Source organism: Platichthys flesus, chromosome 8 (assembly GCF_949316205.1).
Source record: "Platichthys flesus chromosome 8, fPlaFle2.1, whole genome shotgun sequence".
Taxonomy (NCBI): domain Eukaryota; kingdom Metazoa; phylum Chordata; class Actinopteri; order Pleuronectiformes; family Pleuronectidae; genus Platichthys; species Platichthys flesus.
This window is the reverse complement of record NC_084952.1, coordinates 18,393,536-18,681,893: the sequence shown is the minus strand read 5'-3', so window position 1 is coordinate 18,681,893 and position 288,358 is coordinate 18,393,536. Positions and strand designations below refer to the sequence as shown.

General features: G+C 42.7%; 7 protein-coding genes across 12 annotated transcripts in view; 4 read left to right on the top strand and 3 right to left on the bottom strand.

Annotated features, from left to right (window-relative positions):
- Positions 1-14,966, bottom strand: part of rps6kal (ribosomal protein S6 kinase a, like) — a 16,306-nt gene extending 1,340 nt beyond the window's left edge. For 2 of the 3 annotated variants that reach the window (XM_062393644.1, XM_062393645.1), the window contains exons 1-21: positions 14,580-14,966; positions 11,999-12,058; positions 11,808-11,924; positions 11,631-11,712; positions 11,440-11,520; positions 10,337-10,416; positions 9,514-9,620; positions 9,097-9,134; positions 8,835-8,977; positions 8,651-8,721; positions 8,446-8,534; positions 8,126-8,190; positions 7,648-7,750; positions 7,355-7,479; positions 6,423-6,545; positions 5,731-5,820; positions 5,491-5,649; positions 5,245-5,406; positions 4,831-4,907; positions 4,389-4,506; positions 4,020-4,160 (exon numbers count right to left, since the gene is read on the bottom strand). In XM_062393644.1, the coding sequence (XP_062249628.1) occupies positions 4,020-4,160; positions 4,389-4,506; positions 4,831-4,907; positions 5,245-5,406; positions 5,491-5,649; positions 5,731-5,820; positions 6,423-6,545; positions 7,355-7,479; positions 7,648-7,750; positions 8,126-8,190; positions 8,446-8,534; positions 8,651-8,721; positions 8,835-8,977; positions 9,097-9,134; positions 9,514-9,620; positions 10,337-10,416; positions 11,440-11,520; positions 11,631-11,712; positions 11,808-11,924; positions 11,999-12,058; positions 14,580-14,606 (2,058 nt within the window). In that variant the 5' untranslated portion in view covers positions 14,607-14,966. Of the gene's footprint in view, positions 1-4,019; positions 4,161-4,388; positions 4,507-4,830; positions 4,908-5,244; positions 5,407-5,490; positions 5,650-5,730; positions 5,821-6,422; positions 6,546-7,354; positions 7,480-7,647; positions 7,751-8,125; positions 8,191-8,445; positions 8,535-8,650; positions 8,722-8,834; positions 8,978-9,096; positions 9,135-9,513; positions 9,621-10,336; positions 10,417-11,439; positions 11,521-11,630; positions 11,713-11,807; positions 11,925-11,998; positions 12,059-14,096; positions 14,496-14,579 lie in introns of those variants that run through there. The other variant, XM_062393646.1, reaches the window with a different exon arrangement.
- A 668-nt stretch (positions 14,967-15,634) lies between these two features.
- Positions 15,635-22,232, bottom strand: hdx (highly divergent homeobox). Of its 4 annotated transcripts, none has more exons than XM_062393882.1 (11): positions 22,027-22,232; positions 20,556-20,717; positions 20,017-20,163; positions 18,570-19,751; positions 18,433-18,489; positions 18,091-18,237; positions 17,169-17,367; positions 17,008-17,090; positions 16,519-16,623; positions 16,231-16,353; positions 15,635-16,125 (listed from the first exon to the last, which is right to left on the bottom strand). In XM_062393882.1, the coding sequence occupies exons 2-11, from the start codon at positions 20,619-20,621 to the stop codon at positions 15,886-15,888; spliced, it is 2,349 nt and encodes a 782-aa protein (XP_062249866.1). In that variant the 5' UTR covers positions 20,622-20,717; positions 22,027-22,232; the 3' UTR covers positions 15,635-15,885. The 4 variants fall into 4 exon arrangements, with proteins under 4 accessions (XP_062249866.1, XP_062249863.1, XP_062249865.1 ...); XM_062393879.1 differs by having other exon boundaries at positions 16,519-16,626; positions 22,027-22,228; XM_062393881.1 differs by lacking the exon at positions 22,027-22,232 and adding an exon at positions 21,403-22,016 and having other exon boundaries at positions 16,519-16,626.
- A 3,834-nt stretch (positions 22,233-26,066) lies between these two features.
- On the top strand, positions 26,067-81,082 carry si:ch211-26b3.4 (connector enhancer of kinase suppressor of ras 2). The gene is made up of 24 exons (XM_062394504.1): positions 26,067-26,395; positions 39,395-39,558; positions 45,796-45,998; positions 46,542-46,629; positions 47,816-47,857; positions 52,301-52,420; positions 53,481-53,540; positions 53,683-53,751; positions 58,394-58,540; positions 63,215-63,342; positions 63,471-63,682; positions 65,113-65,199; positions 66,011-66,219; positions 68,990-69,027; positions 69,131-69,194; positions 70,432-70,480; positions 71,176-71,348; positions 72,307-72,380; positions 72,522-72,593; positions 74,228-74,298; positions 74,420-74,520; positions 75,740-76,337; positions 77,565-77,827; positions 77,951-81,082. Exons 1-24 carry the CDS (start codon positions 26,332-26,334, stop codon positions 78,158-78,160), a joined length of 3,306 nt encoding a protein of 1,101 aa, XP_062250488.1. The 5' UTR covers positions 26,067-26,331; the 3' UTR covers positions 78,161-81,082.
- Positions 81,083-82,005: 923 nt separating this feature from the next.
- Positions 82,006-89,691, top strand: apool (apolipoprotein O-like). The gene is made up of 11 exons (XM_062393813.1): positions 82,006-82,114; positions 83,037-83,135; positions 83,248-83,373; positions 83,848-83,902; positions 84,441-84,539; positions 86,052-86,143; positions 86,248-86,364; positions 86,686-86,914; positions 87,026-87,451; positions 88,203-88,328; positions 89,045-89,691. The coding sequence occupies exons 1-11, from the start codon at positions 82,103-82,105 to the stop codon at positions 89,131-89,133; spliced, it is 1,470 nt and encodes a 489-aa protein (XP_062249797.1). The 5' UTR covers positions 82,006-82,102; the 3' UTR covers positions 89,134-89,691.
- Positions 89,692-94,621: 4,930 nt separating this feature from the next.
- Positions 94,622-97,972, top strand: agtr2 (angiotensin II receptor, type 2). Its single transcript, XM_062393897.1, has 2 exons — positions 94,622-94,801; positions 95,344-97,972. The coding sequence occupies exon 2, from the start codon at positions 95,407-95,409 to the stop codon at positions 96,655-96,657; it is 1,251 nt and encodes a 416-aa protein (XP_062249881.1). The 5' UTR covers positions 94,622-94,801; positions 95,344-95,406; the 3' UTR covers positions 96,658-97,972.
- A 2,428-nt stretch (positions 97,973-100,400) lies between these two features.
- sh2d1ab (SH2 domain containing 1A duplicate b) lies at positions 100,401-103,081 on the top strand. The gene is made up of 3 exons (XM_062393044.1): positions 100,401-100,841; positions 101,155-101,218; positions 102,706-103,081. Exons 1-3 carry the CDS (start codon positions 100,705-100,707, stop codon positions 102,970-102,972), a joined length of 468 nt encoding a protein of 155 aa, XP_062249028.1. The 5' UTR covers positions 100,401-100,704; the 3' UTR covers positions 102,973-103,081.
- Positions 103,082-104,546: 1,465 nt separating this feature from the next.
- tenm1 (teneurin transmembrane protein 1) lies at positions 104,547-276,588 on the bottom strand. Its single transcript, XM_062393798.1, has 38 exons — positions 276,432-276,588; positions 262,356-262,627; positions 258,821-259,144; positions 222,300-222,543; positions 215,397-215,635; positions 197,721-197,894; positions 187,473-187,675; positions 185,384-185,591; positions 180,682-180,783; positions 177,913-178,107; positions 174,374-174,574; positions 172,514-172,699; positions 172,329-172,358; positions 172,037-172,183; positions 167,061-167,295; positions 165,668-165,787; positions 165,318-165,579; positions 162,683-162,968; positions 157,989-158,132; positions 155,995-156,247; positions 155,199-155,219; positions 150,676-150,908; positions 131,777-131,931; positions 128,065-128,148; positions 127,104-127,298; positions 121,717-121,804; positions 119,935-120,131; positions 118,125-118,438; positions 117,348-117,520; positions 115,685-115,929; positions 114,651-114,944; positions 112,987-113,231; positions 112,130-112,272; positions 110,319-110,530; positions 109,528-109,829; positions 108,378-109,084; positions 106,938-107,080; positions 104,547-106,096 (listed from the first exon to the last, which is right to left on the bottom strand). The coding sequence occupies exons 2-38, from the start codon at positions 262,570-262,572 to the stop codon at positions 105,341-105,343; spliced, it is 8,277 nt and encodes a 2,758-aa protein (XP_062249782.1). The 5' UTR covers positions 262,573-262,627; positions 276,432-276,588; the 3' UTR covers positions 104,547-105,340.
- Positions 276,589-288,358: the final 11,770 nt, after the last annotated feature.

Below are 288,358 nucleotides of genomic sequence, written 5' to 3'. Positions count from 1 at the left end.
GTTGGTTTGTCCGTTTAGCTGTCAAACTTTTCCTGACAGTGTTTATTCCACACTGGTCAGTTTGATATGGGGATAGATCGGCCTAGGGGATAGAGCGGGTGTTCTGCAACAAGAAGGTTGCCGGTTCGAATCCCACTCTTTCCCATCTGCATGCTTAAGTGTCCTTGGCAAGATACTGAACCCCTAAAATGGCCCCTCATAAATGCTGATTGTTCTAAAAATGGAAGTCGCTTTGGACAAAAGCGCCAACTAAATGACATGTAATGTAATGGCTGAGGGAATTTAGGAAAGACATTTCACAGAAGATAACTTCCTAATTTTTAGAAATAATTTCAACGTTCACTCAGCACTTTCACTCAGCAGAAACTCTTAATGAACAAATCTGTGGTGTAACTGGCAATTCATTTCACAGTTGACTTGCTCCATACGTCAAGGAGGTAACGATTTTATCCGCGTTTGTTTTAGCAGGATTCCAAAGGGATTACTTGGTGGAAGGATGCAGTGGTCAGGGAGTAACCTAGGAATTTCGGTCCACTTCTTTTAACATTGTAACGTTGGGTGCTTTTCCCAATTTTTGTGGATTTCTAAGAGAATCATTTGTGAATCTTCTTCAATCAGACATGTTTTGAGGGACTGATATCAATTGGTGCTAGCCTGACGTTGTCAGACTCACAATTCTAGTCAGAATGTGAGTCTGAGACCGCTCCATTGGGCTGTGATTATGGGGCGTGTTTCAACTGACCAGGAAGTAAAATTCCTCTTCGCTCAATTGGATAGACCTACAACCAATCAGAGCAACGTAGTATGTGACGTATGCTAAGCAACGCATTGTGAGTTATTTACTAACGCCGGGTTCACACTGGATGCTTCAGCGCAGCGCCAAGCCTTAAATAACAGCTGGCTCCCATCCACTCCCATGTTAAAACTTTGTGCCGGTCACACCGGAGGCTGAAGCACCGCAAGGCAGCCTTGGCGCAGCGCGGTGCTTCAGCCTTCTGGTGTGACTGGCACAAAGCCGTGCAGCGATCTACTGGATCAACATCATATTATTAGCGCTGCCCGGCGGTTCAGCGTCGCTTCAGTGTCCATTGTGAACAGCCAAGCGCCGGGGCGATAGGGATTAGCGTGGTGCTTTGGTGTCGCCTCCACGTTCTGTGTTCCTCTTTCAAAATGAATGCGCTGTCGATGTCTTCTAAAACAGACTCAATGGCAGCATCTACACATCTCAGCTCGCCAGCGGCAGGCATGTTTGTTGAAAACGAATTCAACCCAAGGGCACTTTGATGACGTGGTTGATTACGTTACCGTTGATCATCTGTCAATCATCGTATAAAGCCCGCCCTGACAATCTGATTGCCCTGGTCGGGCATAATTTTTTCCCAACGGAGCGACTCCAGACCGAACTGCCCGACCAAAAATGTTGTGGGCGGGGCTAAGTTCGTCTGGCATCCAGGCTAAATTGGTGCATATCCAAATAAGAAATCTGGATCTATAGAATTTAAAAAGTTGTCTTGGCGGGGGTATGTGCTCGCTGAGTTTGTCGCTCGACATTGTGTAAAAATATAATATAATAAATATATATAGATATATGCTGGATGTAGTCAAGGCCTGACAAGAAAAGGTGCTGAATTGTTGAGACTAGTTTGAGCTAACAAAGAGGTTAGCAAATAACACCTTGTGACAGCAGTGGTGTCCAGTTAGGCTTTTCAGTATAAACCATTTGTCAGGCCTTGAATCACACGTGGGAGAGAAGAGAGGCGCAGGAATACATTTCCGACAGCAGATGGGACTGATGACTAAGAGTGAGTCGACACTCAACACCAAACCTGCAACTGAAGATTGGAAAAACAATTTGTGGTCTGTATGTTGTTAGTAAAAATTTTAAATTGAATATAACCAGTGTGAATAAATTGAAGCATCAGTCTAACCTGATGTTATATGTACAGTCAGGTAGATCGGTGGTAATAATCAATCATTTACTTAACCAACAGCTATTAACAGATCTTTTCATCAGAAGTGACCACTCACCCTGACCAGTTGGAAAAGGTTCTTGACAGGATGAAAACTCTACAGGAATTGTATAGTGGGTCGAGATCCTTTCAAATCTTTTGTTGAATATTTGCATTGAAAGATCTAGATTCTATTGAGGTTCTGTGCGTGTTGCAATTCAGTGCCAGAACACTAGGTGGAGTAACGTTTTTGTCGAAGACGACCATAGAGACACCTTCTTTGTGGGTATCAGTTGTCGTCAACTGTTTATTTACATCGCCACTGCTGCTCCTCATAGCCTTTTTCTGGCGGAAATTTTTGTCCCTGATCTTCCTCCACAGCTTCATACACTCGCCGACCTGCAAACCGACGTTAGCCGTGATCTCCTTCCAGGAATTGCAGGCCATCTGCATGTCCTTGTATTCCGTCAATGACGGGTTATACGAGTGGTCATACTTTCGGATCTCTTTTGCCAAACGCTCTTCTTTTTGGTCCATATTCGTTATTCTAAATCTTTCGTGGTTTCTGCCGGGATTATGTGTGTTTCGGCAGCCGGGGGTCCTGCCAATACACACACTAGACCAAGTGCACGTCAGTCTCAGCTGTCAATCATGATGAATATCAATGTGATAAGAACTACTTAGTTAAAGAAGTCATCTTTGAGAATAATTTGTGAAAAGTGACTTTTTAGTTAATTAATAACATGGAGAGAGCAGTTTTATTATCTACTGCAGATGCTTTGGCTTCACTTTTGGGGAGCAGTCAAGTCCTTCATCTTTTTATACAGTCTATAGATTTCTAGTTAAGGTGATAAAGAAGGGACTGGACCACGAACTAAAGCTCTCAATTTACTGTTGCTCTTCTAACCCTCTGATCACAGGCTTTTAGGTTGTACCTGAAAGAACAGGGTCACAGACAGATTCAGATCCCTGTGGGGGACGGCTTACCTCTCTCTGCATGAGTGTTCAGCAGTTTGACAGCACCCGTGTATACATTCTCTTTAGATTTAGAGAGGTCCCTTAGGTTGTTCGAGCCCTTGGTAGAAATGCTGTTGGGACAACCTCTCACTCTGGAGGGGGCCTGAGAATAACTGACTGGGAGACATAATTAGGGGTGGTGGGAAAAAGGAGGACCCGGCTGTTGCGTTCTTTTATTATGTTTTTGGACTTTTGAAGTCAGATTTTTCACTCACCAATAAATTTGCAACTTGACGTTAAAAGGCCCAGATCTCAGCCAAATTGGCAAATGATCAGTAGTCACCAATTGGTATGTGTGAACTACTCAAAGACATGATTCGTAAGGCTCGCAGACATGTCGTCTCCTCCACGATTTGGCTACAATTACAGCCCACTGAAGCACAGGACAGGGTGAAGGCGGTATGAGGAGGCGAAAACCATACTAGTTGGGGTTTCACCTGGCAAAAGATTGTGTAGTGTGTGACCCCCTGTTGCCAGTCAGTCGTGTAGTATGAACTCAAAACAACCCCAGATTACAAGTTTCTTAGTGTCCAGTTCAATAGTAAATTTATAATGTATACCTTTATCTTTTCATTTCTGATTTAAGTTTGGATTTCTATCTTCATTCCAAAAAATGTAGTAACTTTTTGTTGTAAGTTGCCCTGCAACAGTGTTCCCGCTATTAAAACTACTTTAATGCTTAAGTTATATACGTCTTCCAATATCAAACAAACCTCTTGAATTCCATTTAAAAGAAAAATCTGACCAGGTCAAGCAGCAAAGTCAGACAGACACATCTGCTGTGTTGGATCTGGTTTTAGCATAGCTGAGATCAGAGATGGATGAATTATGACCCAGGTACTTAAAGAGTACGACATCGGGTAGAAGACTTCTCAGGCTCTTCTGATGAGGAGTGATTGTGCACATTTAGGCTTAGAAGCTCTGAGCAAAGGGTCATTACCCATGAGGCAAGCACATGCATGGAGGTTATACTAACCTTTTAGTTCTCCTACATGGTGAGAAATGGTTCTGTGTTAAGTGTCTGTTGATTAGAAAGATGTACTATCGGCTCACCTTGACGAGGTGGGGTGCGTCATGGCGTGTGAGCTGGAAGTGTGGGAGGGCATCTCTGCAGGTGATCCAGGAATGCTTTAGGACCTGCTCTGCTGTGTATCGCTGGTGAGGGTCCACGTGGAGCATATGAGACAGCAGATCCTGGATCAAACATTAACACATCCAGTGTTTAAAGTGTCCGGGACCTGGACATGTGTGTTGCTTATAAGCTGTATTTAACATAGTCGAAAAGTCTTTTGGGATGATGGATAAACTCATGCGTCTCAACCATTTAAAAACATGACAAATTAAAAAACTGGGTCTGGATATTTTGAATAGGTCATGTCTTTAAACAGCTTTAGACTGAAGCGACAGTGACAGTGTGTGTACCTTTGAGCTGTCTGATACAGTATCCCAGTTGCCACCTGTCAAAGAGAACTTTCCAGAGCCAATCCGTAGCAGAATCTCCTCTGGTGTGTCGTTTGGCCCATTCGCAAACGGTGTGTACCTGACAGGGAGGTAAAAAGAGGGGTGAGGAAAACACAAACTCATTCCACACATTATAGTTTCATAGTATTTTTCTGTATAATTTGTGGTAATTAAACATAAACATAAATGCAACTGTAAATCCGCTGCTCGATCAACGTTCAATGTCTATAATTAAATCAAGAGCACAGGAAGTGAGTGACAAGAGCACTGCTGTTTAACCCCTGAGCTCTATCTTTGCTTCAAGGTATTGGACTGAATGAGAAATTTGGGCACTTACCTGTTAATCAATCCCACCATCATTAAAGTCAAATTACACATCAGTTACTATTGAGTGCAGTCTTACCCTGCCAACATTGTATACAGTAGAACTCCAAGACTCCATATATCACAGGCTGCATCATAACCTTGACGCATTAGTACCTAGATACACACAAAGAAAGAAAGATGCACCATTAGAGACACTTTCTCCCATCATATATCTTTTCTTATGCCAAAGAGGTTATATTTTCACGGTTGTTTGTCTGCTTTCAGCAGGATTACTCGATAAATACATGTCTGATTTCCATGAATGGGGAGGGATGAGGCATGATGCAACTAAGAACCCATTATATTTGGAACAGATCAAGCACAAAAGGATGTTAGTCTTGGCGGATTTGTGCGCTCTATGAGCACCCTTCTAGTTTTCCATGATTCTGTCTGTATTTAATTTCCTCCTACATTTGTTTTCTTTTTGTCTGTATCATTTCCCCCCTCTCACCTCTGGTGCCACAAAGTTGGCAGTGTAACAGGGGGTGAGGAGGATACCATTTCCTCCCCGAAGCTGCTTAGCGAATCCAAAGTCACAAATCCTTATAGAGTCAGGATTCCCCGAGTCATCCATATACAAGATGTTACTGGGCTTCAGGTCTCGGTGTACCACCTGTGGAGAAGGAGATGAAAACATTCAGTTAAAGTATTTTTACATTTTACTTCTTTATGTACATGTACAGAGGTGTTTCCTCACCCCTTGGCAGTGGAGGTAGTCAACAGTCTTGGTGATGGTGTAGAGCACAGCACTGGCCTCTCTCTCAGAGAAAAACTTCTGCCTGAGGATCTTATCCAGCAGCTCTCCACCCTTCATCAGCTCCGTCACCAGGTAAACATACCTGCCCTCGTCATACACCTGACAGATTCACACAAAGACAACCTGTCAGTCTTCACAAACGTACGGTCTTGCAAAAGCTCATACAAATATGTTACTGACGTCTTTCAGAGTGATGATGTTGGGATGCTGTCCGTATCGCATCAGGATTTCGATCTCTTCAGAGGGGTCCCTCTTACTTTTGTCTATAATCTGTGGCAGGGGGAAGTACAGCCAAAGGTAGTCAATATCAAACAGAGTCAAATTCGGAAAATAATCATTGTACTGTGCATTTTAAAAATCTTAACAGTCTCAGATATTTAAAAACAACAGATAATTGCCCTAACAAAGTTTTGAATTATTGCTCCAATATTTAGACGCTGAAGTTGTGCTGCCCCCTATTGGTGTATTGGTGTCACCATTCACATTAAACATGGTAACTTCATGTTTAGCAGTTTCACAAATACATGTAAACGACAGTAGTGTTATTGTCCATTTTTTATCATCCACTGCTGATACTTAAGACACTTAACCTGCATTTATATGTGTGTTCACATTAACATTAAAGTCATGGTAACCACTGCAAGGTCAGATATAAATACTTTGTGATTAAAAAAGTGCCTGAAAGACCAAACTCTGTAATCACACATCTATACAATTACTGGGTCTCCAAAAGGATGTGACTGTGTGTAAATGTGTGAATGAGTGAACCAGGATGTTTCTTGATCTGAGAAGTGAATGTTTAGAAGTCGAGAATACATACAAAATGCATTTAAAACGCAATCTAATGTCTAAATTTCTTTGTGTCTGGTTACCTTCACAGCATAGTCCGCAGCAGCGACTCGGTGTACACAGCGTTTACATATGGAGTAAGAGCCAACCCCTATGTCCTCCTGCAGCTCGTACAGATCTGAGAACTTGGCTGCGCCCCCATGCATCTAGAAACAAGATTACAAACTTTCTCATTAACTGAATAAATTACAATGCTCAAGTCAAACCAGAAGCTTCTGTCCTTGTCAACAAACGTCTAAACATCCTTTTTATCTGATCCTTGGTTTTGGTCCAAACAGGTCAACAGTTGTATTTCAGATCCAAGTTTGTTCACAAATATACTGTATCTTCAATTGTAATGTTTATATATATATAGCAGTCAAATTGTCCTCAAACGTTAACTGCTGCTGTTAAATTTGGCTCCTGTTCACACACTTCAAAAGCACAAAATGTTATAAAACTAACAATTCTAGTGTTTGTGTTAACACTTTAGAAAAATAACCAGCCATTTCCTTTAATGGTTGACAGTCTTTTACAAACATATGATCCCAATTTCAATTAACTGTTACAAAACCATACTCTTAATTTTGAAGTGATATTTTAAATGTGTAAATGTGTTTACAAATTACTATCTTTACCTCAGCTACTTGCCATGTTCTAATTTGTCCTGAATCAAAGATTTTTTACACTTGTCATAATAGCGTAAGAGGTCTCTAACTATGACGATCTCTTACTGTGAGCAGTACTAATGGCCATGTGCTAGCTTCCACTTAATGGATTTCTATTATAATGTTGTGATACATTTTCATGTGGTGCCTGCAACATGTGTCAAAGGCCACACAAAATAAATCGCAAACAAAATGGTTAAAACAAGTGAGTTTCATTTGCAGGATGTGTATCAATAGAGGTTTTACGCAGAAGTTGAAGAGTAAAACACAACCTGTGCACACGCAAAGTAGACATAATGTGTGTTCACCTGAACAATAGGGAGTATGCTGAGCAGTGGGGAGCCCTTGTTCTCGTCCATAGGGGCTGGAGCAACAAAACTGAAGCCTTTGAAGAGCTGGTGGGCGTTAGCACTAGGCGGGATACCTGGGGAGTCTAAATACACAAAGATAATTCATAATATGGACAGATGAACAAACACCCACTAAATTTTGGAGCTGCATCAGGGCTTGGTTGCAGTTTCCATGGCTTCAAGGATGGATGTGAATTTAGCTGAAGAGCATGTGAACTAAAAATGATGTATTTCTGTAGGTGTAGATGTACCTTTAGGTGTTTTAGCGGTGAACTCTGGGTCAAAGCAGAATGTGTCATCTGGTTTCCCTGCTGCAGGCTTGAATGGGGGCTGGAGCTCTCTCCTGTACAGTTTCTGGAGAAAACACAGGTACACACACACATCCATTTACAAATCAAACCCTACCTATGGCCGTTTGTGTGTGAACTTATGTGGAAATCAAGCCAAGACCCCTCCCTGATTAACCCCCTCCAATCCCTCTCCAGCTCTGTCCAGCCAATAGCATCCTGCTGGTTCTTAAACACTCACACAGAGCTATTAGTGCACTCACAGTGAGAACTGGCTCTCAGCCCAGACACACAAACATGGCTGGCATGGCCAAGACTGATGACCAGTAGTCACCAAGCCAACCGTTTGCAAGGTGTGAAGCCTCAACAGAGGCTGGGAGAGTTATATGCAAGTGTTTGTGTGGGTCTGTGAGAAATGAGAGGGAGGTGTGCGTGTGCTCACATTCCAGTCGATGGTGGAAAAGAAAGCGTGGCGTTTGATCTCCTCCACTCCATCGGGTCCGGCCCCTGAAGACACAGATCACTTTGGTTCAGTTAACCTGGCACGATCGTTTTATCTATTGTTTTTAGAGAATCAACATGTTAACACTTTTTTCTCTGTGTGGTTTTCAGCATTTGCTTTATATTGGTACCAACATGTTAACAAGCTCAAGCTAGGCAAGTGGTGCAGTGTTAGGATCAACTCACCTTGTTTCTTTTATTTTTTTCCTCAATCTACCAGGTCTACATGCTCAAACAGACGAAAGCTGTAATGCATCTTACCTAGTCTATTTGCAGGGTTACGTTTAAAGAGCATCCTCAACAAACTCTGGGCCTCCAAACTTAGAAACTGGGGCATTCCCAACTTAGCTCTGAAGGGAGGAAAAGAGAAAGAGGTGGATCTGGTTTACAAGAATTGAAGTACTGTATGAATTCTGACTTATGTTGTGCTCTAAGGGCCTTAAACATGCAAGACAAAATGACTCACTTGAGAATCATGTTCATGGTCTCATTTCGGTCTTTGCCTTGGAATGGTAATGTCCCTGTTAACATCTCAAACTGCAAAAACAGTGAAAGAAAGGGAATATTACAAACACTATTATTTTCTAACCAGTTAGTATCAATGTCAATTTATCAGTTGATCAGATGTAACTTTGTTTGAACTTATGTACCATCAATACTCCCAGAGACCACCAGTCTGCACTCTGTGTGTGTCCTCTCCTGTTGACCACCTCAGGGGCCATATACTCCACCGTACCACAGAAGGAATACGCCTTCTTATCAGCATCTACTGACTCTTTACTCAAGCCAAAGTCTGCACAAAAGCAATGAAAGGCAATGTGGTGCAGCTACACAGTGATTCTACTCTGCAGAATGATTTTTTTTATTATATGTGCATTACAATAAATGTGCATGCATTAGTTAAAAGCTTACCTGTTAACTTTATGTGTCCAGCTTCATCAAGTAAGATGCTGCAAGACAAAACAGAGTTTCCAAGGAGGTTAGCTTCAAATCATTCTTCGTGTCAAATATGAACAAATTCGAGGACTTGGGACTTTTGCATAAATATTATCCTAGAGTTGTGGAGGCTTGAGATGGCCTGTTAAGTATACAAATCAATAGATCAGAGGACTCATTTCTAAGCCAAATTTAATTAATCCGAAAATGTTGACTTAATTGAAGAATGATATAGCTGATATGATTATGTGTGTACAATCTTGTTGAAGTTATCAGTAGAAATTACTTGGCAGCCACAGGAAGAGGGATAAAGCCTAAAAGGCTTTTTCTGTATTGGGTGATGGGTTAGAGTGTGAAGGATCAAAAGGTGAAGGTGAGGTTGAGCACTCGTACTTCTCTGGCTTGAGATCTCTGTAAACTATGCCCAGGCTGTGCAGATGGTCAAGGGCCAGGGCCAGCTCTGCAAGGTAGAATTTCACATCTTCCTCTGTAAACATAACCTGATAAGAACTGGACACATTTACTCTCTGAACTCAGAAGAGGAGTGAAATTCAGCATCAAAAGAAAACACAACTGCAGTATTAAGCTTCAGTAACCACAAGAAAAGAAAACAGAATTATTATTGTCACAGTATCAACATTTCAAATAGGTTACAAGATTCAGCAAGCTGTTGATTTGACACTGCCAGCAACGATTGCTTTGTTTCTGAGACATGCTTTCAACACAAGGTTTGTTTAGAGAACAATCACACATTGTCTGAGTTCCCGGAAAGCATTTGAAAAGAGCAGATCTGAGCTTCTGCCTGACAAGCAATTGATGATTGAAAAGCGAATAATGATTCCAAGAGGAGCTTTGTGTTGCCATGAGGAATTTAAGTCTTAATTTGAATAAAAGCTAAACAAAAAACAGGAGAGACAGATGACTTGGCAGCACTTATGGTCTTAAAAAATAAATAAAATCCACTTGCATGCTAACTTTGCACCTGTTCCATGTGAAGCTGTCATTAAATACTCCTCCGGGTTTAGAAAAGAACTTTGATGCATATGTATATCAGATTTTCACTGATACATTTAAAAAAGCAATACCATTAAATTCTTGAATGAATCAGAAGACACGCTTTACTTTCCTTATTAGAAAGAACAAAATAACAGACAGAAAAAAGGTGCAAATACGCTCAAAGTATAATGAAATGTCAGTAAAGAGAACATGAGCTTACCTCTTTGGATAAGCGAGTGAATACATCCCCTCCCCTGAGAAAGTCCAGTATTAAATACAGTTTCCCTTCTGTCTGAAAGGCTGCAGACACAAGGAAACAAATAATTGATCCAAAAGCTAAATATACTCTGATTTAACAAAGGTGTTCAGTGGCACATGATAACACTGTAATTCAGTATGTTCTGATACTGATAGTAGCATCGGAAATGCCTCCGATACTGCAAGAATGTCAGCACCATGCCTTGCCATCAGCGAGTACATGAATCTATTAACAGGTCTGATATCATATTTAAAAATAATATAGTTTCACCAAGATAAAATTGCAATTTTCTTTTCCCAGGAATCTATTTTTTTGCGCTGTACTGCCACATACTGTTCTTATGGCGGCAAAGAAGTGATTTCTGGTAGTGTAGCATTAACAAGAGTTTGCAACGAAGATAGAAATTTGGTCATATTTCACGCTTGAAAGTCTAATGAGTGAATAGGCGATGTGAACCTTATGCAATATTCTTGAAGTTGCAGCTGTATTCTACTTTTAGTGTGAGAAATTTTTGCATAGTTGCATTATTTTATACTGATACTGTACGGTTGGGGCATCCATTTTTAAGTGAGGCTGTACTTTAGTAGCTATCTAAAGGAACTAATTGTTGCGTATTGCTAGATTTATTTATCTGTGCTATTTCTCAGTCAAGTATATAATAAAAGACGTTCTACTCTGTTGTTCCAAGGGTTTAACCTGAGTCATGCCACACAACAACAGCAGTAGCATGCTGAAATTAACAAGAATGATACTGATATAATAATCAGAATAAAAGTAGATATTAACTTAAACACTTGCTTTGTTGTTTTTATGTGACAATCTTGTCTGTTTAAAACTGATGCAATAAATGTGGCTAAGTCCTGTGCAATAACTGTGTCATAACCATAGACTGGTCATAACACTAAAAGTATTCTGATTAAAGATGCAGTAAACAGGGCTATATCGGATTGGCCCATGACACTGCACATAAGGATCCAGTACTTAATCAAACCTTATCAGAGATTAAATCTTCATTATCAAATACAATCAGCTGCACACTTCATAAATAAGATTGTGTCTCTTACCGTAGTGCAATTTCACTATGAAGGGATGATTCACTTCCACTAAAATGTCTCTTTCCATTTTAGTGCGAACTCTGTCCCTGACTGGAAGGACAGGACAGCGGGGGACAGCATTAGAGAGAAAATGGATGAGAAAATTACGGAATACTGGCACTTTGGGGTTGAGAGTGGTCTCAGCTGTTTCATTGCATTACCTTTCAAAGATGCCTTTTTTAGGACTTTCATTGCATATAACTGACCAGCATCTGGACCCATGATCTTCCGGACAAGAAATACCTGAGAGAAAGCGAGAGAGATTGGGAGAGAAATTTAGAGGGATTCAAACAGCTACCCTCACAATAAACCTGGGATTGGTCTGTTGGTTTTCTCACCTTGCCAAAAGAGCCCTGGCCGAGGACTTTGAGCAGTTCAAACTGGGATGATTCCGCCTTCTCACAACCCTCTTTCACATGGTGGGTGATAGGAATCTCCTTATATGTCCCTTCATCCTACACAAACAGTGTCAGAAAGAAACAACTCCACAACACAACAGGTAGACGTACACGTGCCGATCATTACTTACACAGTGTGAGTAAGAATCTCCCTCCTCCATGGGCTCGTCCATGATCTGATGTCCATTGACCTGCAGCCAAAACAACAAATTTCATCAGAGGAGTGAGCAACAGTAAAGACCTCAACAAAGCAGTTTCATCCTTGCTCTCAGCTAAGAGGACTGTGACTGCAGCTGCTGCACGCCCACATGTATGATGGAAGATTCAACAGATGAAATCGATGAGTCACATGCAATACCAGTGCACACTCACTTATCCAACTCAAGCTCTATTTGTTGTCAAACAGTATGGAGTCCATACTTTAAGCCTGTCCAGCTGTCCAGCTCTCATCCTGTCCCTATAAAGCCCCTCATTATTAGCATTCTAACTTAATCCCCAGCCAGAGCAAAAACAACATGTCTGACTGGCTCTGGGACACTGATTTTAGCTGGGTCTGCGTCACCATTCAGCCTCTTGAGGACACACCGGGTCTGGTTTTTCTGGCTGATCGCGGTGTCAAAAGACCTTTTTAAATGAGCACATATATGCATGCTTTGTTCTGCCCACAGTTACTTTTAATGCCTCTCTTTGGTTTATTTAAAAAAACCATGCACTGTGATTAAATTGTCAGAAGCGAAATGTCAGAGATCTCAAGTGTATCAGACAATTAAATGACCAATATAAGATTAACCAGGTCTGCGCATTTCAGCTCTGTGCTGAAGGCTCTGCCTGTATGATGTGTTCAGTCTGGTGTGTTTGTGTGTGTGTTGAATTCCATCAAGCCTCTGAAGAGGGGGGATGAGTCATAGCACTACGCAAGCCCACTCAGTGGGTGGAGCCACCAACATACACTCACGTACAAGCACAGAACAGAGGCCAACAAACCACTTTCCAATATCTTAGCGCTATACGATAACATTAACAACATGAAAATCCAAATCAGGACAAGATATATACACTTCAGAGCAAGATATGACACAGAAAATGTCTTCGTGTTAGCCCTGGTGCATCTGTGAAGTATTAATATTCAGGCAGAGCCAGGACAGTGCTTGGTCATAAATTCACACATATGCATTTCCTTTGCCACCTTTGATGTGGCTCATCATGGCTGATAACACAAGTGCATCCCACACTCTCTGCACACGCAGGCAAGCCTTTTTCAGCTATTTGAAAAAGATGGTAGGACGGCCACACACAATATCATCTCACGACCTACTGACGCTGGCAAACAAGGCTTTGGTTACACTTCATCTCCAAACGGACACAAAGTGGATTAAGCGGTCGGCATCACCACCAGCCAAAATGAAATGGCTAAGCTTGATGTTTACTTGTGTGCTTCTTTTATCTTGGCAGCTTTCAATGGTTCAGCTGACAGTCAACAGTAAAGTGCTCATATGTAGCAAGATAACTTTGATTAAATATAAATATTTAGACCACTTTAATTGGTATTAACGTGCCGCTGATGACCTTCAACAGAACTATTTAGAACTTTCTAGACACAAATTTTCAAAAATCAGGCGGAGAGATTCAATCAACAATGTATGTGACTCGTTTAGAAGTGTCTGTTGCCGTAGCTTCCTGCTGACCTACAAACAGCAATGGAAGTGAGACGGTGCGAAAGACAGTGCAAATAATCTCAAAGACTGAGCTTCAGGATGTCCCATCGGTTTAAATGCACATTAGTAAATAAACATGTCAACACGAGGATCAAGCAAAAGCTAACCTGACCTCTCAACAGCGGTCACACGACAGAATATAGGGAAGTCTTCAGGAGGTATCATTAGAGTTTCATTTAAAGACTGAAGGTGGTCATTTCCTTTTTAAATAATACAGTAGTTTAGATTCCATCACGAGTTTCATGTAGTTATATATATATATATTGAGCATCTGTAGCCCACATATCCATTACTCTGATAATGCATTGGAAACACTACCAGCTCTGAGGATTAATGTTTTATGAATCAGATTACAAATTACTACCTAGTTTACAAACTGCTCTAGATACAGTTTATAACAGCACCACTGCTGACAAGCCAGCCCACAACTGTGAGGACGTCTGAACACCTTTAGCCCAGCTACAGCTACACTTTGAACACATTTAACAATATTGAAATTTGTGTATCACCTTACCATTGTCAAGTCAAAGCCCTTCACCAGCTCTCCGTTGACCAGGCGGTGGAGGTTGAGCAAAACAAAGTTTCAAGCCTGCAAGCTGTCAGCTAGCAAGCTAACCACATGCTAATGCTACAGCCGCTAAGCTAGCCACGAAACAAACTCCTCCAGAAAAGTGTAAATGGCAATAAAAGCCGAAAGGAGGTGGTGTATCGTGGGATAAAGAGTCCGTCCTGTGTGTGGAACACTAACCGGCGGGGGAAACAGCCCGCACAGGCGGTTATCAAACTACAAAAGCCGGGGCAGTGCAACAACAATAAACACCTTACCAGCTGTTAGCATTAGCTAGCGCGTTAGCATGCATCACGGTGCGCTGCGGGTCGTGAAGCGAATTTAAGCCGTACCCAGCCTCTCGGGGGGTGAGCTAACTTAACGGGACAGCGCGCACCGAAAACAGCGTCAAGCAGATTAGCGTGCAAAAACACACGTCGGCCAACTCACCTCACTACTAACGCTGTTTACCTCCATCTTGTGCCAGGGATTCTTCTCTTAGGTCTAAGGCACCATAGTCCGACCTAGACCCCCGCTCCACGTTGCATGGCTCCCCCTCGCTGGAAGTCCGGCTGCTCAGCTTCGGTGACCAGATGCAAAGCTGTTCGCCCGCGGGACCGGATCGAAGACGGGATCGAGGGGTTGCTGCCGGGAACAGTTGATGCCGCCGACGACTGGACCATACGCTCGCCCAGAGCACCGCTACCCTGCCATGGATGCGAATATGGCGGCTACCGTGGTACCTGATCGTCAGTGAATGAGAGTTTATTGACGTATTGATGACGCAATTCAGTTAAGGATTTCCCCCCGTCCAAACCAAAGCGGCGGATTTCTGAGATAGAGGAGGAGGAGGAGGACGTGGGGGCGCTTGATGCCGCATGACATGCTGTGAGTGACATGCAAACATCCGGGTGACGTGATGGCACACTGGCTTGCCACTGAAATAGTCACTGGTACTGTCACAGAAAAGGAGGTTTTAATTCACGCTCTTGACGCAGGGGGACACAATTAGGGAGGAAAACAAATAAAACAGTGTCCTGCCATAAATCTGAGCCCGTGAAGTTCAATGCTTTAAAACCACTGTTTCATAAGCCTGTCCATCCCTAGTCCAAGTGGAAATAAGAGGCTTAAAGCTCATCCACTTTCTCTGCTGCTCTGTCGCCCTCCCACACACACTTTTTCAAAATAAGATACTGACAGCTACAATGGGCATTATCTTGCAAAACTGCTCTGTTATGTCAGGTTTATGCTCTAATCTTTTACCTCCAAATTTTGAGGACCAGTAAGTCATCTGGGTCGACAAGCTGGATGGTGGCCCAGTAGTTTGGCCCGTAAGACAGAAATTTAGCAGCTTTCCTGTCCTCAAATGTGATCTACAAAAAACACTTTTGACAGAATGAATTTCCATAGTAGCTTTAGACTTATTATAAACTGATAAGCTTATAAGCTGATATAACCCCTTGTTCTGTACTGTCAATGACAAAGGAAAGAGGCACAGACGTAGATAAGTTAGAGGTCATTTATTGTTCTCTCTGGACTGGTCCAGAGCAAGGCGAATGATATGCAGTAAAAAAGGCCTTTGTCAGCCCAACAGTCATAGTGAAGCATCAATCCACAGGCACTAGGAGTGGAGAATGAGTTTACCAGAGTGTTTGTGTAAATGCACGATTCTATCTTGTGTGAAACCAGATTCTTCTGCATGGGGTGTGGAGTCATCTGTATAAGCGCGTGTGGGAACTGATGTATACGAGATAAGTCACTTTCGTTCTGTAACTGCTTCCTGCATTTGCTCCTCTGATGCAGAGGGCTCAGTTTGTTCCGTTGTCGAACCGTCTTCTTTCATGGTGACAAGCGGGACTTCTTCCTTTGCTACAGCTGCCGGGAAGTTTTCATGGTTGGCTAATGCGTCTGCCGACTCTGCAGCAAGCTGGGATCCTCTCTCCATACTTGTGTTCCACTCCTGGTCTGAAGGCTGAGGTAGACTGGCCATGAGTTCCTAAACAAATAAGCAACAACAGAAAGTTAGAAACCTGTTGAGACTCACTTGAAGCTGATGTCCAAGTAAAAGTTACTGCTGTGTAAACACAGAATGTGATTGTACCTGCTGTCTCTCCAGGTCATTATTTCTCACAGCGCTGAGGAGGCTCTTTGTGAAGCCAGCAAGCTCAAGGTATTTCTGTTTTTGGTTCTGTAGCTCGTGCTCTAAGAACTGCACCTCCTCGTGCTGCAAGAGAAGGATTCAAAGAGGCAAAAAATAATGAAATGCTTGAGATGATGACATTTAACATAGCTTTTCATTCACAATTACCATTCTTGGCACTTCTGAGACCAGTAGACAGTCTAATGGATTTTAAATAGAGGCTCTAAGTTAATTTGTGTGTGCTCTTACCTTGAATTCCAGCAGGTTCTGCATTTGCTCGAGGTCGGAAGCTATTAATTGGACATCATCGTCTTCTTCTTCTGCTGCTGCTTCCTCATCATCAGGTACTTCAATCTTCTATCAAAAAACAGGCTGGTTTAAATAAATGTGACTTCATACAAAGAAACGTAGTTACTTTACAACAGTGCAGTACAAAATTATGGTACATTAGCTCATACTAACCATGTAACAAATATGGTGATGTGAATAATGTATCTTTCATCAAATAATCTTGGAAGAACAACAAATAACTGCACTTAACCCTACAGAGAGGCTGCATTACCCTTCCTGTGTGTAATCTGTGCAACTACAGTCTTTTTGTCCACAGTTAGGATGCTTGAAAGAAGTTAGGTAGCATTTGATCTGGTGCACCGCAGCAGTTTTCTTTATCACTAATATAGAAGCCCCTACAATTATACATATTAAATCAGTAATTATGATATTACTGTTTTCAAGTACCACATTATTGGCCGTTAAAGCAGCGACGGACATCTGATCTGTTCCATCATCTTCATCTCTGTGGTGTGAGTCGATGGTTCCATCTAGAAGAAATAATGCTACATTAATACTAAGATACACAAGAGATTATTTGTGTGTGTGTCTAGTGTCTTTGTTCTTACCTTCAGAGAGGCAGATAGATCCCTCATCATTCAAGTCATCTCCGAGATCATGCGTTCTTAGCCGCTCCTCATCAGGGCTGAGGGCCAGTGGAGACTCGTTACCTGGGGATGAGGTTGTAAATACAGCAGGGCCCCCTTTATGTGGCGGAATTTCAATCCCCATCAGACGGTATTTCCTCCGTCTGTTACTGATCCATGTCTGCAAATTAGAAAACACAAAAAGGACAAAATGGGTGTCAGTCATGGACTGAAGTACTCTTAAGGTCATTGATTTCAATATATTTTTAAAAATAAGGTACTTAATGTGATGAATGTGAAAGTAATCCAGGAGAATTGCTTGAAAATTTATCTTGTTTCCATATCAACAATGAGTTCCTGTTATACAGTAAATTGACTGCAATAAACCTAATCGAAATTAGCATTAAGTCCTTGCTTAAGTAGCTTTGAAGATAATCCTCACAGTGTACACTGTATATCATTGCAGGCAGATATTTTTCTTGGTTGCATTAAATATTCTAGTACGTGAGATGGCAGTGGGTCATGTGTGTGTGTCAGGACTGAGAGACTATATTTAGTTCATCAGCATTCCTTCTGTGGCCCTGATATAACTGCGTGACTTTTACACAACTTTGTGCAAGTGAGTTAGAAAACTTCTGTGACCTAGAAAAGTTGCTCTATCGTGTTTTCTTTTGTCACAGAAAGGTCAGACAAGTCAAATAGTCTTGTTTTCACTAAAATGTCTTATACAAGTCGCTAGACCACGTGACTAAGGCTCAAAGGTTTCTCAGTCAACAAAACATCTCTCTAGTTTCGATGACACTTTAGAGATTGCGTGCCAGGAGGCAGCAAGTGCTTCTCTACTTTACATTTAACACTGTTAATTAAGTTATTAAGTCTTTTTCAACCTTGCAAAGGTGGATACCTTGACTATTTCAGTGTCTACATTGAGTTGGTTTGCTGCAGCAGTGATCTTTTCCCTGCAGACTGAGCCCAGGCTGGTCATTCCTCGGTCCCAATAGCGCTTCAGCTGGATGAGATCCCCATCACTAAACTGGGTCCGATCCTGCAGCTGAAACACACACACCTCTGTTTGACTACATGACATGCACATGCTCCTTAATGCAGCCTCAACATGTATCACATCTCTGAGCACAGCTTTATGACCTACCAAAAAGACGATTATGAATAAAGTACGTTTAAGGCTTTTCCCCACTACATTAGATGCACAAATTATTCTGTCACAACTGCCAAAATACGCACTTACTGTTCTTTTTCTTGAGTTGCTGATTACCCAGGGGGCAGCAGACACACTGAATGAAGTCTGCACACAGAGACAGGCACTTTCATGTTACGTTTTTCAATTCACTTGGAAAGCGACAGTAGCACTTGAACCTCACGTACCTGTGAACTGGATTCCCCTTTAAATGAGGTCTGTGCTGTGACGGAATAGCTGCCCTGAGGAGTTGTGTTACTGTGAAGCAGTGTGGGCCTGGAGCTATCCTTAGGAGGGGTGAGGTCTTCTAACACCACTGTCACCTCAGCCCTGATTGGGCTGCCTAACGTGTGCTCCCTGTGGATGTGTGTCTGAGCGGCCATGTTTGCCAATTCCTCCTCCCTTTGCCACTCATCTGCTTCATCTCCAGTCTCCATGGCGATGGAGAAGTTATGACAGGAGTCAAGAGGGGGAGGCACACACCCATGACTCTCCTGAACTCTCTCAGTATACGCTGGTCCGGATCTTAGTCGGTCCCCCTCGCCTTTTTCTGACAAAGTGTAGACCTGCTTAATACGAGGTGTCTTTTCAGGGGGAGAACCAGAGTTTTTGACTGGGATGGAAACCAGTGTCTTCTGTGGTGCAGGGGGTTGAGGCTGGGGGTTGGAGTGAGGTCTGGGCTGAGGCTGAGCTTGGGATTGCGAGGAAGAAGACCAGGGGCGTGTTTGTGCTGTATCATACTGGTTACTCCAGATGTAAGGTACTACTCCTGCACTCACCCCTGCTTCCCCGGCAGTTGAAGTTCCCTTCCTGAAGGTAGTGTAGACTAATGGCCCTGAAGCAGTCTTGAGGGATGGGAGATTCTGAGAGAGGGACAATAGCTTGGATTGGAGGGGTGAGGAGGCAGAGCTGTTCCTGCTCTGCAGGAACTGGTTGATCAGAGTTGAGGATGTGTGCACAGAAAGCTCAGGGTCTGCCTGACCCGGGGGGGCTGTGGGTCTTGGTCGGGGTCGTGGGACGGAGTTCACAGAGTAAATACCAGTCAGTAGGACGTCATTGTTGTTGTTGTTGTTGTTGCTGCCGCTGCTGAGAGGCGAGGAAGAGGAGGGAGAGGAAGATGCTGACGAGAAAGTAGGAAAGGACGACGATGGAGGAAGAAGGTGCATACGATTCTGGATGTTCCTTGCTACAGCCATCTCAGCAGGAAGCAGCGCCCCTGCTGCCATGCTATGATTGGACAGAGCACCTCCGGCTAGTGTGTGATTGGAGAGTAGCCCCCCAGCGAGTCCATGACTGGATAAGGAATACGACATGCCTCCATTCTGGTCTACCTTGGAGGCAATCTTACGTCTTTTGTTGCCAACCCATGTCTGCAGGGAGAAGAGCAATCATCTCAGTAACATCACTTTAAAAACACTATAGAAATCACCACTGGGACAAATTCTGCAAAGTCAGAAAAACGTATGCCTCTGGACTAGAAGAACCCACTGATGCATGACCTTAATTTCTTGCCACAGTAATATACAGGCATCCCTTATTAAGAAAAAAAATCAGGGTTGCAACACAAATCATTCTGAACGGTGCTCCCCCGTCTAACACATTAACACAACACACAAGCACATTTTATGGGCCTACCCGAACCACGCTGAAGTCCAGTTTGGACTCCTGAGCACATTGGAGTATTAGCTGGAAGCAAGCCTTGCTCTGATTGGTCATCCCACCGTCATAGTAACGCTCCAGGATCCTCACCTGTTCAGGCGTGAACACTGACCGCAGGTTCATCTGAGAGACGAACACATAGATAAAGAACAAATAAAACGTACAGCTCCCTTTCAGAACAGCGTCATGAAGCTTAGAATTTCATGACGCTTGTACAATTTACTTTTGTCAGTGAATGCACTATATTATGATGGGTTGCGTAATCAGTTTAATTCCCCAAAATATAAATAGATTCAGGAAATACACCCACTAGTATATAACTCGATCAACTAAAATGTCACACACTCAAGATTACAACTTTTTAAATACATAGCAAAAGTAAAATCTTGTGAAACTGAAGTCAAAATAAATTACAACTGCAGCAACAGTGTATGTTTCTGTAATGATTTGGTTAGAACATAGGAGCCGTTTTTTTCTCTTATACTGAAATGCAATGTGTGATAAATGCTACTCACAGTCTGGGACAGGCGTCCCTGTGGCCACACTTCCATTGTGCTACTGGAGGGGAATGGGGCAGCCATGCCGGTCACAGCAGAACCTCCATGTTTCTAGGTTGGCACGCGTTTGATTGCAGTCATCCTGTCTCAGTGTACCTGGCACACTTCTGAGTAGTATGGCTGGGGAGGAAGCAGAGCAAGACAACCCTAAGTTACAAATAAATGACAACAAATCCATTAAACGAGGCCGCCACATTATGAGAACACGATCAGTTTCATCTTGTTATAGAGAATCAGCCAACACATATCTAATAATAGGGAACAAAAACTGAACACACTGTCAGTCAAAGTATAATAGGCAGTGACAAAGCTGCAGTGTACAAATAAATAACATCAATCAAGCTAATATGCTGTGCCTAGATAAACATGGCTTCATTGATTTATAGTACTATAGTAATACAACAGTATCATTGTCATTGATCGCAATATAAAAAATGTCATTCTCTGTCCATGAAGAGTTTAAAACCACAACCATTCACTGATATTTATTTAAAATCTTGATATAATTGAATAGCCCACTTCAGCACTATTATCAGCTGATAACATTTATATGAATGTTATAACACCATCAACACACGGATTATTTTCATCATCAACAATGTCTCGAAATTGTAATGACATGATATTAATAAGATAATTAGTTATTTATAACTTATTTATTTATAACACAATCTTGTTTAAATAGCCTTTCAAAATAAAGGGCTTGTTAACAATCTATTGTGAGGCTCGGCTTTAACCAATCTTAAAAGCACTAAACAAAGAGACATATGTAGTTACAGTGTTATGTATACGTTTCGTTGCAAACCTGTATTGTGATAGTAGACAGAGGGGAAGCAGGATAAAATAAAGCGCAACAACCAGTTAAAGTAATGAGGACTAACATTGAGCTAATAAAAACACAGTAGTTTCGAACAGAGAGACACACAGGGGAAGGTTGAGTGGCCAGTGTGAGCAGCAGCAGCAGCAGCAGCAGTAGCTTTATTTTGGCAAGCTGTCTGCGCATGGCCACAGTCAATAACATTACGGAGAATTAGCCAACACACACAGTGGGTCCGTCGGGTTAGCCAACAGCCCGGTGACTCACAAAACACAACCAGCACACAGGAAGCACATGCCACAACTTTACGGCTCACGGCCAGACAGTAAACAAACCGGGGACGCGCCGCATCACCACAATGGCCACACGCGCACAGACACACAGCTCACGTTAGCTTACAGGCCCGAGCGGCCATATCTGAGCCGAGCCAGCGTTAGCCTCCATTAGCATAGCTCTCCCCCTGGATAGCCGAAGCTAAACTTTTCCCTCAAATCCATGATTTCTCGACCCCGCCGCGGTCGCTCTCGCTGACCCGGGCTTTCCAGCGCAGGCGAGCGCGACACGACCCGCGAGGACCCGGAGCCCGAAGGGGAATCACGTCCCGGCGCTTACCATTTGTGATGTCAAAAATCAGACGGCACGTTCGAATTCAGCAGATTTCTCCACCGGTCCCCTTTGCGAGACAATGAAATCAGAACGGCCGATCATCAATTCTAATCATGATTGTGACGTGTGCCCAGACAGGAGCCAATTGGAGCTCGAGATCACGGTTGTGCCATTCGGAAAGGGCTGTAAACTGAGCAGCGTGGTCCCGCCCACCATTGACTTTGTTCAGCAGGGCTGCTGGAGGAGGAGGAGGAGGTCACTGTTTCCTGTGGCCGCCTGGATCTGTGTGCATTCTCTGTGCTGCTGCTAGTGTTGCAAGCAGGAGTCGTTTACATGGACTATTTCCCTCCACCCAACCTACATGGATCACTGTTTCAACACAGCAGGGGGTGGTGGTTAGACTCGAGCTATTTCAAGCACTTGAATGATTGTTAGACTTTGACAGGAAAAAGTTGCACATGAATGATTTTCTATTGCTAAGGGAAGAAGTTTAGTAAATGTTTAAATACACTCATACATTAATGTACGTGTTGTAAAACTGGTATTACTGCATTGATATAGTTATTAAAATAGTCTTAAATAAGTTTGATTGAGGAATATTTCCATATTAATAATATTTCTAAACATCTCTTCTATACTGATCTTGAGGTAAATACGATTACCTCTGGTACGCCCTTATTAAAGCCTGATACATTATTGCAATGCTCTAAGATTAAGATTAAGATTAAGATATGTTTATTTATACCAAACACATGCACAGACATGCACAACACACTCATGCAATGGTAGGTAAATTTAACCTCTGCATTTAACCCATCTGTGTGCAGGACACACAGAGCAGTGAGCGACCATGTACGGCGCTCGGGGAGCAGATGTTGGGGGAGTAAGGTGCCTTGCTCAGTGGCACTAGACAGGGTAGGGAGACTCTTGGATTTTTGGACAGATCAATCCAGGTTCGTCTTTTGTTGTCTCTCCGTGGAGTCGAACCCGAGACGAACCAGAGACCTTCTCTGCCCATAGTCAAGTTTCTGCTACTAGACCACCACCTCTTCTTTAAACCAGAAAGTCTGACCCTATGCAAATAGTGTTACCACATCCTCAGACTACCATATTCACTAGTATGACCAATCAAGTTATTATAACTTTGTAGTTACATGTGATGATGATGATGATCACCTCTTTTATCCTGGCCGGAGTTTACATCCAACCGCAAGCTGATGTGCGCGAGGCTCAACGTCAACTCGCCGAACAGATACTAGGAGTGGAGAGAAGGAGAGAGAACACGCATTCCCCTGTTATTGTTCTTGTGGACTTTAATAAGGGGAACTTTCTCCCTAAATACAAACAGTTAATCAAATGCCCGACCAGGGGGAGAATACTCTGGACCACTGCTACAGTACCATCAGCAAGGCTTATCATGCAGTTTCCCGCGCTGCTCTTGGTCTATCCGACCACACTCTTATTCACCTGATCCCGGCTTACAGACAGAAACTCAAGCTTTCTAAACCTGCGGTGCTGAGATCTAACAACTGGAGCAGGAGAGAAGCTGTGGAGGAGCTGCGTGAATGCCTGGACAGCACAGACTGTGACATTTTTAGACCTGCTTCCAACAGCCTGGACGAATACACCCTTCCCACCCGGGTCACAAACTCTTTGAGGTTCTTCCCTCGGGCAGGAGTCTGCGGTCCATCAGGACCAAAACCTCCCGGCACAAGACCAGCTTCTTCCCGGCTGCAGTTGGCCTTATCAACAAGGCCCGGGACCCCCACCTGACTCAGACTTTTATTCCGCCCCCACACCTCAAGGATGTGTTAAATGAACACATTATATCATACTATATTATACTGCATTACATTGCATATTGTCATCTGACACTGTTCACTGTTTTTCATTTTGCATTTCACTTTTCACTTTTTACTTCACTTTTTATATCTTTTATCTTTTGTATATTTTTATTTAGAAATGTTTATTTCAAAATAAATGTTACTTTGTATAAATATTGGAAAAAAGTGAATAAATAAGAAGTAAACAGTGAGTAAATATATACTGGTTTTATATTTTTTTATTGCTTTTTCCTATGCATGTTGTATTTATTGCGTTTTTATGTTTCTATGTTCATGTTCAATTTATGCACCAACAACCAGAGCAAATTCCTTGTAGGTGTAAACCTACTTTGCAATAAAATACTTCTGATTCTGTGACGTCATACATCAGCTTTTGTGAGGACAGACAACAAGCCCTGGTTCACAGCAAAGCTCAAACAGCCTCGTTTGGAGAAAGAGGTGGCCTTCAAGAGTGGGGGCATGGATAGTTTCGATTGGCTAAATACTCGTTTGGCAAGGAGATTAAGGAGGACAAACAACAGTATTCCAAGAAGCTGGAACAACAATTTGCAGCCAACGATGGACCAGTTTGTAACCCTACACCACATTCCCAACCCCTCTCCACAGCTATCACACCTCTTCTCCCCCCCACACACACACACACGAAATGGCCCCAGACAGCCCCCTCCCCCCGATCACACCTCTGTCCATTCAGAAGAGAGATGTCAACAAACTACTGAAGAGACTGAACCCCCGGAATGCAGCTGGACCAGACGCTGTCTCCCCCTCCACACCAAGGTACTGTGCGGACCAGCTGTCTCCAGTGCTCAAGGACATCTTCAACACCTCACTGGCTGAATGCCTGGTACCAGCCTGCCTGAAACCTCTACCATCATCCCCGTACCCAAAAAGCAGAGGATCACAGGCCTTAATGACAACAGTCCAGTCGCCCTGACCTCTGTAGTAATGAAGACCTTTGAGCGCCTTGCTGACCCACTTAAGGCCATAACCAACCACCTCCTCGACCCACTGCAGTTTGCCTACAGAGCCAACATGTCTGTAGACGACGCAGTCAACATGGGACTCCAGTTCATCCTCCAGCACCTTCAAACTCTCGCGCCACCTGAACAGTTTTTTCCCTATATGGCAGTGGGGCTCACAAACAAGCCCCTTGTGTCACACTGACTCTGCAACCCCCCCCCCCCGCACTTAAATTATATTATATATTATTGGCACTATCCAGAAACCAATCACTGCGCCTTAGCATCACATGTGCTCATAACTTATTCTGCTTTCTGTATATATTGTTGTTTTAGGTCTGATGTTGTTTTATGTACAATGCACCAACCACACCAAGGTGATTTCCTGTATGTGTAAATATACTTAGCTAATAGAATAATTCTGATTCTGATGATGATGACTTGTTATTCAGACTCAGGGTCCATACAAATATACAGCACAAATACCATGCATGCAAAATCTTCCCTTATATTTTATCAGACATTACTTGGGATGGAAAATATTATAAAAAGGAAAAATTAAATGATGCAATATATTTGTTTGACCGGAGTAACTGTGCCATTGAGCCTCCATATTTGTCTGTACGGTAAAGGTATGTGTGTGTGTGTGTGTGTGTCTGTGTTTGTTAGGGGTTGGGGTGGGGGGGGATCTGCTTTAATCCATGACGTCACCTGTGTCCCAGGTGCACAGCAGGGGGCGCTGTTCCTCAGCTGAGCAACGTGCACGCCATAGGAGCGCCTGACAACTGATGCTGATTTTCTCATCCGTGTATATGAACCTTGTCTTGTGTGGTATGTAGCACAACCTGTACACGTGCAGACGTGTCACTATACAGGCAGCAGACTACCAAACCTTTTAATTAGTGGAAATAATAAAAACATATAACATGCATGCTGTAGTGTGTTCGTGCTGCAATTTATCTATAGTCTTTAAAATTCCTTACAACTCTCTTTCTGTACGTATGTGCATGTGCGAGGGAGACATGGAGGGCGAGAGAGAGAGAGGGAGAGAGAGATCCTCCCTATACGGTGTGCGTTGCACCATTCCCTGGTCTGTATTATGAGTGGTGGCCCTTGTGATGCTGCAGCGAGGCGGGCGGGAGGAAGAAGAGGAGAGGGGAGGGGTCGCTCCATCCCCTCGCGCCCACCGAATCCACTTCTCACAGAGCGCGAGCTGCTGGCGGGAAGGCACGAGAGAGAGAGAGCGAGAGAGAGAGAGAGACGAGGGAGGGAAGAGAGAGCGTGTGCTGTGTGCGCGCGTGTCTCCGTGTGTGCGCGTGGATTGCACCACCACATCCCGTTCACCGTTTCTGCAGGCGGCCATGCTCTGATGGACAGAATAAAACTGACGAGCTTCTCTGTCCCTACAGATGTGTTCACCGCCGTGTCATTCCAGATGTGACTGACAGGTCGTTGTATGTCGCCCGCATTGAGTACTGCGCCGTTCACCTCGGAGAGACTGTGACACCATGGCTTTGGTTATGGAACCTATAAGTAAATGGACACCAAAGCAAGTTCTGGACTGGATGAAAGGTAATATTCGGATCGCTTCCTTTGCAGCAGGCTGATGGTGTTAATGCATGCTTGTGGTTGAAGTGGGGAGGAGGAGGAGGGTGGCGTTGATGAGGATGGCGAGGGCCACAAACTGTGGTGCATGTGTGCGCTGCTCTATCCTGCAGGCTGATGCGTGACTGTGTAAGTGGCCACTGTGAGGACTGATTCAAGCCACAGTAAAACGTGGGGTTAATACGTTGGTGCCGGTGCAGTGAAATGGATGTCCTCCCCACTAAGAAGCAGGGAGTGGAGGCTCAGCATTCTGTCATCTCGCCTGCTTGAGAGCGCACCCCTCGTATAGCCAAGCCTATAGGTTACTGCCGCCGCCGCCGCTGCTGCTTCTGCTGACTCCATCACCACCACCACCATCATCATCATCATCACCATCATCAGCAGAACACCTCTCATCAATGAAGCCGGGGAGATATGTCATATGCTCTGCCACTCACTGGCACATGCTGAAAAGTGCGTACCACAACTCGCTGCGTGTGTGAGCGCACGCCTGTGCTCGTGCGTGTATGATTAATGTAGCTAACTGCATGTACACCCCCCCATCCCTCCCCTTCTCTCAACACCCCCAACCTCAAATCCCCCAATTCAGGCCGTACAGTCAGTTTCAGCACCGTGGACAGCGCAGTGCCTCCTGCCATATAAGGGAAAAAGCACGGATTAAACACATACACACACACACACACACACACACACACACACACACACGTACACACACACGCTTTTTCCTCTGTTGCTCGTGTTCCTGGCAAGAGATAGGCTGCATCCCCTCAAACAGACAGTCTGAATGAGTAATCACTAATCATGCGCCTGAATAAGTGGTGTGTGTGTGTGTGTGTGTGTGTGTGTGTGAGCGCAGTGTCAGGAGCTGTTCTCACACACTGGTCAGCAGCTTTACGGAGGTGCGAGAGAAACTGTGGTGGGCCTGTTGGCAGACAATGGAAATGGAGAGACAGGGTGTCCGCAATCCCTTTACATAGGAGAATGACTTAATCACTGTGCTTGTGTGACGACTCAAAGCAGGGGTGATCATTTTTCCTGCTTAATTCTACTAATTCCAGTTCGTAAAACTCAACATTGCTGCAGTTCCCTTTTCATTATGGCAGAGGCACTGATGTCTGAGATTAGAAGTCAAGGTGGTTGATGGGCCCTCAGGGGACACGGCGAGGGTGAGTATTTGGGATGCGTTGAGTTAAGTGTTTACGACGGTGTTCCTGGTTTTATAATTGCTCTTCTCAAGCAGCCAGTGGAGTCAGAGCTCCGTCCTCTGATCCGCGGAGTGTTCATTTGGAAAGCTCTGCGCCTGCACCTTTCTTTTAGAGAGGCTGAGTTCAAATTTGATTGGAGGTGAGATTACTTACAGGCCAAATGTGGTTAGCGTTTTGCAACATGGTGAATGCAATAAAAATATCGATTTTGGTTCAGTTTTTCAAATCCCACTCGATTTAATTGCTATATTTGTGCACACGGGATATCTAAAAGTGAGATAGCAAGGGTGATAGCATGACCCATTACAAAAACTGGATTTTTTAAAGCATGCTCTAATTTTAAGTATAGTTAAATTATGAGCCAATCAGTCCCCCCACTACTATGTGCTAGAATAAAATCCTGCATGTGGAAGTTATGTGCACTGCATCCAAGGTAAATCAATAATTTCCCCCGCAGGCCCCAGGGATGTAATATTAGGCTTGAGCTATAAGAAATGGTGTATCTGAACTGCTGATTACAAATATTGTAATAAAGACATGCTGGTTTTTAGCTGCTATCAGGAAAAATACTATTTCAAATTACCAGAATAGGAATTTTATATTTTAAAGTAACAAAACTGAGTTGTCAGTGAAGTGATCTTGATTCAGACCTGCATGGGGAAATTGAATGATAATGTTTCATGTGGCATTGTACAAGTTTGAGTAAACATCCTTTAGGTTTATTGTCAGTTAGGCAAAGACTTAGAAAAAAGTAGACACAGGACACTTGGTTGGTGCAACTATTAATGTTGTTGCTGTTACACCTTTGGTCTCCTCTGTTCTTTGAGAAGCCTCTTGTGGCCTCTTTCAGATGAAGAGACGGGCCTCAGAGACTCACCAGCGTCTCCCAGTGTAGTCCCTGTTCTTCTGAAGCTCCCTGCTTTTTCTTGTGGGGCTCCATACAGAGGTCCTCAGTGGCAGGCTTTTGCTCAGATGTAATTTTCTTTAGGACTGAAGCAAAAGGCGAAAAGGCCATCATTAATCTGTACGGTAACACAGGCTTCCCTTTGGCCTCTCCTTCTGGAAAGTCTCTATCTCTCTCACACTGAGCTGAACTGAGCCATTTGTAAGAAGCAGTAACACCCAGCCCATCTTCTGTAATTGTACTTAAGAGGTGGCTCTTGCTTACCACAACAGAGACTAGTAGTTTGAATGTAAACATATATACAAGACATGGGTGCAGGGAGCCAACATTTATCCTCACCAACCTTTTTTAACAAATCAATATGTAATTTTTGCAATCTTTCACAATAAAAATAGAATAGTTGTACCCCTTTATAATTACAACATCTTTATCCAACTTGTGTGTACTAGTTTCATTTCATTATGGGGGGCATTCAATGTCCCTTCTCGACATCCCCAGTAGAGAGATGACAGGAAACAGGGAAGATAGAAATATAACAAAGGTCCCCAGTCAGACACATACTGAGGACTCCACAGTCAGTCGTTGGCGCCCTGACCCCCAAGCCACGGGGGCATCCCTCATGTGTGTGTACCAGTTTCAAAACGTACAAAATATAGATATCATTTCCTAACTTTAGAGCAAAACATATATATATAGACAATAAATGTTTTGACATGAAATACCTATAATTTTAAATATTGCTGGTCAAATTTTAATTAGCAATAAGCTAAATTACACAAATGGCTTTTAAGATATTTGCAACAACACCGACATCTAGGGATCATGTAACAGATTATTGTATTCTATAAATATATCTATAAAGAGATTATATATATCTCTTTAATTGAATTGGAATTCAGGGGGATTTTCTTTTGATTTGCAAATATGCCCGAAACTATATTTCCACTTGGTTTGTCCATTTTGGTCTGCGTTACAACCAGTATCTAGATCATTTACTGAAGCTTAAGTATTTTCAATACTCTGTAACAAGAATCAATTATGAGTGAAATAAAAATACAATTATTCTTAAATGACATCAGGCCTGAACATTTAAAGTGTCCATCATGCAGAATGGATCCTCTCAGATGGTTATTATTTGTGTTCACTAGTTTATAATTTCTGATGCATTAACGGGTAATTAAGTCGCTTCATAGTTGGTCTATCCCCACATTAATCTGTAAAGAGGGTATAGTAATCTCAAATGCACTCCAGTAAAGCAATCTGAGTTAAAAGTAATATAAATTGGAAAGCATACAGAAGTTTAAGTTGTTTAGGTTGACCTATTGAGATCGTCTGCGTGTACTGATTAAAGATTTTTTTGGAACCTTCAGCATTGAGACAAATTTAGATCTGCACTCTTTAGGAGCCCATCCTTACCCAGTACCACAAAAGAGGTAAAGTCAGATTTTAGTGTAGGCTGCACAGACTTTCTGAGAAATATGACAGGACTGGGTTGTCCTGGTGGACAACCCAGTCCTGTCATATGAAAGAATGTGGGACAGAGGGATGGGAAACTCTGCAGTCCTATCAAGAAAACCTGACACAGCTTGCTACCAGGCCAAGCAGACTATACAGAATTTCTCACTGCTGTAGAAGAACTGCTCCAGCAGCAGAGCACTGGTGAGGCTCACAGAAAGATGACTCATTTATTTTGATTTGAACACCCACACAAGAGGAGTTTCCTCCGTGCATGTATGTGTGCATGCAACGATATGTATCTGTCGGGGCGTGTGCAGACGCAATTGACGTGTAAAGTATGACGTATATGGATCTGTGCTTCAACGCTGAGAGACGACAAAAAATGGACTTCTCCTCTGAGCTCCGTGCTGTGAATGCCTCATAAGATCACCCTGTGCTTTCAGGCACATTAAATCGGCAGCCTGCCGATGCATACATTGACAGGGAAGTGAATAAGACAGTTCACTTTTCCCATTTGTGTGTTGATGCATTGGGGAACGGAAATCATCTAAGGATGGTGAAATGTGGCATTTCTGTCAGTGTAGGGACTGTGAAGGACCATGAGGACATGAGAGGAAATTCAACTTACATTGTTGTCATATAATGTGAAGCACTGGCACTACAATGGGATTCAACATTTCAGCAGGAAATGCTTTATTCCTCATTGAAAGAGTCCCCTTGATCTTATCCCCTTACGGGTCGAGAACCATGTTCACTACCGTTCCATATAGTGTTTTCATACATTTTGTCTCCTGCTGACATGGTGAGAACGTCTGTGCTAGAAAACATGCTTCCCCTGGCTCTGACTGTGTGCTTGTTGTAGTTTCAGCTGCATTAAAGATTAAAGAGCATGCCTTATTATGGAGAAACACGCACACACACAGAGAAACTCCTCCAGTCCTCCATTTTCATACACAAGAAAAATGCAGAGGTGCATGCTCTGCGTATGGATGCACACAGGTACATGAACTGCCCTGAGGGAGGCCCATGTTCACTGAAATACAGAAGTATGTGTCTTCAGTAAATGCACACTAACACACCTGGACTGACAAACTCTGGAGCAGCAGCTTTAAGTGGGGCATCAGTAGTCATGGAAACCAGATCGGATCGTGTCGGAGTCAGAGCACATGTCATAAGACGGGGAAGCAACAACACACTCAGACTCCCAATTCATATCCTATATGCCACACAACACGCAGCAGGTGCACTCAACATTTGAACACACACACACACACAGGCACGTAAGAGCTTCCCCCCCAGTTGAACACGGATTCAGAAATGGGGAGGTGCAGAGCGAAATGAAAGAAAGGCTGAGGAGCCTAAGATGGGGGAGGAAGCAGGGGAGTGTGCAAGGGGAAGGGTGGGAATGACGGAGAAAGACGGAGGAGAGCACAGAGGCAACGGCAGAGCGGTGCAGAGAATGGGAGATGCAGTGGGCATCATATCAAAGGACCCGCTCTATCCAGCTGCTCGGACAGAGGAGCCTGTGTGTGTGTGTTTTGTGTGTGTGTGTGTGTGTGTGTGTGTGTGTGTGTGTGTGTGTGTGTGTGTATGTGTGTGTGTGTGTGAGTGTGAGTGTGTGGTTGAAGATGTTCGCATGTGCTTTACTGAATTGATTTTGCACCTGTTGTTCCGAGGGCTGCGGTCTTACTTGCACACATATTTACTTTCCAGCTAAAGTTTCTCAGTCTAAGTTTCAGGAGCTCACACGAGGTCCCATCATATGAAGACAGCGGCTCAGATTTTTGAATGAAAATTCGGTTTCACATGAGAGCTCACAATGACAAGAAACACGGACTTAAAGGATCCATTTATATTACAAAACTAGATTGTGAATTAAAGCTTTTGTGCTGTTGTGGTATCCAGGATTACTGTCTGGAGTTGACGTTTATTTCAGCTTAGTTGTCGTCCCTTTGCTGTGGAGCAGGGTTACGGTCTGTTTAAGCTCAGTCCAACGGCTGCAAATTGTTTTTCCAGAATCATAAAAATCACTTGCTTAAATTATCTTCATGGCATAATGGGTGCTGAGTACTTTGATTTGATCTTTAAGACAGTGATAGCATTCTGACTGAGGATACAATATTTCTTGTAGCACAGAGAGCTAATTATTATGAAGCTCATGACTAAATAATGAGATTTGTATTAACCACAACAAATGGTGCTCGGAGAGTAAAGTCCTCTTATGAAAGCACATTTTAATTTGCCAGATCCACACTTTATTTGCGCCAAATTGCACACACTCATGTATAACAGTCCCCTAGACATAGACATATTTCTTATCAACATGCATAAATTATTCTCACAGAAACCATTGAAATCTTTGACAAAAACCTGTCACTTTTTTTAACATTAATAAAAGTGAAATTATTTTGAATGTATCCTTCCTGTGATCCGGATTCCTTCCCTGACCTTTACCCCAGCCTTCTATCAATTTAATTGGACATCTGTCCCGTAGTTTTTGTGTAATCCTGCAAAATAACACAACATAAACATAATTTAAACAAACACAGACGAAAATTCATCCTCCCTGGCGGATGTTTTTACGACAGGAATAATCACTCAAACATCAGGGGCAAACAAGAGTCTAAGCAACCACAGACAATTCATAAAGGAGGTCAACCAAGGGCACATACAAATGTTTCCCATGGACTATAAACTGACCTACTCAACTGCAAATGGAATTGTTTAATCATTTTCATAAATAAGCCTGTGTCAATACCTTTTTCTGGCCAATTGCAGGAAGATTTGTAATGTCAAAACACAACCCTTATGTATTATCACCTAAAATGTGTGTACCTGAACTGCTAGTAAATAGTTGCCTCTTGACACATCTAGTTGATACGAAGCACCACAAACATTAGTTAGAGATCATGTCTCTGGCCACTCAACTACCAGCAGTCAAATTATGCACTTGTTTTTGCTTTGTTTTGCAATTCACCAACTTCTCAGGGCAGAAATACCTTAAAGGGCCCACACTGTGTAAAATACATCTTCTCGGCTTTTACCATCTTGACTATGACTTGAAAAGGTCAGTAGGGATCCTCAATGTATGAAAACAGTCACTCCGCGAACTTTTTCACTCCACTTTCAGTCCATTCTAAGAAATATGTTATGGAAACGTCTCGCTTCGTACTTCCTCCCCCCCGTATGAGTCAGGCGGGATCGCACTCGTCTCTCAGCCCCACCCAGCCGGTACCAGTCCAGGCTCCAAACCCACCACCCCTGCTCCCCACCACCACCCCTCCACACCCCCAACGCGACACCAAGCAGACGTGTTGCCTAGCTAGCAGCTTGTTAGTTACCACAGGCTAACGACAACAGACAACACTGACGAAGCACTGCAGCGTGGAGGGATGCAAGGAAGAGAATGTGTCCGTGCACATTCCTCCTTAGAACGTTACTGTTGGAGACCAGTGGTTAGGCTTTATTTCTTCTGACGTGCCGTGTCAGTGAGCTCAGTATAGAGTTAAGTCTACGTTACTCCTTATTGAAACTCCATACTGTAACTACATCGGCCGACTGTCCTGCTACAACTTGAATGAAACATGAGGGCGGTGTAACTTACCGTTCAGAAACATCCTGTTGTAACCGACTGTTAATATGTGGCTGGTCTTCTATAGATGTATCCAAACATAGCATGACTTTCAGCTGTATTTACAGCCAAGGATTGTCAAATGCGCCAGAACGAGACTGGTGATAGGCCTGTCATTCAAAGTTCAGTCAGCCAATCAGAGGAGGGGCTCAAGAGGCAGGTGTAAACAGGCGGTTCTGTCTGCAGCTCCAGAGAGAGGCCGAAGAGAGGACATGGAAATACACATTGCAGCAGTTTTTTTTTATTACTTTAAACCACTGATATATCATCATTGGGGAACTAACACCGCAAATTATATCCGAGAAAAGTGTAAAATATGGGCCCTTTTAGATGCTGAATGTTTAGTGCTAACTACGCCACCACTTTCACAAGCTAGTTGCTAAATTTGTCAGTGTTGTTTGGTGCTAGACAGTTAGCAACAGTGGGTTTGTCGGAGCTTCTTTCTTTGTGAAAGCAGTTTCCCTACATGTGCCTGTAAACACCACAGCTGAGAGCTGTGAGACTGAACCAAAACAGTATGCTTACGACCCGAAAAACCAATACATGGAAGGTGGAAGAGGTGCTAATGTAATGATAACAACAACAACAACAACAACAACAATTATAATAATAATAACAAAATATCAAGGACAAGAAGCAAATGAACACAACATCATTTAAAATCAAAGGTAGCAAACAATGAAATACACTCTACATACACATACAATCTAAACTTAAAGATAAAATAAAGTTATTAAATTTAAAGTTATGAAAAAATAAAAGGTTGGAAGGAACATAATAGACATCAAGGAAAAGCCATTCCATATTAGTACATTACGAAGAAATGAAGGGAACCACAGCAGATCGCAATAAGTGACACGATTTAGAGTGAACACTTCAACCCATTTTCTTGTATGAGGAAAGTTAGGAAGTGCGAGCAAAGCTAATTGTCATTATCATACTTCCAGCCTGATTGCAATCACTTCAAATTCCGTTAGGTAGGTTAGATCCTCCGAGTCATATTCTGCTCCTCTGAACTCCTTGCAGCTTCCCTGTTGACCCTGTTTCCCTTCGTCCTGTTTGTTCAGATTGCCTCTTGACACCTTCCCACTCGCTGGATTTCAGAGAGGAGGCCGTGTTGCACTTGAAAGCTCATATACCGGGGAGCTAAAATGCCACGGTCATAAGAATATTCTGTCATGATGTGATGAATATTTCACACTAGGAATATTTTTAGTGGGTGTTGTGTCTTTTCTTCGCACTCACTGAGGCACTTACTCCTGCTGGAAGCTCACAGATGTGGCGGCAAGGCGACGGGATGCGAGCTGCTGCTGCCTACCTTAGCTTTTAGCCCGGCCTCCACTCTGACCCAAACAGGCTCTCAGAGGAAAACACACGTCTGACAGTTTGATTTCAGTTGATGCTAATCGCCACACAGCACTGCTATGCTCTATTTGAGCTGTAAATGCATTGTTTCTTTTACTGTGGGCCTCAACAAGCTTTGAGCCAGTGTGCAGAAAGCATCTATATGCTACAGTATGTGTTTGTGTGTGTGAGTGTGTTTGTGTGTGTGTACTCCTTAGCCCAGCATCAGTGCATGGTCCTGAGGGGCAGCAACTGCGGATCCCTCTCTTCTGCTCGGAGGCCTCTTTTGCTGTGGTTGCTTGGCAACCCGCGTGTTTCTGCAGGGAGGGGTTTATTTTGCCCCGGAATGAGGAAAAGATCGGAGCGAGTTGCATGAAATGTGTATGTAGCTGTCAACACGAGATGCTCGCTCAAGCCTCAGCTCGCTGATGGCTGGAATCAAGGGATCCTTCAGTGTCTCTCATTGAGATGAATCAATTTCACCCACTCACTCACTCACTCAAATATTTATTTTCTAACATGTGACTAAGGAGAAAGAGAAGAATTATAATTAAGCGCCTTTGTTGTAACGCTTCGGTTTAACATTTTTCTGAATGGAAATAAAGAATCCATGGAACGCTAGTTGTCTCGATCGATATAAAATGAAAAACCATAGTCAAAGTGTTTGAATGTTGCTTGTTTTAGCTTTCAATAAATCTATGGAAGAAAAGTTTCTCAATATTTAAAATTTCCTACTCAAACATTTATATTTGTAGTAGCCTAAATAACTAATATTTAAGCTTTGCCAGACAGATTACCTATTTCTACAAATATTTGTTGCTGCATGCTAACTAAACAAAGAATAAAAAATATCTACCAAATTTTGTAGACATAGTACTTTGACAGTGAAAAAAAGCCCTTGAAACATTTGTGTTCCAAATGGTGTGTGTGTTAGTGTAAAAACATGGGGGAAATGCAGGCAAGGACCTGGTTCAGCAAATAACAATATTAAGCTCATGAAACACTGCAGGAAAAACAATATTTACAGGAAACACTCCAGACTGGGCTGCCAGCGCCACGAGAGCAGGGGCCACTGTAGTGGAAGCTGGTGTTAGCACAATTTCAATCTATGTTTAAGCTTTGATAAAGTATCTTATTCCCAAGTCAGTAGCTATAGCTCTCAGGGGAAACTATAGCAGAGCTGATTACATAGAGAGACACTTCTACTAAATTACTTTTAGTTTATTTCTGATGCACACAGGCTAGGATTTGTATGCCTCGCATTACACTGCATGGCCTACTTAGGTCTGAGGTCAATTTTCATGTTTGCTGCTGCTACAAAACATTCAGAATGGACAAGTTTTCCGTGCGGGAGGAAAAAAGTATTTGTTGTTGTGTGAGCTGTGTCGCAACTGCTGCAGATCTTGACTAGTAACATTGAAGTGATTTTAAAATCATGAACTATGTGGCGAGCCGCTGCACTGACGAACGCGACCCTGGTGCGTTGTTGAGTTTGTGTGTGTGTTTGTGAGCACCATGTGCTATTTCCAGCTGGCATATGAACTCAGCAGATGAACCCAGATCAGCTGTTTGTCCTCTAGGGGAGGCGTTCTGACTCATGCGATTGGCTCACAGCTGTGTGTCACACTGCGTATGTATATGTGTGAAAGTAGGCCTGTATTTACGTGTGAGTCAATCCTATATGTTTGCTCGTGCAAGTACGTGTGGATGTGAGTGTCCACATATATTTGAAACAACAAGAGAATGCCCAACAAATGCACTCCCTGCAGTCGATGCTGCAGCCCCATTCATATACAGTATATGTGTGTGTGCTGCAGGAGCAGACGTAGTTATCGAAGCAGGCTTTTCCTGTGGAAGCAAGGGTAGTCAGCCTGGACCGCTTTGATTCTTTATTCATCACCTCTATTTATAATTTATACACTTTATACACTACTGTATGTGAAGAAAGGAAAAAGAGAGGGGGAAAAATGTGTTACATTTACTGAGTGGACACCAGGAAGACGACTGAAGTGATGGCTAGAATACTCATTGTTAGAAAGTAATGCATTTTTTTTTTCATCTGCAGAGATTTTCAGATATGATTCAATTATTAAATTTGCATAATGATTTCAAGTAGCCATAATTTTCCAGCCATATTAGTATATGGCTACAACTAAAGAGAGTCACCAGGCCTCAGAGGCTCCAGGGGCGTGAACTGGTGACACATGTGAGAGTGAGGGAGTGGCAGGAGAATTGAGAAGGAGGTATTGCTCTGATATGGCAGGATGGACATGAAGAGAAGTAGTGTCTTTATTTTCTTTCTCTCATGTTTAGCAGATATTGAGGGTCAGGGGGTCTCATATTCTGAGGCGATAGTTATTTCTGCTCTGCCTCCATGTTCACCGGTCCTAAGGCTGCTGGCTGGCTTAAAAAAAATCTGCACTCCTGCATATCTCTATCAACACTGGTGGTGATACACAGGACCACTTCCCCACTGTGATAATCAGTTTATATTCATAAGAAATAGCTTACACTCTTCACCCTTCCACATCTCGTGTTTTTCTATGCATTTGCTCTCAGGTCACATAAATCTGTCTGCATAGTGTTGATTTAGACTTCCAAATATGATGCACATCTAATTAACATTTATGTGGCTGTCAGTGAAAACCTGCTGTCTTTACCTACAGTTTAATACGGAACAATAATTTATTATTTATTGCATTTCTCTCTTGATTGAAGTGGCATGAAAATTAAATACTCAAATAATGTAAAAGAGTCTCAAACGTTACGTTTTCATTTTAATATGTACTGTTCATACATAATAATACAGAAGCAGTTTTAATTTTTGGAAACAGCATATACATGTTAAGATTTAGAGCGATATTGAAATATCAGATGTATCAACATCTATTTATTTTCAGTCCACATTGACTTGGAGGGATTAAAAATAAGTACTCTGATAAAAATACACAAAAATATACTTAAATATAAATGCTGAGAAGACTAGAAAAGCTATGCTGCATGTTGAAAATATGAATACTGTTTCTAAAATGGGCAATTATCAACGATTAATCGGTTATTGGTCGTTCACCTTTTAAGAAACTGTGTTCTAATATCATCAACCAGATTAAATATACGAACATGTAAACAAACCACCACATGCACCTTCTCCTTTTAGTTTTCACGTACTTCATGTACAAACTTGATATCGTGCATGTGATAATATTACACTATCCTTTGTAAGACACAGACTGTGGGATATGTTGGTTTGTCCATTGGGAATGTATTCCATTAAGTGATTTTCGCAAGTATTGCTGTGTTGCGGAGCGTCTTACCGGGGAGAGGGATGTCAAAATTGCTCTGTTTTGCAGTACGTAACAGATTGTCTGTCTATGTCACTCAGCACAACAGTAGGCTTATACTTTGTCCCACGCCAAGATGCCTTGTGGTCATCCATTGTAGCAAGAGCGTGTGTGTGTGTGTGTGTGTGGGAGGGGGGGGGGGCTGTGTTAAGGTGCTACCACACTGTCTGCTCTATGTCAGCATTGCCTCCCTTGGGCATCAGTGTTTTCCTCACTCCACTCGTCTTTAGCAACATGGCTCCACAGAGGTGTCAAGACTCTGAATAACAACAGCAGTTGTAATTGTATTTGTATGTGTGATAGTGTTTGAAATGTGTGCATTCACAGAGGGACAGAGTGTGCTGTTTGTTTTTTCTCGTGGCTCTGTATGCGTGTGTGTGTGTGTGTGTGTGTGCATGGATTTGCCTCCTATCATGCGTTTTTTTTTGCTGTGTGCGTGCTCATTTTTGAGCAGGCTTGTTCATTAGGTCCGCGGGGAGGAGAGCTTTCTGCTGACTTTGTTTGGTTCAAAGCCTGAGGCTCCTACTGATCAATAGTATCCCGGACCCACCACGTCTATGTGCAGCTGATTGGCTCTCTGCATGGCAGGCGGCCACGGCTTAACAGTGGAAAAGTCGTACATCAATATTGCTTACATCTTTCTGGGTATATTTTGGACACACCCTTAATCAATCATCAATGTGCATGAAATTCAGCTTCATCACTCTGCATTCTCTGAAAACATGAAATCAAATTACATTGCTTGTATCCCCCTGCAGGAAAAGTCGTTACAGCATGGTGAACAATCATTATCAGATATCAGAAAGCTGCAACAACAGTTGTTTTGTCTAGGTGACAGTTTGTAAGTTTCTCTGGCTTTAGGCACTAAAAAAAAAGAAAATCATTTATATGTGTAAAAAATGTATTGCTTTCTTGCTTTTTTGTTCCTTGGGGGGTAAAAAGCCAGCTGAACTTTTCACAGATCACTAACGATAACAACATTTTGTCCTTTTCGGCTAAGGCTGACCAGCAGGCCTCCTCTACACAGCGGTAGTAGATGTAAAAACATCAGCATGGGCTAATCTGCGTCTGTCTTCTGCTCAGGTCTGGATGACTGTCTCCAGCAGTACGTGAAGAGTTTCGAGCGGGAGCAGATGGGGGGCGAGCAGCTGCTGCACATCACCCACCAGGAGCTGGAGGAGCTGGGCGTCACCAGAATAGGACATCAGGAGCTCATCCTGGAAGCTGTCGACCTCCTCTGTGCCCTGGTTAGTCAGCTTCTGCTACTGACTAACATCATGTCTCTCAATCTGTGATGAGGGCAAAGTTCTGTGCGACAGCCATGGGCTACATCTAAGGAAGCCCAAAACTGACAAAATGAAGTCAAGAGTTTTCCCAACAAGGCGAGCATATGGGCTAACTGATGGCTTTGCAGGATAATGTTTTAGTTAGCATTAGCTTGCTAAGATAGTTTGCATTACATTGCTGGCTAAAATGTTTAAGCTGGAACTATAGCTACAAACAGTTAGCTTGTGCTATTTTAGCGCTATAGCCTACCTGAAAAAAAGGCTGCTGTGTAGGTTTTTCTCCAATTGGAAGTTAAAGGAAATGTCTAGTTATTTTTGTCCTCAATTTGAATAATTAAACAAAATGAATAAATTCTAGTGAAATTTATGCAAAAGTGGATTTGGTCATTTATTTAAACTGATATTTTTTGACACATGGATTTGCTTTCATAACCAAAAGCTGCACCATCCACTTATTCCTAACCCTCCTTTCTCAGATATAAACTGTTCCACAGGTGAACTGGCTTGCAGATATTAAATAAGACTCAATGTTACAATTATATCTTTTGAATCAACCACGTAGAATTTAATGGCCTGAAAGTACTATAGTATAATAAATAGTAAATAGTAAAAAAACAGAGAAAATATGACAGTGCATTGAAGGTTGCCTGCATGTTTCCTGCTAGTTGTGACTAATTTGAAAAATCTAGATTTGCCAAATGTATGTTGTATTTAGTAAAATAGGGCTGCTGCTTGTCTTTGCACAACATGGGACATCTGAGAACAGGCTGACCACTCTTGTTAAATAGAACAAGTTGTCTGTGGAAAAACACGTAAGATTTTAAAGAAAATACTGTGGTATTGGTGCCAAAACTGTTTAGCCATAAGTGTGTTACATGAATTATCAGATTAGTTATTTAAAAATAGGCTATAATTTATGCTGTGTTGGTCAGAATTACATTTACCAAATTTTATTCATCTTTCTAAGAATATGTTGTGTCATACAACCTCTGAGGAAATTCTCTTCAAGGCAGAAAGGTTTATTTATTGGTTGTTGTTTATTTCCTCAGCCAGTTATTGTGAGAAACATCCTCTATGATTTGGGCCTCGCACTGTGTGCACTGCCTCGGCCATTGCTGACTGTATGTGCAGTGGTCCTGCTCAGGATTAGGGAATTAGGGAGAATTAGGTGCTACTCTCCCAGAGAGAGAAAAAGGGTGAGATCAAGCGGGAGAGAGAGAGAGAGAGAGAGAGAGAGAGAGAGAGAGAGAGAGAGAGAGAGAGAGAGAGAGAGAGAGAGACAGAGAGAGCGAGAGAGAGAGAAAGAGTCTGTAGGAAGTATGCAGGATGCACCTTATCTCCCATGCACACATGGCTGGATTAGTTTGGGTTTGAATGTGTGTCCGTGTATGTGCATGTGTGTATGTATGTGTATGCATGCTTGCGTGTGCGCTAATCAGCACTTCTACTCATTCAAATGTTCAAGCATGGGAATGGGTGTCCCAGAGCAACAATCACCATATGTCCTGGAACTGGACACACACACACAAACTTAGGGGTGCCAGGTAGACAAGATGAATCACCAAAGCTACCGCTCTGAGTGGGTTTAAGGGATAATACCAGTTTATTACAACTCAGGTCTTACTTTTCGGAGTTTCAGCTTTAATTCCTATCAGATTTGATAACACTGTATGTTAATTACTGAGATCAGGGAACACACTGACATCTGGGGGAGAAACATGAGCAGTCAAACAATCAGATTGGTTTTAAACAAAGCCCCAGGTTGGCCAAATTTCTCACCAGCCGTGACAGCTGTGACGTTTCACACAACTGCATTAACGGACAAAAATATAATGGAAAAGCTGCAACATGAATGCAAATTGACAACAAAACCCACATAACGGAACCAGAATCAAGGATATATAAAAGTGAGCAAGGATATATTGTTGGTGAGGAACATAGTTTTGCAAAGACATTGACTTAAAAGCCAGTCACCGCTTAAAATATGATGCTTGTCTTTAAGAGGTGTTACGTTACATGTGCTTGGAGCATCTAAAAGGGAAGCACAAACATTATTACTTAATCCTTTTTGGTTTGTGTCATTGTCAACATCCATTGTTTGTGTTTCTGTTGTCTGGCTTTTGCAGTTGTGTTGTTGATTGTATTTAAGTTGCGGCTTTTCCAGTTGTGTGGTTTTTGCATCCAGGTTTTCCATTAGTGCCACCGTACAAAGTTCACCCATACAGTTTTCCAGTGCAAAAAGAGATTAGTACACCATTTCTTGTTATGCTCACTTGCAGTTGATTGAAGGGCAACTTTTCTTGGCTGATTGGTATCTCTGTAATAATATTGCCATTCTCCCAGATATCCTCAAGTTGTCATAAAATAAGATCATTGTTTAAATAGATCTGAACTGGACATATTTCTGTCCCACCCGCCGACTCAGAATATTTAGATTACGATGAAAGATTCACTTCGTCAGCAACATCATAAGCAAAGCAAAACCCTGATAACTTGGCTCAACCATTTTGACGCTGGCCGTCCTGGAGGAAAAACAGTGGCACTTCCATAGCCTTGGTTAAATACAACTGTCAAGACTGGGCTTTACTTTAAATGTGGAAGTCCCCTCTTTTATGCCTATGCATCAAGTTTTTGCCCTGAGCATCTATGCTAAGTAGGATTCTAAGTATTCTGAGAAATGCGCGAAACATAAAATAATAAAGTGACTGCTTGTCCCAATATCTGAATTGAAAGAAATATATGCCAATGAATAGCATATGTTTCATAATATTTTAAAGGGATAGGTCACAGAAAAATGTCATTTCACTCATTATCTACACACCACAATGCCGATGGATTGGTGGGGAAGTTCTTAAGGCCACAAAACACTTTTGAAGTTTCAGGGGTAAACAGCGTTGCAAGTAAATGGCGACTGTTTCTTCAAACGTAAAGAACAACAGAAATAAATAAATAAAATGCCTCCGAAATGCTCCTGTGGTGTTATCCAAGTGTTCGTAAGCTCCAACAATCAAATTCGACTCAAAATGGCATAATTTACACTGTGTAAATGTCTTTGATCCTCTTAGACAGGAGCCGTGTGCGCGCTCTCACACACACCGCACAAGCTCTAGCCCAAGGGGCTTGAGAAGAGATCAGCAAATTTCTTTTCTTCCATCAAAACATTAGAAAATCATCAGTAAACTTGGTCAATTACTTTGTGTATCTTATTTTTTAAATGTTGTTAAAGTAAGACAATGTATTTTTTGACTTTGGAGATCTTTTCGTATCCTGAAGGTTATATTTATCTTCACACAATATCATTTTTTTACAGCACCCTCCATGTCAGCTGATGAGGTTTAGTTTTAGCTGAGTCTAATAAAATTCTCCATCTCCAATTTCTTAAACTTCCTTTTTTCTTCCGCACCAGAAGAAGAAATGAGGAACAGCTTCATTCTCTCATGAAACTGGACGAAGTTGAGATAAAGGTTAATAGTTTGTTACAGCCAAATCACAGACAAAAACATCCATATGAATTTACAGTTTCTAATATAGTTGATGTTCATAAGTTTGTATTTTAAAGAGCACCTGCAAGATATTCTGACTCTACACGAAAACGTCTTGCAAACAACTTCAGTCTTAACATTCACTTATCTTGGCATGATCATTAATTAGGTAGATTTATTGTGTTGTAAGACCCAATTCCTCGTGTGACTCATGCCTTCCTGTCCTCCTCTAAGTCTTTCACACATGAGTCAGCTTTCTGTGTTTGTTCCTTTTCAATGCTACCCTGTGTGACTCTAAATTAAATTCCTGTTTGCCATAATTTATATATATTGTCCTTTTCATCCTCATTTGAACATCTGAGCTCATTAGACAGGACTCCTCAGATGAAAGCTGAGACGAAAGATGAATATTTTCCCGTTATTGTCTCCACGTCACTCAATGTATTTCCTTTGCCTGAAGACTCTTGTTTGATCTTCTGGTGTGGGCACATATATTTATACTGTATGCAATTTTAGTCTTTCTTTCTGTCCTCTGTTTTCTTTCATGACAGTGTTTTCATGGTCTTCCTATCTGTTGATATCTTAAGGGAAACACTTCATCAATTACAACCCTTTTTTCTCTCATCTCTCAATAGATTTAAGATTTTTCCTAAAATCAAAGGGAACTTGTTTAATTTTTAGTCTAGTTCTCATTAAGTTTGGGTAAATAAGAAAAACCTGTGATAATAATTGAATATCGTCTCAACTGACTGAGTTTGCCATTGGACCCAGATCCTTCAAGATGAATGTGACACGCGTACAATCAATATTCTCTTGATTGATGGAGGTAACATATAATCCCTCTAGTTGCCTCTATAAGCTTATGTTCAACAACAGTGAGTGTGAATTTACCGTGGAAATACACTGATTAAAATCTTAATATTGAAATTAAAGTATAGTTCAAAAACAATATTTGACTGTAATTCTGTTGACAATAGTAGAATTTTTTGCAAATAGAAGAGACCACTCCACACATGGCTGCTATGGCAACCACATCGACATGAAGATGGAGTCGGGGGGGGGGGGGGTTTGCTGTTGCTCTAATGGCATTGCCCTATTACTGCATTGATTTGCCACTCACAAAAGCGCACATATGCACGAGCTGCTCAAATTATTTCTCCGTATTTCTCCCTCTCTTTCTCTCTACGCACACACACATACACACACACAGCAGATGAGACAGTCGACACAGGGCATTATTCCCCCGCTTCATCTCAGCACTTCGTCCCCTGGAAGGAGCCGCATGCAGCTCGAGATCGAATCACAGGAATCGCCTAATTACAGCTGTGAAAAAATGTGGACATCCACGTTCACACAGAATACTGAAGATTAAACAGAGCACAGTGTATGCATGACCCAGTTTCAGTGAGATGCATAGCTGGGTGCCATCTCCTCCTCTCTCTCTCCCTCTTGTCTTCTGCCTCTTTAGTTCCACAATTCCCTCATTGCTGTCTCCTTCGCCCCCCCCCCTCTCTCTCTTTCTCTCTCTGTCTCCCTCTCTCTCTCTCTATCTCGCGCGCTCTCTGCTGCCACCACTGTGAAACCCTCCCTCCTCCCTCCTCCCTCCTTCACTGTGGTCGTGACTGTGTAGAATAGATCTAGAGGCAGAGGGGGGAATAGATACGTCTAGCTCTGCCTGTGCATCTGACTATACAAGGATATCTGTGTGTGTGCGTGTGTGTGTGTGTGTGTGTGTGTGTAGCCTTTGTGTCAGCAGGAATCAGGCTCTGTCAGAGAGGACATGACTGGAGGTGCTGTGGGACACCGAGTACAAAGTGGCTCAGTGGGTCTGTGTGTGTGTTTTGTGTGCGTGCATGTGCGTGCAAAGAGTGGCTGTTTTATGAAAATGCTTGTGGTTATGGAGAGATAGTAATTTTAGTTTCAGTTCATTCCACTGATTCATTTGATATGATGCAATTCCAGAAAATCTGTAAGATAGTTTTTTTTTTTTTTACAATTTTTACCTTTCTAAAATATATATTGACATGGTATCACATTATTTGTCCGATCTTCGTCAATACCAGGAAACATTTGCCGTTTGAAACTGATCAACGTTCACCTTTTTTCTGGGTTTTACAGGGGACGTATATGGTGCTGGTTGGTATAAGCATCCTTTTACACCTGTTTAAAACTTGTTATGATGCATTTAAAGAAGAAAAGACACATAACCATTGCCCGCATAGTTACTTCCATGTGTCCTTTAAATTGGTATGGTCCTCCATAATTCCAATGCCACCTTCCAACGCACAGTTAATGTCCGTCCACCCTTCTCTCAGCTTTTCTACAGTAAGAGTTTGTCCCTGTGCCTGGACAAGGTAACAACATACTGTAGATGCCGGTGGATTCTGACCAAATTTGAAATCTCTCCACAAAAAATTCTTCCATTGTTGAATTCTTCCTAGTGTCCTACGATAGTTTTGCTGAAGCACAGCCCCATACAATTTTCAGTGGTGCTGCTCCATTTCGCCTGTTTCGAGCTTTAATAAGACGTGTACAAATAACATCTGTAAATTATAAAATAATTGTAAACATTTTTACTATTTCTTTAATCTTAAATCTTTTGAATATATCACAGGCAACTTCGAACCACTGATGTGGAAGAACACCAGACGTATCTGTACCTCAACAAATAACTGTAATTCTGCTTCTAATATGAATCCTTCTGTTTGTTTTCCAGAACTACGGCCTGGAGACAGAGAACCTCCGGACGTTGTCCCACAAGCTGAACGCTTCGGCGAAGAACCTTCAGAACTTCATCCTGGGCCGGCGGAGGGGCGGACACTATGATGGACGAGCTTCCCGAAGGTTACCCAATGATTTCCTAACCTCAGTGGTGGATCTGATTGGAGCAGCCAAGAACCTTCTAGCCTGGCTTGACAGGTATGGAGTCACACATCAGCACTCAACATATATCTGGACTTTTAATGAATGACTAATCATCATCCAATGTGGACGATAACAACATTTTAAATATGTAAACTCTATGCTACTGTACAACTACAACAGTTATTTTTTTGAACTTGACGTGGTCATTGTCTTTGGGCACCTAGTATACAACAGAAAAAAGCACAAAGACTTGGACAGAACTCAACTGTTGCAAAGTAGGGTTACCTGTTTCCTGTTATGCATTGTAGAGTGATGCAATAACAGACAGTGGACACAATAACAGGAAACCATAAAATCCCCCTGTCACATAACGATACAATACCACAGCAGGATATATACACACCATGTGAAAAGTTTGTATCATCACCGTTCCTATATTGTGTGTCCAACATCCTCGTCCTATGTGGATCAAGAAAACAAGTGTGATTTCCCACTCTGAGGAGCCTTTGATGACGAACAGTAACCAAATATAGAACAAGATGATAAGCAGTCAGAGGAAGCTGTCAGATTATGAACTCTTGTTTGTGTCTGTTTCAGGTCTCCATTCGCCAGTGTGACCGAGTATTCATTACTGAAGAACAACATCGTGCAGCTCTGCCTAGAACTAACTACAATTGTACAACAGGTGCTTACACACACATACAGTACAGCATCAAACACACGTGATGTATGCATCTTACACTCCATCGTGCCCATATTCATTACACCCATCTACTAAAGGTCAGGGTTTGAAATGTGAAAGGACTAAACCAAAGTAGGTTTGGAGTGGAAACGTCAATACGGCTGCAGCTTGCTCTGGTGTGCAGCTCATTTCTATAGATTTGACTATGAGTCGAGCATATGTGTCACTGCCACAGGCTGTTTGCAGCATGGCCGAGGGGACGAGTGGCTCTCAGTAACAGCCTCAGGCAGTGTACTCATTGACTCACTGACTTGTCCGCCGCCTAACTTAGGGGCTCTGATGGAGAATGAACGAGGGGTCTCTTATCACTTCATTTCCTGTCCTCCTTCTACCCTCTCCTTCTCTCTAGCACACTCCCTCATGTTACTTCGCTACAGTGACACACACATTTGCTAAAAAACAAAACTGGAGGTGCAAACACACTCTAATACTGTAGAAATCTCATCGTTTGGACAGAAACTATGCCTGCTGTCCTGGACCTCATCCATGTCCTCCCTGTAAGAGCCTGCTTAGAGTGTGTGTTGAGAGTGTGTTTGTGTGTGTGCCCAGAGTGAATCCTGGAGCTGAGCAGATAACACCCATCCCCTCTTACAAGGGCCATAGGAGAGCGGAGAGAAAGGGGCCACCGTAGGGCCACAATGGGCCAAATGAACTTGAGGCTGCCAGGGTGCAGCGAGACAGACAAAGGTGGCAGCACTGCCCGCACTAATGCATCAAACAGACAAATTAACTGCTACCATGCACATCCGGCAGATTCAGCGGGCTGCTTTCCCAGGAATAGATTAACTATCAGCTATCGTTAAATAACAATCTGTCATGTTCAAATAATGTCATTTCTAAATCCCAAGGAGGCTTATGAATCTCCACACAGAAGAGTCACTCCAAAAATGGTGAATCCAATGTGTTAGCCGGCCTGGATTATAAAGTACCAGACATAATGTGGAGAGTAAGAAATAAAACAGCTGACTGCTGATGTTCTCCGGTGCAGAAGAAGTCATCCATCTCTGAATTCTCTTATTCCCCTCTTTCTGCACTGTTCTATTTGGAGGAAGGAGATATTTGAGCCTCTGTGCGGATGTCCACATTGATGTGTTCTCCTTCTTATATTTCTTCTTCTTTCTTTTTGCAGGATTGCACAGTGTACGAGACAGAGAACAAGATTCTCCACGTGGTAAGTTTCTGCTTTCAAATATCAAACTCTGTTTGAAACGTCAGTGAAATCTTATCACTTCTGGGTGACATACTGGTTTTGCCATTTGGCTCTGTTGGCAGTTGCAATGATTTTGCTTTGAAACAAAATGGCATGAGTTCAAAAACAAACAGCAGAAATAGACAGCTGAACGATTTGTGTTTTCTGCATGGGTGTGTGTGTGTGTTTGTGTGTGTGTGTGTGTATGTGCATGTTAGAGTGCTGTGATGTGTATAGGAATTTGTGGCACAGGATTGTGAACGTCCAGCCTAAGGCCATACGCAAGCTCCATTTTATCGTGTGTGTGTGTATGCGGGGCGGCGTGCATGTGTGACAGAGAACTGTCTGTGTCCACGTGTGAAAGCGAGTGAGCAGCTAGTGTTTGATCTGGGCTGACAGTTGGATTGGAACACTTCCTGCCGTCATTCAAGGTCAGGTGGCGAAAACCAAATAACACAATGGCAGGGGGAGTTCACAGTCAAATATTTGAGCGCTTTATGCCACGGCACATACTAATGTTGAGGTGTTTACATATGACATATTTCTATCAACAAAACTAATGACAAGACTGTATTTGAGAGGTTGGTCTCTGCAAATTGTGATGCAGCCCTTGTTGGGATTACCCCCCCACCCCCTTAGTGATTTGGTTGCGGAAACCAGGCTGCCATTACTTCTGTTGTTAAAGGCCTGCTAATGACACAGGACAGTGACATTGGGCTATTTCAAATATTTAGATGGCACACATGCACTCAGACAAACAAACACACACACATACACACACGCACAAACACACACACACACACACACACACACACACACTCACCCCCCCCCACACACACACACACACACACAGTTTCTTGTTTATCCATCTGTGTACACAATTATACATGTTTCCTGGAGATGTACTTTAACCTAAATCATAAGTACTCCCTACCCTTGCCCTACACTAATCCAACCCTTAATTTTCCCCAACGTAAATTAACCCTAGATAAATCCCAATTGTAATCAAACCCTATATTTACCCTAACTTTAATCTAATGCCAGATTGACCCTAACTTTAAGACAGCCATAGATTTATCCCAAATTTAATCTAACTGTTGATAGACCCTAACTATCTAACCCTAGGTAAACCCAAAGTTTCATCTAACCCTAAATATTTCCCTTGGAATTTAATCTTGCCCTATATTTAGCCTCACTTCGATCCAACCTTAAACATGTCCTCACTTTAAAATGTAGTTACATCATTATTATTAGAGACTTTCCTTTTGTCCACTTAAGTGTAAACTCAAAGAAATTTAGGTTTCCACATCACATCCACATCCACATAAGTGTGTACGCACACGCACACACACACAAACACACACACACAAACACACGCACACACACACACACACATAAACACACAAAAACACACACCCTGGGTGCCAGACTAAAGGCTACACATGACTAAGTCTGTTATGTGTGGGAGGTTTATGTGTGAAATAGGGAGACAGCGTGAAGGGAGAAAGGGAGAGAGGGAAGAAGAGGTGTTTTCTTTTAGTTGCGGCTTCCTTTGTGATCGTTGTTTACTAGGCATTTTAGAAAATGTATATAGTGGAGGGAAAGTGACACAGCCACACACGGGACACACATGGTGATAAAATAAATGCAGAACAAAGAGTATAATGTTTTATATCGTTTACATAAGAACTGTAGTTTTTAAATGTCTGATATGTCCCATGTGTCATCTTAATCCGTTTGCTACGCTAAGCTAACCATCTCCTGGATATAGGTTCATATTTACAGTACATCCACCTCTATGTCTTGGCATAGAGATGAATAATGTCATTACATTTTCCAAAATTTCCAATTATATATTATTCAGTAATGTATTTATGGTTTGTGATACGTACAGACTTTTATGTGAGAGTCTCTCAGCCACTGTTCCCTCATTGTACATCCAGCATGGGGTTCAGACACCGTTTAATGCTCTGCTGTACTGTAGTGGTAGTTGTACGTTCGTCAGCTTCTGCTCAATAATGCAAAACCCACTGCTACTCTGCACTCCTCTAGACTACCGCCTGCAGCAATCAGATGGACAGGGACAACTGTGTGTGTGTGTGTGTGTGTGTGTGTGTGTGTGTGTGTGTGTGAGAGAGAGACAGAGACAGAGAGACAGTAGAGAGATGATGAAGAAGAGCGATAAGATATGAGCATGTGTGAGTCTGTGTGTCTGATGGAGCGTGAAGTGTATGTGAGTGTGTGTGTTTTTATGTGCATGCATGCATAAGGATGAGGAGAATTACATAAGACTGTCCTAGTTGTGTGTTTCCCTTTCCCTTGTGTTTCCCCCCCTTTCCTCCCGGACTCTCTCTCCCTTACCTCCCTGCTCTCCTGGTTCCCTCCTCCACTCCCCTTCTTCCTCCCTCTACCTCTGTCCATCCTTCTCCATGTCTCAGTTCAGGTATATCTTTGCCATGGGGTGTATACACTCATGCATGTGGAGACAAATAATTAGGCAATTGTGCTTAGAGTGTGTGTAAGCATTGGAATGCGTGTGCATCGGAGAGAAGGTGTCAGTCCATGAGGAAGAACGCGCGAGGGAGAATGAGAATGAGAGAGGTGGTGGATGTGGGGGATGGAGGGGTTGTGTGCACCCAGAGCTTAATCCATTTGGCATTGTACTATGTCTGGCTTTCTGTTTCACTGCTCTCAAATCTCACGCCAGCCAGCCACACAAGTTAACTTCCCTATAATCTGCGCTCTGATTCTCCAGCAGGCGGCCTGATCAAGGCTGGGTGTGTCACAGCTGGAGGAGCTGAGTTGAGACTCTCTGGGCCTTTTTGTCTCTTGGCCTCAATTTAATCCCAGGTCAAGACTATTAGTCTGATGATGAAAGCGGGACACAAGCAGAGCCACAGCATTGTGACTGGCTGTAGTTTCCAGCTGGGCACTTCACATGCTACTTACAACTGTATTGGCCAGATTACAAATATACTGCTTTTTGTTAATATTTTTTTCTTCACTCTTCAAAGTTTTTTTGAACTTTGACATTAACAGTTCTGGGTATCCCATTACTTTGACATAATAGTACTGAATAAACAGAATGAGCAGCTGATCATTCACCATGACCCAGAAAAGGGGGGGGCGTGTGTGTGTGTGTGTGTGTGTGTGTGTGTGTGTGTGTGTGTGTATGCGTGTGTGTGTGTGTGTGTGTGTGTATGTGGTCCTACATTTGTTGACACTAACATCATAGTGACTTGTCCTCTTTATGGAGACAAAAAGCAAGTCCTGAATGATATCAATTATTAAATTTCAATGTGAACATTTGGGTTAGGTTAAGGTTTGTGTGGGAGTTAGGATAAGGCAAGCATAACATTAGTTAAGGTTAGAGAGTTAGTTTCCAGGAAATCGATTTAAGTCAATGTCAATTTCCCCTGAAGCCATGGTTTTTGTGAGTGTGTGTGTGTGTGTGTGTGTGTGTGTGTGTGTGTGTGTGTGTGTGTGTCTGTGTGTGTGAGTAAGATCTCCTCTGGTTATTTCACAACTATAATCCAGTAATTGCTCATTAGGATTGAGATGAGAAGATTAGTATGTGCAGGGTTCATCACTGTCATGCAGCCTGTGTGAATGTCGAGAGTAGACTGTATGTGCTCTCACATGTACGCCTGTTACATTCCAGCGAGTGTGTGTTTGCATGCATGTTTGCACTAAGTAGCGTTGCGGTGAGGCAGGATAACCAAGGTAACGGCCCCTGTAAAACCCACTGCAGTCAGTCAGCCAAGATTAGAAGGCGGAGATGTGGCTGATGATAAATTAACTCGCATACGTGACCAAGCAGACAAACAGCCATGGTTTATTTAGAACAAAGGTAAGGTGAAGTCATGCTTTTCATTTGGTCGTTTGTGCTTGGATGCACTCTAATGCAGTAATATGTATTAGAAATGTAAGTGAGGTGGAAAAAAAAAGAGAAATAAATCACAACACAGACAATCCATCCAGTCTGATTTGGTTTAGTTGATGTGATGGAAGAAAATGGCCTCTCTCTTCCAAATGAAAAAATACAGATAACAACAAATGAGATCTGTGCTCTGTAATTTAGTTGTTGGAAAATGTCATCTGGGCACCTCGGGTAGTGTTTGGTATCAGCGGTGTGTTGTTCACTCTGTGACGGTGTCTTGTGGGCATGCCCATGGACAGACTGTGACAGGAAACAGTTTGTGTGGCGGCGTGATGGAGGTAGCGATGTGGAACTGTCTGATGAAATGATTTCTGTTTCTCCTCCTCCAGCTAGGTCACAGCATCCCCCGCGGACCAAAACCAATCTCAATAACTTTCTGCCTTTTTCTTTTTCTCTTTTTCTCTCTCTCTGTCTCTCTGTCTCTCTCTCTCTCTCTCGTTCTCTCTTTTCCTGTCTCTCCCCCCCCCCGGTCTCTTTACCTCCAGTGTAAGACCTTAGCAGGGATATGTGACCACATCATCTCTCTGTCATCTGACTCTCTGGTCTCTCAGTCTGCCCATCTGGAGGTGGTCCACCTCACCAGCATCATGCCCAGTGAAGGCCTGGTAAGGTCACGCGCGAACATTTACACCAAGGTTGTTATTAAAGCTGCACTAATTCACATTTTTATATTTAGAATCAATTATATTACAAAGGGGTTATTTATATTGATGAACCCACAAATGATTTTCAGCTCTGTTGTACTTAATTAATGGCAATATTGGTCAGTGCTATCTGAAAGAGTAAATTGGCCACATTTTGCTATCAAAACAGCTTTAATATATCATTTGTTGTTTGTATATTTTGTGTTCAGCTTCCACAGTCCACTCTCTGAAACAATCACCTAATGCTTTCATCCATGTTCTCGGGGAAATGTCTAAGTCGTAATATCAAGTCTCCTTGGGAGAATTACCATGGAAGTCAAAAGTCTTCTCAAGACGCACTTGAAAGTTAATAGGACAATTTCTCAGAGTTACAATATTTTCCATTTCAAGCTTCTCATAGTGTTTACACATACATGCATCCAAGTCTCCTTCAATGCACAGCACTAATAATTAAATATTTAAGTTGTGTGAATATGCACCGGCTGCCTTTTGCTGTCTTAGTTAATTATTTACTTTAGCCGCTTAGAAATAGGGACCAGAATGTTTTACTGTTTTCAGTCTCAAACCAAATCCAGTCTTTAGTGAGTCAGGTGGTGAAAGAAAGGAAACATAGTTTATAATCTGTGATTAAAGAAATGTGTATTCAGACATGAGGGGTCACTGAATGGTTTGATGGCTATAAATATACACATCCGCCATCATAAAAATGCCAAACGTTTGACATATCTTTTGGGAATATAGTGTAAAATTATGTAGTTGAGCTCCAGAAAACGAATTAGAGTCAGAGTTAAGGAGGAATGAAGCGACACTGGAGGCTAAGGTGGCTCAAAACACTTCACCTTGGTATTTCTTTAAATTCGTCATTCTGATTATCAAGACTTACCACTATTGAGTTTTCTGACCTAGAGTCTCTGGCCCACACAGAAAGAGTCACAAATACACATATGGATGCAAAAGTAATGATATCATGTATTTGCATTTGCACTCAGTATAATACTGAATCCCTCTGCTTGTGTTACAGGGGATGTATATCAAATCGACCTATGACGGACTCCACGTCATCACCGGAACAACAGAGAATGTGAGTTTTTGTTTCAGTCTGTCGGAAGCTCGACACCTGACCCAGCCACGATCTAGTGTCTCAAATTCCACTACATCAGTGAATGTACGAGTCAGCATCTCCTAAATGTGCTGCCATTGTCCTCAAATCTCTGCCTCTGCAGTCTCCAGCCGACCTGTGTAAGAAGATCCACGCAGGGGACGAGGTGATCCAAGTCAACCACCAGACAGTGGTGAGTTAAACAGCTCCAAGGCGTAAGGAGAATCACAGGAAATGTTCTCCATTCGGTGCTATGTTGAGGAGCTGTCAAGGTACATGACGTCTGACCGCCACCACCACCATGGTGCTTCCTGTCCTGGGCCTGTGTCAGTATGTAGGCTAATTAGGCCTTGCTGGGGGAGCAGATTATAGAAACGATTGTGACAAGACCTTTGTTCCGTCCACCACGACTGTCAGCGAACTCTGTCTGGAATTTGTTTCCACTGTCGAAAAAAGAAAACCCCTGAAGTCTGGTTTGAAATGTGAACTCATGTTCCACTTTCAGACTTGAATAAGTTGTGTTTCTGCCTTCAACTCGTCACATCAGAGGCGCAACAAAAAAATTGGGTTGTGCGAGCATGTGACTGAGCGCACTGTGCTGTCAGCCCTGGCACGAACAATTTGCTACAGCGTTTTTTTTATTTTTTTTTATTTCTTAGCTGTGGGAAAAAAAGGTTTGTGTCTCTGTGTAGACGTCTCCTGTGTGCTTTTCCCGTAAGTATTTCCTCGTACGTCTCGATAGGCGCTGCTCATGTGAAAGCGTGAGATGCAGGCACCGGAGAGGGTTGTTGATTGACACGTGAGGAAGCTGCATGTTATCTCTGTCCCCCCCCCCCACCTCTCTCTCCCTCCACGAGGTGACTGTGCAGATCGCACCCCGCCAGGCTCTCAGCTCCAACCCCTCATTACTCCCTCAGCACTCTGATCCCTCTCTCTGGGGGAGGAGATAAGCAAGGGGGAGACGAAGGTGTGTGAGTGTGTCTCTTGAAAGGGGAAACGGGTGTAAAGCAGTCAGGGGATGCGGAGATGAAGCAGAGCTGGGAGAGGAGGAGGAAGTAAAGAGGGACTTGGGGAGAAGAGGAAGAGGATGAAAAGAAAAGGAAGGAGAACAGGAGAACTGAACTCAGACGTACAGTTTTGTCGTCTGATCCAAAACACAGCATGAGGAGAGATGGATATACTGTAAGCCACTCAACTTCAACATCGCGGCGGATAAGTTTATTTTTAAAATGAGATTAGTGTGGATATTGAATTAACAAATTCCATTATATTATAGAAACATTATGTAGACCTATCCCACATATTTAGCAACAGCGCTGCCCTCATGTCTATGCATGAGCTTCGGTTTGAGGCCCACTTCAAAAACAGGACTTGCAGTTTTTAGCTTCTCTATTGAGGCAAAATGTGGAATTTGCTCAAATAACAAACTGATTGTTTGAAGAGGCAACATAATTATGTGGAGGTAATAGCATCTGAGAAAATAATGAAGACCCCTGGGATAATAAAAAAAAAAAAAAAGCTCTCCTGCAGCAGTTTATGCTCTATTATTACTTTGGTAAGTCTCTGTTCTTTTAGCTCTCTGCACGTTTGCATAACAGAACAGCTTTAAAACCGTCCTGGTCAGTTCAGGCTTCGTGTTTGCTCATGCACTCGACTATTGTGCCCGATCAAACAAGGGTGGAGGAGTTTTGATCGGGATCCAGTTTGGTTCAAGTTCAGTTCAGTTAATTCTGGCTTTTCCTTTGGGAGGAAAATGTCCCAAACCTTTGGAAGTAAATACTAGAGCCAATACAATAGCTTATGTAATCGCAAATTTCCAAGCACATTTGACACGCTTCGACTTTTTGCAAATCCACCATACACCATCCCATCTTAATATAAATGGATACTCACGAATCGAGCGGAAAGGTTCTTCATATAGAGTGCGATATTATTTATTTTACACGACTGGAAAGCATGTGGCAAAATGGTAAATAGTCTGTATTTATATAGCATCTTTTCTATATTGATGTCAACTCAAAGTGCTTTACACATTCACAGCGTGCATCTATGTGCAGCACTTTCTGTATCACACATCAATCACACACTGCCGGCTCAACCTTTCAGCACTTGGAATGGCGGGGCTGGGATTGAACTTCTGACTTGATAGTGGATGACCCGCTCTATCTCCTGATGCCCAAAAGCAAATAGTTTCTGTGCCAAAAGCAATGAATCCAAAAGAAAGCAGACAAAATGGTAAAAAAAGCTGCATAAAGCTGAACCAACAATGATGCGACAACCTTTCTTCACTAACTGCTTCATAACAGATTTCTAGGTTACAGTGCCAGCAGGTGGACTTTACTATTCATGACCCTTAGTTAGCCACGGTATAAATTTACTACATTTAGTTTTAGCTTTCCAACAGCAAAGACATCTCACAATTTAAGCTGCACTGATCAACATTCATATATTAGCAATAGATACAATTTCATCAAAAAATAGGTAAGAAAGATCATAAATCTGTCTAGGTGGTCAATTATCTGTTTGTTGGTTTTCTGCACTAGCGAATGAGTATTGAGAGTTTGAAATCAATAAATCAGTTCACAAGTTATTGATCGAGGCACCGGTGAGTCCTAGTGTGTCCTGGTTTACCTCCTTTCTTTAAGAGGGCAACAGGACAGGACATGTCGACAGAAACCTCCTGTCCCTTGTGGCCGATGATCAGTGGCTGAACTAAGAACTGTGAAGTGGGCCAAAGAGAACAGGAAGCGGGACACCAGGCTGACACAGGCTGGTCATCATTATGTCAGGAATAAGGTCAGAGCCGTGTGTGTGTATGTGTGTGTGTGTGTGTGTGTGTGTGTGTGAGAGAGAGAGAGTGTGTGTGTGAGAGAGAGTGTGTGTGTGTGTGTGTGTCTGTGTGTGTTAGTGTGTGGCCTCTGCGGACACTTGCAGTAGCTGTAGCCAATCAATGGCCTGACGAGTGCTGCGAGCTCTGGAGACGGGCTGTCCACAACCACGGGAAATCACTGCAGTCTGCACTTCTTTCTGACTCCTTCCCCATCGCTCCCGCCTCCTTAGAGCATAAACATACTGAAAGAGATGTTTTTTATTTGAATATGCCAGTGTTTTCTGAACACTGGCACTTGGACAGCTTGGAGACAACAAAGTTTGGTAGATGAAGACTATGGATTTTAATGAGCGCACTAAGACTCATGCCCACTTAGTTATGGCTGTTTAGACGTGACGTGTCGCCAGCTGCCTTGTAGGAGAAATATATTCAAATTTCGCAGGCTTGCTCAATTCGTATTGTGTTATACAGGGCTCTGTGTCTAATACAATTTATATAAATAAGCTAACACAACATAAAAACCTCTCAGTGTTACAAAGGGCTCAACAAGATCAACATTACCCCAAACTAAAGTCTCAAAAATTACTAATTGAATAATCATCTCCTGTGAAATAAATGGCGATAAGATCGGAGGTGATGCATAACTTTAGCCAGATGCTTAAAATAATCAGATTAGCATTAGATCAGAGTTGTTGAAGCTAGTTATAAAGAAATTGTATCGAATAAAAAAAAATTTTTATGGGCTCCAATTAGTATTATCCAAATTTGCAGACAAAAAACGATTATTTTTACAGATGTATAACAAGTAACAATTCTTCACTAGAAAAAAATGCACCTTCTATTTCGTTGACTTGTATTTTTAAATTATCCAAAACGTTTCCAACAATGTTCAAACCCAAAGAAATCCACAATTTTATTCAACCTGACAGGACATTGCATTTTGGTCGCCTTTTAATTGCGTTATATCCACTTTACCTGTGTCTTTCCTCGTCTCTGCGATTACTTCCAGGGCAATAATGTATGAAGGAACTATCGTTTTTAATTTGATTGATAGACCCCTAGTGGCCACTGTTTCATATTGTACATTTAACCAAGGAATTCAAGAAACAGACACATGTGACCCAATACCCCATTGTTCAGGATTCAAGTTAAAATGTAAGATAATTTATGAATAGTCTTATGTCCGTGCTGTCCTTTATAAAAGCGTGATTTTTTTCCCTCCAAGGTTTTACCTCTGTTGTTTGATTCCCATCTGATAGAGTAAAAAAATACCAAAAATGCAACAAGGATAAGAAGTCCTTTATTAGTAACATGCAGTACTTTGTTGAAGGAATATAAAATAAATATATAGAAATATAGATACAAAAAATATAGAAGAATATTATGTAACTAAACCGATATATACAGTATATGGAAATATATTATGTCAGAATATAATAAAATGTACAGTGGATTATTGCACTTGACCGTTTACGTTGCACAGACACATGATTATGGCGCAGGGAATTTTGCACAGTTAAGAGACTTAGAGTTCAATCCATAAAGCTGTTGCATGTATTTTTACTGGGAGCAGAGCTGGTTGTGCTGCTGCAGGAAGGACAGACCTGTGATACCTCTGCCTCAGACACTTGAATCAGTCTGTCGCTGACAGAGCTGCTCAGTGCTGTGGTGGTGTCCTGCAGGGGGTCTGGTTGACCCCCTGAAGACAGCTTCGCCATCATCCTCCTCTGTCCCACCACCTCCACTGGGTCAAGGGGGTATCCCAGGACCGAGCTGGCCCTCCTAATCAGTCTGTCCATTGTCTTCCTGTCAGCAGTTGAAATGCTGCTGCCTCAGCAAACTACTTCAAAGAAGATGGCTGATGCCACCACAGAGTCATAAAAAGTCTTCAGGAGTGCCCCCAGCACTCCAAAAGAACTCAGTCTCCTGACTCTGCTCTGACCGTTCTGAAATAGTGCAGCAGCTGTTAACTGAAGCCCTCTGTGTCTTTGTGTTTGCTCCTCAGGTGGGCTGGCAGCTGAAGAACCTTGTGAACGCGCTGAGAGAGGACCCGTGCGGGGTCATCCTCACGCTGAAGAAACGGCCCCAGAACACCCTAAGCTCCACACCGGCTTTGCTCAGGAACGTCCGCTGGAAACCACTGGGCCTGCAGGTAAATGGCAGCAACACATGGATGTCCTGACTGCGGAACAGGCTCCTCTGCACATCCTCATGTGAAATGTCAAAATCAACCTCTATCAATCTACATGTATACCTCCACACTTACTACTTACAGTCAGTATAGTAGAAACGGAATGATTTAGCACTACAGTACGTTCAGTAAGCTGTGTACCTCTGGCTTTATCTCTGACTCACTCAGCTCTTGTTTTCACCACCCACCTCTGCATTCTCCTACAAGCGTTTTTAAACAAATATTTTCAAAGGAAACGTGTCCACTGTTTGACCTTGCATCCGTCCTCCTGTTGAGCGTTTCAACAAATCTCTTGGTTTTACAGCCTGTCATATGGCTGACAGTCTCCAAAGCCCTTTAACAAATGTGCTGGTTCCTAGATCTCATTCAAGATAAAGGTCATTCAAAATTGAAGTATAAAAGGTGAAATATAGCTAATTAAACCCTATTCCTGTACTTAAGAGGCATGTGAATTATTCAAATGGTATAATATGACTTGAACTTCCTGATTAGAATCTGGTACAGTGCAGTGCAAGGTCACCGAAGAGTCATGCTCTTACTCACATCCACCCATATCTTTACTGAGACTTTGGTTCCAATTCCTTCAACCGTTGTCCATAATGTCTCTTTCAAAAGAGAGTTCATCTTTAATGTTGAGTCCAGTAAAAGGATCAGCTGCTTTTACATCTCTTACTTAACATCAAATACTTTTTAAATCTGTCTCATTCAGAGGCTAGAACACAAACAAATGTTGGTGCACGGAAAGAACAAGACGGACAGAGGGTTGAGGCAAGGGCCGCTCTGAAGCTGCCTGCATGCTTTGTGAAACAGCTTCTCTCCTGTCAGACCCTTGTGCTCCGTGGCGGCTATTTTTAACCCAGCATCAGGCGAATTCATTTACATGCTACATGCATGCTATGATCTCTGCTCAGTGCTCAGCTTCCATTGTCCATCTTTTATCTTCCTTTACATTGTCTGCTCCATCATGCTTGTTCTTTGTTCTTGTCAAGATACTGTTGTTTCAGTTTCTGTGTATTTCTACATGTCATAAAGAATATAAATTCAATATTTAGTGATATACATTCGAGTATATGATCAAGTGAGTGACGGCAACAGATACCGTTCGTGGATGTAGTTTCTATAGAGACCTAGAGAAACCAATAAAACCCTGTAATATCCATAGAGTCTAATACAACTTAACCAGCATATCTGGAGGACTATTCTTGTTTCCAGTTTGATGTCTTGTTAGACCATCACTCTCAAGTTATTTTCATGAGTTTATTGTTATATTTGCGGCATGCAACAACAGTGGATTGTGGAAATTCTTCCCTAATGGGGTTCTCAGACACAACCGTGCCATTAGTGCCAAGATCAGAGACGCTGAAATATATGTGGGAGAGGAGAAGAAAAGAGTGTTTTAGATTTGTTCTCTCTCTTCAAAAGACTGAAACCCTTAATTATTCATAAGCAACTACAGGCACCTCGACTGGCACTGAAAAAAGAACAGCTACTCAGCAAATACTGGAGATAAATCACTGAATCCAAAATATTCTGCTAAACAGACGGTGTGTGTGGGTGTGTGTGTGTGTGTGTGTGTGTGCATTTCTAACGCATGTTTAATGTTTTGTACGCATGTTTTTGCACATGTGCAGTGAGATGTTTTCCCGTTATCATTCGCATTGCTCCTTTGAGAGACGAAGGAACTGGGTCACTGCACTCTGGTCTTGGATACATACTGTATAAACACACAGACACACACACACATACACACACTCCCAAAACAAACACACACATGAACACATGCACTCTCGTAACTCTAAGCCTGCTTTTGGAGGATGAATTGCACGGCTGTGAAGTTTAGCCCGAATGTGGCAAACGTTCAGCTGGATTATAAAAAAAATCCACTAAGGAAACAATTTATCTCTGCAAATGATCATGTGATTCCAGCCTCAAATCCCTGTATAGCAACCTTTTATATTCTCTCTCTCTCTCTCACTCTGTGTGTGTCTGTGTGTTTGTGTGTGTGCGTGCCGATGAGTTTGCACGTGTGTCTGTCTCATCCTGAGTAGGATGCAGAAAAAGCAATTTAATGATGCACTGTAATACATTGACACAGACAATTATTCTAACAAAGACGGCGAGGACTACTGTGGCACCTGTGATACATATCACATAATGCCAGCTGCGTTGTTCCATGTCCATGTTACAGTTCACTTCACAGGTCACACGTGTGCCCCCTTTCATAAATATGTTATATGTTTAGACATAAAACATATTACTCTTTGTAAACACTTGCTGTTTTTGGTAACATTGTGTTTAATGACCATTTATGTTTTATGGATGGATGGAGCAGCTGAATGGGGGCAATGGGTGAGGGGCTATAGCTGCTTTAACATCTTACTTTGAGTACATTCTTTGGTCTATTTTCCGGTTTGAGGTAGAGTTTTGACACAATGACAGATAATCAAAATTCTACTTTCTGCTATCCTTTCAGAAAGTAACGGACATTTTGAAATCTGTCATGAAAGAGCCTGTAATATGGAAAAAAAATGTTGATAACAGACGCGTGGAACTTTAGGAAGGATTGTTTCTGATTTCCAAGGTCAAGAAGGAACTGTGACGCACAGTAAGAATACAAAAACTCTTATTTAAAGCAATGGTTTGTCAGTTTGGGAAACATGTAACTTCATCTGCCAGATGGTTTATGTGGAACAAACCATCTGGAGTATTTTCTGGGAACTGTTTGGAAAAAGGCAGGTGCTTTCAAAAGACACTTGGCAGTTGATTGGACAGACCTGTCACCATCTATCGCTGTTGCAGAAGAGCAAATACATTTTTTCCATCTAGAAGACTTTGTTCTTTGCTCTTCTCAGTGAAGACATAATCTCCAATCCTGATTTCTCTGATGCTATAGCATTAATAAATGGAGCCTGGAGGAAATAAAATGTCAAACTAGATATTAAATACATTTTTCTAAAAGATGGTTTGTCATTTGAGGTAGTTCTTATCACACTTGTGATTTTTCAAGTGTACATTTTTCTACCAAGTTTGGCAGATGAGACTGACTCACAATGGTGGAGCTTGTGTAATGGCGGGACCTTGATAACACAGCATCCCCTGATTGCTTCTGCACAGACTGCACGGTTCCAAATGTGAGATGGCAACATTTGTATCCTTTCTATTTTGGTCCATCTCTGGATAGAGGAGACGTGGCGTCGATCTTGATATACAGTCCATCGTGATTATAAAATTCAGTTGATCATCCAGCCCTTATTCATCCTAAATAATACGCTGGGGTCAAAATGTCAGCTTTTTTGCAGGGGATTGGGTACAATTAATCTGGGAAGGGTGTCTGTGGTGGATTTCTTGGCGGTTTGGAGTGGGCGCAACAGGGGTCAAATGCTTTAAGTGCTTTCTTAACAGAGTGGAATTTCGCCTGCTGTGGAAGCCCCCTACACACCCCCTTTTTTCCATGCAGACAGCAGTGGGCTGTAATCACTAAATTACTGTTTTCTTTCTCAGCTCCAATCACCACACTGCACAACTCCACATCCACCCCCCCCCCCCTTGCACAGTTTCCCCCCAGTCTCTCCCTTTCTCTCTTTCTTTATCCTGTTTCGTTATCTCTCTCCTCTCTGTCGCGTGCCTCCCTCTCTTCCCGCCCCGGTCTCCATTATTTATTGTGAAGCCGTCTTACTGTAAGCTGCCTTCATGGGAAGAAGGCTGAGTGATAGAAAGAGATGATGATAGAGACAGGACCTGGGGATGGCGGTAGCGAGGGGGAGAGGGGGAGGAGGAGGAGGAGAGAGAGTTTGGGAACATGAAATGAATTCCACTAATGCACTGTTGATGAAATGATGAAACACTGGTCCCTCTTAATGAGAACGCTGCCCGCCTCGCCGCCACTCTGGCTCTGCGTCTGTTTATCCATTCTGTCCACACTCGACATCTCCTCACGCAAATGAGGTGTACTCCTCTGACATACAGTAAAACGCTTCATTCTTCAAATTCTGTGGAAACCCTCATCCTCTGGGAGAAACTGTGAGTTACGTATTTGTCACCCCCAGCTGTACCGACTGAGGATAAATATAAGTCGTTTGAAATGCGGAGCTTGAGTTTTTCCATGACATCACGAGCGAGGCGCCCTGTCCTCACGGAGGACCCGATAACAGACGCATCTACGTGTCCTTGAGCCAAGCTGATGCAGAAGGCCTCGCTACCTCTGTCCTCTCCTCTCTCTTGTAAAGGGGGGGGGGGGGGGGTTGCGTTGAGGAGAGACGAAGAGCGCGGAGAGGATGGGAGAGGAAGGGTTGTCATGGGAACAGACATGGTGAGCCCTGTGTGAGTGAGGAGGCTTGAGACAAAATGACAGAACAGTGAAGCGATGAGAGGCTGCACAGTCCCAAATATAGTGAAAAAAGAAACAAACACAACATGTCAGTTCTGTGGAAATACATTTTTTTTTGGTGCCATTTAGACAAGTCGCAGCTGCAGTAAAATGAGCACATGACAAATTTATCATGTAAGATTCCCTGGTAAATGATGTGCTTGCTTGTTTTTTCTGTGAGATTAATGTTGAGATCCTCTCACTGCCCTCCATTCATACCTCAATGAGAAAGTGCTAACCCAAGTCATTCTCCCCTTTTCTCTCTCCAGCCGATGCCCACCAGCCCCACCAGCACCTCACCAACACCCGTTGGAACTTTAGGCATGTCTAAAATGGACGCCCCCAGCATGCAGGACGTCTACATCCTTTCTCCTGTCTCTGGACTCTACAGCACCAGGTCAGACGCTCGCACACACACGTATGTTTGATGATTATCGTTATGATGAACTCTGGTTGTAATGATCCAGCTGATGACACTGATGATGGCGCTGATGACAGTAATGACGACAGCTCTGCTTCCCTCAGGGAGGAGATGGGTCTGATGTCATGTGACGACATCAGCCGCTACAGCCTGAGCTCCCAGTCCGGCTCCAAAGGTTCAGAAGCGGTCAGCTACTACCTGGACCAGGACAGCGGTCAGTACTTCTCCTTGCTAGAGGGAGATGGACCCCCAGGGTCCGACTACGACAGGGTCAGAAATACAGGGGTTCGCCGGCGGGACAAGACCCCCACCCATGGTAAGATGGCGAGTGCGATCAAACAGTGTGAATGAGGCAGAACTGGCTCTTGCTCTGAGAGTTGTTTTGAAGCACAGCTTTCTTTCACCGTTTTTGTTTCATCTTTAACTCAACCCTCCTCCATGTGTGTTCATCACTCACTCCATGGCTCTGCTTTATTTGTGTTCATTTGACTCGCGTGCACATGTCCCAAAAACACTGATCACATGCCAAAGGGTCAGTCTAAGAACCCTGCCCCCAGCCCCCTTCCCTCCCACACACCTGTGTCCACATTGTCTCAGACAACCTTCGAGACATTCTGCACCTTCCAGGAAAAGCTTGATAAACTTCTGTGATTAGTTTACAATAGCCCTGCTAGCTATATATGGAGTTTATGAAGGTAATTAGAGGCACTCAACTCAGCCAGAAGGGAAAAGGCAGTCTATTAAATAGCCTCCTGCTCTTGGTGTTGACTGGACCTTGTGACTCTTCAGCTTGTGGATACCTGAACATGTTCCAATATGTTAAAGCTGCACTTCTTACTGTTATATTGATGATGTATCAAATTATTATATTTGTCATTAAAGTTGTGAAGGCCAAAAAACAAACCAACAGAGAATTATAACCCAATTTCTCTCCAACAATTGAGCAATTTTTGCCTTCAAGCTCCCAGTTTTTTGTTTCACACTCACTAAGCGTTGTTTCCAGCCAAAGCAGGAAACAGCTGTATTTGTCCAAGTGGTGAACAATCTCTAAATAACCTGAGGAGCACCAAATTGCTAAAGTTAACCACGATGTAGTAGTCATAGGTGGATACTGAAAGAGAGCTAAAAGAAGAGTGAATATTGGACTTGCCGGAAACATGACAGGTACAGATAGTGTAGAAATGGCTGTTATTATGTGTGATAATTGCTTGTGTCCTCAGCTTAAACGTTCGATACATGTCACTGTCTCAGCTGCTCTATGTAGCGTCGTGTGGATGTGTTCTCCGACAAAGGAATTTGACCAACTCACTTCAAATCATCACAGTTAAAAACAACTTTATACTGAAATGTAGAAACACAAGTGGTTGTAACTATTATTATAATGTACTAATTGATTGTGTTTTCATCTTTTAATGTATGTTACAGTCAAATTTGCTGTCAGGTTGTGACACAGCTTTGTGTAGCTCGCCAGTGGGCTTCAGCTAAGAATAGAAATGCTAGCAGATAAGCTAGCTAGCATGCTGTAGTGAATTCTACTCGTGTGGTCTTTGCCTCATGCTCTGACGCAGCTCCTCCAGACTCTTCCATTCCTTCCCCCCTCACTTGCACACACTCTGTCTCACCTGTCCACCCTTCCAGTTGTCTCCCACGCTGTCCCTCAGTCACTTGCCGTCCGGAGACAACACTCCACCACTCCCCTCCCCTCCCCCCACAGCCGACTCTCTGATTGCTGATTGGTCGTTCCAGGTGACCTCAGACCAGTGTCCATGCCTCCCGAATATAACTGGATGGCCGAGGCCAAGGAACCCAGCATGGGCAAGAGAGGGAGCCGAGGTACACACACACACAAACACATACAGCACACAAGAAGAAACGCAGGCCCTCACACACTTGACACAAACGGGTCAGACAGGTGCCGCGCTTTGCTCCATACTCAGCTCAACACATTTCAGCTCATCCTCTGGTGATCCATGGTGCTGTGGTTGTGTGAGGATACATATCTGTCAGGTATGTATTTGACAGAGCGACATATAAACATAAATGCAAGGAAATTGCATTTATACAGCTGCGCTGGAAATGAGGGTACTTCTATGTGACCAGTTCTAACCAGCTTCACCATTTTGCGGCAAGACTCGATCTGTATTCAAACGAGGATCCTCCACTCTACCATCAGAAAGTCTATGAATAACATTAAAGCACAATACTCCGATCGGGGGTCTGCTTCTCTCCTTCTCTTTCTCTCAGGGACTTTCTTTAGTTTTTCACATTTAGGGTATAAGGATAATAAACAAATAAGAAGGGCTGCTTTTTTTTCTATCCGTAGTTTAATCAGAATAAAAACTTTCAAAGTGTCACAGGATTTAGCAGTTGTGCCCTCCAAATCAGGATAATCACTGCAAACAGATAAGCCGAATGTCCCCGGCTGTGGATCCATATCAGAGGCTCTGAGGCACTTTTATCCTTTTCTGTTGGGTTTTTATCTCTAAGGGTCTATTCACCCTCATCTGTTTCTACTCTGGGGTTCTCCCTCAACTCTGTGATGATATCTCTCCGACCCCTCTGTGGTTTTCCTCTCTCTGTCCACGGTTCTGTTTAGCCTGTCCATTCTTTTTAACTGCTCCATCCTTCCTCCTTTTCCCCACAGACTCAGACAACTCCCTGCTGCGTTACCTTAGCGATGACAAGATCCTGGTGATCGAGGAGGAGCCCGAGGGTCAGAGTAGGGAGAGCCGGCGGGATTCCACCAGACGCTCCCGGCGCAAGAGCCGCAATCCCAGCAGCCCCAGCTTTCCCATCAGTCCCTCCATGCTGTCCTCCACCCTGCGCCTTGACCAGCCTCCTGAACTGTTGCCCGTATGTACACAGTTGCTTCCAGCCGGTTTGTGTAGAAGTGGACTCTAGTGTCCCTAGGGGGGTATTCGGCTTTCAGACAGCAGTAAACAAATAAGCATTCAATCAAATCACTCTGTCATCTGCTCCTGGGTTATATGCAGTTAAAACTGTGTAGAGAGGTCTGATGCTCGATGTTAGCCACTTATCAGTTCATCATCATGGAATATATAGTTTATGGTCAGTTCTGTTCATTTGGCAGTTAAGAAAAACAGCTTCTTTCATTTTGTTAACAGATGAATGTGGTCTGTGTTGAGGAGATTGCCTTGTTGTGTAGTTGATGTGTGTTCACACAGATAGAGACATGCCTGCTATGTTAAAGGATGCCTATAGTCTATTAAATCCTATAAAACACCAACAAAAAATGTATGCTGCTAATTAGGGGTGTAGTCAAGTACAAATGTTATCAGTTAAATACGTTTTATCTGTCAAAGTCTTTGATGATTGTTTGTTTTGTTGTTTGTGTCATGCAGACATTAAGTAGTACTTCATTTACCTACCTGGTTTGTAAACAGGTTTCCAAAACTGATCTGCTGCTGCAAATAGTCCTCAACAATTGCAAAATTGAATCCTGTTTCAAAAACCTTTGGGACAAACTTCAGTGCCCACCTCTGTTATACATTTCCTAACTTTATTTTAAAGTTTTTTGGTTTTTAAAGTTGTAGGTCTTGATAACAAAGAAAAAGAAGAATTACATTAACAGTATAGTGAGGGAAAATGAGCAATTTACAAATAAAAATGAAAAAAAGTTTTAATGTAGAAAAACATACAATTTTAACTATTCGTGTTTAAATTATTTACAGCTATAGGACTAAAAATACATGAGTGTGCAACACTAACACTGGTTGTTCTGGTCAGAATATCCTCTATTTTCTTTGACGTCCCTACCGTATGAAACAGTTATTTAGATTGTTTCGAAGGCCGTATTTTGCTTTTAATGTTTATTTTCCACAGAGGACATTTCAACATGTTGCAGTAGGGAAAGTGCAGGAGTAACTAATAACATTTACTATTTGTAATAGTTACACTGTGCTTTTACTACGGTGAAAAGTCAAAATGTATTCTGTGAAAAATGTATATCAGTGGCAGTAAAATCACTTCCAAGGCTTTTATCCGGTTTGTGTTTCTGGGAAAATCTTGAGCACAGTTATATCACACCAACAGTTGATGTCTCTCTCCTTTTAGAATGGCATGTTGGTGGTTGTAGGACAGGACATGATGTTCACACGTTGTTGTTATGTGTGTGTATGTGTGTGTGTGTTTGTGTGTGTGTGTGTCTGTGTGTGTGTGTGTGTGTCAGGTAGAGGAGACAAAGGAGAGAGAATGATAAGTGTTATTGCACGACTTCCAGCGTCACGCATTATGAGAATGACAGTGACACGCTCAGACATGCCCCTCTGTAACTTTGCGGTTTCTCTCTAATGCAAACACACTCATATGTACACACACACATACACACAAAGAGAGGCGTGCACAAACAATCACACACTGGCACACAAGAGTGCATCTGTATACAGGGTAGCCATCTCACGACTCATCCTAACTCATCCTAATATCCCCGTTTCTCTCAACACGCCTGAGCCTAACTAGGAATTTATTCCGGACAAACACACATTTGCACGCGCACACACACATACACTACCACGTATGCCGTTGAGTAGGTGTGTGACTCAGCATCAGCCAGACCAATTACAAGCACGACTGACGGACTGTGTGTACCACACGATGCACTCAAACACACACGTTCACAGCTCAGCTCACACCATCCCTCTCTAGCCCTCCCAGCTGTGTGTCTCTCATGGCGGTGACTCATATCTATTCACATGAAGTATACGCTCCTGCACTAACAAGCATATGCTACCATTAATGACCTGCTTGTTTCCTCTTTCTCCTTTTCTCGGTACAGTTCTTTTCCATTAAGGCAAAAAATATTTTGTCTATTAAACTCATCATATTTGTTATGTTTCATATGTCCAGCATATTTGTGAGTGCAATGCGATATACAGCCCACAGTAGATGGGAAATATGAAGCACATACCAAATACTAAGTTTTATATATATAGTGACTGATGTGGTTGTGCCTTAAGATAGATTAAAGAACTGTACAACAAACAGTTAGTTGACGAGTTAGCTATGTTATACAATCTAGTAACATACTGCAAGATATACCTGCTTGTATTTTATTGAAATGTGTTTATGATTCTAACTTTTTTATGTACATATTTTGTCCTATAAGGATTCTTTGGGAATGCAGAAAATATTTAGAAAATATGAGCCTTTTAGCAAATCAGATATGTTGCATTTGTAATGTAGCGAAAAGTAATGCTGGACTGAAACTATCAAAATAATTTTTGAATGACAGTGAATTTTCGAATAGTGTCACATCTACCAATTACATATTGATTTACACAGTATTTAGAACATTAAAGTGGCTCAACATGACTTTGCTCATCAGGGAGAATGTTTACAAAACTTTTACATTTCTAATATGGAGCCTGTCAAGAAACATTTCCTTCCCATTGTCAACATGAATCATCAATGGGCTTTCAATGCATTGTAGAATAATGACAGTAGATAACAATAAACACAAAAGCAGAGAATGGAGATGAAAATGACCAGCATAGATGTACACAGGAGTGTGAATGTGTGTGTATGTGTCCGTGTGTATATTTAGAAAATGTATGGGTTTGTGAAGCTCTTCAATTAAATCTTTTATTTCCCTTTCAATGGCCAGCGAGGTGCGGACACACTGCGAGCAGACACAACAGACCGGTGAGTGTGTATCTGTGGTTGTTTGTGGTGTGACCACGTGAATGACAGAAGGAGCTGTAACAGTTGTTTGTGGTTCCTGTGTAATCCTGTCTGGTCTCTGCAGGTACTCGGGCTCAGGGAGCTCAGGAGCGGCCTCCATGAGGAAGGTACGGGAGCAGCAGCCAGTGGTATGTTCCTGACTCTCTGACTGAGTTTTTATGTTTACAGGCTTTTACTGATTTTTAAACAATGCTTTCTTTCCGGTATGTTCATTCTGACTCAAACCCCATTTTTAATGAATCAAGAGAGGAACCACAGTCACATCATCAGTCTCCTAGCAGCCACACCCGCTGTAACATGGAGATTGATCGTGTCCACATGAGAACCGAACAAACAGCCGGACAAGACTAGGAGCACTACCTGAGATTAAACCAATTCAAATCTGTGATAATTAAATAAAAGATGACACTCAGATGAGATAAATTTGTTTCCATATTTAGGTTACTGTGACACGGGGAGCTGTCTTAGTCATGAGCCTAAGCCTCGCCTCCCAAACACTGTGAGCTGCTTGAATGAGTCAGTTATGACTATAAGCAGATATTTATTCCGCTTTCTCACACAGATAAAGAACAGATGTCAGACTATTTCACCTTTAAATGTTCACACCTATAACCATTTTCCATAAATTGTTCAGAAGTGTATGCAACAATATTCTGGCTTTGCTGAGATAATCTTAATTCAAAATGTATAAATTCATGACAAATAAAGGAAAAAAAATCAACTCAGTTTACTGCCGCTACAGCCATAGTTTTCCTGGTACAACTTGTGGTGGTTATTGTTAGCTATGTTATTTGACTTTAGATAGATATAGCTGTGTAACGGACATTTCAAAATAACTGATATCATCACATGTTTTACTACAACGTGACAAAGCATTTCAACCTTCTCGTATAACTGTCATACGTAGCTACAGTAGCCAACTGTTGCTTTTCGTTTATGGATAATTAAAATTTCTCAACTTATTATTGTCAACCTAAAATCCTTTTGATTCAATTGAACATTGTAAGTTATGTAGCGAAGGTAATGCAACGTTGTGATGCAATTCACAACATCTGGATGTGCGATGTAGTGTGTCGGTGGCAGACAGCTTTCACTTCCACCTCACAGGTTGTAGGTCACCTCCTGGCTGCAGCAGCTCTAACACTGTGATCCGTCTGTGCCTGTAATCCTCTCTGCGGTTCGCCTGATAAAATGAAGATAAAAAAAGAGAGAGGGGAATGGCAGCTCATGTTTAGTGAGCTGAGTTCATCAACAGCATCAATGCAGAAACTTTTGCTCAATCATTTATTTCCTTTTCCCAATTTAAAGTTTTGTACTATGTATTTGTTTTCTGGAGCTCACAATTTTTTTCTTTCTCCTCCGCAGTCTTTCCATTACACCTCGCTAAGAACGAAAACCAAAAAGAGAAGTAAAGGTTGGATATGTATAAAATTCTACTGTGGTGCCATAAATAACCTGCTGTAGCTGATTTTCTTTTAATCTTATATTGAACTGCAGATTTGTATTGTTTAAATTCTCTTTTGTAACAGTTATGGCTAAAATAGGCTATTTTTAAACCTTTGGTTTGGGAAACACTGCTATTCAGAATCTTTACCCTAGAAAATATGGCTCAGTGTAAATGTCTGAACTTGAAACTGAACCTGACAGACTTGAGATGCTGTGACTGGCATGTTGGCTCTGGTGCATCACTGTGAGAGAATGACAACAAATCAGAAGCAGAAAGACAGGCTTGATGACAATATAACACATTACTTATGTATGTGAAAAGTCGAAATTTACAGTACATGATAAAAAACAGTAAAGCACAAATGATTACAATGCAAAAAAAACCATTTGCATGTACAGATGAGTTTTTTCTTAATTTTACTTTCAATAATTCCTGGTGTAATACTAAGTTCTCCTCGATGTTGCAGATGTGCTGAATCTCATTCCGTTTGAAGGAACTCAACAGTTCAACTGTTGTTTCTGATGTATAGAGATTCCATTCATTTGGATTCAATGTATTCGACTGGAATCAATAAATGCATGACCACACTTATTTACTATTGTCACAACACCTACGAATGCACAGACAATCAGTTTCCGTATCGACGTTTCCGTTCTCTCCAGGTTCCCTCACTAGTGCCAGTCGAAGGAGAATCTCGTGTAAGGACCTGGGCCACGGCGACTGTGAGGGCTGGCTGTGGAAGAAGAAGGATGCCAAAGGCTACTTCACTCAGAAGTGGAGGAAGTACTGGTTTATCCTCAAAGAGTCCTGCCTTTACTGGTACACCAACCAAAATGTAAGGAATCACATTCGACTGTTATTATATCTTGATGATTGAAGTCAAACCCCACTAGTTTTAGCTTTTTCATTCAAACAGAAGACAGGGCCTGTAAGGGCCATTTCAAACATTTTACACGTAAAAAGTATGAGTCAGTGTATACAAAATGCTGTCATCATGATGTCACCCTCATGACATCATCAGGGATGGCTTTTGAGTCAGCAGTTAGACAAAAAAAAACATTCAAAAGAAAAAAACATTTTATAAAGTAATAAACAAGCAAGCCATAATTAATGGTACATTTTCAATGTATTTTCCATTTCATTAACATATGTATGGTCAGTACTGTTTCCAAAGAATCTTTATTATGAGACATTATCTTAAGAAAACAATGATGGATATTTGGGATTAAAGAATTTGATCTATCTATCTATCTATCTATCTATCTATCTATCTATCTATCTGTCTGTCTGTCTGTCTGTCTGTCTGTCTGTCTGTCTGTCTGTCTGTCTGTCTGTCTGTCTGTCTGTCTGTCTGTCTGTCTGTCTATCTATCTATCTATCTATCTATCTGTCTGTCTATCTGTCTGTCTGTCTGTCTGTCTGTCTATCTATCTATCTATCTATCTATCTATCTATCTATCTATCTATCTATCTATCTATCTATCTATCCATCCATCCATCCATCCATCTATCTATCTATCTATCTATCTATCTATCTATCTATCTATCTATCTATCTATCTATCTATCTATCTGACTATCCATCTATCTATTTATCAATCCGTCTGTCTGTCTGTGTATTTCTTGATAAGTGGTCAAAGGAGCCAACCCCTGTCAATGCAAACAACATATGTTGTTTTCATATGCTTGACTGGAGCTCTACTATCCCAAATAGAATTGGTGAATCAGTATGCATGACATTTTGTTCTCTGTGTTGATGATGTACCACCACTCTCCATCTGTCTGTGCCTGCAGGATGAGAAGGCTGAGGGCTTCATCAGCCTCCCTGAGTTCAGAATAGACCGAGCCATAGAGTGCAGACGGAAATTGTGAGTGTCCCTCACACGTCGCTGAAAATTACTAATCAAGCACATTTGCTCTCACCCACACAACATGCACGTAAACATACCCACAGCGCATGCACACACAAAAAAACACTAATCAGTCTTCTTCTCCCTGGCTGACTGCAGCGCCTTCAAAGCCTGTCATCCCAAAATCAAGAGCTTCTTCTTTGCCACAGATTGTCTTGAGGAAATGAACAGGTGAGCGATTGTGTGTCAGTGCGACTCTGTGAGTTTGTGCTTGTGTCTTAATGTGGACAATAGTCAGAGGCTGGGGACGTCACATGTTCTTTTATGAATTCTTTATCAGAGTAAACCAAGTATGCATAAGGCAACAGCACACCAACACACTGCACATGAATAAAGCATACACTTGGCCCTCAGTTGTCAAATGTAGAACTGTGCGTTTGTGTGTGTCTGTGGATGTGTGTTCACGTGGGAGGGAGAATGTAGTGATATTTGAGTGTTATCTGATGAGCTCTAATTATCCACACCTCTCCTCGGTGACACAGGGAGATAATTGGGGGAGAATAATTAACCAGCTATATTTGACTTCCATTCTGTGTTGGAGATGCATGTGTGAAATCAGGGGCGGACTGAAACAATCATGGAGGCAGGGAATTCGACTCCATCTGAGGCCAGCCTTTTTATGCAAACCAACAGAGCGCTAATTTAGTAGGATAACACTTTATCTTTATAAAGCAGGCACCAGACTAGTTATATATTTGGCCACTGAGTTCAATTGGAGGAGTATTCATGGTATGCTTTAGCTGTGGCTGAATACTACTGAAAAAATTAAGGTGAGATACACCACACAACAGCACATACAGCTCGGCAAAACTTTTAAGAGAAAAGAAAAAACCTGCTCAGGAGTGAACACAACCAGAGACCGGGGTTATATGAACTTATATATAAGTCCGCATCACAAGTAGAATGCGAATAGAACCTTTAAACATTAACTCACCTATGTACGCGCATCAAGTAGTTTTTCGTGATCCCACTTGGCTTCACGACATCATCAAACTATAACTTTTGTTATTGTTTTGATATACAATGTACATTTAAATTTTTTAAATCTGCTATAAATTTGACTTGTGATCTTAACAATTTAAATAATTTCTTACATCAGGTGGACACTGTATTTTTTTGTTGTTGCTAATATTACTGCAACAGGAAGAAACTTTGAATTACAATGTACATTTGTTGCCCTTGTGAGGGTTTACAGCAGCAGGATGCTGTTTAGGGGTTTGACTTTAGTAGCCATGATCATTAAAATGAAGGAGCATGTTAGCCCGTGCCACAATTTGGTCAGTTTATGTGTTTTAACATTTTTGGACAACTTTAGAACAAGCTGCTTTATCCCAATCTTTAGTCGGTTAAAAAAAGAAACCAGTGCACAAACTAAGTCTCTACTCTTAGTAGCAACCCTCACTATTGTAGAGAGACAGAGGACAAGCCGGGAGCCTCAGTGAAGACAGACAGGAGGACAGGATGAAGACAAAGTATGAATGTCGAGAAAGACGCTATCTCAAAGTCAGTGATGAGAGACAATGGGAATGAGGACTGTAACTTCTCTCATCCATCTCTCTAATTACCTGGATGCTTTTCTCCCTTTATCAGGGGGATGGAGTCCGTTAGACAGATATCAACGGTTTAGAGACGCCGCTTGAATTATTTACAGTCAACGTTTTTTATTCATCACCTACCATTTACCCAATATAACCCATCCTTTCCTGTCCTCCTTTCTGCTACTTTTCTCATACGTCCCCAGATAACTTCTTCCTACTCACTGTTCATCCCTCCCTTTTCCTCTCTTCTTCCCTTGTTTCCCGTAGGTGGATGAACCGACTGGGGTTGGCCGCTATTGGCTACACACCAGATGACAAGGTGCCACGTCCCGATGAAGGTAAGGCGGATCGCCTTATTCGAAATTATTGGTTCCCTTTTTTCGTCCATGAATCGCAAACATTGATGTGTGTGTGTGTGTGTGTGTGTGATCGTGTGTTTGTGTCTTATCTCAATATCAGACTACTGGAGTGAGAGTGATCAAGACGAGGTCGATGGCTCTATGACACTCAAACAGGAGGGACCATCAACCCACTGTGATACTTATCACCGCACACCATCAGTAAGTACACACACACACACATACACACACACACACACACACACACACAGACACATTTACATGCACACTTACCCACACTTCTTTTTGCAGTGTTTCGTTCTGATAGCATATTTTATTTTAAAAGCCCCACAGTTTTCAGAGCTGCATAGACCCGAGCCCTCAGCATTAATAATACATCAGATTGTGAGACTATCTGGATCCGTAAGCAGCCAAGACCGTCACTTCTCTGTTCTGGTTCCAGAGCTGATACACAATCTGACCTCTAGGTGGCAACGATTCACAAAGCACATTACATATATTTTGAAGCGATAACCACTGTAACATGTCAGTGTGACCAGTGGTGGATGAAGTACTAAATCAATAGAATAAGTAAATAATAAATAAATTGACAAAAATTTACTGAAGGAGAAGTAAAAGTACCACGTTGACTTTTCTCCTTGAGTAAAAGTAAGGTCTTGATTTTAAATATATTTAAAGTATTTTACGAGTGTAGCCCATTCCCTAATGCAAAGGTATGCTACATCATAAACTGTTGTTACTGTATATTTTGTCAACACAAACACAATACAGTGTCGGTCCTATTAATAAAGAATGCTGCAGCTTATGCGTTACCTATTCATGAATGGAGAAGTCTTTGCCACCTTAGGTGTTTCCTCAACAGTGAGTTCTCCCGTCAAATTATTAAACATCTTTTATATATATATATATAACATAGTTATTTATATTTGTCACTTTATAGTTATATTTAAATGTTGTGGAATAGAATCCCACCACAATGTTCAAACATGTATGGGAGCATTGGCGTGATGTTTCCCAGCTGGACCATGCATCAGTCATGTCACTCCGTGCTGGAGTTTCTCATCTGCCATCTCATCCTTTGTTGCTCTCATTTTTTGGTCTCTCTCTGCCCTCTTTTCTTTCCTGTCCTTTCTTCTTCTGTCGACTCTTCTTCCTCCTTCTCCTCCTCCTCCTCGTTTTGCGGGTCACCCTTCTTACCCATCCCTCCTCACTGCTCTCCCTCCTGACGCATACCGTCCACCCTCACTCACCCTCGGCCCTTCAGGCTAACTTCCTCCACAGTTATGACCAGTTGCCCCGCTCCGTCAGCTCCATGAGCCTCATGCGCTCCACTCCGTCCCCACTGCCTCCACCAATGAGTGCCTCCACCTCCCCCATCCCTCCACAGATGGTCTCTTGCACATCCCCTCTCCCTCTCCAGGTCAACTCCTCTAGCCCCTTCCCAGAACCCAAGCATGGCCGGCACTTCTCCAGCGAGTCCACCCACTCCCACTCCTCAGCTGAGGACCAGCGTGGAGACGGGATGGGCATGGGCACGGGCACAGGGAGCACCAGTACCCACTCGTCCGGCTGCCGCTCCACCCATCGTGAGCGTCGCTCCTGGCAGGACCTCATCGAGACCCCTCTGACCAGTGCGGGCCTGCACTTCCTCCAGACGGCGCCCGGGGAGAGTGACTACGGGGGCCTAATGGGGAGCATGGCAGGAGACATGGGGCTCTACGGGGGCCTGGGCCGACAGGGCATGTCCCCGGAGAGACGCAGGCAGGCCACGCTGCCCGTACGGAGACACCACGCTGCCGAGAGGGACAGGGAACGGGATGGGCCTTTCCCTCTGGACCGGGGGCCACACACACACAGCCACACGCACCGGCGCTCTCACAAGCAGCGGAGTCAGAGTCTGCCCAGGAACAGGGACCCGATGCCAGGAAAGCTGCTGCACACCTCAGTTCATATGGAGGAGAGGAGTGAGGATGAAGAAGCAGAGGGGCAGGCTGCAGTCGTTCTCGAGGGTGAAGAGGGTAAGACAATCACACTCAATTACACAGTGCAAAGAGAGGAGCAGTAGCACACACAGAAAGAACCAACCTTTAAGAGACAAATCAGTTCAGAACCATTAACATTTCCTGCATACAATATGTACTGCAAATGAACCACACCCCCGAAACCTCCATTATAAGTAAAAGTACTATAAGGATGAGTCTTGTAGTATTTCATATAACATCAGCAGATTATTATTACTGATGCATCAACTTGTGAGATGTGTTTTATTGTTGCAGTGAATTTGAATTATTTAATGTATATTGCAGATAAGGTTCACTACTGTTGTTTAAGTGGTTAAACCACTTAAACAACAGTAGTGAATCCTCTGTTATAAGCTAAAATCACGTGTGGTCCCTGGAAACCACATGTCCCTCTTTAGCAGCTCAGACAGAAGCTTATATCTCATCGGCTCATTTTATGAACACAGCTGATAAACATGATTTTGAACTGATGGCACGTTTCACAGGTCAGCTCAGACAAATCAGATGTAAAACAGGGTTAAATACAATAATATGTGTTAGTATACATGTGCTCTGTTTCTATGATTGGTTTTTGCACAACACTAATTCTTCAAAAATCCCAAATAAGTCTATGAGGATTGCTGAGAATTGCATCAACAAGACGTACAAGAAACTGTACAACTCTTGATTGTGAGTGACATTTAATAAAAGGTACACAGACCATATACGTTTATTATTCTACTTATCTTACATAACAATAATCGATATGGTCAGTGTTGTGTTTTGAATTCATGATCAAATGTCCAAGCCAAATTCACAAAGGGAAAGAACATGACTTTACTTCATTTTTGAATATTGGGTAAACCAAAAGCTGTAGGGACACAAACCATGAGGAAGCAATCTGACAACGTCTAATCTGCAATGTAATTATATCTGTAATATTTGTTGTTGTAGTGGTGGTATAGAATCATCAAGTGGTAAGAATTGGAAGAGAATGAAGTAAAGTTCAATTATCCAAGTAAATTTACATTTTAGGGTTAAAATGGTAAAACTGTTTTTATTTGAAATTTGCTATAAAATGCCACTTTTGGTATAGTAGTAGTATAAGTAGTATTAGTAGTATTATTATTAGTAGTATGGCAGCAGTAGTAGTGGTAGTAGTAGCAGTAGTATTTCTGTTAGTAGTAAAACACATCATGTACGTTATGAATCCCACTCTTACTGGTTGTCTCCTGGCTGTCTCAGACCTGCGGGAGTTGAGAGTTGAGAGCAGAGAGAGGAGGGTGTCAGAAGGAAGGGAGCGGCGGGTGTCAGAGGGCCGCGAGCCAGAGTCTTTAGATGGTCTAGAGCAGCTCTACCGGGCCCTGGAGCAAGCTAACGTGACGGCCCTAGGAGACCCCAGACCTTGTAGCAGGCAAGAGCTTCGACGCTGTTTCACCCAGCGAGCCAGGGACCCACTGCTCAACGACAGGCTACACCGGGTGCGAGCCCTCCGCAGCACCTTGAAGGTAGCACAAAAGAGAGCGATTCTGTCACAAAACACAGCAACGATTTGGGGATTTAAGGAAGAATTAGGTGTGTGAGGACTCAGCGCAGTAATCCCCCCCTGGTGTCTCTTTGCTCTCCCGCAGGCCAAAGAGTCGGAGCTGGCGGTGATCTGTGCTCTCCTGGAGGACCCTGGCCTGTGCTCCCAGACCTTCAGAGAGTGGAAGCAGTGGCACAGCGACCTCTACTCCGACATCTGCCAGCTCAGCCCCGGCACCAACGGCCAGGACGAGCTCTCCCCGCTGGCCGCACCGCTTATGACCCACACACACTCCTTCATTGAGACACACGTGTGAGAAAGAGAAGAGAAGCAAAGACTGAACTGATACGCACACAAACACACACATACAAACACACACAAACACACACACCACAGAGCTTTACTTCACCCAAACCCTCTCCCCTGATCACAACTTTGAACACGCACTCACACACAAACACACACAGGAACACACATTGTAAGATGTGTAAATATCGTAGAGAGAACAGTCTGAGACCTGCGTGTATGAACTTTTGATAATCTTGAGGACCCCACAGGGTGCCTATTGCATGCCTGAACAGAAAGCATTAATCTTCCTTTGTCTATGGAACTCAGCATAAACTCCACACGCTTGTCGAGCAAAATGGGAAAAAAAAGGAGACTTTTTAAACACGTCCGTTCCTTTGTATTGGTTACGCTATTTTCTTCCGGTTGATTTTAGGGGGCAGGGGGAGCTATGTAGCAGCAATACAGAGGAGAATCCTTTTCACCACAGCACTGTACTTTTGTACTGATGAACTTTGCACCCAGAGCCAACAGTTCTCCCCCTTTCTCTCTCTAACGTTTTGTTTTATTACATTTTTTCTCTTGCTGCATATCTCACTCATTTACTGGGACCTTACTGTTACTCCAGGCTGATGTGATGGAACAGGGCTGGGTGGAAGTAAGGGCAGTGACCTAGTGACTTTGGTATAAGACTGTGAAAGGTAGCCATCGATGCTGGTATGTCTGTTTTAGCCGATGTTAACGAGTGTCACGAGCGTTGAGAAGCTACACTGTCCCGGCTTGATGCACACTATTTCAAACTGTGAACTGTTACAAAAAGACACACAATTTTATCTGCAGAAGGAGGCTCCTCTGATAGAGTGCAATTCTACGATTGAGTTGGCATTCTGTCTCCCTCTCTCTCTGTGTTTCTCTCCGTCGCCTCCTTCTCTTTTCTTAATTTCCGTCCCCTCTTTTGTTTCTTCTCTCTCTCTATCTCCAGTCCTCAAAGACTTGTGTATATGTGTATACTGCTGTGTATACTAATGTAAATGTTTGCGTTCCACTACCACTGTGATATGCTTCTAGAGGTAGCGGAGGGAAGACGGGAGAGTATGTATTTGCGTGGGTGCAAAACTATTTGTTTCTTTTTCATTTTTCTCTTTCTTTTTATTTTTGTAAACAGCGAATGCAAGAGCTAGAGAGTTCTTTTCAAAGGAGTCACTCACTACAAAGAATGCACTTTCTACATCTCTATATCTCATTGGCTGCATCACAGGGTCTATGTCTCATCGGCCTCTTTACCATTGCTGTTCAAAATATCAGGTAAAAAGCATTTGCCGTCTCATTTTCTAAAGATTTGTGTACAGTCTACAAATATATTTAAACATAGAAGAATATATAAATCTATTTACGTTTTGTGTCATAGATATAATGTAAAGTATGATGTATTCTATGCCAAGGTTTTGCAGTGTCCCCCTCTTCACTCTGTAGGTGCAGGGTGTTTAGCAGTTGAACAGCTAGGAGGCAAACAACAAAAAAACAACAACAACAAAAACAACAACCACAGTCACTGAAAGTTGACTGACAGTTTGTACTGGGTTACATCATCCTCTCCTGGTGATGTGTTGCATGAGAAAAGGCCTGGGACTGATTTGATTGGACAGGGTAATCTATTGTGGGTCATTAGTTTTTTTTTTCCAATCTTCCTTTCACGATTGCAAGATAATTAGACTTGTAGCGCATGATACATGCAAAGGTACTGTTGAAGAATGAATTTAAATATATGTTCGTAGGTTTGAAGTATTTTTTTTCATTAGATGGTGTTTGAAGACACACAAACTGTACAATAACTGAGGGAGGCACTGCTGCTGCTCAGTTGTTCGATCTAATGCAGAACCCTACACAGCATCTAACCTTCAGTTAACTGTTTTGGTTTACATCATAGACTGTATATAAAGTCTATGGCTTACATAGAGAGACAACCACAAAGGTTTCAGGAATCTTACTGAGAGTAGACAGTGCAGTTGCTTCTAAAAACAGAAGCTTTTTTTGACATTCCCTCCTAGCATATGGTTGACACTGGGCGGTCAAAGACATCTACATTAATTGGTCTGTAATGTCTGTGAAACGTGGATGAATCATTTCAACTGCAAAATCAGGCCAAGGACTCAACGGTGCCCCCCAGTGTCGAAGACTCTGAGAGACATGCGTAGCACCTGCTGCATCCAGCACTATCTGTACTTATTCGTCATCTTTTACTGTCGGTCTTCGACTGTAGGTTCTGTTTTTTTCATCCCGTCTCACTGTTGTGAAATATAACACTCCCTCAAAGTTATAGCTCGTGCTTTTGTTCAACCGTTAATTTGAGAGTACCACAAAGGAAACTAAACGATGCAAGCACTTTCCCTGTGCCTCCCAACCCTCTCTTGGGCAATGATGGACTGACAATCCTGGCGATCCTATACACACACAGCTGTAGAGGAGCCAGGATAGAGTTTTAGTCTGCAGACCTCCCTCCGATTCTCATTTCTTCTTTTTTGCCAACCGCTGCTCCGCTGAGCAGGCGACATACTGTAGATTATGGCGCTATTTGAGTTATGATTTGTAGGCACAGACTGTGTAATCCCTCCCAGACCTTTGTGTGTGTAGACCTGCAGAAACAGGCCGAAACGGGAGATTCCACTGTGTGTTCTTTCAGGGGTGTACACCTCATGGTACATTGCACAGGTGTGTAAGATGTAAGTTGCACTGCGACATTAAAAAAGGAACATATTGCTCTTTTTCAAGGATAATATTAGCTTACTGTTATTCTGTACATTAAAACTGACTAAAGATGATATTAAAAAAAGAAAGAAAATGACATTTATTCTTCCTAAAGTAGCCTTTTTTTGGTTTCATATATATGAATATATATTACAAAAAATACAGATTGTAAACTTAAGTTGTTAAACTTTGACTTCAATAAACTGAATCCTCTGCACTATGCGCTTTGTTCTGTTTATGTGTACAGTTTCTTGTATTCACTGAAAGAGCATTGCATTGTTTTTATTGAAGGAGACAAAGTAGCAGAATTCAAATGAAGGGCAGGGGTCACCCCATAACACGGGGGCCTGTACAGTATGTTCTATTCAGATATTGTGTAAAATATACCTCTGAGAAAACTGAACCGGTACCTGCTCTCTTTATTAGCATCTAGCTAAGAAGAACCACTATGACAACAGAAACACCTCTCTACATATTCAAGGCATCCATAGCTGGTTTGGGTGGAAAGTGCAGCCTGAATGTGTACACCGGTAAATCCCACAGGTGAGGCTTATTTACAACCTCTCGCTCTTAGAGGTTTTGGTTCAAAAATGATTTGTTGGGCCAAAAGTTTCCGACCATCCACCTATTTACCTCAGTTTTCTGTGCAGTGTGTGTGAGTTATATTGTTTCCAAGTTCCCACCGACTCAACAACAAACAGGGCTCTGTGCTACGAACAATACTTAATGTGGTTTTTGGGTTAGTTTGTGTTAATCTGTTTGACCTTCAATCAGGATCAAAACACGCTTTATATTAACACAGCACCCTCAACAACACATTGCCTTGATAATATCAGATTAAGTGGTACTATATCCATAAGAACATTTCTGTATGTCAGATTATACCAAACCAATCAGACTTGCAATGAACATGGAGCTTTTGGAGCCCGTTCAGGTCGGAGGTCCCTGGGTATTTTCCTTACCTCTAAAAATCCAATGTGTTTTCTTAATAAATGCTTCACGTGTGGAGATGCGATAATTTATATATAAATATATAGATATAGATGTATTCATTCAACAACAGTCGTCACCTACGGTGTACTGAGAGCTTGTGAACGTAGTGTTCAGCTCAGCACGAAACCGGTGCAGCTGCCTCCTCAGGCCGGTAGGTGGCGGTATGTGACCGTGGTTTGGACACCGAGCAGTGAAGCTGGTCACCAGAGCCCAAAGAAGAAGGAGGAGCGCTGTCATGGCGGCCAAGGTGAATAAATGCTTGACTTTTCCTCTGCAAAGTTCTGCATGCTACACTTTGTCGTGTATATTGTCAGTGAATGTGTAGCGTTACCTGCTCCGGGGCCGTGAATGTAGAGCTGCGCTGACTGTCGCTGCCCGGGCTTTGAGGCTACATGAGCACCGCTTTGCTAACTGAGCGTCCAGTGTGTTAGCCTCGTTCAGAGAGTCCGAGCTAACTGCGCAGGGCTGCTGTGCTGCTGCGTGTGTGCAGCTTTCCCTCCATTAGCTTGACAGTAAAATAAGGTTGTGTGACAGCTCATGGATATAAGCATTTCTCTCGGTAGATAAACGAGAGAGTGTCAATAATGTGCCTGCGACGTTACAGTGGAGGTTAGCTTAGTTTAGCTGCAAGTTAGACAGTTCCCATTCAACACACTGTATTGATGCTAATCATTTATGCTAACAGCACTGATACATATTTCCATGTCTGTGCTGATAAGTTGATTTAATATATGTACTCGCACTGTTCTAAGTCCAATGTATAGTAAATGATACTCCACTAATGCTACATATACTTATAGGTATAGTTAAACTTATATTGACACTACATTATTTTAAATACCCAACGGTACACAAATCCAGTGGTAGAAGCTCAAGGTGAACCTAACGCCACATGTAGCCTCCATGTCAATGATCAATAATGAATATCCATTAAGTTAACATGTTATTATATAACAACATATTGAATGAGTGGCAACATTGCATAAACACTAATTTTCTCTCACTGTTCACAATATACTCTCTCATATTGTGGTTTTGTTACTTCTGCTAACACAGGTTATATTCTTCTCCCTCCTCTGACACAGGAGCCCCCTGTTTGTGAGTTAGTGTATGTTCCTAAGAGTTGATAGATACTAAACTCAGGTGTGTATTGCTATTGTGTGATGTAGGTGGTGATGGTGGCCGTCCCGGCGGTGCTGGGAATAGCCTCCATCCGTGTGTACACTGTGAGTGAAGCCCCCGCTGATGGTCTGGTCACTCGAGAAAAGGTAATGGCCGAAGGACACCGTCAGGAGATTAGTTGCGATAGTGCCTGTTGCCAGTCACTGAACTGTTGCATCTTACAACATGCTGACTCTGTAACTCTGCCTCTGTCCCCAGCTGAATATCTACACCCCGCTGTCACAGTCCGCTGAGGTTCAGTATGTTCCTGAGAGCCCGGGCGTTATCGAGAGTGGGTTAACGGCAGCCAGAGAGAGCATACTGCCATTTGCCCTGGCTGTAAAGGTATTTATAGTTGGCTGTGTATCTAAATATATTTCGAGAATTTCTTGAAGATAACCGACAACACTTGATAGAAGTAATTCATACTCTCACGTTCTGTCTAGTAGATAACACAAACAGATCATCCCTTTTAACAACATGAATAAGTGTTGCATGAATAGAACAACATCTCAAAAGTATCTAAGCGGTCTTGTGCACCTTCATGTTAGATTTACGGCACATGTTTTTGTTCCTCTTGTTTGCGGTTGGCGAGCAAAATCCTATGTGACGCCTGTACTCTGTGCAGTTCTGATTTTGCAAAAAGGAAAGTTGAGGAGTCAGACAGGAAATAGCTGCTGTACGTTTTTCTGAGAGGAGATTTGACAGTTTGATAATGTGGAAGACGAGGGGGGGGGGGGCACTCCACACTGACTCAGATGTGTCTGTGTTGTCGAAATGGAAGTTTTCTTGACATTATGTTTTTTTTGTTTCCTGCAGGGTTCCTGTGTGTCTGTGAAAAGACAAAGTGTTAATCTATATCATTCAGGACAAGGTGAGCCAACAGTAGGTCGCTTCAGTCCCCTCAAGGTTTCACTTATAGCCAAGCTTTTCTCCCCCCATGAAACTCAGATCCTTACACCTGGGCTTCCTAACAAAACATTTAATATTAACATTGTCAAGTTTGTGAAATTAGTTTTTGCGTATTTGTACTAAAGTTTTTCGTGCCCTAATGTCTTTTTTGTTGGTCCTATCAGTCGACATTGATAATCATCATTATAAATGTCACACTATTATTTCCTTTTAGTTTAAACACTGTATCTGCTCCTGAGTGAAGGTTGTGGTTTTGAACTCGTCTTTATGAGCAGAGCCTGATTACCACTTGACAAATCAGGAAAAACCTACGAAAAATCTGAGATGGATGGATAATATGTTATACCTCCTCACTGTGCTTGTACAATGTATAATCATTATATAGATGGATGATGAAATTTGTTATATTTGTATTGTATTGCAATACTTATTGATATTGTTTGATTGCCCAACATTAATTGTCTCACAAACTGAATGTAACAGTGTCGCCTGTTTCCCAGATGTATTCTATTACCTGAAAGACCCTCCCCCAGGTTTTCTACCCAGATTTGGCACCATCACTATGGCTGGCCTCCTTGGCATGTTCTTGGCACGGAAAGGTAAACTGACAGCCTGTCACTACATCACAAACACTTTAGACCTGCTGGGAACAATTATTTTTACTCACTAACAAAACAGTTTGAAAAAAACCTTGCTGTTGTTTATATTTTCAGTACTTCTTCGAATATGAGATGTCAGTTTTATTAGTTACCTTTTCTGTTTCCTAAGTTGCTACAGCAAACAAAATTAGACTTAAGTAAAATTGAGAAAGACAAATAAATCCTACAAATCCTTCTATTCTCAGAGCTACATACACAATTTGGTTGATGCTCAAAGTATCAAAGTTCTGACGCCCACCCCTATGCAGAACATCTTTAATGATCAAAGACATTTGTTTATTCTCCTTGACATCCACTAATAATTCCCTTGGTTCCACGGTAGAAAGAGGAATAATAAATAGTTTTGTAAGAATTAACACCATCAGATATACAAATTGTCAGTATGCAGTATTTATATGTTTCAGTGATGTATTTGAATTAATTAAAGACTAAAAGGAACTGCCACAAGTCCTTTGCAATATAATTATCATATCATAGTAGCATGAAGGACGGCTCATTGCTGCTATAGCTTATATGACATTTGGAAGTGTAACTTCTGTACATAGTAAATTTACTATTTGTAAAGTCTATAGTCTTTATGACAGCTCATACAGACTCCTCCAAACAGATGCTTAAACAAAATAATGTCCTGTTCTATAAAGCCCTATTTTGATGATGCCTTGCCACCTCATACAGTTATGAATTACTCATTAAGTTTGTATGATACTAAAGCAGCTTTCAGTAGAGCCCAACCAGTCTCCTTAAATTGAATGAAGCACTACCAAATTGTACAAACACATGGTAATCCATTTAGTAGTTGTTGTGTAATGCTGCTAATTATCAGACAAACAAATATACAAGAGAAAAATATAACTTCCTCTGCGAATGTAATAAAACCGGTTTCATAATGCAGGTCACATCGGACAGGTCTGTTTGATGTGCATTTAACCGATTCATATGAGTCAGCCGTCACTGGTTCATCACTGGTTCATCACTGGTTCATCACTGGTTCATCACTGGTTCATCACTGATTCATCACTGGTTCATCACTGGTTCATCACTGGTTCATCACTGGTGATCAGCATTCACAGACCAAAGTTTGTTACTGAACTTACTGATAAAGCAAAGAATTAAGTGCAACACATCAGGAGCAAAGTTTTCATTTCAGTTTTCTATAGGCACTTATTGGTCTTCCCCTCTCTGTCAGTAAATTTAGTTTAAAACAGTAATGTCATTAAATTAAGTTTCCATTCAAAACATAGACAGCTGTTACTAAAGCTTGGAAATGTTCAGCTGGCATTCAACTCATGATTGGATTCTGAAAAGGGTCTTATTAAGATGCAATTGAGCTGTGTGTGGTGTGTGTATTTGACCATTGTGAATGCAGCAGCCTTGGATGAAGTCGTCCTTCATTATCTAATCAGTGTCAAGTTCGATTGATTGCCTGTCCTCTATGTAAAAACTTCATTTCAGGCTCTCGTTTCAAGAGGGTGGCTGTTCCACTGGGCTTGATGAGCGCTGGAGTGTCAGTGTGTTACCCAGGCCAAGCAGTGGCTGTGATTAAGGTATCTGCTTTTTTAAATTCTGACATTTTGTTAAGTATCAGTTCCAGATACAAACCTCATTATTTTCAGAGCTTAATGCTGTAATTTTGTTTTTCACTCCCAAGGTGACGGGTAGGAAGGTTTACGCTGCAGGGCAGTGGAGCAGTTCTGCTGTGTCTTCACTGCTCACCCCAAAGCCTCAGGAGCCTGTCGCCAAAGACATCAGTGCTTCACAGCCAGAGGTGAACTATCATATTCAACAGATGTATTTTCATTGTCATGTATGGATTCACCCGCTGTATTAAAATATAAACTATTGTTAAGCTGTTGTACTGTGTGTGACTAAAACTAAGCATCAGCTCAACCCATTTAACGGAAACTCTTCCCACTGAGTTGTTAACCATTTGCATAATTTGCTTTTAAAAAATCCCTTCTGTTTCTCAGTAAATGATATTCCATTTTCTTTCCCCGTACTTTGTTTTTGAACATTGTGTTCTACAAAGTCCCTGAGAGGTTTTTTAATTTTGAAAATAAAGTCTGTACTGTGTTGTGCATGGTGTCAGTCTGCCACAGTGTCCAGTCCAGAGACTGCAGTGGTCGAAGCTTTGGAGGTCAGCACCGACACAGACATCAGCTCATCCCAAAGTGCTACGATACCAGAAACAGAGGTGGAATCAGCAGAGTCGGTTCCTTCCTCTGATGAACCCATCGCTGCTGTCATAACAAAAGAGGCATCATCTTTAACACTAACAGAGATCTCCCCCGACCAGGCCCCGACAGAGACAAACACAGGTATTGTAGATATTGATCTGTGTGCTTGTGTTTCTGTCTCCATCTCTGTTTCACACACAAGTCACACGAGGGCTTCCACTGATGATGGGCTGTGTTTCCTCTCCTGTCCAGATGCTGTGGTACATTTAGTGCCGGCAGAAACTGAAGCCGCTCCTCTCTCCGAGGAACTACCTGCCTCTGTTGAAAACGAAGCGCCATCAAATACAAAACAAGCCCCAGATGAGGTCTCAAATGAAGCAAGCCTAGCTGAGTCCACGGGGAGCATAGAGCCAGAGACGGGAGAGGCTGTCCCAGTCCAGTCTGCCGAGGGCAAGGTTGATCCTTCCTCTGAAGAACTTCTCGTCCCTGTTGAAAGCAAAGAACCATCAGACACAAAACAAGCACCAGAGGATGTCTCAGATGAAGCAAGCCCAGACGAGTCCACGGCGAGCGTAGAACCAGAGAGGGTAGAAGCTGCCCCTGTCCAGTCTGCTGAGATGGAGGCTGATCCTTCCACTGAGGAACCACCTGTTCTTCAGGCCTCAGATGAGCCAGCAGGTATTCTGCCTTACAGTGTCAAATAGCAGTGATGATGCCAAAATTATTCTTCCTGAAAATCACTGTTGCTACAGACGTGGTATTGATTAATAACAACCACCCAAAATCAGACAGTTTCATGAAGAGCTGACCGATAAAAACCTTTATTCCACTGGGTTTGAAGCAGATATGACAAAGAAAACAAAAAATTTGATAGCCAAAACATTTGGTGGTCATTGTTAATCATGTCAAAATCTTCCCTCTCTTCCTCCAACACGTGTGGTTCATTATTGTGAACGAAAGACACTGCTGTACTCTGCTTCAATATGGCTTCCATCGCTGAGGTCTTCAGCCATTGTCTGGAATGCAATCTTTTAAAAAGCCTTTACCACAAGTATTTCATGGAATCAAGATATAGATCAACACTCTTGAAAGTGATGATGCACACGTCTCATCAAGCCGAAAGAGAGAATCAAACATACGTGGCACACGGTCTAAGTAGATAAATTGAAAGCTCCAAAAAAAAAAAGATGAAATAAAATACATTTTATGTCAAAAAGGTTCAAGGCTTCTGTCACTCATTTTGAGGGCCAAACAATTGAATGCTATCATTTGTTGTTAAATCTGAGTTGTTAACTTTGTAAACTGCATTTAAATAATTTAGATACTTAAACTTGATATTTTAGTCTGAAGTCACAATATCTATATAAACACATCAGTTCAGTGAATGACCCTGCTGCTGACCCCCGGCTGTATTTTGACATCTCCACAGGGCCAGTCATTGAATCAGCTGAGCCTGAGTCCGCAGCTCAACCAGAGGTAGCCGACCAGTTTGCAGCTGCTGCTGTGGAGGAGACCCCCCCTCCTCCTGAACATCCTGCAGCAGAACCAAGCAAAGGTACTGTGAACAAGTTCTAGTTATCCAGACTTTATAATGAGCCCTTGTTTGATAATGAGGTTATCAGTGGGCAGGTACACAAGTCCATTCGAAAAGCAGTTGAACTCTTACATCTCATCTTTCAGCCAAACAAACACATCCTTTGTTTTGTAGGATGTTTAACCCCTGTTACAATACACTGGCTAATCTAAATAAACTCCCTGTTGCATGTTGCAGCTCATTTCCTCCATACAGAATGTGAATTGCAAGTTTAATCAGTATCCAAATCTATTGATAAATATTTATGCTTTGTACCTGGTAAATAATAAAACTACTGGAAGACCAGAATGTGTTTATCGATTTATAAATGATTTAGTTCATAGAATTAATGTATTAGTATTCAGAGAAGGCAGGTTGGTTGTGAGAATAGATATGAGATTTAAAGTGCTCTAAGGCTGATAAACTGTTTGTATAATGATTTCTGCATGCAAATGATATAAAGCAGCTCAAAGTCCCTGTATTATAGGCAGTTTATAACACAGGTTATAGTTTTATGGTTTATTTTAAGTGTAATCCATGCTATAATTTGATAGATTTAAATAATAATAAAGTAATTCTTTAATCTTAAATTGATTTACTAATGCATTTATTGTCACTCTCAGTAAGGGGATCAGCTCCATCCCCATAAAGTTAAACATGTTGTAATCCTCTGTTGCATTTTGCTTGTTGCCCTCCAGGGGGCTCTGGTTTCAAGCCAGACCCTTCTCTGATGGACTTCGGCCAATCCAGCCCTGAGGATGACGACCTGTACAGCACACGCAGCTGAGACACCAGCGTTGGCCTCAGGAGAAACCCTCATTCCCACACTGCCGTCTCAAGCAGACTGACAAACACTCTGTAACATTATGCAGTGTAGATTGGCATTTTGCAAGCGAGAATAGACAGGGAAGTTTTTCATAAATATTTCCATCATCAGTTTTTCTGCCTACATCGTTAATATTTCCACAGAAAACAGCCAAGTACATTTGCATTGCAAATAGAAGCGAGCTGTGGCAGGCGGTTTATATGGAAGGACCGAAACCTGGAAAAAACATACACCCACAACTATTTACAAGTCTTTTAGTTCACAGATGGCAGATTGAGAACATTTCTCTGTGTTTGTGTCTTTAACTATAACTGGCTTTTTGTGCTGCAGCTTCTACAGTCACGAGTGCATGGTGCTTTTATTTATTGTAATTCAGCCCACAGCATAGATTTGCTGGAATCACTGCACGTGTGATGGTATCATTTACAAGATGGACTGATGCTGTTCCGTTTTGTTGAATCAAACTTCGTCTTCACTTGTTAATTTTAAGAAGTCAAAATAAATCTATATTTTCGGGGATTTTTGTTGTCTTGTGAATTGTGGGACCATACACAGAGTGTATCTCTATACAGATCCACAGGTGGACTCCAGACACATCTCAAAGATAAATAAAGCAAAGCGGATGCAACTGACCACAGTCTGCAGGGCTAGGGTCCGAATATTCCACTTTAACAATGATCAATGTTACTGTAAGATATTTTGAAAAGTATTAAATAATACAAATGAATCCAATGATGTTCATCATGGAAAATGTCCAATTGAAAGATTCCCAGGGAGAAACTGTTTTTCAAACATTTCACATCACATTTGAAAGTGTCTCTCATATCCCGACTGACAGCTGAAACTTTAAATCTTTCCAGAAATATTGAACAGCCCTGTACTGAGCTGTGCTCCAACTGCCAATGCTCTATTTTATTATATTGGGTGAAAAAGTATGTTGTTGACTTTGTATAGGACTCCCATCCATACATTCTCTTTTCACACGCTGATGTTTTCACTCTCACATTCTTAACACTCATGAGTGTAAAGTACTTTAACATGTGTCAAATATGTACATACTTAACTAAAGTATGTACATGTGTGAGTGTGACAATATATATGTGAAAGAATGTGTGAATGTGGAAGGCCATGATAATATCACACACACACACACACACACACACACACACACACACACGTACAAATCTGACATGTGATTCCCAGAAGAGGAGTCCACATTTTTTAACTCAAGATTTTTTTTTACTCAGTTATCATTTATTGTGAGAATTCATTTCAACACCATCGGATCAAGATCTAATTTGATTTTGTAAATACATCGGCTCAGCTGTTATTAGTTTTTTTTGTGCTAGTGTTACCATGGTGATGCACAACACCGATGTTAATACTACATCTGCTACCCATCAGCATGTTCACATTGTGAGCATATGTTGTCATTAGAATTTATATAAACGGATGGTCTACAGTTCACCGTTTTCATTTGAGCCAAAGCATAAATTAACTGATTTAAATAACTGCTTTGTTCAGTAGAGGAAATAAATGATGGTCAAATCTAATCCCAAGGTTTATTCTTGGTTCCACATGTTTTTGCTTATTCCTGTGAGCAGGCAGTTTGAGCCAAGGGACGGGGATATCTGTTAACATCTTTATAGCTTCTTTACTGCTCCTCAGAGGAACCAGAGCTCCCTGGACCTCATAAACTCTGCATGAGGCTGACCGGAGTCGTGACCCCTCCAGACACACGTGTAGAAAAAAAGGGAGGAAGGCGACGTCACATCAGTTATTTTTTCGTCGTCCTTCCTGTTGTACCTAGAGGAAAAACACACATATGGGAACCAGGCGTCCTGCAGCATCAGAGCCACAGTTTGTGTTGCTGCTTTCAGTTGAAGGGTTGGGAAAGATGTGGGTTCATGTGTTTTTTTAATCTATTCAATAACATTCTTTCGAAAAACAGTGTCAAATGCGCAGACAAAAAAAAGACATCCAGTAAAAACTCTGTGTGCTTGAGTCGTTATCCACCAACAGTGTTAATAAAACCACACGGAACATATTGTCTCGGTTCAAAATAGAACAGAGTTACGAAACGCTGGAAATCTGTGCCATCTGTTCTTCTCACAGCTTGTTATATGTCGCTATAATCTGAGGGCCACCTCTCTCAAGGGTCCCCTACACATATGGGGCCCTCTCTCCTCAGAGCGTCCCACTCGAGCTGCAGCTCTGGCAGTGTCCTGAGAACCGATGGGGAACTAATGTGAGAGTCGACTCTGCCATATAGTCCAGAGAGGAAACGGGGCTCCCATCCCACATGACCTTTCACGTTTTGACCCCAGGATCCAGATTTTCCACAGCGGACCTTGCAAAGGATTCTGGTTCGCGGTGGTTATCTTCCCAGGGTCTGCCTAGTGTAGGATGCCCCCTCCATCAAATAAACACATAGCACATTTATCAGCAAAAACTATAAACATCTATTATGTAAGCCATTTAAGGGTGTTGAGAATATCGCATATGTTTGCTTGTGCTCAACATCCTCCTCTATTTGTGTGTGTGTGAAAGTAGTTTCCTGTGCCTGTAGATAAAATCAGTTTAATATGTTTAGCAGAAATGTGTTGCAAATGAAGCACAGTTACACTTACATGTTCTTCATTAAAAAAGAAACAGATATAATAATTAGACTGGTAGTTTTGCAGACCACTGATACACGGATTGTTTCAATGTTTCGGTTGCAGCCAGAGCCACAGTAATGTAATAATGACATCTTGTTTAACGAGCGCGGAGGAAAGAAAAAAGCGTTTTGACGAAGTACATAAACAAAGAAATTAAATGTCATGCTTTTTAATTCAAAAAGAAGAATGCTGGGATGTTTAAGGTCTAGTAAGGGCGGTGAAAGTTGAGGTTTGATGCTCTCTGTTCTACTGCTCCTCTTATCTGCCGCTTGTACACAAACACACTCCCACACATGCTCAGACTGTTAATCACTCTGCCGGCCATGCAACACCCACGGCAGATGTTGAAATTGGTCGTATAGCAATGCCTTAGAAAGTGAAACGAGCGATGTGCTCCACAAACCAATTGAATTGATTGAAGTTAGGATAAAGGGAGATATTGTCGGCCTACGTGCTGAGAGAGGTCAAAGGATGACACACAGAGACACGTCTGAGATAAAACAAGTGAAAGGAAGAGAGACAGAGTTGTCACAAGGGAACCAGAAACAGAGGAAGTCTCCAGCACTGACATACTGACTATATATAACGAAGAATGCGACTCTCCACCGCTCTGCATTAAAAAACTCTCCACTTCCCCCCATTATCCAGAGGTGAAGTCAAAATATCCTGGATAAGATTCCTGCCATCTTGTGCATCCGGAGCCAATGTGCCAAATAGCGACCAGGGGGTGGAGTCAAGTTAGCGAGGTCGCCGCTGCCAATCATGACATATGACATTGTTTTTATATCTTTAAATAACTTGACCATACATCAATGTGATCAGAACTACACCGAGAAAAACTATCTTGGAGAAAAGTTTATCATTGTGTAATAAACTTTTTCTAACTTTTTTACTGTGGTACATGTCACACGAAGGAGGCGGGGTTTAAATGGCTTTACTTTTGGGAGCAGTCATGTCGTCCAACTTTATATACAGTCAATACAGTCCTACAGGATTATAGCAGTGCTGGAAGAAGTAGTGATATGTTGAGTTGTTGAGTCAAGACTAAGTCTACAGGATGTTGGCAGCTGCTGCTGTAAATGATGTTTTGAGAACCAGCATGGCAGCATGCTCACAGTGATGCTAACTCTTTACCTCATTGTGCTATCATGCTCACATTTGCTAGTTTTCAATATGCACAAAGTACACCTGAAGCTTAGAGAATGATACAAGTATTCACAAAGTATTGTACAAATTCATATTTTGACGTGATAGTGTTGTTATTAAAGATGGAACGATGATGCTGACATGGCTGACATAATACTTAAGTAAAAGTATTATAACAAAACCATGTTTACAATAAAAGTATCACACAGAATACTTTCCGTCAGAGAGTTCTAACACTACATATATTTAGGCATCGATTAGTCTTCCTGATGTGTGGTCACGTAAGCAGGACTTATATTGTAGGTGGAAGCTAATGTTGGGCATTGAAGTCACAAGCACCTCAGCGTTGTATTAAAATACAGTGAATGAGTGAGTGTGGAGGCAGAGACAGTTTCTGTCATCGTCCATTTCTATTGGCCAACAGGTCGGCACAGAAATCTGTTGTTCGTTGTTGCATGTCATGAGTTAGGGTCCTTGGCTTCGCTCTGTGTGAGAACATCTGCACATACCCAGCATGCCTTTGGAAGAACATTGCATTAGGAAGTGTCCGTTTTGGAAAGCGTAACCAGCCGGTTTGAACTGTTTTGCAGCAGACAGCACATTCCCAGTTTCCACATGTTCTGCGAGTGGGCAGAGCTCCTGATTCACGGCCCTGGAAACCCCACCACTGTCTGTCTCACCTTCATCCATCATCCTCACTGTCAGCTTTCCCACGACTATTAGAACATGTCACATCCTGATAGATAGTAAATGGAGCATAGTGCGTGCACACACACACACACACACGCACACATTGAACACACATGTAAACAGAGGCAATTAGGTTTCGTCGATGTCTGCTTGCCAGGCTGAGATCAAGTTCATGCAGTTGCACAAGTATTGAAGCATCGATGCTCACGTGCACGTGCACACGCAGCGAGAGTTGCGCGCTCACACAGTTGATCAAAGGAGCCGTGATGTAATCAGTCTCAGAGCTTTGCACACATCCCTCATTAACTTACACCAGGGGCTTTAATGAAAAACCACTGGAGGGAATCTCCTCTTTCTCTCCGTCTTCCCTTCTCATCTTCTCGTTCACTCCCTGCAGAATCTGCTCGTCCTCCTCCTCATTCATCTTCCACACTGGGCCTCCCCCTCCACTACCTCCCCCACCCCGCCCTTTCCTCTGCTGGCTTGACTTCCACTGAGACAGAGTAAATATTTCCCATGGCTTATGTGACCGCTGGCAGAAGGACTATGTCACAAAGTGCGAGGCCTCTGCTAATTAACGCAGAGCATCCATTCCTCCGGTCAGAGGCCCCTGCAGGGACATGTGCACCTCAAACAAACTGATGTCCTGGTCATTATCAGTAGGTGTGGCATGTTGTCCTGTGTCTCTCGGGACACAGGTTTTTAACTGTAACACACATCTTGACTTGGTTTTCTTGGTTTTGGCCTTTTCTGGTAGAGACTCTGGGACAGAGAGAAAAAGGGGAGGACTGAATCTTTTTTTCTCTCTCTTCCTCTCTTCAGACTGGCTTATGTCCAGGTAAGCCCAGCCCCCTTGGTAAGGATGAAGGTGTGACGTGTTGCAACTTCCTCCTTGTGCAACAATCTTGAGGCTCCAGGGAGCTATAAGACCCCCCCAACCTCATCTGGTTTCTCACAGCCTCCAATCTGTTTTCTCGAACCACACACAAACACACTCACACAAACACAGAGGCATGACATGGTCCGGGACCATAGATTTCACTAAGAGGGGTCGAGGAGCAATTTTCAAGACATGGATTTTAGCGAAAAGAAGCACTGAAGATATCTTCCAACTGGACGCCCAATAACTCCAGGTAAAATGAATTCTTAATAAATAGATATTGTAAATTAAGTATTGTTTGATTCAGTGATGCATAACTTCTCTTTTTCAACCGCTAGTACAACCTTCCTCATGTTGTTCTTTGTATCCGAAAAAGTTATATAAAGATTTAATTTCCCACTGCTTCCGATTGTCTCTCTTTTTAATAATGTGCTCCTCTGCTGCTGCACTGGGCTGTAATAGGATCAGTTCCAGTGATCTGTAAAGCTGTTAAAGCAAAAATGAAGGTGACACTGTCTTCGTCTTCATCATGAATGTTTCAAAAAACGTAATCTCAGTCATTAAAACAAAACAGATACTTCGAGAAACCAATAAGCAGCCATCTCATTACAGCCCCCTCGAGTGTATTTCATTACTGCTAGAGGGGTGTAATGTAGTACTGCTATGATTAGTTATCAAGGCGGGCAGCTAATAAACACCAGCGCCGACAAAAAGATTATGTTGTAGGAAAACGTTCTCTTCGTCCATCAATGGCAGCCGCATTCTGAACACTCCCCTGTTTTGTTTTACTTCCAGCTGACCTTGGAAAACCGAGAGGAGGGAATTCAAATTGTGTGACGCAACCGTACTGCCAGTTCCATGATGGATATCCCAATAGACCTCTCCACTTTCAACTCCACCTCCTCCCCGTATCTAACCACAAATGCCTATCTGAACACCTCTACTGCCCCCTCGCCCGACACCTGCACGGACTGGCCTCCCATTCCCATGACCACAATCATCCCGACCATCTACGGCATCATCTGCGTGCTGGGGACTGTGGCCAACACCTTGACGGTGTCCGTGTTGGCCCATGCAAGCGCCTCGAGGAGAACCGTGGCAAACACCTTCATGCTGAACCTGTGTGTGTCCGACCTGCTGTTCCTGCTGTCTCTGCCGCTGTGGGCCGTCTACTACTCCCGGGGCTACAGCTGGCCCTTCGGCCGACTGGCCTGCAAGATCTGTGGGGCGCTGCACAACCTCAACCTCTACGCCTCTATCTTCTTCATCACGTCCATGAGCATGGACCGCTACCTGGCCATCGTGCATCCGCTCCGTTCCCAGAGCTCGCGGGACCCCAAACGTGCCCGGCTCACTTGCATCCTCGTGTGGGTCCTGGCGTGTGCGTGCTCGGCCCCCACCTTCGCTCTGAGGGACACACACTACATCCCGGCGCTGGATGTGGAGGCCTGTGTTATTTCCTATCCAGATCATACTTGGTATCTGACCCTGGTGTGGATGAAGATCATTCTGGCCTTTCTCCTCCCTCTTGTCGTCATCTCCTGTTGCTACTGTTCTATTGGTAGAAACTTGCTGGGTGATACAGGGCTGTTACGAATGCAGAATCGGTCCCACACCCCCAACTCTTTTAAAGAGTCCCACGAGAGCAGCAGTAAAACAGAGAGACCCCCGACCCCCTGTGTGAGCTCCAGCTCCAGCGGGGGCAGACCCAGGGGGGTGGAGCGGGTCCTCTGGACAGTTATCGCCGTGGTACTGGCCTTCTTCCTCTGCTGGTTTCCCTTCTACTGCGTCACCTTAATGGATCTGCTGAAAAGCCACGAATGGCTGGACAGCTGCTGGGTTAACTGGGCCATTCAAAACCTCACCCCTGTCACCCTGTGCCTGGGCTTCTCTAATTCGGCCATCAACCCTGTGCTCTACTGCTTCATCGGGAACCATTTCCGGGGCCGCCTCGGGAGCCTCTGCAAGGGCCTGTGTGCCTGCTTGAAGGCCCGCGGGGAAGATCAGAGCCAGAAGCGGGGCTCCTTCAGCACCAGGCTGAGCTCCTTCTCCCGAAAACTCAGTGACCTAAAAGACTTGGCGATTGTGGAGCCCACTAGTCCTGCTTAGTCAGCCCCCAGAGGAGATGTTCTCTGCCCTCTGCTGGCTTCACACCCCTTAAGAATGTATGTCAAATGACTGCTGAACACCAATGAGCACGGATGTGTGAGTCAGAGCTGGTGCTGCGACTGACTGAGTGAAATCCCTGCCGACATCAACTCTGCCCTACAAAACTAAAACAGAAAAGCTACCACATTAAAGACGTGTCGAGAGAAACGGTTGAACTGTTTTGATGCTGTTCATCGGAACACGTGTAACAGATATGAACCTAAATATCATGAACGTTTTAACACTCCTGCTAGGGACACTTTAAAAGCAGCGAAACAACAAAATGAGAACGACGTGAGAATGAAAGCGATCACTTGCAGTGATGAATTATTTTCGCAGGCAGCAGCTTCACAGAGCATTATTGAGGTTCAGCTCATTGTTTATCTGCTTCTCCACCAGCGTCACTGTTTCACCCGCCCTGCGCTCATGGTGCCGTTTCCAGCCGTGTTAACTCTGCACCACGTGCTCAGCCCCAAACTGCTCATAGACACTAAGTGACTAACTGGTGAAACTAGTGGAGCATTTAGCAACCAGATATTTCCCCTCAGGCGATGGTAGGGACACAACAAACCGAGGCTGGGAAGTGGACTTCAACACGCACGACTTTAAATGAATGATAGTGTCACTAAGGAACTGTTTGCTAACAAGTTTTTCACATCAACTTATATTTAAAGGTGATGAACATGTCTCTGCTGAGCTCAAACTTAATTTCATCCTCACATAGCAAGATGTAGCTACGCCTCATTCAGTTGAGATAATAAACTGGTCAATTGATTTGGATGCTAACATCTAACAACCTCTACATCTAAGTTAGTTCGTAATTTAAAATGTGCAGAAGACCTTCAAACGCTCAAAAGATATTCACCATCTACTCCTATAGTCTGAAACAGATAAAGTGTGTAGGTAAGAAGGTTTATTTATCACATGGTCTTAATAGATTTATATCCCTAAAAACTCACATGCATTATATTTTCTGTGAAATGATTTACATATTGTAAATAGTATATAATCTCATATTTGTTTATGTTAAAAACAAATTTGCCTTGTAGGGCGGAGCTGGTCAAAGGATGAATCAGATGAAGCTATGTATTATAAATGGATGATTATTACCAGTTACTTTTACAGTTCTTTTTAGGAACAACAATTTTTTTTACGTAATCATGTAACTTCTAACATTTGTTTTTGATATTATTCTCTGAAGATAGTTAAAACTGAAAAATCCCTGTATTTCATTGACTGACTGAGAAATAAAGTCAAGAAATATTTCTCTGAAGAAGTCGTTTCCTCTCTCGACATTCTCTCTCCTGAAACATGGCGTGCACAGTGGAACACATGTGAGCCCTTTTCTTTCAGTTTGTATGCCCCCCCCCCCCCCCCCCCCCCAACCTGCAACCTGGGAGTGAGAGTGCAGGGATTACTGTCGGCCTGGCAGATGGACATTCACCCACCCCCATGTCTCTCTCTCCTCCCCTCTTTCTCCTCCCGTCCCAGCATGCCTCACATGGATTCCGCACATATCAAGGCCAGATATCATAATCTCATTTTAATGTCCTTATGAAGAATTCCAGTCAGGGCCACTAGAGTTGGCTGTGGGAGCCACGCAGCCAATCAATGATGTATCTCTGTCTGCTATTTGTGTCCAGTATAGATCGGCAGCATTCTGCATTGACCCTGGTCTGTGAGCGGAGAGCTGGAGAGGCCTGTGAGATTATACACACTAGACGGTTAAGTGGCTGACGCACTAAATCCTCTATGTTCCCGTCTAAATGCTGAAGTGTGTGTTTCTCTGTTTCATACTTACAACAAAGATATTCACCACTGTTGCTTGAGGCTCCTTGCAGGAGATTATTCCCCAGTTCCTTTCTCAGAACGCTGCCTCTGGGTGGCGCTAACGTGCTGCAGGAGCAGTGACTGAGACGCCCCTGGCTGCTTAACCAGACAGAACCCCGAGTCCCACCGCTCATGATCCCTTTGAGCCCAGGGAGAAATGGCTCTGACACAGACTGATGACTCATGCAGGCTCCATTTCTGAATGTATAACAACAGACGTCTTCAGCAAATGCTGCATTGATAAGAGCCGCGAGCTCGGAGAAAACACAGGAGTGGCGGAATAACACAGTTTGCTTTTCTGAGGGGCCTTTTGCGGGAGGTGGCCTGTGTGGTCATGGCCACAGTCTAAATCAGGAGCATGGATATCCACAGGTCAGCTTAAAATAACAGGTGCTCTGCCGCCATCTTGGTAAAAACCTTCATGCTTTGGTGCCGCAGCAAACTTTCAATGTCTCAATCAGCAGATCCTTAATGAGACACAACAGCAGCGGCAGGACAGATTGCAGGATGAGGTGGATGCTGCTCCACATGTTCATGTCAGCTGACGCCTCACTGTTCCACAGAGCAGGTGTGAGTGTCCTTGACACATGTTTCATAGACGACGGAGCAGTAGTGTGACTGAAGACGTGTGTGTGTGGTTTGTGTGAACGAACGTGTTACAGTGTGGACGTGTGTTACGTGTGAGGAAATATGTGAGCTGAGGGAGCGAAGAAAACAATAACTTAATATGTCTTTCTCTGACATAATATGAAACCATCATGTGAAAATGACACGTTTATGATATCATTAAACCAAATACTCTAAGTACATTGTATTTTATATAATATATCATGTTTTACCTAACCAAAATAAAATGTTACATTTCGAGTTTTGTGGTGGAAAATAATCAAGTATTTCACTTAATTGCAATCCTGGGGTATTTGTACCCACTTTATTTCACTATATGTAGTAAATGCTTTATTATTATTTATTACTTTTTTTCAAATAAAAATATCTGTCATCTACAGTGACTCATCGATTATTTCATTATTTTATATAGAAAAGTTTGGAATCTAAAGTTTATTCAACTTTTGAAACATTTGGCTGATGGCCTCTTTATGGTAGAAATAATTAAATATTAAATATGTCACCGCAAGTAAGACGATATGCAGCATTGTTTACAATAACAAATAGAAAATAAGTTTTAATTAATGTGATATTTCACCTCAGATGGTTTAACTGAAACAAATATTCTGGATCCAAAGAGGAAAAAATTGTCCAGTATTTCAGGATATTTTTTTTAGGAATTATCTATATATTTTTAAACTTAAAATTATGCTTAAGCACGAACCTAATACAGCAAATTCTATGTATGTGTAAACCTACTTGGCAATAAAACCTAACTAGGAGCCAGTTGACACTAGTTCCACCTCAATCTATTCTAACATTAAACTGCTGCTTTCACACTAACATTACTACAGTAATGTCACATGTAATAAAATATCAGTCACAGTCCCATTTTAATGCAATTGTCTGTCTTCTGATAATTCTTTCTTCATGTTGACTTAGAATTTTGAATGTGGGACTAACTTCCTCCACTGAATGGTGCTCGTCACTGCTCATGTACATTTCTGTGTAAACAGACAGAGGAAGCTAACTTCTCTTTTTAATATAATAATAGAAAAAAGGTCTCCAGATAATTGAGCTGAAGACCTTCTAAGTCACTGTGTGAGCATAACGTACATTTTCCTGCGTGAGGAGGTCTGTCAAGTTTTTTTTTAGCCCTCTCTCCTGCTTTCTAATGTTCTAAAATTCAGTTAGAATCTTTGAAGTTATTTCCTGTTGAAAAAAAAAGGTAGAACCATTTCCTGATAGAATCACAAACCCACATGTGACAAGTGTAGAGAGAGAGAGAGAGGAAGACGGAGCGAGCACAGAGTCGTAAAGGTTAGAGGTTAGACAGAGCTTCAGTCGGGTCACGTTGAAGGAGTGGAAAATCAGAGCTCAGGCTACCAGACACATGTGGAAGATCGAGAAGGGAGTATCCAATGAGAGGCCTCGTACCTGAGCTCCCAGTGTGTGGCACAGTGACAACAAACGGTCTTGACCTGCAGTGAATGAGCTTAAGACGAGAGAGAGAGAGAGAGGACGAGTCGACACTTGGGAGCAGAAAAAGCTGTGATCTGGAGTGGAGGTGCGATGGAGAACCTGCCCGTCTACCACGGACCCATCGGCAAGGAGGAGGGCGAGAGGCGCCTGGCCCAGGACGGCCGGAACGGGTGCTACCTGGTGCGGAACAGTGACTCTGTGCCGGAGGTCTTCTGCTTGTGTGTGCTGTGAGTACAAAACAAAGTATTTCTGCTTCGTCCTGCTTCTTTTAAGCAATTACTGGAACCTCAACAGTCCCAGCAACTCATTTTCTACTGTCATAGAGATTATTGATCTTCTCACATTTCAAAGAAAATAAAAGCACAGAGGGAAAAACAAACCATGCGAGTGTTAAGTGAGACTGAAAGAAAGTGTGCCCACCTATTTTTTGGAGTCCCGCAGGAGGATGGTGGTGACAGTAAGGGTTTATTCTTTCAACTTTAAAATGAACGCAGGGTCAAAGGTGTGTGTGTGTGTGTGTGTGTGTCTGTGTGTGTGCAGGTGCAGGGGATACGTCTACACATACAGACTCCATAAGGACGACGCAGGCTCCTGGGCTGCAGAAGTGAGACACTCCATCTTATTTCTTGCCTTTAAAGCAGCTGTGACTCCTCTCGCAGCCTGAAACCTTTCTGGAGCAGCAGAACAGCTGCACATCCGCCTCACTCTGCTCGCTCTCTATTAGTTCCAGAGGTTGTTCTGGTGCCAGCTTAATTCAGCAAGCTGTGAATCTGAAGCAAACATGTTCTTTCCCTTGAGTGACAGCGCTGAGAAATGGCTGCATTTCCTTTTTCACCAGTAACCTCCTCCCCCGTGCACCCGAACCCCTAACTCAAATTTAAGACACCACAGCATCAGCATATACTCCCAGAGACGGGGCAACGTAGAAGTGCATTTGACAGCAGCTCTGATGGGATGTGTAATTGAGCACCGAGGGCTGGCAAACACCCAGAGACGTGAACGTATGGAGACATCCGAAGGCTGCGTGGCTCTTTCTGACGACTAAGATACACGCTGTTGTAACTACATTTTACCCCGCGCTCATTCTTACTGACAACACCGAGCCAGCAGATAGAGGGGAGGAAGACGTACACGGGTTTCACCACAAGCTCAATAACGTTTTGCATTATTCATGTGCAATATCAGTCACTTTAATGAAATATACCCGGGGAACAGAGGTAACACTTGTGGCTGGAGACGGAAACAACCAAAGTGCTTGTGTGGGAAGTGATCTCGGCTTATTCAATCATTCTTTAAACGCATTCAAACAGGATTCTCCCAATTTCTTATGCACCGTGATTGATGGGACACAATGAAAACACAAAAAGTCCTTACCCGACAAAATTATACAACTGCAGAGAGGTTTCGAACTTTACAGTTAAGATATTAAATAAGTTGATGGGTGCTGTCATTTAGAAATAATAATAAAAGTCTCACGGAGAGGAAGGAAACACAAACTTCTTTGTTGCAGCCTAAGATGATTTCTAATGTTTCTGTATTTGCTTAAAGCCGCAGATTATTTCAAAAAATGATCTTTGTGATATTCAAGTTTGAGTCAGTCAGGAGTAAAACTGGAGAGATGATGGGATATGAGCCTCTGAGGTGTCACACAGAAATCCTGAAATAAAGGCTTTTTGTTGACTAACAATAAATATATACATATTTAAAAAAAACACAAGCCCATGGGAGTGAATGCTTTCAGAGGCAACTGCATCCTGAATATTTCCAAATTTAGCTTTTAAACCCCTCGAGTATATTCTCCATCTGGGTCTATAGTCGTTTTTACAGCAATTATACATGGGGCTTTCTTTTGCATCATATTATTTATTGATATGTGTCCTGTTAAGGTCTTGAATACAAGCTCAGTGTGAACGACTAAAGAGTAGCAACGATTCTCAGCCCATACCTCTGCACAGTTTCATGTCCCGTCCACTTCATTTACCCCCGTGGGGTTTGATGTTGAGATGGAGACGCTGCATTCTCTTCAGCCTTTTTCCCCCCTGTCTTTTCTTTTCTTTTCTTTTCTTTAAAACTCTTCTTCTTGTGTTTCAGACATCTCCTGGTGTGCAGAAACGATATTTCCGGAAAATCAGGAACTTGATAGCGGCTTTCCAGGAGCCTGACCAAGGAATCGCCATTCCCCTGCTCTACCCCGTCACTGCTCAGAGACGGGCTGAGGCGCCCGGTAAAGGCCTGTCGCCGACAAGCAGCCACCAAAATGTTTACCAGCAGGAGCAGCAGCAGCAGCAGCAGCAGCAGAAGACGCAACACGCTGCTAAGGGACAGAAAAACAGGAACCTGAAGAGCGAAGGGCGCTAAAGCTTTTCTAAACAATGACTTCATTGTAAACACAATACTGTACTGGCATGAAGCCCACTGTTACTTTCTATTCACTGTCTCTTCAAGTAAAGGTCATTTTTCTAATTAAGCTGCTTCATTTGAATCATTTAGTCTCCTGCACTGACTCAGATCTTAGTATCCCTCAAATCGCTCTTTTTCTTCCTTTGCATATGCGGCGCAGAGAAAGAGCCTCATAACTTTCAGAGATGTGATGTCAAATATTCAGCTGCTCGAACATTAATATCCATTACTGGGCGCGCCAGCTGACAACAAATATTGTGCTCTGTTTTCTTAATGCAATTCAGTTGTGTGAATGGCAGGGAAAATAAATGATATTGGTTTGAAATAAACTCTTTTAAAATGGGGTCACGCATACGCAGAGCAGCACAATCACACACGACCACATGCACACACAGGAACACACACCCACACGCCCGAGCCTCCGTCTGACATATTATGTGGAACAAAAATTAAATTTGACATATTGAAGTGCTGATTTCCATGAGGAGAGTGCTGACTCCTCGAGGGGGGTGGGGGTGGGGAGCGGGGGGGGGGGGGGGGGTCTGTCATTCATTTGATCGACATTACTGGCTCCTCGTGAAAAAAGTGAGTGAGAGAGACCGAGAGAGCAGCAGGAAGAAAAAAAAGAGAGAGAGACCGAGAGAGAGAGAGAGAGAAAGCATCCATTCAGCCCAGGCCATTCTTCAGTGCGGCGGTCTCCTAGCAACCGGACCCTCCATCTCTCCAGCGCCGAGATGAGGTTGGACAGGATCTAGTGGAGCATATGGTTTAAGGAGGGAAGGCAGAGCGCCGCCGAGGAAAAACGTATATCACCTGCTCGCAGTCAGAACATATGCAGCGTGCCGCTCTGTCATCCGCAGCCCAGGAGGAGACACACACACAAACAATTAATGGCGGGCAGATGGCGGAGTGACGGAGGGAGGGGGAGGCGAGCGTGGGGGGGGGGGGGGGGGGGGGGACAGGCAGACGGACCGCGAGGAGGATTAGTGGTAGTGAGATTTAAACGAAATTGAGACAAACTTCTTCACTTTCTTCTTTAACTTTTTTTGGTGGGGAGCCTTGGAAGGGGTTCACAGTTAGTCTGATTGGCGTCTCCTAATGAGAGGAGACAAGCTGCAGAGAACGGCACAGCCAACTCCAGGTCCTGCCCCTTCTGCACTCACCACCCACTCACTGAGCCTCAGCTGTCACATTGCTTTTTAGCTCCCTCCTCCTCTTCCTCTTCTTCTTCTTCTTCTTCTTCTTCTTCTTCTTTTTCTTCTTCACTTTCTTTTTCTCTGACAGACGCAGCTTTCACATGCATATCTCAGTTTGAGCCATAATGATGGGGGATAATGACGGCACAGATTGGAAAAGTTACAAACTCCTAGAAACAAGAACAAAGTGTGCACAACAAATGTGTTGGAGGGAAGGCGCGGAGACAGAAAGACAGGATGTGTGTGAAAGAGAGAAAGAGAGAGGGAGCGGGAGCAGTCGGAGGAGAGAAATAATAAGCAACCAAAGGCTATATGAAATCCCAGGGAACGATCTGGTAATTCACACATAATAACTTTAATCAGCATTGTAACCCAATAAAGTCAGATTTTTCAGCGAGAATATTTACTATAGCCATTTATAATTCTTTGCAAAAAATGTAACTGTTTTCCTATTGATTAACAATACTGACACTTACTTATGAACAACAGAATTTCCAGTTGAGCACTTTTTTTCAGTGTGAAAGCACTGGCTATGTACATTCTTGATTTTAGTATACACACTCATACAAACTACTGTTGGATCACACCAGAGGTGGAAACCCCGTCAGGTTTCATTCTCTAAAGGGGAGTGTCAGAGTCGACAAGGCCTCTCTCACACAATATGTAAACGACAGTATTTCCGAGGTAAACCATGTGTAGGGACTCAAATGGCAACCGGAGGGCTCTTGGTTCGAGTCATGAAGAGGACTATTCACTGGCGATCCTACAAAGTCTTCATCTCTACAGTTCAGTGAGTATGAACAGTGTTGAAACAGCGAATGACAGTCGAGTCCGTCAGCGAGTCGGTCAGTCCCAGGCCAGTTGGGATACAAAAAGCAAAGCCACAGCCAAACCACACTGCTTGTGCCACTGTTAGAAATCGGCGAAACTGGACAATAATAATAAAATACCATCATTTTGTCACAATTAAAGGCATTTGGAAATCACTTTTTCCTTAATCTCTCTTCCTCTTCTTCTTTGTCGTCCTCTTCTCTCTTTTTTTTGATACAGAATAGAAACAGTAGAACAAATCAGAGTAGAGTAGAAACGGGCAGTCTTTGGTGGGGCGGGGGGCTGCTCCTGTGTCTCTGTTACCTGCCCCCCACCTCGCTTAGTGTCATGAAGTGGATGTTGGAGGGGCAGTCGGACAGCTCCGGCTGTTGCTCTATAGGCAGGGAGTAGTAGCCGTCGTAGCCCTGGACGCGTCCGCCTGACAGCAGCTGCTGCTTCTCCGCCTCGCTCCACACCCGGCTCCCCGCGTCCCCTAAATCCACCCGCTTCCTCTCCTTATCCCAGGCGCCCTCCACTGCCCTCTTCCTCGCCTCCTCCCTCACCCGCGCCCTCTCCTCCTCCTCGTTCCCCCCGTAGCGCACACACAGGCACAGTGCCCCCTGCTGGAGGGTGATATCGGCGAAGCGTCGAGTCCTGCCGTTCACCGTGGCGCTCATTTGAGACACGCTCACGTTCACGCCGTTCTCTAGGACGCGACCACCGACACCCAAGCCCGGGGCGAGGTCTTCTTCGATCGGCCGTGTCTGGAGGAAGTGGTGGGTGTCGCAGCCGTGCACAGTGAAGCTCAGACCGCTCAGGTGCACGGCACCATTTAAAATGGCTGCCACTCGGCGGCTGTCCTCACTGGCTACGCCGATGACCTCAGCGCTGACCCGGCCGTGGGAGACGGCGAATCGGATGCTGGGGCCGAGAAGCGAGGGTCTGGAACCGAAGGGCGGAGGACGTGTCGGTCTGTGGCAGGTGGAGCCCACAGGCTCAGAGACCAGAGGTAACCTGTCCAGAGAAATGAAGCTCCGCAGCTGCCTCCGCATCTCACACTGGATCCCCAACACCACCTGACAACGACACATACACACATACAGACTGGTTACCGGATTTATATGCACTCAGAAAATTAAAGTAACAGTCCCATGTATGATAGATACAGTTTTTACCATTAGATCATCTAGATTGAGTTTACATACATTCACCATTTTGTGATATTTTTTTGTTACAACAAGAACCATTTCTATTCCACATTTATCTGACAGTTTTAAGTTTAAAGTAAAATATGTTAAATTGTAAATGATATAAATGGGTTAGGGTTAGCCCAGCAGCCAATCTTCACAATTAAGAAGCTGGAAGCAAACACTTACTTTAATGAAAATTCATCAATCACCAGAAAAGTTATCTTTTTACATGTTTAGTTATTTGTTAAATGACAAAATCATTTAACAGCTAAAAGTGATATAAGAAAATTTCATATTTAATGTATTGATTTCCGTCACACATAAGAATGAAACAAAGTCCCAGAGAAATAGTATTTCGTCACTTATATTTATTTAACTTTTTTTCCCCTCAATATTTTAAAAAGTATGTTTTTATTGATTATTTATTTTATAATACTTGGATTCCAGATCACATTTTATTTCATAAAGTCACACCTACACCCACACAAAAGTGTAAATTAATAATAATTGTATATATTAAAAGTATACGTGTAAAGCCACATTTTTTATCAAAATTTAAATGTATTACATTTGTCAACAGAAAGAGAAAAGAGAAGAATACAGGCACTAAAAATGGTTCTAACAAATATGTGTGGCTTAAACCAAGGGGAAACTAAACAATCTAAAGGACACAACTTGAAACGTGTCTTTCTTGTTGTGCAGTTGATTTAGTGTCAATCAAAGTCACCTTGCTGGTGTCCCAGTCCTGGGTCTTCGTCTGGGTCTTCATCAGTTCGTACGTTTGTTCCATTCTGCCTACCTCAGGCTTTGGGAAGCCTGGGACAACATTATGAAGCTGGAAACCAAAGAGCTGCAGCCAGCTACCAATGTCTGGACACACACACACACACACACACAAACAGAGAGAAAATTGTACGGAGGGGAAATGTTAGAATATTGTGTCCATACTGTGAAGTAAATCACAAGGCCAGAGAAACAACACCTTGTACAGGAAATCAAACAGTATTTGAGAAAAATATGCAGCATGGACAGGTCGGCTGGCGTTTCCCTCACTAACAGGTTCCTCCTGTAATAAACAATCATGGTGCAGAAAATGTGACGGGCCAAATGAATGTTCCATTAACCAGAAGGACACAAGCCCCCGCCAACATCCTATATTCATCCTCTGACTCCTCTTTCCCTCGCTTTGCCTGAGTTTCTATTTTGTCTCTCGGGGAAATGGAATGTTCTTGACAGACAGAGGGAACAAAACATAACAAGCCTGTGTTAGAAAACAAGATGATCACAGACGTGGCTGTCCTTTGTGCTGCCGGTGCTTTCTGTCTGTCACATCTTTTCTCTCTGCTACATAGCTTACCTGTGGTTAGCTGTGGGCCGTGTTCACTCACACTTTATGGCAGATGTTCCTTGTGGGGGTGTGTTTGTGTGGGAGTAGGTGCGGCTGAGTGAAATACCTGCCTGTATCTGACTGAGAGCTGTGGTGCAACAACTACTGTGTGTCACTGTGAGACCCTGGGGTTAACCAAAATGCCTCCAGAGATCCAATCTCTCCGACCACATTGTGGGACACATGTGGCCATACCCTCCACTGAGTGAACGCTAATGAGTCAGGGCCGCCTGCTCAGCTGACGTCATCTGACCCACAACAGTTTCACAGTGTTCAACAGTTTCAACGATGAATTGTATTTGATCGCTTCAGTGCGTATATGTCGATTTATTTGCAGCCCCACTGCAATGTCAACACTGACCAAACACAGTGAGTGACTTTCCGTAAATTGGGTTTCTTCATAGCAGAGCTGCACGAGATCCATTAAGCCCTTCCTGACCCCCCCCCCCCCCCCCCTCTCTACTTCTTGTTAGCTTGTGCCGACACACAGTGTCATTCTACACTTTTGTAAACTCGACATCATTTGGTCTTTGCAAACACAAAAGACGTAGGTGATTATTTGTAAGAGCAGGGGAAGGGCGATCTGATCATAAGTGGTCAAAGGATTTTCAGAACCAGGTGTGAACAGACATATTTGATTGTGGAACAGAGACCGATTTTGATTGGAAATCTCAGGACAGATGTTATTACCAGGTCAGATGATTGGGTGTTGGGATTGACGGTGAATGAGTGTCTGCGTGTGTGTGTGTGTGTGTGTGTGTGTGCAAGTGTGAAGCTCACCTGTAGTGAACTTTGTCACCTCTTCCACCCTCCCGACTGGACAGTTATTTTTGAAGGCGTACAAGTTAAACGGCTTGGGCTCCCTGCTCAGCTCGGCCCACAGCTCATGATTCGGTGAAGTCCATCGACCAGCCAGCGTGTCGTAATCCCTCCTGCCCAAATGAACCAGTCGTGTGAGAGGATCGTACAAGCCCCCGTGGAAACCTATGACAAGCTGGAAGTCGGGGTTGGTGTCCTGATAGACCTCTCCATAGGGCGTGTAGAGGATCTCTTTGACCAGTCGGCCCCTGCTCGAGAAAACTGCCCTCGGAGTCCCCACGCTGTCGCAGGCGACGTAGAACTCCTCCCCGCTGCTCAGCTCCATGGCGATGAGATGGCCCTGGAGGTCGTAGTACAGCGACGTGATCAGATTGCTGCTGTGGTTATACAAGTGGCTGACCCTGGTGGGGTGGGACAGGTCAGCATAAAAGAACTGCAGCTGCTCGCCCTTGCTGCTCTTGGTGGCCACACGCCGACCCAGCCCGTCGTAGCGGTACCACACGGTGTGCTCAGTCATCCGGTTGAAGACGCGGGTCAGCAGGCCGTTGGAGTTGTAGTCGAAGAGGTCATTCGCTCGCTGGCGGAGGAAGCCATCGTCGTCCACGCTGTACTGCAGCTCGCCGAGGTGTGTGATGCGGTCTCTCTGGTCGTAGCGCAGTGGAGTCAGTCTGGAATTAGACCAAACACATATGAAATTGAATTGTCTAACATTAATATATAAACACACTGACATGCTTCGACTAATAATGCTAATGGTAACCATTTTAAAAGCTGAACCATTCACGGCTTACGTTTTGTATGTTAGCATGATACCCTTTGCTTCTTAGCAATGAACACAAAGTACTAGTCTCATTGGACTTGATTTAGTTATTTCATGTGATGATGGCGCTGGATTAACAATTCACATATAAAAACTACACTAGTCAACCCTGAGAAATTTGGGACACTAGGAAATCATTGAAGTTATTGCGGCTCTTTAGCTTAGGACCATGAATGTCTGTAAAAAGTTAACAGAAATATATTAAACAGCTAAAGAGCTATTGGACCAAAGTGATGGCTCGACTGACCGACTGACTTCTAAAAATAGGATAATAACACGTTAATGACTCACCTAGCACTGGTCCCATGGCTCAGCAGGTTGATGTTCCCGTTGAGGTCGTAGCTGTAGCGCCACTGAGGCCGCTCGTTGACTGAGGCGCTCTGCAGCTGGCTGTCTGCGTCGTACTCGTATGTGTAGCGGGTGACGTTGCTGTCCACGCCCACCCGGATGTCACAGGTGGTGGTGCGCCCCGCGGCATCGTACTGGATGGTCATCCAGTAGGCGATGGATTTGAGGATCTCATACTGGACCTCCACCACTTGGCCGTAGGAGTTAAACACCTTGGTGTGCTTCATCAGATGAGTGGTGATCACCTTGATGACCAAAGACAACACGGGTTAGACATGCACCCAAACATACACCTTAAATCAGCCTGGAGTGCTTCATGCAGCATTGTAGCTGGATGTTTTTAGAAAAGTATTGCAGTATTTTGAGGTATTTTGTGCAGTGTTTTGTGGCCGTGAGGTGCAACAAACGCAGCACTGGCACCTAATAAAGTTGGTGAATGTGTAAGCTAGCAACTAACTATCAAACAGACTCATTCAGTATTCATTCATATTTTATGATATTATAATGTCTGAGGGAGACGTTTGACTCTTCTGCTAAATGATGTTGTTTGTTACAGAACAAATAGAGAAAAGTGTGTTCATCACACCGCAGTAGATTGAGTGCTTGTTGTGGTCGGAAACCAGATTGCTGAGATCAGTGAGAACACCATGAAAGAAACAAAGACTAAACACCAGACTGCTGGAAGCAAATCAATTCAGGCGGTTCAATATTTTAAGAATGAGTACTTGGCCCACCTGGTTGAGGTCGTAGAAAATGACGCTAAACTTTCCAAACTGCTCGACCCGTCCGGATACGTCGACGTAGCGGTACAGGTCTATCGGCAGCGGGGTCTCGTTGATGACCGCCTGCATGCTTGTCACCCTGAAGTTGTTGTAGCTGTAGTCGAACCTGGCGTTCACCAAACCCTCCTCGCTGAAGCGGAAGATCTGCCGACTCGTCAAGGGACCTACGCAGAGCAATCAGAGACCGAGGAACCCGGCGGTATTTGAGATTGGATTACACACATTAGCTTGTGGACTGCACACGTGACGCACATGCACACACAGCACTCACAGTTGGCACTTGGCGTTACCCACACAAGCCTGCCTAATTAATTCGAATCAAGGACTAATTCAACATCATTAACACGGACACACGCAGTGCGATCCATTCAATCTTAACTATCCCCACACCTCTATGGCATTTCCAATGGTGACCTTTAATATGGAGAGATAATGAAATCTAAAGACAATAGCCATGATGGGCCAATGTGCTTCTTAATGTCAGAACATCAACATTAACAACACCATTCATCACCTCTGCTGCTCGCTACTACAGCTCACGGTCCATTTGGAAAAACGCCTGCTAATGAAACACCATTACGGTGCTGTTTGGGACGACTCTGACTGCAGTTAAAATGACTAAGTGCCGAGCTTCGGAAATTATAGATTGCTGGATCAGTGTGACATTTTTTCTGTTTTTATTTTCCGCGGAATGTTGATTCTAAAACCTGCGCTAATGGGGAAAATGGCAAAAGCAGAGCGAGTGAGCTGGAGACTGTCCTGCAGCCCGGGGGAACTCGCAGTCTGTTCCTCTCGCCGCTCTGCCTGTCGACTCCCCAAGCTGTCAAATTTCCTTCTTTTTTTCTGTTCCTTTTCTCCCTCGCTTACCTCTCTATAGCACTGACTCTCTACTGTTCTTGGTCCCTTACTTTTTTTCCCTTGCCTCATCTCAAGAGACAATTACTGCTATCTCTTCTCTCTTCAAGGCTCAGGTTGTTCTGATGAAATGAGATCAGTTAAAGGAAGGTGAGACTCTATTCACAGTGAGGGCACGCACGCACGCACACACACACACACACACACACACACACACACACACACACACACACACACACACAAACACACACGCCTCCCAGATGAGTGCCACCTGATGACGGTGAGCCAATCACATGAAGTGACAGCCACATGAAGTGAACCAGCAGCAGAGAAGTAAGTAGAAGGAATTGGTGAATGTTTTAATAATGCTGGCCACAGGGGCTAATTGATGATCATTCTCACAATCTCTAAACCACAATCTTTTTGATCCATGCAGGCATGCAACACACATGTAGCATATCCACACCTTGCCAATCATAGAAGCAACAATGTATATTCAGTTGCCAGTTTACTTTGATCAGGCGGAGAGACCGTGGCTCGGAGGCAGTGGGTGGTCTCATATTCACTGCTGTGGTAGACCACAGGCTCTTTCACTTGAGCATGCACAGCCTGATTCACACTAACCGTGGCTGTTTCAGAATCTGCATGAGGTGAAATCACACTTAGGCTGACTCAAAGTCGGACTCCCGAGTTTGATACTGCAAAAAAAATCCGGCTCAAGATGTATGATTGTGCAGTCGAGTCACAGCACAGATGCTTTGAGTTGAGCCCATAAGACGATCTCACGCTCAGATAGATGCTTTTAAAATTATCCATTTACAGATGAGTCATTGCACATTGTAAATAATTTAAACGTGTGGCTTTTGGTCCCTTGAGTGTTTGTGGCGTGAGTGCATGTGTGTGTGTACCTGTCTGTCTGTATCGTATGGAGCTAATGAAGCCGTTGTGGGTGAGATGAATGGTCTTGACAGTTCCAGAGGCCTCGTCGTAAGTGAAGGTCACCAGGGTGGAGTCATAAACCACCTCAGAGAGCCGCGCTGCTTGTGTGTACCTTAAAAAACAAAGTCAAATGAAAAACAGAACAATTTTATGAACAGATTATAAATTAGTTGTGTCAAACGTTTCTATTAAAAGGGTTAAATGCACAGAATAACACATTTGAACCGCAGTATCACTAAACATGCTCTACCTCATGAATAATGCAAAGACCACCGTGGGCTGTTAAGAAACAAGTTGCATCACCTTTCAAACATTTCATCAAAATCAGAGCGGCAGCCGTGGCAGTTATGGCCTTTCTTGAAAATGGGCCGTTTATTATAGTGTCCCCGTCAAGCCAATGAGCGTTAAAAAATGTTAAATGTCAGAACGCCGCCAGAATCCGTCCTCCAGCTTTCAGCAAAATCAGATCGCCGGCGTCTGACATAGTGTGATGATAAAAAATCTGACCTTTAATCCGTGTCCCCCATTAGTCCAATCAGTGCAATTTGTAAGGACAGCTGGGTGGGCCTGGCACGTTCTGGTGTCGGCTACACTCGAGCTTTTTTACGGTTTGTGGGATTAGCCTTTCATTTGAGCACCTTCATTAAGCCCCTCAGCGTTATGTTTTGATATGCATGATGATTGTGCCAAGATGCGTAACAGCTCCGGGCTTCACCGGAATCAAACCAGTGGTGTCTGCAATGTCACCTCTTTCCACACTGCATTGGCTCCGGACCCTTTACTGATAAAAACTGACCGCCATCAATGTCGGTGACGTGTGTCATACCTGTAGATGACACTACGCCCCGTCCCCAGGTACTGGATTCTCATCAGTCGCCCATCGAGGGTGAAGTCCTGCATGAAGGAGGCCGGGCTGTCGGGAGGCATGTAGATATTCCTGTAGTAACCGACGGAGAGGAGGGACTGCAGGGTGTGTTTCACCATGCTGGGCATCGTCACGGCGACCAGACGGTCCGTTTGGTCGTACTCAAAGACGTAGCGCCGCTGGCTGTGCAGGAGCAGCATAATGGACTGAGAGAAGACAGACACGTGCACAGTGGAGTTATAACAACTGCAGTTTGAGAAGCTTCTCCTTTCTCCGTCTGGTGTATTTCTGTATTTCAATGTCGTTCTTTGAAAAGCGTTTCATCAGCAAAACAGGTCAGCACAAGCAGCCTTGGTGTCAGCTCGAGGTCTTCACAGCTTTTCAGACAAGCTTTGAAAAAATGAGTCTGCAGCACTGTGGCTCCTGGAACATTCTGAAGTGATGTGAAACACTTTTGTGCAAAAATACTGGTCTGTTATAACGAATTAATTTTTTCATAATACATGCAGGTTAGCTCATTTCCGGATGGTTCTGCAATATAAGCTCATTTAAAGTTTTGTCTTTTAATCACAACCTCATACTAAGTATGTTTCAGGCTTAATACCATGTCATTCAATATTTCAATTAATTCAAGTACGGAAATTATAATCTCTGGTAGCTTCCGACTTTGTCACCCACTTAAATGAGCATACTGCTCTTTGTGGGTTATAGATCATTAACAGAAATCACAGGCTCTGTAAAACGAGGGCTTTTTTTTTTGAAAATCTAATTGCAGAGCCTTGAAACTTGAAGTTCACTCCACCAGAATGAATATATCGTGTCTGCCCTCAGAGCTGTGTTTTCAATGTGCAGTTTATAAGTGCAGGTCGATTTTAGTCCGTACAATAACCGACCTTCAACAAAGAAACTTTAGCGCAGACGAGAGCCTCACTCTGCAGACTGATTTGCATTTAGTTTAAAGGAACAAAAACCATTTGATGCCTCAAAGGAAAGAAAAAATACAAATAATATGGCTTAAAGTAAAGCGCTGTAAATCATTTTTATGTGCTTTGAAGTTCAAGCTTTGGCACTTTGAGTGTGTTACTTTTGGTTTCATGTGATGCATAACCCATGCAGCAGCAAACAGAGGAAGAGCAGAGGTGTGAGAATTATTTCTAACAGCCAAAAGACAAAAGGCAGGTGGTTGAAGAGGCCATCGCAAAACAAACAAATCTCAGAAGGATCATTTTCAGACATGAACTCTGGAGAACGTATTTAAGATGAGGTCTGGACTGTCTCTAGAGGTTGCCTATTGCATGTGAAAAACACGGCTGGAGATGATCCAGTCCGAAACAACAGAGAAATCCCTGCAGTGCTCAGGCGAGGTAAATTCCGCTGCGGAGATCACATATTTTTGTTTACAGCGCCTCGACAAAGGCCTCGGTTCTTATCACCACCAATGGTTGTGTCTGTAATCAACACGCCCACTCGCTCCCACTGAATCCTGTGGAGAATCTCCTGCTGTATTCTCACATACTCAAACATCAACCAGAGTTTGGTGTATGTCTGAAAGCAGTGGAGGACACAGCTATAGCCTGTGTCCCACATCACCACCTGAACATGTTCTCTGACTGAACAGTTCTTACTCTGTCTGCGTATGTGTAGCTCCAGATCTTGCCGTTGACCCACGCTCTGGAGACCACCCTCTCGTTCTCGTACTCCAGCCGCTCAGACCACTCTCCACGGTGGATGGCTGACAGCAGTCCTCCGCCGGAGTAGCTGATGTTCACTTCGGTGTACTTGCTGCTGGGGGACCACACAACGGGCCGGCCCAGCGAATCATACTGGATGTGGAGGGTGAACTTCCTGTGGTCATCGTAGATCTTCCCCACTCTGGTGTTCTGATCAAAGTCTATGGACAGCAGGTTCCTGTTGTGTGCCTGCGAAGATAAACAGGGAAATGTCAGCCTGTGCGTGGCCGCTGTGTAATCACCTACAATTCTAAAGAAGGCCACAGAAATGTGAATATAAATGAAGTGGCGTGAAGAGACAAGCAAATATTTCATTAGGTTAGACAAATTAATTGTGACAGTTAATGCAAACCAGGTCTGCATAACAGCAATAAATTGCAGAGGCCTGGGGATTGCATATAATTAGCAGACATCAGATAAGATGGCCCATTCTTTTGAAATATTCCGTTTGTGCGGTGCACTCTCTGTGCAGTGAAAAAAGAGGAGGGTGTTGCAGTCAGTGTGTGATTTGTGGAAAGTACAGCTAACGGCGACATCATTAATCAACCCAAACATCGAGCGTGTTGTGTAAGAACAGGCTGTAGTGCTGTTCAAGGTGCTCCATGGCTAGCCAAAAAAAAAAAAAAGAAAGAAAGCAGAAGGAAAATCCACGGAATGGATGTGCGCACATTGAAACTTGAAATGACATTTATTTGCAGTGTTTAAAAGTCAGATTCCACAACTCTGGCTTAACCACGCACTCTTCTAGGATGTGGTTGTCGTGATGTTATCTCGGCAAGGCTTCAACCATATTGCGTTAGGGTTGGTGTTTTCACTGGTTCCACTGTGTATTCTGTTAATGCAGGGTGTTCTTCATGTTATCCTCAGTTTGGAAGTCTGGATTTTCAATAAACTGTGTGTAGGCTTCAGAATATGTTGTAGTATTTTACCCTGAGCCTGCGTTCATAGGTGCTGTAGTTGGTCTTGCTCTGCTCCTTCCTCTGCCTCCACTCGATCAGGCTGGGGGCGTGGTCCCCCGGAAGGCTAATGTTACAGCGGCTGGCCGTTGGACTGAGTCCTCCCCCGACGACCCCCGGGAGGAGGGGCTCCGTGCTGAGAGACAGCTCCATCCCACTCGCCAGCGACACCAGGAACGACCCGTCGGCACTGACTCTGTATGAACTCTGAGCATGGTCTGGGAGTTGTTCACAAACACACAAAACCACACGTGCGCACAGGAATGTAAGAATGCAACACATGAGAAAAGTGTGAAAAAAACATCAGTCACTGTCTCGCAAAAAGCAGCCTGTAGAAAAATCCATGAGAGAAGCAGCAAACTACATGAATGCAATGAATACACGTCTGGACTTTTGTACAATGTGTCTGTTGTGTTTGGATTAATTGCATAAAGTCTGTGAAGCTGGTACCTGTTATTGTATCTAAAGAAACATTAAAAAAAAATATATTTAATCAAAAGCGAGCAGAGGTGACAAAGAAACCCAGAGCCAGACGGAGAGACAGAGCAATAAAAAGAGGACGAGAGAGATAAAGAAAGAGAGAAAAGCATGGAGGGGTGCGTGGCCCTGACACACTGCAAAGGTTTTTCAGAGACCGTTTCATTTCTATATCCTTCTGAATAACAGTTTACACATGCCAATGACTTTCAATCATATTTGAAACAGTTAAGAAGGCAAAATAGTCATAAAACCATATTTTAATCATAAGACTTAACACAGCTGACAAACTGGAGAGGAACTTGTTCTCTGCACAATCATAAAACCTCTTTCTATACATGTGGTTATTGTTGCCTCAGAGGCAAGAAAAGAAAGAGGGGGGGAGGGTATTCTAAAATAGGGGGTCATTTCAACTCTTCCCTGGCAGCTCTGTCATACTGTAGCACTGTGCACATGCTGCACGTGTATTGATGTGTGTTGGGGCAGCTTTTCTCTCCCTGCAGTCCTGTCATTGTGACAACGGCTAGAAAGCAATTAAAGGGATGACATGAGAAGAAACTGCTCCCACGAGCGGCTTCTCCACTCCACTCTCATTTTCTCTTCCTCTCATCTCTGCCCTCTTTTCCATTTTTTGTTTCTCTTCCCGCGGTCGTTAAGACATTTCACGAGGCTCCGTCTGATCCGTCGCTTCTTTCGTAAATAAAAAAAGCATAAAGAGCACTTTTGTTTTACTGCCCATTATTCTGGTTATGTAAAGAGGTCATACCGGATCTATATGTGAAATATTTATAAAAATCGATAAATCCGTTTGACGAAGGTGTGAGTCTCCAGCATGTAGACGTTTAAGTGCAGCCGATGAAGAAGAAGAAAAGCACAGGTCATAGCGTCTGACCTGAGCAGAATAACAGCCACGTTATTGCAGTTTGTCATAAATGTTTAAATATCGCTATAACCTTACAATCTGCCGTCTTTATACATCTGTGTGTTTGTTGCCCATGGTTCAGTCCCCCCAGATGAGTCATAAACCGCCTTGCAGCATGTTTGTGGTAAGTCGTTGGTGAGGCATGGAAGTGAGGCAATAATATTTTCCTACATGTCAACCCGTGAAAAACCCTGCCCTATGAGGAGGGGAACAGAAAAGGGCACCATGATGCGGTACCTTGTCTGAAGGTGTAGATGGTGTCGCTGGCGGACAGGTTCGTGCTGGTGATGAAGTTCTCGCGGTTAGATGCCTCAACCTCCACCCGAGACCAGCGCTCCAGGTTGCCGTGGAAACCGCTCACCTCCCCCGTGGGGAGGGTGATGTTGGTCACACGGCCCTCGCCGTTGTACCTTGGAGAATAAACACAAAGACAGTGATATACAAGCGCAGGCACACGCAGATAACTGTCACTCATGGACAAATAAACTCAGCCACACACACACACACACACACACACACACACACACACACACACACACATCCACGCTCACTATCGCCCTGTTTTTCCCTTCTCATACACAAACGTCCACAACACAGAGCAAGTGTCAACTATGATTTATAAGTGTAATTATCCAGCTGTGGAATTTGACTCAGAGACTGGGCTCGTAGTGGTGAATAATTCAGACAGATGTGTTAGTCAGTGTGTGTGTGTGTGTGTGTTTGTGTGTTCTACGCGTGCAATATTAAATGTGATCAAAGTGTTGCAGAAGTGTCTTTCAGCAAATCTGTCAGCAAAAAGCCAAGAGGATAAAACCAGTCTCACCGGCCTTCTACTACAGCTGTGATGCTCTTAATACCACCAGATGGCACTCACACGTCACACCGCTTACTCAAGTTCTATTTCACATTCATACACAAGCACCTCCACGTCCAGGTGAACATTCAGAGTTTAGAAAGTGAAGCATGACACAAAGAGCACAATGAGCTGAGAAGAAAATAAAACTTTGAATTTACTCATAAACAGTGGTCCAACTGTTCTCATCACTCTTGGTTGCTAGGAGACCCGTGTTGCCATGGTAGGTGATGTGGGCGATGTCATGGCCTTGGGCTGACACCTTCCTCAGTGTTCCACTGTTGCTAAGAGACAGCCAGTACACCTGTCCGCTAGGTAGCGCCAGCCAGAGAGGGACTCCGTGAGCGTCCCTCCTCACCTGGAGCTTGTGGCCGTTGCGACACATCAGCCCGGACAGCAGGCCGTCTGTGCCGTAAGTGAAGTTGTACAGGTAGTGGCCAGTGATCAGGTGCTTGGTGAACAGGTGGGAGCCGTTCTGTCGTGGCAAAGGAAGCGAAAGTGATCAGGACTGTGTTGAAGCAGCCATTTATAAATCCCTTATTCAGTTTAAGTATATGTTTATGTTCTCAGTAACAGCTGGTATGTTTTGGCCTTGGTAGAGCTGTGGTGTGTGCACAACCTGAGACACAGAGCTTGAGAAACAAGACATTGTTTGAAAGTCTCCTGATCTACCTGTCCAAAGCATTTTAGGATCTTCATGTCACTGCAACAGCTGCTGACTCAGACTCGTGGTATTAGCTACCAAATCTTTTCCACACATTAAGGCACAATGGTAAAATGGCTGGACAATGTCTGAGTGGAAATACAGGAGGAAAATTCAAGGCAGGCGAGTGGGCGTGTTTATGATCTTTCTAACACGTGGAGGATGAAGGATGCAAAACAGGAAGAAAACAAATATCTCAGGATGAAAGGAAAAGGTGCCATACACGTTGAAGACACCGAAACTGAGATTCTAGAGCTTTGGTGAATAACAGTGACAAAGAAGTTGATATGCTGTAAACAAAAACATGTGAATCCCACCGCAGAATTACCATGTAATGTCCTGCCTCCTGCGTAATGTACTCAGGCATCACTACTCGTCTGATTGTGTGTTAACGCGTCTGACCTGGACAATCTCCTGCTGCCTTCTTCATATGTGAAAGACTAGGGAAAAACATCGGGACCCAGTTTTCCCCGAGCTCATGTCTGGAAACAGTTTATCTCATTCTGATTCTTTGGTTGTAAATCTTTTAAAGGAAATCAGTGTCCTGACTGTAATGAATGGTTAAAGAACAGTAACACGTTTATTTTAAGGGTGTCTGCTAACATGGTAAAGAATATCTTAGCTATGTGTCATTTTTGTGATATGTAATTCAGAACTGTTACATGACGTGTAGAGCACATTCCACAACTCCAACCACTTGAGAATCAGTATGTCTGGCTCAACTTATTTTAAATTAGATATATGTAAATTGAGTAACACAGGAGTCTGAATTTATGAATGAATGTAAATTCATGTATAAAGTGACAGTAACATTGTTCTCACAAAAATCCTTTCCTCATTCTGACCAAAGCTGATGTAAAAAGTTGATATTTGACATGCAAATACACATTTAAAGGTGTAGTGTGTAAGATTTAGGTGAAAGGGATCCATTGGCAGACATTTAATATAAAATACTCAGAGTGATTTATCTAAATTGTATGACATGTTGTTGTATTTACCCTAGAACTGACCTTTATATTTAAATACTAAATACTATATATATATCAGGAGTGGGTCCTCTGTATGGAAGCCACCATGTTTTTTACAGAATTCCAAACTGGACTGACTAAACACCTTTTGAGTTTTTATGACAACTGAAGGCTACCACAGGTTCTCTTTCATGTTTGGAAGGGAGGGGTATTCAGTTGCAACATGCATCTTCACCGCTAGATGTCACTAAATTCTACACACTGAATCTTTAATAGACAGAACTCAGCTTCACTATTTACCTGACTAAAGAGATAGAGCTCCTGGTCCAGTGGGGAGCTGATCTCCACCAGTCCGGCCGGGCTGGGCTGAGGCTGGTTGGGGCTGACGGCTCTGATCCGGATGTTACCCAGATCAGCAATATAAAGGGTTCCGTTTGGGGCCACGGCCAGAGAGGAGGGGGCTTTGAGACGAGCATCACGGGCATAGCCTCCATCTCCTGATAAGACATGAGAAGACATTATTTCAATGAGGACAGACCCTTTATCATCAATATAGCATAAGTGAAGACACCCCAAGTTAAAAAAACCTGCTGAGACATTCAAATCATTCTTTAGAAGAGGGAAAAAGTCCCGACGTGTGAACACAAGCTTTTACAAAATATGAAGATCCCACGGTGTTGCAGCGTTTATCAGTTTAGCCCAGGACTCTGACTTGTTGCGATACTGTAGCTTCCCAATGGAGTGGATATAACCACCTTGATAGTGACCTCAGCCTTATCAGACAGCGATGGTGGGTGACTGAATGCATTCGGATGTCTTTGGTAGCACAGCGGGATAATAGCCGGGTGAAGCCCTTTAGATGCTGTCAGCAGTAGGCCTGGGGCCTCGGATGGGTCTGTGCAGACAGCAGGGTGGCAGTCCATCTCCTGACAGCATGCACATTATGCGTGTGTGTGTGTGCATGCTCATGTCTGTTTGTATCCGCGGTTGTGTGCTCACATCCACATATGTACGCATGTTCAAAGACACTGTGTGAGTGTTTATGGTGAAGGGATGGAAACGGAAAGCCTCTGAAGAGAGTAATCATCTGTTAACAGCAAGACATGATTGAAAATATGCAAAGTGCACACCACGAAAAAGGGATGGTTCCAGCCCATTGGCTTGTTGGAGATGAGCGACACTTTGTACCATTTTGAATAGAAAAAGAGACTGAGTTTTATGAGCAGAATTAAATGATAAAAATCACCTCCTCTGACACTTACACTGAAAGCATGGCCTAACTGTCAAAAGAACATCTGCTTATTTGTTCACTTTATTACACTTCAGGTGCCCTTCCATGATACACCAGCCAGTTAAAACCTTCAGCGGCCAGACGAGAGCTCTTTCTTTCGCCAGCTGTTATTTGAATGGACTGGAACGGTTTCTTTCGAGCTGAAATTTAGCTGGAAGTTTTTGCGAAGAAGGAGCCTCACCATGAATACAAATATGTCACCCCCATACACAAGCACTTTCTGCAAACCCACCACGCATCCATTCACAAGTCAAGCTCAATTACTTTTCCATTGTAACATTCAAGATGGTCATTTCCTGTCATGATTTATGAAAACGTCACTCTCCAAAATCTTTTTAAATATTATTTTTCAAGGAGAAACAGCCCTGTTTAGAGATTCAATCTCCATCTGACTAAATTATTCAGAACGTGAAGGGAGGAGGAAACGGTGCAGGAGACAGAGAAGATAGAAAAAACTCTGCTCTAGTTCTGTAAATAAAATCAAATGCCAGCAGGGACACACACGCAGCACGATTTAATCACTCAATACCAAACGGACCGACAATTTCAATGCATGTAAAGCTTTTAAAATGTCCCTGTTTGTGTCTCCTTCAAATACACATGAGAACCAGGCCAAAGGTGATATGATGTCATTTTTGTTCTGAAGTGCCGTTACATGTGCGCAATGATATTAGACATAATTTAATACTCTCACATTGCTTAATCCTGATCTCACAAAACTGATAATTTGTACGGGTGTGTGTGTGTGTATGTGTGTGTGTGCGCATGTGTGTCCGGCAAAGGTGACCCACCAGAGAAGCAGTCACAGTTGGGGTCTATCTTACAGTCACAATCCGTGGGGGCTCCAGAGATAACCGAAATCTCCCCGTTGGTTGATACCTGTGGAGTGTTCCAAAGAAAAACAAGACGTCATACACATATATAAAATGCTGGAGGACATCTTTCTCGCTGAGAGGATGATGTTCAGCAGCATCCTTTGTTCCGTCTAACCTCCCCAGCAGAAACAGATAATCATGGCATTTCATAAACACCTGCGCTGAAAAGACAGATGAATCATTAAAAATGACATGAAAGTAAAATGACAACACTGTGTTTATCCACCAGTCTTCAACAACAACACACATAATAACAGATGATATTTTAGATGCTTTTTTTTTTATTTCAGGAAAAACAAACTGTATCTAAAGCATGTATCTCCAGTTAGTGAGAGCATATCTTGTTTGGCTTGAATGTGCATTTGTTGACAGAGATTTATCTTTAAAACATTAAAATAATGAGACTTCCCTTGTGTGGAGAGCTTGACATGAAGCTCAAATGATGCATAAATTGTTGTAATATTTGATTTAGATGTGCTTAGTTTAAGTAATTATATATTTTAACTGCCCGAATTTGGGTCTTAAAGGAATAGCTTGAAGCTTTGAGGAATACGCTTATTGGATTTCTTTAGTTAGATGAAGTGATTGATATCAACCTTGTGTCTGTATAGCACTTTTAAAGGTCAATAATTAACACACATTTTTTTTATCTCTACAAACACTGTGGTGTAAAAACAATAGATTAAGTGTTAATTAGGGAGATTTATTGTCACCATTGGAGAGAGCCAGGCCAGCTGTTTCCAGTCAGTGTTCAGTAAGCCGACTCCCGGCAGTAGCTTCATATTTAACATACAGTCATGGGAGTGGAATCAATCTTCTTATTGGATTTTTGGCAAGGAGATAAATATATGTATTTGCTAATATGGTGAACTTCTCCTTTAAAGTTAGATTCCAGCAGCTTATCTCACCCTCTAAAACTTCATCTTTCCTCAAAATTACATAATCAAAAGGTTTGTCTTGATAAGACTCCACTTATGGCCCGAAAATGGCTGAAATGTAACATCCTCCTTCTGAGTTCATGACCTGGATCTATAAAAATGCCAATGTGACCCCTGCTCCCCATCTCTCCGTCCTCACAGCTTGCGTGCAGTAGAGGATCCTTTTCCAGGTACTGAGCCCCACCCACAAGTTGACAGGATTGGTTTCTTAACTTGGTTAAAGCAAGGTAGTTTTAAAGTAAGTAACTCAAAACGGACACAACAGACATTTGGGATGTAATGATTGTAATTTCCATGCACCTCAGAACTCCGACCCCATGCATATTCAATAACCCCCCTGCCTCTCTACAAAATAAAATTCAACATATATTGGTTATGCATGTGTTGTCCTTGATGTTATGGCCAAATGATGTGTGTGTGTGTGTGTGTGCGTGGCAAATAGACGTGCCTGGAACATGAGAACAGACCAACAGCAATGCCAGGGCACTGTCTGAATACTCATTGCAGCCAAAGCACGTTCGAATTTAATAGAGCTTATGATAGCGAACAAACAGACTTTCTGGCTGAGCAACATGCAGCTGGTGTCAGTCATTTAAGATGAAATGTAGTGGTTAATTTGTGTAATTTCAAAATATACTGTCAGTGTGTACCTGTGCACAACTTGTTTGTTTAACAAGGGACTCAATGTTCTGTATTTAATTTAGTTTTTTTCTACATCACATTGTGTCTGCATTGTATCAATCTATGAGGCGGTGTTTGAACGTGTTGACTTTACATCAGAAACCACTGAACAAAATCTGCAACACATCATTAATTTTATTTTACGGTTCAGTGTCGCAAAATGGTCTCATTCACTCTCACAGGAGAACCTCCAATTTGCTCGTGAGTACTTTTATAAATTGGAACTTTCATGAATAACTATAGTCCTACTCCGAAGCGGGAGGATATTTCACTTCTGGTCCGACTTTCTGTACCAGTGATTCAGAAATACTTGATAAATATGGGCCCAGAAATATCCAACATAAAATAGGTGTAAAAAATACAGAAAAAAAAAAGAAGCATTTTCACTGCCTTGTCCCACATGGCTTCCCTGTATTCATCAAAAAGGCATCTGAGACATTTTATGTTCCAGTCTGCCTCCACATGGACCCAGCGTGGGACTGCTGACCACAATGGGACTATTGATTGAATCCAACAGGCAGTGTTGCTTTGGTGCTGCTGCCCAAATGCCGCAGGCTTGTGATAACATGCTGTTAGCTAATGGAGCTAATGGACAAAATAAATCTTATTTCTTCCAAAAATGAAAACAAGCTTTTGGATTATTTTTGGGATGCAGAGTAAGTTTTGTGAGGTGACACAAGAAAGTATTCAGCCGCCTTCTTTTTTTTTTAAACTGGATTTGTGCTGCAGATTTAATTTCAAATAAATACTAATTAATCCCAACATAATAACCCAATGCCAAAGTAAAAATATGTTTTTGCCAATTTAATCAAATTCAAAAAACCGAAATCTGTCATGTAGGAAAGTATTAAGACCACTTTGGTGTGGCACTCTAAATGTGCACCCACTTTGCTTCAAGGACCCCTTTGCTGAGTTTCAACAGTATCTCTATCCTTCTAAATTAGAGATGTATTGTATGGACAACAATAGTCTTTAATGTTCTTTTTCTCTGGTGCTTAGCTTCAAATTCTATTTTTCTTCATTGGTTCTAATCAAAATCTGCTGCTTGTATTGCGAACTAACTAAACTTTCAAGATTTTACTTTTTCAGGATTTTAATATGCGTGCAGAGGCTTTTTAGGACATGGACACTATTTGCAGTGTGTTGGCTGCCAGTCGGCCTGGGTATTTATTTGAGTAAACAGCTGAAGATATGCAGAGAGCAGAGAGTCAATCTAGTGGAGAGAGGTAGAGGCTGCAGCTGCATTAGCCTTGCGAAGGGATTCGGCCGGAGGGGACCATCCAGAAACGGAGCTGCCCAGAGCAAACAGTGACTGGTGGGGCCTTTGATCAAATTGCTCTCCGATGCCAAAGGAGACTGAATCATTGTGCAGCCATGAATTTCGGCTTGGGCTGTTTTTGTTGAACGCTGTTGCTGATGCTAACCCCCCGAGGGAGTCTGTGTGTTCCTTCTTCAAGATCGCAAAGAGAAATTGGAGAAGACAACCAAGACCAGCGGGACCAAGAGCGCAGAAGACCATTGAGTGAGTAACCTTGTTTAATTCATGCAACGCTATGTTTTGGCCCAAAAAGTAATCGCTACAGGCGAGGGTAGGTGATTGACGGCGATGAAGAAAATGGCTTTTTCTCGAGATGTTGGCACTAATTGCATGGTTCCTTATTACCCACACTCACTGGTCTTATTAAAGCATGTTTAAGTATCCTTTTGGCTAAAAAGTTGCCATGTGTGTTGTTACCCTCACTTTTCTGTTGTCATAGCTGAAGTATGCTAATTCAGATGCAGTATATGATCAGTGCTAACAGCTTACTGAAGGATAACCACTCTCTTTCATGTCTTTTGCTCTCTGCAGGCAAAAGCGTTTGGCAGCCTATCGTGTGGGTCCAACAAGAACAGTTCCTTGGCAAAGTGAACTTTGACGTCTACCACACCAGAGCCAGATATCCTTCTCCAAATGGTCAGTGCTCAGGGCATGCTGAAGAGAAGGAAGCTCTGGATGAGCTTTGTCCATGTGGTATGAAAGTGTTGGGGGAAAGGACTGCTAAACTTGTTATGCTGGTAATGCTTTTACTTTGAATGTTTTTGGCTGTGGTCTTAAATGTGTATGATTTGCAAAAGGCTAAAATGGGTTTAATAAGATAATGAGTTGTAACATTTTTGTTTGAATGAAGTTAGTTTGTATAAATATACAAGCTTCAATATTCACAGTAATGAGAGTGGTGTGCAATGATACTGAGGCAGGGAGACTGGTCAAATGCAGAGAAGTCCTTGGAGAAAACAGGCTCCAGAGTGCACATGACCTGAGGCTGGGGCCACGTATCCCTATTCGAGATGACGACGACTTGACGCACACAGTCGAGACAAGGCAGGATTGGCTTTGGGACACGTCTCTGACTGTCCTTGAGAGGCCCAGCCATAGCCAAGACTTAAACCCCACACAGCATCTCTGAAGAGACCTGAAGATGGCTGTTAAGAGACTTCCCATCCAAATTGACATATTCCAAGAGGATCTGCCAGAAAGAAATGGATAAACTTCCCAAATCCAGGTGTTGAGAGCTTTTGGAGACTTATTCCAGAGGACCCAGGGCTGTTGGTGCTGCCAAAGGAGCTTCTACAAAGTATCTGACTACTTTTGTAAATGAGAGATTTCAGTCAGTGATATTTTAAAACATGTCCCACTGTATGACATTGTGTGGATTAGACATTCTGCAATGTCTTCCTTCACAGCATCTGTGAACACAGCTAAAAACATTAACATGGTGCGAAACATGATGCGACGAGTAGGAGGGTAAATTTGTGTCATAAGGCCAGATGGGCCACTGGTGTCATTTAGCCTGAAAATCCAACCAATCAGCGAGCACATGTTTATTCGCTCCCGCAGATGGGACTAGCTCCCCTCCCGTTCCGACAGATTTTCATCCGCCCTGAAACAGGTTGGGCCATTCACAACCATTTATCTAAAATGGGGCGGGTTTAATACCGTGGCTGAAAGGGGAAGTATTTTCATTAACAACCAAGACATCTGCCGCCGAAGTGGAGAAGTCAGTTGAATCTGCTATCATGACAAAAGTAAAAAAACTAGTCAGTAAATTTTCTCTAAAAGATAAACAAACAACTGCCATTTGTTGAAACGTTATGTCACACATTTTGTTTCCCTGATTTTTGATGCAGCCAATTACATCTACAGGTGTTTTGGTCTGTGAGCGTTGATTACACCCTTGTTAATCAAATAAGAAGTGAGAAATTCACAAATGCTACTTAATGTAGTGATGCCAGGGTAGGTGTCATTTACAATTGAGGTGTTTTTCCTTTATTTTGCCAGAGATACTCCTTAAGATTATTCACAGAGGCTAGCCGGGATTTATAAATCTATACTGAAACTTGAAAGAGAGGGACACAGTAGCAGATTTTGGAGCTGGCAATGGAATTTAATATGGTAGAGTAGTAGAATAGAGCAATATTCTGGATAACAAAATCTTCTATATTTTTCCATTAATATAATTCAAAACAACATTGATAACATTTCAACATAAAAAAAAGAGTCCTGAAAATATGTTAAAACATGACAACGTCATGATGGTATGATATTAGATTATTTTAGTCGTATTAAATCAATCATTGGTAGCATATCTTGCTAAAGATAGGCTGAACTGTGTGTGTGTGTGTGTGTGTGGTACTGTTAGTGACCTGCTGGATGCGGTTGATGCGTCGCTCATCCGTCTCTGCGATGAACAGTGTGCCCAGGTGGGACAGGGCGATGGCTTTGGCAGCCTCCAGGGTGGCGCGCACTGCTGCCCGGCTCACCAGGTGGTGGTCAATACCTGGAACCTGGCAGTGGATGGGACGTCCCGCCACAATACGTACTTGAAGACCTTCTGACACCTAAATAAATACATTATTATGTATTAGCTATGAAAATGTAAGCCAAAATAGATATATCAGCTGACAAAAGCACACAATAAGCATAGAAAAAGGCATAGTATATAAAGATAGACAATATTTCTCCTCTTCCTCCCGTTCAGTTTTTATTACATAGAATAAAAAGTTAAAACCACCACAACTTTACACTTTACGCATCCATCAATGTAATCAGAACTTTTAAAATGAAAATATCTTGAGAAAAATGTATTTTACATGTACTTTTTAGTTATGTCTATGTCCCATCCACTATCATATAGGAGGCATGATTTATTAACCAATACTGCAGCCAACCACAATGTGGCGATTCGAAACACTGAGTCTTCACTTCAAGGGGAACGCCCTGTTATTCGTCTTTATATTGAGTTCATGGTCAAAAAAAATCCGCCATTGACTATTTGAATCAGAGCTTCACACTATAGGAGCTCTTAGCCTGCATAATCTATCTTTTCGCGCTCAAACAGGTAATTAGAAAACATTCTTGACTCTTAAGCAAAACCTGAGTGTAAAAAAAAACTGTTATTTATTTAATAACATTTTGTTTTGCTCTCTTTTATGTTTGCAGCAGCACTCGCTCTTAATGCACCTAATGTGACAGCAGTGCAGTCTGCAAGAATTATTCCATAACCCTTTTTTTCCTCTGTTACATATTGAGCAACTCGGCATAACCTTGAATGTGAAACAGGTTTAGAATTCATTGACTGACAAATATGTGAGACTTTTTCTTTACCTGTAGGACAATGTTGTTGTCCAGGATGTAGAGGGAGTTGTCCAGTGGGTTGATGGCCAGGTCCGTTGGCCACTCTAGACGTACCTGTGAAAAGACACACACACACACACACACACACACACACACACACACACACACACACACACACACACACACACACACACACAACATATACACAGTGAGGGTAATGAGAATAAAAGAACAATAAACCCTTGGTGGCGATCGCCCACAAGAGTCAGTTACAGGTGATACAAATAATATCTTCTTAATAACATAGCATTAGGCCTCCTGACCCTCCCTGCACAAGCAAAGGTCGGCAGCGGGCAGGGAGCCTACCCCGTGTTTATTCAAGACTCACGCGGCCTCGCCTCGGCTATGGTCCAAATGTCAGCCAATAACCATGATCACCGCCTTCTCAAATAGCACACACTGCCTGCTAACGCCGTGGGGGTCAAAGACAGACAATGCTGCACTAGCGCACAGCCACACACCTCCCACACACAAACACTCAAACTGTGAGCTGCGTCGGCTGCGGAGACGAAGCGGAGTGTCTGAGGGATCAGTGAGGTGATTGATGACTCTGAGGATGAATTGGTAAATAAATGGATCATGTTAAATTGCCACTGACATGTCCAATTATAGGCTCTGTCAAATGAGAGAGAACAGGGTTCACTCTGAAATCCCATTTTAAGAGGTAGAGAGATTCATCAAGCAGGACTCACCGTGTCCTTAGCCAAAGAGGACACACATCAAATCTCTCCTGCTCATGATATTGAACTTTGCAGTGATGCCAGGCAATAACTTTTACAAGTTAATTTCAGCTGTACACAGAGTTGGTCTGCTGAATTTAAAGTCAAACTCATTTAAATTAACTTTTTCTATAGCATATACATTCTGGCAGTACTTGTTGAAAATTAGATTTGCTTGCACTGAAAGGGGCCTCCTCCTATATTACTATTAATACTGGTAAATTGATCGATGCAGTACCTGTGTGGGTTGACACAAATGGTGGGAGAAGTATTGAAATCCTTTACTTAGGTAAAAGTAGGGATACCACAATGGAAACTGTGAAGCATCAGAGGGGAGATGCAAACCATGCATGCACATTGTTTAAAGGCTTGGTTATATAGACTATATTCACTATATTTTTTCCACCATAGTGACCATTGGAAGCACCAGGAGAAATCCTGCATGCGCCTATTGGCCGTTAAAAAACTGCATAACGTTTTTACCATCCTCTGTAGGCAGATACGATTCAGCATACAGTAACCTCAGTAGATAACACTTTTTACTGTGCATGATCCAGCAGAATACATACAGTTCTCAGCAGGCGGACTAACCTCAGTGTAATAGTAAAAATAAATAAAATAAATATGCTTTTCCAAGTATATTCCATTGAAAATCGTACTTTTAAAAATGGAAGAGAGATACTCAAAAGTAAAAGCCCTCATTGGAGAAATGGCTTCTGTATTATTAATACAAGTAGCACAAAATTAAAAAGATTAGGGCAGGTATATAGTATTTAAAAATATAATTTAAATACACTATTTGAGGAAATACACTGTTGGACGACAAAAGTAGTTGAGAATTTCACTTTAACTCCAGTGCCAACACAGCCAGTCTATCAACTCAACAATGTTTTGGCTGTTGATGAGCACCATCTGTGATGTGAGCACTGTGTATGTTACTTCATGACTCCGTATGTCAGTGATGCTGTCCTGATTCCAATCACAGGGTAATGTGCGCGGGGCTGTGGTTACAGTCTGGTCATCTTTGGTTTCATGAGAGAGAGTCAGCTAACACCAGCTATCTGCTCTGTATACAGGAGAGTGCAGCGGGCAGATGATTGAAATAATCATGGCTGCATTGATTCCCAAGATGTCGTCATCAAACTGTTATGACAGACATGTAATTTTGGCTTGATAATTTACTAATTTAACTAACTCTAAACAATAAATGGTAAAAAAGGAAAACAAGTGCAGTCAAATATATAGAACTTGAATAAAGAAAATATATATTTTTTACATGAATTGTACACATAAAAACACATATTTTATGCAGTTTTAATTCAGTAAATTTAAAGTTTCCATATTGGTGCATTGGCAAACATAAACCCTGCTCATATTGAACAATTGTCATTGGCCAACCAATAAATGGGTTGGACTCTGAACTTAACAGCACAATGGGTCCTTACAAATGTTTGTTGTAGCAATGGGATTAATGGCTATAACATTGTTGGCAGCTAACAGTAGTGTGTGGGCGAGAGAAAACACAACTGAATACATATTGCATCATCGTTCATAAGATATTGAGCATATGCTCCAATCAGTAGAGCATCAAAGGTGAAGGTTAGATGCTGTTTCCATATATCTGTCCAGGAGCGGTTTTATTCGTAATTGTGAGACTGTAGCAGCAGTTTCATTTCAGTTTATTCGAGTGGGAAGTAGGAAAGATTTCAGATTCAACTCTACAAAAACGTATTAATTAATTTAGCATCGAACCTGCAGGGATTTTTTAGTAGCTGTTGTTGCAGAGGTCTCAAAGAACAAACAGATGGAGGTTGATTGCGATTGGACATGATCAGCTGCCCCTGGGTGACCAATAACTAACAACAAGAGAGGAACTATGAGGTAACCTGGGTCCCTTTAAAGATGCAGAAGAGCACCGCTGGGAATTCACCTGAGCGGAACACACATATTCACATTCACATGCATACACCGGTGCTTCCATCCCGATGTGTGGGCAGAGATCCCTCTATAGAGCCGGTGGTTCATCTATAATTCATCCTCTGCTCTAATAGGGCTGATATAAGTCAGCAGTGTGATCTGAAGACTGGCTGATCAAATCTGTGCAGTGGCTCTCTTTGGTCTTTTTAGGTGCTCTTCCCCCTCCTGGAACACCTTAAAAAGTCAAAGGTTTCTTTAGAAGAGGCCAGGCGATTTAGATTTCACACATCTATAGTGCAGCACAACAATAAATACCTAATTTGTGACCTGTCTTCTGTGATGGCAATTTTATGTCGTCGTCAGGAATAAAGAGTGAATCAAACAAACAGTTTGTCTGTCTTTTATTACGAAGCTTCGGACACAAGTCAAACACCGAGCAAGGCTGTGTGCATGAGAGTGCAAAGAGCATCTCAGAACTGGCAGCTTAAGAAGCCCCTCCGAGTTCCGCAAAACAGTAGCAGGAACTTTCAAAAACACAACTCCTGCACACATGGAGTAGGCAGATCATCTGATCAACACAATAACGGTATATAAAAAACAGAGGTTCAACCTTTAAGAAACAGCATTGAAACAGGAACTTTGTCTAGACACAGTCTGGCACAGTATCCAACAATAGATTTTTAGAGAAAGTTTCAGAAAGTTTCAGAACACACACACATTCAATGACTCATCTGAAACTACAGGCTAACATTAAAACATTGTTTCAAACAATGTTTTAATGTTAGCCTGGTCACTGATGCAGATGTATCAAATTACAAATTATGATTAGGTCAACTTGGACCTGTGTTGTGTTTACAAGCACTACAGGAACAGTAGTATTTTCTATTACACTTCTTTATTATTTCTTTCTTGATATAAATAACTAAATAAAAAAATAAATAATAATAATAATGAAGTTTTAACAACACTTAAATGTAGAAGATAAAACTATTTCAGTGCAAAAATGGGGCTATAATGTCCCAGCAGTGTCAGCTGCATTAGCTTACCTGGCTGATGTCCATGCGTGCATCACAGCTTAGCGGCTGCGTCGACATCAGTCCATTCGAGCCAATCACAGTGGAGAGCAAGCCCCTCTCATTAATCTTCTGAATGGTGGTGCCATCAACGAAGTAGACAACGCCTCTTTTATCCACTGCAATGCCTGGCCGGGTGAGAGTGAGAGAGGCAGAATGAGCTTTTGGAGATGACCGAGAGTGGGAGTGGGGGGTAAGAGAACAAAATATTTAAAAAAAAAAGAGTCTGAGAGCGAGAAGAGGAGGAGGTGAAGTGGAGAGGAGTGAGTAGGGAGAGAAGTAGAGTGGAGAGAGGAGAGGGCTTGGGAGAGGCATCCAACTCAGTTAGACATTCAGCTCAGCGAGCGGCTGTCTTATCAAAGGCACTGCACCACAGAAATGTAATTATATTTCCATTCCAGAGCCCACTAAAGGGATTAGAACAATGCAACTGGAGGAAGAAGTTATTTGTCACATTAGATGTGAGCCGGGTGCCGCAGTGAACTTTTGACATTTGACGCGTGTGTAAATGTATATTATAAATGTGCTTCCATGGATGTGCATGTGCATATACTGCTATCTGTATTTGCACAGCCGAGTGAACACATGCATAGCAAAGGTTTTTTTTGCTGCTATGAACGGATTACACTTGAACTCTCCTTGCAGTGGAGGCTCTGCTGCAGACGGTGAGCAGAAGAGTCGGGGAGTAAAGGTATTAAAGGTCAGGGCAGACGATGAATCATCTGTTATGGATGAGGAGCGACCTTCATCCCCACCTCATCTCCATACAGAGAAAAGCCCTTCGACTCAACTCCTGAGCAATAACATTCCACGGCTCAGCCCTCACCTCTCATACTGCATGCTGGCAATCCACCTTGATTGCTCCCTCTTAGCATCTGTGACAATAAGCCATATTTCAGTATTCCTGCCTGCCACCTCCGATGCCTGTGGGCTCACGACGGCGCCATTTAAAATGCATTTTGTTTATGGTCTATCATTACGTCACAGCAACTTTATGTATGACTTGCCACGACTTAATGATAAACCATAAACTAAATTGCACACCGATCAGCCTAGGCATTAAACAGCTAACTGGTTTTGTATGTCCCTTTATCTCAAGCATGCCTCGAGGGACTTAATAGAGATAAAGCCTTCTTATATCCAACCAAGCATCAATCAATCAAAGACCTGAAGGCTGCAATAAAATACAATCTGCAACAAAAGACACCATCAAATACGACATGACTCACAATTGCATGGTGGAAAAGCCCAAAATTCACTTTGCTTTCACTTTCACTCTGTTTTGTTCTCCTCCGACTCCTGAGGGAAATATCTGGCTGTTTCAAAGGTTAAATGCTCCACTAACTAGTGACTTACTTTGTTTGGCTGCCGATTGTTTCTCAGAGGGTCGTGTGCAGTTGGGCTTATTACAGCTTTTGTGCTGAGAAAGAGGTAAATTAGGTGCGAGTGAGCCCAACTAGAAAGCTGAGGGTGAAAGAGAGCAAAAAGACATTTACCTAGGCAAAAAAGGAATATTGCAATATCCTAGACCCCAAGGTCAAATCTTCAATTTTTTGATCGAGGTTTTTTTATTTTAAACAACAGTCCATAATAAAAAGATTCATAATATGAAAGATAGGAAACCAGTGGAGAAGCTGAAACCATAAATGTTGTTCATTAAATTTCTGCTGGTTGACTGAATTTTTAATCCTTCCCGACAAGACCCACATTAGAGAAAGAAATATAGTTATGAAAAAGATTCAGAGATATGAGCACGCTGAAGTGCCAGCACATCATAATAGAAATGGACAAGATATGGCTCCATCTACTCACTCCATTCACTCATCCTGCCCCATTTCCCTGGATATTTTTCTACTTCTGTCAGTTGTTCTCCTTTCAAACTCTGTCACACCGGATTATGTGGGGATGTGTCTGCGCTCACTCTCTAAGCCTGGGATAGAAATCCCTGCTGCGCTATTTCATCAGGAAGCAATACGGGCCTCATCCTCCTTGACATACAATAGCTTTCTTTACAGGTGGTTTAATTCAACATGTGCACAGTAGCCCGCGTGGACGAACATGCAGACCTGGTGCGCCGCCACACACCACAACCACATTCGCAAACGTCCTCAAACTGAGCAACCCTGGGGCGACCCTGGGAGTCATAAATCTTGCAGGTGGAGAGGAGAGGTGGGCAGGGGGAGGGCCAGGGTCAGTGTGTTTCCTCCAGAGGCCAGAAGGTGAACTGCAGAGCACTCCCTCCTGGCCCTTTCATCATCCCTCTGACACAGACAGATTACACCGCCCACCAACACCTATGCCACCAACTAACACCCTTCCTCTCCTCTAGCGACTTCCCCTTGCTCTCCAACCTCTCTAACCTGATCCTCTTCTCTCTTACTTTCCTCTCTCCCTTGTTTTTTTCTCCTTGTCCTTTGCTTTCTTTTTCGCTGGACTCCCTATGTCTTGCGAGTGCAAATCAAATCAGTGGCCTTTGACCCCTTCGGTATTGTCTGGGCACCGGCTCCCTCTGTTCGGCCCATTCTTTATTCTTTCTCGGCCTTGCCATTTCTCCTCCTGTCACCTAGCATTATGCAGGAGGGACGTCTCAACCACCAGCGCGGTCTGAACCTACTTGGGTCTGAAATTCAGCACATTCTCCTCTGCTCTCGCGCCATCCTCGGATCCTTCCTACTCTCCTTTCACTTTCCCATCCATTCCTCCTCCCAGCACCCTAAACCTGTCCCTGATCTTAGAGCTCATAAATCCTGCACAAGGACACAATGAGGCAGCCAGGGCTCTCTCTCTCTCAATACTGATTTCTGCTATCTCTCTCTCCCTCTCTGTCCCTGGATGTTAGTCTTTCTTCTCCTATGCCTCACTTCCATTGACTCCCATCCTAATTTTCCCTCTATTCTCTCTTTCTTCCTTTTGTTTGTGGTTTTGTGACACCCTCAGTGTGCATGCTCAGAATCTGCATGTCTTATACTCACACCAGCAGCTTCTCAATAGCTGCTAATCTACTATCAACAATAAATACAGGACTTGACCGACTTATTCATCCCCACGCAGGCACACAATAACGGGTAACGGCTGCTATTATTGCTTTCCATTAGCAAAAGGATTTACGCCAGCTTATGTGTTGTTTAAGAGTATTTTGCCATGTTTATTGCAAAGGCGGCAGATTAGCCCACATTCTCCTTGTCAGGGGCTGGATTTCCTGCTGTTGTGAGTAAAGCTGTGTGCTGCATTAATAGTCGCATGCTACAGCTCCTCCATATAGCCAATGGACACTCACAGACATCAAAAGATTTACCGTTTCCCCCTGGATGGAACTGGCACTCCGATAGGCATGTTTAGAAGCTGGCAGACACAACCAGTGGAGAAGTAATTGAGATAAATCTCAACTCTAGAGGGGGATGGACGTTTGGCTATAGTTGGGACCGGATTTTATCATAAAAGAAAAGTGAATTTGACTGAGTTGCATTGACCTTGGAAAAGCAGAGGGAGGAGAGAGGAGTGAAGGAGAGGATGATACAGTGATGCTATTCACATTCAGCTCAGAAAGAGGTGAAAACACAGCCAAAGAGAAAAGAAAAGGAGACAGACAGCAGGGTGGGAAAGAGGAGCGAGGTGGTGATCAGACAAAGGGACATGATGAAGAATTGCTGCAATTAACCATTACAGGCCAGTTACTCTAAATCAAACAACCTCTTTGTTGTCTGTCCTTGTCAAATGAATATCTGTTATAACGCCCCCCTGTGGCATTGCAACACAACGTTATCTCATTATTGTCTTCGAGAAGTGTCTAAAAGAGCATCAGTGTTGATTACAGCTATTCGAAGAGAAGGAGCCACTTGGGATCCTCCGAGAGAGTTGAGGAAAGGTGTAAGGTAAGAAATGAGAAGAAGTGACACCAACTAATTATAAGATAAGCTGTGGATTTTTGTATCGTAGACAGGAGTACTAGCAGACAGCTCTGTTGATATACAGTAGGATGAGGATGTGATGCGTATGTGTAGCACATACTGACTGCTAACACCTGAGCCCTCAAGAGTGCAGCTTCCTGGTGTTGTTCAAGTTCCCCCTAGTACAGTACTTTCACCCTTCAAATGTTGACAGCAAAGCTGCTGAAACCGCTTCCTCTATGGATGAATGCAAGAAGAATTGTAATATTGTATCGAAAACAAACGAATCATTGCCTGTCAGCGTGTGGAGCAGCCACCTCAGTGCAAAACAACCACATGATAAGCAAGAGGAAAACTATTTAAAGGATGTATGGATGAAGTAGAAAGCATTATGTTTGTGTGAGAATGTATGAACGTTGCATCTATGCGCACAATCTTTCACATGCACACAGCCAGAGCGAGCGTGCTCCCACGCACACACACACACACACACACACACACACACACACACAGACACACACAAAGACACACACACCCACACACACATCTTAAAGTGCCAACAGCCTAAGGAATAAGTCATTCAATCTACTTTAACATATCCCCAGACTCAGTGGGTGTTAACGCTGTGGACTGACATATTATAACAGCATCTAAATTATGCTGGCTGTAGCTGATTATAGCCTACGGTATAAAGTATAAAGTTATAAATTAACTCTGTGTGATCGACAAGTGAATGCAGAAAAATGGGAGGTTTCACCTGCACGGCTGGCCCCTGTGAGGAAGTCTGGCTATAAATAAAGTCGGCCACATTAGCTGGGCAAAGCCGGGAGGGTTGACTAACTGCGACAGTCCAACTGTAAGTGAAAACGAATAACACACCATTTCAGTTTCTTCAGCTGGCTGTGTGGGTTTTACTGCTTCCTCTCATAATTTCTCCTCGAGAACACACAATCTTGTCCGTTTGTGATCATGTGAGTATGTGTGCGTTTGCGAGCATGTCAACGTGTGCGAGCGTGTGTGCATGCAGGCAGGGGAGTAGCTAGGTGAAACAGATAAGGCATGGCAGTTAATCACATTGTGTGCATATGCAAATATAGAGCGGATAAATCAGTGTATGCAGATGAAAATTCACACTCCCGCCCACCCACGTAAGTACGCACACACACACAGACACACACACACACATACAAATGCACACACACACACACACACACACACACACTGGTTTGGGGGGGAAATAAACCTCAGCACTGTGAAATAACACTGTCTGCATGTGTTCGTATTTTGCATGCGCTTTTGAAGGTGTTGAATTCCATGCTTTTATTTTTCCATTATGCATCAAACACTGCTCTCTGATCCATGACACACGGCACACCTACGAACTCACTCATTGTAGTCGTCCTTCAAGTGCTGTTTCAAATAGCTCTTTTTCTCCCCAATCAAACACTTCTTATCAATCAATACAAGATAGCACCATAATCGAGGACAAGCAGGTATTTCTGGTCGATCCTTGGTATCAGAAATAATTCATGCTTCTTCTTAATTATTCATTAAAGCCCCACAGAACAGACAGTGGCTTGGTAATTAAGTCTGAATCAGCGACTGTGGCTCATCTAATTATCAAGCACTATAAGTTTGTTAACATATTAACCCGCATTAATTAATTATTGATAGCTGCCTTTATTTTGAGCCGGTGGTACCCGACTACAGATGCAACGTGAGGCGAGACATTGCGAGCATGCGGGCTAGTGCAAGGTGATTTTGCTAAAGTTACATGCTAATCTTTGTGTAATAAACATTTTTTGTGAAAGTATGCGACATGGCAGTAATTGCCTTGTTTGATAGCACAAGAGAGATCCAAAGCAATCAGGGAGGCAGCAGACAAACTCAATTATAAAAGCAATTGAAATGCTTTAGACTAGCGAACTCCATGAAAGGCTGAGGGGTTTGGATCAGTGCAAAGGCGTCTGAAGATTATGTCGCACGCTTTACAACATCAAACAAATACAAGGAGGTCTATCAATAGAGGCTTCTTCACCAAACACACCATCACAACAACAAGCCAGTGAGGCTGTGCAGTGGCAGAGAGAGGACATGGGATCAGATGGGAGAAACAAACGGTTTAAGGAATGAAAAAAAGAGGAAAAGAGGCACTAAACTACCATGAATCATAAATCTGTGTGAACAAAGTTTCTCACATACAGGGACATCACAGCAACAGAGCCTGAGGCATCTCCAGTACAGTCTTTAAGACAGATACCTGGCATTGCAACCCTTTTACTTCCACCTCTTTCAAAGGAGTTGTGTGAGTTGCTTCTCTGTTCTTTCTTTGGTCTGGCCATTGGCCGACTGGAGAGCTGCAGGTGATAATAGTACCCAGATGCAGACGTTTACTGGCTGTGGTATATTTCCTATCCTCCATAGCCCCTCCGTGCACTCTCACACAGGCAGGCTGAATTGGACTGCCAAGCCAAACTGTGCCTGCCGCCATCACTCTTCTTATTCATCTTTCTGTCAGTGTGTTTAAAGAATCAAGATAGAAATGACCTGCACGGCCACAAGTTCACTATCTCTCCCCTCATCAGAACCCTCTCCGCTCCTCCTGTCGGGGATAAATGCATCTATCTGTATTTGTGTGTGTGTGTGTGTGTGTGTGTGTGTGTGTGTGTGTTGGTCATTCACCTCAAATAAATGCAATTTATTCCTCCACAGTGGTAAAGATCCACTCCTCCTGTCACCTTGCCAGGTTCCCAGTGGAGGCTGACAGGCCGGCTGCCAGCAGCGGCCATCGCGACCAGTTAAAGGGACACGCGTGTCACATTTCCCATGATCACACTGACGTTGTCAACCTGACATACTTTTAACAAGGCACCCATAACTAACTCTGCATCAATTCACTTGGAGAGGCAGAGTAAGCCTATAGGGACCCAGAGGCTGTCAGTCAAAAAACTAGAATTGAGAAAGGCACGTGGACTCACACGAGTCAATGAGCTTCTGACGAAGCTCATTGACTTGATTTTCTTTGGTCCTCAGTAAATCTTGGCAGTTGGCTGACTGTTTCCTCCCAGTAAGTCTGAGTCCTCCTGTGACCCATGGTGATTAGGAGGCCGACAAACTACTTTCTGAGATGGAGCCCTGTTATTCAAAGTACTCAAAGACACATCATGAAGTACTTTGACATTGTGAACGATAAAAAAGAAAAAGAAAGTTCCAGCCACATAACAATGCATAAAGATGAACTTCAATGATCCCTCGCTCGCACACTGCCATCAAGCTCGAGTTCAAACCAGGATTTAATTTAGAGTCTTGTAACTGTCAAGAAATGCTTTGGTTTGCTTACTGCCAGTGCAACTCCACCTGATAACAAAAGGGTCCAAAATGCAGCTGTTTGAAAGGCAACATATAACTCTACAAAAGCTCTTAATGCTCAATACTTTTATAATTCAAAATTATGTCTCCTTAATCTTGCTCTTATAAATCAGTTAATGTCCCTTTTTTCATCACCTTCCTTTATTTATTTGCTGTCTTTTCCAGTGCTTTTACTTTCTTTTAATACATATATTTCATATATTTAACCCAATTTAATATTTATTTATTTTATCACCAAGGATTTAATGTCTCACCTCCTGCTGTTTTCACCATGCTTTTATAAGCTATGCTTAAATTTTATCTTTACTATAAATTTCTAGTAGAAAACATAGAGATAACTTGAAATTAAGGGTTTCTCTTTTGGGTGAATTTCCACCAATCCTCAAAATTCTGATCATATATTGAAAACATTAGCCCACTGTGTCTGTAGGCTTGCAGGTTAACAAAGGCACCAGTGAATATAGTTTGAGTTTAGTCAAATACATTTTGTTGTTTGACAGCCAAGTCCTCATTCTGTCTGGAAGAAGCTGTCTCATCATAAGCGAGACAACGTTCACCAGTCAAAACATTCAAATGTTAAAATGACCTACTGGATGTCTTTGTTTTTCCGTACAAGCACCCTCTAAATGTTGTGAGATAACAATTACACAGAAGTAGTGTGGACTTGTTACAGCACATAAAAACTTCTTTCACACCAAAAGCTAAGGTTTGACATTGCAGGGAGCGACAGTGTTTCCTGTGGAGAGAGTAGCTGCACTTTCCCAACCAGCTGTTTCAGCTAAAGAGGTCCTCAATACATGAAGTCTTGCAGATAAGGGCCCCATACTGTAGAAATGAGACTTCTATGTTTCTATTTATAATGAGCTCCCAGGTGCTATATAAATACTGTGAAAGTTTTCAAAGTGCTCTATCCACAGAGTCCATATTCTGAAACTGTGCTTTAAACCAGCTGTCAGGACTTCATGACATTGTGATGTCACAATGAAACTGTTACTGCCCGAAGCTACGCCCGCAGCACAGCGCAGCCGCATCCACAGCTTATTCGGTTTATCTGAAATCGGCTGTATTTGTCTGTATGTTTATTTATTATTGTTTATTGAATGTATCCGTGACTGTTTTCTACCTAATCGTTGGATCACCTTCCTGTTTCTCTTTTCAACTTTCCTGCTTTATAAGTTGCACTGTTCTAAACTATCCAATCAATCACTGCACCTCCCTGATCTCCCTGATGATCTCTGGATACTGCGGCCACACACACCATCTTGGCCGGCTCCGACACACTTGCACAGCCGAAGAGAGAGCTGGAGGCAGAAGCAGTGGGCTCCGCCAGTGTTAGGCCTGGACACTACGGCATTGCAGACTTTCACCCCACCACTGTCAGATGATTTAGAGTTTTGCACCGCAACCAGGCCCAAGGCTCTGGTGTAAGGTTCCGCATCAAATCCAGCCAGAGCGTTTTAGTCCAAATTTGACCATCTGTTCAGCTCATTTCAACCTTGACTGACCATTGAAATTTGCATTTACCGGTGAGTATCACCAATCTACCGTGGCAGGCTGCGTCACTCAGAAAGAAGTCTATCTAAAGAGAGGCTCAAAGAGACGGTCCTGTTCTTGCTAGAGCTCCAGAAAGAAGCCTGAGCTGGGAGATGAAAAAAAAAGAATTGACATGGATTTTGATTCTTAAAACCAAATCATTATATTGTTTAATAAATGTCATAACTTAACATAAACAACAGGTATATTGTAAAATATGGGTTAAATTGAGCATTGATCGTTGGCAGCAGCAGTTTACAATCAAAATGAATGGAATTGAAATCAGGTTTTGCGTCTCTGAATATTATTTTTTTTTAACTACTATACAACAACTGAAAATGGAGTAAAAAAACTTAAGTATAGCCTATATGTGACTGCACAGACTTTGGAGGTTAGAAAACTAATTTTGTTTATATTCCAGTGTTGTCTGTTGCATCCTAGGATTATGTGCTGCTTTTAATGTCACGCTCTCCCTTGTGTAAACTGTTCATGAACATATGGTGACAGAGTATTTTGTCTTCTGGGATGGTGAACATGTTGCTTTACTCAACAGATATCAAACTCCACACTGTTGAGCCCTGAAGTTGACATTAGTTATAACAGAAAATTTTGTACTAAATGTCAATACAAATAATATTTTACTTTTATTTTTTAAATGAGACAACTATATTATTACCACCACTGTTATTGTAATATTTCCATTTTGTTTTTAATCAAAAACCTTTTTTTTTATGAACTCAAGAAAAGGTCAGGGAAATTGAGTCTGGCCTTTTTTCCCAAACAAATTAGGGATGGAGAGTGTTGGGGCAGAGAAGTTCACGAAGGAAGAAAGTATTCCAAACATTTAGGGGATGGGTAGTGTCTGTCAACAATCAACATTGTTTTCTTCATTGTGTAAATCCTTGAAATTTTGTAAAATATATTCTCGAATTGGCCTCACTCTGGAATTTCCAAGACATTTTAAAATGGGCAGGCAAGAAATGTTACTCAGACAGTGCTCTCACAAACAGCCCCTCAGGATAATTTCAGGAGGATGTTTTGAGTTCAGTGCATGTCAGAAAGCAGCTAAAGTAATATTCAGAAACCTAAATACAGTAGGATTCCTGGTGTTACTGTAGCACAGGTAAACATCAAAGATCAGCACTGAACTCTAAACTATAAGCACGTATTGTTATTTACTTGTAATATTTACCAGCACTGTTTTTTCTCAATTCAATACAGTGCAAAAGGCTGAAAGGTGTTTTTGTAATAGTGTGTTAACAGCTTTAAGATTCATGCAGCTGTCAGGAGCACTCACATTTTGGCTGCCACAAAGTCAGCAGTAAATATACAAACAGGACATTGGCCGTGTCTCTGCAGTTCTTTGTCCAATCATATCAAAATTGCTCCCTGGCCGGACAAGTCCCAGAATTACCTGTGTGCTTTGCTTGATGCGCTTTTGCTCAGCCCTCCGGATTTGCCGCTGGCAACTGTATTATTATTAGCATTCGTTTTGGGGGAAAAGAGTCTCTGGCAGAACCTCAGATTGTGGCTGCTCACTGGTGCACGGCTGCTGCACAAGCCACTGCCGATCTTCTAATTGTCATGGATGCTGCGGCGACAGAAGAAGCCGTGGTGGAAATCCCATGACCCAACGGCTTCTCTCTGTTTTGCATTATTGTGGTGTATGCTGCTGTTTGCCTTGCTGCGTGATTAATTCATGTATGTATCATTAATGCAGGAATGTCCAGGGGCAAAGACAAAAGCCCGGTCAGTGTGAAATGAAACGCAGGAACAGGCTGTTGAAATAGCGGCGGTACGAAATGCACGCGCTCACACATGAACTGAGCCTTCGAGATAAAAACACTGTGTGACTTATCTGATGCCCTTGTTTTGCAAAGCAGCGCTCTGTTTAAACCAACAGAAACAATGCAGGTTGACCCTCTGAGAGGGAAGGCAGCCACAGGGCCAGTTTAATATGCAGATGAGGTGTGGGACTGATGCACGCTGCAGGATTTAGTCGCAAAACACAGAGTTGTCTCGCTCTCTCTCTCTCTCTCTCCCTCTCTCTCTCTCTCTTTATCCATTTCATTCACTCTCCTCTTCTCTCTTTCCTTCCATTCCCCATTTTTCTCTATTAATTTCATATTATTTTGCTGCTCTCCCGCTCTCTCTCTGTCCCGAGCTCCCTCTTTGTCTCTATCAATTTAATCCTCTCCCCCTCTCCCTCTCTCTTTCTCTATTTTGTTGGATGCAACAATCACTCTGCCCTAAATGCTATGGGAGGTAGAGGTAGAATAACAATGGACACTTCATCCCCAAAGTTAGAACACAAAGCAATTGGCATTGAGGCAACACAGCCTTTAGAGATCTTATAACTTTACTCCTGCTGCCAGAAAATACAGTTTGGGAAGAGTTTGGCAGATTAGGGGAAAGTTAAACACGGGCTGCAGCGATTAGAGATGTGCTTTTAAAGGACACTATACAGCTCATATAGGACTCCTCTGGGGACGGGGGGGACGGGGGACGGGGGATTTTCTGAGTTAATGGTTTGAATATGGGCTGGTTGACAACATCAAATGTTTGATCCACCCTGATGGAACAAACAGGGAAATGCTCCCGCGCACATTGCCTTGTTTCCAGCCATTTCTGTAAATGAGACCAAAGATATATTCCTAAGCTGCTTATACGTCAACCACCAGTCAGGACAGACACTGTATAACATGAAACCTGCCGATCCTGGCCTGAGTTTTGCGGCTGAGCAGCGATGTGCCATGTGAAGCATATTTACCCCTGGCTGTGTCTCCGCTTTTCAAAACTCCCTGGCTGTTCAACATGCTAATAGCCGCGACCACTTTTAAACCCCACTGCTCCATTCGTCACCCTGGCCCCGCTATCTCGGCTCTGATGGCGTGCCGCAGCTCCGGGGCTTGAGTGAGATGGGGACAAATGTGTTGTGTCTGTCAGTGAGGGGAAGAGAGGAAGAGAGAGATGGAGAAAGGGACAGGGGGGAAAAAGCAGAGGAGGAGAAAAGAGAAGAGGAGCGAGAAAGAGGCCAATGGGGCAAGAGACAGAAATGTGGTGGCAGTGTGTCAGCTTCTGATAAGGGCATTAGTCTGCCCCCTGTGGGTCAGATTGAGAGACCGACACTGCACTTACACACACATGCACACACACACCTCTCTCTGAGGATGTCAGCTTTGCTGTCTGGGACTAGACAACAAAAAAACGATAAGACCTGCGCATGGCAAACACCAAGAACTAAACTCTCCTTCACTGGACTCACTCTGAACTCCTCTGTCCGAACCGACAAATGAAGGGCACACAGATTTTGTTTTGACATTCGCACAACTATTGTTCACCAAATGTTCATGTTGTGAACAGATGACATCCAGAGATGAGAGCCAAGGCTGCTGGGTCATGTGGGACTGGTGCTGCTTTCATGTCAGACATCGGATCCATCCTAAATGGAGCAAGGCCGTTTATTTACCATGCTAATTGACTGCAGAAGCACGAGTGGAGCCAGCTCTAAACAATGCCCTAGATCTTGTGTGAAGTCAGTGTTTGAAGGACACAAGATAATCCCTGCAAGTTTACGCTATGCCGAGACTCTAAAATTGGGCAATGGCTGCGTGCTTGATAATGCTTCAACATTGTTGGCCTAAATGAAAATTATAGATTACCATTTAACAACTGTTTGCTGTGTTGTAACAATATTATGTGTCACAGCAGGCCCGCTGCAGCTATGTCAACAAGAGGGCGCAGGAATGATTTATCAGGGAGACAGGGGGAGGGATAGAGACGGAGATGGAGGGAGTGGAGAAAATGACGGAAAGCTCTAATTTGGTGCGCAGAGCTCACCAGAGGACACAAGACAAGATCGATGCCGCAGAATCACAGAGCCACAGCTTCAAACAAGAAAGGAAGTGATATTTCTCTGCGAAGTCTACCACTCATTACCATTGGTAAGATGGTGCAAGAGGAGGAGGACGAGGAGGAGGAGGCAGAGTGTGGGCTGTGGCAGATGGATGACAGAGAACCAGGGGAGTCCGGGCATTAATCTCCAGAGACCCCGTGAGAGCTGGTAAGTTGGAGCACAATGGTCACAGAAGAAGAGTTTCAAGTGCAGTGAGTCAAACAGTCTAAATACCTGACTGAGAGAGACAAGGAGTCATGGGACAGAATATTCTATTGCTGCAGAGATACAGCACGTTCTCGGAGATAAGGGAATAACAGCCTTAAGATCGTCCGTCAAAGCGAAACAGGGATCAGCTCCAATCTTCTTTCCCTCTCATCTTTTCCATCTGTGTGCACTTTGGAAGTTAAAGGAGAAATAAGAATCACAGATCTGCTGTCGCATTTCAATCCATCTCCTGTTTAGAGCCAGGGACATTTTTTTGGAGTGGAGACACTTCTGCACTGCATTTGTTTATTGTGCTCCATATAGACCGACTGGCTCCGACGTCGGACTGCGCTGCACGAGCGAGCAGAGTGTGAGTGACAGGAGAGGCCGCGTCAGACTGTGGGTGTAGCCTGAGTGACAGCGCCGCGGATAGATCTCCTGAGCGACCTAGGGACGAGGAGGTGGCCCGGTGTGTGGGTGTGATTGGCGAGGGCAGGAAACAGATTATTTCCTCTTCCCAGCAGCATGTTGTTGTTTTTTTGGTACAAAAGGAGCCCCCCCCCCCCCCCCGCAAGTCAGAGTTTTCCCAGAATACACATGATATTAGCCATGAAGTGCCCTGATTCCACAGATGCTGGGAGGTGAAAACAAAGATGGGAATAATAATCTACCATTTCAACCTCAGCAAGACACAACATTTAACTCTATTCTTTCAAAATCAGGACACGAGCTTCATTGCATCCATGATGAATTTACTGTCCTTGATCAAAGCACAGACAACTGCAGTATGAGGTTTTTGAAGGTTTTCATCCAGATGTTGGAAAGGTAGGTACATTATAAGAGGGAGGAGACCCATCCACAAACAAATCCAGATTTATGTCTTCATGTGAAGTCCTGATATTACAACCGAACCCATTAGCCACTCTATGGACACCATGATGACGTTGATGAATGATAGATAATGTTCTTCCCTCCTCCCTGACATTGCTCTCAGTGAGTCCTCTTGTCCTTCTCTCTCGTTTATATTCACGGCCATCATCGTCAGCGATGGAGGTTATGAAAATACAAAACAAATGAAATATGTTTATATATTTAAGATGGAATATAACCATAAACCTTGTTACAAAGCCCACATAAAAAATGTAAATAACCATACAAAAAGAGCGTTTCTCTATTTCTTGTGTTCCTTCCATCACTTGTGATGAGTATGTGCAAGTTCATGTTTAAAGGTCAGTTGGCATTTCAAACAATTAAATTGAATTAAAAATTCTCTCTCAACACCAATGCCAAGTAAACTGTTTGACTTTGTCTCAACAGGTGGTGTCAACTACACTTCTGGAGATATGTACAATAGACAAAACTCAATAAACACCAGCTTTCACTAGAGGGACCAAGGCTGTTTCCAAAGTCACCCACTTACTCACTTAACCCTACTTCACTATATAGTTACTTATATGTAGAGTACTATATAGTGAGCTCATAGGCAAAATAAAATATTAACTACTTAATTGAATGCACATATAAGACATTTAATTAGACCACTCCCCGATGTGACCTCTTTCCTGATGGCCCTCCACTCAAAGTCCTCAATTCAATTCAATTCAATTCAAATACGGTATTCGTCCCCTAGGGGCATAAAAATACGATTAAAAAAACAATGTATTAATATGTGACATTAGAAAATGCCTACTCAAGGATGGATAAGGTTAAAGTGCATTCATCAGGTTAAAAAGACCATCCTTAGCTCAGTTACTGTCTGTTGCTCTGTTACGTGACTGTCTGTCATGGCAATCTGAAATGCATTCCTGATGGCAGTCCTGTCCAACCTTTCAGTGCTGACTATACTGAGTTATTTATGGGTCAGTCCCAAAGCCTAAATTTCAAGTAAAATTTTTCTGAGAAGCATGCAGCTACTGAGAAAACTAGAAAGTAAAATCAACATTTTTACAGAGCATCTTCATCTTTATGGCGGGTATACTCTATATCACGTATGCTCATATTACTTATGAAACCTCAACTAAATTTGTAATAAAAATACAAAGTCAAAAGTCATTAGGCAAATCATACTTTGCCCTAAAGGTACAAATATCTGTAGCCTACTTGAATGAGATCATTTGTGAATGAGGACTGGCTTTATAATCAGTCAGACAAAAATAGAAAACTAGGTTCCTGCAGTGCTCAGCTGGTGCATGCAACCTTGCACATTTAGAAACTCTACTCTTACTTTTTAAAGGCATATTTATTCTATGAAGCACAAATGTAGGCAGAATTCTTTCAATTTTAACTTCAGTTTTTTTTTTTCCTTTAATGCTAATTCTGACCTTTACTTGAGTAACTTATAATGAGAATCTTTACTTGAGTTAAGATTTTAAGTCTTTCCTCCACAGCAGATATATTATTTCAGTCTATGGTATACTACATTATTTATGCTGTAAGGAAACATGAAAGGCAGAAGTTAAAGTCAGAGCTAAATCTTTAATAAAAACATTTATTTAACTATTTGTGGGTGGCTCTACAAAAACATTTTAAATGGCAGAGCAACCTTTTCTGACATATATCAAAACACTAAAACTTTGTGCTCTACCATAACTCAAACCAAATCAAAATGTAATCTATATTGTGTGGACAACTGTGACTACGACTTGATATAGTTTAGGGTTTAAATGTTTTAAATAAAACAATATATGTATATATGTGTCATATATATACTGCTATTAATTACTGGTTTGTCAATATCGTAGTGTGTTTGAGTTTTGTGTCATTTATTCACTTTCTATGTCATTTTAGTTTTGCACTATTTGTGTTTCTGCTTCTATGGGATGGATTTAAAAATGGACAACATGCAAACCTTTTGCATTACTGACTGTATTAGAAAAAAAGCAATGTTGTTGGCAAAAAGGACAAAATAAATATTGCAGTAAAGGGAAGCGGTCGACAGGGGGGGCTGTCTCACCCGACAGCCCGACTTCCACTATGTGTAGTTCCAGCAAGCAGGCCGGGCAGAAGAAAGGAAATAGAAATGTAGTACAACAGCAGAGAAGACATACTGCTGTAATCCACTCCTGTCAGCTAATAAGAGAGGGTAGAACGATTAACCAGTTCTAATCGAGACTCCGGGCTTAATGTCTGATATATATGTGCATTAACTCACATTCAAGCTTGAACTGGGCTAAAGCTAGCAGGGAATCGGGGCTGAATCTTCAGCCTTGTGTGTATTAGAAAAGCTTAATATGACAGGCCTGTTTTGGTTGAGTTTAGCGCCCACGAGTGCCATTTTCTCCCATAAGCCAGGGGAAGCCATGCTTACCGTGTTAGTTAGGCTATTATTGTCATTTAAAAGAAAAAAGATCAAATAACTTTTCTTGCCATGACCATCTTATCTTGTACTCACGGAACAGCTTTACCCCACTTGCCAGTTTTTTTTGCAATTACTGTACCAGCCTCCCTCTGGATGGAAAAGTGTGCTGGTTAGTTTGTACTAGCACACTGATGTTGCTGCAGGGGCATTTGATTTGTGTTAAAGGGAAGCCTGTTTAAAATATGTGTATGTTATACTGTATATGTGCAGGGGCTTATCTAGGGGCGGGGCCAGGGGTGCACTTGATCCTGCTGAAATCTGAAGTCTAAATTCACTAACAATAATTCATTCTTTTCTGTTTTCTTATTTTCTTTGCTTAAACAATGACCAGTTTCCAAAATATATTCAATTATTTGTGGCTTTGCTCAAAGCTACAGTGCTAGCAGAATACTTAAATGTGCACCTTACTAAATAAGGAACGGGTCATGGATGTTGGACATATCATATTTGCCCCTCTGTGTAAAGTGTGGCCCCTTTATGAACCCCGATTTAGAAAAATCCTAGATACACCACTGCATGTGTATAAAACTGGCAATAAGGGTAACATGAACATGGAATGAGCTCAAAGGTCTAATCACATGTGTGTGTGTATTATGTTTAAGTAAATTGTTGTGGCACTGTGTAAGGGATGTATGTGTGTAGCTGTTAATAATCAAAGAAAGAAAACAAACTCAAAGGAAATTCACCTGTGATGTATTCCCTTACAATTCTTGTAATTTAGTCTTTGTGGATGAGTTAGTGCAACCCAGAATAGATTGTTCCATTTACGGAGCTCTACATGAGGTGAGTTGTCGACTACAAAGCTGACACAACAGACCTGTTATTTTCCTCAGCAGACATTTTGACAGTGAGCCAAACTGCACAACACCAGCGTCCTGACACTGAAGCACCTGAATGGACTATAGCCATAATTACTGGTTTCATTAGCCATATTTGTGCTTTTCCTGCGGTGACATGGCAAAATATCTGCTGTGTGAGAGCTCGAGTTTGGCAGACAGGGCAGGCAATTTTCTTGTTATAAATAAAATCAACAGTTTGTACCAACTAGTTATGATTTAAGGTAAATCATGTGAAGGAAGTTAGGCAATTCTTATATCATACAATACCTTGTTAATATTGTAAATACTGTACTATTCCATATATATTTCTTACTGTACATATCGTATTTATTTACATTCCACTTTAAATATGCACAATACTTGCACTGGCTTTTTTTGCACTTTTGGTTAGATGCTAAACTGCATTTCGTTGTATAAGTACTTGTACCGTGCAATGACAATAAAGTTGAATCTAATCTAATCTAAAATTCTAAAGTAATTTCTACCAACAAATGTAATTAAATAAATAAAATGTTATTCTTGCTGGTTGAATTAATTATTTTATATTAAAAAAATGGTGATGTAAGGTCAATAAATATATCCTTACCTGTTCTAATCGGCTGATGGTGTGAATGTGATGGAGCGAAATATGATTGCATGAATTATGAGAAATAAAGCTTTAAATGACTCTTCTAATGCAAACAGTCATAGCATCAATATTACCCAGAATAAACATGAGGAAAAAAAGAAAAAAAAATACATTAAATCATGATTCATAATGGGTTTCTGCCATGATTGTCTTTTGTCAGACAAAATACTTCACTATGTATTTGCATTATGCAAAAATTAATAATCCACACATAATTCAAAATGTCTGGAGTGAATGAATATTTCTGAGCAGGTTTCTGAATATGAAAACAGTAACCTCCCACAGAGAGGACAAGTCACAGGAGAGATTCATGTATTCTGATATCAATTGTATGTTAACTATTATTATACATTTTGTCTAACCTGGAATGATGGATGATAGAATGTGTGAAATGTGAGCAAAACCCTGTTATATGAAATAAATCATACCACCCTCCCACACAGATTAGCATTTTATAAACACTGCAATGAAAGGAGAGAGCCCAGTGTCTCAGAGGTGGTTTCAGGGTCATCCCAATGAGTTTTTCATGACACCATGATGGTAGACCCCCAAGACAATTTCAATACTGACTAACCAACTATTGCTTTTGATAAGGACAAATGAAATCAATAGCAAAAGGGTTAGTTTGATAAGGATTTGAAGCAGTATGGGTTCATGGGAGTGGTTTTCACCACTGCTGATCAAAATCTACCCAATGCTACTCGATTCTTGGATGATTGGTAATTTGTTCATCCACGTTCGCAGCACACAGCAATTCACAAATGGGATTAATTACGAGTTACTGATACAAACATTGGAAGGAGAAACAGTTACATCAAAGATGGTCAAAGCCACAGGGAAAACGGATATGGCACATTTAAAAGGCGACCAAAATGAAACATCCCGTTGCAACAGCTACAACAAAAGCATATACCCGCTCAAACACACACACACTTCAATGGACAGTCAATAAATGAAATGATGAAAGTGGGGGGCAACAACAAACAGCTGTTTCTACACTCCCGGAGAGAGTGAGAGGGCCGAGCTTAGCACAGCAAACCGGGTGTGAACCAACCAACCATCACAGAGGAAAGACATGTCAATGTGTGGTGTGCTGTAACTGTACTGGCTGAGATAAAAAAGAGTTGATCAGATGCAGCGTCTGTGTTTTTCCTACCTCGAGGATTATTGAGCGCGGCCTCGGTGGCCTTCCTGCCCTCTCCGCAGTGGCTCTGGTCAAAAGGTAGACACTGCTCCCCTGTCCCGGCCACCACCTCCATGTTGCGTGACGGGTCTTTCGGCTGCCCGAGGTTCCTGACCCGGTACACTCTGCGACTGCTGGTGTCAGACACGTACAGAACCTCCCCCATTGGGTCCATGGCCAGGTAGTACTTATGAGCAGGGCTGGTGCTAGTGGGAGAAGGTGGATAAGGATATTAAGTTTAAATGTTGTTAAGCATTTTATTTATACCATGATAAGGTACAGGCAGAGTTTTCCTTTTACATTGACAAAAACTTATGTCACTGCATTCAAAACTTATTTTCACAGTGAGATTGCCCTATTTTAGGAAATTCTAATATTATTCAGTTTTCACGACTTGACAACACCATTAGCTGAAGTCAAGGCATTTAGCTGCAATCAGGTCATCCCAGTGAAAAGCATTAGTTTGAGAAACTCCAGGAGTATACTTGTGCCTGTGCTGGAACAACATGATTAATGTCTTCTAATTTAAATAGTACCGATGGCCACGGCCACTTCAGCTGAATAATAGTTCTAAGTGATAATTGCATTCTTAGCATTCTTCAGTGAGTTTGTTAGGGAAAGGAAATTTAATAAGCTCATGAATCTAGAGTATTAACCAGTGACTGAGATTTCCCTTATATGTCACTACTTACACTTAATAATCCCATGCAGTGAAGATATAGAACTCTTCTTATCCTTTTTTTTATATTCTATGTTGCCATACAATTTGTCCTGATGCATTTTATATCTGAAGTTAAGCACTTTACATTGTCTCATTGTTGAAATGTGCTCTAGAAATAAATTTGCCTTGCTTTGCCTACATACCTTCAACATCCTATATTAAAACTACATGGAAAAACTGTGCACCAGTGGTAAAAAGTTACACCTGATCTGTTCAAGAGACAACTAGTGCCCCTTCTAATGTGCTACACCTTTCCTATATTACTCTTTATATGTGCAGAACAGTAGATTGCCTCAACCGGATAGTTGTGTACATCAAGGTTAAATTAAGTTGACAGAGGTCATGGAATGCTGCACAGAGCAGATCCAGCCGGACAGGATGTGAAACAAAAGAACAAACAACCAGTCAAGTTTCTAAACAAAATTCACAGCTCTACAGTTGTATGTTTCCTTCGGCCAATGCACTTTCAGTCTACGTAAACAAAAATTCCAGACTCATATAAGGTCACACTGACCTTAAGCACCTTTAGCCTTTGACCACTGAAATCGAATTAGTTTATCGTTGAGTCCAAGTGAAACTGATTCATATTTGAAAAAAAATTCCCTAAAGGGTCCTCTGACCTTGACCACTGACCACACAAATCCAATTATATAATCTGTGCAAAATTTTAAAGGATCCTCTTGCCGCCTCCTAAAGATAAATTGTTACCAAAATAAGGATTTGTAAATTCACCTTGACCTTGACCATAGGTCAAAAATACATGTGAGTTCACAGTGATGTTGACCTTTGATCCTTGATGAGTTCAACTGAATGTTTTCATTCCAAATTTGAAGGAATTTCCACTTGTTTGAGAGATATCGTGTTCCCAAAAATGGAACAGATCGGGGACAACCTAAAAAAAACATGCATATATTAAATCACTGCCTTAACATGGTAACTGGTGTCACAGGATTTTCACAATGGACTCGGACAAACAAGACACTCAAACTGTGCTGCATATGCAACGTCAAAGGCCGGCGGTTGAATCCAGAGGTAAGCCTGATGAGAACTGACTTCATTCAGCCTCATACTGACTGTGAGCTGTGTATGTGCTGCTGTTGTGCCAACACCGTGCACATGTAGCACGGAGACGCCTTGACTTGCCTCTGTTCATAGTCTGCAGCTCATTAATTTCAGAGAACCTTGAACTCAAACGCAGCGAAAGCAAAAAGATATGTGAGAGTGATTTAGAATTTTTGCACATTCTATATTGTATCAAAAAGGAGATCCAAGCAGTCACTCTGTAATGTGAGCGTCAGCTGGCTCAAAGGCTTCTCACAGTTAATTCAAAGACAGCTTACTTCTTCTTTTCTTTTTCCACGAGCTATCCAGCGAGAAATATCTTGCACAGGAGATAAGAGTGTCAAGAGAAAACTTTCTACCACATGCATGACGTTTGCATGTACTCTGACTACATACACATTGACACCAGTATTCTGATATTAAGCCAATTAGGACCATAGTGTGAATACGACACTGCCTGATAGCAGTAGCCTGAACCTTCTCCCAACCCAGAAAAAAAAAACACACTGAGGCAAGGGTGCTGTCAGTCATCTAGTCCATTAAGTGCATAACTGTTTACAGACCTCTGGACTGAACTGCACATACATAATTTAAACTGGGTCCTAAGAGAGTTGTTCAGCCAGTTCCAAAGTGTGCCGCTGCTCCGCGCACTATATCATATCTGTTAAGCCTTTGAAGCGACCGCAAGCAATGCATGTCCAATATAAGTGATTACAAAGCACTTCACCTGTCTCTTACTCGATTAGATGCTTACAGCACCGAATACATCTAAACAGTGTAAATGAATTGAAAAACAATAACCACAACAGCAGAAGTAATCCCGCTCCACAGCCTCACTTGTTCCCTCCGTGCAAAATAACAAAGTGATGATCAGAGAAAAGAGAAAGTGATCTGGTTTATCCTGACCATTTCTACGAATCGATCGCCTGAGCGCTCCGATAATACTGTGGAAGACTTCCTCCCCCATTTGCTTTACTCTTGCCTCAAACTCTTGAAAGGAAAGAGTAGACAATGGTTTTACAGTTAGTACATCCCATATTTTCTGCCATCGGAGAGCACCTTGTTTTGAAGCCCTGTTCGGCTGATAGGCACTTTGATGGGAAGAATGTGGAGTGAAAAGCTTTGAAAGCTGAATATGGATGAATAATTAATGTATTTGGGAGAACAATAGTATAGAATAAAAGAGAAACACTAATGTGGCGCTAACAGTAAAAAGCTGCCTGTAGAGGAAAAGCGAAGAGGCAGGAAAGGAGAAACCTCCAGGGTGACGTGAGAGTATCGAGAGTGCCTTCATGAAAATCCAGCAGCTGGAGGCTCAGACTACACCACGCCCCCTTGGAGTACCAGAAGATGACCATTTTAACCATTTATCCAGGAGGACGACTGTCTTGACCATTCAGTCAACACTATGGTTATTTGTTCACACTAACATAGCAGTATTTTCATTTGATAACAGTGCTTTCGAATCAAAAAAATATCTTATGTTATAGCTCTGTATCAGCAATATTCTCCCTCGACACTAACATGCCGGAAAATGCAAATCACATGACCTTTATAAGTACACTGGTCATGAGACATTGTAAACAGGAAGCGGATCGTCTACTCTGCATCCACTGAGAGTTGAGGTTCAAGATGTTGGTTTTCTTCAGGGAAAGGGTTATGTGACAGGAGCGTTACAATCAGGACAGGATATGTTGTGACTGAGAAGACTAAATCACATGAACGTAAGTGTCTGTCCTGCCTAAAGCGTTTTCAAATCCAGTCAGCAGCGTTTCCCCTTACAGCCCCTTAAAAGTCTCCATTTAAGGAGTTCAAAAATATCAGAGTCGTACTGAAAAACTAACTTATTCATTACATTTAGACAATTTCATAAAAATACAAAAAAAATTATATATTTAGCCTAATATTTCACGTTGCCTATTATATGAGCTATTTCAAGAAATAACTTTTAACATTATTATTAGTTACATTTTCATTTCGACTTATTATCAATTTAATAAATATGAATGGTGGGCATACACCATAACTTGTGGATGTACAGTACAGTATGCACACAGCCAGTTAAACAGTACAGCCATGAACGCTCAGAAAGATATCCCTTTTGCATGGTTGATAACTTTGGCATGCTAGAGATATGGCATCTTGAAAAATCTCTTTTCAAATCAGATAAAACCCTCTCCCCCCCACACACACACAAACACACACGCACACAAAAGGCTTGATATAACCCCGGATAGTAGTACACAAGCGGACGGGAGCACAAACATGTACAGACACGCATAAACACACAGACAGACACAAGCCCTATAACATCTGCCTAATCTTCTGCTGGACATGGTGTATAGAGCTCTCACCGGCCATCCAGAGGCTGGGGACAATGTCGAGGCCATACCAGGCCTCGGGCTTTTAGACCAGCTCAGGAAGTGCATGAACCGCTGCATGCGCCAAAACAGAGTCTCTGTAATCCTCTGATACAGGAAATCCTTGACATTTTGGCCGATTTCCAATTTAATATTGCCTAGTGAAATTTAAATGTGGATTTGATATATCTGACTACAACCTGAGTGTATGAAGTGTTGTGAGTGTGTTTGTGTGGGTGTTGGCAGAGGGGACATCCGGTCAATGCAATTTGCAGAAAACAAACCAAATCAAAATGCTGTGAGACGTTTTCTGCTGAGATGTATAAAAGAAGGTGTTAATCACTAGTTCTCACCTGTGCCTGGTGTCGCGGTTCCTGATAACAAGCCATTGAGGAGCGTTTTTAAAAGGAGAAAAGACAAGGTAAGAACAATCATTCACGATGCTAAAGAGAGTCTCTTAGAGTTTCATAGGATACAATAAGTCAATCCTCACCTCATAAAGTGATAATTAAAGTGGATTTAGACGACTGTAAGGTTTCACATTAAATATAAACCTAAATAAAAAGCTATTAAGCATTCTCATCCCAGAGGACAAAGTTATATCAAAGACAGACACTGTGAAACATCCGTCTGAACCAGGAATATTAGTCAGAGATAAGATGATAATAGAGAAGGAGAGAGTAAAGTTACATAAGAAGAACACACTACAGGACAAATGGCTGTGCAATCCCATCGAGATTCCACACCCGAGAAAGTACAGAAATAGAGAACGTAGTGCCTGCAGCACAGTAGGAGATATCATCGTCTTAATCCATAGGAGAAAAATATATCTTTGTTTCAGAGCAAAGACTTTCAGCTCCTCTCACATCCTAAAGAGGTAGATTAGATGTGTTGTTTGAACCTCTCACACTCGGGTTTGTACGTGGAGACAAACTTCAGAGTTTAGTCTGTGGAGATCAAAAAGATCAAAACCACTGATGCCAAGCAGCGCTTATGCCACACGAGCCCATATCAGCTGTGCCGATTTACTTTAATTGTGCTAAAAGTCAATCCGATGCTCACGATCCCACTGCTTCCCACTGTGGGAGATCCTAACCAAGATCACACTCGTCTTATCACATGCGCAGAGGACAAGATCATGACTCTCACTTGAGTTCAAGTATGGTTCTGGTGTATCCGTCTGGGTGGACCCTGCGGACGAAGTTGAAGTCCCCCACGTAGAGGGAGCCATCTGGCCCGCTGGCTAGTGCCACGGGGGCAAACAGCATCATGTCCCGGGCGGTGCCGCTGCAGCCCGGCCCACAGGGGACGCTCCGGTAGAAACCGTTCCCCATCACGGTGCTGATGACAGGAGGCTGCTGGGAGAGGAAGACGTTCTCCCCATTTCCCTTGTGAAGGATTCCTTTGGAGAGAGAGAGGAATGCAATAAATACCTTAAAGGCAGTTATTACTGTGACTGATAGGATCCTACATGAACACACAATTTTCTGGCAAAGAACAGTTCAGATTATTTCACATGAATGATTTTCTGCATTTTTTTTGTTTTGTCTGAGCTGCTCTCACTGCTTCTTAAGTGGGTGGGAAGGTGGTGCCACTCACTTCTCTGCACCAGCTAGTATTTGGCAATGTTTGAATCTAAATGTGATGACAGCTGTTGGACGTTTTGGCTACTGTCAAAACAAATTTGACTGTTAAGTCTCAATAAAGAACAACTGAAACAGTGTTTTTTCTCCTTGCTACTTTTATTGTATATTTGCCGAAAGTAAAATTTTAATCTATTCTGGATTTCTCAGTTGCTGTTTGGAGACAAATCATTCAGTGTCGGTTCCTCCTTAAAATGAACAACAAAGCACGTACAACAATTTATTCATCTGATTGATCCACAGCGGTTATGTTCTTAAGCAGAGATAATGGCACCCACACATCTACACAACTCAGGCTGCTGCAGTGTGTGATTGCTGAAGTCCATGTTTCTTCATGCTCACTGTGACCTCTCTGCTCTGCATGTGTGTGTGTGTGTGTGTGTGTGTGTGTGTGTGTGTAGCTTGGCCCTGCCCACAGTCAAAGAGACACGCAGACGTGCACCTCTCTGAACATGCCACAGACAGAGCTGAGGAGAGTGACAGACACAGGGATGATGTATCCTGTTCAATGTTTTTTTTTTATTGGCTGGGGGCTACACACACACACACACACTGCCCAAAATTGGCAGCCCAAAAATAATAAAATACAGGCAGAGGGAAGGGTGTCTGCAGATAAATACACCTCCACACACGATTACTCTTATATGAGTCTATACAGTGCTTGCATAATCCTACGTAGTAAACCTTTAATGTTATGTACATTTTTTCCAGGAGCTTTAATGGAATAAATGGTATTTATTGAGTGGGTTTGTCAATGTAGCCTTGTCAAGAGGCTTTGCTGTATTTACAACAAGGACTAAAGTGAAAAGTATTTGACTATTTTTGTTATATAATGTTTTACACTTCCCTTAATGTTAGAAAGCATATTTAATGCTGCAGCCTTCTGATGATATTTCGAGGAAACACTGTATGTGATTGACTCAAAAGAAGATTTCAGTGTTGTATCTCAAAAAAATAGATAAAAAACACAGCTCTGGTGGCATTCTACGCCCAACCCAAACCCCCCAGTGCATAGCCCGACGCTAGCTGGATGCAGTGAATGTAAGCTGCACTGAGTTTGTCAAAATAAAACAAATCAAATTTTAGTTGCATAGCCCATATTCACAAATAACCATTTGCCTCAGGGATTTACAAGGTGCAACATCCTTTGCCTTTAACCCTGGACCAAAGTGAGGACAAATCTACTAAAAAACCCTCTTAGCGGGGAAAAAACCCACAGGAACCTCCGAGAGTCAAGTGAAGGATCCCTCTCTCAGGACAGACAAAAGTGCCTTTACAACATTCATGATAAAACACAGTCTCAATGGGGAGAGATGAATCAACATTTTAAGTATTTATACAAAATAAAAACGTGTAGAAGGGTGTGCTCCTCACACGCACGGTCATTGCTTGTTTGCCACGATTGTGGAAGACGTCTATTACCCAAATACCATTTAACATTCTGCTTAGAAAATGGCCCATTGGGTCCTGATGGTCGAGTACACACAGTCTAGTACTCACCACTGCGTATGTTGAGGGTGTGGTGTTTGTCCAGTGACCAGCCTCCCAGGTTTGAAGGGACCAGTTCAAATCCTTGCATCAGAGCCGTCCTCAACTCCCACTGAATAACTCCAGGACATGACTCGTACTCATAGCCGACCGACACTGTAACACAAAAACAGAAGAGGAATTGATGTTAAGCACAGTTAGAGCTTTATGTCGTAGTGTCCTACAAAGTTAATGACTATTTGGTGGTATTTGTACAGAGTTTAACAGCAACTTTACACACAAGCACACACACACACACACACAAACACACACACGCACACAAACACACGCACACAAACACACGCACACAAACAGCCATAGCTCTGAAAACTGTATTGTATTGAATGGTGAAACAGATGTTTCTGTGGTGAGATCTCATCAGTATGTGTGTGTTTGAGAGGGATCAGTGAGAAGTGGAGGCGTAATCAGGAGGAGCCCATCTTCATGAAGGAGCCCTAGAATTAGCTGCTTGGCCTCTTAGTCGTAATGATACGCTGTGCAGCATCCTCCTACAGCTAACAACTATCAACAGCTTTTTTCTTTTTTGGCTTGGCAGGATTAAATGTTTCGACAGCAATTTACCACTTCAGACTTGGAGAACGTTTAAAGGCAGCAGGTGACAAAGCCATAGGGGCCGTGGAAAACATGTAAACACTCAAATGAGTACTTGTCTCACGCTCTTCTACAACACACAGATACAGATACAGTGCAGGAAGAAGTGTATGCAGAGCTTTTCTCAGAGGTGGCAGGGTTTACTCAAATACTGAAATGGAAATTATATGGGTTAGAGTACTTTCTACTTTTTATTTTGACTCCACTCTGCTCATTTGAATACTGTGGTTACATATTATTAGCATGTGAGTTACTCTATGACAAATTATAGTAGAGATGTTCTGGTAACAGCATTGGGAGTGCTTACAGAACTAGTGAAATGTTTAAATTACATTAATTTTCACCCAAATAAAAATGGCAATTTTCTTTTCCATGAAATAGCTTCTTCTATTCAAAAGAAATAATTTTTGTGAATTACTAATTTTGTTTGATAGCAATCATCACTTCCATACAGGGTTAGTAGCACACCTAAATGCTCTGGTATTGGATAAGCCCAGTTCTGGGAGGAGAAAATTATATCAACACCAGTAGACGTAAATAGCCTTAACATTAATCTGTAAAAAACAATCTGAAATAAGCATTACAAATTTTATTTATAATTTGCTAATGATACTTCTGTGCTTTAATTTTTCCAATCTTACCATATTGTAAAAAAGTAATTCATACTTTTGACTAAACTGGAGGCAGAGCAAACAAACATATTGTCACCTCATGAAGTTGTGACAGTCGTCTAATTATCAAATAGCAGCCTATTTACACATCCAACAAACATTGTTTGGGTTTACAGATAGCTTGCTGATCCGCAGTGCTATGTTCACAACTCTGATGCTAACATCGTCTGCTGTGTGGTGCTGTGAGATGTGCTGCAGTGGGTTTAGTCTGAAGAGAGCTGCCTGCTGTGTTCAGAAGCAACTTTGATGAGCGTTTGTGGGCTGAATAAAACAACACAATGAGCTGAAAGAAAAGCAATGCCTGGGAAGAGCTGCAGAGTTTAGTGGTTTCCCTGTGTGGGCTCATCACTTTACACAGTCTGACAAAATGACACTCAGTTTGATGATTTATTTGTTTAAAAATATTGATTTGAATGCACCTTTTTGTAAAAGAAAATCTTATCATGTGCACATTTTTAGACTGGTGCCTAGTGGGCGATGCTTTCAATAAAAGTAACTTTTCAATAAAGTCAGAGAGATGCTATATCTGTTTTCAACGAGCTGCTCTAGGATTTCGATACAGTTAATTTAGGCATATTTCAAAATGATGGCACATATCTTGAATGAAGATATTGATATACTGTACAGGAAGAGGAGCTTGACAAGTCTGACAAAGGAGCTGTAGAAGTAAAGTTGTCGCTGTCAGTCACTGTTGACACTGATCTCTCTAACTCGCTTCGTTGTAAACCAGCGTTGTCTTTCAATTGACGGGCACTCAAGGCGAACAGGGGAGCAAAGTCAGCATAAAGAACAGGGGAGGCAGTGGAATGCGTAAGTAGGGGCGCTCGCATTATACACAAACTCGGGAGATTCCCTTTAACGTGGAGAGAAACTCTCAGCAGGCACACAGGGCCAACTTAAATCTCCTTCTCAATGGTAACAATCGATAAGGTGATTGGGGAGGGAGAATAATGGGTAATTTGGGACACTGGGGATTCTGAAGGAGAAAAAGAAATCTTACAGTGTTGGACAAAAGTTCTAAGTCCAGTAACTTGCTCTTAAGTTCATTAAAAAGGCTCATTTGTTTCTATTTTATGTGTCTGAAGCTTGGATAGGCTTGTGATCTTGTACAGGAAATAGGAGGGAGAGCCACTGAGTAACAATTTATATAAAAGAAATGCTTACTTAGACACAAAAAGGACCTTTCTACACTAAAAGCATAGGTCATAATATGGGACATATTGTGTGCTGTGACCCTTCTCTTCACAACACACATCCCCTTGAAAAACACCTTTCATGACCTGGAAACCAATCCATCCTTATGAAAATGCATGAAAACCAGCCATAGATAAATTGCCGTCAATAGGGAGACTGTCCTGTTCTTTAAATTCTACAATAAACCCGACTTTATTTGAGGAACAAGGCTTTTCCAGGACAAAACGGGCAAAGCAATCTCAAAGGGAAAGTGTCAGTGGTTTGAGAACAGCTTCACAACCGAATATTGCTGTAGCTATATTACAAGAAATGTCCCACACCATCAGCACACCTATACACACTGTCTCACAAACAATAAGCGTGCACGCCATAGAACATAAATGCACACTCAATATCTCACAGGTGAAAGCTTTCATTCCCCTCTGCTAAAGCCTCAGGCAATGTGTTCACCCCTGCAAACAGAGCATGATCTCCCTTTCTCCGACTATGTGCGAGCACATGGAGGGTGTGTGTAAGCGGTAAGCGCATATACACAGAATGGTGTGTGTGTGCGTGCATGTGTGTGTGTGCACGTCTTTGTCATAGTGCCAACAAAGCACAGAGGACAATAAAGGGGAAGGATCCGGGGAGAAATGGGTAGAGAAGAGAGAAAAAAGAAGGGCAGGGGAAGACGAGGGGGGAAAGGTAACATCTGCAGATCAGAGTGAAAGGAGGAAATAACAAGTAGGGAGGAGAAGAAAAGAGAGTTTGGGAGAGGACAGAAAGGTAGGAAAATTATCAGGAGGGTAGAGGAGGACAGGAGATGAGGGGAAGGAGGGCATGGAGGGAGGCGTTTTGGAAAAGCAGGGTAAATAAGAAAACAGGATCATTTGAGTCGAGCAAATGTGAGAGAACTGCTGGGCAGATGAAACTCCGCTCTGGCAGATAAGGAGAGGAGGCTATGGATCAGCAGGAGGGCTAGAGAAGGAGAGATGCAATCTGTGTACGAGAGCATACACTCGAGTGGACAAAGCTTCTGGTAGGCCTGCTATATCCCAGTGCTTATTGGAAAGCTCTCTGTCGCAGCGCCCGTCTTTGTCTACAACCCTCCACACAGAAAAGTGGTGCACAGAGATAGTGGATACAATACCTCTCAAATTACCTTCAAAGAGTTCAACAGTCAAAGCCTTGATAGCATCTTTAAATTGATTGATATATATCCAGTTCGTCTTATTTGCACAGGTGGGAGAGGACACAGGAGGGGGGGGGGGGGGGGGGGGGCTTAAACAACAGGCTGCATCTATGAAAACCTTCAATGAACACATTTGTTTGGAGCATATGTTCAGACATGTCTCCACAAAATCAGTTCTGTCCAAAATTATCTTCAGTATCTCCCTGACACTGCAGACGGTATATTTACTGCCTTCACAGTATATCTGTAGATCCATGCATCCTGTTGCGCCGGTCCTAAAGGTCTCAGAAAGCTGTTCCGCTTCAGTTTTTATTTCCAGACTAAAGAATATTTGACAGATGGTGAGTATTCTGGTAAATTTGCAGTTGTGAAACCACTATTTAAAAATCTAGAACAGACAATAATTATGTTTTCATGAGAAAATCTCCAATCTTTTCTCAGTTGGAGACTTTCCATTAACAATCGGTTGATACTGAACGGTCAACCATTACACAACAAGTAACAACCGGGTTTTTGTGCAAAACAGTCATTTAAAAACCTGAGAGTTACTATGGAGAACAAAAGCATTTTTCTTGCTGGATTTGAACGTAGAGTGTGACTCAGCTGATTAAAACATTTCTATTTCAAAAATCCTGAGAAGTGATTATACAGTTAAATTTAGCAAGACATTTTACTGTATCCCTCAAGAATTTCCCTTCTGGAAGCAAAGCTGCACAAGTTCATACTTCCATTGAAAAACTAAGCTTGAATAGTATTTATTTTCTTGTAGAATAGTTAGATGTTAAAATTGATAGCACTCCCAAGTTTGTGCATCGACTAAGAAGCTATATCAAAGAGGTGATTACCTTTTTTGGTATAAAGACTAGAAAAGGTTTTCTTATACGTGATGTAGAGCTGTCCTTAGTAAAAGTTTAACTTTGGGTGTTAGGATTACAAAAGGAAAGCACATTATTTTATGATTTCCCTTACTTAAGATCAAATTTGTAAACGAGGCCCATTGTATTGCATGACCTACATACCGGTTGCATGAGTGAGGCCCCAGACCTCCTGGCCGTAAACATCTGTCTTGTTCCACACCAGCCGGTGGACCAGGCCAGGCCCTGCAGGATACCACCGCTGGTACAGCCTTCCCTGGACAGACGCACGGACGTGCACCTTGGACAGACCTCCCAGTGGGGAGACGGGGGATGACGGGGAAGGAGGTGTGAGGAGGATTCGCAGCAGAGAGAGGTAGCCTGCAGCACGGGTGCTCAAATAGTTGAGCTTTACAAAGCCTCCAGGAATGGAAACTTCTTCCTGCACAGCCTGGGGAGAGCGAGATGTAGAGTGGAGTGACAACACAGGAGAAAACAATTAAAGACAGAAAAAAAGTATGGAAGGTGTTTTATCATTGCTATGCATTTGTTAACACACTAATGCTGACATGATAAGTGCTACTGACAGGTACACAAAGAAATAGCTTGAACGGAAATTTGCAACAGATACTCAAAATAGATGTCAGCCATAGTATAATGTTAATCATAAAAAATCTAAAACCTTTCCATTTCTTTAGTAAAGAACAACTTCTAGATTTACTTCTAATAACTTGTAGTGGTGCAAAACTGTATCTGTTAATCAAATAGTGAACTGAGAGAAAATTGAGAAGTTATTTAACAGCAAACTAAGAATTGATTTGAATGTGGCGATTTGTTGCTTTGTTTAATTGTATGTTTGTTGAATATATTGTGATTTTGGATAAAATAAATCTTTTGGCTTGGGAAATAGGGACTTGCAGGCTCTTTACTATTTTCTTACATTTTATAGACAAAGAAATCTTCCTTTTAAGTGACAGATAAATTAAGAAATCATTAGCTGTCACCATATTCAAATCAATGAATGAAATAAATTCAGAAGGGGAGATAATGTACATACATTATATACCTGACACACTAGCAAATAAAACACCATATTCATTTTTCTAATAAGCGATTAATTATCTGCTGGAGGAAACATTAATCTCGCTCTCTTTAATATTTCTGATGGATAACATTTCATTTTCAGTCAATGATCAACTTGAATCAAATTTTCTATTAGACGATGAGACACTTTCATCAAAAGTCTAAAAGCTTATTAAGGTTTATTAACTCAGTTGAACACAGTGGGTGGCGCTGAGCCCGCTGTGAACACTGAGTACTGTTCTTTGTGTCTGTGCACTCGCTGCCTCTCGGGACAAAGGTGTTATTTGTCATGAGGATGAAATGTTCCTTCATTTTAACGATCTGTTCATTCCGATCCTCTGATTTTGTGAAACGCGGCTGAACTTTGCAGTGCAGATGATGTGTTGTGGAAATGAATAATGCGAACACATAAAAACTATTTCTTCCCTCTGCCACAATGGGACAATGTGGACCACATCACATACTGGATGTGACATTTTCTGCAATCCATCATGTATCCAGGTTACAAGAAAAGAACTTCCTCTGTGCAGAGAATTTAAGGTGGAGGAATAAGATCAAGGTGGACCCTGTAAAAAACCTCCTTGGAGGCACATTAAAAATAAATAAATATATAATCGTCAGTCTGACCTCCAGACCTGACTTTGAGACACCTAATTTGTTTTTGTGGTGTACGAGTACATGGATGGAGCCCAAATTTGCATTTTGCTCATTTTCTTTTAGCTCTGTATATATTCGATGCAAATAAATTTGCAAACTCCCATGAGAGCAGGTTGGTTTGTTGCTGAGCTGTTACAAATGGAGTCTGACCATCACTCCTACTGACTGACATGTGTACATATTAAAGTGTGTGTTGGTACAGTTCATACATGCTTCTAGCCCTATTCAGGCTTTTAGTTGTCTAGCACTTTGGTTTAGGACAAATTGCAAATAAAAAAAAATTGTTGTTCAATCTTTCAGTCTATACTTTTCAGTTGAAGTTGGCTATACTCCAAAACGTATCCTCATGTGGAGGTGCTGTCAAAGGCTTCTATGACTCATAATTTAACAACCTGGCAGCAGAGTAGTGATATTCCTTGCTAAAGATTTTGGGCAAACCTTGCGTTTCTAACCAATGAGAGGAGGCCAAACCAGGAGGTGAGAGCTCACTCCTGTCAGGTCATTTGTGTCTTGCGCCAGGAGTTCAAGCAAAGGTTGGCACCTGTAAGATGTTGCAATGTCACGACATTTCAAGCTAGCTCATGAGGTGCAGAAGTTGTATATTGTAGCTTTAAATAGATAGAACGTTCATGAAAGTCCTGTTAGTGACATCCAGCGTCATGTTTTGGTCTAACTGTCTAAAACCCATAGATATTCTGTTTAGAATTTTCTTACAAAAAGGGACGCCATGTTACCTAAAGATGCGGTAAACAGAATGGGAGGTGTTTTTTTGGCATATGGTTGTCCTACAGATTGCTGGGTTAACATGAACTGCCAGTCTTGAGGTGTTTGGCTTTTTCGTTGCAGAGGAAATGGATGTATTGGAAACCCCGGTGTTTTTGCATGAAGAATACAATGAACAATGGGGGAGGGTGTGAAGAAAGAAGAAAAATACCACCTACAAGGCAGGAATCTACAAATTACTTAGAATAACAAGCTGGTGTTTTCACCCCTCTCTTGTGGAAGATTAAAACCGAAGTGTCCAGCAGAGCCGTATTAAGTAGAACAAAGTGAATGGTACCTGTAGCTCAGGTACTGCTGGTCCCTTCTCTGCACATCCTCTGGTGTATCTGGGAAGAGGGTATGGCAGGACCAGTGGGTAGGGACTCAAAACACTCCTGATGTCACACTTAGGAGCTTGAGCTTCCTCCCTGGACATGGTCACCTGATCCAGTACCAGAAAGTTGTTGTTCGGCGTCCAGATTGTACGTGTTTGTGGGAGGAAGGGTGGGCGCTGGAACATCAGCGTCAAAGACATTGCGCCCAAGGTGACCAAGTCAAAACTATAGAGTAAATCGAGAGTACATGAGAGTAAGACTGGAGAAGGACAAGAAAAACAGACAAATGTGTGTTTTGTGTTTGTGTCTGTACCTTCCGTCCTGTCGACTAATAGTGTAACCATACTCTGGATGCTGAGGGAAGGTGATGTTGACACCAACCAGAGGAGAGCCATCCTGCAACACGATGCTGCCTCGGATCACTGCTACCCGACTGGCAAAACACAGAGAGAAAGAAGCGAGAGGGCATGAGAGGAAGAAAAGCGGCGCAGAGAGGACGAGATGACAGCTTTAGAATGATGGAGAACATAATCATTGTTTGAAGAGAATGGAATATTGCGATGTGTTCGGCAAACAACCTTGTGCATGAAGAAAAAGCAACTGCATTTATTCTGCTTGGTACAATTCCTTTCTTTAGCACAGACAGAAAAATATGCCAGAGATTGCTAGGATACAGGGACCATAAATATAGCTTCACCCACAGTAAAACCTTTCAACAGCCTGTCGTACTAAAAAACAAAACTTCCCCATCATGTTTATATTACAGTGAGAGTGGTACCTGCAACAAAATGGTCTGTGTTGTTGTTTTACATAGTCCTTAAACTATCAGTCACATCTTTGCTATTTTGAAATATTCATCTTGATTTTGCACATATAGTGTGAAATTCCTGGAATAGCTGAGCTGGCCAAATAAAGAGAGATTTAGACAAGTGTGCACACTCACACACACACACACACACACACACACACACACACACACACACACACACACACACACACTTATGGAGGCCCTGTTACCCTAAAGGAGGAATAAATGAAGGATAGTGAGGTTTCTCAGGTGTCTGCATTTTCCCGTTTGTTACTCCTATCCACAAAGCCGCAATCGATTTTTCCCCTCTAAAAACAACGGCCACACAATTAATTTATTTGTTTATTCCACAAGTGAACCAGGGAGAAAAAAAATGCACTCTGTCATATTTTTCACTAAGGCATCAGTTCTTGTTTTCCCAACTGAACTTTCTAGGTCATCATCGTGCCTGCAAGATGTATTTCCTGTTAAGAAGGCAGTGAGAGGCCAATGAAAAATTTATGGTGACACCTTTACGACTGGTATAACTGAATGACACATTAAGCATTAATATGTAGCAAACAAGTACTCGGTTGTAGCCTACAGTTTCAGCCTGACACCGATCCTGGACCAGAATACAGTGCTGTGTGACTGCTGATCTCCAGGGAAACACAGATCACTGAGATGTGGGAAATGGCATGTGAACATGGAGAAAGCCCATTTCACACGAAAGCACACTCTCATTAAGGAACGGACAGGCGATAATTGATTAAACACATTAATACAGATGCGTTTTCCTAATCATCCACTTCTTAAACACACAGTGCAGTGGCACAACTGAGGACAACTCAAGCATCCAGACACACAAAACAAATACATGAAGGTATTCAGACATACCAAAAGTAAACAATACGCATACCTGGTATCAAAGGGCACGTCTCCAGGGAGAGTGTGTGTAGCTGCTTTGCCAAGGAGGAAGCGTATGTGGCGGTAGAAGCTGTGTGTGTGTGGGCTTGTGGGTGATGGGGGTGTTACGGGAGTCAGCGGGCTCTGCTGCAACAGGGCCAAGGGGTCGGCGGAGCCGTGACACAGGGGGTCAGAGCCACAGCTCAGCTGCTCACAGCAGTCGGGGTCTACACAGTCCACAAGGCCATCTGAAATGGGGAAGGAGATAAAAAAGCACAAAATGAAACAAAATAAAAAATAAGACACATTTAGACACAATACCATATGATGAATTGTTTATGGAAAGCTTGAATTAAGTTAATAAAGGCAAGACATTGACTCTAACTGTGTAGCTGGCAGACGAAACAACTCTACTATAGTGATCTTATCTACACCAATGAGATGCACATGTATCATCATTATCAAGAGTATCAATCAAATGAGATTCATTAGGGGCTATCAGTGTACAATCATAGCTTATATTGCTATAAATCCGTCTTGAATTACTGGCATTATTGGAAAGCAATCCATAAAAGTCCAGTGTAAACATTGAGTCATGGATACACAACCAAAGCGGCAAAAGGTAATAGGAGCCATGCAGGCTGGCATTTGTGTTTCCTATTTCAAGCCTGTTTGTGAAAAGGCAGGATACACTGCTGACATTTAAATGCATCTGACCACAGTGCAGAGAAGTAAAGGCCAACAATATTCTATTATAACCTGCAGAGGAAGAATGGTACAATGGTTGATTTCCATAAAATGTCCTCCTTCAACTTAGAAGTACTTGAATTTATAATATCATTTCAGTAAAATCAAACACATTATGCAGCTTATTAGGCACACATGGCCGTTAAATATTACATACACAGAAGCACAGTGGATATGTCGATTTTGAAACTATGTAATTCATATAAATATGAATCTGCATGTAATTTCACAGCCTAGTGTGCAGAATGAATGCAATTTTTTTTTCCCGAGAGGAAGAACAATACACGCGCTCCTGTCTCCCATCCAGGCAGAATAATTGAAACTCTCTCTTCAAAGTTCCCCTTTATTCTCTGATTATTTGTGATAGCATCTTTCCATCTCTGTCTATCTTCAGAGACAAAAAGATTGCTCCGAGAGAAGGCTATGAGAGCCTACATTCTGTCTGCCAATTAAGGAGGATAAGGCTGAATTGTGTGGTAGAAAATGATTGTTTTGGAGAATCTGTGCAGCGAGGTGGAAGGATACAAAGATAAGAGGAGTGTAAACGGTCTCTGTGAGGCTTTGTTCCTGAGTCGCTCTGTAGCATAATCACACCTAAACTACACCATTTATTACCTACAGTACAAACACATCGGGAAGTTCATCAATATTCATACTGCATTATAATACCATGTTCTGTTATGCCATAAAGTATGCATATACTTTCCCTTTCCTTTTTACATGTTATATATTACCACCTCGACCGCTACAACCTCAACCTATTCATAGGGAGGGGAAGAAAGGGCTAGTCCAGCATTTTAATAGTGGATGACTCATGGGAGATGGCCATATCAAAAGCAGCCCAGATATCTTTACCTCCAAAAACGGAAGTACTACGATAAAACTCAACAGCACCTTTCTGTTACAGCTTCAATGTTTTTCTCAGGGAACAATTTGACATTTTGAAAAATACGATTCTTTCCTATCTTGCCCAGAGTTAGATGAGAAAATGTATAGATCTCTCATATCTCTCCATTCGGCATAAAGGCTACAGCCAGCAGCCAGGTACCCTAGCTTAGCAAAAAGACATAGTTCAGCTTTGTCCAAAGGTCAACAAAAACTGCAGCAACTCTACAGTTTTTTTTATAAACAACAATTTGAGGATTTACATATGCAGTGCCTGCAACAGAACAGTGTTGACAAGACTCGAAATGCTGTTAATGCATCTCATAGTGATTGGAATACTATCAATATTCTCATCCATCTCTCAGCAATAAAGCACTTATGGATACTTTAAATTGTAAAGCTAGTTTGTAATGCCTGGTTGCAGTTGCAGTGTTTTGGAAGAGTTAAATAATTGGACTAAATGGTAAATGATTTGTATTTATATAGAAAGTGCTTTACAATATATATTTTGCCATTCATCCATTCACACACATTTTTTCTCCATCACACAACACTCACACACTGTCTGCACAGCTGTCAGAGGCAATTGAGGATTCAGCGTCTTGCCCAAGGACACTTTACCAAATGGAATGGAACCACCTACTCTTTGCTTAGGGGCGACGAGCTCTGCCTCCTGAGTGTTTGAACTAACTTATGATCATTTTAAATTATTCATGGAAATGAAGATTAAAGTGTGATGAATGTACATGTAGAAATGTAAATATGCGTTTTCCCCTATAGCGGTCTCCAAATATAACTCTTTTTTAAATATTTAATTGTCCTGCTTTATATTATTTATATTATTGTAGCTATTGACATGCTTTACATTGTTTCTAATGTCTTACACATATAGAAAGGTCACATTTTTGTGTTAGGGTTAGGGTTATTATCTATTAATATTATTATCTATATTGCTCTTTTATATGTAAACCCAGTTACTTTTACTTTTATTGGATGTTATTTGAAAATAACAATTAATATATTGAGATCAAAAGCAACTGAGAGTATGGTCAGAGGCTCTGACCAGTAAACTGTGCTCTTTCTAAACGCCAAAGATGAAAGACATATTAGCGACAGAATAAAATCAGAACAATGAAAGAGGAAGCAATCCATTGATTCAATACAGAAATCATTAGTGTCTACAATGTTGGAAGGCTACGGTCCTGCTATGACTCAGACAGTCCCTTTCCTCAGCCACTATTTTATAGTCCACAAGACAGTTTTTACGACATGGCTCTGAGGTTATAATCCAGAGGAAGGGTCTGTAATTCACGTTTTGAGAGACTTCCTGCACTGTTGTGGAACGACACATGCACCATATGTTTCCCTTAGGACGTATTTTTAGCAGCGGTGCTGTTGGTTGAGCTTCCAGGAGTACACAAATTACATTTTGTGTGTCAGTGGAGGAAACATTTAAAACGCTGTTAGAATTGTTATAGACAGGTTGTTCATGTTCGACTCCTCTTGTGTTAACTTGCTGAGATTTCGGCAGAAACAACGAAAAACTGGGGCAAACAATGTGAAGACAAATAAAACCACTTTTGGAGTCCTTCTGGCGTCAATAGGGTGCTGGTGTAATAGGCCCATGCTTAAAAGTGTTTTATTTCACTTCCCAAAACTGGTACAAGCACAATATTTTAGCTTCTGTGCACGAACATGCACCAACCTGATGACATGGGGGAGCCAACCTCAGAGAAGTGCAATGCTTGCACAATGTTCGGTACAATTCACCAGAGATGTCAGTAGCTCGGTGCACTTCCTTCTGTTTAATTAAATCTGTGATGTGAGTAATTAATATGAAATGTGCACTTATTATGGCAGTGAGAGGAATAGGCTGTGAACTAGGGTTAATGAGTAACCTAAGAGGATTAACTGGTAACATTTAGCTTAGCATGACAAAATCACTTAGCCATGGACATTTGGAAACATTCACTTGAAGTCTTGTGATGTAGCGTTGTCAGTTCAGTCAAGACGACTCGCGTTTGAAATGTTTATCGCAGCAGCAGAACATAGTTTCTTAATCACTGCAGCAAATCTGAAGTTATTGATATAATGGGGAGTGATGAGCAAATACATTTATCCCCTGGCGGAGCATACAGGTGGATTCTGGCCTGGGGGGGTCCAGGGGCTGAATCGACAGGCTGTAATACTAATGTGGGGCAGCAGAGGCAATGATAAGCAAAGGGAAAAATGGGAAATCTTTGCAGCTTAAACAGAGCGTCAATTTGAGAGAGCGTGTATGTTAGAGGACTCCAGGGAGTGAGGCATGTCACATGAATAAAGCAGCGCTGCTCGAGTTTACTGCCTGAACTGGCTCGCCAGCATCGCTTCACTTAAGTAAAACTGGAAGGTGGGTCTATCTTGTTGCTTGTTTTTGTAATGTGATTAGAACAGTTGCTGCACACACACCTGCAAACATCCCATGTTCAACTGTTCACCAGTGACATAGCTGTGTGTATGTGTGCGTGTGTGTTTGTGTTTGTGTAGAATCTCCTTAATTTCATACTGGCCCCTACTAGTATATAAAGTGCATGGAGCCATTCGTGAACCTTAATGGACCATGTGAAACTTCAGCAGGAGCTTTCAGGGGAAACGCTGTGCAGACAAGAAGACTTTCCCCCAAACAATAACGACACTACCTTGTTTCCAATGATTGCTTACGGCACTGTCTGAACAGACATGCCCATAATGGGTTGTTTGATGGGGTTTCTAAGTAAATTGACACAGTTGAAAGTAATGTAATATTGCAATATATGTGTTATGTGTTGGGGAAGAGCTGAAGATGTAAGTGAAAGAGGGAGGAGATGATTATAATGAGCAGAGCCCCTGGTCCTGCAGAAACGTTCCTCTCTTGTCTCGACACATGAGGATAGAAGACACGGCTACGAGGCTGAGTGACACACACTGTACCGCTCGTCTGTCACCACACACCTCATAACCAAAGAGGCAGTGCCGTTTGCAGCGCTTAAACTTTTGAAAATGTCTCTGAGTGCCTTTTATCCTAGCAGGTGGTATGCATATTAGACATTTAGCTGTGACAAGAGGAAAAAGTGACATAGACACTTGCACGTACACACACACATGCATGCTAACACACACACACACACATATTCAGTATAATAATGACTAGCTGGACTCTCCAGGAGTGGGACAACACAGAGGAATGAGGGGGAGGAAGAGTGAGGCAGAGTTTTTTGGCAGGAGGAACAGGAGGAGAAGTAACTGAAGGGAACGGACTATCTGCCAGAGAGACAGAAGTGAAAGAGGTAAGAAAAGAGAAAAAGAGATAGAAAATGATAGATGATGCTACAATGTCACCTCCGTCGTTGTCTGTTCCATCACTGCAGTCAGTTTCCATGACAACGCTGCATCCAGGCCCACTCCATCCAGCCTGGCAGACGCACCGCCAGCCGCTCTGCTCCAGGGTACAGCGCCCATGCCCGCTGCACAACCCTGGACAGCCGTCTGACAAGGTGTGTCCCAAATCCAAAAGTGCACACACAGACACAAACACACACACACAGAGAGAAACAATAACACACACTTTTTAGCATGAGCATGTTGGAGAAGGCACAATTTGAAATTTAAATCCTAAATAAAGATAAATTACCTTTCACCACTACATCCAAATCATGAGTAACTACGGGTGGAGAACAGTGCGAGTTGAGTGGGAAAAAGAAGTTGAAAAGGAACATTATTCACAACAGACAAATCTTTTCCCTCCCATTAATCATAGTAATCAAAATATCACAAGGAATAATTAAACACCCCCACAGGAATCAACTGACAACTCACCAATGTTACAGTGTTCTCCCTCCCAGCCAGGCTGGCAGATGCAGGTCCCGTCGTGGCACTGGCCGTGTTCCTCGCAGCGAGGGTGGCACGCTCTCTGGTCGCACGCCGCGCCAACCCAGCCCTCCTCACACTGGCACCGGCCCTCCGAACAAACGCCATGGCTGCCACACGGCACCGGGCACAACTCTGTCGAACAGGTGGATGGGTATATACGTGAGAAAGGGGCGCGTAAAGTGTGAGAGGAAGGGAGAATGAGAGGGAGGGGAACAGATGGAGGCATTGAGCGTTAGAAGAAAAGAAAATGTAAAAAAAGAGGCACAGGGGACATGGAGGGAGGGAGAGAGGTTTGAAATTCAGATCTGGGGGTGAGCCATTGGGTTTAGGTGAGAGAAAAAAGACAAGCGATAGAAGAGGATAACCTCAGAGGCTCGAAAAAAAGTGTACTTTCTCACAATACGCAATCTTCCCACCTCTAATAGCTGAGCTCCCTGAAGGAGGAGAAGAGTGAATAGACTCATAATAACAGCCAAATGATTCCTATTTGCACTGCATATTTAAACTACAGGGACTCCAATTCAGCTCGATTATTCTTTTCTGACATTTTGATCAGATTTGGCAAGTATGTTAATAACCCTCCTTCTCTTCATCTCTCCATCTTTTGTCTCTGTCAGGTCTCTCTTCTCTGTATCCCTTTCCCTCCCTTTCACTTGCAACATCCCTTTAAAAGTCTTTCCTTCTTTTTTTTCTGTAAACCCTTCACCGTCTAATAAACACATACTCTCTCTCTCTCTCTCCCCCCCCCCCCCCTCTCTCTCTCTCTCTCTCTCTCTCTCTCTCTCTCTCTCTCACTCACTTTCTGCAGAAGCAAAGCCTCATCCATCAGTAAAGAGAGCAAAGTGCTGGAGGCACACAAAGACTACTTATCCAGCTGCAGTAAAAAGTTATTTCAATTTAAATATACATAGCATGGAGAGGGGGGAAAATGGATTAAAGTTGGAGAGTTTTCAACTCTTCATTAGAATTACATTAGCTTAGCTATGCTTCAACAAGACCAGGATGTAGAATTGCTGGGTCCTTTTGATTAAAAGCCCGGCAGGTAGAGAGAGGCCACTCATATCTCAGATATTCAGCCACGGTCTATCATTATCATGGGATATATCACTATAATATGGCATGCATATACACCTGAGAGTCGGAGCTAATGCCAACTGCCTTCAAATCATCAGTATACATAGAAAAGGAGATCCGTTCCAAAAGCCATAACTGAGTAAGGAAGGTGGGAACAGAGAAAGTCAGTATTACAATGGCTATTTTCCCCCCTGTCAGCTTACACTGCAAGGACAAGGACACTTTTCTCGCTGTGGGCTGCAGAGCCCTGCACTTTATAATTTAGACAGTACAGTGCACATGCTTTACTTGTCGTCTACAATGACTAGCTCAGTGTTTTATCAAACAATTACTGTAGAATTGCTCTCTTTCTACTCAGGACAAACATGAGGATTTTTAAACTGTATTTATGTGTTCCTCAGAGTAACATTACAACAAAATGAATTTTTTCCTTGCCCATTTTCTTCTTTATTTAGCTGAAGGGAAAGTGTGTGTGCTACGTATGTGTGTCACAGTATAAATGCACAGTGAAGCGAGTGCTTGTTGGTGGGGTGAGAAGGGTGGGGGAGAGAGTCATGAGGGGAAATGTCATTTACAAACAGCATGAGGGGAATGCAATATTTCTCCCTCGTGTCCCAAGGAAACAGTATCTGGCCAGACCAAAGCGTGCAACAAGAACACTGGCACACCAGTGATGTTGCAGATGCAGTTTTTTCTTTCCTGTGTGTGTTAACAGTAATCCACAGGTCGTACCGGTGTAGCAGTCCGGTCCCGTCCAGTTGGGCTGGCAGGCGCAGCTGTCTGACTCAGGGAGATAGGTGCCATGTCCCGAACACTGCTCCTGACAGGCCGGCAGCTGGTCATCACAGCTCACTCCGGCCCAGCCCGCCGAGCACACGCACTCGCCACGCACGCACACGCCGTGCCCGCCACACTGAGGATCAACGCAGTCCACTGTGGACAAAGAGAGAGAGGACGAGAGGAGAGGCAAGAGTGAGTCAAAGGTGAGGGGAGGGGGCGCAAAGGGGGGGGGGGGGGCAGCTGGGAAAGGGTGGGGTGCGGGTGCTGCGGGGTGGGGTTGCGGGGTTAGGGAGGGTGCTGTCTCATTATAATCATCAGTTCAGCGAGTATGAAAGCAGTGTTCTTTGCATCCCATCCAGGAGTTAACCACCCCAGCTACAATCCCTGTATCTGTTCCACAACATTACACTTCATAGGACACTTAGAACTGAGGCTTTGAGAAGGGGTGAAATGGGTTGATTTGTGTGTGTGTGTGTGTGTGCGTGTGTGTGTGAGTGTGAGTGTGAGTGTGAGTGTGAGTGTGAGTGTGAGTGTGAGTGTGTGTGTGCAGGCCTCATGGTGGTCTGCACTACACCGTGTTGGTGTGTGTGATTACAGCCCTGAGCACCGAGCCAAAGCTCAGCATAGTTGGGCTCAGCTCAGCTCCACGCCGCCCTGCCGCTCAAGGTCAAACACCTGACTTGGTCTCTACAGGCCTGGATACTGGAGACGACAGCAGGCCGGTCTTCAGGACAGCTGTGCCTTCAGGTTACGTTCAAGTGTAACATCGTAACATGGCTGTGTTTGTTTTCACTAATTTATTAGGTGGGTTTACAATTGACACTTGCAAGAAAATGATCAAGATAACAACAAATCATTAGCGCTGTTGTCATAAGAACCATGGACTATTGTAGATTATTTGGCCTAGTTTGCTCTCACTATATTTAAACAAATATTGAGTTTCATTTTATTTTATAACTTATGTCTTGTATGTAACAAATGCACTATTCATGTAATGTAGTTGTTTCAAAAGGTCATACAAGTGTAGGACAGCTTTTATGGAAAACCAGACCTTGATAATGGCTGACAATGGTCAATGTGAGATTAACGAAGAAAAGTTTTATGTAACTGCAATAGTTCAATTACCATATTCATGATGTCATTGCTTCACATTTGCATTATGACTAGTGTCAGCCAGTTTCAGCCCTTTATGTGTCTTCCACTCTCTGTGCTCACATATGATGTATTTTTATACATGATTTTCTGCTTGTATAAAACAGCAACTGAATGGCCATGAACAACACTGTACATGGTCACCAGCAGTAACTTCTAAACCATATCAGAGCTCCTACCCTGTACTGAAAGTATCCTGACTTTATAAACGACAACACCGCCGTAAATTAAAGATAACAGCTGTGCTGTGATTTTGGCTGTATTCACATGCAAAACCTCGAAGGGCATTACTCCGCCAAAGCTGGGCTAAGAAAGTCACTCAGAAACAAAGTTTGACCATGGAACTGGAATTTTCATGTTGCCTGTCTGTATCTTTTAGGACCACAAAATTGAAAGGTGAGAGGTGTTTTCCAGAGAGTGACCTAACAGAACATTCTGTGCTTCATCCTGGGAGAAAATTAGCAATTTTGTTATTCCTTTTGTTATTGTTTCTCTCTGTATGGAATGTTTTTTGAGTTCTTGCAACCAGTCTTCCCACAATGCTTTGGTTGATGTTCACAGAAAGGATAATGTTGCCCTGCAGTCAGTGAATTAGCTGTGCACCGCCTGTGCTCTGTTTTTTGCAGCCCACAATTGTTTATGTTTTGGGGATTTTGCAGCATGACAAGACATGCTGTATTGGCTATTGGCAGTTCTTGTCTGTACTTTCACCAGAGATGTAAAGTCTTTTGCTTTGCCAGCGCACACAACATTTGATGTGAAATGATTTTTAGGTAAGATCTAAAGTTTTAAGGATTGTGTTTTAAAAAAAAAAATTTCAAGGTGGATTTATGGACATTTATCCTCCGTGAGCATCTGCTGCCATCCCATTAAATTGAGCTCTCTCTCTCTCTCTCTCTCTCTCTCTCTCTCTCTCTCTCTCACACACACACACACACACACACACACACACACACACACACACACACACACACACACACACACACACACATTGATAATGGGTCCGTCTGTCATAGTCAGACTGGCTAGAAACAACAACACATTTTGTCTTTGCAAACAGCCATGATGTACGTGTTTATTTGCATGGAGAGCGGTGACGTGATTCTTTCAGAAGTGGTCAAAAGGAGACACATTATAATGCCAACTGTCAACTGAGCCGACCTCTTTAAATCAGATCCCTCAAGACACATGTAAATACCAGGTATGAACAGGTCCTATATGTCAACACATTTTGAAAAAACTTGATGAAGAATGAAGAACCCAGGTCCAGACACTCAGGGCCTATATGTGTTTTACTTTAATCCAATTGTTGCAAACTGAATTAATTAGGCTCTATTAAAAAATTTAGAATTAACACTGCATTTATTGATCACTGGCCACTAGAGAGGCAACTAAACAAACAGAACACACTACAACACTCTAACACAATGTTTCCCAAATAATTCAATTGATTTATGTCGGAAGCTGGCTATCATTCACAGTAAGGTCAGGTCTGATTGCCTGCTGAGAACTGTATACTTGCCGCAGCAACTTGCAAAGTGAAAGCAGTATCCAACAGTGTTATTTCAAATGTTGACAGCCTTGAGATAATGGTAGAGACTTTATGGATGTTTTGATGGCCCACTGACACTGACGCTGCACATTGATGTACAATGGAGAAGACGTGCAACAGAGATCATTTAAGTTATTCTGAGAAGTGCTAAAACTGGATTATAGTGAGACTGTTGCAAGGTCAAGGTAATGGATGGGAAACACTGGCTTACATGTTAGGAAACAACGCTTACTTACACAAAACACTCACAGTATTATCATCAGTACCCATAACGACTTGTGATTCTGCCAATTTTATGAAATTAAGTCAAATTTTCATTGTATTTCTGCGCTCTGGATTATCTGTCTCTTTAACCGTCATATTTTCCACTATGTGCAATAGTTTCTGAGTGCATATGCCTGGGATTTGATGCAGAGTTGGCTTAAAACAGCTGCAAAGTGGGTGGATGAGCTGGTGAGAAAACCAAAACGATGATGCAACATATACATACACATTCTATAACCTCAAAATCCACTTAACCAGGGCATCAAGTGTGTCAAACTGATCTGAACTGTTAGAAATGCTTTGTGGAACTGACAGGATATGCAGACTGGGATAATAATTCTCTGAGGGTCAATCACCACGAAGGACCTCTTTCAAAATGTGTAATTTGCTCCATTGTCAAATGTCAATACAAAAAGACTGATAAGCGCAGCCTTAAATATAACCAAAAACACATCAGTGCTTCAATTAAATGTGTATAGATGGAGTAGTCTCTGATGTGACAGTGTGTGTGCCTCTGTCTTACCTTGTTCACAGTTAGCCCCTTTGTAGGCGGGACTGCATATGCAGATTCCCTGGATGCAGGAGCCATGGTTGGAGCAGGTGGGGTCGATACACTGACCTTCCTCCACATTACACTCTGCCCCCTTCCACCCGGCGAGACAGACACACCTTCCTTTCTCGTATACGCCGTTGCCGCTGCACAACACGGGGCATGAGTCTGCAACAGGACAAACATAGATTACACCCACGCACTCAGTGGAACACACATGCAAACACACATACACAGTGCTGCAGTATATTAGCCGGGAGACTGCAGTAACCTACTGTGAGTGGGGCTACGCTCTCTTATCTCAGCTACAGCGCGGATTCAGCAAATCCTCAAGCAGCCTCTGTCTCCCTCTTTCTCTCTCTCTCTTTCTCACGCACACATGCACAAACATACATACGCATCTCTACAGCTTACCCCTCACGCTGTTTCAATTTACTCAAGCACCACCTGAGCCTGGCTACCACGGCAACCCAGGAATTGTAGAAAATCCCCCCAATGTCACCTCATTCGCTCTGAACAGGCCGTGAAAACAATCGTGAAAACTGAAGATTAGGAAAGAGAGCATTAGGGGTTTATAGAATGAGGGTGGAAAGCAGAGCTATCTCCACGCAGAGATGGAGAGCTGTGTGGCTAATGTAATGACAGCCAGGTAAAGTAAAGTCCATGAGTGTCTGATAATGCCCTGACAGTTATACCCCCCACCCCCTCCCTCCCCATTGCAGCCGGGGGGAGCTGTGGCAGCTTGAGACTTCAAATGCACCAGAAAGATGATCCAGAACCACTGTTTTTTTTCGCTGGGATAATTTAAAATGAAGGCCCGGTGCAGTCATGCATGTGGGCATGTGTTTGTTTGATCCTTTGTTAAATCTAACGCTCTGTGCCAAGGAAATGAAGAAAGAAAATGAGGGGGGAAAAAATGAGAGGAAGGAATGAATAAATGATGAGCGTAAATAAATCATAGGATGTGATATCACATCACCTGTTTTTACACAATGAGACAGATGCAACTACAGTCGTATTACAAAGGAAAGAGAGAGCGAGAGAGAATGAGAAACAGGCAGAGGATACGGGCATGCACGATGAAGAGTGGCAGAGTAAAACCAATTGAGAAAAGAGAAGGGAAAGCTCATTAATTTCAGTTTCTTCCACTCTGCTAATTTTCAGGCTCTGTTAAAGTTGCTATCTCAAAAACGTCCTGCAGATTTTTTACATTAAAAGTTTACTGGAAATGATAGGGGGTGCTGGTTGAGCTATTGGATGGCTTTTAATGTGAAACTCCCTGCAGGAAGTGGTGGATTTTATTGTCTAAAGTTAAACAGTGCCTGCAAAATCAAAGAGAGGCTGAAGACTCTTAGGCTGCTTCTGCTGACGAAGAGAAACACAGAGCAGAACTGAGTTGAATATATAATGTTCTGACCACTGTAGTTTTTGCATACTATGTTTCTCAGATTACATTTTACATGGGCAAATGCCATTTTTGCTCATTAATAAAAACCTAGTAACTCAGTATGACGAAGTGAAACAGGTACTAAAAATCTAAAGCAGAAATCTTTCATCTACAAAAATACTACACCCTTAATTCAGTACTTTGTACAAGCTCCTATGGCAGCAATTACAGCTTTGAGTCCTCTGGGGTAAGTCTCTACAAGCTTTGAACACCTGGATTTGGGAAGTTTATCCCATTCTCACTGGCAGATCCTCTCAAACTGTCGGGTTGGATTGCAAGTGTCTTAACCGTCTCTCCACAGAAACTCTCCAGGGTTTAAGGCTGGACTACTCAAAGACAGTCAGACACTTGTCCCACAGATGGTCCTGAATTGTCTTGGCTTTATGCTTCTATACCTCTCTGTATTTAGTTGCTTTTATTCTTCCTATATCATGTCGCTACCAGCGCAATGCTTCACCATAGTAATGGTAGATGATGATCAGTGTCCGATGTTCACCAGACATCTTTTTTGGAGTAATCTTGCAAAGAGATCAATTTCTGTCAAATTACAGAAGATGATCTTTCTCCTCGTCCTTTAAATGTTGGATGGTGAACTCCAAGCAGCCTTTTAATGTACCTTTTACTCAAGTGGCTTCTGCATCCACTCTACCATAAAGGCCTGATTGATGGAGAGCAGCTGAGATCATTTCCCACAGGTTCTCCCATCTCTGCAGAACACTTCTGAATCTCTCTTAAAGGGAAGTTGGGTTCTTGGTGACATATCAGCGGCCTCTCTTGTTCAGTTACTTGTTTGTCCAGACTGCCAACTCTCGGAGTGGTGGTGGCTGCACACAACCTCTATTTTTCAAAGATTGAGGCCATTGTCCTCCTGGGAAGACCCAGAGCTTTAGAAATGGTTTTAAACCTTGGATTTAACGGGTTGTTTGTTATCCTAACATGAAGTGTGAACTGTGGATAACCTTTCTAAACTGTATGCAATCAGTTCAGCTTGCCACAGGTGCACTCTGTTCGAGACCCAAGTTCTAGGCACGTCTCAAGGACAATTTAAGTTAATATCTGCTAGTGCACAGAATGTTTAGTAATCCATTGCTGAAATAGTCCCCTTCAAATGAACCTTTTGCTCCTTCAGTATTTTTTGCTCAAACAACAGTAGTCAGCTATTTTAGACTTTCAATTTTATTTTTACAATTTCAGAAAGAATAACAGCTGGAGAGACAGAGGTCGAAAAATTGACTTTTGGTGCATTTGTTGAAAGTTTGAAAAAATCTGGATAACATCCATCAAGTATTTCTCACCTTTGGCACAGTCAGGACCCAAAAATCCAGCGAAGCAGTGGCAGTGTCCGGCCACACACTCTCCATTTCCATTACAGTCTGTGGTGCAACCGTCCATTGAGTCTGCATAACCACAGAAATAAAGGGCAGAGAAAAAACAAACTTGAACATATTCCACATTTAACTACACAAACTGGCATAGCTCTCTGTTATTGAATGAGGGATCTGATAAGCAATGGATGGTTCCCCAGACACAGGGGCTGTATTAGATTAGTCTGATCCAGCTGCTATCACTCTCTGGGGAATGGCCAAGCACTCACTTACACTCAGTAGCACTAAGCACATTATACTGCATTACAGGTTGGAAACACACTGCGTGCAAATTTACAAACATCAAGGCTTAATATACAAACTGTTTACAAGGGCACAGTTTGGAACGAAATTGAACAACATAAAATCTGACATTGTGAGTGCACAAGTTAGTGGAGAATGGGCAATGATGTGTCGCTACAGACGCTACATTCTCAGCGTGGAGAAGATCAATGCATTGCTTGTTCCATCTAGCACTTTGTCTAATCTGGATTTGTTTGTTTCATCATATCCTTTCTTCAGGCTATAACTGTTTCATCATATTCCTCCATCGGACTTCAATTAGCTGCTTCCTTTTTACCTGTCTCCTTTTTGCCCATTGATAGGTCCATCATGTCTGATCTCATTCAGTGGGTACAGACAGTGTGACAAGGACAGGCAAAGAGGGGGCGCACATTTGTGCATTTAGAGCATTATATAAACCTGCTGAGCTCTGTCAGCTCTTCTCGAGCTGGAAGATTCTGGTGCAGTAAGTACCTAGAGGCTGGCAGAGTTGGGGATCTGAACTGTGCTGCTTGCTGTCTTGTGCCAGGCGAGCTCTATCTAAGCTAGATAGAGTAATTAAAATGGGTGTCAGGGATGTCATCCTTTATTTGACCCTGTGCTGTCCTGCTCGGCTACTCTGAACAGGCATCGACTCCAGAGTCAAACCACTGCTGTCCCCTGGCTCGCTCTGTTCAGGGACCACGGATGACAAATCCTTCAGAGGCATTGCTCGTGCACAACCGCGTGCACACACTCACATTCACAAACATGCACAAAAAGTTATTATGTGACACCCGCCTTGAGGCACGTGTGACACATGCTAATGAGAGCGGCCCTGCCAGTAGCCGGAAGCATAGCGTTATCCTCCAGAGCAGCACATCACTACAGCAACCAAAGTCATTTTCACCTCCATCACCTGTCATCGCCACACTGATGGAGTGACGGAGTGGCAATCATCTTTTCTTCCACACACAGTCAGGAGAACTCACAAACCTTCCTCCATGTGTCTCTTTCTTGCTCTTGAAAAACATATACAAATCCCTGGTATTGTATCTGGCACCTGACACATGCAATGAGCAAAAATTAATCTGCAAGGTCACAGAGTTGCTGCTAATACAGCGGAAATAAGTGATCCTTCAGAAAGCTCACAGGGCTGTAACAGTGATATAAGCTCCATATCTTTCAGGTCAATGTCTCAACTATTAAAAATCTCCAGGCAATTAACAGGTAATGTATAAAGAGCCACAGAGCCATGCCTTTATTTGTTACAGCGTATTGAGTGTGTGTGTGTGTGTGTGTGTGTGCGTCCGTGCACATGAGTCTGAGCATCTGTGAGACAACCACTTTCTTCTTTCCACTGACTAAACCCTCTCCAGTGAGAAATCACTCATGCCATAAGTTATTGCAGTTAAATGCTATTATAAAATGGGTGCTTCCAGCCAAGTGATCTGATTGGTCAAATAAGCATTCCAATTGTACTTTATGAGCCCGTAAACCTCCAGCCATGCTTTATGACCCTTGGCCTTTATGAACTGAAGAAAAAAAGTGAAATGGCTGCTCAGCTAAGTAGAAGGATCCAGTCGCTACCTCCATCTATTTTGTTAAAAGTTCCAGATATCTGCATGAGCCTTTTTCTCATGCTTTGTTGGCCATTGGGTGAAACATATAATATTTAACATGACGTGTGATGACAGTTGAAGTATAACATTTATGCATAATTCATAGGACTGGAGGAAGCACCACACTGTGCCTGGATACACAGGAAGGAGAATCAAAAGAAGATGAGACTGGAGTGAATGTGGCAAAACGGCAGAACTCATTAAGCCAGAGCCTTTGTAGATCACAGGTAAATCTCAACAACAATGGAGGAGGGGAAAAAAGGGCTTTACCGACATCTGCATCTCATTTTATCTTCGCAACATGATGAAAAAATATTGGAAATTCAATCTCAATCCATATAATGATGCTATTCTTTCCCCCCCATGCTTATATGGGACCCAATTATGCATGGTAGTGACAATCACTGAGAAATGACTGTATATAAATAAGCATATATTAAAGTATGTACTATATATCAGCATTGTGCTGACAATTGTCTGTTCCTCTCAGCACCAGCACTGAGTAAAGATGTGACTGAATGCTGTGTTTGTGTGTGCACAAGTGTGTGTGTGAGATTGTGCATGAACAGAGGACAGGACAACATACTGTCTTCTGACTGATATGAGGTCAGTTACCAGCTGACCAAACACATCGTGTTTGAGTGTTCTGCAACGAATGTTTTATTTTTGTCTTTTTACATGTTTTACTTATATCACCCTGATTGTGTAAAAAAAAGACATATTGTCTTGCATCAGCATCAGTCAATGTATTATTTTCATTTTCCTCAGGTTCTCATATTTTGCCTCTTGTTCTACTCTATACTGTTATTGATTTGACTTTATTTTATTTATATATTTTCACAATGGTCTTCTGCTATTCTCTTATCTATACTCAATTTCTTTCTTGTATCTAGTTACTATTTGCTGCGGAAAAGCTCCATTTCCCGACAGAGATCATCTCAATTCGCCCCTCATCTCCTCATAAAGTTCCACTCTAGGGCTACAGCAGTGTCTCTTATTAGAATTTATTGTACTGTAGCTCAATAGATTCGGAATTTCTGCCTCTAAAATGATGGCGTGTGTGTTTGTAACCCTCGTTAGAAGTGTAAATGGACAGTGAAATGAACTCTGACATCAATCCATTCATATTATTTTCCTCTTTCAAGCCAAATAACCTCATTAATTATTTGAAAAACCTTAACAGACTAAACACTGCAATTCCTGGGCCATCTGTTGTGTGTATATTTGTTTTGATTATTGAAGGGAGGGAAATTAGAAAAAAAAGGAAAGTCAACTTTTTCTGAACACGGCTGTTTCCTGTTTATCTCCAAATATGTGACTGAAAATAGGTCTGGTATATTCCAGACTTTACAGACACCAGACATGTCAACCAATAGTTGACAGCTCTGACAAAAAATCTGTGTTAAGCTGCATACTGTCAGTCGTCATATAAAGGACCCTGTCAATATGATGATAAAAGATGTCTCCAGCACAATGTTTTGGCACTGGGGAGCAGTTTACTGTTATTGGCTTAAAACTAAGGCTTTCAATGACATCTACATGATAACAGTGAGAAAACTCTATTCCTGACCATTTACTGAATAACATAAAACCTATATAATGGACGGCACATTTAAGGTCACTGGGGGGAAAAAAATCACAAAAGTGATCGTTTTCATGGAGTGCTTCTCATAACAATATGCCTGATCATCCTATATCACTTTCTACATAATTGCCATATTACCTGTCTGCTACGTAAGCCCCTAACCCCCACAGGATGCTAATGTGCTACATTCTCAAACGTTGTTTTGTATTATTTGAATAGAGTATTCTCTTAAGGACGACTGGACAAAGTGGGAGTGAAGAAACTGCCCTAGTAATTATCCACTTGTCTATATTCAGCCATGTACTCTTGCATTATTCACATCCTTCAATTTACACTGCCATCCGTGTGTGTCATAGCAATGAGCTCCAGTTAGCAAGCCCTGTCATTACTACAGGAGCTGTCCTCCCCTTTCTAACGCCTGTCTCTCTTGCCATGCCAAGCTTACTCTTGCAAGGAGGAAAAGTTTCCCTCAAATGTCAATGAGTTTCAAATCACTTTTTCTTTCCCCCGACCAGCACTTTTCACGTCTCTATGTTCTCAGCACATCAACAGACTAAAAGGTAGAAATCACAAGAGTGTGAAAGAATTCTGAGATGCAAACAGTGCAATGGACACATGATACATCTGTATAACTATAAATGAAGGTCAGATATTTATGTTAGCTCTAAGGCCTTGTCTGTAACTGCTGGTATTATTTGAATGGATATTTTCTGCTCCATTTTATAATAATCTCCATCCACAACACTTTCATTGTACAAAGCATCTCCATCCAGACGAGAACAGAAAGACGACTACAAGAACTCACAGACATGCTGGGCCAATAGATTGCTTTAAAGTCTACATCAATAATCCGTCAAATACCAGCGAATAAGAACACTGTGGTCCAAGCAATATTGGGCAAAGCAGACGGCTACGAAAGCTATTAATGTGGTGTACTGATGCTAAATTTAGCTGCTAATTTGTAACCAAACCTAGCAGTGCCAACCAGACATGGAGATACTGCTATATAGCCTCCATTGTTGTTGTTTTTGTTTCTGATGCTCATTACGAGAAGCACAAACCAAGCTGTTATGTCCTTGTTTCCCTCAGTTTGCGTGTGGACAGGGTGTAAATGGCTGGGAGGAAATGCAACAACTTTCAGGGAATATGTACTAATCAAGCTCACCTATGGGACTGGTGTGGAGTACCACTTGCTCCATGTTGCGTCCATCGTTGTACAGAGCCAGGTGCCAGGTGCCGGGGTCCATGTACTCGATGAAGCCCGTTTCTTGGAGGCCACTCAGCAGCAGGCCTTTGGGAGCTTTGGCGGTTGAGATGGGATCCGTCAACGACCTGGGCAGCGCCTTCCCGTCCAGCAGTTTCACAAAGTCGAACTGAACACAATTCAGTCACACAATCAGTCAGCAGAAAGACACGAATAAATACAGTGGAGAATTTGCAAGCCAGATGTTGTGCAGTGGTGTGTGGCTGTTGCTGGGTAAACTTTATGAAACTGCCAATTTAATGCAATCGGAACACTGCCTGCATAACAGAAGATGGTGGAATAATATTAGATGTGGATACTTTCAAAACATGAAGCCAAAGAATGTAAGGGAAACCGTCAACCATGTCAGCTCCGTCCACCACCAGACATGCTCTGAGGCAGTTGGTTTGATAGCTCCATGTGCTGCTAATAGCATGGGCAGACTTTACCACCCTGGTTTTCAAACACATCAGACAATTATTGTATCTGGTTCAACCTTTCTGTGCTTTTTTTTCCTTTTCTCTCAACCTCTTTAACTTTCCCAACCACCCTCGTCTCTCCCTCCCTCTCCATCCTCAGACCTCCTTGAACTAGCAAGCACTCGCTGAGTCTTATTCCCCCTGAGGGCTGTGTGTCACACTAGTGTCAAAAACAGCTAATTAGACCTCTTCAAGCAGGCAAGTACAGGGGTGCAGTGATGTTAAAAAGAAGACGACTCAGTGTGTGTTTTATATGAGCTTCTCGCATGACACAATGCTGTGTCTTACACTCTGTGTGCGACGTGCTTGTGTGTGTGTGTGATGTTTCTGGGAGTCAGAGTAAATCCCAAATCAGTTTCTTTGTGAAAACAACGTGCATCAACAATTTCCATTTGTCCATAGGGAAAAATACTAAAATGTCTTCCCTTGTTTTTAATTGCCATCTGAATTTTGCACCTCAACCAACATCTGGTAGAAGCAGGAGCCACACAGCCTGATCGTTCTTCTGCGTCTCAGCAAGTCAAACTTGATTTTCCATCATCCTATTAATACAGCCGAGCTCAAAATGTAATTGTTCTCATTTGCATAGTTTCTGGTGCTGTTGTCAGAACAGGTATAAAAACAGTGATTTGTTCATGGCTCGTAAATGCTTTCTGTTAAACACGCAGACAACAACTCCTGCTCGGCTGCACTGAGGTGTCGATCAAATCGTTATTTCAGTCTCACAAACCTGTCAGATAAAACAGGCATTAATGCAGCTTATTGTTACCTGTGACTGTTTCTGTTGTGGCTTTACTGATCTTTTAAAATGAGTGATCACAGAACATGTTAGAGGTGACAGGAAGTCAGCTTTACTGCCACACAACCTGACCCGCCTCAGATATGGAAGAGGTCCAATAAGAAAGCAAGGTAGAAATGCTTATTTACCATTCTCCCAGTGCTGCCTTATTTCTCTAGTTCTTACTGCACATGAATCCTTAACGCAAAACCTTCAAACTGTACTGAATAATAACTGTCACTGACCAGGCCACTGGACTTTAGCAGCACTGCACATTCACAACCTTTACTTCTGTAGTACAAGCAATCTACAAGCAATTTGACTGGAGACGAAACAGAGAATCGGAAAAAAACCAATTCCAATTTCCAGATTGGGTGAAAGTGTGGCTCACTGTAACGTATTGTCAGGCTGAGTGAGCATGCAGCGGAAATTAAGCAGAGCACAGGGCAGAGATTGGGGGAGACGATGGATACGGATAGCAGGAAAATACATTTATTGAGCACATTGAGCGAATTTGATTCACAGTTATTTTTCTACCTAATATCATTTTTTTGAAATATGGCATGAAAAAGGTATTTTTAACCCAAGAAGAAATAATGCTTGAAGCACATTATAGTTGAAAACCGCCTTAGTGTAGATGAAAGGCCAAAGCAGAGAGAAAAAAAGGTGCATTCGTTTGGTTTGTGTTCTGAGGTAGCTGAAGCAAACAAGCCCATCTGGGTAAACAGCAGGCTCTAACAGGAGCCTCCTTTACCTGCGTGTGTGTAGGCGGTATGTTCCTGCGTCCGTAGACCCCCAGCAGCGCGTTGTGTGAGAGCGAGAGGTTGAACTTGATGTAGGTTGGATGGTGCACAGTCATGTGAAACCTCCAGAAGAGACCCGGCGGGATCGCCTGGCTCTGCTGGGTGCCGACGTCGACCTCGCCTCGGTCGATGGCTCGGCCTCGCACCCACTTCTCTGCAGGTAAAACAACCAGACAGGGGATATTGTTAGGTCAAATACGACAGATTTATCAAGGTCGACAGCGAGTTCTATTCGGTATCAGAGGGAGCAATTAATAACCAACCTGATGTCCTCAAACATTAGCGTGATCAGCGGCCGTGCTAATGAAGTGAGACTGAATAGACATCAGGAGTGACTGAGCGCTGGTGAAAATCCTGCTTTTCAAGAGACCCTGCTTTGGCAATGCTTAGGGTAGACTCTGCATAAAGATAAGCTGCTTTAGAAAGGGAGTGTTTTGTCTGAGAGGTGTCCACTGGGGCTTTGTGATGTGCTATACTAGCATCTTCTAACAAAAAAAGAAAGTACAAAAAAAAGAATGTGTGTGTATGTGTTAGCATGCGTGTGAAAGGAGAGACACAGAGGTTGATGACAGAGAGTGAGGAGGGCAGGGGTACACACACAGACACACACACACACACACACACAGCGTTACAGCACACAGATAGTGTCTTGACTGAGAGCTTGTCTTTGTGTGCGCATAGAATAGGTCTTTCCAGCAGTCCCTGGCCATCCTCTCCTCTGCTCTCCATAAGCCTTTATCAACCACCAGGCCTGAGTGTTTTGTGTAGGGGAGCCGGCGAAGCGTCCGAGCCCTCTTTGTGTCTGCCTTTATGATGAAATATATCTCTGCTTCTAAACTAAGATGGAGGAAATACGGCGACAGAGGGGAGCCAGCCGATCGTTACGGCCACAAAGGCAGAAGAACAGTTAGGGGCAGATTCATGGACGTGGCCGCTCGCTCTCAATCCATAATGCCAACAGCTTTACCACTCCATTATGGCGACAGCATGCACACCTACAGGCCAGCTGACATATATCGCACGTTGTGTCACAGGGATAGGGAGGCGCAGGGTGCAGGCCGGTGAGAGCTCCTGTTTCCTCTGTCACAGTTTTTAGCCATGCTGGTTCTCTCAATGGCAACATTGGTCTGTTGTTCTGTTGGTCTCTCCAACACAATCCACCCTTAAACTATTTGATGGATTGCCACACATTTTTTTTTACAGACTTTCGTGGTGCGCAGAGAATAGATCCTACTGACCTTACCCAAAGCACCACAAGGAAGATGAACTTGTTGTTTAAACAAAATGCTGCACACAGTCATGACATAGTGCAATCAGGCTAAGCTCAATGTTTACTGTGTTTAAACATGCAAACCATATGAGGGTTATGATGGAAAACATTACTCAAAAACTGTAGCGCTGCTGGCATGGCTGTTGATACCTGGGGGCTTGCAGACCCATATTTGGTCATGACCAGGGCTGCATCCATCAATTATTTTAGTAATAAAGTATTCTATTGATATTCCGTCGATTAATCGGGTAATCTGATAAAAAATACTTTTGCGTGTGTGTTAGAGAGAGAGACTTTGTGTGTGATATGATATGCGTGAATTAATTGTATAATATAATAACATCTAAATACCTAACACACAACTGTTTGATAGCTGCTGGTTCAGACTTTAAAAAAGCACACACACACCCATTCAAGACCATAATTCATTAAATATCTTCAAATGGTGTCATGTTAAAAAGCTGAGCAAAAATTAACATGGCTCAACATGGCATTAAAGCTCACATTAAACAGAACTGTTTGATATACAATTGTTTCATACTGACATTTCTTTTCATTTGAGATCTACTACAAAATGTAAAATATTATGCAAATAAAAGCCCAAAACACAGAATTGTTATTTCTATCTTCCATCCCCTTTATCTTGTATGGACGATGGGATTGAAAAATAAATTGATTCATTGGTTAATTGATTGAACTCGACTGAGCGGTGACAAGAGAGTTAGAGAGAAAAAGTGGTTTGAAAAAGACAAAAGGGAGAGAAAGATGAGAGGGACTGGAAACAAAAAGACGGTTCAAAAAGGTTTTTGATAAAAAGAGAAAAAGGAGAAAGATAAATTATCCGCCTCCTAAAATCTGGACCAATTAGAATAAAGGCAGCATGGCAGAACTGAGTTAGGCATTCACACACTCCTGCCGAGTGTACCTCAGCAGTCTATTCCTTTCAATGCTAATCCTCACTCCTGTGCCTGGCCACAAAATATAAAGGCCAGCAGAGGGATGGATGTCCCCAGGACAGCAGCCTTTTATCCGGCACTAGATGAATTGGACATGAATAGGGCATGGCAGTTGGCAGCACACTGCCGGCTAGACAGGCGTGCAGGCGGGCCGACGAGCAGGCTGACCGGCAGGCTGCCTGGCAGATGAGCAGGCCACTCCTTCTGATGCTAATTACTGTATAGCGCCTCTCTGTTTCTGATGCAACATGGGGACAGAAAGCGGCGCTGAGGTCTCCCGTGAGGCTGGGCAGACGGGTTCGGAGAGACAAGGGAGTGGGGGTGGTGGAAAAAAAGGATGAAAAAGAGGAGGAAGAGAGGCGAGGAGAGGACCATGTCCAAAGAGGAGGTGGTGTCCAGTTACAGCTGCAAATGCATGAAAGAAGACAACCCGTCGCTGCATCTCTCCCGCTCTCTCAACCCGTCTCTGCAGCACAGAATCTGCGCTCCGGTGGAAAGAGGGAAGGATTGAAGCATTTTGGGAGTCCTGCAGAAACCACACGGATCACATGGTGACTGGGGCTGCTCCAGGCCTCCCAAGCTGCTCAGATTACTGCCGTCAGTCAATGTGTTCCAACTGCACCGTAGCCCTGTGGATCTCAGCAAAAACAAACTGAGACCGCTCTTTGTAAAACATCTTTCACAACAGAAAAAATCTCTGTTTATTCCTATTTGGCAGGAAAAAGCAATATAAGCTTAAACAAGTGAACAGAGAGGTAAGCAATTCTTCACACCTTGCTATCTGGGGGCGGTAATAAGGGAAAAGCAGCTTGAAATTCACACTTGCTATCGGTTACTTAATAAAAATCAAAAATAAATGGCGTCACATGAATGTCCTCTGGTGCTTTTCATCATCAGTTGGCAGAAAAAGCGAGTTGTAAGCAGAAATGTGTTAAGGTTTCTTTCAAATGTTGAGCTTCTTTAAAGGGGGCGATCAAAGTGTTGCATCGCTTATTCATGTTTGCCATCAGGCGCAATGGGCCCTTGTGGGCAGGTTGCTTATATCCAACACAGTGTTCAGTATAATAATGATGCTGCCTCACCAAATTACAGCGGCGGTGCCACACGGTGCACACGTAACACCGCTGATGCCCTCATCGGCACTGTTCACCTACAACCCGCAGCACGCTGTAATATTCTCTGGTAAATTAGCCCTTCAAAGGTGTCAGTGCGACAGGACATCTGGACCAGGATGGGTTTTTACAGTCACACTCTTAACTTAACTCCCGGTTTGTAATGACTGGCAAACATCTCCTCCACACTGTCAGCCTTCATCCTTCTTAATAACTGTGTATCTCAGAGTCGGTGCGAGTTTGCCTGACCATCTGTCTGTGTGTGTGTGTGGTGCGTCTGACTTTCGCAAGTGTAGCGTGCGAGTGCACCAGGCCAAAGAAGGAGATGAGCTACATTAGGACACAAGGTCTAATTAATTTTTCTTGCCTACGGCTTATTCAGGTAAAACAATTACACCTGTAATCTATTTTCAAAGGAACTAAACTGTCTTTGCAATTAATGTTATTATCCTTCACATTCTAATGAAGCAGGGAACCGAGTAAAAGTGAAGCCCGGGTCTTGGTGATGGGACATGTCTGGGGGGACCTTGCGTTGGTGTGTGTGTGTGTGTATGTGTGTGTGTGTGTGTGTGTGTGTGCACAAGTTAGTCGATACTGAAGCGTAGGCCTGTGTGTGAATCTCTCACACATTGCAGACAACATTAATAGTGTTCCAAATGCAAGCGAGATTGAGTTTGCCGCAGGATGAATAAAAATATCACAATGGGCAAGGTCTCTATAATTACTTGGATTCAATTAAGGGCCTTTTGAGCAGGTGGCTTAATAAGCTCTCAGCCTCCTCTCTCCACTGTGCAGCCTAATGAGTGTCAGTCAGAGTCAGGAGAAGATAATGCTCTTGGCCTTAGGGCCTTCCATTACTCCGCCGTCCTCACCTTCCATCGTCAGGCCTCGGGCTATGTCTGTGACAGACATGTCTGACTGTTCACAAACTCATTCACTCCATGGGGCTCTGAGTGCACCTACACTGTTACACGTGTAGTATGTGTTGCATAAATTCACACATGGATAAAACACTGGTGTCTTTTTTTGATTGCCCTCTCCTGAGCGCGGACTAATTCCATCTGGGCTCAGAATGAAAGAAAAATAAATTGGTGGGTATCCATGCTGCTAATTTGAATCAAGGCATAAATCCATATTGTATGTTTTTTTATTCCCTAAACAGCTGATTTGATCATAACTCAAGGCAGTGGGGGACGTACTTCAGGACCCTGAAAATGTGTTTTCTCATTCAGCGCCATTCTATGATCACTTGAAAATACCAGAGTAACAACAGGCTGGATTATTTCTAACTATGCTTTTCCCCCACTTGTGCTCTTTTCACTGGTTTGAATTAGGCAGTAATCAGACATACATTCATGCACCAATCAGAATTGAGCAACACTGGAGTTTCTGTCAATTAATTAATCAGACTGAAATAAAGCCCATGAGGAAGCCAATACAGTTTTTGTGTTATCTCGTATTTTTGCCTATTTTGTCAGGAATATATATATTACTACAGAGCATTGTTCGCTAGGCTTTGAAGCTTGTCACCATTTTGAAGAAATCCTTATTTGCGACCTGATACCTTTGTGTGGTCATCAGTGGAAGATCCAGAACATGTCCAATGACTGCTTCCTGAAAATTCTGGATGATCCAGAGTTCTTTCATTTCAGTTGAAAAAGCTGAGCCAGTAACTCTATTTCCATCAATGTAGGTAAGAAACAATTAACTCACATCTGTTTTTGCTGTCACACAGCTTTTGGTTTTCTTTCATCTTTATAAGTTTGATTCAGATTTTTGTCTTGATAAGCTTGTATGTCGACAGCTTGATCCAAAGATCTTGAAAAGCGTAATGTTGCCATTGACTGAAGGGACAAAAAAGTAACGGCAGATGAACACAGAAGATCAATGTGAGGCAATTAGGAAACAAACAGTCCTCAAATATCTACTCAACACAATAAGACATATTTCCGTCTGGTTTGCTGTGTTTTAATTCTGTTTGAGGTTTGTCTACGGGGCATTTGTTTGTCTTGCAACATCTAATGTTTATGTTTATGAACCCTGGAAATCTATATAAATTTGTACAACTGCACTTTGTCTTTTCTGTATTTCTGTTTTACAGAACTGAATATCAGCCACATTTATATGCCTTTTGCTCAGTAATCCTAGGTTATGTACACTAACCATTCCTTTATCATTTCAACATTATGCAATAGATTCTTTACAGCAAAGACCATCAATGGTCAGCACATACTGATGAAATTATTTATGTGACAGACTTAAAAATATAAGGCAGTTCATCCTAAGCCAAAAACAAATCAAAGCCAACGGCAAAGCTGTTGTGGAGTTTAATTTATTGTCTCTATCCTACATAACAGTGGCAGCCTTGTGAAACTGCTCTTTCAGCTACGGCCAGTTTGACAACAGAGAGTATTCAGTCTTAGATTTTTTGGTATTTGAAGGATTGTGAATTATTCAGTAGTAGTAGTAGTAGAAGTAGTAGTAGTAGAAGTTCTAATCTGTTCACCAAGCAGATAAAAATTGTCTTTTTGTCTTTGATGTCAGAGCCTAAGACATCGATCTACTACCATGAAATGTCAAGATGCAGCAGAACTAAGTCCTCTGCCTTTGATAATGTGTCATCTACACTGTAAATACTGATACCAGCTTGAAATTGTGTCGAATTTCTTCAGCAATATTTAGATGTTTTGGTTGTAGGCAAAATAACAGACAGACGTGTTGCTGCTGTTGGGCTTTCTCAAGTCGAGGCGCTCAGGCAGGGGTTCACTAAATGATCTATACTCTCTGCATGTGGTTCTGTGAGTGAGTGAGTGAGTGAGTGAGTGAGTGAGTGAGTGAGTGAGTGTGTGTGTATATGTGCGTGTGTGTGCATGTGTGTGCATGTGTTACATGCTGAGATTGTATCCCAGCGTGAGAAAAATCAATGAGACCAGTGTAACAGGGACCGGTCCATCAGCGTTTGCACACATGCACAACGCACATGAACACCCTTCTCACCCACACAGTCTCACAAATACACACACACACCCACTCACACACAATTTATTTCCCCACACACATACATACAATATGCACACTTTCTTACACTTCTGCACTGACTGCACACATGCACAGTGCTCAGCCCCCTTCCCCTCCACTCTCTCTGCACGCAGTCTAGAATATTGATGTGCTCTTTAAGAGCCCTTCTCTCTGTCTGTGTCACATTCCATCCATCTACACACCATTTTAAAGCACACAGTAACATAGAGTAAAAACAATTCAGCCCTAATTCTACTTTCCTACAGTGGTTTATATGATCACCGGATAGGCTCAGACGGCGTTCCACAAGCTCCCCGTTTCATCATCTTCACATTATAATGAGGCAATGTGCCCCTCTACTGTATGTCAGTTTTTATCTTTTCACATCATTAATATACTCGTATCACGTTGAGTGAAATATTATTCCCAAAGTCTGATGTACTTCATTAAGGCAGGGAATCCACTGACAGAAAATTGTAATCTCCGGGCACTTCTACTTTCATCTGTGCCAGAGGAATTTCTGGGTGTGCATGCATGGGCGTGTCAACATGCTCGTATGCATGCATGTCCAGAGAAAAGAGAAAGATTTAAGTGCATGCACATCAGCCTGAGGTTGATAATCATGGGGTGAGTGGCAATTAATGTAGCACTAATTAGAGAGTCTTTTATGTGTGGAGGACTAAGAAGGGCTCCTGGTGATCTCTCCAAACTGCAGGAGCAATAGCACGACGAACATAAAACACAGCGCACGCGGCTTGACAAGACACTAGCCTTCCGCGGATGACACAACATGTCAATTAGTATCTAGTGTCGCGCTGTAAACTGCTTGTGAGGTAGATTAGAATTCTGCCAATTCGGAGCCCGAATTTCGGCGCCGAGCCAACAAATCAAACGGAGAGCCCTTTCTCTATGGCACTGGAGTTGACATAAAAACAACAACACTAAAAATACATGAACAAGAACACAAGGAGATTACTACCTTCCAATCATTCCAGCCAGCTCGTTTCATCTCTCCCTACTGTGTCATCAGTTTATTTCAAAGCAAGCAGAAGCTGATAACTATCCTCCAATCATTCTCCTCTGCTATCTTTATGCCCCCACTGTTATGATGTTACTTGTGTTTATAGCTGTGCAATAAAACATGAAAATCATTTATTTCAGTAGAAAATTGGAACATTTTCCCGCTTGGTTTCTTTGTTTTGTTGACAAAGTTAATGAAATTGGCTAATAAGTTATTTCTTGAACATTTTGACATCAACAATGACTTTGATGCCTGAGGTATCATTTATGGTGAGCAACTGAAACGTCCTTCAAGTAGATTGGTATCCATCAGTCAATCCCCTCTCCTCCCATCACTCACTCTTCTTTATCCCTCCTGTTCCCTGCAGCCTCCTCTCACCATCCTTCGCTGTGTAATCTAGGGGATTGTGTGGTCTCTTGGTGTGAGAGGTGATGGGTACAGCAGGATCAGCGTGATAATCTGCCACACTGGATTACAGCCTAATCTCTAATCTCTCTGGCCCTCCTCTGCCCGGGGACCACCTCCACCGTGCCAATTTTATTAATCTCAGTCCCCTGCATCGAAGGCTTAGCTTTGCCCATTTTGATTTCCCAGCTTTCATTAAGCATGTAACGCGATGGCAGTTGAAACAATAGATTGTCGTGATGCAACACTTGGAAGCAAATTCCGCGACCCCTGCGTGCTCTATCGGAGGATTTAGCTACTGATGAGTGTTAATCCGCAGAATGTGAGGATTCATCAAGAACAGTTGCTTTACGGATGTCCCAAGTTACCTAAATTGCAGCGGGTTGCAGTTTGGTTTGTGAATTGCCAATATAAGTGCTGAACATGGGCTTCAACAGCATCCAATGCAATATCCATCAGTCAGGCTAAGCTTGAAGGTTGCTGTGTCCTGCCTGACTTCATGACCTGGAACACTCACAATTAATGTCCCATATCATGGGGTTAAATTGGTGTTAGTAATTCTGCTGGCTAGTTGAGAGACAGCTGAGTAGAGAAAGAATATTCTAGTCACGTACTTGCTAAGAGGGAACATGATTAACCAATTTCCTTGGCTTTCTAATAAATGAGTAATCAGTTCAAGGCTGATCCCTGCACTGATGTCACTCTAGCCTATTGGAACATGTATTGAGCCAGATGTGTTATGTATGCAAACTAGAGGTGTAGAAATGTCCTGATTCTGAGAGGCATCGCGATGCGGACGTGGACGACTGAATGGATGCAGAGACTGACCATTATCGATAGCAGACTAAATATTGGTTTATCAAATACCGGTTTATTGCTTCACCTTGGAACACACACCTTTGATATCAAACACTGTTCGAGTTAGTTCTCAATGATAACAGTCATACAATGAATTAATACAATTGACTTTAAGATAAACAAAATATACCTGTAATAACATTAGGAGCCAGGTCAAATAATAAGTAAAACATTTAAGACGATGAGTAATATTATCAGATGATTTCCATGTGATTGCGCCAACTGACATAAGAGCACTAATAAATTGAAAAAAACAGCATAAGACGTGTAAATATGCTTTTGTATTTGTATATGCTGCTGGATGGCTCTTTCTTTAATTTAATTTAGATACATAAAATAACACTTTTTAATCTGCAAGGGGTCAAAGTGTTAGGGTTGCTAAAAAACAAGGGGCTGCATTCTTTGGAGGCTGCTTTTGAAGACTGATCGTACCACAGCGACATAATAAGTCGGCCCCATTTCAGAGAGTCCAACCAATGCCAGGATTCTTTGCAAGGTACATGATGCCCAATCCTACACGTTATCACGCTATCACACTTCAACTCAACCGAGCAGCTAACGAAAAACATGTTTAAAAAAAGAAACATGCATTCAAATGTCTCTGTTGCTAGGCGACAGTAACGGCGGGATAGACTGGGGACACCGATCCTGGAAGTCCTCGTCAAACCAAATCAGAATGAGACAGTCTGGTCTACGTTGCACTACTGCGTCGATAGCGCAGACTGTTTCCTCCGACAGGCCCCGAATTGAGACACAGCTACTGTCTATTTTTAATACACACACTTCCTTGTCATAACCTGCCACCTACATAACCCACAATGGATCTCAACCAGCAACAGCTTGGCTCATGTGTGTTTTGCTTGTACAGTTAATGTATCCTCCAGCAGCGATGGGGAGCGGGATACAGAGGACTGGAAATCTCACATCTTTCTAGCTCTGCTCCCCAGATTCATTACATTTTTCAAACCCCTAGTCTTCGGCCCCAGCCGGCACTGCCCCAAGACATCATTTGCCGCAACTTATCAGATTTTGTGATGCTCTCTTTATTTGGCTCCAAGGCATTAATATGGCTCCAGAGGACTTTCTCACATGTGTAGTAATACTCCCCAAAACTGGTAAACACACTTTGATGTGTAAAATCAGTGCAGCCCATCTAAAAAAAATGATAAACCTGTGTACTAGAAATGGACTCAACCTGCAAACTAGATACTGGCTATTCTGGAGGGATATGTTTCCATAGTAACTTAGGCAAGACTAAGTTTAGAGCTATTTCGAAATTCAATTTCCTGAAAATAACCTGACTTACCAAAATAAGCTTGGCTAAAGTATTATGATATAATAATAAAAGACCTGGTTTAACAGCACACAAAATAAAAGCAGCCAAGCACTGTTAACATGAAAGGAAACGCTTTAAGCCACTGTTAACTCCATACCTTTAATGTTTACTAAATTAAAAATTACTGTATTACATTGGCTCTGTTACCTGTCAATATTTGAGTGCAGAACATCTGTTATTGGGGTGCAATACTGTGAGTGTGTGTGTGTGTGTGTCAGCTCACCTCTGTCCCCAGTGTGTGTGTTTTCCGGGTTGAGTGTGTCCAGCAGCTGTATGGAGCTGGTGGGTCTGGTTTTACCGCGGTCCTCCTGTTGATGGTCCGCCGAGCTCAGCCCGTTCTCGTACAGCTGGCTCTCGCCGTGCCGCAGATGCCAGGTCAGACCTAACAGGTGGACCGCTGCACCGGAACACACACACACACACACACACACACACACACACACGCACACACACACACACACGCACACACAGTGACAGCAAAAGGGAGAAGAACAGCAGAGAGAAAGGATCATTATTCCGAACATGCATGGAGGTGTGTCTGAATGTTCTTTAATGCCCATCTTAAAGGTCTGACTTAGTTTATGTGCCTATTAGTGCCTGGCAACACAATGGTCAATTAGCAAGCGCACTCACAACACACACACACATAAACTTGCTCTCATGTTTGTAAACACACACACACACATATGCACGTACACATGCACATGTGAATACCGAACACGGCAGAGGTGGGCAATTAAGGCAGATCTTCAGAGCCTGAGCCCAGGGCTGGTATTAAAGAGCTAACGCAGTCTTTTATGCATGACTAATGATGCTTTGAAAGCTGCTGCCGATTCACAATCCATATGGGCCTTTTAAACAACAAAGGATTTCGGAGGATACCGGATTCCCCCTCCCACTCATAAAACTGTTTACTAGGACAACAATCCAACATGCTGTTAAATAAAAACAACAAACACCTGCCCATTAAGGAAATTAATTAGTGTCTTGCAAGGCCATCAATGAAACGTTCATTAAAACATTCACCTTCCTCTGACCAGTCATCAGGCTCCATTCATGTTTGAATGAACTCCAATGCAGCTTAAATTTTCACTAATCTGATAAAAAAAAAAAAGGTAATGTCTCTTTGCTGATAGGAACAACAAAGCAAATGAAGTAAATCATTGCAGGTTATTTTTCCTCCTCTGACACATACCGCACATCAAACAAAAGCAAAGACTCAAATCACAAAGTTGCTCTGCGCTGGTGGCAGTCAGAGGATGGCTGCTGCATGCAGATCAAGGTAAGGAACTTCTAACGACTTCAAACATCTCCGCTGTCTGTCTTCTGACGCCTGATTGCCGAAACCCAGAAAAAGCACTTGACACACGCTTGCACAAAATGGCTGCTTTAAAAAAAAAAAAAAAACACAATTATACAGCATGACCAGCACTATCGCACAGGTACAGAACATTCGCACAAGTGCGTTAATGTGCCTGCTGTTTTGTTGTGTGCACGCATGGATGAACACCCACACACCTATACGCTCTCCCACACTCGATCCCTAGCTGATGAGAAATACCTAATTAAAACTCCAGATAGTTCAAAACCATTTGCAGTCACTTTGCAACAGCATGGGGAAAAAAACAATTTTTTACGAAAAATACAGCAAATCCATGATGAGCTGTGAGAGCTGAAGCCAATTTGGTCCCATGCTCCACTCCAGCATCTATGGGGATCAGAAAATCATACATTTCAACTCGTGACTAGCCCGAGCCACTGTAGCTTTATCTACTCATGCACAATATGAGCCCTTCAAAGCAGAACACTGACGATTACTGGGGCCATGGGGGAGACGCCATGCATCATTTCATTCATACTAATTGAACTGTCAGCCTGTGACGAGACAAGACATGGACACGTACCGATTCTTCAAATCAGGGTGGGTACAAGTCACTTATTAACATTTTTGTCTTTCCTTCACAGTACTTTTCTTAGTTTTCATTTTAAAACGATATAGTGTGGGCGGACTTTATAATTAATGCATTGCTGTGACATTAGCTGTAATGACTGATTCTGATGTCTTCCTTGTACATTCAATTACATGGGTTAAAGTTTCCAACAAAATCCCCTCTGGTGATTGGAGCGTTATGTACTGCATCTTTAGCAGACAGGTTGGAGAAAAAAGACACAACCGAGTAGAGAGGAATTGGCAGAGAAACAAACTGACGACAGTCGGAATCGTATTTTATTTAACAAAGATAGATTGAGAAACAATACAGGAGAGAACTCCTTTGAAATATGGCCCATTATCAATTCTCTCCCATTAGAAGTAGTCATGAAATATAGTGTTGCAGCCACAAATGTAGGTCTGTATGCATCATCACTGTTTCTACTGCATTATACTATACCGTAGAGTGGAACAACCTATCATAGTTTCATAAATTAGTCTGTAAGAGTGCTCAGGGAAAGATAACAAGTTGTTCCCAAACTGAAACATTTCAGAATTTCACCATTCAATCTCTCATGCTCCATTCTCTCCTCACTTCCTCCCATCTGAATTGCTTTCCTTCTCTCCTTGTACTGCGGAACCCCCCCCCCCCCCCACCTGCGTTAGCCAAGTGTCAACCACTCCAGTAATGACTCGGCAGCGACAGTCCTCCACCAGGCTCTCCTATCTTCTCCTCTTAACCATTCCAGCCCTCCTCGATAGCCCCTCAGACTTTACTCCTTCTGCTGCTGCTCATCAGCCTGCATCTCGCGCACTCTCTAGCTTTATGGCTGTTGACCTTTTTGCTCGAACACTTAGCATCTAGAGTCAAAGAGCACACACACACACCAGACACACACACACACACAGACACACACATACGCTGACACTAACACACGTGGAAGCGAAGACAGATAAGGACCTTGATGATGACAGGATGGTGGAGGAGAGTGCGAGTTTCTGCGTATGCTCTTGTACTTTTGATGACCTGATGTACTCAGAGTCATCTTAAGCCTGCTGAGAACAGGTTTGTTGTTTTTCACTTGACCGTGTTAATTCTGCGTATTTAAAAACTAATTTGGGATCAACAGGCAAGGACAAAACTAGGGCTTTAAAAATGTTTATATTTGAAGATGCAGCTGAAGTGAAATTTAGGATTATATGCAGTCTCAATTATTTAGTGCAAGGCAAAGCTTTCCCCCGTCTATTCTTGACCTTAGAAACATAGTTTGACAAAACGATGACAGCTAAAGGTCCATTTACTTTCTTTTTGTCGATGTGCCCATTCAATTTGTGGAACAAAATTAAACCTATAAGTCAAAAGTATTTATAAAACAGCTTAAATAATATGGTAAATACTCATTTAGTAATATCGCTTTCTGCATTTATTTTTGCCTTTATCCACCACTATGAACATTTTGTTCATAGTGGTGCATTTTGTTAAAAAATGCAGAAAAGTGGTGCATTATTTTCTTAATTAAAGTTTTTTTTCATTTCGTACTATTTGAGTTTTCTTCTTTATTTATATTTATGTTAAAGTTAAACTTTAAACTGTAAAATATTAAACATCAATTTAATTTCTTTGTCTTAATCATTTACTACCTATAATCGGTATCGTCCAACAGAAATTAATTTCGGTCTGGCTGAAATACGCAGACCGAATCCTTTATCTTTTTCGGTTTCAATTCTGCTCTAAATTTAATTCTGCTTTAATGGTACAAGCTGTCAAACATATGAGTAATTGCTAAAGATCCACCTAGTCATACATCTCACGACAGAGACAGCAAGGAGCTTTGTGCCCTATGGGGTATCTGACATCTGGGGCATTTGCACAATTTGCCCTGTAGGCAATCCAGCTTTGCTCTTGACTGCATTCTGGTAATGAAAATTCGGTCACATTAGATTTAAGATTCAGCTGTGTGCAAAGCTTATGGTGAGGTGAGGCAAACACTTAAGCAGCGAAAAAAGGTAAGTAGTGAATTCAGCAGTAAAAATGAATAGTTTCACATTTTTGGAAAGTATGCTTAATAACTGATTATGCAGAGATTGATACCACTGTTGTTTAGCTTAGCTTTGGCTCTGTAAAAAGGTACCTAAATCTATGCGTGCCTTTAAAGTGACAAAATCCGGGTTAGGATGCCCTTAATATAACCCATGCCAAGAAACCACGTATTCTTATTCTCCAAAATGTCAGAATATTTAAATGAATTTACACATTCAAGGTTAAAGTTAGATCAGTTGAACCACAGCGGAGTATTTTGTTCCCAGTTGCAATGAAAATGTGTTCTGAATTTGCTGCAGCTCTGATTCTTGCCACCGACAGGCTTCTTTTTCCCCATAGCAATGGCAGTCGAGGCTCGTGGGTGTTATAGTATTTACGGCCATCTGCTCCACCAAAGTGATGGAAATACAGCCTGGTTCTTAGAATCAGAAGTGAAATAATTAAAACTAATGGTGGTGACACAATTATAGCAGGACATCATTGAATTATCCAGAAAACTGCAGTGTTTCTGTAGAATGAAGAGTTCCTCAGCACACAGTCCAGACTAATGGACCCAAATTAAGTGACCAATTGCAGAAGGTTGACACAGCATTAAATAATAAATGAAGGAAAAGAAGAGGAGGTAGTATTTCGTTATTCATTTTGTTGGTAATAACTTTGCTGGTAATATTACCATAATGATGACAACCAATGTAGGTGATGAGAACACCATGTGCATGTACAATTTGCAGAACATTAACCTTGGTTTGTACCATGGTCCAAACTTTCAGGTGTCAAAACTTTTAAATGAGAATTTGCAGTAGTAAAAACACTGCTTCCCTCACTTCTTACCTCTACTGCCTATAAGATTCAATACATGTTTGTTTGTATGTGTGGACACACAAAATACATACACACTGGCAAAGACACACACTTAGACGCAGCATGCAGTCACTTATGCAAGCAGCATGTGCTCAGCATGAACCTTCACTCTCTATCTCTTATACCTCTGTCTGTCAATCCATCTCTCTGCCAGTGTCCGTCTTTCCCTCTCCCGCGCCCACACAAAATGAACACAACCGTCACATGCTGGAGGAGGACTCGGAGTGAGTGCAGTCATTATAGCACGAGGGGCAGCAGCGGAACAGTGTCGGCGGCGAGCTGCCGTGCAACAAGCTAACAGGCCTTCGCACACATGAAGCATTGATCAGTGCAACTGTGTGATGACTGTCAGAGGTAATAGGACGGCCCTGCTGTGAGAGGGCTTCGGTACTGTAACCTCACTGTCCAGCACCCCACAGAGAGTGTGCGTGGAGAGTGTGGCAGGCTCAAAAGAGCAGCATTGGGTGTGTGAGTCAGAGAGTTCAGTAGTGGGAGAAAGAAACGCTTGATGTGGCCTTTTGCAGGTTTACTTAAAGGTCCAGTGAGTAGGATTAGGGTGAAAGGGATCTATTGACAGAAAGTTAATATAAAATAATCCTAGTGATGCGTTTCATCTAAATTATATAAATTGTTGTTTTATTTACCCTAGAGAGGGGCTTTTATATTGAAAAACGCTATATCTGCATCAGGGGGGGTTCCTCTCTATGGAGGCCGCCATGTTTCTTGTAGTAGCTCAAACTGGACAAACTAAACAGCCCTTGAGTTTTTATATAAACTGAAGGTTACCACAGGTTCTCTTACATGTTTGTAAGGGGGGGGTGAGGTGAGGGATGTTCAGGGGCAAGATGTGACTTCACCACTTTATGTCACTCAATGCTACACACTGCAACTCTAAACAACCAAGGAGAAAAGTAAGACGGCATCCGGAATCCGAAAATCTGTGGATGAAGTTACCAAGGCTGCTGAGATAACTGCTCCCATTCAGCTGTTGTGCATTAACAGCTGGAATGGAGAGCTGTATGGATGGCAAACTTTTATGGTGATTGTCATGGAAACCCTGAACCCACGCAATTCTCTCTTTACACCAGTCATTGCAGACCAGCAGGTTTTAAAAGCAGGCTATTCGAGCTGGTAGGCGTAGAGATAACGTTAGCATGCAGTGTGTGCGGCAGTTGTGACTATTGTTGTCAGGCATGTGTGTGTGTCTGCAGATTAGATAGAAATGATTGTGGGCTCCAGTGATGACAAGATTTCACATTTATGGTGGGAGAAAGCGTAGGAGATAGAGAGGGGAAGTGGGTGTGTGTGTGTGTGTTTGTGTGTGTGTGTGTGTGTGTGTGTGTGTGTGTGTGTGAATGTTCCTTTTTAATGCTTGTTGCACTACTTGCAGTTATGTGGTGCTTGTAACGGTCCAGAGCCGGACTGCTGGACACTGTGCTAGATTGACTGTGAATATACTGTCTTATCGATAACCATTACAGCTAAGGTAGCACTGCAGTCAGTTAAAAATGATTTATCAATACTCTCGCACAAGCGGAAACACACCCGGGCCTGATTGCCAAGTTCGCTTTCGCTCATACACATAGCTAACCGCGGACGGTATCCTGTCTGACAACCAAAGACTACAGCTGGCTTTGCCCAGCAGCGAACGCTTTCAAGAGCATCAGTCATTCGAGTTAGTGTGTAGTTTAGCATGTACAGTAAAAGCGATTGCTCCCCCAAGTTCTGCATGGATGTGTCAGCCTCTAGCTAAGCCACAACTTCTGAGGGACGGGAGAAAGAAAGGCAGCGAGGGAAAGAAGGGCAGAGCGAGATAAAAAAGACGGGGGAGAGCGGGAGAGGCGGGGGTAAGGGAGAAAGGGAGAAAGGGAGAAAGGGGAGACAAATGGGGAAAACAAGTGTGAAGGAGAGTGAAGGAGAGGGACTTCAGAGCCAATAAAACAAATCGGTGTCTAAGTCAACGTTTGAGTAGAGACTGAGCGCCTGAGGGTCCCCCTGCCCTCCCGCCTTCTCGCCTATCGGCCCTTGCTCCACTCTGACAGACAAGAGGTACTAAAGTGTTTTTCTTACTCCCCTCCACCAAGCCCTTGAAAGCTACTAATGCTTCTGTCATGACTGTTTAAGTGTGTACGTTTACGTGCATGAGCGTGTATGTGTGACTGCTGACATTTGCTCGGGTCCAAGAGTGTGTGTGTGTGTGTGTGTGTGTGTGTGTGTGTGTGTGGGCAAGCAGCGGACTCGTGGAGAAATGTCTTCACTGGAATAAACCTACGGACTCGTCATCGGTGTGACCTTACTTATCTGGGATGGAAAGTCCTGTGTGGATCAAAGGGACGAAATGACGGGATAAAGGCAGAGCGGAGGTGGTGACACACTTCTCATGTCCTGAATGATGAGATGTGCTGTACATCCCTGTGTTTATTTACCAGTAAAACTCGCCGTCACTGTCATCGACCTGGTCACGGCAGCGACAGTGCACCAAATCCAACAGATCGCAGCTTTCTGCTTCACACATTTTTCTGTTGTTTCTTTCATTTCTAATCACGCCTCCTCTCTCTTTCTCTTTCTGTCACAGTCCCCCCTCGCTGTCTCTCTCTCTTGACTGTCTCCCACTCACTGTGTTACTGATATGGCCCCTTTCTGAAAGCTGAGTCATGTTACAACAGACAGAATAGTGTTAAATGAGAAGGGGATCGGCGCCATGTTAGATTCCCCTCCGGCAGCCACCATCTACTAACAGCAGACGGACGGCGACTCACAGCTGCCGATCACATACAGCTCAATCCCTGCGTGCTTCTGTGTTGGTGCGGGAGCGTGTGAGTGTGTTTGCCAGAGAAGATGAAAAAGGGGAAAAAAAGAGTGTGCGTTACAGTGCACAGGCAAGTGCATGTGCTTGTGCATGTACCGGTGAACTATTGGAGATATTGAGGCTATTTCATTGCAGCCTCTCTGACCTTCTAAAGACATTTTACCAAAGGGCTCTCTCACCATTCAGAGCCTTCTGACCAGTCTTTCGAGCCATTTAATGCAATTTTACCAAAGGCTTCTGTGGCTGTTAGGGCATTTTTTAGCAAAGGCCAGCGGGTTCCTTAGAGCTGCATCAGACGACCAAAACAGAGGTCTGAAAACAAAGAGAAACTGGACCAATCAATACAGACCCCAATGAGGCATGAAGCAGCTGGCTGAAAGAAGCTCGGCTGAGGAGCGCACACACACAAGAACACACACACCTTCACATACAAGCTTACACACACACACAGTGCATTTAGACTCAGATACACAAGTATATAAGGCTTTTTTTCTTCAGTTTTTAATAATGTCCAGCCCCAAAAAAAGAAAACCAAGTGAGCAGGTAGAGCAGGGCTATTTAAACCAATGTTTGTGTTTCCATGCTGCAAGATCACTGACCACACTTGACAGTAAACAAGCTCAGAAAGGGAATAGGAAAAATCCTGAAAAAATTTGCTGCAAGTCCGACTTCGGTGTACTTTTCACTTTGCAAAGAGAAGAAGTTGAATATAATGAGACCCTTTGCATAGGCATCCAGACACAAACAAATTGAGATACGCAGAATGACTGAAAGGTGAAATGCAGAGAGCAGACCACATTGCTCCACTGTGATTGAGTCACTTCGGGAGACAGTGTTGTTGTGTCCAACTAAACTGTGCTTCGCAAGAGCACTCCTAATAGAACGGGTTGTCCTTCCCAGTGCCTACCGGAAAAAAGGTTGTGGCAGCTATCTAACCCACTCAGGATTACTGAGTCACTAATTGGTTGCCAGTTGCCCTCGTCAACAGAGCTGGACAATAAATAGGATCGCAGCTCACCCGAGACAAAACAGGACGATTACTTGTTCATAAATTACCCTTTTGGGGGAAGGTAACGTTTTATTAGGACCTAGCCAACTCAGCACCTCAACAGCCGTCACCGGACTCAGCCGGCCCCCTTTAAACTTCACCTCTGTTCCCCATGTCTGGCCTCCTGCCCACCACCTGCTGTCAGAACAGACTGCCATCCCCAGGACTCTGACTCGTCACTTGACTGAGGTTATTATTGCTGCGGTGCTTCGATTCGCTAATGAAAGCAGTGCAATCCACACAGCATCATCACAGAGATCACATTTATCGTCTAGTGCTGATTGTTTTGCCTTCCTCGTTTTGTCTGCACTCGCTCTGTAACACCTACCCATAGCTTCAGGAACTGCTATGACTCAATGTTCAAAACTTTTCAAATGTTTTTTATCCCACTCAGACGGTACAACCATCTCATAGTTCAGTGCAATATGCTTCGCAATGGCCTGCAGATTGTGCCGTCCGATTGCATACGGGGCACAGTTCAGGGTGAATAGAAGAAGGAGATCTTTGGAGGAGTAAATCAGAAGATTTTAGCTTTTTTCCAATTTAGGCTTGGACTATCTTTTCTTACTTTAGGCTTGTCTGTGTGTCCACATGGATTTGTTCAAACTCTTTGCTCCTTTGTCCTTTACATTGGCGCACTGGAAAATTAGGCCAAGGATTTTTTCACTCCTGTCTATCTGTTAGACCCTATAATTACTCTACACACAGTTACTGACTTGAAAACTTGCTTATATGTAAATGTATTTCTTATAAAATACAAAGAAAAATATAAATGTAAGTTCTTAGTGTGACTGAAGAGCTGTGACAAGATGCATGGCTTAAATTGGAAATGGATCAAATCACAAGTTTTGATTTTCATAACAGTTAAAGTCGTATCAGTTCCGATTTGTTGTCAAGAGAGATAGACCTTGGCTTTGATATCATCATGGCCTTAACTAAAACCTGCTGCAAACTAGGGCTGCACTTATCGATTATTTTTTTATCGATAATTCTAACTCTTAATTCTTTCATTAAACAACTGATTATTTGTTATTAAAAAAGAGAGATACAATAGCTTGTTCAGTTAAATTAAAAATAATATATAAATCTACATTAAGCTGTCCAACAACAAAATAAATCAAAACCAAAGTAACATTTAAGTAAATTTCTGAAGGAATATCAAAACAACGTGTAAATCAGTGTTAAATTTGTACAATTTGAGAAACGCTGAAACTTTGAGCTGAAGCTACACAGAGCTTTATTAACAGGAATAATTTATCTCTCAAAAACAAACACATACATAAAGGCACATACACAACCCCCCCTCCTACTCTTCTCTCCTCCTCTCTCTCCGTCCCCTCTCTTTTCTTCTTGTCCCTTTCTCCTTCTCTCCTCTTCTCTCACCCTCCCTCCACCTGCCCGTACAGCAGTTGTGCTGCCGCGATAAGCCATTTCTGATTTGCAGAGCTTATAGCGCCACTAAAAACTCCCACACTTTAGATGAGGGGTATTGTATTAAAATAGAGGTCCAGTTTGAGATCATTTCATCAAGCAAAGGTCCCAGATATCGTAATGTATGTTTTGAAGTAGCCTAGTAGTTTTTTTAATCTCTGTTTGAAGTCAAAAACTGACAAGAGAAAAATTGAACAATTAAATAGAAATTCAACAATAGGGCTGCACCTATCGATAATTTATCTATAATAAAATAAATATAGTTTTCTCCTTTCAAGTAAAATACGGTTTGCATACTAAACAAAGGGCTTTTGAGTTTGAACCTTTCTTCTTATTTCTTAATATATAACTACATTTCACTTATAAACAATCTCAACAAATACTTAAAATACGAAGAAAATGTAACTGCTCGAACACCTCCTTTCATCTTTGTTCCCCACTTTCTCATATTCAGTGAGAGAGGTAAACTCTTCCTTGTATTGCCAAGATTTACAACAGTAAAGTCAAACACTAAAGACAATAGAGCATTTTGAATCTTATTTTTTTTTTCTCGATTTTAGACCACAAACAGATGTAACAGGTCTCAAGCTTTTTGATTGTGAGAATGCTCACACTAGATTATGCAGTCAAAATGTAGAATCACGCACTTGGCAATTTCAGAATAGCGATTCAGGGGACTTAACTCACAGAAATTTGATCAAACATCCATTCAGAATAAATACAAAGAGAAACGCGAAGAGCAGCTCTAAATCATATGTGACATGTAAACCCCTCACACTGGCCTGATAATCTGCTCAGATCAGCCTCAAATCATCAACCCGCTCGTGGGCAGGGTTGAATCAGATCAAGAATGGAAGCGATTATCTTCTTGTGTGGAGCATATATAAAGCTTTTCCCCTCCACTAAAGTTATTATTTATGTTTTTCACATCTGCAGCTGAGAAGGTTTCTGTGTTCAAGTTCCCGGTTTTGCTATGTTAGCTATTAAACATTGATGAGAGCCTGGAGCACTGATGCTGAAGGATGGATTATTACCAGCCTGAGACCAATGTAAGACAACTTCTCTCATGCCTGACGAGAGTTCGCTCGCTGGTCATTCTGTCAAATGCTCACACTTTAGGGAAGCACCATGACAATCCTTAATAGATGTCGGCATGTTGATTTGATCAGATGAAAAACCTATGGAAGGGAAAGTTAAGGGGGGGGCTTGGATCCTAATTACATCACCAAGGAGGTAAAAATTTGTGTCTGCATTGGTTTAGTCTGTTTGTTAACAGGACATGGATCACGAAAAACAATCATTCAATGTCGATGCAGATACGGATCACACGCCGGATTCAGGATTGTATTTTTTTTTCACTTTCTTTAAAATTTCAAGAGACAAGGGTTTTTCTACATTTTCCTATAGTTCTCAAAAAATAATTCATGGATCTTGAATACAAATTAAGTCAGACATGTGTAGCGGACTGATATCTCTGAGTGGGTGAAATCCAAATGTAAATTTAAATATGGTTTTATATAGGTGCTGTTGGGCCTTAGCGGAGGAATGTGTAAGGTGGTAAGTTCTAGGTGAGAGAGATATGGGCTGAAGAAGTGTAAACCACCAATTTCCCTAAAGTTAGGATCCGAGACACATAGAATGTTTTTTCCACAGGTGTTACATGTGACCAAATCAGCATCAATACCTGTGACTGTTCAAGTGTGATGATTTTACACCCAACCATCAGAGGTTGTGCCTCACATATAGGAAACATCGTCAAGTTGTCAGACCAGACAATTCCTTTAAAGCTCTTTGTATCAGTTTTTCACATCTTATATTTAAAGTGCACAGAGCATCTGACACCATTGTCACTTTATCTACAGGCGCGCACAGCTCAGCCTACGTCCGCCCTCGTCTCCACACTCCTCTCTCTCCAGCGTTTACAACATAACAACTTTGTCACCCGTGCTGCCAACATCTCAGAGCCCTTTAAATTTAACATGATGCAAACGAGCCTTATCTCCAAACCTAGCAACTTTTGTTGAGCAGGCATCAGCTCCTTTGCTCCAGGTACTTTGATCAGCCTCAGCTCTACACTTCACACAGCAGCTGCTGGTTGTGCAACTTGTGAGCCAGGTTTAATTAACCGACCAGTTTAGGCCTGAAACCTAAATGAGCTGCATCTGCGTGAGCCACTGTGAGAAACCAGTAAGTGCTGGGATATAGTCTGCCCCCCCACAACTTAGTAGAGCTTCCTCAGCTATATTTACAGCTAATTAAAAGATAATTGTTTATATTATCTTGCCCCTTTTTTTTGCCATCTAAAATAGCTATTCTTTTAATAGTCATAATTAGCCACCCACCTCTTTTCTAATAGAAACATGCTTTCTTCTCTTTGTATCCTTCTTTTCTCTGCTGTGGAAACCAGTTAGCATTAGTTGTTAGCTACTTTAGCATTAATCACGTGAAACGTGTTGCAGGTGCGGGCCGAGCCATTTGCATCCTAATATGGGGTGATGGGGGGGGGGGGCAGCTGTCTTTTTCCTTCCTAATTCAGTATGGTACTTGTTTATATTTTCAGCTAATATCAATTAATTTATTAGAATAATTATCCTCCTTAGAAACTTAACACTGAAGAGCAAACAACTATTACACTATGCACAAAAGCAACAGCAACAGCAATAATAATATTAATACAAATAATTATATAATTAAAAAAAGTTAACCTATGATGCTTCACTGCTTTTCTTAGTGGTTAGACAAACACATTCCTTTGTATTTATTTTCTTCTCTTTTTAATTAAGTTTGGGGGGTCACTTGCAATTTTGGGGCAGTTCCACTGATAAAACAAACCTTCCATTGCTATAATACGAGTGTGCATAGACTGTATATAAAGATAGATAATAAATCCGACTCCTGGGGGACATTGACCAAACTAAAAAGTCCTCATCAAATAATTTTTTTCTCTTATATAATTTCTGTCATTTTAGATCCGTTTCGATTTCAATGATGTTTGTTCCCATTTAATTTTTCCAGTAAGTTCCAAATGTGCAAGATGGCTGTGTTTGTATCCGATATATTTTAGCTTATTTTCTGGATGATGGAAGGAAGTGGAGACGTGTTGTCCATGTTTAAAAACAGTCTGTGCTGCTGCCTAAAGCAAATTAGCCCTCACTGCTGTTTTAGATTTTTATGTTTTTAAGTCTTTTTTTTACGTTGAATACATAGGGGTTAATGATGGGTGACGTGATTTCTAATCCATCACTGTTAACAGCCAATAGGTCCACTGAGTTTGACTCATGTCAGAACAGCAATAGTGACAGCCGGCCGGCAAACATGGCAACATCAGTGTTTACACTCTCTTTTCGCTCTCTCCTCTGTTGCTGCTGTGATAGCAGCTGAAGGAGGGAGGTTTCCCAGTGCGGTGCATGTGCAGCCGTCTGCAGTCACCTATTCTTACTCTCACAAAAGTGATGCAACAGCTGCCTTTTATCGATAATATTTCCTAATGCTACTTTTGATGCTGCCTTTCACCAAGATTAGGCTTAATGGGTTGCTAGTGTCATCTTTTCAGTGTCTGACAGAAAATGGATGACTAAAATGAACACAAAAAAGAGCCCTGGGTAATATCGCTGCTCCAAGATCACCACAGATCCTCAGAGTCCTTACGTCTGTACTACACATTAATGACTTGCACGTTGTTGTAAAATGTAAATGTACATCAGAGTAATTGTCCTTTGGGTATTAATGTGTGTAATGCATAATGTTGTAATTTTGATAGCCAGGGTGGTCAACAAGATAGAACACAACAGCCCCCCCCCCCTTTTCACGATAAGCTGTAATCAGCAGTAATGTGATGGTATTACCTTCGGCTCTGGGGAACTACATCAAGAAAATTATCCGCAGATTTGTTGATGATTAAAGTCATAATTTATTGTAGCTCTAATAAACACTTTTGCTTTTTTTCATTTGAGTTCAGTTGGAGGCTATCCGGAGTTTGACCCCTGTGATTAATGGCCATGTTCCTAAGCAGATTCTCTGAATTACCATCTTACTGTGAAAGTAGATTTAGTGGGAGAAGAAGCGTGAAAGTAATGAACTTAAAGCCACTAACGAGTCATTGGGCTCTTTATGGAACCGCCTGGTCCCCTGAAGCATCACGTCTACTGCACAACAGAACTATAAAGGAGTGTGCACTGTCTCTGTGTGTGTGTGTGTGTGTGTGTGTGTGTGTGTGTGTGTGTGCTGAGTGACTGAAATGTGATTTGGATGTGATCATTTGATTGCAGGGGAGCTGCTGACTTGCTCATTTCACTGGCTTCTCCCTGTTGCCATGGAGATGATTATCTCTCATAACTGACACATCCCACTCTCCTCATCTTTGATTCAACAGCCGGGGTTTGTAACAGTTTAAAACAGCAAGACATTCATTAATGCAGAAATACTCTAATTAGCTTTTTGTTTGACAGCATGATAGAGCAGTAGTTGGTAGGTTATACGGAGGCAGAACCTAAATGAGGTTCAAAATAGAAAATGAGTGCCTGGTCGTGTTGTCAGGCGCAATATTCTTTAAGATTACAGATGCAATCTTAATCTGTCCTCTATCTCTCCTTAAATGCCCCGTTTGCTATCATAATGCCTGCTGCTCATATCTGATGGCCGTGTTGTGCTTAATAACAAGCTACGACTGCGGGTGGGAGGGGCACGTTGGGAGATAAACAAATTAACAAAGCTATTCGCAGCCCCTCTAACACCAGGGGGTATGAGAGGAGGGGGAAGAGGGCAGTAGAGGAAGAGAAGAGGCCTGCCTTAGCTAATCACAACAGGGGGCATACACTGCAATCATTTACACACGGCATTATCTCTGCAATCATGCATCGTGCCATTGTCGTGCTAATTGGAAACCTTAATTTCTGACATAATATTATTGCCTCCATTACTTGATGAGTTACTTTTCACCCGAATTAATTAACACGTCACATAAATTGGAGAGAGAAAAAGAGCGTTGAGGATTGGCAATAATTTGAGGTGGGTATTAGGAAAGCATAAAATCTATCCAGAGAACGTCTGAGCGCTACATCAAGTGTTCAAGACCTCGCTGTTACAACACTGGTCGCTCCGTGCAGCGCCATTTAGCATGGGAGATCAGCTACCAGCTCTGATCCACAGTGCACCACGCACGACTGCGGCAAAGCAGTGCATAGTTTGGCTGAGCATCACGAGAAAAGAGGAAGATTCTGCCAAATGTAACAGCTGCGTTAAGATGATTTTCACCAAGGGGGGGGTGGAGCGTCTCCAACAGTCTGAAATGTTTGGCTCTGGCTTGGCACGACTGAAAAGGAATATGTCGAGGTTTTTTATTTACCTAGCAAATGTCTTGATTCAAACAGCACTATCTGCTGTATCAAACTGACAGACAATCCACTGTTTATTTACCAGGCCTGCAGGATCACAACGAGAAGTCGATATTAATGTGAAAACTTTAGTACTGTAACCAACTTCTTCTTTCATTATATCTTTTTTTTCTGACTCAGCTTAGTAAATGCTTAACGCTGATATGCTTGACTAAAAGATGGTTTGATACATATTCTTGTAAATCCACTATCTACTATCAAAATAGTCTCTATTGTCTGTCCCTAAACTAATGCTTCAGTGTAGTGGAGGGTTTTAATACATAACAATTTTAAATAAGAAATTTAAATTATAAAGTCGCAATGATAATATAATTATTATAAATATTAAAATATGTATAAGACAAATCGCCTCCCTACCAAGGCACCGCAGAATAATCTAGCTGATTATATTTTGAATAAAGTAAAATTAATTATCATATTTTAAAAGTTGAATTAATGCATTTTGCTTTGTATTACATTATTACTGATAAAAGTGATGAATCTTCAGAACATGATTTAATAAGAGACAGACTTAAAGCAAAATTCAGTGTGGCTCTTATTTGATGAAGATGAGAATACCACACAAAACTACTGAGGGAGAGAGACATTTTTCGGTTCCTGTCAGTGACTGTTAATTAATTCATTAAAATTACTGAATCATTATGTAATGAGAGAACCTAATCATCTGGTGGCCTGTGTCTCAACCTCTCCCCCTAGACAAAGACATTAAGTCCATGACCACTTTAATCTCACTATTTGAATATCTTTGATTTACAGGCTTACATATCATCTGTACTTACATCCCATACATCTTGGCACAGTTGCCATGGCGATGTCAACACGAGGATCAATCATTGCCAAGCAGGAGTGGAGCATGACACCAATTAAAAGGTGATGTCGTCTCCAAGTCATCACTCACACTCCTCACTAATGCACTAATTACCGGGGCCGGGACATTAATGGAATAGCATGGTTCAGCCTAGGGATTAATCTGCATGGATTCACCAGTATGTGTGTCTGTGTTGGTCTGTGTGCGCGTGTGAGTGTGTGTGATTAATGCAAACCCCCGCCTGCTCCGGCGTGACCTTGAGCACCACCACAGGAGGGAAATGAACTGGCTGGGTGGAGGGTGGGTTATCTGCTCTCGGGGCGGTAGAGGGGAGACGGTGTGATGGGGCGGAGGGCTGGGCCAAGGTTGAGGACTCACAGGGAATTGGTGCAATCGGAGGGGATCGATAAATAAATGTTGTGTTTGACTTTGCCAAACTTTGCTGATAATCCTTTAGACTACACTGCAACTTCCTCAAAACTCTTGTGTCGTTAAAGATCCAAATTACTACTAAGTATCAGCTCGGAAATAAGGGGCTTACTCAGCCGAAACTGCGATATGACGATACTCCATTACAATTAATATCCTGTGTCAAAGTAAAAGTATGTGAGTATCCTCAACAAGAAAAACCTAAAGTATTTAAAGTAAATAAAAAGTAATCACACTACTTTATGTTCTGTTGGGCAATATAGTCTGTATCAGTTCATTATATATAATCCTACCCTCTAAAGTAAGTAATAACTAAAACTGTGAAGTATATAGTAGATTATTCCCTTATAAAATTTGTAGATATGTATCAGCCCTAGTTCTTTGTTTTATTAGTGAGATAAGATGGGAAAAAGATATATTCATAAAAGTAGTAATGAAGTTTGCAGAGCTGTGATAAAAACTAAAATAAAAAGTGAGAGATAAATAATAAGATCTCAACTTAAAACAAATAAAAAAAATGTAACATTAAAGAAAGCACAATGAAGTAATAGGCTAAAACATAAAAGGGTGGATTAACATAAAACAGGCAACATGGCTTAAAATTATAATAAGGTTAGTGTGTGTGTGTGTGTGTGTGTGTGTGTGTGTGTGTGTGTGTGTGTGTGTGTGTGTATGTGTGTGAGAGAGAGGGGAGGTGAATTAATAAGTACTTAATGTATTACATGTTCTCATCACAGAGTAATTACCAGTGCCAATTTAAATTTTGGAATATTTCACAGAGTGCCAAATTTAGAAAACATCTCCTGCTGCTATTAAACCCAACTTTTAATCAGTCCATCTTTTCTCTCTATTGATTTTCTTTTCTGTTTCTGTCTCTGTTTTTCTCTTTCTTTTTTATCCTTTTTTTCTTTTTTTTTACCCTTCGATACTTGTGTACATGTAAAAGTTTCTGTTATTTTCTCTCTGTATTGAGCCCTGTTTGAATTAATTAGGCATTCTCTCCAAACACCGCCCAATTTCCTCGCTCCTCTTGCATTCTGTTTTGACAACGTCGATTCGTTAAAAAAAAGTCTGAACAAACGCTAAAAAAACTTCTGGCCACACATGACAACATTGCATCCTCGTTAGGTGTAGTGCACTGCGACTCACCGATGACATATGTGAGCAGCAGGGCCAAGGTGAGCGTGAGGAGCGATGCAGAAAGGGCAGTACACTTCCAGTTGCAGCAGCGATGAGGCTTGTTAAAGGTAAACAGTGGTCGTGTCACGCTGCTGCGAGGGAGGGGCCGCGGCGGAGGAGAGTACACCGTCCCGGAGGTCAGGGGGTAACCCTGCCCCGCCCCTGACAGGAGAGCCGATGAGCCAGAGCCTTGCTTGAAGAGGAAGTGTCTGTGGGACAAACAAAAAGCAAAATACATGGTCTGTTTCATTATCAATATCCTGAACGATCAATGAAACAAAGCGCTCTTGATTAGAGACGACTGTCAACTGAATCTGTAATGACAACTGCTCAAGCAGATTTGAACCATATCCTATATATAAACATGAACGACGGGCCTCCACTGCCTCACACTGTCAAGAAATTGAGCTAAAATATTCAAGATACGAACGCCAACATCTTGCAGATTTGGAGTCAGAGTCTACACAGTCTCAATGGATTTTTATAGCATTAATTAATTAGTTAAAACCAAACATACTGGAACATAAGCTCTTGGGACATATTTCAGTGTGAAAATCGACAGTATTTAGTTTGGTCCATGTCCTATCCACTAACATGGAGGAGGCTGGATTTAAGACCTGAACTGCAGGCAGACACCAAGTGACCAAGACGCTTTAGCTTCACTCCATATCAGTCTATGATTATAGCGGTGGTGACAGAACTTAGGCCTACTTGAGTAAGAACAGTAAAGATGAGTATTGACAGTCATTGAGTCATTGATTTGATGCTAATCTTTGTTTCAATATAAAGTCCCAGGAACTATGGCTGAATGCTATACACGATAAAGTGCTCCAACAAGTTAAGCACTTAAATCTTTTAATTGAGTTAAGACACAAAGAAACGTTTTCCTCTGGCAGTGTTGCTGTAGTATAGTTTTGGCAGTATTATAAAATCACTCTATGTTTTCACATTTGACACCATAATAGAGTTGATGATTAACCACTGTGCTTTGGGTGGGTGCTGCAGGAGTGTAAACATCCTTAAAGAGCTGTTATTACCCTAAACGCTGACAAACTAAGCCGTGGACAAGCGATCGTGACCTTGTAATTGTTATAGTAGTAGAGTAATGTGTGGTTGCTGTAAAAAGGCCTTAGTGCTAGCTAGCCATACATGCTAATATTTGCAGTCCTCAAAGCAGATAAGTTTAATCAATTCGCCACACTTTTGCTTTTAAAGGTTTTTTTTGTTGCTCTGAAAGCCAATAAAAAAAGGGTGTGACCTCAGCCTGTGTTGCTTGGCATGACAAACCCATAACTTGACAGAACGATCCATGCCTGTTTACGGTTGTTAAGCTATGACTGGACGATCGCTGTTCAGGGGACTTGTTTGGAGAACCGTCAATTAATTGCCATCTTTATCTTAAGAGCAGGAAGCCTTTCCGCACTGTGTCCCACAAACTACCTGTCACCTCCGGGACCACCTCCTGTGTCTTTCTTAAGTAGATTATGGTGTGACGTTGGAAACAATCACAGTTGTTGTATAGGACAGTGATTCACTGGCTTTGTCAATTACCTCGGCACAACACAGACATCATCTTCTCTTAGGTACCCTATCTAGTTATTATATATTATATTATTCTGATTATATTCATGCAAATCTACACTCAGTAGAATTCAGTCTCACACGGAAGCACGCCTGACTGAAACTCATTTAAAGGGCCCCAAAGGTGGCAGATTTTAGAAGAGGCCCTCTCCTGCAATTTTTTAATCACTGCATACAGTCAGGCTCAGGATTCAGATACCACACACACACACACACACACACACACACACACACACACGCAACAGACTGTTCCACTTTGCTGCCACGTGAAGTCCTAACTAAACCTTACCGAACCTTACCTTGTCGAAAAGCTCTTAGTACTATAGGAGCATGTAATTCAGTTAAACCCTTGATATCCCACATGTTTGGCCGCATTTGTGTGCTTTTAATTTAAGTGGTCTCTTTAAATTGCAAGTAATGCATCAGAAAGGATTAATCCAGAGAGCTGATATCAAGGAAGAAAAGTAGCCTGAGAAAGTCCCTAAACTCCGTGATGCCACTCCCAATTTATATTATGTTCCACCATAAATTCTGGTAGGTGAGCAGTATAAAGCAAGTGACAATTGTAAAACACGGACATTATTCACAGTTAGTGCACGATCACCATTTAAACAATAGAACATTTCCACAAAATGCATGCGACCAACTGCGCTGTAATATACCCACGGCAGCACATCAGCCTAAGTGACAGAATATTAAACCAGCATCTCATATCCAGGCCAAGTCCTTCATCAGAGAGGGAGCCCAGATTTAACCCCCGAAAACCTGCCTCTCCGGTGCAATAGTGGCTAATGCAGAACAGCACTCATATGAAGGAGAATGAAAAATCCCTGACAGCCAAGGATCAGTGACTTACCTATTCCTTTTTTAACTCATCAAAGTGACTACTTGAGTTGTACAGCTGTATTAGTTATGAGGATGGGGTTCATTTTCATTATGAAAAAAGAGCACATTAGATGGCGGATGATGATAGGAAACTAAACTGAAGGGCAATTAATCTGGGTAGCATTTCATCTATATTGTGTTTGGATAATGGAGGGCGAGGGTAGGAGGGTGTCAGTTGAGAAGGCAGAAATATGGCTGTTAGGAAATTATGCAATTTGGAAAAGTGGATCTGGGGAGGCAATTATAAGTAGTCCCAGCCTTTCCTGGCCACACTGACTTACATCAAAAAAAAAAATAGGAACAAAGACTGCTGGTGTGGAGAAATAAAACACGGCGATACTGGAGAGAACACCAGCGACATAAAAAAAACTAAACAGCTATGACTCATTGTTTTTTTTCCTGCTGGGTGTGTGTGTATTTTCCATAACAAAAGAATATCTTGGAGCTCCTGGAATTCACAGACTGCAATGATTGCCCTAGGTTACTGCGTGTTCTCTGGGGGTTAATACAGGCTGCGAGTGCGATATGTTCAGGCAGACATGCAGCTTGCCAAAAGTGTTATTCTGTCCGTGCTGCAGCGGCAGGTGTGAGGTCACAGACTGCTGCAAGGACCGTGGTCTCTGAAGGGCCCACAGAGGACAGGCCATTAGAGCGGGGCCAGACAGCCGACTGACAGTGTCGCTGGACACCAGACTGCGGCACCCGCCTTTACACCTCGTCCATTTGTCCTCGACAGGAACTCATTCATCTTCTCAAGTCATTTAGTCTCATATTCAGCCTTGAATACAGATTGTACTTAAAACCGTGAGCACATTTCTGCCAGTGTGGGAGAGTTTAAAGAATTTTGTTTAAATAATTCCGGCTCTGATCTCTCCAGGGTGTACGCCACCTCATGCCAATGTCACCTGGGATTGGCTCCAGCTCCACCCCTCAGGGGATAAGCATTATAGATTAATGATGGAGGGATGGTTTGGGGTATATGCATGGCAGAATAAAGTATATCATTTAATTAGTTCCATGCAAATTATAGGAAAATATCTAAAAGAAAATTATTTGCATACATTTTTTTGTGAAATAAATGTATTGTTATTAGCATTTTCTTTAATTTAAAAGGACTTTTCGAAGATGAAAGGATCCAAATTGCTTCTCCATGAGGTAAAACATGCATCGAAAAAAGTAATTAACTGTAGAATAAAATGAAAAACATCCACGAATTTGACAGGGAAACAATTTCAGTGCATTTAGCAAATCTCATCCCATTGATATTGACGTCTTGTTTCGGACTCGTTAATTGACCTGACCTGTGGTTTGATCGATAGAATTTGTTTCTCCCCTTTTTACTCTATGACTGTCTGAGTGTTTCTCTATTTTTGTGCATCCATAACGTGGCCCTACAACTGAGACAGATGACTACCATCCCTCCCTGTTTGTTTCCCCTACTCTCTCCATTCACCCAGCAAGTGTCGGCTGAGGGCTGTGAGTCAGATGGGGGACACAGGAGGCTGCCCATGGAGCAGCCACACACCTAAGGGTCAATGGTAGTTCAACCCTGAAAGGACAGAGATAGACTTTGGACACACTCACACATAACGAGAGGGAGAGATGTCCACACAAGACAAGCATACACAGAAAGATGTCAAATACGGGTGAGCTTTTTCACATAGCTGAGGCCAGATCACGGGTCGAGTCCAAAGTGGGATCATCATTGCTCTGCTGAAGGTGGCTAACAAAGAAAGGGGGGGTCCGAATCAAGTTGAAGCAACTGCATTTGTCAACACTGCGTGCAGCCCTATTCGTCTTGTGAGAAGCTTTTAAAAATTCTTCACTGTTCTTCTTGGCTCCCTGCCTTTGATCTTCTCTGACAATATCCAGAGGCAACGCCCAGGAAGCTCTGAATTCATTTCAGAGGGCAGATTTCCCCGGAGACAGGAAGAAAATGAGAGTTCCCGCTCTTCAGGAGGTCGGAGACTACTGCCCAAGGGCTGTCTCTACCTGGATATGTGCGAATGAGTGTGTGTGTGTTGCAGTATGGGTGGAGGCCATTGTGCACAGGTATATGGGTATATGTGGTAGGTGCGTGTATTATATCTGTGTATGTGTGTGTGTGTGTGTACTTATTTCATAAGCATAAACAACGACCTTGTCAGGATGAGTTACACATCATCGGGACCAAAGCCTGGTCCGGATGAGGCTAAATGTCATCTCTAAGCTCCTGTTTAAGGTCAAATGTAATATGTGAGTTGTGTTGAGGTAGTCATAGTTAAGGTTCAGGATGAGGTTAATTAAGCCTTCCACAATGAATGGAAGTCAATGTAAAACTCTTATAAGGATAGTTAAGCAAATCTGCGTGTGTGTGTGTGTGTGTAAGCTGACTTCCCTGTGTATCTGCACAAGCACAGCTTAAGATTCAAGTCTCATTTCTTAGCGATAAGAGGCAGAGGAGAAGACAGGGTATCAGTCAATTTATTACAGTCCCAACATTTGTTATGCCTCTTAACACACACAGTGTGAGATCCAGTCAGATATATTGAATAACCATATCTGCATCCTTCCACTTACACAAGCTGCCTTCTCCAGAAACATAACGGATATGCAGCCGAATAGGAAATCCATGCACACTTCAGAAAATCTTAATCTCGGCTGACGCAATGTCAATACATTTCAATACAGATTCATCAGATTCGCATCAAGGAAAATGGAAGTATACTGGACACGGAGAGATATTATTAATTTTTTGTTGCCACTTTTTATTGAGGTCATAGCATCACTTATAATTCCATTGGCATGCTCCTCAGTGTTAAGTTTGTAAACACTTGATACATTTTTAATCTCACGCCTGAGATTGAGCCGATAGCAGCGTCAGGGTGAAAATTATAAAATCATTATATTATTAGGATATCTGAGAATATGAAAGAAGAAGGGGAGGGGGGTGCTTGAATATTAAATCCATCCAAAAGAGTTAAGCACTGAAGACCCAAAAGTACAGATAGAAAAGAGCCAATAATATCTGATTGATGTTAGGGAGGGATACTACTCTGTTGACTATGAATATGATTACATTTTATGGTTCAGAACTAATAGCGCACTATCAAATTAAACTTATTTAACTATAAAGTCCCAAATGTAAAAATGCATTATGACAAAAGCCACCATCCAATATACAGAGCCACTGTGGAAATTGCTTTTATAATCATATCGTTCTTTGGGAGAGTTCTTTATGTTCAACAAATATCGTTGGAACAATTTGAAAAAAAAAAAGCATAAATTTAGTTTATGGTGGATTTTCATTTAAAGCGCACACACACACACAAGTAATGTAATTACAATGCACTCCTGACAAGTCTTTTACAGTGATAGTCATGTCTGGCCAGTGATTAATTTAAATTGTCACTGAATCTAATTTTATTCTTCCTATCCTTTAAATGAGGTAAGATCTAATTATGGCCTTAATGCATAACTTATTAAAAAACCCTCTTCTGGCATGGCAGCCTGCCAATCTTGTCCCCACTCATAATACCAGGATTCAGCTGCAGCACTGAGCTCTCATTAGTCATGCAAACATATTCTTTTGCACCTTGCTGCTTCATCTCGGAAGCAGTTCCACAAATGAGGATCTCCTTAATTATTCCCTGATCAATTATTACTTATACAGCAAGCATATGCTTAATGCTTTTGCATGGGATAAAATTCCTGAGATTCGTCTCCCCGGGGCTTCAGGAAACATTTTTCTCGGGTACAACGATTGAGGATGGAATCACAATGTGTTCCTGAAAAGACAATTTCTACTGGATACTGAATTTTTATTTTATTTTGAATCGTATAAACTCAGATTCACATCTTCTGGTAAAACTGTCAGCAGTGGGGGGTACGAAAATGAAAAGAAGCCAGAAAAACCTGAAATATTCTTTATGACTTTGATGGTGAGCAGAGTCCTCTAATAATACCCCAGAGGCCTGTGTGGTGTTCCACTTACTGCTCACTACACAAGCACAACATTTCCATCCTCACCAACTCTTGAGTCCAACGTTCATTCCAAATCATTCTATTCAGATTTTTCTAATAAATTGTGAAAGTCTCCCGACTCCAGATTCCTTAAGAGAAAAAAAGACTTCTTTAATCTAATGATCCTCATTTGTGAGATTAAAGAACTGCCTTTAATCAAGTGCCATTATGTTGAAGCTAGGTGGTTTGCCTGGAAGGGATCTTTATTTTAAGAGTTTCAGTACAAAACAACATAGCCGTCTTCCTGGACTAAATGCATGTTGGAATGAAGCCCTGTTTTTAATCCAAACGTGCTAAATCGTCTCACCTTTTTCCACTCACTTGTTAAGAAAAAAAAAAAAACACCATACTGAAAATAACCTTTTAAGGGGACATTAATGAGAGGAGCTTGTAGCGTTCTCTCACCTGGTCTCTAGGGGAATGTTGCTGTTGAGCACCCAGCTGTTGTGAAGCTGTGCCTGGTCTGTGCTCGAGCCGTTGTCTGCCCCCTGGCCCCCCTGGCTGGCCTGGCACCGCGTCGGCATGGTCTTCCTCTGCAGGCTGACTTGAGTGCAGGGCGCCGGGCGGGCACAAGTGCAGGCGTGCGGCGGCGGGGGAGGCGGCGGCAACGGGCGGAACGTGAACTGCCCACCTGGACTGCTGGGCAGCTCTGCGTGGAGAGAAAAGCAGGGGGAGCAGGCGGAGGGGGAGGGAGGGAGGGAGGAACAGGGGAGAAATAAACATAGGTTTATTAGGAGTGCCGTACCATAAATTACAAATAAAAGTGGCGTGTTCGTTGACAGTTTATTGTTATTGCGCTGATTGAGGGGCATAAATCAGCTTAAAAACTGTCCCCCATCCGGAGCCTTCCCTTCCTACCTGCCTCGATACACTTCCCGCCGCCCCATAAATAGCTTCTTGGCTGGCTGCATCATCCAGGAGTCTTTTAAGAGCCAACATCTCCCGGCTTAATCTGCACCCTTCAGCCCCAACTACCCATGTGATGTTTATTATGAGATCTGCAGCTTTGGCGGAATGAGCTAGCCAGCTGTAACTCCCGCACACTGGAAACCTCCGGGTCTAGCTGGGCCTCTCTCAATCCATCATTTATCATTCTCATTCACCATGACTCTCCCACTTCTCGCCTCCCCCCTCCTGCTTCTAGCTTTTCAATCTGTCCTTAAACCGAACATAGACTAATTACAGTTTTGCCAAATGTACAAATGTGCTTTGTGTAATGTCAGTGTGTCTGTGTGTACGCTCGCACCCAACTGTACGTGAGGCATCTCGGGACATTAGTTGTCTGTGCTCAGGCCATACGGCTGCAGCACGGTTGTACGAGCACGGCAAATCCCACGTCCCCGAAGAGCAGCCCTGTCCAGCTGTATTGACAATCAATGTAACATTAGCCTTGTGAGGGAGTAGGGACTCAAAGAATCTGGTTGACAGAAAAATATCGGTCCTCAACTCTATTCGCTGCCAAAATGTCACCAATAATTTAGTATCTGAAACTGTAGCCCACCTGGGAGATCGCCGCAGTCTCCTCTGCTCAAAGAGTTAAAGTCAAACTGAGACGCACACCAGAGAACACATCGTTCAATCCTCGCCATATGACAACGGAGAAAAGTTGGGTATTAAATAACCTCATTTCAGTGTCAAGCGTCTATTGCCTGCATAAAAAAACCTGCATGTTAGTGGAATCTGCACTTCAGCTACCATTACGTTGAAAATGTAGGCATCATCTATCATTTTTTCTTTTTCAAATATTGCCAGGAAACCGTTATGGAACATCAACATTTCCATATAACTGAATCTCCGCCCATGCCCTGACATTATATCGCTCCTCTGGTCTCTTCACACCGAATTGCTGCTGCCTTTTTGCACAAGCATGTCAACCAATATGCTCGGTCACATCCACCAATAGGTACAATGTTCATCGACAGGCCACAGAGCACATCAGCTTCCAGGACTCTGACTTGTTGGGATTTCACATTCACAAGATGCACTGCATATTGTTGTGGTGTTTCCGGAATCCTCTGGCGGAGCAGCTCTGTAAATGGTCTATAAACTTCCCTCAGTAATATTTCCAGCTTGAATGGGATTTTGCACACGGTTTGAAGATGGTTACAGTTGTGACAATGATTCCTCTGCTTGCGTCTAAGTGTGTGCATATATATCCACATGTGTGACACTTGAGATCCAAAATGACAAATGCTGTTGAAAGGCTGACAACTTTTATTGATCTTCCAAAACGGCTGGATCGTCCTTGTCACATTTCCAGAGCGCACGGTAAATGTTTGCTTCCGTTCTCCAGGCAGACTGACACCACGAAATTATCTCTTCATTACTCGTGACGTGCCATTACTCACATCAAGTATTTATTGCATGGTGTCGCTGAAACATGCAAGGGGGGTTCTAACCAAACATTGTCCCCCCTCAATTGTTGTTCATAGCTCTGGGCCATCTGCAACGACGCACATTTCACACTTACACATAAAATCGGATATTTTTAGCATGTTTTTGTTGAGTCAACTCAAAGTTTGGGAATGTGCTTAACCAGTACTTAGTTAGTTACTCTAGTCAATCTACAATGGAAACTTCTTATATGCACCTGAAACACATATACATTCACATTTAGCCCATTTTTTCTTGGGATTATAAGACACCAATATTTAAAAAAAACATTCATCTTCTCCTGGTGTAACACAGACAAAAGATGTGGAAAAAAGAAAAAGAGAGGACACAAGGAAAAGAATGAAAAATGTAAAGAGGTTCCAAATTTACTTATGTTTACTGAACCAAATAGACCTGAAAAGGAGCTTTTCTTCTCTTCTCCCACACTTTCTATAACTAATTTATAAATTGCCCACATACACAGCCGACTCAATCTTTGCACATCATCCATATTTATAAAATCAATATCTTTTCTTATCAGTCAAACCGGAGCATTACACAGTTCACAATAAACAGGAATACAGAAAACAAAATGAAACTCATTTTCTACCTCATTCAGCACCAACGTTAAACTTATATATAGTACTATATAATATTGTTTTGTACCATATATCGTACATAACTTTAAATCACATTGAAATTGCCAGCTTATCTGAGAGAGACTGAATCCGCATGTGAGCGGGAGAGATGACAGGAATGTATTTGTGTCATTACCTGGCGCTGCTATTTAGTCTAAACTAATGGCTGTGGGGAAATGGAAGTTATTTTTGTCTGAACCACCTCTAAGTTTCAAAATTACTCGCTTAGGGAAAACCGACAGAACATTTTTGGAGCACCACTGCACTGTGTGTTATTTTAATGCACCAGGCGCTTTAGAGTGTTTTGTTTTTAGTTTTTCTTTTTTGCAGTCTATCTGATTCATCACTAGCTGGTAGTGCTCTGAGTCCAGCCAAAGAATCCTGCACTTTCAAATGTTTTTCTCTAAACACTTGAGGAAGAGGTCTGTAGCAATTGTTATATATATATATAATGTATTTTTTTAATATATATATATATCCCTAAAAGAGCTGGACACTTGAGTTGAGAGTTTGTACTGAGGTTGCAACTGAGGCAATAAGTCAAATTTAGATTTTACTTTGTTGACTTCAGATTTGATTCAGAATATGTTAACACTAAAATGACTTTAGAACAATGGAGGGCGTCCAAAAACTGTAAAGCAACTGTGAACAACTGTGAACAAATTGTTCTTGAACAACAACTCCTTCCTTCACACAAGCGAAAAAAATGACTGTTGTAAATATTGGATTATAATTAGTAGGATTATTATAACTGATAAATAAACACGTGAACATTTTAAAGTTACAGCTGGTTCTTCATGTCTTTATAGTGTAATGCCCACTATTTCAACCGAAAAAACGTAAGAGTCAAGAGAAGTAAATATTACTCACATGCAATCTCCAATGTAGCCTAACTATGATCTATGGTTACCAACTGTTAAATAATAAAATAAATGCAGCAGAGCCAAAAGAAAAATATGAATGCTCAGGTCAAAAGCTCATAGTAGTTAATTTTAGAATTCAACAGTACCTTTATTACTATTGGCTAGACAATATTACATATTCATTTATATATGTGGAGCATTATATGCAGCTGTGTGTAAATTAACATTTGAAAATCAGAATGACTTTTCATCATAAATCATAAAAAACACCTGCCTGCATGTAAAGGTTCAGGTTAATAGCACTGAAAATATTGTCTGTCAATTCGCCTTACTCAAGTGAATAAAAACAAAAGATCTGCTGACCCTACTACGACTACTTAAAGGTTCTACTATTCCCATTTGAAAATGAAAAGGGCAACTCTTATTTAGTACAGTGCGTCCCTGAAGCTGGACAAATCAAGCCATCGCAGGCACAGAGAGTATTCCCCCGTGACACAGTCGTATATTTCATTACACTTTCCCTCACCTGGTAAATGTGCATATCTTTCAAAGGCCATGTTATTGTCATGGAGACAATAACCCTGCTGACATTTTGCTTTTTAAACAGGAAATATCCACAAGAGCACAGCAGCCAACATCATAATGTTATAAGAAGCTGAGTAATGATACTTCAACTGACGTATCATATGAAAAATGAGGGAGACCCCCTTTAAATGAAACAAACTTTCAAATTTTTTGAATAAGTATTTTCCAACTCTAAATTTCAAATTTCAATATATTTATTTTAAACATTAAGACTTGAGATAGACCCACAGACATCTAGTATAATAAGAAGTCAAATCACTCGAATTAGATATTCTTTCCAACGTAACAGCTCCCTACGTGTTGAAGCAGAAATAACAAATCCCAAAATTTGTATCTATTGAATTTCGACTCTAAACCTCTAACATCATTATTAATTTAGACTTTTTTTTAATAATCCTGAGCACGTTAGAACATCTCTGGGGACACAGAGCACCGAGTGCTGTGTTTATTTTTCTGGTGAGGGAACAGAGGGGAGAGAGTGTAAAGTGGACAGGAAGGCAGGAGAGGGGACAGGGATTGATGGCCAGAGGGGGGATGTAATCTTGGTGAATAGGGTGACACGGGGGCCCGGGCTGCCAGATGGTGCTTAAGCAGGCCGAGCTGAGCTTTGGGTCTGCACTCCTGGAGCTCCCCAAACTGCTCTTTTTCACACAAGGGGCAGGAACGGCAGAGAAAACACACACTAATTCATTCTTTCCCCAAAAATGCATGTGACACACGCAATAACCTGTGTTGTGTTAAATAGTAGATGTAATGTAAATGGGAAGTGCAATATTTGGTGAGCGAACCAGGAGTTAAACAACATCAAATGAACTCTGTGGGGGGGAGATAGAGGCCTGAGGAGGGGCCATCGCGGCTTCAGATGACAGTCGTGACAGTGTGGAGCATCCTCTGCCCTAAGGTTTCACTGGGATTAAACCCTCCAGAAAAAGAAAACAAAATTGGGTGTGGGGGGGTCGCTTATGAGATACTTTCCTGGAATCATCAGCTTTTGGTTACATAAGCAAGATATGAGGGAAAGCGTTTTATAGCCAGCGGACGGGGAGATCTGGGGGGATTTACTGGGAAATGTAACAGGTAACAGGTATTCAGGCCAGGCATTTCCAAAGCGCTTCACTTTCGGTGAGACGAGCCTAAAATAGCACGTGGATTAAGTATTTATGAGAATGTGAGCATTTAAAGCCAAGTCATATTGATGCAATGTGAGGAGAGTGAGGGAATAAAATTACTTGAGCCTAACACACACACATATTAATGGTTGTGTTGTTCGTGTAACGAGTGAGCTGTCACGATGGTTCAATTCTCTCTGGATGGGGTATTAACAAGTGGGTATAAAACTGTTTGAATGAAAAATGAGTCACGTGTGCAAAATAGGCTCATTCATGAACGCTCGTCGTGCTCATTAAAATGTTCTACTATCAGTCTGGATGTGCCTGCCAGATGTTCGCCGCTACCTGTACACGTTTTTTTTCTGTTTTTTTTCGTAACAGGGCAGAGACACTGCAGCAAAGCATCCTCGGAGAAAGAACAACACAGCAGTTTGAAGGTTTAATTACTGACAAGACGGGACATTGTTCAAATTATTAAGGGGTTAGGGTCAGGAGAATGGGAGAGTAATGAACTCTTTTGTTTTTCCGGAGGGAAGGGTAAGCAGAGTGTCTGTTCTTACTCCGTATATTCTTCTTATATTCATATTCTATTTCAGCCTAGTCAAACGCACAAAAAACGAAGTTACATCAAAGGAAAGCTGTAAGTCTTTTTTTCTGTGCTGTCAGTAACCGTCCAGCTTCTGCCTTTGAGCGTTTTACCTTCATCTCATCAAATCACCATTTTGCATATTCTTCACTTCTGTACTAAATAATGTTTTTTTTTGTGGGGAGATGATTTTTTTATTTTTTCAATAAGAAATAAATAATATACCTCTGGAACAACACAGTGTGGTGATTAACACAAAGATACATTACTAGACAAGGGCGGGAACTAGATTTAACCACATTAATATCAATGATAAATACAAATAAAAAATACATAGGTAAAAGGAAGCGGGTCAAAATGTATTATTTTATTGCTGTGTGTGTGTGTGTGTGTGTGTGTGTGTGGTTGTGTTAGACCTAACTAATTATTTTAAAATTTTGCGGACGTTTCACTTTACTGCTCCACATAAATACATTTACTTTCTTCTCATTTTGCAAAGCATTACATTTTCATCCTGTTTATTACATTTAAAAAAATGATTTATATAAGAGGGGAACTGGTTTTACTGATCCATTGAGAGCGGGCAGGTCACATTAGACCCCGCCTCCTTCAATTAGAAAAAAAGCTCGCCAGCAGCAGCAGTTTCACTGGTGGAGAAACAGTGAAGTAGCCACGCTGCTTTCGGGAATGGTTTCAACTCGGCAACTTCTTTTACTTTAAGTGGATTTAAAATCAAATACTAACCAACTAGAAAAGTTAACGTGTTTGTTGTCTATTTATTTTTAACTGTTTACTTCAGTTAAAATGTTTTTACTCTACGACTACCGTTTTGTCATATTAACCATGAATATACCATTAAGGTATAATAATAGAAGTGGATAGTTTGATAAGATCTAATTATTAACAATACGCCTTTTTCTTTTTCTATAACATTAGATATTCAGGCCCCTTCCCCAAACCAAAAACGTAGCATTCTGTCTCGAACAGGACAGACAGAATGTATAGCTTCTTTAACAAGAAGAGACCACTAGTTTGTGTGTTGTAGACCACACAAACTGCTCTGTACTATACTGTATACTGCATTTATACTCTTTTTTATCACTATCAGTTTTTTATCAGTATTTGATCTTGTTTCTGTCTTGTTCAGTTTCTTTTGTTGTTTTCAAAAAGCCTCCTGTGGACAGGTGTTGTAAACTAGCATTTATGCTAATACACTGTAAACAATGCATCTGGTTCGTCCAATGACAATGTCATGTCCATGTCCAAATAAAATAAAATCAATAAAAACATGAGCCACAATAATATTAAAATGTGGTTTCCTCCTCTTCTTCATGCTCAGTTTGTTCACGCCCCCTATTGTGTTTTCCCCCCCTTCCTCTTCAATACAGTCCCTGGAGCCCGACTGCAGCGTTTATTTCACTTATTACACTGAAGCCGGATGAAATCCATATAGAGCCAGACCTCAACAAAACCAAACCTGCCGTGTCTGACAGAGCAATGAGATTCTTTTAGAGAACGTTTAACTACTATTGTTGGACCAAAGCCCAGCCCCCCCCAAAAAAACATCATCCACCCCACTCTAAAAATAAAAGCTTAATAATTTCCCCCAGGATAGCTTTTCATCTATCTCGCTCGTTAATTGACTTGCATTAAACTGCCACAAAGTTTATTCCATTGCTGTGCGATGATGAAATAAATAATTAACCCCATAAAAGGGTCAGTCAAGTGAAATTAGAACTGGCTGGTTTTTGTTCCTCTTCCTCTCGGTAATGAGATGGGATCCCGCCCGAGCTGACCAACTGACTCCCTGTAATCATTTGTCTCTGTCTTAGCGGAGTTCCTGACAAGAGATAGCGCATTATATCATCAGATTGTATGAGCTCCAATACGACTCCCACTCATCGGTCGGTTTGCTGATGAAAGGACAGTGAAGGATGGTAATATCGATAACAGCAACGGCTACTGTACGATAAAGCAGCCTAATGCTGCTAATGATCTCCGCGACGACGATGATGAAGCTGATGAAGATGACGTTGCTGATAATGCCAGTGATGACAATAACAAAGATAATGACGATAACATTGGATAATAACGGTGCTTACAGTGATGATAAAAAAGTGTGGCGATGGCAGCCGAAACACTGATAATTGCGCTGATGACAGGGCGCTCCCAGGCAGCAATTAGAATAAAAACAGCCATTGATTCATCTCTGCAGACGTGGGGGGGAGGGGGAGTTAAACTGTGAGATCGCCATTAAACAAAGTGACACAACCATGTTGTCCAACTGGAGCAAGAAAATACAAATGAAGAAAAGAGAGTGAACGATCAGCCTCTGCCTCTAAAACAGTCAATTTTCTTGCAGACCCTGATAATTAGCAGCAATGCATCATCCGCCTTTTTCATATCGGAGGACTTGTTCTACGTGCGTGCCGCCTTGCGTGCGCGTCGGTACGTGCGTGCAAGCGTCTGCGTCTAAGGTGTAAATCTATGTGCAAATTTGTGTAATTGCTTGTTTGTACCCCCATCTTCAAAAACAACTCCGGAGCAACTCGACAATCATGTTTAGGCTGCAGGTGATTCTGAAAGTAGCATTTCCCTGGAGAGGGTGAGAAACCTCCTGAGTCTGGCTCCTCAGCTCTGCAGCAAGAGGCTTACCATCACTCAAACACTTCACTGCAGGGGCCCAGCGCTCGAATTACACTTTCAGACGAGCACCCTCCTTCTTTCCTGTGCTGCTTAAATGATCTGCTGAAAACTTATGATTAATCAGCCCATGTCTGGCAGTCTTGACATACCTGTCTGAACTTTTTTAAACCTAATACATTTTGGCTGTTTTGCGGTGGAGGGCTGTGCAGGTTTGCCTGGTTGAAGCTAATCGTTGAACAGCATCTAGCTGAGCTCGGAACACCTCCACTGAGGGCACAGCAGTGTCCTGATCCTTCCTGACCTTGTCACCACTGCAGGGTACCCAGTCATCGCCACCTGCCATGGAGCCTTGCAGGTGTTTGTGTGTGTGTGCGACGGTGCATGTCATACCTTTCTGTGAGCGCATGCACGACTGCATAAGTGAGCGCATGAGCGTCTGACTGAGCATCATATGCATGACGTCATGTGAGTTATTAGCCTTGGCTGGAATTTGCATCAACAGGAAGCGAGCATGTCAAGGTGTGGGGGACTCAGGAGGTGAAACTCCAGAATGGCCATTACAGAGATTAGTGCGCACATTCATCTTTTACAAGCGACACAATTTTCTACCCCCCCCCCCCCCCCCCCCCCCCCCCCCGCTCTGCCCCATATATACATGAACACACGCGGCATGTCCCTCAGACTGCAGCAGACTTCCATTTGCAAACACTATGGAAGTGCACCATATTTCCTGAGACTCCAGCAGTAAAGCCGGAGAAAGTGCCCGGGCTTGACAGCGAACGGGCCGACATGAAGAGATTCCTGGCTGGCTAAAGACAGAGTGGTATCAAAGCTACAGGAATGCACCACCAGCAGCCCATTTCTTCACCGAGAGACAGAGGGAGTGTGCGCAGTGTTGTAGCAGACCTGAGCTGCTGGTAATTAGAATGGGCTCTGAGGAGAGACAGGCAGTGGAATGAATGCAAATGAATTCACTGGCTCCGGCACTGTGCTCCACATCCTCACTTTTCATATAGCATGCTTTTCCGACATGGCGCTACTGGCACAAACAGAGCAGGGCTACACAAAACACACTGAGTGACTTGACCGTGGACACGCGACTGCCATGCACACCCTCTCTCTCTCTCTCTCTCTCTGTCTCTCTCTCTCCCTCTCTCTCAAACACACACAAACACACACACACACACACACGTGCTAGTGTGCAAATAAAAATGTGACTCTGCAGGCTTGAAACAAATATGAAAGCAACAGTGCACAACAAAGCAAGCCCAGATAAAAATACACACAAAACATACGCACAAACGCATTATACTAATCCACTCCAAATGCCACAGAGTTGTCCGTGAAAAGAGAAAGGGGTCGAAAAGGCTTGTTCCGAGCGAACGTCCACAGCTTGTCCCACAGCGGAATAAACAAACCCTCCTTAATTGGTGTCGATTTGGAATAGAGTGATGATTCATCATGCAGAACTCCCCAGTAGAATATTGGAAACCCAATCATTTCTAATCCATATGACCTTGACCAAGGGCCAGAGTTAGACGCACGCAGGCTCCTTCCACGTGCATTGTCCGACGGACAAAGTCAAGGCATTGTAACTGACTTTACAACTCATTGGAATTGTAATCCACCAAAGTCAGATCACTTCGCTGATTACTCCATGTCAGCCAGCGGAAAATCTTTATGAAGCACTCAGTTCTCAACAGCAGTCATAAATCAGGCCACTATAAGCTTTCCGTCTTGACGATGGCACACCAGAGACACTATTTCCATACAACGCTGCTACACTGAGTAATTCCTATTCCCATTACATCTACCAGCGCTGCTCTCGGCTTAAAGGAAGTCCGGTGGTGCTACCTCAGCTCGCCCCCAGGTCCCCGATGGTTCACGATGTGAAACTTTGATCGCTAACTCTGTGGCTCTTCCCAAGGAGAAGCAGGTCATCCGTGAAGGGGTCCTGCACTTTACTAGCTGGGGCTGCAAATGAGTCTAATTAACACATCTCCTTTCCTGTCTTAACCAGGCATCCGGTGCCAACTGGAGTCTTATTATAGAGTAGATTATGCATGTAATGTCCCCACTGAGATTTCACTATAGAAAGCAGAGCATTCAGGGAAGCATACATATATAAATGCGCTGTTGCACAAGAGGACGGGACTGTGCATACGGTTGGAATAGCAGATAGGATGAGGGGCTGCTTGGTATTCTGACTGGGGCACATAATAGATGATGGAGGGCGATAGAGATACAAAGAGTGCGCAGAAGAGAGAGGGAGTGAATAAGAGGTGAGATGTGTGTCTTCAGCACCACCTGCAGATTCCACTGCCGGCCATCTTGCGGTCAATGAGGTGAGTGCAGCCACCGCCCTGGGTCAGTATTAACACCGACCAATGACAAGTCGGCACTTGCCCTCTATTGCAACAACACCTTGTCGTTCCACTCCACCGACCGCACCTATCACACCGATCACAACGCACACACCCGCATGCACTTTTGCACTCTTCTACCGTTCACCGTCTGTCGGACTCCCTCTTAAAACCACACACACACGCACAGACACACACACACACTCACATAAGCACACACCAGGAGAAGCCTAACAAATGTGGGAACAGATGCCCCACATCAGACTGCAGTTGGCCTCTGCTCCCTGTGTGCCTCCAGAGAGACAGAGGAATACCGTTAACGAAGATAAGACACCGCGGTCCTCTGCTGTCTCAAGCCATGGCCGCGGCGAACACATTCTTCCCGTTTTCGAGTTATTTGTTAATGTCTGTTTCAGTGTAAAGCAATCAGAATATCTGTGAGACCTTCTTGATACCCTCTACATGTGCTCACCCCTTCCTCCTCCTCAGATTCCCCTTTCCAGACAAAAATACAATCCAGCGGAGACTTATTTTGAGGACACCATTTCCCTTCATCCAAGGTGCCATTGCCCTCCATTCACGTATTGATCTGAAGTCGCTTCTTTGATAAGTGAAGAGGAAAACAAGACATTTAGTGACTCTCCTGTGCTCAGACATCCAGCTGAGGTACAAAGCCTCTTCAACGTGAGGGTGAGCACCTCGTCCCTTGCAGACTTGTTCTAAACGTATTCCATAGAAAAAATATACAGTTATTAATGGGATGAAGAGATAATTCAATATTATTTAATCGATCTGCTTTGATTCAATGGGATTTGATGTTGATACTTAATTAAGATACATACACAGAATTAATTAATCAATATGTCCTCCATATTGACCCTGTTACTTTGAACTTAAATTCCAAGTAACAAAGTAAAAAGTCAGCAGCCATAGAAAAGTACAATAGTGGATTTCTCACGAAAATACTATCAGCTGGATGTGGTTTCCAGTATCCAGAGCAGTGTGATGCGCCTAAATTGGTGATCTCAGTAAGAACTCATGGTTTCAGTTACTGGCATTAGTCAGGGAGTGTAGACAGGATGTATAGCATTGGCGGCAAACACTTGAGCATAGTTTTTGCTCTCTCTGCCTGTCCTTCTGCACGGCAGCATGCTTCAGAAATGATGTTATTTCCCTTGGCGCACGGGATTGTTACGACTGGTCATGCATCTCCCAAGTTTTTTGTAACTCTGCGCACACGCTGCACCTAGGGCAACATGGATTTAGCTGGAGGGCAAGGGTCTGTGATCTGGTCCATCACTACAGACCTCTCAAAGACCCCTGATGAGGGAGATTCCTAGACGCCCTCTTTAGTGAGATTGCAGAGACTGTTGGTTTCTGCAGGAAACTATGGTAAAACCTCAGCGACTGGTCTGTCAAGACAAAGAGAAAACAATCCAGTGCCAAAATTGTTCCATCTGTGTTTCTGTTTTTTCTTCTGCTTTGCTTTTTTCCTGCAGTATAGTTTTACTTTTCTCAATGTTCCCCCCTATCATTGAGGCGAACAATGCAAATAATCACTGTGTCTCACGCGCAGGTATGAAAGGGAGAGGCATCTTGTTGACGTCCCAGTAAGCACATGCAATGACCAAAAAAATAAAAAAATCCTCCACTGTCTGTAACTTTACTGTCACTCCACATGCAGCCTTCCGACCTCTTCACCTTCCTGACTGTGAGCATGGAGGTGGCTTGGAGAGCACCTCCACCTGTACCACAGGATCAATCAGGGCAGGTGAGAGCTGTTAGCTGATTCATCCTCAGGCTTAAAAGGCAGCTGTAGAGATGCCGAGGGGGGGGACACACAAGGGACACACATGGGGAGAGAGACACGGTGAACCTGAAAAGGTTATAAGTTGGACAATTTATGTTTTGTGCGGGAGAGCCCCGTGGCATGGTCAACTGCCACACTACCCTTCCTAATATTTCAGGGAGCTTTGGACGATATAGCTTTGGACATTTCTATCATAATTCACTAAGATGATTGCCCAAAGGGAATGTTTGGTTGGACAATGTAGCTGGAGACAGAAGGAACAGAAAAAACGTATTATGATTTGTAACTCGTTCTAAATATCCATCTGCATTCATTCTGGATTAATTCCACTGTGAATGTTGTATCAGTTTCCAGGATGAATGGGTCATTTTTCACGTACATATTGTGGATATTGATACACAACTGTTAGGACCAGATTTTATTAGAAATTGTAATAAACCTTTTAATGAAGCTTTGTCAGAGTTTTGATTGACAAGAAGGTAGGTAGGTTCAAAAGCATAGCATGTGACATTTAGGAAATGCTATATATAGAGTGCAGTCTACTGAGGAAGACTGGCTGGCCGCAGGGTCAGCCGGGAGATCAGACTGAATAATCATCAGGGAGAAACACACACACGCCCTTGCACGCACTTATGCATCCATCCACACACACAAATTCACAGAAAATTTAAGCTCATGAGTTCAGTGTTTTTGATGACAAATTAAGCAGAATCTTTTGATATTAACATTGGTGGATCAGACACATAATCACCAACAACGTGTGGATGGATCAAAGGTTTAGGGGGTTGACACTTTCTGTGTTGAACTGACAGACATCAATCTCTCAGCCCTTATGGTGTCTAGTCTCTATCTGCCACGGCCCGCATATCCTCTGGCTCCCTAAATTACACGATTAAAGATCCGTCAGCATAATCAAAACTTAACCAAACCCTTGGGCAGACAAGATGGCAGTGGCTCACTAACCACTGATCCCATGACTACGGTTTCATTCTGGAAACACCTCAACGGACTACCTCGCTCTACAAACTTGTCAAGAATAAGCAGACATGTCACAGCGCGGTATGCAAATGCAAGATGAAACCTTGCATAGCAATCTCAAAATGATATGTTAGGTCAATCGGTATCACTAAGAGACAGAGAAGTCTGCACTTGAACATAGCTCGGGTAGAAGGATGTTTAGATAGGCATTAGCTAAAAACACTTTATGACTATTCAGAAACCACTTAAAGGGCACATACTTAAAGACATTTAGAGCTATTAGCAGCCATTAAAACTCATGTATAATCATGTGGAATGATGTGCAAGAGGGGCCTCATCTGCAGGAGCAACAGTGGACTCAGAGGAAATTAAAATCTATCAAGAAGATGAGGACAACTCTGAAGTCATGCAGGTGTGTACACAACACATATATTTCAGTCTCACAAACACACAAACGTACACTGTCTTTGATCTCAGGACACACACAACTGGTGCAATAACCAAAATTCCACAATGGGACGAGCAATAAAAAGCTGAGATAAATGCATCAACCCTTCATTTTCACTGTGACCACCGACAGTGAAAATGTGACACCACATGCCCTCCGCCTCACCCATCTCCTTTTCAATCTACAACTGTGACTAAAAGGGCCACCAACCTCTGACATGGTGACGCTAAGAGAAGCCAAAACTAGAAAAGACTGTCAGTGACCTCCTCTAAAAGGGTCATTTGCTCCAAGGCTATAAAATCTTAAAAAGCAAAAGATAATATTCTGCCTCAGCTCTGACCGTGGAGACAGCAACGAATGGTGAGAGAGGGGGAGCTGAGACAGGACCCCAGCCTTAATGTAGTTTGTAATTGTAAGTGTTGGTCTTTAATAAAAGCCCAGAGTATTTGGTCAGGCTAATAGACTGGGCTCTCTAAATCCTGCCTTTCATGCATTATTCAACAGCCATTAGCTATCGCCTCATCTGGGAGGCTTTATGAGTCCTATCATCGGCTGGGGCCGGGCTCGGCACACCAGGGGTGTGTGGGGATGGGGTGAGGAGGGGATTAGCCAGCGACAGAAAGAGATGCTAATGCAGGTATATGGGCCGGAGGAGAGGGGAGGTTAAGGAGGATTCCGAGGCGAAGAATCAAAGCGCAAAGCTGACAAAGGATGAGCATGATGTGGCATAGGTGAGAGTCTGTGATATGGAAATGACCACGGGGAGAAGAAGAAATGGCTGGATGAAAGCCAGAGGTCACAGGATGGAAATATGAAAACAGGAAGGGGTTGATGCAGGGAAATGAGCGTGGGGAAGTGACCGATGAAAGGTGGCGGGAATGGAGCGAGATGTATATGGAAGTCGGTGTTGGAAGGTGAGCCTCGGTTCAGAGGGAGGCCGTATAGAGCAGCAGAGAATGAAAGAGAGATGCCAGTCTGAAGTGGCATTTTCTGTTGGCCAGGAATATAAATGTCAGATTCTTCCTCCCTCTCCCCTCTCAACCTTTTCTTCTTTCAATCCCCCTCACCTCCCTCTCAACCTCCTCCTGCTCCTTCCACTCCACCTACTGCTGCCCTTCTCTACCTGCCCACCTCTCCCTTGCCTCTACCCTTCTCCCCTGAGCAGTGCCAGTGGTAATTTTACTTTCAGAGATGAGAGAAGGCCATTGAACACATGGAGATGCAGGCTGCTCAGTTACCATGGTATCACTGGCCAACAGGAATGGCGCCAAGACCAGGATGCACGCATACATGCGTGTGTCTCTGCATGGGTGTATACGGGTGTGAGCGTGAGCATGTGAGCGTGAGCTTGAGTGCATCTACACGTCTGGGTAATGGGTGTTTAGCAGCGCTGCCAGACTTGTCCCCGCCACTGCTCTCCCAGGCTACCAGGTTCTCCTGACCCTCTGCGGCTACCCAAGGACACACTCCTGTCTCTCTAATTAAAACACAAGCCACACACACACATACACAGTGTCACACACATACCACACACAACCTCCAGGTCTGCAGCTTAAAATAACCCTAAAAGGAACAAGCAGAGCCATCATCCCCGCTGCACTCAACACCTCTTCAAAATCCACATGCTTTTCTCACCAGGCAGCTCCTGGGCAGACCCTGCCTCAGGCTGCAGGAAGATTTGCAAACAACAAACTCCATCTTCAGAAGTAGCACTCATTTACAAGGGGACTCATCAAAGGAGCTGCATTTATTACTGCATGTCCTCTGCGCGACAATAGCCCTGTCACTCTGTACTCGACAGAAATTGGCTGCACACAACTGCGGAAAAAAATCCTTCAGAAAAGCTGTCAGTGAGGCTGGGAAACAGGCAGAAGCTCAATGATAAGTGTCCAATGCATAACATATTACGGCACATTTAGGAGTCCTTCCTTTCCCAGACTGTTGTGTGATTTGTATTTTCTCCATCAGTAAATCTGTTCGACCACTCTCACCGTCAATATCCCTTCCACATCTATCATTATGCATAACCCACGTGTCTGAGTCTAGTTGGAAGCAAACAGCATTTAACATTCATGTTGTGTGTTTTCATAGACCAAGGCTATGGCATTGTATGTTTGCTATTCAAGCAACAACAATGGCTCGTAGCTGTGAGTTCTCACTGTGTTATGTATGTTTCTGCAAGTATGGAAACTAACTTGCGTGGACATCACACATGACAGCCTCTTCACTTCATCTCCCACAGACAATTTAGCATGTTTACTTCCTCGTTAAGCGCATGAGAGACCCTGATGAAGGAATCCCAGGGAGGCAATGGCGTCCTGTCACTGCAGGTTACCACTGCAGCATGATTTAATGGAACTGTCTGTCAGAAGGCCGAACAACAGCCTGTCAACCAAGGAACAGAGTAGATGTGCATGCATACGCACTCACAAGCTCAAGCACAAGAGTCAACCCCCCCCCAAAAAATGATGAAGACGGATTGTCAAAAACTATCCCCTCTGTCTCCCTTCTCTACACACACACACATCCACTCAAAAGCAGAATATGTCCAAATAGGTTCTGGCAAGAGTTAAGATAGGCAGAGATGAACAAAGAAGCTCTCCAAGCACATTCAGAGGAATCAGTGGTAAGAAAAACACACATCACCGGTAGCCCCCCTGCTAGTGGAGAAGATGAGTGCAAGGAATATACCTGCTTCATCAAGCTGCACAGGTAGCTCCCGCCAAACAAAGTAACACTGTCATCTGCACAGAAGTAGCAGTGTGGAAATCGACCCAAACAAATGTAATGAAGGGTTTACCGAGTATTTAGCAGATTAGGTGGAAAACTCTATGCATGACGTGGGCCCAAATCCGAAGCTCATTACATGTGGCACTGCATTAGGAGCTCGCACAAGCCAGAATGCAGCCCTATCCCCTTGCTCGAGGCAGACTTCGATCCTAACCCATGTGGATGAGGTAGAGAGCAGGCACATCAGCCAGGCACCGGGCATTTGCTATAAAAGCCATTTCTCTATATTGTATATTTCCACCATGGTCCTGAACTGGCAGGACGGAGAGCTCTGATTAGCATCAAAGCCTTTGATTGCATCACTCGACAATCAGTGCTGCTCTCCTGTATGATGCCTGCTGTGATACATAACATTATCTGTGTGTGTGCATGTGTGTGTGCTGGTTGAATCAAAGTATATGCCACATATATGCCAGAACACAGAGTACAAGCATCTACCTGACTAAGCCCACACATGCACTTTTAAGTCTTAATGTTTCCAGATGAACATGAAAGGGGCGTCAGAAGCCCGCCTTGTGATGCTGTGCCCTTCAGCCCCTTCCTCTAATCCAAACAATTCACTTTGGCCCTGAAAACAGGCTGCTTCTTTAAAGATACCTGTCTCTGTGGCTAAATATGATTAGCTGCAGAGGACATTGTAGCTCTCGCCGCGGCTAATACATTTAGTATGGATCGTCTGAGGGGGTAAGGATACAGCTTGCAGAGGGATCAATATTCTAACTCAGAGTGTGTCTGCAGAGGAGGAACCATGCTGGGAGATGGTCAACTGCTCTAAAGCGGCCAGTGCTGTTTGGAAGCCCCACTTGCCGGGAATCCCACGATATTGAACACTTCTTCAAAAGGTAATGCCTAATGCTCAAGCTGGGCGATGGGTTACGTTGAGTGTCTGCATCAGGAAAGGAGCTTGTTGAAGATTTGTTGTGGATATCTCTTAGGCTGAGAGATTATATAAGGCCAATCTGGGTGATTCTGTATAGTCTATAGTGCACCACTTATGACCGAAGCCCCATCGGGCCCTGGTTCCATAGGGCTGATGTCAAAGTGGTGCTCTAAATAGAGAATAGGGTGTCCTTTGAGATAGAGGGGAAAAAAGACCCAGATTTAAATAGCTTCATTTGCATGCGTGAATCCTTCACTTAAGCCCATTTGAATCGCGCACACACAAGAGCCGCAGCAGACACGAATGCACATGCGCGCACTCTCACACAAATACACAAACTAACACACTTAGCGCAGACACATTCTTTCCACTTTTTTTTCTGAGAGTCAGAGGACATTAGAACTGCATCTATTTCTGGAGGCCCATTAAGGCAATAAAACATTTAGGATCTACACAGAGTGACTCCTACTGTCAGAATGACCTGTTCTTTCCCCATTTCCCCTGCTCGTGTAAAAAAAGCTGACACGAAGCTTGTGACAGAAACATGTATTTGGTGGCGTTCTGGATTTGCCTGAGTGGGCCGGCTGAATGGGTTGGGGTGGAAGAAAGTGGGGTTGGGAAGAGTTGGAGAGGAGGGGGGGCAGTCATTCGCATGCCAAATGGCTCCATTTTGCTGAAATGCGACGCCCGCTCCTTCCTGACACGCTATAATAAATCTATCAATTGTGTGTGGGTGTGTGCATGCGTGCGCATTACGTCTGTGAGCACCATGCATGAAAAGGAAATTGGTGGCATCTAAACAGGAAATATCCCCTTCCTCTTCTCCTCCACGGACGTGACAGTCACAGTAACAGCAAACGGCTCATCTCACGTAACACAGGCTGGCATATGCCTTATAATGGAAATGCATTGTACCAGTGAGGGACTAACATACACTCATGGGGGCACACATGTATGAAACCCACAACCATATGCATGAACACACGCATAGGAGAGTATGTGGAATGAGTAGACAACCTTGTCTGCCTCCCGTCTCAAATCTATACATGAATATATAATTTGCTATCCACTGAGGATTAAATTCATGAAAGCAGCCATGCTAGCTACTTTAATGTGAAATGACAGGCTTCTAGGCAGCTCTTAGAAGTCTAACAAGCCTGAATAGTCGCTATTTCCAGAAGAAAGGGTAATGCTAGCAGAATGGTAGCTTTACTATATATATATATATATATATATATAGTTAATAAAGAAACACACAACCCTGAACAACCCCCCAGCCTGTGGTTCACCCCCCTCCCATCCGATTACACAAACAAAACTTGTAGGAAGAAAAACCTTTTTTATGCTCCAGCCGAAGCCTTGTGTTCACCAAGGAAAATGATAGGTGTGTTACATGTTCGCTGAATCATTTTGTGCATTTTGTGCATTTTACCGATCAATGCTGGACTTCAAAAACATAAAGTTCATGAAATGAAGGATAACACCCTTAATGGGAAGGTATTTTTGGATGATACATGAATTAATTAGACATGATTGTTCAATCAAATCAATGATCAACGAAGGCTTTTTACTTCCTCAGTGCATTAATGACCAGTGTTTTATAATGTGTGATTTGTGCTCTGTCTTGTAATTAAAAGAAGTGTTATTCTGACCACTCAGTCTCTGGTGTTAAAATCTGTACACAGTGCAGCTTAACTTATAATGGGAATAAAGAAAAAACACAATATCTCACTTTAACAAGGTATGGTCTTACTGAACACTGAACAGAGATCAACTGCAGTTAAACACTATATGTATTATGTTTATGACTTGCTCAAACTTTCTATATATTAAATATAAAGTCTGGTTTCAAGATGTGTAACTCGTCTTGATAAAACAGAGTTAAACTGTATCGTATGTTTATGTGTATGTTTATATGCTGTAGTCTACGTCTACCTATACATGTCTTATTTTAATCTCATCTATAAACTGTTTAAATCCTGGTGTTCAATATGAACAAACATTATTTCACAATAATAAGTGAATGCCTTCATTTTTATTCATTATGTTAATTATAAACCCCAATTCTAGTCTGCAAAGCATTTTACATAATCACCATCCATCCATCCACTTTTGGAAACACTACTTAGCTGATGTGTCCACCTCTTACAAACATGAATTACTTTCAAAGAATTTGCTGTCTGACATTAATTATTTACATGAAGAAAATCATCTTGTTTTCTCTGATGATGTGGACGGTGCTCTGTTAAATTACAATCGGGGTCTTTTCCAAGAAGCAGCTTTATGTGGGTCATGGGAATAAAGTCTATGTCTTTATGATTTCATTGAGTAAAAGCTGGAACCATGCACAGCAAATCTCAAACTAGCCTGTTCTGGGGTTGACTCAGCTGATTTAACAGCGTCATGCACAAATAAACGCATAGTGTTAAAAAATTGAATAGTGAAACTACAGTGAGCTCTATTGTTGCTTTATGAAAACATATAGATGTTGATCGTGTCAGATATAAATCACACTTGTGTGCATCCTATGGAGAGCTCTACAGTGGAAGCACTTCCTATTGCATGTGTATTGCTATTACTTCACCAAGTAGCAGTTATTCATGTTGTATAAACATAGAGAGGTAAAGTGAAATTACTTATGAATTACTAATGTTAATGGTGCTCGTAGAATATGAATATACTACGAGACACTTCTTGGCAGGAGCAGGGTTCCAAAATTAAACAAAGTAGCTTTTAATTTTTTAACATCTTCCCAAGCATAAACAGCGGTTGTATTACTAAGATAATATCTGCAGTAAAGTTGTATTTTAAAAATAGACTTATAGTTCAAAAATTGGAATATGATATTTTTTAACAACAGTATTTTTCTGGCATTGCACAAATCTAATAACAAACGTAATTTAAATATTTGTTCCTCTTGTCACCAATTAGTGAAACAATTTAAGTTCTTACCAATGTGTAAAACATGTGTGATGTCTGAACTGATCTAATTCATTGAACACCTATTTAACTAAATCCAAGTCACAGAAATAACATTTAGTCTAAGGAGGAGTCGGAGCTGTCTCGTCTGTACCATGTTCCTGACATGCTTCACTGGTGAACGCTACCGAGCGACAAGTCGGCTGAACAGCTCACATTCATTTTAAGGGTATATAACAGCAGTAAGATTTAAATAATTGAGACACTAAAGCTTTTTGTTAATGCTTGATTTGGCTGAACTTCAGATGGCCTTTATGTCATGTACGCTCAGCACTTAAATGTTCTCACTGTTAATAAATACCTAAAGGCAGCCAATGCAGAATCTCACAGTCTGTACCAAAGTGAAATAAAGTAGTTTATCTATTTTCAATGAGTTATTATGTTCTGAGTAAACTTTATACCCACAATGTATAAAGTATTTCCCTGCTATGGAGAAAACATTATCTAGGAGTTGAGCCAACATCTTCCCCACCACCGACCCACACCTCGTATCCTCCTATGACTGACCTGCTTTCTTTGAAGAAAGGTTTGCACTACAAAATATTTTCCCTCGGCAGTATCCTTTACAGCTGCAGTTTTATATCTTGTAAGTCAATGTTTGCACCGGGTGATGCCAAATTTACAATGGACATGTTACCCTACCTTCTACTTTCTGTCGTTGTTATTTCCCACCAATGACCTGGGGAGGGAGCAGACAAGCTTTGTGCTTCTCCCTGGTATAACATCACCCTACAGGGAACGTCCCATGTGCCAGATGGAGATGCTAACAGGACTGGGATCCCACACTGGCTTCCCACCCACAAACACTGCCAATTATGTTTGATGGTGTAGTCAGGCGAGCCAGAAGCACATACACTGTGTCTGAACGGGCGAGAGCTTTATCCCTCATGTGCCACTTTTCCTTCTCCAGTGTTGCACCTTAACAGACTGACTATTGATTTCTGCAGGCGACGCCATTTAAATTCAGATTTTACATTACAGAAGTCAAAGTTGGCTGCTCAGCAATAGTCACAGGAGGAAATGCGACCTGTAAACACAGTCCGAGGTAGATGTTTACAACCAGGAAACAGCCACAACACCTCCATTCAGGCTGAATCGGTACCAATCTCACTTTTAACTATGAGAAAAGTCTTGATCGAGTGTCACGAGGGTTCCATCGTATTACATTTTTTGGCACAACATGAACCTCTCCTGTGTACTGCCATGCGAGTGTGTTCGCTGTTTTGGTGTGTTGACTGTGAAAACGAATTTCCTCTCTGAGGATAATAAAGTACCTGTCCACTTTATTGAGGTGCAGACTTGTCAATAATATGCGCGCAGATATGTTTTCTCAATGTGCCCCACTGCAGCACTAGGGACTTGTCAATATCCCACAATGCACCTCTGACCTGTGTGCAACACTGCCTCACTCTTCTTTCAACTTCCGATGGGCATTGATTGCCGAACAGCATGTGTTAATATGGCAATTGAAGAAAAGAGTGTAACTTTATGTACAGAACAGGGGCTTTGAGGGTATACAAGAAAATATCTGCGAATAGTTTTTCAGACGCAGCTAGCTCAAAACCACAGAGACATAAAAAACATCCTGAAGCAAGGAAGAAGAATTGTCGCTGATATTATTGTTCTCCAGATCGGAAAGTACAAAGTGTAAGTGTGAAGAGTATAACACCATGGATGTATGATATCCAAGGTGCTATTCTAGGGTGAAAGTGTGTGTTTGTGTGTATTAGTGAGAGGAGGCAGTATCTAGGTCTGTGTGATGAATCTGTTTCAGTGGCAAGCAAGGTGCTGTGAGCAGCATGCCGTCTGTTAATTCACATTCACCGCGGGGGGTTAGAGTCCGCGGCTGATGATACTCTGAGGTGTTGAGAAATGGAAGGAGAGAGGAAAGAGAGAGGGGCTGGACAAATGAACGGAAGCCATGTGCGGGGACAATGCCTGATGTCAACTGTTGTACGGACAAAATCTACAGTATAAGTACGACTGTTACTCCACGCTCGCTTGCTAAAGAAGCTGGTTCCCTTCGCGACTGCACCCCAAGTAGACAATATCTATGAAGAACCTATTTAATATTGAATATGAAAACCCAAAAGTCTACACATTTGCTAAACGCTGCAGGATGGAGGAATCAGCGTTACGGCAGAAATGTTTAATCCCTACATGCTCGGGTGAGAAGCCACTCTATGCTGGTATAAGTAAAATTAGCTGGAGCAGCGATCTCAGCTGGAGAGGTTTTGATCTCCGAGTCTTCATGTCTTCATTAAAGTATTAACCGATGATTGCAGCAGCACCAACCAGCCGTGTTTATTTCAGCAACGATTATAGCCCGTGTTACATCCACGCAGTCCTAACCTTCGCCTGCGATAAACCTCCCCATGCGCAGTCGCCTCTCTCGTCCGTGCAACAGCCACGAGTGCATTAATCATATAGATCTCCTCCTCCTCCTCCTCCTCCTTGTTTTCCCTCTCTGCCTCTGGCCAAAAAATAACCAGTGATTGTGCATCACCCTGCCCTGCATTCATTCCACTAATGTAGCATATGACTGCGGTAACACGTTTGATGCATGGCATGTCTCACCCACTCGCTCCCTCGCCTTCCCCCCTGCCTGAGATATCAGGCCAAATCCATTCAACTAAGACAGGCAAGATGTAAATAGCTCTTGCATGAGCCCTCCCCACTCAAGATCACACCACAGGGAAAAAAGCAGCATTGCCCATGGAGTGAAAAAAAAAAGAGTGTAGTTAGACACCAAGAACATTTATATTTAGTTGGTGTTCGGATCCCTTTGTGATGTGCAGGTAGAGTCCTGGTTTATAGTTGTCGCCACCCCTCCGGTCGCTGTCTTGTAAAGCAGAGGAAAAAGATCCTGCTGCGTCACCCGCATCACATAAATCAGGCATGAAAGCATAATGGTGAGAATTTGACTGAGGCCAAACGGGGGCAAGGACAGACATATGAGATATTACTCTTGCTCTTTCTTTCTCCCTCGGTTTCCTCCAGTTGGAGTGCTGACCCATCTCTGATGCTGACCCCAAAAAAAAGACTAGACAGAGGAGCCGCATCCACCTATTGTCGGCAGCACACCCCATTATCTCTCTCTGCCTCGCTCAGCAGCCACGAAAGGGGTCGCCTCGTGTATCCCCGAGGTGATCATCACTCAACACTTCACACACAGGCTACACTCATTTCTGTGTGTTCCCAAATCAAGGATGTTCCCTATTCAGGCGGGGCTGCAGTCACTCGCTTTATTCCAACACAGGGAACAAAAAACAATAACGGATGAATGTACCGTGAATGCAACACCCGTTCCTCCAGGGAGGGAACAAGACCTTAAGAACTGGTGGAGCATATCCACTCAGTCTGAGACCTACAGATGCGTCGTGCTGTGAATAGATCATAGTGCAGCCTGAGGTTACAGAGGGACAAAAGGGGAACCAGCCACTGACACCTCCTGTTACACCAGAATTAGCAGGTGTATGCATGTTTTTTAAATGTGGTTAAACCCGCTTAAAAAGGCCAATCGCCTTCTTTCCCATTACCAGAAGAGAAGTAGGCTTTCCTGTTTTTTTTTATCCCAGTGTGTCATGTACAACGTCAACAACGCACTGTAAAACTGAGGCACTCTCTCACCTCTCTGTCTCGCCAAATTAGCTCTTTCCCCCGGGTGTCATGTTTCCTTCACTGATGATCAGAGCTGGAGCAAATATCCTGCCTGCATCCATGCTGTGTGCAAGGATACAAGGCTTCGTCCACATGGTGAAAAACATTGATATATATCGTTATATCACACCCATTAACTCATGGGGACATGATAACGTGCAGTGTTGAGGAGCTGGTCTGGATAATGGTAAAAGCTCTGTACTTAATCCTCATCTGTTTCTTTTTTTTAAGCAAAAGATACTCTATGGAAATATTTGTAATGAAACATTTACGAAGTATGGTTGAAACCTATGTTGTAGTTAAAAAGTAAGTTTTAGGATCTATATCTACATATACAACAGGTCCAAATACTTGAACTGTTCAATGGACTGAGCTGTTTATGACCTGACCCTTTTTATCACTCATTTACTCTCCAAAGAACTGAATGTATGCTCATCACCAAAGGAAACGTATGTAAATCAGTTGTCTGTGGTTAGATTCCTCTCTCTACCGGCGCCTACCAGTCTGAACTGGTTCTGAGAGATAGCCTTAGTCCTCCTACATAAAATCCTTCCATTTGACTGTCCTGCATCTTCACTTTGAGATCCTTGTGACTCTCTGTGTTAATCCTTTCTGCAGAAAGGCCCTATTAAATACACAAAGACAAATTTGGTGTTTCCAGCCTCATGTATTTCCAGATTTCCATCACATTTTTAAATAAGTATGAAGTATGACAAAAAAGCAGCCAATGCAGAATATGAAAGATAAGTCTGATTAGTCAGTTCATAAATATATTATTTTATAGCCCTACATTAAGTGCATACCTTGGACAGGGTTTTAGTTTTAAAACGATTCAATTGACATTCACAAGGACACCGACTAAAAGAGATAACATTAACATAACTGAACTAACTTACAATATCTTTCGATAATACGTCTGCAATTCTTATTATTGTTATTTGACTGCCAAGGCAACTGTAACTAAGGGGCGATGGTTTCTACCTTGAGGTTGGAGACAATGTGCCTCCTTACTTCAACAAGCACAGAGTAACAGAAGGGCTATTATCAAGGCTACAGCCCATAAACTCAGGCCCCTCTGAGTGAAATTAAGTCCACTCATTCATGATATACCTAACAATCACTAGCAGCAGATTTACTTATTTGAATAAGTTGTGTTTTTCCCTGCCTACCTTTCTTTTCAATGATGGCCTGTTATATCTTTATTACAATGCTACTTGCAATCATGATTCGCATTGAGGTAATCTACTTTTTTCGATATATTCTATGGAGTCAGCTAAACCCGAGAATGTAGCAGTAGGTGTAAAGTAAAGGTTTGCCTGAGTCAACACAAGTCTCCTCTGTGTTGTATGTGTGTGTGTGTGTGTGTGTGTGGGTGGGTTGGTGTGTGTGTGTGTGTGTGTGTGTGTGTGGGGGGGGGGTGTTTGTGTAGTGTTTGCCACAGCCAGCAGTGAATATTATCCACCTTGGCCAGGCTCACTGCCTCGGCTGGTGTTGATCTAATTCAACTAGTACGCACACATTGGAAAAAACATCTGTTTGGAGCAAAACGCACGTGCACACACATAAATACAACGTGCACAATTGCTTGGAAGCGCACAGAGACAGGCAAACACGGCATGATCATCAACACACACACACATGAACAGACTCACCCCACCCACCAGACATGCACGCACGTAAACACTATCTGGAAAATAACATTTTGAGCATCTGGTTGGACCAGCGCAAGCATATTGAGTCTTTGTGAAATACTGGCAAGAGCCCTGCATTGGCCACGAGGAGCCGGTCCACTGCAACAGGATGACCGGGTGACCGAGCAGCAGTACCAAGCAATCATCTGCTCGCCTCACACACACACACACACACATGTTTCGATACATACTCTTTCAAGCTCAGATAATGCCATGTAACACCACCCGTCTCCCAAGCCACCCTTAAACTGCTCAGGCTTGAAGCGGCATTCTGAAGCATTTTAAGATGCTGTTTATTTAACGGCGTGATTATCTATCTGATGTTACGGTGATCTGTCTCCCAAACTGACTGGGTGCGCTATTACCGGCCTCTCCTCTGGCACAGGTGGCAGCTGCTCAGAGGACACGCAAAAACAAAAGGAAATAAGAGGAAAAAAAGATGCTTATGATGTTTGTTTCTATTGTTTTTCATAAATTGAAACCTTTGAGCACGAGGAGAAAGCGGTCAATCGAGCATGCGATGATGAGCACTGGTGGGCACACAAGTATCAACAAAACATCCTCGTCTTAAAATGAAAAGCTAAAAATAAACACAGCCTGCGAGATGCGGCTTGGGATGAATCCATATATTGTAAATGTGAAGGCGATGTCTTGTGCCTATCTGTCATGTCTCATCTTAACAAATGTACCTCTTCAGGGAGCGCCAGTTGAGCATTTAGCAAGTACATACATCACATCAATGTCACTTTGACAAAAGCACCACATTTGTATGGCTGATGGCATAGTTGCTGGCTCGTGTGTGGGATTGTGTGGGATGGGTGTGCATAGAAGGAAAGATAGAAAGACAATGACAGAAACGAGAGAGAGAGAGAGAGAGGGGGGGGGGGGAGCAGAGAGATAAAGAGAGAGGGGGCAGAGAGAGTTAAGCCAAGGCCTGCAGGAGTTTCCAGTTATTTACATATGCAGATTCTGGTCACCCCAGATCCCTACCCTCATCAAGCGAAGCCAATTAAAACTCTCTTCATTTAATGTTTACCTTAATTAACCGTAACAATTAATGGCTTTCCAAAGTCCTATTGTGGCTTTTTCAATTAAAAACTGCCGGTGACAAAGGTTGCAATCTAATACAATAAATCACACAAACAATTCTCCAGTGAGCACAACAAGACCATCCTAGGGCAAAGTGACTTAATGAAAGAGACTCATGTTTCAATCACTTTTTTGTGTATTTTATTTTTCAGATCTTTCAATCAATAAATGAAATTGTATTTGAATAGCTCTTATCCACAAATAGGGGACATTCCCTGAACTCAACTCTTGACTATTGTGGGAGATCCCTTTCTGGAGACGCAAGTGCAAAATATATTTTGTGTAATAGGGCACATGAACAAAATAATGATATGTTTCTAACATAAATTGAGCGGTGTATCAATGATTAAATGTTTAAAGTATTTATACATTTTAATAGTAGCTGTACAGTCTCAAGAGGAGGAGCAGGTCATACCATAACCAGAAGGTCGGCTGTATCGGCAGTGTGTAAGTGTATGATGGAGGAGGTGCAGCACGTAGATGCACTGTACGAATGGGTGTGAATGGGTGAAAAAACAGAGCTGTAAAGTGCTGTGATTGTGGTGTGTGGGCTGAGTCTGTGTATGTGTGTGTGGATGCTCATTCCTTGTTTGTGTGTGCTTTGATTGGTCATCAAGACAAGACAACGTGCCAAATAAATACAGACCAAATACTGTTGGTACATGTGAGCCGGCATAATGAATATCTAAGAAATCTATTTGTAATCATATTGATCAGCTGTGGCCGCAGTTTGCATTGTGCTGAAGCCTGCACATGCCTGAGCACTCGCATGTGTGTGTGTTCATGTATGTACAGACACACGGGCAAAGTGTGTGTGTGTGTATGTGTGAGTGTGTGTGCACACGCGTGAGAGCAGCAGCGCTCATACTGGTCAGCAGATTGTTGGGTGAGACCCAGTGGACCATTAGCCGTCCCTTGCTGCCAGGGCTGAGAGCTGATAATGACAGGTGGTGTACGCACCCTGGAGGTCTGACAGGCTCAGGGCACCGTGCCATGTAACAACAGCCTTTACTACTGGCGCCGCGGCCGCGATGGCAGCCTCTAACGCTGGCACCGGTGCCTCTATGGCAGAAGCGTCCCTGGCAGTACAGCAACGACGACAGTGGAGCGGCCATTACTACACGCGGTTAAACTAAAATGGCAGCGATTGGTAATTGCAGGGACACCAATACACTGTCATTACTACCACCGACATCGTCCTGGCAAGTGCCCTCAAATCCAAACAGCCTGCTCAGCCCATCCAGACACACGGAGGAGGATATTGTGCAGAATATTGATGTTCTTACTTTTGTTTAACTTTCTCCATCAATTAGACTTTTTAGATTTCCATTCGTAGAAACCAGCATCTTTTCTCGGTGTTTGCACAGACACCTCCAGTACAATAAGGAAGAGGGAACGAAAGCTATGGTTCCCCCATGGCAACCATTTCATTGCCAATTCAGCTGTGTTGTAGCTGAATTTTCTAGCATCGGTCACAAAATCATTTCCCTCTGGACCCTCACACAAACAAACACACACATACATACAAATAGAGCACAATTCAGCACAAGTGTGTGTGGGCATCTGAGTGTGTGTGTGTCCATACAGACACCTTTGTGTCCCCCGCCCCCTCTCAGCCTCTCTACCCGGGTGCAGAACACTCTGATTTTCACTAATCTCTCGGTACACTCTCAGGGCTATTGTTTCTTTCGGCTGTGAGCGTATTCATGTGCCACTCACCATGCTCTCTATTCATGTTAATACTCAAACAGCGCTGGAAGCTAAAAAACTGTTTTTGAGCCCATTTATTCAACTGTTCATTTTGAAAAAACAAAACAAAGCAGCTCACCTCTCACCTCCCCTGTTGTGAAGGTGAACGCTGAACTGTGCAGAATGTGACCGCTTATTAAAATGATGGAAACATCACAGAGTTTATGTATACAGACAGCCTGCGAGCTGCCAGCGGACGGCACGAGATGAAAGCTTGGGCTGATGTTCTGATTTGATGACTGTTGCCATGGCAGCGAGATGAGAATGGAGGAGGGGCAGTGACAGAAAGACAGAGAGACAGACGGACAATGATCCTCCTCTCCCTCGTTTTTCTGACTCTGCTTCGAGAACCCCCACACACACACACACACACACATGAACACACATCCCTAAGCCCCCCATCATTCAGCAGTTCAGACCAGTGGGTCTTCTTTTGGATCAGTGAGCTGTAAAGGTCCATCATTAGGACAACAGGGCGGGGTCCAACCTTCTAACAGCTTGTCAAGAACAGAGGCCTGCATGGCTAACTATGTGATGAAGCCGCCTTTAGAGAAGAGGAAAGGCATGTGAGCGATCTGTTGGTACAGTAAAGCACCTGGCGGATTCACAGGATTTCTTCAGCCTCTACTTGACGGCTGAATGGGCATTTCAATGAAAACAGTTCCTGGCTCTAGCGGATGTGTTTACAGCGTTTCCTCTGGCCAGGCGCGGCACCAGGGTTAAGTTGATCATCTCTCACTCTGGTAAAATAGCCAGGGGAGTCCGTGTACCACTAGATCAACTCTACAACTTAAAGACCCTAAACGTTACAGCTCAGATGATCGATATGGCACAGCAATGTTCTTTACGAGCTAATAGACAAATCCATTCCTGCAAACCCCCCTGGGCCTCAGGAAGGCAAGGAGGGACTACGACTACATGGCTGTCTGCCTGGTGTTGCCACTTAGACCTCGGCTCGCACGCACATACGGACACACAATGGAAGACAGACACGAGGATGCAGCCTGTGCACGTGCATATGAGAGGTTGTATTGGCACATCTGCGGATGTCTCTGTCTCTCAGGGTATCGTAGTTTTCCCGACTCCATGGAACCAGCGCTGCCAAAAAGGGGATTTGTGTCTTCCAATATCAGGAGAGTAAAAAAAACCCACATAAAACCCATTTCATTCACATTGCTTAAATTATTTTATCTGACACTTGTGGATAAGAGCGCTCACATGAAACAGTTGTGATTTCCCTCACTCTATAATTAAAGGTCCAGATTGCCTAATAAATGTCAGAATTGCATCATAAAGGAGAGAAATCCCGAAAAATCGAAATCCCCCATCTGAAATCTCACTCGGTGTAACACCTGTTGCTGTTTCACCCGGTTCCATCAGTCTTTCTAATGGTGCTTCACACGTAGCTGTAACACATGTCGAGTCACTGCTGGCTAAAATTAAAACTAAAAGCTCAATCTCGCCAGGGTTCTCTGACGATGGCTCTCCAATATCCTGTGCCGCGTCTTCACTTGCCAGGGAGCCTCTCCGTCTTCCCGTCTTCCCTGCGCCCTCTCTTTGTCTTTCTTTCTGCTGCATGCTCGCTCATTAAACCATAAGGTCAGTGTTTCACTCCACTCTCCAGCCCTTTGTCTTTATGCCCTCGCTAACCTTCTGCAACACTTACTTGAACACAGCTTGGCCAAACTTGACTGCAAAACTTTGGCACATCATTATAAAAATAATGGAGCGTGTTTATAAAGGATATGAGGGGCCCTCTATGACATTGCCCAGTCCCCCAGGCCCTCAAACAACCTAGTTTATGGCCGGCATGTAACATTTATGTTTAAGGTAACATTCATGCTTGTCTTATTTCAAGGTAAGGACAACAGCTACACTGAGGAATTTTTTTTTATTTTAAATGACTTTATTTGAAGGTCTAATAGCAGCAATCTATTTTGGGGGTAATATGGCTCATTTAGTGTTGGTAAGTATAAACCTGGCAGGCATCTACTCTGTTGCAGAGTTACTTTCACACTCATTCAAGGTGGAGAACATTCATTTAGCTTATCCTTCATTTACTGGACAAGCATATTAATAGGAGTGGAAATTACTGGGGACACGAAATGAAAAAAATAAAAGCTTGTCAGCCCCTTTCCCGACACTGTCAAAAGAGCTCAACAGTGTGGTTCGAGGGGTCAATAGAGATTTTGATTATCAGCCATAATAATTGAACTATCCAACTTTGTAAAAGCTATGATTCTGTGAAAATGTTTTATTATGCTCCTGTAGAGGCCACAGGTCTGTATTATATCAAGTGTGTTTAAAGTAAAACATGGTTTATTTGCAATGTCGACGAGAGGTACTACACTTTCCAAAAACCTCACGAGTAATAGCAACATCTCTGATTGGTGAAGGTGGCTGTAACCATGGAAATGTTCACCACAATCATGAAAGTCATGTCGGCTGTGATCGGATCGTTCGGTGTTACATTACATTTACAACCATGCTGCAGTTTTTTGGAATGATGAGGAAAAGAGCCCAAAGGATTACTACGACTACTACTACTACTACTACTACTTATATTACTAATACAACTACTGACACCAACTGCAATATATTGTAACAATATATAAACACAAAATGTAATTCAGGGAGAGGCACACTGGAATTAATCGGAAAAGGATAATTCACAATGGTTTAGGGGATACATAGTTGATTCAATTTGTTTCACTATTGTACCTTTATGCTTTTTTCCCATTTTCTGATATTTCTTTACTCCGAATCAAACGCTTTATAGTCATGATTCTTCTCATAGCTGGTTCCATTCTTTAAACTCTTTTAAGAAGGATTGTCTGAAACATCAACAGAGAAAATAAATGGGAAATTCACTTCCTGAACCAGAGCTCATCATAGCAAGAGGTGTGGAATGCTGATAGAAAACAAATTTTAAATGAGGATAGATGGATGGGATAATTATTCCCTTATGTACAGCTTTTTCTTATTTAGAAAAAATATTCTTTCTTTTATATAAATATTCATCATTCAGTCTTTTAAAAATGCACGTCATCACGTCCGAGCTATTTGTCTTCAGATTATCGGTTTGGCTTAGTTTAATATATAAGGATAAGAAAGAGCGACCAAAAAAAGGCCAATATTGAGATACGGAGAAAACTTTTTGTCATTATATCTGATAAGTCATATTTGCTGTTTTGCTGTCTTATGTCTTTGTGTCCTGTCGTGTTTGCAGTACTAACACAGCCAGTAGCTTTAACAGATGAGATGTAATGTGTCTTGATGTTGGGGGGGCTCACATTCATTCTGAAGCATGTTTGTCAGTGCTGCTGCTTTCATAAGGTTTGATTGTTAACACGGGGATCGTAAATGTGTGAGGCAATTTGAAAAACCCATTTTCTTAAAACCATTATCTCCAGTGCATGGCATAAATGGAACACTTAAACCTTTCTAGTATATTAATTTAGCTCCGTGATCAGACATTGAAGGGGAGTTGTCATTTTTTTTTTTTGGTTCAAAAAATGATGGACGTCCCGCGGCCAATCAGAATCAAGTGCTTACTCAGGCCAGGGTAATTACACAGACATTAGCAATTTTAGCACAGGATGTTATCTTCCATAATGAGAGCCTTTAGTTGCTGTTTGCATTCGCCTTAGAAGCCTCTGTCTGCTCGGAGGACGACGTATGAAAAGTGCAGTGATGTCAAACCAGGAGGCCTTCTGCTACATGCCGATGTGTCAATCCCAGAAGTGGAGGGGGAGAAAAAAGATAAGAAAAGACAGACAATGGGCTAGAGTAAATCTGCCACTGATTAGACTAATGAAAAAGTGGTCAATTAATTAGCATCTCATTATAGCACAGTGTTGTAACCCAGATAATGCAGCTAATGTCGTTTTTTATTATTATTGCACACTGCAGTAGTTCGGAGGCTGACACCAAATCTATCTGCTCTCTCTCTTTCTCTCTCTCTCCGCCTCTCTCTCTATCTTTCTCTCTGTCGCTCTCTTCACTCCTCCTCATCTCTCTACATTTATTTCTCTGTTCCCACTAAAGTGATGGGCATCGTAGCGACAGTGAAGCGTTGAAGTCAACTTTTGCTTTGGACCGCTGATACGCCCCGAAAAATATACAGCACACACAAACACACACACACACAAACACACACACACAACACCGACAGAAACATCAAGACATGTAGTTAACAGAGTGGTTCAGAGACTCTATAACATACAGTCAAAGCACTGATAAAAGGAAAATATCCACAATTTGCATAATAAGGAATCCACAGACCTATCTGCTGTTTACCATGTGAATGGCCAGCGGGATGAAGGAAACCATATCTCTGTGTTCTTGTATTAGGCAGTTTGAGACAGCGATCTGAGGGCAACTACAGTCCAACCAGTTTCTTTCATTACACGATAAGGAAGTGTAAACTGATACCTTTTTGTGGGGTGTTTTAAACAGAAAGACTTTCAGCACCAAAATATTGAGAATATGCAATATGTGTTCATAGAAATGACTGCTTGCCTAAAGGTATCCTCACCCTTAACCTAATCCTAACCTTGGCCTATCTTAAAAATTTTATCAGGAAGACAAGCCCGTCATAATGTGACTGTCTAAACAGATTAAGGTCTCCACAACATGAGTAATACCACACACACACACACACACACACACAAACACACACAAATGTCTTAATTTGGGCTCAGCGGTATCAAAAGTATGTGTATGTATTCCTCTGCCTTATACTCCAGTACATGGCCAAAGTACCTTTGGTCTGCGGGTGTTTTTTAATGGTTTAGTTGGCTCGGTTTCAATTAGGGGAAATCTTACTGCTGCAGCAAACAATATTTCAGACAATAATGTGCTTTCAGCTTGGGAAAGGCCCTTTCTCGTTTAATTATGAAAAAGCCGTCATGCATAGAGCTCAATTCAAATTTGCTGTGGAAAGATGTAACTTGCATGGACAGAGCCCTGACCTCACCCTCTTCCAACACCTTTGGGGATGAAACACAATAGTCAGGTTTTTATCACCCACCTTTATTGCCTCACTTATGCTTGTTGGGTTGAATGAGAACAAATCAAACCTGAAGGCTCTAAAATCTTGTGGAAAGCCTCCCCATATCCAAGCTAATGATTTGGATAATGAGTTGCAGGGCGGGTGACATAGTTACTGCAACAAACACTTATAGCTGTCCATATATTGTTGGCAACATCATGTATGGATGTGTGTGTGAGTGTGTACGTGTGTGTAAACTCTAGCTGAACTGCACTTTTCCTTTCTAGTGCCAATCTCCTCTGTTCTACCGGTGCTCTGTCGTCAACTCGGGGTGTTGATGCTTCCCTGAGTTTGTCAGCAGGTCTGACTGGTGCTCGAGGATGCCCGCAGCCTTCCTCAAGGGAGGTGTCACAGTTGGACATGCACCCCCCACCACCCTATCACAAGCACACACACACTAACATGCACAAGGGGGGGGCGTAAACAACACAAATCTTTAGAAACGTGCCTTCACACACAAGCTGAACCGCTCTCTACTTTACTTTTTCTTAATCTGTCGCGCTCCTTTATATTTTTCTCACACTCAAACACACATGCACGCACGTAAACACAAGAACGCGCGCACACAAACACAGTGACTAAATTGACTTGTCGGCTTCAATCAGACTGGGAACAAAAGGATTCCTGCCAGTTTCAAGCTGACATCATTAATGGGTTTGGGAGGGGGCGAGCTCTGAAGACAAAGGGAGAGCAAGGTCGGGCCGACTTAAAATGCACTTTCATTTTGGCAGGGACACCAGCTTTTTGATATCAGCCCCTTTATGCCAACGTCTTTTTTTGCGAGTGGCTCTAACTTTCATTATCAGCGGGAACAGAGGGGCATTCAAGACTTTGTTGTGCTGATGTGGAGATGTGTGACATTCATAATGTATTTCCTATTAGGGGATGGCACGCATGGACACACCTGGCCACGTGTCAGAGGGAGATGGACAGGAAGTGGATGAGAATAAATGAACGGGTGTCGCAGAGGGGAGAGAAAGATCAAATAAAGGATGCAATGCAAGACGAAAGAGACAAAAGGGGTGAAAGTGTGAGCAAAAGGAAGAGCGTGTTCCAGAGGCTCTAGAGGGGTCTTGGTTTGAAAGGCCAGAGATCATACTGTACAGCGCTTCACATACATATGGAATCCACACATAGACCAGCGTTCTGGGTGCATCGTACCAGTGAGGCCAAATGCTTTGAACATTCAAATCGGCTCCTCTAACTCCTGTGGCTTTATCCATACTCATTCGCTTCTGTTTCCTCTTGTGCATCTGCTTCCCCCCCTCCCCATCCCTCGTTTTCCTCTTCCAGCTTTCCTCCTGACCCTGGATAAAGATGGACTCCCTCATCTCAAATGGTAATAACTTTGGTCCATATGCACGCAGCCATCACAAATTGATTACTGTGTAATGCTGCGAGCGCTCCCCACTTCCCCTCACTCTCGCTCTCCTCTTCCGCCCTGTGATGAGGCACAAGGCTGACTCCGTGTCCAATCTGGCTGTCATTAAACAGCACCCCTAGGTGCGTCCCAGTAACAGGCACATCCCAAACCCTTCTTCCTATGATCCCTGTCTGCCCCTGTCTAAGTCTTCTGCTTTTCTCACCATCCTGTCTAACACTCACTCCAAATCAGCTTCTCCTTCACCTGTTTTACCCTGAACCACTCATTCCCTTTTATCCTCATTCTAATTATACCATTACATTACCATTTCTATTCTCTCATTAGCATTTCTTTCTCTCCCTCTCTCTTATTATTCTTCTCTCTAATTCTCTTTCTTTGCCCCTCTCTCGCTATCTTTCTCTCTCTCTCTCTCTCTGTGAATACGTTCCACCTACTTTTTGCGGCACATAAACAGACAGTGCCCTTGGGGATGGGTTAGAGAGCTCTGTCTTTGTTTGTGTGCACCTCTAACTAACTCTCCATCTGCAGGGAGCCCAGCCAAGCCCAGCAGTGCAAGACAGATAGCTGGCACCATCCCAGACTCTTCTCTAGTTGGCCCCCATATCTTCACCTCCGCCTCTCAACTTCTCCTTCCTTCCAGGGTATAGTCTTCCCACAGAGTCTGTTGTCAGCTGCCCTCAGGCAGCCAGTCAGGTACCATATATGCCTGACCCCTACAATTCCTTTCCCTCCAAGCCATTCAACTAAAATCTGCCTCAGCCCTCGATGGATATTCAATCCCCTTTCCTGTTCGTCACTGGACTTTTCCTCACAATCCATCCTCAGATAAACCCAGTTTCACCTCTGCTACGAGCTCACTTCATAGACTAAATAACCAATAGCACATTTTCTGTATTAAGTCACGTCAAAGAGCCTTCAAAGAGAGAATAACTTAAGCAATAGCTTTAGTTTAAGATCTGAGAGCTTCAATCATGTAATTGCCCAAGGCTGTAACTCAAGCCTCGAAACGAGTTAATGTTAAATGTTGTTTCTTTGCATTCATTGGTGGGAATGTTCTTCTCTTTATACTTTGAGGATATAAAGAGGAATACATTCAAGGAGAGAAGTGGTGCACCATGTTAAAATGCACAAAAAAGATTCATCATGGGTGGTCGACATTGTCTGCTAAACTCAAACTGTATCTCCCATAGGGCCTTTTGCACAGTGATGGACAATGCCCCCTGTGGAGTAATAAGAGACGGTTTGCACTCACCATTGTCAGGCTCGGACTTCCTGTCATGCTCGGTGTCAGTGAGAGACAGGGCGGAGTTGGCGCGGCTCGTCAGGCAGGAGCTCTGCTCGGACTTGAGGCCGTGCATCCACATGTGCTGCAGGCCGTGAGCGGGAGACGGCTCCACCTCGGGCTCCGTGTCCACGTCCGAGCTCACACCCAGGGAGTAGGCGCGGCTGTGGACGTGAGCGACCGGCCCGGTGCACAGCGCTTCCTCCTCCTCCTCCTGGCGCTGCTGCTGCTGCTGCTGCTGGTGAATGTGGTAGTCGGGGCTCCTCATCTGCCCAGCCTTGCAGAAGTCTAAATCTGCAGGAGGAGACAGAGACATGCAGATTAAAATCATATAGACTTAGAGCTGCAAAGCCTCTAAAGCCGGCGTGTGTATTTATTTGCCTAAGCAATTAATCTGACCAGGTGTTTGTTCGAGAGAGGCACTCACAAACCAAACACTGGTCACCTCCCAAATTATGTCAAGAGATAGGCTGTTATTTGGGCAAGCATTTATTTAAAGTTTCGCAGCAGACGCGCAAATCAAAATGTCACCCTTGATTTTTCTTAACCATTCGCAGTGCAGCTATATCCTGTTCAAGCTTCCTGATGTGTGTTATTGAGCTCAAGATGTATTGAACTGCTGCTCAAACAGAGCCCTGATCTCATCTATATTCTCTTTGGTGGGGTGCAGAGATCAGATAAAGATCAAACCTTATTAATATTGACTCAGACTGAGAGAAAGATTGAGCCTCACATGCTTTCAGGTATTAGAACACCCTCCAATCCCGAGCATTAACCTGCTATCTGAGAACATCAGATATACTGTCTCAGTCCTCTGGTTACACTTCAATTCTATTCAATTCAATTGAGCTCTAGTTCTTTTTTTCCTGCAGATGCAGTTAAGTAAATTTTCTTCCTCGCCACACAAGTTTTCTGTTTGGACCGTATGAGTGGAGGTGATGGAACTGATGTAATTTAAAAGAAATAAAGGCATAAATCAAAATCTATAGTGAAACCACAGTAGCCAGGTACCATAAAAGACTCCGGTGAAGGCTGAGGAGGGAGACAAAGACTTCCTCTCCTTCTCACTTAGTGCAGTTAATATTTCTGTTGGGTCAGGTCATCCGCACACCAACCGCAGTGTTTCAATAAAAGCCACAGTCCTGTTGACCACTCCATTGACCAGCCACGTGTCCTGCTGTGCCTTTCTGATGGGGTCAAGACCAACAGTGGCTAACACACTGTTCTGCCAGAATTAAACCGGCACAAGATTGGTCACCACTACACGCTCCTGTGTTTAGCTCAAATTGGCTGCAAGAGGGCAATTCAGGAACAAACAGGCCATTTCCTCGTGGCAACAAACATGGACGGGCTGTAAAACTGGAAGGAGCCGCCCTACAAATCTGGTTTTGAAACACATTTATAACACCAGAAGAGATTTTAGCAGACGGTTAGGGGGGAAATCAATCTTTTTGAATAACTTTCCATTTCCTGCCATTACGGTTTGCCGCTCCCGACTCACTTCAGCGAAAGATCAACAATTTATATATTCAACTCTGCTATAATACAAAGCATTTCTGATTATCTGCCAAAGCAATCTGGTTTGTAATTTCACTGTAATGCAGTCTTGGATGTGATGTAAGATGAACACATCTAAATTCAGTTTACCCAAGGGTGTAATTACCACTGGTGAACGGGGGGCAGGGTTCCCTCAACGAGACTCAACTACTAACCAGGCCTGAGGGTCCCAGACTGACAGGGGCCCTGAAAACTTGCCAAATGGTTTGTGCTAAATTAGCTGTATATTGTTGGGGAAAATGCAACAGCAAAGCACAATATCCATAAATGTAGGTAAAGATAAAGGGCAATAGTTAAGGGTTGAGATAATTTCTAATATTAAGGTAGTAAGTATTGAAAAGCATTTCAGATTGTAATTCCTGTGTTTTGTACGTCAAGCTATTTACATTGATATTCTCCCTTTATTTTCATTATTTTGGGAAACATGATACCAAGTTGTATCCTGTCTTCTAAACTGGTATAAACACAATTCACAAAGTCTGAAATTTTAGATCTATAGAAACATTTATATAATTTCAATTCAAACCTTATTTACACAGGAGATTAAATGATTCTGTAAATGCCTATGAACATTTAAATATCTGTGTACTGTAACTGATTTCTGGCTTTGTTAACAAAATGTTGAATTAATTAATCTGAGTTAATTAGTGGGAAAACACAAACTAATGAGCTGTGGATCCAGCTGACTTACTGTCCATTTATCAATTGTATCTTTGTTATTGAGGGAGACTTAGGGACGGGGCAATGAAAGTGATCATGTGGGATTAAATGGACAGAGAAGAATTTTTATGTTAGGGAAAATAAACAGGGCGAAGAGAAGAGAAAGGAAAGGAAAAAGGGAGGAGAGGGCAAGACACCGAGTTTAAAAGATGAAGGAAAATATGAAGAAGGCAGGTGGGGAATTAGAGGAGAAATGAATTGGCTGATCTTTGTCAGGAACACTGTAATCCATTAAAAATGTCACTGGAGGCTGTGTCCCCCCTTAACAGTTGGTTACTTAGGTAGGGTACACTATATATAGCTCCGTTGCCCAAAGATGAACAGATGTGCCTCGCAGAAGCGGCTGCCATTGACATTTCAAAGGCTGCTTTGGGGGGTCTTATGCACCTTGCCATATGACACTGATGGCAAGGGATGTTGTCTATTATGGAAATAGAAAGGCTGAGTAACTGTTGAAATAGGCAAGTGCCCCTTGACGCGGTAATGTTGTCCATCGAACATGATGATGACTAATGGACATCGACGGGTTACTACATGGCGAACAATACGACAAAATCCATAGCAGGTGGCATTCAAACCATGAAATCCCCCGAGTGGCCTGCTTGTCAGGAGTCGTAACTGTTATGAATGGCTAATGTTGCTTGTTAGCATGGTGGGTAGGTCTCGCCGAGGAGCGGGAGGTTGGAGTAGTGGAGAGACTACCTATTGATCACTATGAACCCTGCACAGCGGCGCGCTCCTGAAGAGGTGCGGCTCCTCTCTTAACACCACACATGACCTGCATAGAGGCCATCCATCACGGCACGCGCTACCCCATTTCTCCTCCTGTCACCAGCAGGGAAGAATTGTTCGGTGTGTGTGTGACATTGTTTATGTGTACATGTGCCTATGTCCACCTGTGTCTGTGTCTGCTAGTGTGTGGGCAATGAAGGGTGGTGCTCCATCCAGGTGAGGCCAGGGAGGTTTGGGGCTGACCTACTTTAGCTGTGGGAGAGAAATATCACCTCTGTGGAGAACAGGTAATTGGCTGCCTCCGACTGTCCTTCTGGCTCATTGTGGACTGCAATAGGTAATTCACATAGGCCATTTTAAAGCTGTTAGTGTGCAGTTGTGTGTGTGTGTTGTTTTTCTTTTGGTGCCTGACTCCATCTGCTTCCACGTACAGTTAATGTGCGATTGTGGACACATGTTTAAAGGTAGATACATTGACCCCTGACAGGCGCTGTACCTGGTTGTGGTTGGCTGTAGTTGTTCTGTCTCTCCCGGTGTGAACCCAGGGTGAGGCGCAGCTCGTGTGTGTAGTCGGGCAGGGTTTCACGTGAGGTGTAGGAGCGGTGGTGGGCGCGGCCGTCCTCGCTCTCGTCAGACGAGCTGGTGTAGGACATCTCCATTTCATGGCGCCCCTTCGGCAAAGGCTGGTAGGGTTTACTGTCCATATCCTCCATGGCTTGAACGGCTCCACTTAGTCACTCAGCACAGCTACGGCAAAGTGCACAGAGTCTGGAAGAGGGGAGAAAGGTGGAGGAAGGATGGGGGAAAGTTAGTTAGGTCAGCAGAGAGGAGAGTGGGATGGTGCCAGGGAGGAAAATGAAAGGAAGCAGGTGATTGGACAAACAGGGGAGAGGAGAGAAAATAACACGAGAAGTCCTGTTATTGAGCACAGTGGAAAAAATATTCCAACATCTGTTCATCCCAATTACAGCAGACATTCATAAACAGTATTTGGCTTCTTTCACCAAAGGTTGGTTCCAAATCAATACACTCAAGAAGGGGCTGTGATGGCGGCCATTATCTCTGCATGCGTTTTAAGAGAAATTGGCCAGAATCAAACACAGCTCTCTGTTCTGTCAGCTGTGCTTTGTTCTCTTCTACTACGAGAAGATTCATCTTTTTTTCACAGACAACCACGGACAAGTTTTGAGGATAAATCAACACATTCTTAGCCTGCCACTATCATTAAACACTGCGAGCCAGTAGATTCTGAAGTAATGATGAAACACTAAATGGCCTTTACTGTGTTATTGCCCTCGCAAATAGAGGAGTGATAAATCAGCTCAACTCATATTCCCTTGTTCGTCGCTCAACCACATCAAAACCTACTGCGATATGGTTTTACCACCATAACTAATGATTGATTGAAGCGACGATTAAAGCACAGAAGAAGTGATTAGAAAATGCTTCATTCATATTAGTTCTCTTTTACAAAAGCCTGAGCCCGAGGCCTTTCCAGCCTATTTCCTGCAGATATAACGCTTCTAAATGGAGCTTGAGAGGGTCATTGCTCATAGAGACAAAGTGCTACGGTATTGACCTCTTCAGGGAGTCCTGTAGTCCATATATCAAATCCATTAGAGCATGCCTGCTCAATACCTCAGAGATCTGCAGCACAGGGTGATCACCACCAGTCTGACACAAGTTTACAGCTGACCTTCCTACCAGTGCAGTAATGCTTTTATTCCACCTGAAGGACTCCTTCCCCTGGCCTCACACTAACTCCTCAGTCCCAACATGCATGCACACGCACGGTGCAGTTTGCATGGGCAGAGAGAGAGAGAGCGCCCGCTGACCCCTGACAGCAAACTGTCCAAAAATGGGCCAAGTCTCTCACACGTTCATCCCACACACACACACTCACCCCCTGCAGACAATATCACAGCACAGATGATCTGTAAAAGCTGTGCACTTGTTTCTCCTTCCATCTACATTTTGTCTTTTCTCCTTAATAATCGAAGAAACGTCTAAAAAACCATTTCACATCTAATTCTTTTAGCAGTACTGGTGTATATTGTAAGCCCCTAGGACCCCCTATATCCACACATAAACACACACACTCTTGTGGTTGCCTGCAATCACTATGCCTTTCATGTTGATTGGCAGGAGTTATTGCAAGGAATCAAAGCGGGCTATTATCTCAGCTGCCTTGTCAGAATGGGATTGACTGGTGTCACCTTCTCTCTGGTACGGCGAGGAGCGAGTGTACATTACCCTGCGAGCTCTGAGCTTGCTGCAGGCACTGACTGCTGTCTGTCTCTACAGAGGCTCTCTGTCCCGTTTCATGTCTGTCACACGTTTACACGCGAGAATGAAAGCATGCGATCCTGCACACACGAGCACCATCTTGTTCGCGGCGTCGCGCACACACACCACACAGGCCGTCTAGTAAACGTTTTGCATGGTACAAGTAGTCCTGCTTGTCCATTGACGCGTGCAAGGTGAAATCCTGGCTGGTTTTTCTTCACCTCCCTCCTGGTTAATCCCCTCCCCTCTGTTACTCCTCTTCCAACATCCCTCTCTTTTGTACCCCCACACCTCTGCACCACCTCCTCCTTCCCTCTCATCTGTACTCCTCCCCTACCTCGCATGTTCCCCACCCTTTTTCTGATCCTCTGAGGTGCCTGCGTTTAGAGAAGTAAGCCTGCTAATTCTAGTCCGCAGTGGGGTGCCCATTAGAGGGTTTGATTCGTGGTTTTGATGTGAAAACCTGAGGTTTGTTTCCTAAAGCCAAGCTCACTTCAAACAAGACACATGGGCGTTCTACAGGACAAGAGAGCATGTGCCACCATGAGCACAACAACAGCCTAGATTTGCAGCTGAGGAATGACCAGCTTGTGGCGTAGAGGTCACCGTAGCTTCACTATGGATTACTATTTATAGAAAACACACAAGGACGTCCCTTAATTAGCGTCACGGTAAAATATATTTTGTATAGCACCCAAATCTTTAAAAACTTCCCTTTAACATTTATATTATCCCTCTCATCATTTTGTATGTATGTGACAAACTGGGGAATACACGGAGCACTGAAGGATCCCTTAGTGACGCTAAATAAGTGCTTAACCGATTTCATCACCATGCCGCCAGTAGTCCGACTAGCCTTCATCATGTTCATGCAAGAGCCAAGAATGTAAAATTCATACACTTGAATGATTAATGTATTCCAACCTAGTGTAATAACCACAGTAATGGGCTATACATGTGGAGCAAAAAATAAGATCACAAGATAAAGTAGGAAAATTGAGACGTCTCGTGTGAGTTTATTTGCACTACAAATTAATTAACAGTGAGTAGCTGTGTGCAGGGACAATGTATGTATCTGTTATTGTGTGATTTTATTTCTAATTTAACTCTAATCCATAATTCATCAGTGTGTAATGAACTCTTCACCGCTCGCTCTAAAATTAATACAAAGTGACAACACTGAGGGAAACACACGCATCACATTACACTGTTACCACCCCCCCCCACCCAGCCACCACCAACCCCTTCTCTCCCTTAACTCTCCCTCTTTCTGACACACACACAAGCACGCACACACACACACATACACACAGCTTCCCTCGACCCACACCTTGACATCAACTGTCCATTCTATATGCTCCACCCCTGAACCAAACCCTGACCTAAGCATGATTCCAACACCTGAACCTTAAAACCAGGTTCTAACCTTCAAACAGGTTGGGAGGAATAACGGTTAAAGGTCTCATAAAGCCCAGAAAAACATTTTTAAAGGTTCAGTGTGTAGAATTTAGTGGTGAAATTGCATGTTGCAGCTGAATACCCTTCACCTCGCCCTCGCCTTGCAAACATGAAAGAGAACCTGTGGTAGCCTTCAGTTGTCATAAAAACTCAAAAAGTGTTTACTCAGTCTAGTTTGGATTACTGTAAAAAAAAACAACATGGCAGCCTCCTTAGAGAGGACCCGTTTCCTATTTAAACAATTCGTGATCATTAAGATCAAAAACACTAATAAAAAAATCAATTGGATATTTAATATATTCAATATATTGGACATAGATCCCTTTCACCTAAATCTCACAAAAAACAAATTGTTTGGCTTAAATCAACCAAAACTAATCCCCATGTAGACCCTTTAAAACATTCCCATCTGATGGGATTGATCATTTACACGGTGCATGTACCTGTAATCAGGGTATATAGGCGAGCTGGTAAACAACAACCGTGAGAGAGTAACACAAACTGAGCTCTTAAGCTGATATTAACTCCCTCAGGCTGGGGTCAAGTGTGGACCAATCTCTGAGCCCCTTGGTTATCATCTGACGACAAGTTAGCCTCTGGGGGCAACAGCCAATATATTGGAGCTCCTGGTTTAGACAGCAGTCATCAGATAAAGTGTCAAAGACTCTTCTGTTGGTCGTCCACTGTTTACGATCACGCAATACACACAAACACTCAAAAATGTCTCCACACAAATGACAAACAGCAATCCATTAAGCCCCAGTCGACATTTTGACTAATCTCTACTAAAAATGATATGCATATGAATATGAATTCAGACAAATAAGACTGTATATACCTGTAAACCACCAAATCCTGTTCAAATGTCCAACTAGAAACGCAAACGAGTCGGCGTACAAACCCCAAAATCTTCTCACTGGTCTACACAATCTGCATATTCACGTAAAAAAAAAGTACATCTGCTGGATTCAGGTTGGGTTTGGTTACATTTACAACCATAGCCACACCCTAGCAAAATGTCCTCCCTTGGTAAGTTTTATAAGTGGTCCTCAAAAAAGACAGATATAAAAGTACACACATAACACATGACCACACAGGAGTGCTAATCCATGACTACACAGTTACAATATTATCTAATGGGACCCTTCACCCTCTTCATCCCCTCCTATCTGTCCGTTCACTCAAACAGCGCGATCACGGGCCGATGGGCTGTTTTTGCAAAGCTGCTCAGAGAAGTGATACCGACTCTCTCACACACAGTAGCTTTTAAACAGGATTTATGCTCCATGTCATATCCAGAGGGGCGGGGAGGTGCCAGATATGTCCGACATCAACAACAAAAACACAAACAACGGGGGCGGAGATAGTCATGTGCAAAGGCAAGGACCATGAGGACGAGTCAAAAATGATTTATACTTTCCAATCTCAAAATGAACTTGCAGAAATCACCAGGAACAGGGGGAAGAGCATGCAAAATGGATAAAGGAGAGAGGCAGCGAGAGGATTGGGGCCAGGCAGAGGCGCAGAAATTGAGTTTCACATCGGTAAATAAGCAACGAGCACGGGGAGAGAGCAGAGTGTCATCCAACTACATTAGCCGCTCAGATTATTGATACAGTATAGTTCCAGGATTACAAATACATTTTCATCACGCAGAGAAGGCCTTATTTTCATAACTGCCTGGAGACCCCCAGTGTTTCTTTGTTGACTCCGGCCTTTACACGTTTTCCAAGAAGCTTGTTTGCACAGAGACGACTAATCCCGCTCACTAAACAGGCCTCGCGAGCCGCTGGAATGACGATTAGAAACCTTGAGAAATGTATTCATGCTAGACCACAAACTTGTCGCAGCAGATGATCCTCAGTGAAGTAACCATCACTGTTTTTTGTTTTTCGGGTATATTATCATTTTTTTTTCATTTTGTCTGCCATTACGATGGCTTAATCATCAGAAGGCATGGAGGCGCAGCCTGTAGCTGCAAATGCAGATCCAGGCTACAGGTCCTATGGGAGTAAACACTGAGCTTTCAGAGAGAGATGGCTCTCCTGGAGTGAGGGTCTGCATGTGTGTGTGTATATGTATGTGTTTGTGGAGGGATATTAAAGGGGGGGGGGGGGGGGGCGAGTAGCTTAAAAATCTCTTCCGTTCGTTAGCACCACCATGGCTTCCTCAGGCATATGACAGGGACACCTCAGATGAGAGGACATGCAGGACCCACAGGACCCTGTTATACCTAAACCACCCGAAACACAACAAAACTGTGCACCGCCCACTGGGAGGTCTCCGCGCTCGCTGAGAGGAGGGAGGCAAGGGAGGGGGAGAGGAATGGAGCATGAGGATAAACAGAATGATGGATAGATAATGAGAGATGTAGAGTGTGCGCAGTGAGAATGGGAGGAATTGAAGGATGGCGAGATTGCCAAGTGAGACATGGAGTGATAGAGGGATTTAATTAGTGGATAAGGGCTGGCTATCTGTGGGCGGCGGCAGCACTCTCGTCACGTAGTGTGTGCTTTCATAGCTGACCAAGCCTGAAATCTGTGGCCGCTAATCCAGAGTTTACCAGCAGAACACATACAGTGTGGAGCGCATACACACACACACACACACACTCAAACACACAGAAGGACATAAGCCTGGACATCGCCATACATTCCTGTTGATAAGATTCAAAGATGAAGCGCGGACACACACTCTGTGCCCTTGCGCCTACACACACTTATGGCATTCAGGCTAACCGACAAACAACACACTTGAACACCCACACAACACGGAGAAGCGACTAGGGGCCTTGTTTAAAACCCTGCTTGCTGATTCTCTGTCTCTTTACCATTCAGCTCCCAGTGCACCGCCTATACCTCCATTATTCCCTCACATGGTAGCACCAAGGTTAATACATGTATGTAGAAAGCGAGCCATACAGGTGATTGAATAGTCCGGCGAGGCTGAGTGTGCTGTATGCCCACTCATGTCGGGATGTGAGCGTGACCAAGAAGCAGAGAACTTGATCGGTTCTTGTCAGGGGCCCGGAAAGCATCCTGGATCATTTCCCTATTTATAGTGGTCACGGGTCAAATCATCACTGCATGGATGAGCAGTGTGGAGAAATCCATAAGGTCCTACACTATTCATGCCGTCTGAATGTGGCCTAGAGTGAATGAACAGTTCAGCTTTAACTTTTCAAAGGCCGTTTTTATATCTCGACTACAGCTAAACTTTTTTTCTCTCCTTTAGATCTCCACTAAGGTACAGTAAAGCTCCCCCACACACACACACCCCCACCCACAGCGCCTCTCACCCGACCACTCGCTTCTTTTAATGATATCTACTTCGACTCCTTCCCTCTGATCTAAAGCCCTCTGCCGATTCCCCAAAAGCCAGAGAGGCAAACAAAAAAAAAAACACAGAAAGGACAATACACAAAGGAACTTGTGTGCTCACATGCACAGCAGCACAGTCGCTGGCAGGGGCACACACACACGGCGCAAGACCACAAAAAACACACATGCACACACATGGAGCGAGAAACAACACCCAAAACCACTTGATCAATATTCCTGACAAGACAAAGCCTCATCTAACACGTTTGATATTCCTCCTCTCTCGCAAAATAAATACATTTCACTGTCCTCCTAGCAGGACTAAAAGGCTGTTCACACTGACTCGCTTTGCAAATAAAGCTTTACATCAAGACTGACAACCTCCTAAGCTCTCAGCATCAGCCGCTGCTTGGTAAAAAGCCTCTTTCAATAATGCATTTGACCGCTAAAACCTCCGACACTCACAGCAAAGCAAAGTGGCGGCATTACGGATGCAGAATTAATTGATAAATCAATGCCATTGATTCCAGAAATTGGGTTTGGTGATTAGCGATTTCGACGGTATTTCCTTTGCATCTTCTTTATGAAGTTGTTGATTACAGAGAAATTAGTGAGTAAAGACTATTTAGATTTAGTCTAGATTTGCTAGTAGCTGTTGAGCAGCATTGCAGATTGATTTCGGGAATGCTAAGTGGACTAATCTTCCATCTACGTTGCAACAATGTGATGCTTGTCACTTTGAAAAAACACCGCGGCGTGGGTGGAGAAGAGTGAGTGCTCCCTGCTGTCTCCCCCCCCGCTCCTCAGATATGTTCTCGGCCCTCACGTCCTCTCTGACTCTCCTGGCATCTCGCGGACTACGAGGTCGCAGATGACATTCAGCAACTTCGCACACAAGGGAGGCGAAAAAATGCTGGTCAACAAAGAGAAGGAACGGCTCCATTCAGTCGAGAGCAAGCTGTGGCCTGGTGGTGCTGTTTAGTGAGCTGATGAGACAGAGATGTGCGTGGGCCGAACACATCCCCTCCATATGCCTACTCAGTATACGGAAAAAAGAAGTGCAGCTCAAGGTTATGGCATATACGTGGTGTGGTTAACCATGCGCTCAGAGAAATATAGAGAATTCAGACGCTCACCAGTGGATGTCCTGTGCTTAGAATAGTGATGTTTTCAGCCCTGAACAGCAGAAACGAATGCAGCCCAACAGCAGATATACGTGAAAAGTCGAGTCACAGCTTCCTTGATAGACAAATAATTTCAGCTTGAAATCAATAGCACATACTAAGATTGTAAAAATGCATTTGCAGTTTGATAAAAAGCAAGGAGTGGTTGGAAGCACTTTACTTTTCAATATCATATACTCTACCCCTACTTTGTTTTTCATTTATCCTGCATCTTATTTTCCACTGCAGCCTTCCTCTCGGAGAATTTGCAAGGCTAAACTGCATCGGGCATGTCCCTTAACAATTTGCATTTCTCATTTCGCTGCTTGTCAGATGAATCATTGTGTCTTCTGAGCACATTACAGAGAACAAAATATGAATTTTCCAAACAATTCCTTCTCCAGGCACATCGGGTCGCGATGACACGCGGTGCACGCTGTAAAATCTGGGATTTCAGGATTGTTACATCTTGGGACAACATGTATTAGCTTGTTTGATTTGGAAAAAAATAAAACCAGTTGTCCTGATCTTCTTGAGCAGATATCGGGTATTTATTTGCTCAAATGTTTTTTTTTTATTTCCCTTTGTGCAATCTGGCTCCGCGTTTTGGCAATCAGCTGAGGATATGAGCCTCTGCATAGAGAAGTCAATTTGGGAGATGACACGCACATTTGAAATACATCCCAGAGTTCACGCTGGATCAGGCCTTGATTCTGAAATTAAACCTCAACAGCTAAAAAACAACTCCCGTGCAAACACGCAGCCGAACATATTGAACTTGACTATACTTTACTGTATTGTATAAAACATGGCCTCCAGCAGAGATGCATCAAGTACCATTTTGGAGCTATTCATCTTTTCTATGAGTTAATAATTCATGATCATCGGGAAAGTAGAGCTATGAATATTACTGATGATACACATGAGACTATTTACCAGTCAGCAGGAAATGGATGAACTTGTTTGGAGGAGAGATGTACAGTGCACCATCACTGCTTTATGTTGCTAAATAAATCACTTCATGGGCGTGCTACAAATCTGCAGATGCACCTTATTCACATTGTGATATTAATCATTAGGTGCAAAAGGCAGGTTTGAACTGTGTTGTTACAGTTCCGTTGTGCACCTCATGTGCAGCAGGTGTGTGCTGCACTCGCTTCCACTCCTTTTGTTACAGAAGCTGCTCGAGCAACTGTGGTAAGTGCACTGATCAATTGTTCTCAGGGTGATCAGGTTTTTCTGAATATCTGATAGAGCTGATTTTCTTTGAAGCCTTCCCAGATAATTTGCAGCTATTGATCTCCCTAAAGGTGATATGCTGCCGTGGACGTCCCGTCGGTAGGAGCTGGCCGGCTGCACGGCCGACGTGCTTTTGTGTCCTCTGTGTCAACAAAAGCAGGATCAAATCAACGCAAATACAATGGATTTTAACGTAATTATTTTGACACCGACGCCGAGGCGTGCACTCTGGAGTGAAGGACAATTTATGTGGTAATAAATTGAGGAAGAAACAAAAATTGATTTCTCTTCTTCTGAAGTTGTCCACTGACTTGATTAATACAAATTTCACAGTGAGAAATGTCTCCCTGTAGGTGTGTGTCGGCTTCCTCTCACTCGATCTGTGTGTGTGTGTCGCTACCACAGCTTTGTGCTCCACATTAGCTGAACAAAATAGAATGAACGTCAACGCACGGAATGAAAATAACCTCATGATGCAGGATGTGGAGGGGGTGGACAACGGTGGACAGGAAAAACCTTGTAATATATATTATTAAATAAATTGATGTGTCACTGGACAGAAAATGAATTAACAAAAGCAAATAATTCAATCCAGCCTCTCAAACATTATTATTATTTGTTTTTCTAGTCTTCTAGGATACTAAGCTCTTATATGTTTGGGTTTTTGAGAACTCAGCGAACAAAATGATCCTTTGAATGGATTTACATTTGGTGGACATTTTTGACAAAATTGTAAATTGTTAGTTGCTTCCCTTTACATTAGAGAGTCCGGCACAACATCAAGAATGATGTCCTCACAATTACCATTCACTTAAAGCATCATCACTCTGTTTCTGCTTGATAGCTAGGTGAGTTCCGCCATCACTCCTCTCTCAACACACACACACACACATACACACGCTAACATACACACGCACACACACGAACACTCCTCTTGACAAATTAATCTCACATTTTAAAGAGAAGTGGAGTGGGCTTGACCAGCAAGGCCTCTCGTGGCTCCGCTCCTTCTGTCTTCAGACTACAATGTGGACAATCTGAAAGGGAGGGCGAGTTGGAAGGTGGGGGAGTGTGAAGGGAGGCTGTGATTGCCTTTTCACAATACAAATCTCACATAACACCCTGCTCCTTATTCAACCGAATGTGGTCCCTGACTCTTACCCATAGGCCAGATGGAAGAGGACGAGAAAGAATAGAAACCCAGAGAAGGCAGTGGAGACCTGGCCAAATACTTGAAAGAAAAACGCCTCAGGCATTTACTGTATGTACCAGAGTGTGTGGGTGTGTGTGTGTGTGTGTGTGTGTGTGTGTGTGTGTGTGTGTGTGTGTGTGTGCGTGCGAGTTTGTGTGCGCAGCATTGGCGACGTTGGTTTTCATTCTATTTCCGTCCCTCCCTGTCGCTGTTGCTCCCGCTTTCGGTTTCAACACTAAAATAAACATTATTGTATTAGGATAATTTATCATGAGGAGAAAAGCAGGACTTGTGTGGTTCTCACAAAGCAGCTGGCTGAAGGAAAATGTTTCTATGCAAGCGCTGTATAGAGACACAGATAAGAGAAAGCAAACAGGCTCATTAATAAAACTGACAAAGTGATAGCAAGAAGTTGTATTGAATAGTATACATGTGTGCATTTGTACATAGGAGACTACATAACGTTTTGCTTTTCTTTTCACTAATTTATGTTAATTAATTTGTTATAATATATAATATATGTAGGACCAAATCTTCTTTGTCATCTTGAATACTGATTATGATGCTTATTATTATAATCATGTTATAGTCAGGAATTCTTCACTAAGTGCATTAACTGTAAACACTGGCTCTACACTTTCATATGAGATTTTTCTATGGTGTAATTAATACATTTATGATATTGTTTTTGTATTTTTTTCTTCTTTAATCTCAGCGCTGGCAATTGCCTCGCTGCAGAGGCCGACCACAGCCAAATTAATAGAGGAAACGCTAATTAGCACTGCAGGATTTGTTCAACAATTCCTCTAGAGGACGGAGCAGCATTGCAGCGAGAAAGTAAATATTTGAAGTTGTACAATGGTTACATCTCTAAGTGTGAGTGAGTGAGTGAGTCTGTTTGTGTGTGTGTGTGTGTGTGTGTGTGTGTGTGTGTGTGCGCGCAAGTGTAGTGGTCCAGCGGTCTGCACTGGCACGGGTGCTTTTGCTTTGAAATCATCAGCAGGGAGGCTGACACATTTTATGCTTTCCAATTACATTCTTACAATATGATGGACATGCAGAGAGAGAGAGAGAGAGAGGGAGGGGGGGGGGGGGGGTGAGGAAGATAAAAATTCCCACTGGGTTTCGTATCGCGTGCAAGCCTAAACTCTGTCTGCAGCACTGAGTGTTGTGCTCAGTATCATAAACAAACTCTGATGCATCCTCACGCTGTCCTCTCGCTAATTCCCGACTCGGGGTTTTATTCAGGGAAGTTCGTTTCGTGAAGAACTCGTGGGGCAGAAGGGAAGTGTGCGAGCGATTCCATGGGAGAAAGTAGCATTACAGTGCCAGGGGCTACTGCATTCCTGGAATGAAAATTCATAAATAATGCAGGGCTGGATAACAAAACGAACTCCCCCCGCTGTCTCGCACAGTACTGTGCAATCCAAAGGCCATGCAATATCACTCAAATCTCAGAAAGACACAACTTATTAGACCCAAGCAAGGTTTTTTTTTTGTCAGTGGGTTTTTTGACTCATGGACAATGGGCTCTGCTGACAGTCAAGGCAAAATGCCAGGATCCTAACACAATAGTTGCCCTGAAATAATGATGGGACTCCAAAGAGGCCGAGGAGCTGAGTCGCTTCCTTGAATGTGCCGCCCTGCACTTAGCAGTAACAAGTGTGGAATTTAAAAAGGTGTGTGTGTGGCGGTGTGAGCGGGGTGGAGTGCTCTGGCACAGGTTGAAATATCGGACTGATTGATAAATCACGTGGTCGGCTGGTTGACTGACAGAAATGCCAATGCCTTGTCTGTGGCATGTACAAAGCATTTCATGTGTGGGCTGACATTTCAATTCAAAAGACCTGTCCTCTAATTGTGAAGGCGGTGCAGTAATGGCTGTACCATTGGAAATATGCATTTAATCACTGTTCATCACCACCTACAGTGCAGCAGTAAAAAGAAACAACATCCACTGTGACTGTCACCAGATGCTTGTGGTGTCTCTTCAAAGGATCTCGTATATAAAGTCTAGACCAGCCACATATAAAAAATGCCCGGGAGCAATTTATGTTATGATTTGGTGCAATACAAATAAAGGGGTTTGACTTGACACATAGACAACACACACACACACACACTTCACCAGGCAATAGCATGAGCAGCCCCAAGCTACGACATCACTATTACAGTCATCCACCTCCCCAGGTTCCACACATCTACGGCATGATCGCCATCTGTGTACATGTGACTGTGTGTGTGTGTGTGTGTGTGTGTGGAAGAGACGCAGAAGGACCGAGTTTGTGTATTATCTAAATTCTAAGCACAGATGCTCTCTATTAATCACAAAGAGCTAAGACAGACTGCCTCATTTTTATCATCTCTATCAATAACGTGTGAGCCGAGGATGAATTAAGCGCGCCCCCCCCCCCCCCCCCCCCCCGTCACTGGGAGCAGCGTCAGGAGTGGGGCAGTAACACACACTACGCTGCACTGACAGGACGTGCATTCATTCAAGTCCAGGCTTGAAATTAAAGCTTCTTCTTCTGTTCCTCTTCTTCGCCGTTTGGATTTAAAAATGTAAGAGCAGAACACAGGTCCGCCTGGTGGGTGAACCAATCCAGACGTCAATCCCGGTTCTCTGAGAGATGTGTGCAGTAGCTGGGGGAGTGCAGTGCATTAGAAGCATCTGTATAAGACACGCTGACAAATTGCAGTTTCTTATTACGATGCATTTGCATTTTCAAATGAAAGGTATATCAGTGCCCTAGTTAAGTCTGGCAAAATTTAACAAACCGTGCAGGAAAAGTATGGCTTCTGTCACTTTCTCCTGAATGAGTGAACATATTTAGACAATTGCTCAGAAACATCTACTATTTATTTATTTCATTTGTTTTGCCTATTTAATAATTTATTTATTGGATATAGTGGTCCACTCTGAGCAATTATTTATAATCTGCTGTGAAGGAGAGAGGTTGAGGAGGTCTAATTTAAATCTGGCAGAGCAAATCCATCCCGGTGCAGATTGTGCCGCCTTCGCAATAATGATGATTTATCAAAAATGAAATTGCTGCTGTTAATTGGCAATATGTTTGCGCCAACACACAATTTAAACAATGTGTGGTGTGAGGACGTAAAATACAAATTAATACTCTGCAGTTGAATAATTCAGCCACGTAAGGATGTGGCTCCAGCAGCTGCAGCACCGTCCAGAGGTGCAGAAGTTGGGACGTGTGTGTGTGTGAGAAGCAGAATGCAGTGGGTCACAGTGTTGAGATGTGTCCTGACTGTGCCTGTTGGACCTGGAGGGGCATGTATGCAGGCCGGGCCGGTGTTGCCTATGTGCTGATGTTGGATGACAGAGGGCACGCGTCACAGACATCTATACCCCCCTGGATCTCCTGGTGGCCCTGGTGGCATCATTAGGCTGCACCTTAGTACTGATGGAGATGGAGTGGAAGAGCCCGGAGTGGAGCAAAACAACTCAAGGCTGCGAGCGCTGCCGATCCAAGACGAGCACCGCACATGCACGCATGAAGCGGTTCAGTCTGCTGTTTGTGTACCTGGATCATCATTGTCGCACGTTGTCAGAGAGGCAGGCTGGCGTGCACAAAGTCTGCATCCTTCTGAAGGGAGGCGCACTGATTTTCATAAAACCGCACCACAAGCTCAGACACACACACACACAAACACACACACACACATGTATTCACACTCTAAATCTATCCCTCTCCCTCACACACACATGCACACACACACGTTGGCAGCCGCAACATTGCACAGCACATGTGAACAGCTGATAATAAGCATTTCCTGTCTCAGCATCCCAGGCTGGTTCTTGTGCAGCCGACCCCCCCCCCCCCCCCCCCCCCCCCCCCCCTGCACACACTGACTGAGCCCAGTAAAAGGCCGGAACCGAGCGTGGCGCTTACCTTTCCGACGTACAGCCATTCCTTTAGTCCGATCCCCTGCTGAATGCGAGAGCGCAGAGAAGCCCCGCGAATGATGAAGAGCAGTGCAATCCCACCACCCTCCTCCTCCTCCTTCTGCTGCCAGCGCCAGAAACGTGACTTGAGAAGCGGTTCTCCCTGCGAAAAATGTGGACGAGACACTTCTCACCCTCTCGCTCTCTCTCTCTGTCCCTCTGTGTGTGTTTGTGTGTGTGTGCGGGTCTGGTTTCCGATGCTGATGCTCGCCTCTTAAATGCCGATGGAGGACGACGAAGCGATTCGTGCGCACGCATGCAAAGGGGAAGGGATCCCCTCTCCGGGCTCAGTACCAGCTCCGCCGTGTGACAGGGAGCCCGGCGCCGGTGCGTTTAGCCGCAGTTGAACCCAAACGGAGGCTGAGCGCGGGGTGATGCTGCTGATGCTGATGCTGCTGAGGCTCGGTGCCGCTATAACAGCATCTCCTGGATCGTACCACCGCGCGGCAGGAGAAGGGGGTGTGGCACAGACCGGCCACACACACAAAAAAACAGAGGAAGCTCACTGGCAGGTTCTCTCTCATCAGGAGGTCGTCTGGATCTCTAGTTACACTCCTTCAGGTGCCGCCACATGGCTGCACGTGGTGCCGTGCTGGAATGCTGACTCACTGGAGTTGCAAAAAAAAGAAGAAAAAAAAGAAACCAAAAACATTTATTCCTCACGAGCAACAGGCCTAAGCTCCTAATTTGCAACCAGTTTACATATTTTATGAACCCAAATTACAACAGATTGCAAAATATGGTGAAAGTTTGCTAGTTTCCTCCAGCAGCAAATTATAACAAACACCAAAACTCATTTATTTCTCACGAGCGACACGGCTAGAGGCTCCTGATTTGTGCAACTTCAACAAATAAATCTTGCACATAGAAGCGAGTTACAACTGATGCCAAAACAAATCTAAATGTTTGCTGTTTTCTTCCTGCTGCATATTTCAATAAAACCAAAATCCTTTTCTTTCTAATGATCAACAAGCTTGGAACCTCCTGATTCGTGCAAAGTTAAGACACAAATCGTGCATATATTTAAGAAATGCTCAACCATGCCAAAAACTACTCAATTAATTTACTTTCAATTATGTTAGAAGTTGTTTCTTTGGATCAATGTTGTATGGAATGTTATTTTTTTAATGATGTTCTCGTTTACATGTCCTGGCAGAGGGATCCTTCACATGTGGCTCTCTCTGAGGTTTTTGCTTTACTCTTGTTGAAGTTAAGAGGAAGTCACACCTTGTTAGACCCTGTGAGACAAATTGTGAATTGTGAATATGGGCTGTACTGATACATTTTTATTGATTGGTTGAAAAAGAATGCCAAAGTTTGGTATTTTCTTCCAGCAGCACATTTCCAAACTCCAAAAATCCTTTATTTCTGAAAAGCAACTGGCCTAAGCTCAAAAACATTCATCTTCCATCTATAATAAATAATTATAACAGCTACAACTAAAACCCCCAAAACAATTTCCAAAATCCAAAAGGATTTATGCATCAGGGCTGCAAGCTCCTGATTTGTTTAATTTTCCATATTTTATTAAACCATGTTACAAGTTTGCTATTTTCCAGCAGCATTTCACAAGCACCGGAATCGTCTCTTTCTCACAAGCAACAGGCTCGTAAACTCCTCCTGACTTGTGTTATTTTACCACAAAAACATTTCACATAATAAGAACAAGTAACAACCAATGCAGCTCTTGATTATTAGCGGTAATGATAATAAAAAAGCAAAGTAAATGTTTATAATGCTGTGAGTATAAAGAGAAGATGGAACGTGACAGTAATTTATTGCTTCATGACAACAGCTGCGCATCATCTCACAAGATCTGCTTTTCTCGGCTAAATTGGCCACCTAATGATTCTGACCTGTGCTCGGTGTGTGCGATGCATGGCTGTGGGTAGTTACAGCCACTCAGTCGCTGCTGCAAACAACTTGTGAATGACAGGGGTTCTAATGATGCGGTTTATTATTTCCCCAAAGCACAGTACGCGTGGGGCTACAAACAACCATTTTGACAGCTGCCTCAGTCTATCTGCCTCTCAGTCTCTCCCGCCATATCCCCCCAACACAACACGGCAGTCCATGCAGCTTTTTTATCAACAACAGTCTTTGGCACTTTCCATCAGTTTCATCACAGGTTCCCTCTAAGTGGAGGCCGCCTGCCCAGAAGTTCCAGACAGAGAGAATTAAAGGAATCCGAGGGAGAGCAGTGAGGGAGGAGTTCTTTAAGATCTGAGTTCGTTTGATAATACTGGGCTTCTCTGACAGAAAGATTACCACCGTGTGTGTCACCTGGGTGTGGGTTGTCAATATGCAGCTGCCAGGGTCCTGCGAGGGGCCGCCACCTCTTCCAACAATGAGTGCAAGAAGACAATAATGGATTTAGATCAGGGGTCCGAAAACCGCCGGTGATTCAGAGCCGGGGGCCCGCGCGCCGCAGAGCCGCTTCTGAGATGCCATGTTTGTCTGCAGAGTCCTAATGGCAGGCGCTTTACACCTCCAGCAGCCGGGTAAATGATGTTTTAAAAGAGCGGTTCCCCCTCTGCCTGACACATCTCACTGAGATATCTCCTTGACAACCGGCTCAATGCAGAGATTTGAAATGTCACAGTGTTTTACTGTGATTCTTTTTTATCATTACGGTCTACAGAGGAGAGATAATAGATGTGGAGAGGGGGAGCGCAGCTATAAGAGACACACAGCCCTCACTTATTATTCCAGAAAACAGGGCAAACAGAAATTGGAAGAAACATTTCATATCGAGCACCAGGGTATTGGGTTTGAAGAGCGCTGCTCTGTGTGTCTGTGATATTCCACAGCGTCATACAGAGCTCTCATGGTGAGGCAACTTTGTGCAGTCAACAATTTCTCTGATAATTAGCATCATCAGAGCCCTAACTGCTCTATAGTGCTGGTCAGAGTGCATTCCAGACATACTGTCCGTTGCGTTATGACTGTTGTCATCGGATTATAATGTAAATCGCATTAAAATGATATAACCTAATTAAACGGTATCTCATCTGGCAAAAAAATGAAAAAGAAAATGTCAAAGGAGACAAATGAAGGAGCCCCATCTCCATAAGACCATGTTTGCTGATCCAATTACGCCTGCCCTATTTGGACCCCATGCGAGCAGGGCTGAGCGTGTAGGGGAGGAAGGGGAGCGCCGAGGTGGATTTAGAGTCGGTGCTCCACAAGAGCAACTTGAGAGTGAAAGCCACTGTTGCCGTGGTGAATGCTAAAATGGAGTCTAGTGAGGAAAACTTCGATGGGAAGATGTCCGCACATCCTCTCCATTGACCGTATAGGCAACTCACGCCTGCTCCGTGTGACGCGTCTGTTACCACCTGAAGAGCCGGGGTTTAATACGTCGCTTTACATCGTGTCATGAGACAAGAGATAAATCCATAATGTGTCCGTACCCTGAAGCTCCTTCAAGCCTCAGTGATAATATTGGATTTTGAGTATAGCGGACCTACTTCACAGCTGAGGGGCAGTTTCCAGCAGCGTTCTTTAGTCTTACACATGCAACCTGCAAAGGCAACACAGCTTTTTTTCTCCTCGGAGCTAGGCCTCGATTGATTGGCCGGCGATCGATCAATCCCTCCACTATGGAACACAACATGGCCATTGCTGTAACTAGAAACTAGTAATTATCCTCTCGGTGCTATACCTGCATTTCTCTTTGCTGAGTGCCCTTTCCTCTCCTTCTCCATCCTCCTGACCACGTGTTCTTATAAAAGCCTCCCTCGCTCCTTTTCCACCATTTCCCTTCCTTTTGTATCTACTTTCCTCTTCATTCTCTCCCCCTCCCTAAATCCCCCTCCCTATCTCCATCCCTCTCCAGGGTGACGTTGCTGAAGGGGTTTCTCTCATTCCGTAATGAGGGATCTCGGATCAGTGCTATCAACAATGCTCACCAGCTGCAGCAGCGATACAGCATTATTCTGCCCTTGCGGCGGATCCCTGATCTCCGGGGGTGTTAAGAGTTAACTAGGGTATTCTCTTTTTTCCAGGAGGGTGTTAGGGATGTGCTCCATCACTCTCTCCCTCTGTTCTCCACCAGCGCTCCAACTCCACCCAGTCAGCCATAAAGCTTCAGTGTCTCACAGGAGACAGAGCCAACCATTTATTGAAATCTTTTTTTAAATGACAGAGCAATGACCTTTCCGATGCCAGAGCTCGGCGACCATAAATTCTCGCTGATTTCGTTTTACATTTCCTCCAAGCATTCACAACCAAATTACACATCCGCAGCCTTCAACTGCCTTCAACCTACGGGCAAGGATTCAGTATTTTCATCTTCAATTATGACTTTTTTCTGCTCTCAGATGGTAGTTTGGCACTTTCGGAGGCAGCTAAGTGTTGTGGAAGTGCTAAAAAGGATGGTAAAATCATCTGTCTCCAAAAACACATACATTCTGACAGCAGTTTCCAAAAGCTGTCATTTTCCGAGTCCGTCATCATGTCCCATTTGAAAAACGGAAAAGGAACGAAGAGGTATCTATTGATTAATCACCGGTGAGCCCTAATGTACGAGCGACGTGAGCCAGTTTTCAAAGTGTTGACAGATGAAACAGCCAGTGTGTATAACCTCACCTCTGCCACACAGTCTCCTTCAAGCCTTTCTCTCATAATTAGTCACAACCCTGAAAGGGCACGACATTAATAAATTCTATATTAAATCCACATGTCTAAACTGAGCGGGATTTGAAAGAAAGCAACATTTTGAACCAGCAGTGCTTTGACATTCAATAGCTGGTGAAAAGCTGGAGGAGAGGACTGCGGACAGAGGACACAGAATGACAGCGGCGAGGACATCACTGCACCAATGACAAGCAGCGGGCACATGATAGAGGATTTATTGATTTATAAGGCATATCTTTATCCTTACAGTATGCACAAGAGTGACGAGAACATCAAGAGCATCTCTCAATCACCTTGGGCAAAGGAACCCTCTTTGTTCTGAGCTTAAACAAAGCACCAACACACACTGGTGCACACACTCTTTGGTCCCCAAACCAGGGGGAAAAAAACCCTGCTTTTTTAGATTGGTCCCCTAAAATCTAAGGATTGGTCCCATGAGGATCAAAGTGTATTTTTCAGGGGCTTTTTTATTAAAGTGTGTGTGGTGCTGAGTGCTTTCCTCAGTCTGAGCAAAAAGCCCTCAGATACCGAATGCCACCTTAAAGCATGGGCACTTCTCTTCCCCTCCTTTTATCAGCGTCGCTCCTTGCTCTCGCTACCCAGCTTACCTGTGATAGGAGCGCCTTTCAAACGCACCTCATTGCATTTCAAACGCCTGTGACTCCCACTCCCGTTTCCGAGACTCCCACGCAGACGTACACGCACGCAGCTGTCAGGAGCCCAAATACTGTATATCCCCTGGCCTTCTCTCCCACCCCTTCCTGAACTGACTCCTCCACAACATTGAGTTGTTGAGAAAATTATATTTTATGCATGCTACAGCAGCCCACACACAGATTCAGCTTATGAAAGACATACTGAACCCACTTGCCTGCCTTTCCGGCGTGTCTGTGTTCATGCATATTTGTCCACAGCTTGTTTTCATATGCTATATTAAGATGTGCTTAAATTATGCTCTTGTTTTTTTAATAAAAGAGCACACAGCTTGTTTCGCTGCATCTTAGCCATCGCTGTACATGGTGTAAATGCTCTCTGTATAAAACTTAGGGCAAAAGGCCATGAAAGTCGAGTTTGGGCATAGGCCTCCCGCTCTCCAGAGAAGTTATCTTAGTGACAGAATCCGATGGAGTCAGCCTACATACCTAAGCATTTGTCAGACTGGAGAGGACACAGTACAATGAATTTGCATTTGTTTGAAGTGGTATTATTAATTCATGCCAATGAGACTTTGCATAAGGGAGACTGGGTGATTATTTTTTGGGGGGATGGGGGGGGGGTAGTATTCAGAGGAACTGTTTGATCTTGTTTTGTCTTCCTGCTCTTGTTCTGCTTGTGAAAGCTATATTGTTGTCCAAGCTTCTTTATGTTTAGGTGCCCCGCATTGACCGAGCCATTCGGGAACAACGGGCTGGTGGAAGCGTGGGCCTTCTACCAGCTATCTTATTTAATCAGCATGTGCTGAGCTAAATGACAAGCTATTATCACCAGCTACCCATTGACTGCTGCTCACTTTCTCAAACAGGCAAAGCAAAAGGTCAAACACTGATAATGAGTAGATGGAGAGAGCTCTCCCTAATTAGATATATACAGTATGTAAAATCTGAATTGAAATTAGGCCGGCTGGCACGAGCAAGAGATACAGAACACTCATGTGGTAATTCAGTCCAGCTGTACCCAGTAGCTGTGTAGTCGGCTGTCTGATTTTTGTTTGTCAACAGGTGCAGATGTGTGTGTGTGTGTGTGTGTGTGTGTGTGTGTGTGTGTGTGTGTGTGTTTGTAGTGGATATTACAGTTGTAAAGAAAATGCTCTACAGAAAACAGGGTGGACAAAATAAAAGAAACCTGTGAAATAAATTGTTATAATTAATAATTTACAAAATCAGCCTTGTATTTTTCAAGCAAATATTGTCATTGGTTCCAGCTTCTGAAACATGAATTTTTCTGGTTGGTTTGGCTTTTATATAGTAAGTTCTTATAAATCTCGGGTTTGGACTGCTGAGCAAACAAAGTCAGACAAGTACTTTTACTTGAGTATGTTTGTATTATTTTATTCATACCTTTACTTAGGTAAAACATTTCTGGTACTTCCCTCTCCACTGGTTACCAGTGCATGTGCACATCCAACTGGTACCCATGGGTAGCCTGTGTATATTCTGGCACAGCTATTTCCCCTCGGAGCAGGGAAATGGATGGTGATGGTGGGGGGGCTGAAACAAATACTGGTGACACATTATCAGCAGCAACACAAACACCGTTTGGCAGTGGTCCAGCTGTTAAAAGGGGTCTGTATTTTTGTATGTGTGTGACTCTATGTGTTTAAAACAAGGTTAGAGAAGCATAGAAGGGTTGTGCCAAGACAGGGTTTTTTCCCCCTTAAGGGAGCAGGGTAATTACATGACAGCACACAGAAGATACAAAATATTAATGGTATTATTGGTCAGCGGGGGTGATGTCCTTGGGGTGTCCTGGAGACACATATCAAGCATATGCTGGATAATGCTGTTGATTTAAATCTATCGCACAACAAATACTGTAATTCTACACACCATTTCCTCCCTGTTTCTGCATGATCTAATAAAGCCATCACACGCGTACTGAGAGAGAGAAGCCATCTCTCAAGCAGAGGACCTGAGCTCCAGCCCCGGTGACAGCAACCATTTACCTTGCTTAAGTGTCCTTCAGCGTTTTACTTAATCCCCACCTGCTCTGTGGTGCTAACCTGTGCTCTGAGACTCTCTGTGGAGGGAAAGTGGAACATGGATTTACCCGTCAGGATCCACAGATTCATCAGGAACAGCCCGGCCCTGCTAGCTCTGTCCATGGTGCTGAAATCCAGACACACGCTGCATCACGATTCCACACCACATACGGACCGGAGCACGTTCTCAGTAGGCGAGTGTGCAGTGCATTCACACTGGGAAAAGAGCAGAAATTAAGCACACTCCAAGATGAAGATATGCATATCAAATGAACTTCTATTGGAGTGTGCTGTTGACAAACACTGCTATCCCAAAACGCAATGCACAGATTAAATAGACGAGCGTCTCACAGCTGCGTGAAATCAAACCAAACTGAAGTTTGAGCTGAGATGAACAGTGAAAGTGTAATGATTAAAAAATCATTTGGAAAGTCATACTAAGATTACTCGTTGCCCCACTAGACTTGGAACGGGTGGTCCCTCTTTACATTTCCATCTTGAGAATATGCTATTGCTGCTGAGCATGAGCCTGAGCGCACAAACTGTTACTGCAGATAATAGTGTTGGTAACGGATCTTATCAAAATTAACTACAGTAAATCATTTACCCAGAGATTTTAAATGTGTTCCAAAAATGATTGTCAAGTCAGTTCACCATGGGAATGAATTTTAAAACAGCGAATGTAAGTAAATCACCACACACAGTTAAAAACACATTTAGATGATTAAAATTGAGAAGTTCATCAACAAAATATAACACACCCTGTACAGAACAAATATAATTTGTTGGGTTGAACCATTGTTATTATTGTCAATTAATCTGCAGACTTTTCTGAATTCATTAATCAATAATTCGGTCTAGAGAATATCATTAGTAGACCTAGAAGACCAAACCACATAGATAGTATATTTATATACCCTAAATATATTTGATATTTTTCTAAAATAAGTCAAAGTAGATTATTTTAGAACTGTGAGGCAGATGTAGAGATTGTTTGGCTTCTTGAAATAATATCTTTATCTGTTGGATTTAAACTATTGTTAACGCCTCTCTTGAAATGGGGTTCACATTCTCAATGACCTGTTCATGCAAAGGATTAAGAAACCTATAGTAACTATAGTTGCCAATAATATTTCTGCCACCTGACTAATATAGTGATCCCCAAAATAAAATTACCACTAGAGATAACGCAGACCACAAGAGCTCTGATTGGTCCACTGGGGAGCATCGCATTTCTAGTAGACTCTCCACCCTTTTTATAATTGAGCTGATGGAACGAACACGGACGACGTCTTTCTTTTCTTTGATGCAGTTCTGTCAGAAAAAGTATTTGCTATCTTGCTTCTATCTGTTCCAATGCCAACAACATCCTCTGAGTAACACTCGCCATTGTTATGAAGTAAACAGGGACGCTAGAGAGTTAAAAATTGAAATATAAAGTAAACAAGCAGGCCAGAAAGCGGAAGAAACTCAACACAAGCATAGAAACTCTACTGCCACTAGTGTTTCGGTGGTGTAATTGCAGCGGGACTCAGTTTCACCTAGTTACAAACACAAATGCTCGGCCCTGTGTGTAGGCTACGTGCGTACCTACGGTGAAGCTTCAACACAGATGCATGGATTGTGCTTCAGTTGTACTGTTTTCTTTACAGGGACTCAGGTTCACAGTGAAAAGAGAATGTGCACTGCGCTGCGTTCGCTGCCTCAGGCATCCAGCTGTTCAGCCAATCAGAAGATAGTTGTCTTTTAATGAGGCCTGAGTTAATTTTGCCTCATCTGAACTGTACAACACACAGTTTGAGACAAATAAGGTCTCCTCTCCCTTGGAGTCCCGGAGCAAGAACAGATTGTAGAGCTGGAAATGAGAATAACAGCTTCCCTTTAACTGTAAGTGGATTTTCATTGATATCAGATGAAACTTTGAGCTGAGTGAACTTCCATGAATCAAACTGCAATGTGTTCCCTCACTCTCTTTTCAAAGCCCCAAATTTATTTCGGCAGAATAATAATAACGCATTGACCAAAATGCCACAATTCATGTTGTTTGAAAAATTCTATGCAACACCTTGGTTTCCAGGACTGGAGCCCATAAATACCATCAGACTCTCAAGAAGTTCTTTGTGCACCCATTTTGTATTTCAATGTCTCACAATGAGAACTCAGCAGAGACTGGCTCCAAATTACTGTGAGGCTGTCGGCAGTACGTGGACGGCTTACAGGAGTGTGACTTATGCATCCAGCTCTGAATGATCATGTTTTTACTCCTTACATAGCTCCCAGACTGAGGAAGAATTTTTCTCTTTCTCTTCAAACTGCTCTGTACCGTTAAACTGCTGCAGAGACATAATGGGACCGTTCAAATGTTCCCATCCTCCTTTACGCCTGTCTCTGGTTTGAAGTGTGTGGAAATCAGCCGGGAAAAAAAAAAAAAAAGATGCCAGTCAGAAGTGGGCCATGTTTGACTCAGACTTTGACGATAGTTTGCTGAAGTCAATCAAATCTGTTCAAACCCCACACACATACAATGGTAGTATTGTGTTGGTTGAGTGTTTGATTTGAGATATTTTCCTAAATTTCAACTTATTGCTTCTTAAATCATGATTATTTGATTATTTGGAGAAAATAATCCAGAATCCTCAATCTAATAAATATGTGTTAAGTTACATCTGAAGCTTATGTAAGGATTCATCCACCTGAGTTCAACAAATCAACTATATTATCCAAAGTTATGACAACCTTAACTACAAAATGTGTTCCCCTGGGAAATACGGTACTAAAAAAGTTATAAATACTAACTTGCCCATGTCCCCTCAGGAAATTTGTATTTGGATATGCATCAAATAGCTCATTGACATTTGTCCCCCGAAAAAGTATGTAATTTTTTCATCTATATCAAAGAATTATTGGCTGGGAAATCAATAGTGATAATATCAAAAAAGCCTCCATCTTGCAATGAAGTGAAGAAAAAGGTCCTGGATCCGCCCCCTGATCTGGATCCTCACCTTAAAGGTGAGGGTTCTTCCTTCACACATTCCACCAAGTTTTTACCTAGTCCACCTAAATAACAGAGAGACATAAGACAAACAGGGACCAAAACATAACCTCTTGCTGGAGCCACTGCTAATTAAATAATATCAATAAACAATAAACGAAGGTGAAGTGAATACCGAAATGAAGATTCATTGTTAATGTCTTGGTAAACATCAGAGTAGGATTTATACATAGTTCCAGCATAGTAGCATTGACAAAAAGTAAAGTGTTGCCAATGAGTGTTTCAACAGGAGCTTCGAAACAATACTGCATTTAAATGTTGTGCGTCAGAACCATCAGATTGATCTGGGATGCATCACTGATCTCACAGATGTGTGAGGATACAGTGCTGCGGATCTGTGATGTGGAATCAGCTGGCAACATGTGAAACACTTCCCCGTTAACACTTTCACACACAGCCTGTCAGTGTAATGAAAGCCTACTGCCCTCAGCACACACACACACCCACACACATCCACACCCACACACACACACACACACTGACACACACACGCACACACGCACTGTAAACTCTCCTGTCACTTTGATTTAATGTTTTTAAAATTGTTTCACAGATATTTTTCCGAGTGGAGACAGATTTTTCTGCTCGACACGTGAGTTAATTAAGACAATGACATTATAAAGCGTGTTAGTGGCATGTTTCTTTATTAATTCACCATCTGACCTTTCCTCTGGATCCAAGCTAACACCTGATACCTTTACAAGTAGCGTCACACACCATTTCTCAACCTTTCAGAGGAGAGAGGGAGAGAATAAAGAATTCAGCTGCAGACAAAAGCCGCATGGAGCGCACAGCTTTGTTCCTTTTTCAGACTGTGACCCCCGTGGACATGCTTTTAAAAAGGGGAATGGCTGTGGCAATTCAAAGTCTGCACACTCACACACAAATGAATTAATGTTTTGCGTATGGTGGTTAAGGTCTGTAATTGTGCAATTGTGCGATGTATAAAAAAGGCATTTTATTTGAATGTCTTTTCAGAAAAGGTTGGACTTTCAAGTAGGAGAAATCTGACATTTACATAAATCCCCCCCCAAAAAAAGTAATTCCAAAACCAATTTCCCACACGTATAGTTCAGCTTGAAGAGCTCACAGCCAGTAATATTAGGCCAATGAAATTATTCATTGATTAAAAAAAACAAGAAAAAAGCCACACCATTACACAATGCAAGGCCTCGAGCAATAAACTTATGAACCAGTGAGACTCAAAGGGCAACGATGACAAACAATGCTGCTGGGATTCCACTCTCTAGTCAATCCCGTGACTTTGCCTTAAGCCAAAAGTCATGAAATTATAGTTTGTTATCAAGTGTGTGGGAGCCAACATTTAGACAGCCTATCCCATGAGCAGAAACATTACTATTTTTATCCATAACTCCCAAAATGTGATATCTTTGACCGCAGGTAAAAACTTTAAATTGGTGTGTTTCAAACTTGATGTGAGGTTGGAATGTAAATACCTCAAAGCTATGATTCTTGGTTTTACAAA

Coding starts and splice junctions, on each gene's coding strand:
- si:ch211-26b3.4 (XM_062394504.1), top strand. CDS start 26,332: ATGGCTTTGGTTATGGAACCTATAAGTAAATGGACACCAAAGCAAGTT. Junction 46,630..47,815: donor TAACTACAATTGTACAACAG/GTGCTTACACAC, acceptor TTCTTTTTGCAG/GATTGCACAGTGTACGAGAC. Junction 70,481..71,175: donor AACCAAAAAGAGAAGTAAAG/GTTGGATATGTA, acceptor CGTTCTCTCCAG/GTTCCCTCACTAGTGCCAGT.
- sh2d1ab (XM_062393044.1), top strand. CDS start 100,705: ATGGAGAACCTGCCCGTCTACCACGGACCCATCGGCAAGGAGGAGGGC. Junction 100,842..101,154: donor GTCTTCTGCTTGTGTGTGCT/GTGAGTACAAAA, acceptor GTGTGTGTGCAG/GTGCAGGGGATACGTCTACA. Junction 101,219..102,705: donor CAGGCTCCTGGGCTGCAGAA/GTGAGACACTCC, acceptor CTTGTGTTTCAG/ACATCTCCTGGTGTGCAGAA.
- agtr2 (XM_062393897.1), top strand. CDS start 95,407: ATGATGGATATCCCAATAGACCTCTCCACTTTCAACTCCACCTCCTCC.
- apool (XM_062393813.1), top strand. Junction 86,365..86,685: donor TCAGTGCTTCACAGCCAGAG/GTGAACTATCAT, acceptor GCATGGTGTCAG/TCTGCCACAGTGTCCAGTCC. Junction 86,915..87,025: donor CCCGACAGAGACAAACACAG/GTATTGTAGATA, acceptor TCTCCTGTCCAG/ATGCTGTGGTACATTTAGTG.
- hdx (XM_062393879.1), bottom strand. CDS start 20,621: ATGGCTGCCCCATTCCCCTCCAGTAGCACAATGGAAGTGTGGCCACAG. Junction 17,368..18,090: donor TAGACACTGAAATAGTCAAG/GTATCCACCTTT, acceptor TCTAATTTGCAG/ACATGGATCAGTAACAGACG. Junction 16,627..17,007: donor CTTTAACGGCCAATAATGTG/GTACTTGAAAAC, acceptor GTTTTTTGATAG/AAGATTGAAGTACCTGATGA.
- tenm1 (XM_062393798.1), bottom strand. CDS start 262,572: ATGGAGGATATGGACAGTAAACCCTACCAGCCTTTGCCGAAGGGGCGC. Junction 121,805..127,103: donor GCATCAACCGCATCCAGCAG/GTCACTAACAGT, acceptor AACACTCCACAG/GTATCAACCAACGGGGAGAT. Junction 109,085..109,527: donor AGCCATGGGACCAGTGCTAG/GTGAGTCATTAA, acceptor GTCTAATTCCAG/ACTGACTCCACTGCGCTACG.